Below are 287,248 nucleotides of genomic sequence, written 5' to 3' on the forward strand. Positions count from 1 at the left end.
GCTCTCCGAGGTCCTGAACTCAGGTACGGAGGAAGAGTGGAGCGATGGATGAGGAGGAGGGTAGATCTCACCCCTCCCTGGACCCTCTCTCCTCAGTCAGAGCCTCTACAGCGGTGATTAGTTGAGTACCGGTGCCACAGCGGCGCACACTTAAGCGGTGGATTCACGCTCTGACTCGGCGCAGTGGACTCCAGTCACGTATGCCAAAGAAACACAGCAAACATACACGCATTATATAACACAGCGGAGTGGGATGCAGCGAAAAGCACCTCACAGTTACACGATGTGGCCCTGTGTAATTGTCTAACGTGATTGTGGGATTATCTTCACCACTTTAAAAGTATATTTAATTATAATCAGCCCGCGGCACCTGGAATTAGACTGAATTATTCATAACACTGACCACACGAGACAGACTCTGAAATTGGAGCATTAAATTTTAGAAACTCTATCGCCCCCTATGGATAGTGATATGTCATTTACGGCACTGGAACACTTTATAGTAACGTGTTTTTACGTTTACTTTTAAATGTTTGGATACTTAAAGTCAGAACACAGAAACAAAAATATGATACCCTACAAATTTTATTACAATGGGGCAAAAATAATAAGTCTGATTTATAAAAGAAACAGGTTACTTACTCGTTTGTGGAGTGAATGGACCAGTGCAGTTTTCCCGTGAGCTCCTCTTTGTCTCTGCTCTTCTCAACTGAATGTGTGCAGAGTAGAAACATTTGAAAATACAACATTTACACGTAATATCCTCACATCTACACTAAAGCACAAACTAATTGTAATTTAAAACAGGCTGTTGTAGAAAAAGTTCTTACTAGCTGTAATGATTTCTTGTCCCACAGTGCATTGCAATTTACATTTATGGCATGTAATATTTGAAAGCAAGAAGCAGGTGTAAAAAAATGATTCTAGAAACTACAGCAATTTGTTACAGTGTGTGTCTGTTGGCTGAATCAGGAATGGGCAATTATTTTTTCCATGGGGCTATATGAGAAACAGAAAATGTTGTGGAGGGCCAAGCCAAAATGCTCAACTCAATTCTCCATAATATTAATTGTATTTCCTTATAAAAAAGCAGTAAATATCATTATTTTGACAAGCTGGTCAGACTGGTAAGACTTTATCTTATGACTTAGCAATGAAAAAGTGAGGTTGCCTTACAAAAAATGTCATTAAAAAACACTTCTAAAATAAAAACAATGCAGTTTTAGTTCATCCATGAGGTAAAATGATCAAATATGTTTCTTTTGTAATTCCAAATGAGCTTAAACAGGCCAGTCAGAGTCAACCAAAGGACAGTATGTGACCCGGGAGCTGGATAAAGCCCAGGTGAATGAATGCAATGTGAAACATGGGACCAGCTTCTCAAACTGCAAAACAAATTTACCTACAGGTTTAAATAAAGCAACCTAACCTAACCTGCACTGATGGTAAAAGTTTCTTTTTACTTAAATATGAAATAAAATTATTTGTATAACATATTTTATAAATTATAAACACACATTAGTTCAGAACAAGTATTTACTTTAAATGTAGTAATTTATTGAGAATGAATAAAATAGAAAATACATCCAAGACAAAATCATTGTTGTTCCCACTGGACTGATGTGGTTTCATTCATAAAACAAATACAGAGCTTCATTATTATTTATGTAATATCCTTGATACAGGTTTATGTGCATTCTTGGCATCCTTGGTTGTTGAAAACTCTAGAAGAAAGTTCTGTAGGAAAACAAAGCAAAAGATGGTATGATTTTTCTCAGCCTTGTTAAATGGACTAAAAACATGCAACAGAATTTAATAACACAGGTCCAGTCTCATCCTGCAAGAAAAATGAAAACAAAGCAATCACACTTTAACTGTAGCTCAAGATTTCTCTTTAAACCTGAGTTTAAACAGCCCAATGTGTTTACAGATCACCTCTGATCATTTTGGTTCAAAACTCATAGAAATCCTGGCTACAGCATCACTCAGTGTCACTGCATTAAAAAGGCAATGAACATGTAACAGTCCCATTGAACAACATCAATCAGAACAAATGCCCAAAGCTGCCAAAGCCCTGGGCTCGTGACAGCGCCCTGGGCTTATGAGTGTTGACATGACGCAGCTGTACGTACGTGACACTATAGTACGCATCATTATTATATGTAACATTTTAGTACATGGCTGAGTGGTTAGAGCAGTGTTCTCTCAGCCCAAAGGTTGGAGGATCACGCTTGGACCAAGTTCTGTCATTGTGTCCTTGGGTAAGACACTTTACCCGCTTAGTCTGAAAGTGGTGTGTCTGTGAGTGTTGGTGATGTCGGAGGGGCAGATGGTGCAGATTAGCAGCCTCACTTCTGCCAGTCTGCCCCAGGGCACCTGTGACTACAATAGGAATTTACCATTACCAAGTGTGAAGTTTCTGAGGAATGACTAGTGTAGCAGTTTGAGGGGCTTTGATAAGCCTGTAAGTGCAAGACTTTATAATTATAGTTATTATGTAACATTATTGCACGTGACATTACTGAACGTAACACTGTAAATGTCTCTGGTGGCCCGCACTCGTCAGGTTTGTATCATGTATCATGTTTCGTGGAAAGGCACACGGTGAAACATAAATAAAAATAGCCTTGAGTACATTCAGGAGGTAATAATAACTCAGTGTTGCTGCTTTCAGTCATAAATCCAATGGTTGGTGAAAGGTTTAAAATAGAATAGTCCTGCTTCTGATTGACAGGGAGACTGTCACATGTGTTCAGAAATGGCACCAAGGGCAAAACCACCACAGCAAACATCTTCTGTGAGACGGTGAGGACAGATCTATTACCAGGACGAGAGCAGGGTTAGTTCTGAAGCTGGTAGCCGTGCCTGTACAGAGACGCACTGCCTTGCACCTTAGTGTTCACAGGGGGACTGACTGAGGCTGACTTAGGGCTGGACACACGCATACAGACACAAGTCATTCTCTACATTTAGGGCCTGCCAACCACTGGGGCTCGGTCAATTTGGGTAAATCAGCACAAATCATAGACTGTATAAAGAAGAGGACTAAGGGAATGTGACGTCACTCACAGCGTTCAGCTCCAGTCAAACGAAGCTCACGATGCTCATGGTTACAGAAGCAAATTTGGAGCCACTTTCATTTTAGGAATAGGAATTTATTTACGGACAAAAGCAAAATAAAAACACCAGGATCATGTAGAGCGAGTTAATACGAACATTTTAAGACCAAACTGACGAGGCTCACTGCAGCGGTTACAGAGAGGGGCGACAATTTTCAATGAAAAGTACATTGGAAACAAAGTCGTTGGAGCCAGAAGCGCGCCCAAGTGCAATTTCTATTTGGAATGCGACGGCTAACGGGTTTGTCCATTTAAATATACAGTCTATGGCACAAATTCAAATCTATTTTCTGAATAATGAGGAACAAAGTACTTACATTTCATCTTCATAGTCTTTTGGTGGAGATACAGCGATCACAACATCAATCCAATCCTACAATAACAGTCGCAATATTCATATACTAGTATAAATATGAAAGCATGCATTTTCATTGTTGTTTTTAAACATCTTATATTATGCAAAATTGACTACTGTGAGCTTTTAGAATCTTTGTATTCTTCGTTCATTAGTTTTTCAAAATAAAAACAAAAATAAGAAAACAAAAAAACAACAATTTTCTTCATTATCTGCCTCCAAAACCAAAATGAAAAAAAACAGATAACGGTTTGTTCTTTCAGTTTTCAATTTAGATGCCGTACTTTTGCGCTGCATACAGACTGAACCAGGACTGAACAAGGACTAAACCAGGACTAAACCAGGTTGAAACCAGGTCGAAACCAGGACTAAACCAGGACTAATGTCTGACTTGAGAGAGAGACGGGACCCTGAGCCCATGGAGCAGTCGGAGCGTGATCGGGCAACGGCTGCATTGATGCAGCTGAGCATCTGCACCGGTCCTTTCGCCTGCAGTCACCCAATGGTCTATGCTGGCACACCTTCTGGACCATCCTATCACTCAGTCCTGGTTCAGTTCTGGTTTAGTCCTGGTTTCGACCTGGTTTAGTCCTGGTTTAGACCTGGTTTTGTCCTACATGGTTTAGTCCTGGTTTAGTCCTGGTTCAGTCCTGGTTTATTCCTGGTTCAGTCTGTATGCGGTGCAAAAGTGCCGCATCGCAGTTTAAGTCACAGAAACGGGAAATGGCCATTATCCGTTTTGTCCATTATTCATTTAAACCCAAAATCAAAAACTGAAAAAACAAATCGTTATCCATTTTTTCATTTTGTTTTTGGAGACAAATAAAGAAGAAAATTGTTGTTTTTTCATTTTTTTGTTTTGTTTATGGTTTTATTTTGAAAAACAAATGAACGATGATTTTTTTTAGCCATGTTATAATGTTGTTACCTCCTCAAAAACAAACCTGGAGTTGTGTTTAATTTCAGATGAGGAAACAACATTATAACATAGATCAGAAAATAGCATAATATAAGCCCTTTAAGCACTACTTTTTGTTGTTTGTTTCTTGCAAGAAAACATTCATCTCATAAAAGCAGAGATGCTTTATACCAGATTTAACTAAAACTACATTACAAGTTACCACATGAAAATAAAAATCAGTGTTGACAGTGCTGACTCTTTTCAAGGACGTTTCTAACATTATAAAAAGAAAATTTAACATCCACTGCACATAAATGTCGCTATTGTAACTCTGTCCTCACCCCTCCACTGTTCCAGGCACGAGCCAGCGAGTTCTGACCCTCAGTCAATGAAGCATCGATCAGTATCTTCCCATTCACAGCCATGAGTTCATCACCGGGGACAATACCACCTACAGACACAACAGAGGGGTTAAACACAGCAAAGGCAGCGTCATCAGGAGATTGATCCACATGTTTCAATAGGAAAACGCTATCAGTCACAACATGAGATTAACACTGTCACCACAAAGCGACTCGTATAATCAGATCTGTTGATTTGAGCACATCATTATGTCATTATTATGTTATGTATCATCTTACACATTTAACAAGTACATTATGTTATTATTTTTATTTTAATAGTTTGTGGTAAATTTGTCAAAGCATTTTTAAAGGTCATAGATTACATAAAATTGACTCTTGTGAGCTTTAAACTAGAGCCCTTCACCCGTGGGACCTGACGTAAAACAGTGCGACGCGGGACACATTTTGAAAGCTCATTGCAGATGCGGGTGGGTTGGATGATAAACTGCAGTCCCGCAAACTAAATATGACTGTAAAGTAAAATATACAAATGATTAATGTATGCCTATTATACATCATTTGTGCTGGATATTTTATTTGGCATTAATAAAAACATTTTAAGCAGCCTAAACTTGCAGACGTGGTCTAATCTTGCACCTATTTTAGACATTTCCTTTCCACTTCTCCGTGTTTGATAGAGCTTATGAAAGCAAACGTCCTCATCTTGTGGGATTTGTGGACAGGAGCAGGACAGAATATCGCAGATATGGGCAGGAGCAGGAATGAAAATTACAATTCTTTGCGACTGCGGGTCGGAGTGGGACTGAAAATTCTGTCCCGCGCAGACCTCTACTTTAAACCAGGTTGAGATAATGTTGTTACCTCATCAAAAACACACTTAGAGTTGTGTTTATATTTCATTCACACGTTTGAGTAATCCTTTATTATTAGTCTGTCTACATCTCCAAAGCTCAAAATTCTGTTCCAAGTTATGACAGCTACTTTTTACCATGTATTTAGTATTTTATTTAGTGGACTCACTCAGCCACTGCATCCAACAGATCAGTGTGTGGATGCAAAACAACTTTCTCCAGCTAAACTCTGACAAGACTGAAGTCATAGTGTTTGGCCCACAGAAACAAAGAGACCGTGTCAGCAGTCACCTCAATCTCTGTCTCTGTAAAACCTTCAAATCAGGCAAGAAATCTAGGGGTAATAATGGACTCAGACTTGAACTTTAACAGCCACATCAAATCAATAACATCTGGAGCATTTTACTGTCTAAAAAAAACAGTAAAAATCAAAGGTGTACTGTCTAAAGCAGACTTGGAGAGACTTATCCATGCGTTTGTCTTCAGTAGGTTAGACTACTGTAATGGTCTGCTCACTGGCCTCTCCAAATGAACTGTGACACGCTTCAGAACATCCAGAACGCTGCAGCTATGGTCAGCGTTTCAGATTCATGCAGCTAAAACCTGGAACAGTCTTCCTGAAGATAGAGGTGAGACAGGCCTCTACTTTAACGCTGTTTAAATCCAGGCTCAAAACAGTTCTGTTCAGCTGCGTATTACTCAAAGGTTTTTTCATTTTTCATTCTGCACTATTCTCTCTAAGTTAATGTCTCTCGCTCTTTTTAATTTTATGATTATTTATGTTTTGATTTGTTTTTTATTGTGATTTTAATGCATTTCTTAATCTGTAAAACACTTTGAATTACTTTGTGTACAAATTGTCCTATACAAATAAACTTGCCTTGCCTAGAAATTGACAATTAGACGGCTAAAATTATCCAAATGATTCTAGTGAAGATGTATGGAGTTTAAATACACAGTGGAGCGCTTCTGGTTACCACATGACATCACAAGGTGCAGGGTTTGTGTGTTAAACATGTGTGAATGAAACAAAACACAACTCCAGGTCTGCTTGTGATGAGGAAACAACATTCTAACATAGATCAGAAAATAGTGTAGTGTTTTTTTTTTAGATAACTGACCATTTTTATCGGCTGCTCCTCCTTCATACACGGCTGATACCACCAGCTTTCCAAGAGGAGAGTCTGCACCTCCTTCTAAAGCAATATCAAGCTGTCCAGCCTTAAAAACATATAATTAAAAATATTATAAGACACATAATGAGGTTTTCATTGGACATTACACTCTGAATATTGTTGTTTGCTCATCGTCATTTGTCAGATCAGCTACAGACAGTACCTTTTTAATTCTCAGTAGCCTCACGTCTCGTCCGGCGATCTGGTCGGCTGAGAACTTTAAATAAAAGCAACATTTAAAATCGCAGCAAAGCACAAAATATAAACAGCAAAAATAGGTTCCCACTTTTTAATAACTATACCTTAAATCGCCTTAATAAAAAAAGCACATAGACTTAATTAATAATGTAAAAATAGCTGATTAAGAATGATCCAGATTTAGTAACTACTTAAGATGTTGATTGATTGATTGATTGATTCGGTCACAGGTACAGTCTGACATTACTTCAGTCATATTTAACATATACTGACCGAAAAGGTGTAGGCTGAAGCTTGAGCTTATTATGCCTTTACCCTTTATTCCTTTATCAGAGAGTCATCTTAACACCAGTACATATTCAGAAACAAACAAATCAGAAACAGTATAACAAAGTACTACAGCACAAATTGAGTATCATATTTCATGTATCTGTGCAGAGTTAAACATTTAAACTTCTTTATAAAGTGGAATTGGTGGATGTTATGGTATTAATAAAGTTAGTTACTAGGCCTGAATCATTCTTAATAAACTATATGTTAATTTTGAGTCTTTGTTTATGCGTTATTAAAGAAGATCAATTGTGCTTGTGTGATTTAATCTATGACACCCGTGGATCATTATGTTATAATTTGGTCCTCGCAATATTAATCTCAAATGAATTAATAAAATTTTAAAAAGTCAATTGAATTCTGCGTTAGAAAACTGTGGTGCTCAAAGGAAGCAGACATTGCTGTAAAAATCATGATAACAAAAAGATGTTTAGCTGCAGATCACACTAGGGAGTAGAGGATTTTTTTCATTTATACCAAAATAACTATGCAACGCTGCTGAATCCTATGCGTGTCACTGCTTTAAAAAACTAAACTGGAGTATGAAGTTAGTACAAGCAGTGAGTATATGCAGGTGGCAGTGAAAAAAGGAGTCAATCTGCAAAGTGGCGTCTTCAAAATAAGCGATTAAAGATTATTAAAAAATGCACAAATCACTCTAAATACAACTTCGAGTGAGTAAATGGTGAGAAGAAACAACTATAAAAGCTACAAAAAGTTGATTTTGCATTACAGATCTGCTTTAAGAGTATTAAAATAGTAGTTATTATGAAGTTTTATCAAAAAATTTAAACCAAGTACATCAAAAACTTCACCACAGCTATTCATTCTCTGCTTAAAAATTTAAAAGATTTCTAGGAACAATACCATTGCGTAGGGATCAAAGTCCTCGCCGTGCTTCTCAAAGACCTGTGAGACAATAGACAGTTCATCAACGGATCAATAAGACAACACAGCGTTAAGTGGACAGCTGTGTTTAAACATCTGTTGGACTCATAGTGCAACTGCTCGCTTCTGTTGACAACCAAATTTCCAATCGTGAAACCATGGAGACAGACCTTGAGTCATTAACTCCAAAAAGCAGAGGGCATTTTACAGTCCGGCGCCTCAATTAAACATAATGGCAAGAATAATTCCCAGAAACCAATGCACACATCTCTATTAAAACTGTTTTTGGAAGAGCTGACCTCAGATAATCCTGCTCAAATGACTCATGATGACAACAGACTGAGTGAAAAACACATCTGAAAATTAACGCTTGTTGTAAGAGGAAAAGTAATACTTTTTGTCAGTTTTATTTGTGACTAAACTGTGGTGTTGAGATGATTTCAAAGTTACACTGGTTAAATGAGACTAATTTAAAAGTGCACTGTGTAACTTTTCTACTGGAGGGTCCGTCAAATTCTTTTCTACATGGAGATGTTATTGCTTTGTCTGGAATGTTTCACAGTATGGAATTAAACATTTTTATCTTTAGAGAAAGGTCATATTATTTGTTTTTAAAGCTTTGAATGGACTGGCCCCACAATACGTCTTAGACCTCATCCAAATTTACACTTCCATATGTTCTCTGAGGTCTGAGAGCCAGCTCCAGCTCGTGGTCCCCAAAAACGGGACTTAAAACCAGGAGGATGAGGACTTCTCTCTGGCCGGCCCCAAACTCTGGAATGCTTTGCCCTCTCACGTACGAACAGCCCCCACGGTAGTGTTTTAAGTCAAGTCTTAAGACCCACTTTTATTCTCTGGCTTTTAATACCACGTGAGTTGTGTGGTCCTCTGTGTCTTTTATTTTATTTATTTATTTATTGTTTTTATCAATTTAATTTTTTAGTACTGCTTTCAATGTATTGATTTTATTCATTTTGTTAATGGATTTTATTATTATTATTTTATTTATTTATTCTATTAGTTTCCTTAAGGTTGAAACATAATTCTGCAGATTTTATTAAAAAAAAAATTTTTAAGTAAAATGGTTACATTGCTATGTGAAGCACTTTGGAAACTGTTTTGTTTATAAAAATGTGCTATACAAATAAAGTTGGATTCACAGTCAATATATCTGTTTTTCTCTGTATTTTTGAGCTGTAAAACCAACTGTGACTGAATAATTATAAGGTAGAGCTGCTTAATGTCACACTGTGGAACATTCCAGGAAGAGCAATGACATATCCATAGAAACAAGCAGGTGACAGACCCCCCCAAAAAAGTTACACAGTGCACCTTTAAACCATAACACGTTTTCATCCACAGATAATCACCTCAAATCCACAGCTAATTGTATCTCTCAGTGAAGTAATGTTTTACCAAAAAACAACATTAATTAGTAAACTATTTTAAGGCATTAATAAGCATTGAATTATTTGATTATAAGTACATATAAGGTATCATTAAAGGACCCATAATACGCCATTTTCTGATCTATGTTATAAAGTCATTTCCTCATAACAAACAGACCTGGAGTTGTGTTTTGTTTCATTCACACATTTGAGTAACCTTATTATTAGTCTGTCTACATCTCCACAGCTCAATTTGCTCTGTTCCACTTTGTGACGTCATGACGTAGCAGCTACCGATTGGCAATTCCAGAGCGGAAATCGTCCAGATGGTTCTAGTGAAGGTGTATGGACTTTAAATACACAACGGAGCTGGAGCACTTCCTGTATTAACACCATCGATTGTGTAAAAAATTTGAATAAGTGAGTGTGACGTCACCCACAGCGTTCAGCTCCAGTCCAATTAGCAAATTTCGCACCAGGCTCTATATTTGGAAATCCGACCGCGAGTATCATAGCAACCACAAGAATGAGGTTGTTAAAGGGGGTTTACTTAGCAACAAAATGCACTAGCTGTCAATCAAACCTGTTGCTTAATTACGTTAGTGGGCGCGACCTTGGGGAATGAAGGCATATTATTATTATTATTTATGTTCATATCTTGATTTAGGGACAAAATAGTGATGTGAAAAGCTCAGGTTCATGATCAAGCTGGTTAATACGAACATTTTAAGACCAAAATGACGAGGCTCACAGCAGCAGGTACAGAGAGACGGGCGAGAACATCCCAATGTAAGTCCATTGGAGCCAGAGTCAGAAGGAACCGGAAGTGCCTCCTGATGCACTTCCTATTTGCAAGGCGGCAGCTAGCAAATATACAGTCTATGATTACCACATGACATCACAAGGTGGAACAGAGCATTTTCTGTTTGAGAGAAGAACTCAGTCTAAATATGCAAGATTTGTGTGTTAAATATGTGTGAGTGAAATAAAACACAACTCCAAGTCTGTTTTAGCCTGATTCATCAGCCGGTTTCACTTCGTAGAAACCATTTCGTTCACTCATCAGTAGGCAGGTACTTTTTTTATTTAACCAATCGCTGCTATTTGGTCGTGACATATGTAATGCGCCGCTAACGGGGTTAACTGCTATATTAACCTTTTAACAAATCCCGTAGGAAGAAGGGCAATAACGTCTTTCCCCTTGATAAAATTCACCAAACATTCTCTTTGTTCTGGCTTTAAATCCTCGATCTCAGGAATAGTTGACAACACTGAATGTATGGCTCTTCGTTGATTTGCTGGTGCCCGAACTTGCACTTCCACGGTTTTTGTGAACAGTCAAATGTATTTTGATTCCTGACCTAGTTGCTGGAGAGAAATGAAATTGAGGCAGTAGGTGGCGCCAGCCTGGCTAGGTCTGTTTGTGATGAGGAAACAACATTACATAAACATAAATCAGAAAACGGTGTAATATGGGCCCTTCCATAAATACCTCATAAATGTTTCTAAGCAAATAACCAGTGCTAATTAATGCCTTCTAAACTGTTAATTGTGTTGTGTCATACGAATAGTTTGCTGTGAAAAATACATTAATCTCATTTTCAAATATGTAAAAGAACAATGTAGAATTCAAAAGCTCAGAACAAAATGTGCAGAAGGAGCCAACAAAGGCAACAGGGGAAAATGAAGGAGGAGGAGTCTCTGAGAAACCAGTGGAGCAGAACAGATGTGAGCAGGTCCACACTTCACGGAGAACAGAGATCCACTCAGCAGCTCAGGCACGGTGCAATCATGCTGATGGTCATAGATTACTTGTCTTTTGTGGTTTGATTTAAATGAGGTGTTGAAAGGGACCATCCGCTTCAGCATTTCCGGAGGCTGCAACAAACGAAACACAGTAATCAGAGAAAAGGTTTATTTCTAAAGGTCCTAAATTATGCAAAATTGACTCTTGTGAGCTTTAAGTCATGTTATAATTTTGTTACCTCATCAAAAACACACCTGGAGTTGTGTTTTATTTCATTCACACATATTTAAGTAATCCTTGAACTGTCAGTGATAGTTTTCAAGATAACAGCTACTTTTTACCTTTTGTTCATTAGAGATGAACACTTCCTGGGTTGAAATCATCCAAATGATGGTGTATGTAGTTTAAAAACACAGTGGAGCACCTCTTGTATTACCACATGATATCACAAGGTGGAATTTTATGGACATGGAAGTTTATGTGTTAAAAAATGTGAATGAAACAGAAAATAACTCATGTTTGTGATGAGGAAACATTATAACATAAAAACAAAGTAATAAGGGCCCATAAATACATCATCCACGATTCTGTCCTTTACATTATATTAGAAAAGTCTCAAATTGTGTTAATTCTGTGTTTATTCCTGGTTAATCTGATAACATCCCATCTGACATTTCTGGGTAGGATGAGACATAAATACCAGGAGATGATAAAACAAGGCATTAGGTCCACAAGAAAAGAGAAGATACTAATTTTTCTGATGCATTATTTTCAGTAAATACATGGCAATATGAGATTATGAATGCTGCATTCTTCACATATTTATTTAATGTAGCTGTGATGGAAATGTTTGTGCATTCAAGTCATAAAGAAAATATTGTTATTATATATGAGACCCAGACATTAACATGTGTATGACTCATGTTGGACTCAACAGACACTGTCTCCATGTCTGCTTTGATTTGTTTGTAGCTTTGAAATTCTTGTAAAAAATGTAGGGCTCAGATGCTCTGGAAGGGACAGAGAGACTGGATTGGGATGCCAGAACCAGGCCGGTCTGTCTGTTATAACAAAACATAAACCTTGTTGTGTTTTATAACTCACCAGGCTACGCCAATGGATTATTATCATCAAGATCTGTATAATTTTCCGCAACAGTGACCTAAACTATATTGGTTGCAGATTGGTGACTGACTAAAGAAATTCTCTAAAATAGAGACAATCTCTGACATTTTAATCTTGCTCTATATATACACAATAGCTTCCATCCAGCTGCTCGACTTTGAAAATTAATTTAACTGTAACTGTAATACATTTTGACAGATCACACTACAGGGGGGCTCCATGTCACCTAACACCCACAGATGTTTGTGAGGAACAGATGGAGAGTCCTGGATCGCTCCAGTGGTTCATCTCCCCCCATTACAACACCCTGTTGAGACAGACTGCTTTTGTACAAGAGGACAGACCGTGTAGTGCTTAGAGATGTGAAAAAATATTTAAATATATTGATATATCGAGATACTAAATTTGGTGATACCATATTGGTATTGTGGGCTGCTGTATCAATATATTGCCAAGATCTTTTTGTAATTTTTTTTGAGACAGCTTTATAATTTTGATGCTTATTTAGTGCAAAGAAACTTGTTTATGTAAAACACTTAATATATTTATTGTTTTAATAATTAAAATTGATTTTAGAGACTTTACAGCAGTGGTGTAACAAAGAAATACTGTTGTTAAAATGTATTTGGTTCTTAAAGGTGCATTGTGTAATTTTTGGAGATGTTATTGCTTTGTCTGGGATGTTTCACAGTATGGTATTAAACCTTTCTATCTTCATGGAGACCAAACCAGACCAAGTTACAGGTCAGATCTGTGGAGAGGCGACCCTGCTCACAGTCAGAATACCTGTTTTTCAAAGTATTTTTGAACTATAAAACGACCTGTAATTTAATAAATGTAAGGTAGAGCTGTTTAATGTCATACTGTGGAACATTCCAGTCAGCGCAATAACATATCCATAGAAACAAGCAGGTAACAGACCCCCCGACCAAAAAGTTACACAGTGCACCTTTAAAATATATCACAGAGAATCATGTGCATTATATCGATTATGTTATGTATCTCTATATCGTGAGAATATCGTATCGTGAGCCATGTATCGAGTATTGTATTGAATTGTGAGGGACCCTGTGTGATTCCCAGCCCTAGTCGTGTCATACCAGTCCATCAGAGCGCACGGCCGTCCTGTGAACTTCTGGTCTGCTGGTCTGAGACTGAGGCAGCATCACAGGCTTAGACATGGGGGCGGTCTGGCGGCGCTGGTTGGGAGGGCTCGGAGCTAGTTGCTAAAAAGGAAAGAAAAAAAAAAGAAAATGAAAGCTTATATCTGAATAATAAAACAAAAGGGTCATGAATGTAGCATGTTGTGAGACTTACCAATGGAGTATTACTGGATGCTGACACACGACTCGCATGGGAGGTATTTCTCATCACCTGGAAAGTATGAAAATGGAGTTATTTGTTAAATGTCAATATTGTGCTTTTTTGTAGAAGTATTTAGTGTTAAACTCTTGTGCTAAACATTTAGATTATTATAAACATGAAAATTTATCTAAAATGGCTTAATAGTAGAAACAGATCTATTGTACTTAAAATGGCATTTCCTCTTAGCAAACAACAGATTTTACTTTCTGTGTTTTTATTATTGAAAAATGGGTATGTGGCATTTTCATGTGTGACCCACAGCCTGATTTTATTATTATTTTTTAATTATGGCAAAAAAGTAGCTGTAGGTGGAGATAGGGAGTACGTGATGTTAAAATGTTCTTAGCACTCAAGCGCTTAATTCAGGACAACAAATAATTATACAAACATGCCGGAATCGAGCGAAATATAACTTTGAGAAAGCAAATAATAAGGAAATACCATTAAAGGGTCCATATTATGTTATTTTCTGATCTATGCAATTATGTTTCCTCATCAAAAACAGACCTGGAGTTATGTTATATTTAATTTACACATGTTTAACACACAAATCCTGCATATTTAGGCTTAGTTCTTCTCTCAAACAGAAAACACTCTTTTCACCTTGTGATGTCATGTGGTAATACAGGAAGAGAACCGCTGTGTTTTAAACTGCATACACCTTCACTAGAATCATTTGGGTGATTTCAACCCTGGAACTTCCAATCTTGACTGAACTAAAGGTAAAAGGAGCTGCTAAATTAAAAACAGGACAGGCATCTACTTGACTGAAAGGTTTTAATTTTTCATTCTGCACTCTTCTCTCTAATTTAATGTCTCTCTCTCTTTTTAATTTTATGCAGATTATTTATGTTTTGATTTGTTTGTATTGTGATTTTAACGTATTTCTTATTCTGTGAAGCACTTTGAATTGCTTTGTGTAAGAATTGTGCTATACAAATAATCTTGCCTTGCCTTGAAAACTAACTTCATGACATCACAAGGTACAGAGCATTTTGAGCTTTGGAGATGTAGACAAATCCGTGTTTTCTTCTTCTGTTTTCTTCATTATTTGTCTCCAAAAACAAAATGAAAAACAAAACAAAAACAAAAAACGGATAAAGATTAAATTTTTCATTTTTCAATTTTGTGGTTGTGGTTAAATGAATAATGGAAAAAAATGGATAATGGACTGAACCAGGACTTAAACAGGTCTAAACCAGGTCTTAACCAGGACTGAACCAGGACTGAACTAAGTCTAAACCAGAACTGAACTAGGACTAAACTAGGTCTAAACCAGAAGTAAACCGTTCAGTCCTGGTCTGGTCCCAGTCCCGGTCTCAGTCCCGGTCTGGTCTCAGTCTGGTCTTGGTTTCAGTCCTGATCACCCGACAGTCTACGCAGGTGCACCTTCAAGCCCGTCCCGACACTCAGTCCTGGTTCATTCCTGGTTCATTCCTGGTTCATTCCTGGTTCAGTCCATTATCTGTTTTTTCCATTTTTCATTTAAACACAAAATCGAAAACTGAAAAAACAAATTGCTATTGTTTTTTTTTTTTCTCATTTTGGTTTTGGAGACAATAATGAAGAAAATAGTTGTTTTTTCATTTTCTTATTTTTGGTTTTATATTAAAAAATGATTGAACGAATGATACACAGATTTAAACAGACTAATAATAAAGTGTTACTCAAAACACGACCCTAGTAATGTTTTTGATGTTGTTGTGTATGATTTCGGATGTTTAAAACATGGTTAAAAGCTTAGATTGATTCGATTTATGTATTTTTGAAACAGAAGTATTTCAGAGTTTTTGCTTCCAGGCCTTTCACACAACAGCATTTTCTATTGTCACTGTGTCATGTGTGTGATTCTGACCTTGGGACTGGAGGGGTACGACACTTCACTGTTGTTAGATGAATAGATACCCCCCCGTGGTAGATACCCGCCAGTCTCCCATTCGCTCCTGTGCTCCGGGGGGCTGGGCGTGAGCGGGGTCATGGTCAGGGTCTGGTCCAGCTGCCGATACCGTCCGATTTTGGGCTCTTTCACTTTCTGCTGCTGGGGAGGGGGTGGAGGAGGGGGAGGAGGAGGTGGAGGTGGGGGAGGTGGAGGCGGGGGGGTGGGGCGAGGAGCGGGCTGAGGAGAGGAAGGTGGTCGTGACGTATGCGAGCCAGACGAAGGGGCGTACTGGGGGAACGGAGTGCGGGATGGCTGTTTGGGAGGAGGTTTGCGCCCTCTGCTGGTCAGCGTCGAGGGCACTGAAGGGGCGGATTTCCTCTTGGCGGGGGGAGAGGGAGGTCTGCGCTGCGGGGAGTAGCTGGGGGCGATGGTGGGGTTGAGTTTGGTTGAGGGGGGAGGGAGCGGGAGAGGAGGAGGAGGCTGGTTGGTGGTTGGTTGAGTCGGGGACAGTTTGATGTGAGGGCCTCTCAGGCTCTGGTCCACATGATCCAGGTTTATGTCGTCCAGGTCAGTCGTGGCCAAATGAAGACCACCAGGAAAACGCTTCACCTTTGGCTCTGACGCCGGAGAGCGAGGAGGAGAGAGCTGCAAATCAAATAGAAACAAGCAAGATATTATAATCAAGCATAACAACCAATAATTTCTTTAAAATTAAGCTCAGGTTAAAAGGTGGATTAAAGGGTTAAAGGGTCCGCCATCATGGAGATATTTTTTTTGCTTGGAATTTTTCACAGTATCATATTAAACATATTTATTTCCATGGAAACAAGCACCATGCCAATTTCAAGGTCAGATTTGTGAAGAGGTGGGCCTGCTTACGGTAGAATACATATTTTTCAAGGCATTGTTCTATGGTAAAAACACCTTTAAAGAAGACATATTGTGAATGAGTCTGCTACATACTTCTAATCATTCATGTTATATTTTAGGACCGGCATGGTTAGTACTTGGATGGGAATTCCAGGTGCCAGGGTCCAGGGTCATTGTGTCCTTCACCCACAAAGGCACTTCACCCACATTGCCTGGTATGAAAGTGATGTGTGCGTGTCAGTGTTGGTGGTTGGAGGAGCTAATGGTGCAGATTGGCAGCCTCACTTCAGTTAGTCAGCCCCAGGGCAGCTGTGGCTACAACTGATTCACTGATTTGTTTTTATTTTTTTAAGAGAAAAAATAATCATACTACATACTACATACACATTGTAAACAACAGAAAAGCATATTTCTCAAAAAGGAGTGGGAAGAAGAAAAAACATATGAACCCACCCATGTTCATGTTATAGTTTCAAAAATGATGTGGTTTCTTATGATCGCGGAACTTTACAAGTATTTACATATAGTAAAATAAATGTTATACTATGGTTGTACAGCCTAATTATAATGATAAAGATGGTACAGAAGTTTTTCGTTATGATCATACCAAAATAAGCAAAATGAAAATCTGAAAAATGGTCGTACAAACTAATAATTATGACAAAAAAGGCACAGAATTCATTGTTTATGATTGTATAAAAAGAAAATGTAATGTTAAAGAAAAGCATGTGTTTAGTTGATAGTCGTGGTTTACTTGTGAAGACAACAGCTTAAAAAAAGTAAGGGGTGAATAAATAAAACAATGCAAAACATGTTTGAGTGTCCAAGAAAGTGCTATAAAAACCTGATTCATTATTATTTCATTATTATCCTAATTTGCACATTTAAAATCACAATATTCATCTAAAATGACTTAATAAAAGAAACCAGTCCATTGAATTCTGTATTAGAAAACTCCCCAATAGGCTCTATTCAAGCTTACGTCACAAACCAGGAAGACGCTTGGAAACATGCGATTAGTTCCCGACACTGGGCTCGCCGACCGACTGTGATAAAACCCATGGAAGTAAATGCGATCAGAGGTAAAATAAAGATTGCATACATATGTGCTGTTTGGAATCATCTTGAATTTGGCGCCCTCATCTTATCTAATCGCATGTACCCAGTGCTCTTGGAGTTGTGTGTCAGTGGGGAAATGATGAAAACTGAGGTGTGGTTGGGGTGTAATTGTTGATTAGCCAAACATAACGTAACTCTACAGTGACATGTAGATGAAGAAAACTGGGCCATTTTCTCATTTTTCCTAAAATCTCCATCTTTCCAAACATCTTCCTAGTTTGTGACGTAAGCGTGAATAGAGTCTGTGGGAGCTGACGTCGCCTTAAATGTCATTGCAACAAAGAGGATATGGATTGATAGCTACACATCATACTAGCAAGCTGAGGACTTTTTTTTTTCCATTTGAACCAAAATGACAATGCAACTCTACCGAAACCGACATGTATCACAGATTTAAATATAATCTATGGGTGTATATGTATGTAAATCTTAAGGAAATATTTGTATGTTACCTGATATTACCCTAATAACTTAACAAAAACAAAGTGAGATTGAAAGATTAAAATGTATTGAGGTCGGTCTGTACCTCTGGAGAATCATTTTCGACGCAGGAGATCTGCTCGAGTCGTGTTTGACACAGTCTCTCCACCCAGTGCTGCACCTTCTCAGTCTCAGCTGGATCTTCTCTCTCTGTCTCTGAAACCTGCCCCAGAAACACACAACACAGAAGCTTTGGCATTTCACTGCAACAAAAATACCAAAGGTCTAACCCTTCCAGTGGCATTAAACTCCCCGTCTCTTCTGTAGTGAAAAGTTCAGTCGTACCTCTTGGACCAGACGGTTGATTTTCAGTTGCTTCTCTCGTTCGTACATTTCTTCTTTCTCTTTGGCGAGTTTGAGTTCAAATTCCATCTCTTTTTTACTTTTCCGCAAATCTCGCATCGTGTCAGTGTTTGATGTTTTCTTCTTTTTCTTCTTCTTATCTCCTTTCTAAGATGTCATTTTGTTTAAAGCATCAACATATAAAACCATCAATAACATGAAGCAGCTCAGTCACAGCAAACCAGGCTTTTGACATGCAATGAGAAACACTAGAGGCACTGCAAATACTAAGTGGTGTAAGAAGTACTCCATTTTGTTACTCAAGTAAAAGTACAAATATCGGAGCAAAGAAAAACACTCAAGTAAAAAATACAAGTAAAATAATCACATGAAAAAAATAAAAGTAAAAGTATTAAAGTGCCCGTTTTAAAATGTACTTAAAAAGTAAAAGTATTTTGTGCAGATTTTGAGGTCTAATAAAGCTTCAAATGTAGTGATTTTGATACAGATTTGTGCTGAATTTTGATCAACAAAAGTGAATTCATAGTTTTTTCTAGTATATTTTTGTTTGCTCAAATATGAACGTGTTAAAAAATAAATCATCAGTCTTTTCTTCAGGTTTCAAACAATAATAAAAAATACTTTTACTTTTCAGTCCTGTTAAAAATGTAGTGTATTAGAAAGTACAGATATCTGCTCTCAAATGTACAGAAGTAAAAGTAAAACATACTCACTTACAAATTATATGTATCTGTACTTTACTTGAGTACTTTAATACTTTTACTTCGTTACATTCCACCGCTGAAAACTACTAAAGTGAAGAGTTAAAAAACCCACACCAAACAGCATTACAAAATACCTTGCGGATTGACGGGAGTTTACCCTCATATCGATAAAACCAGCCAAATGCTACAAATAAAGATACACATTTTGTAATTCAAAAAAGAACATTTCAGTTTCATTTAGAGATAGACCGATACATAAGTTCACCAATATCCTGCTCTGATATTTACACTTTTTAGCGTATCGGCTTGGGTCCCATCACCTGCTTGTCTCCGGGGAAATTTTATTGTTTGTTTTTGCACAGTGCACCTTTAAATCTGCATCACAGGTTTGTTTTGGCCAACCTGACAAAGCTTTGTTGTAACATTTTAATACTAAGAGACACACACAAACCTTGACTACACAGCTCTCTTAAATGTTTGAGGTAAAAAAGGGCTGCAAGTCAGTTTGAAGTCAATTGAAATTTGAGTAAAATCATCAAAATATCGGCCTAAAAATATCAGCATGGTTTATAGGACATTTTTTCTGGATTCTAAGCAATCAGTATCAGCATCAGTCATGAAAGAATCCATAAGAACCCGTATCGGTCGATGTCTAACTTCATTATAACAGCAGCACAACAAACCATTTCAGACACACATCTTTGCCTGTGCACTGGTCTGTCTCCACTAGTTGTTTCTTGGTTGTCAAAGGAAATTCAGCGTTGCACAATGTCAACAGTAAAGTATGTGACAGATTTTAAAAACACAAACAAGTTGATGCTCTGGACTCACGTGCTCATCCTCGTCTTCCACTGTGAAGGACACAAGAGGCACCACCGCACACACAGCAAGAACATGCAGAGAGGAGAATGTTAAAGTGTCACAGGGCTGCACAACAGATCGCAAAAATATCGATATCGCAATGTTGGCTGTTGCAGTAACTGAGCGTAGTGCTTCGCTCATTGATTCTGCAGAGATTTGCCATGTTTTTTAGTCTGCTGTGATCTTTTTTCCTTATTTATTTTTTGATATGGACACATCATGGGTGTCCCTGATTGGCTAATCCATCTGTCAATCACACCCATTTAAAAACAGGGAGATTCACCGGTGACCAGACCTCAAATTTTCGTAATAAAGAAGTGCTTTTTGAGAGTAAAACTGACAAAATTTTCTTTATTTGTTCTGAAATCCGCCACACAGTACAGAATTTTTTGGTCTCATAAGATTCTATAAGATTAAATATTGTTTGAGACTTAAAATACTGCAGCGGGATATGTCTGTGGACGACAGGCTATAAATCTGTGTGCATGATCGCGTCAGCTGTTTCCTGACATTAGAAAAACCACTCGCTTTGAGATTCTTTAAGTGTTCAAAAGATCAGAGCACTGCACTTGTAGTTTAGACACAAGTTAAAACTGTGTTATTACTATTTGTGAAATGTGTTGCAAAACTTCAGATACATGATTTTTTAAAGCATAAAAGATTGGCGATAAAGTACACAGGAAGTAGAGTCTCGATCGCTAATCTGCAGCTTCACCTCGATCCGTGCACTGTGTGGATGTAAACAAACACACGTGAGGAACTACTCGCACCTTTTTACTTTTAAAGAACGCCTTAAACTGGATTAACAGCGCAGTTTTGCTGACTAGATGTCATTATTTGCGGAGGACAATATCTACAGATAATATGGATGTGATGCTGCACTTTAAATTCACCATTTTACAAGAGGTGAGTAATAAAGTCTTCATGATTTTCGCTATATACCAAGTTTGTATCATGTATCTCTATGCCCGTCATTCCTCTGCCCCTGAAGCTCTGTTTTATTGTCTGTTTCTGTAGCGTTGCTGATGTTTGGTGGTTATGATCTGACAGAGGAGTTCAGAGTCACACAGACACACACACAGTGGCTTTAAAATCGCACACAAAGACACAAAATCGGGTCAGACCTCCCTGAGCTCACAGCTAAAATCGAGCAAATTCTCCTGTAGTGTATTGCGGCCTTTAGTCTAATTAGTGTTAAGGTTTTTGGTTTTTTTGACATGGTTTGGCTGGTAAATAAAGTACTTTTTTTTTTATTTAACTGAATTTAATGTGCCAAAAAGAAAGTTAAAAGTTAAAATATCTGAAAAATATTGTTATCACACTGCAAAACATAGTAATCCAACACTGCATATGTTTTCTCATATTGTGCACCCCTAAAGCATAACCTATAGTACGACATTAGTGTTAAAAGGTACAAGTCCATGCAATAATACTATATGGATAATTCTTACGGGAACTCTTAGCTTTTGGAGAGGGTGTCTTAATCTCAGGTGGACCCGGGGAGGGGCTTCTGGGGCTTTTGGGTCTGTTTTGGGTCCCCCAGTCTTCCTCCCAGTCTCTGTTATGTTTACGCTCCACAGCTTCGATCCTAAAAGCAAAACACACACGGGATTACAACTCAAAACTGCGATGTGTTTTTCTTTTATAAAACAAATGATGTTCCATACTTATTCATTTCGCTCTTATAACGCTCCTCTTCCTCTGTCATCTTCTGGGAGATCTCCATCTTTCTCCTGTTAAGAGCAGTAAGTGCGATTTATAGAGGCTATTCCTAAAAAGTGTGATCTGAATTTTGAGAGTAACAATAGATGATAAAACATGGCGTAGAGTACTTAAAAACAAGAATGAAAAAAAAAAAGAAGAAGCAGCAACAAACAGACCTACTGATATCTCAAATTAAGACATGGTTTTAATTGACTAAATAAATTATACATGTTTAAGAAGAGAAGGGCATTGGTCTGATTAAAGGTCCTATATTACAATAAATTGACTCTTGTGAGCTTTAAGCAGTGCTATAATGTTGTTACTTCCTCTATAACATACCAGGAGTTATGTGTTGTTTCATTCATGCAAGTTTGACTAACCCTTTATCTGTCTGTCTGTATCTCCAAAGCTCAAAATGCTCTGTTCCACCTTGTGATGTCATGTAGAGCATTGTTTCCCAAAGACTGGGTCGAAAGAGATTTTTTTTTTTTGCCTTGTCACCTTGTCACGATCTGCATGTAGGTCTGCAATAGACAGTTCTGACACATGAGAGAGCTAGTGAGTCAGTGAATCCTATCTGCCTGCCCTGAACAAATGTTCCTGCAGCTAAAGTTGAGAAAGGCTTGCTTGGTTATCCAAAAAGAAGGGTGATAAATCAGCAAAGGTCACTGCACTTCAGTGAACTTGCTGGTTCAATTACCATTTTTCATTGTTTAAAACTTGAGTAATAACAATAAAACATCCTCATTAATGTTCAATAATGGTCAAATCCACTTTCATTTTGTGATTTACGAAAATGTCTATTGACTTGGGTCGCGAAGTTTTGTGACTTTTAAAATATGGGTCCCCAGAAAAAACACTGATATAGAGATAGTTTTCAAGTTAACAGCTGCTTTTACATTTAGTTCAGTAGAGATTGACAATTCCAGGGCTGAAATTATTCAAATGATTGTTACGAAGGTGTATGGAATTTAAAAACACCTTGGAGCATTTTCAGTTTGAGAGAATTCAGCCTAAGTATGCAGGATTTGTGTTGAATCGTGAAACGCGTCGGGACTTTGTAAGTTGTCCATTAAGACATGCTGTAAATTAATTAAGGCATTTTATTTTAACCAGTGAGTGCCTTGGGTTTTTTGCAACTTTAAGCAGGATTTGTGTGTTGAACATGGTGAATGAAAGAAAACATAACTCCAGGTCTGTTTGTGATGAGGAAACAACATTATAACAGACCAGAAAATAGCGTAACATGGATCTTTAAGGTTGTAGCAGCTGTGAGTGCGAATTGCAAATGCCTCAGTAATAAATAAAATACAATATACCGAGCTGAAGTTAACAACAGCTACAGCCACAAATGCACTTAAACTTCGACTTAGACAAACTTTATTGATCCACAAGGGAAATAACTTAATTGTGTTACCCAAATAATCAACTCCTATTAACAAGATATTTTAGACAGCCATCCACACAGCAGCTATAAGAACCATCTGCCAGTTTACACAGTTAACACTTGTGCAGTCAGTCTGTAATTACTGTAACGTAATTACCGTAACGTAATTACTGCTTTTTGATTGAATATTTGTCAACGACTGCTTTGCTAATTAGAAGAAGCACACTCAGAATGTCTCCTCTTGACTAAATGGAAAAGGATAGGACACGAGAGAGTGGTCCCTGACGGAGCAGAGTAAATTGGACTCACTGTCTCTCCTTCTCTTGCTGCTCTTTGATGATTTTGTTGGTCTCCAGCGCCACTTTTTTCTGATGCATCAGCTCCTGTCGATCCAGCTCCCGTCGGGCTTCCACTGCCAAGCGCTCCTCGTCTGTCATAAACAGCTCACTGCCCTGAGAGACCAATCACACACAGGCAAGGAGGTTTAAACTTTTGCACTATGGAGCTTTTCAAGAACAGGATACACCACATAATTGTCTAGAAACATGTTTTCAGGAGAGGTGAATCCGTGTATTGTTCTTTCATTTGTTTTTCAAGATAAAACTAAAATTAAGAAAACGAAAAAACAACAATTTTCTTTATTATTTGTCTCCAAAACCAAAATGAAAAAACCTATATTGATTTATTTTTTCAGTTTCTGATTTTGTGTTTGAATGAATAATGGAAAAAACGGATAACGGACGTTTTCTCTTTACGTGACTTACACTGCGATGCCGGACTGAACCAGGACTAAAACAGGACTGAACCAAGACTGAACCAGGACTGAACCAGGACTAAAACAGGACTGAGTGTCGGGATGGGCCCAGAGGTGCACCCACGTAAACTGTCAGGACTGACACCAAGACCAGACCGGGAGCAGATTAGGACTGAGACCGGGAACAGCCCAGAACTGAGACCAGGACTGAGACCTGGACCTGGTTTAGTCCTGGTTCAGTCCGTATGGGGCGGAAAAGTCCAGCATCACAGTTTAAGTCACGTAAACGGGATAAACCGTTATCCGTTTTTTTCCATTATTCATTTAAACACAAAATCAAAAACTGAAAAAAATGAATTGTTATCCGTTTTTTGATTTTGGTTTTGGAGACAAATAATGAAAAAAATTTGTTTTATTTAGAAAAACTAATGAAAGAATGATACACTGATTGAGGTGGTCTTATTAAACCATCTTCTCACTCTCTCCTGCACATTCATTTTTATGTTTTGCTTTTGTTTACAATGTTTTTTTTTACTGTATGAGCAAATAACATCTAATCTAATCTATAATTTGTCATTTTGCTAATCTTTGTGTCACACCAAACTCCATCCTCGGATTCTTCATTGAGCCCATCCGACAAATGAAAAGCATTTGACAGGCTCCACATAAAATCGTATCAGACTCATAGAGGATAAATGTCCAGCTCACAGACAGACTGACTGAACCACGAAGGACGTAATGTGATTTCTTTAAATGCACAAATAAATCACAAATCCTTCTGAGAGACAAACATTTACCACTGTTGTTCCTGTTTGAAATGTCAGTATTGAACCAGTATGAAGTGTTAAGCAAATGATTTAGGATCCAAGCCACAAGGGGCCAGTAAAAAAAACTAATTACTCTCATTTAAGGCATTTGAGGTGACTGATGTCTGCGCTCTCTCTCTCTCTCTCTGCTCTGTTTTAGCTATGGACTCTATAAAGAAGTGGACTAAGGGAGTGTGACATCATCCATATGTCACTCGTTCAGCTCCAGTCAAGTGAAGCTCATCGAGGCCGGTAGTTACGTGGGCAAATTTGGAGCCAGGTCCATATTAGGAATTGTAATTACGGAAAAATAGCAAAATAAAGACACCAGGATCATGTAGATCAGGGGTGTCAAACTCATTTTGGTCCGGGGGCCATATCGAACTTACTTTGATCCCAAAGGGGCCGGATCATGTCATATAAACACCAAAAATAACAATAAGTTCAAATATTTGTGCAGAGAAACACAAATCTATTACAAAATTTTTTTTTAACTGATTAATTCTTTCTTTTACAAAATATAATTTTAAGAACAACTTGAAACTTTAAGAAAAATTTAATTTCAACACAAAGTTTTAACATGAACTTGTATGTAAATAGGAATAAGTAAATTTTTCTTTTAAAATCCTGCACTCGGCTCCACTTTTCTCATGTTGGACATTGATTTCAGTCAAAACAATCGTCCTTTAAGAGAGTTTGGAAAGAGACAAGTCTTCATTTGTGCTGCTCTGGTGGGAGGGGCCACGCACAGAGACGCTTGAGACGCTGATATGATAAACACCAAAGAAAATTAACAATATTTTAATAGAAAATATAATTAAAATATTTTAGTAGAAAATCAGCCGAGGGCCAGATTAAAGGTCTTAGAGGGCCGGATCTGGCCCCCAGGCCATATGTTTGACACCTGTGATGTAGATCATACACATAACTTTATATTTATTTATTTACAGCGGACCTGTTCATATATATATTTTTCTCATTTATATATGTCATACATATTTATGTATGTTATACCTAATTCTGTTCATACTGCCATATTTAATTGTATATATTCACTACAGTCTACACTGTAATACACTGTATATTTTCTATATTGTATTTATTGTATTTCCTTATGATTAGCTGCTAAACCACATTGTATTACCTTGTGTTAATACATGTGTAATGACAATAAAGTTTACTCTAATCTATTCTAGAGCAGGTTAATACAAACATTTTAAGACCAAAATGAGGAGCCCGACAGCAGCAGTTATAGAAAGAGGGGCGATGTTTTTTTCAATAGAAAGTAAATTGGAGCCAGTCAATGGACCCAGAAGCGCCCCCATGCTCACTTCCTTTTTGTTTTTCACTTCATATATATACATTGTCTATGGTTTTAGCTTCCTGCACCATTTCAAGGACTTTTGCAACAGATATAACAATAAATTGTTAAAGAGGCAATATTACACTTGTAAGTTGTATTATTGCTAACACACAACATATTAAGATTACCATGTTACTGTTTACTGTTTTGAAAATGCTATCATAAAATGTATTTATTTCTCATAAGATCTCCTCTGCAAACAGTCCCCAGTTTCTCATCGCTCTGAAACCCATGGATAGTTGTAAAATGTAAACAAATGCACTTACAGCCCCCGTCAGAACAGTAATAGTCAGGCTTCTGCTACTCTTCAACACTTTAACAGCCTGGAAACAACAAAACAAAACACTTTTAATTTAATTTCACTGTTAAAGTCACATTTACAAAAAAAAAAAACACCAGCTGCTTCTCGCATACCAATTTAGATTAATGACAGAGATAGTGATAGTGACAAACAAACACAGATTTAAATTACATGTTTTGAAGCGAACACGGGGCAAATACAATCAAATTGTTGTAAATACTGGAGGTGATGTTCCGTCTGGTTGCCGACATGACAACAGCTGCTAAAAATCATTTGTCTAATTTCTGCAGCTCAGTGGATTAATCTAAAAGTACATATTTACCTAATGAAACTACCAGCCAGACTGCTAACCAAACATTTACCTCTCTGTGATCCACACTGGTGAAGTCCACCCCGTTCACCTCCACAATCTGATCTCCAATCTGAAATAAAGAGACAAAAATACAGTGATTTTGTTTTATAACAGTCACTGGCGGCTCCGAGGTCCGCTGGGGTTATGAAAGTCAATTTCTCGTAATTTTTCCCAAAAGGCTTCCTGAAATATTTTAAGGCAGGGCAGGGAATAACCAGCTTTGAGGTCATTTTCAGTCTAGAAATATATATCTAACATACTTGACGTTTTTATTTCGAGTTTGTGCCAAGAGAGAAACGATAATACACATACTACACATACACTGTAAACAACAGAAAAGCACAATTCTCGAAAAGGAGTGAGAAGAAAAAAATAACCCCTGTTCATGACATAGTTTCAAAAATGATGTAGTTTCTTATGCACATATAGTAAAACCTACAAACTAATAATAATGATAAAGAAGGCACAGAAGTTTATCATTTATTTAAAGGTGCACTGTGTAACTTTTCTGGCAGAGGGCCCGCCACAAACCTGTTTCCATGGAGATATTATTGCTTTGTCTGAAAGGTCTTACAGTATGGCATTAAACTCATCTATGTTGCATTTATTCAATTACAGGTGTTTTGCTGCTAAAAATATTTTTTTAAAACAGTATTCCTACAGTGAGTGAGCTCGCCTCTCCGCAGATCTGACTTGTAACTTGGTCTAGAGGCATTGTTGGCTTGTCTCCATGAAAATAGATAGGTTTAATGACTGAGGGACATTCTAAACAAAGCAATAGCATTTCCATGAAGGCAAGACCCTCCACCAGAAAACTACACAGTGCACAACTTGTCTGGTGGGGGGTACACTACCTACTTGTCTCCATGCAGATGTTATTGTTTTGCCTGGAATGTTTCATGATATAACATTAAAAATATCCACCCAGCATTATTCAGCATTAATGTTAAAGTGACTATCAGTGTTGATGTTTTGTCTGGAAAAGGGAAAAGGGGGCAGATAACAAAGATTATAATAAAAGGTAACTAAAGATAATAAAGATGACTCTTCTTTCTGCTCCTTTTCATTCATTTCTTTGATGTTTGATGTTGTGACACTGTTAATGTCTTTTTATACTTTATGAATGAAATAAATAAACAAAATAATTATATTCAAGATGGGTGTTTCTATTGCTCAAAAATACAATAATTCCTTCTGTGAATACAACGATTCTCCACAGATCTACACTCTAATATAGCGTAGTGCTTTAACCTGCTTGTCTCCCTCGTGATAGATAGGTTTAATCTGTAGTGTGGAACATTCTAGTCAAAGCAATAACATCTCCATGGAGACAGGCAGTGCACTTTTAAAAGTGCACTAATTTATCTGGTGGAGGCTGTGCCAACTGCTCTCATGAAATGGTTCCACAGCATGATATCACCTAACTAGCTGTCATTTACCCAATTGTGGGAATTTCAGGAATATATTGTAATTTAAATGAGGTGTCTTATGAACATGGATGCCTGATTATCTCCCAGAAAGCTCTAAATAGGTTACATGACCAGCTTGAACCACATGCTTTGACAAAATTTTACAAAGATGAGTGGATCTGGAGCTGTGTTCTGTCTCCCTGATTTCAGAGGGTGTGATTGACAGGCGGATTAACCAATCAAAGAGACACATGCTCCCTTTGCGTTAAAAACAAACATGACTGCTTAGTGCTTACATGTAAAAAAATAAAGGAAAAAACTACCTTAAAGGTTGAGAAACTGAGTGAATTTTTTTTACAGAATCAACAATCAAAGCACCAAACTATTACTTATCTCAGGTAAAAGAAGTTACACGTTTTGTTCTGGATGGTTCAAGTATTTTTTGAGTAATGTTTTGCGCATTTAACAGACACGTGATACAAATTGGCGACTGTGGTTGGATCGTCTCAAGTTTGGACAAAGGATTTTCACCCTCTGCTGTCTGGTTCTACATTCTGTTCAAATCCAGACGGGACTGGGGCTGGTCAGGCAACTCTACAGGTGTTTTGGTGTGGGATTTTTGTCAAGGGAGACCAGACGTCCCTATTTACACGAGCCCTGTGTCCCCTGTCTCATCAGATAAATCTAAAACCATTTATTTGTCCCAGTTTTAAATAAGAAATGTGCATTTCTTATTTAAAAAATGTATTTTTGACCAATTTGATCCCTATTGACTATAAAGAGAGGCATAAATTATTGGTAATCTGTAAAATACAAAAAAGCTGCTTAAAAATGACCAAAACACAAAGAAAATGTGACTATACTGACTCACATGATAGTCATGAATGATCTCTGCATAGTAATTGTCCTTAATTATGCGCTCATTTCACAATTTTATAATTACGAACTGCCAAAAAAATGAAGATGTCCCAGTTTTTTATTCTGAAATTCTGGTCACCCTATTTTGGTTGAAAAGTCTATAGGAAAAATGAATGGGAATATTACTTCAGAAGCCAAGAGGGCAGGACAATTGAGCTTTGTTATTGATACTTTGCTGGAATCAAGCTGGGGGTGTTCTACATGTATTTCTATAGTGGAATATGTCTGTCCATGTAGGGCTGGGTATCATTAAGAAGTTGCCGATACAATACATACCTTGACACACAGGCCACGATACAGTGCACTTCTGATACGATACAATATTTTTCAAATCGATTCAATACGGTTCAAGAAAAAATAAAGGCTAAATCATGGCTGTGATACTAAAAGTCTTTGTTAAACCACTTCTTGTGCAAAGTAAATATGAAACACAAATATTTTAATCATAAAAACAGTGAAAATGTCAAATGTGTTCGCAGAAATGAGTTTCCTTCCACTAAACAAACAACAAAACTGAAGCGCTGTAACAAAATAATTGAGTAAAATATACTCCAAAAAAATACTCTTGATGATATATCAATACAAGAGTCCACAATATCGATACTGTTTGATCACATTAAATCATACAATATAATCGATATTTCAATATTTTTGCACACCCCTAGTTACCATGGTGACACAAAGCACAAACTGGCAAACATCAATAAAAAAAAAGTTCTAAGATTGTCTGAAAACTCATGAAAAAATACAAAATGGATTTAAACAGCACATTTTCAGGAGCCTTCGATCAAAATGAGCATTCATGGTTTTCTTAAAGAGTTTGATTTTCAACAAAAAGTGAGTAGAGTGACTGACTGTGACTGAAATTTTATGTGTGAGAGACTTGTTTAACAGGACAAATCCAGCTAAGTCAGTTCTTTCTGGTCAGACTGTGGTAAAATAAAGCTCTGATTAAAGTCTACTAAAGCCTCAGAAAGAGTAGTGCCTTCAGTTAGCATCACACCCCCAGTGAATACTGATGGTATACGCTGCAAAGTAACACAATAGCTTCATTTTTAGAACTAGAAAAATGCTCTAGTTACCTCAAGACCAACTTCTGCAGACAGTGACCCAGGTTTGACGTTGCTGATGTAGATGCCGGGCTTTTGGGTGGGTCCGCTGGAGATGCTGATGCCCATGCCCTTCGTGCCCACCAGACTCAGGAACACCTTCTTCTCCTTGATCTCCTTTCCTCCGATAGAAGCCAAACCTGCCAAACTGTTTTTCCTCTCCTGCACCAAACAAAAAAAGTCTTCAATACAAAAGGAGGGAGAGAGTTAAGAAAAGATGTTTTCTTTATATCTCACCCCAGATTCAGAGACAAACTGATCCACAAACTGCCACTTGAGAGGATCATCTGAGGAGCTAAAACAGACAAAACAGAATAGAGATCAGGATCAAATGTTTTAAAAGTAGCCATTATTGACAAAATCTGCCATATCTGCAAGCATTAGCCAAAACAAAGTTAAAGGGCCCATATTGTGCTATTTTGTGATCCTTTATAATGTTGTTTCCTCATCAAAAATTGTTGCATTCACACATATTTAGGCCAAATTCTTCTCTCAAACTGAAAACACTTTGTTCCACATTGTGATGTCATGTGGTAATACAAGAAGTGCTCCATTATGTTTCTACACTACACCTTTACTAGAATAATTTGGAAGATTTCAGACCTGGAACTGTCAATCTTTACTGAACTTTTTTTTTTTTTTTTTTTTTTTTTAGTAGTAGTTGTAGTTTTTTATTCTGTCATTTTGCAGCACTACAAAACAAAAACAAAACAAAACAGACTACAAACCCATGGATAACTAAAGGTAAAAAGTAGCTGTAAACATGGAAACTACCACTTCATGACATCACAAGGAGGAACAGAGTATTCTGAGCTTTGGAGAAGTAGACAAACTAATAAAAAAGATTATTCAGACATGTGTAAAAGAAACAAAACACAACTCCAGGTCTGTTTTTGATGAAGAAGCAACATTATATTATATCATTTTTGTGTAATATAGGATCTTTCACATGTACATAACCCAAATCAATAAAATGAGGAGTCACTGCCCTGGTAAACTAATGTAATAGAATACTTAAGAATACGTCTAAGTTTAGTACTTAGTATCTTAAAATCTCCATTAAAATGAGAAATGCACATACACAATACCAAGCTCAAAAGCTGCAGTAATGGGTCTGTGAAAGAATTTATGTGTTATTTAAATATTATGCATAAGCATTTGTGTGTTCATTTAAATTCCTTTATCTTTTGTGTGTGTGATTAAAGTTATCAACAATTGCTTTTTGGGTTTTTCCATATGTATGTCATATGTCCTAGTTCAAGAACTTCTGACTCTTTAAGCTAATCTACTGAGTCACCCATGAGAAGACAGCTAAGGGTTTTTCCCCTCATGTGGTTAGCATAAGTTTTTGGGAGAAAACTGACCAAATTGTTTATCACCTGGAGCCTGTAATCAAGTGTGAAATGGGAGGGTGGTTTAGCCTAAAGATTGTTAGCATGTGATCATTGTAAACGTTGTGTGATATAACATAATGTACTGTATTGTTATCTGTGAAATGACTGCAATAAATACTGCTGTTGGGAGAAGAGCTGGCAGAGTAGAGTAGGCTCAGCCAGTGGTATTGACAGCTCTGACAGCTCTCTCTCCCTTGCGCAAGTGATTACTTTTAACTGTCTCGTTTTGGTGTGTCTTTATTTAATGTAATTTGATGTCTTAGGGTAAATTCCCTGACAGGGTCCTTTATGTTTTTATTGGTACGGATGTGAGAATGTGTCTAATTTATTTATTCATTTTTACTGCTACAGATTTGCTTTGTTGAAGTTTCGTTGTATTTTGTGCAATGACAATAAATCGAAATCTAATGTAATCTTCATAAATAGTAAAGACCATTTACCTTTTCACAGGAATCATGCCAACATCTGCGAGGACAGAATATATAATGAGTTATACATTTTTACATTTAAGATAAGACATTTAAAACACTTTTAATTGAGATCTTGACTTACGCCTGACTTTAAGAGACACGATCTTCTTGGTCTTGATGAGGCTGATGACTTCTTCGTGGATACAGGAGGAAATGGAGTAACCGTTGATGCGAACAATCTCATCACCGACCTGAAAATCAGTGACAAACTGTTCAATACATGAGATAAACGATACATGTTTACAGTCAATACTTGAATGAATATGGATTAAATTACTCTAATTTATTGTCTAATACTGTAATACATGTCCGTGTAATCCTATTAACATAGTTATAGTTTAGTCGTTTATGATTGTTGTACATAATTCACGAATATGTTTAGACAGTGACTCTGATTTCATACTGAGGAACAAAAGACACAGATCTCCACCTTGTGGTTATATTAATTATTACATAGGTAGTTATGCATTTTTATAATTCTCTATTTTTGGTGTGACAATACCTGTTTCAAATCGAAATTGTAGCTTTACACAAATCAAGAAGCAATTTGCAAAGAAAAGTAAAAAAAAAATAAATGTAAAATTACACATTTTTCTGAGATTGTAAAAATTATTTCAACAAAATAAAGGTGTTTTCTAATATTTTTAATCGTCAAATAATAATTTTTATATACATTAGAGGAATTTTGGTCCAGTGTACCAAATGGCTACTAGGTAACAGTTATGGAACTAAAAAAAATCGCCATACTATATAAATTTGAAAATTTTTAGCAAAATCTTAATAATGATCTTAAGTGTGTTTAAATAAAATGAGTAGTCTCAGCTGTCATAGGCAAATTAACACTGATACTGAGTAAAAACTATAACAAAAAGAGCAGATACCTGAAGGCCAACATTAGCAGCCTGTCCGTCTTTTACAATCTGTGAAATATAAAGACCGCAGCCAAACTCCAGTCCTCCTCTCACACTCAGACCGAGACCATCGCGGTGAGTCCGGTCCAAACGCACCTCTTTCAGCTTCCTACACAAGTACAAAGAAAAGTATTACAGCATATTTTACAATCATGAGGATAAACATGTATGAAAGGTTTTGACAATTCTCTAATTTTTTGCCTGATTTAAATATAAATTATAATTTTACAACAATCAAGAAGTAGTTTGTGAACAAATGTAAAAACAAAAAACAAAAAAGAAAAAGTACAGGACGTGGAGAGTTTATTTTTTTGAGAGAATTCTATATTAATGCACTAGAGAGAATTCAGTTATGAAATTCCCTAGTGTGATGCCATGATTTCCAAACAGGAACAAAAATTTTAAACCTAAAATATTGCCAGATTGTGAAGTAATCGTAAAATTGGTGTACAATCTTAAATATAATGAGCTTAACTAAGAGTGGACAAAAATATTGAAATATCGATATATCGTATAGTTTAATGTGAAGATACAGTGTCAATATCGCGGGCTGCTGTATCAATACATCGCCAAGAGAATTTTTGGGTGTTTTTTACTCAATTATTTTGTTATAGCACTACAGTTTTGTTGCTTGTTTAGAGGAAGGAAACTCATTTATGCAACACTTTTGATATTTTTACAGTTTTTATGAGTAAAAGTGGTGTGTTTCATATGAACTTTGCACAAGAGTTGGTTTAACAAAGACTTTTAGTATCACAGCCATGATTTAGCTTTTATTTTTTATTAAACAGATTTGGAACGATTTGAAATATATATCGTATCAAACCAAAACTGCACTGTATCATCGAGATATGTATCGTACCATGGCCTATGTATCAAAGTATGTATAGTATCGGCAACTTCTTAATGATACCCAGCCGTAATCTTAATTGTGTTTTAGTAAAATGAGTGGTCCACCCTGTAATAGGCACTTTAAAGAGCAGGGTCAATTACAAAGTACTTTAAAGGGAATGCCTGAACCCACCTGGACCTCTTGGGGGTGAGCAGGTCGTACTCCACTTGGTGTTTCAGAGGGATGAGAGGTCGGATTGCATCAAACAAAGGCAGGCGCTTTGGTTCATTTATGACCAGCTTCAGATCACCCACCAGCACAGCCAAATCCATGGACCTGAGGAGTGAGATTAACACAGACATGTCATTTTAAATCGTCTGAAAAACACAATTCATTTCTCAATATTCAAAATCTTTAAACTCAAAACTAGTCTATGAACAGTTTGCTATGAGTTAACATTGTTACTTACACACGTGGTCCTTTATTCATTCAATCATTTTATTTATGTTAAAGGCACATGCAGAAGATTAAACTGGAATTGTGATGCTTTTTGTACACACATAAAAAACAAAACAAAAAGTTGTAAAAGAAAAAAAACAAGCATATTCCAAGACACACAGAAGGTGGTATGTGGAGGGGCTCCTGGGGCTAGACTAGTATACAGTTATTTATGTTTTATTATTCTTGTTTTGTTTTACATTTATAAACTCTTTTATTACCATACTACCTCTCCAAATTATTCCAGAACAGGTCCCCACTCACTAGACTCTAAAAAAATCACTTGGTCCGTTAAAAAGTGGACAAAACCCAGGTAGGTAGAACAATAGTTTGGATAAATTCACTTTGTGTATAAAATCTGTCCACCAGGTTTCTGCAGTAAATTATTGATGAGTGCAGTTCCAATCCTGTTCGTGGGATGAATATGAAAAGCCCTTTTGTTTACAACTGGCCAGGCCTGTCAGGAGCAGTGGAAACTGTGCTCAGCCAATGGGAACACGGCGCTCCAGCTTTGTACAAACATGAATAGACTTAGAGCAGCAGCCCCCTGCAATCCACAGGTTGTTATTACACTGTACAGGGAAGAGTTTAGGAGCAACCTGCAGTTATTGTGTTATAATCTGGTCCAATCTGTAGTCTATAAATATATAAAATGTATGATAATAGTGGGTAACACTTTATTATTAGCCTGTTTACACCTCCAAAACTCAAAATGCTTTGTTCCATCTTGTGATGTCATGAAGTGGTAGTTTTCAAGTTAACAGCTCCTTTTATATTTAGTTCAGTAAAAATTGGAAAATCCAGGAAATCATCCAAATGACTCTATTGAAGATGTATGGAGTTCAAAAACACAGTGGAGCACTTCCTGTATTATTACCACATGACATCATAAGGTGGAACAGAGTGTTTACGGTTTGAGAGAAATCTAAGTATGCAGGTTTGTGTGTTAAAACATGTGTGAATGAAACAAAACATAACTCCAGGTCTGTTTCTGATGAGGAAACTTTATAACATAGATAAGAAAATTGTGTAATATTGCTGATTTGTTTGTCAAACAATGAAACATCCAAATAAAATTAAACATCCAACATTAATTTTATGAAAGTCACGACTATTAAATACAGTCATAATATTAATGGCTTTTGTTATGATGTAATATCAACAGCCAGTGTCAAAGTATCCAAGGAAACTCAAACTACAACACTGGTTAACGCAGAGTTTCCCATTAATGCATAAGACTATAGTGGCCCGCCATAGTCTAAAATTCTCCCACATAGTCTAAAAACAATCTGGATTATATAAGCATAACAAAATTAGACTTTGTTACTCATTGTAGACAGGTAGGTAGGTTCTTAATTGATCCCAAAGGAAATTCAAGTTCAGCAGCAACATAAAAACAAAACCACCAACATAGAAAAAATGTAAAGTTGGCAGACCATCCTCTTGTATTATTTTAAAACCTTATAAATATATAAAAGAAAAAAAAAGACTGCTTAAAGATTAAATATAGGCAGTAAGTGATGTTAATACTCCTCAAATTTGAATAGAGAAGTATAATTATTCACATAAAAATGACTTGTGCCACCATAATCTTAACCAAATCTACGGGAAATGTAATGTTGTCATGATACTCACTGGTGGTACATGCGGAGAACATCATAGAGATAATCCTTCTCTGCTTCATTCTCTATTAGAAGCTCCACCTGCAAAACAATACACCTTTACAACACCAGAATACATAAACAAAATTACAAAAATCCAGTTTGTTAAGATATTATCCCACAAACAAACCTGATGGCAGCTGAGATGAAGAAGTAAAGTTTTGAGAAAGCGCTTGGGCCAATCACTGATGTAACACATGTTCAGATAATGTGAGCTAACACCACTATAAAACTGTGCACATATGAAAGATGCAAAGCTCCTACAGCTAAAGATGACTAAATAATGGCCCCGCCTTCAGACTAAAGGGAATAATGGCTGAGGAGAGGCTGGAGGGAGGTCAGTCGTATCATCTTACAAGATACTCAAGCACAGGTGAGCAGAAACGCTACAGGAACAGGAAGTTACAGAAGAAAGACTATTTTATATTTAGGCCTGTCATCAGTGGTGGAAGGTAATGAAGTACAAAAGTAAAAGTACAATCCAAATTTTAGGTATCTGTTCTTTATTTTTCCAGTGGATACTTTTTACTTTACTTTTCTTCAGTACATTTGAGAGCAGGTATCTGTACTTTCTACTCCACTACATTTTAAATCTGGACTGAAAAGTAAAAAGTACTTTTCTTTATCATTTGAGACCTGCTGAAATGGCTGAGAGTTAATTTAATTTTTAGCACATTTAATTTGAGTTTCCGTCTCAACTTTGAGCAAACCAGATACACGAAACCACAAAAACGTCTAGAAAAGAAATAAGAAATCAACAAAATTACTTAAAATCAGCTAAATTATTTTTCTAAATCACTACATTTCATCCTTTAATTGTTCTAAAAATCTCTAAAAGAGTATAAAGTAACAGTTTTTAAGTACATTTTTAAACAGGCACTTTAATATTTTACTTGAGTAGATTTTTTCATGTGAGACTTCTACTTTTACTTGAGTAACTTCTTGTCCCTATATCTGTACTTTCACTAACCAAATTGAGTACTTCATCTACCAAAAATTACTATATCACCTTCCACTGTTTCCAATTAATACCCCCATAAATGGATTTTCATCCCATAGTCTAAAAACGAACAAAACGTAACGTAAAAAACAAACGTAATGCTTATAATCGTGTTAACCTGAACATATTGCGGTAACCATTCATTTGATATTGTATTGTGCATGCAACCTTTTGGTTGGGGGTCCATCACCTGCTTGTTTCTATGGATATGTCATTCCTTTGCCTGGAATGTTCCACAGTATGACATTAAATAACTCAACCTTTTTTGTGATGTCATGTGGTAATTCAGGTAGTGCTCTCCTGTGTTTTTAAACTCCATACAATTTCAGCCTTGAAATCACCATTGAATAGGGATGTAACAATATCCAAATCTCTCTGTACAATATTTTCACAATATGTATCTCATGGTACAATATTTATTGCTATATTTTGTGGATACTAACAAAGCACTACTTTTTCTTCTTCAAATGCCTTGACAAGACTTAGCCTAAAAAACAAAGATTTAAAAGTGCTTAGAATTGTTATTTCTTCATGTAGTCTGCACTTAAATGGAGTAAGGGATCATGGTCTATGTAGTTCCGTCTGTATTTTTTAGGTATTGCTGTACCATAACTCTTAATCTAAGCAAAGAGACTTGTACTTTAGTATATTGTGATGGGCTACGATATCATCGTGAGACCTTTGACAATATAATATAAAGATATTTCGGTTATTGTTACATCCCTACTATTGAACAAAGGATAAAAGGAGCTGTTAACTGCTACATGACATCACAAGGTGGAACAGAGCATTTTGAGCTTTGAGATGTAGACAGACTAATAAAGCAGGATTACTCAAACATGTGTGAATGAAACAAAACACAGAACTCTGAGGATGTTTTTGAAGTGGCAGCAACATCCCAACATGACTTAAAGCTCACAAGAGTCAATTTCATGTAATATAGGACGTGCGTGATAAAAGGTAGTGACGCTACATTGCAGATTGGATGCAACGTCTTTTTATGGCTGTCATAAAATCTCAGTCATCTCCAAACATGAACCTTGGCACCATAAACCCACACGTCTAGAGAACATTGGACAGGAAGATAAAACAATTATGAAGTGCACCATATCTTTTAAATGCTTCACTTCCTCCTCTGAATTAAGGGTGGGGTAGTTAAGTCCTGTATCATTCTTAAAGCGCCTTCTGATCTATGTTATAATGTTGATTCCTCATTGCAAACATACCAGGAGTTGTGTTTTGTTTCATTCACACATGTTTCACACAAAAACCCTGCATATTTAGGCTAGAATTCTTCTCTCAAACAGAAAACAACTCACTAGAATCTCAATAATTGGAGGAACAAGGTGAAGCAGAGCATTTTGAGCTCCGGAGATGTAGACACACTAATAATAAAGGGTTACTCAAACATGTTAAATTAAACAAAACACAACTCAAGGTATGTTTTTGATGCGGTAACAAGGCTTCAAGCTCACAAGAGTCTATCACGCATAACATAGGACCTTTAATTACAGCAACAAATGAAATGAAATGCTTAATCTATTCCGCTCAGCTGCACTTTCATACCCAGAATACATTATGCCTAATTGCCTTTGTGAGGGTCTGAGTGTAATATGGGACAGGCAGGGGATGGGGTATGTTGGTGTGCAGTGCAGATGGCGTTCTGTTGTCCCTATGTTCTTTGGCTCAAGTTCCCAGCTATTTTAATTAACATTGTTTCATTTATTTGTTCTGTATACAGCAAATAACACCAAAATTAAAAATATAAAGTTAATATGAAGGAGTACATGACACTATAATAAGGTTTAAAATAACATTATGTAATACTGGACTAATATTAGATCATTATATGTTAGTCTAAAGGTTGGTTCATGTTTTATAACGGTCTTAAAGTTGTAGTATCACAATTTAAAAAAAAAAAATTTATTATGGGGTAGCCCGAGCAATGTTCAGGTTGCCGGGGCCTTTCAGTGCGCATCACCTGTTAGCTTCTTCGGATAATTTTAAAGATCGAAAAACTCTAGGATACAAAAATAATGATTTGATTAATAAATGTCTTACCTTGTGCCTAAATTCCCGGGCGACTTTTCGCTCCATGGTTTAATAAAAACAGCCAAAACAGCGATGTGAAAAGACAACGCCAGTGAAGTTTGACAGCACCGAACCGACGTCAAATAAACACGTGTGCACACTATATCCGGTTACTCCTTTCACAATAAGAGTAGATATGCCTTTAATTTGAAATGAAAGTGCCTATGACAGGTTGGATCACAAATTTTGATAAAACACAGCTAAGATGGTTGTATTTAGAATTTTACAAATATTTTGTTTTGTGTTTTTTCTGGTTTGGCAAATTTTTAGGTTTCAATTTTGACTTTCTGGTGGAAAATCATGACGCATTGAATCCCATATCTGTTACCTAGCAACCATGTGCACATAAATTATTATAAGACAAAAAATATATACTTTAACATTATTTTTAATCATGTTAAAGTATCAGGAAAAAGGTAAATTATGATTTTTTTTATTTTTTTTATTTATTTATTTAAAAATTATTATAATTATTATTATTATTATTTTTTTTTTTTTATGTTTTAGGACTCTCTACTTCCCGTAATTTTCAGCACATTTCTCAACTGTTCTTCACAAATTATTTTATAATTGGTTAAAACTATAATTTATATTTACAGCAGCTACTAACATTAACACCAAATTTAATTAAAATGAAAGAACTGCCCATAAACGCTTTAACTTAGTTTTAAAAATTATATTTATTTAAGGTTTCAATATAATAGAAACAACTTTAAGAGTGGATTAGATTTTAATCTACACCGAATAATATTATTAAAATCGTGAAAAATTTATTGTCTTTCCACCGAGCTGACCTGTAATTTGGCCTGTCTCACTTGTCTCCATGGAGATAGATATCTTTAATTCCACACTGTGAAACATTTCAGGAAAAGTAATAACATCTCCATGAAGACAACTCTCCTCCAGAAAAGTTACACAGTGCATCTTTAAAGCACTTTTCACTATGAATACAACGGTGTACCACTGGGGGCGCCATACTTCAATCATCAAGAGACTCAGTTTTCCACGAAATAGAAGAGGGGCGTAGGTTTCCGGGTTTTAAAATTGTGTGGTAAAGTAACTGCGTCTTTTCTATAAACAAACGCTGTATTTTTTCCTAAAAGGCGTAAGTGCACGATTTGTAATTTGCAAAACATTCTCATCATAAACAAAGGGGGACGCATCGTAGGGTGAGTATGAAATCTAAGAAAGTACCTAACTACGCATTTAGTTATTGTTTTGGTCGACTACTTGTGTTATCGTGCTTTTAATCAACAATATTTGTAGTACAGTCATGTTGTTTCGCTCTGTGTGTCTCTATGTACTACACAATTAACGCTAAATTAAGCTTCATCATGTAAACTTTCGCTCCTGACTCACATGGCAACACAAAACAATGATTAACACAACAGCCCACCCCATAAAACGAAGAAAAAAAACTGTTGATTTACAAGATTGTTGAATATACTGTGTTTAAACTGTATTTTTTTCTGTTTAAGATGGGATCTCCAACAAAAGAAGCATCACACAGGTAACCCACTTAATCCACAATACATAAATTTGATTGTTGTTTTTAGAGTGTTTTTGCAATGTTTGTTTGTTTAATTAATGTTTTAATGAATTAATTAATGAATATTTTCCTTCTTGTATCCGTACCTTTTCATTCATAATAGTTTTGCCTTGGTGTTTACTACTGATGAGTGATTTTGTAATGTTTATAATCAATAAATAAACCAAAGTGTTGTAAATATTAAAGCTTAAATGAATGACTGAAATGTGGATTGTGCTATAATTTGATGTGTAACTTTCTGGTTGGGGGTCCGTCACCTGCTTGTTTCTATGGAGATGTCATTGCTTTGTCTGGAATGTTCCACAGTATGACATTAAGCAGCTCTACTTTACATTTATTCAATTACAGGTGGTTTTATAGCTCAAAAGTACCCAGAAAAACAGGCATTCTAACTGTGAGCGGGGTTTCCTCTCCACAGATTTGACTTGTAACTTGGTTTAGTCTGGTCTCCATTGAGATAGAAAGGTTTAATGCCATACTGTGAAACATTCTAGACAAAGGAATAACACCTCTACAGGCAAACGTCCTCCACCAGAAAAGTTACACAATGCACCCTTAATTTAATTTTATTTAATTCTGTGTTTCTAAAAGGGGTCATGCGCACACACCTGGAAAAGCCCCAGAATCTCCTCTTCCCTCAGTCCATGAGCGCCTGGCGTACCTCCGTCCCTCCAGGGAGCTGCTGGAGTTTTACCGGCAGAAGATCGCACAGTTTGACTCTGAACACGAGGAGCTGCTGCAAATGCTGGAGAAATACAAAAGCATCGCAGACGACCAGGTGAGAGACAAAACAGTAAATCAGGGTGAGCAGATGTCCTTATCGACCCAGGACTGTCCCAGTTTTGAGCCCTGTGTCCCCTGTCCTTGTACATTTATCCAAAACCACTGATTTGTTCCAGGTTTATAAAGAAATGTCCGAGATGTCCCTATTTTTGACCAACTTGATACTGACAAACAGTAAAGAGAGGCATAAATAGTCACTTGTTTAGTCAAAATAGAGAAAAACAAGCTTAAACCAGAACACAAAGAAAAAGACTCTCAGATAATGTACTGGCTCACAATTAAGTCGTGAATGGACCCAGTGCATAACAACTTTCCTGATTTAGAGAAAAAGGGAGAGAGATACTTTAATTATCCCGAGAGAAATTCAAATTATAACACTCTTTTCACAATTTTTGTTTTTTATGATGATGATAAGTTTAGTCGGATGTTTCCATAAATAATAAATTGTATTATCATACAGTAAATGATAAATACAGATACATAAAGACAATTATTTTACATTGCTCATCACAAGTATAATCTCCAAAAAGAAAAAGAAAAGTCTATTATTCCGAAAAGGAGTGGGGAGAATCAATGCTTATATACCCCCACCCCCTTTTACAATCCCACTAAAGCAATAATGTGCTTCTGCCCGATTCTTATAGTACATCACATTACTCCAGATACAAAAATAAATATAGCATAGTTTACATTTTATTATTACAAAACATCCCAAACCAGGGTTGTCACAGTTTTTTTTTTAATATGGTCACTCTAAAGTAACTGTTTCAGAGACATTGATGCAGACACTTAATTGAGTTTAAAATCTTCTTTCAGCATAAACTACAGTGGGAAGTACGACAGCGAGAAGGGGAGATTTCTGAGCTGCAGAATGCTCTCAGTGACATGCAGGTTTACCTTTTCCAAGAGCGGGAACAGTCACTGCGGCTTTATGCAGAGAATGACAGACTCAAAATAAGGTAATTTTTGTTTTTATTCATTTTTTACTTCTACTGCAAATTTATATTCTATTAATTTATTTTTTATGTACAGAGAGTTGGAGGACAGAAAGAAAATCCATCACCTCCTCGCTCTGGTGGGTCCTGACGCCGGTGAAATCACATATTTCCACCGTGAGCCGCCCCATAAAGTAAGTGCCTTATATCTTTCATTATTCATTCATAGATATTTCAATTTATACAGTCTCAGAAGGTGTAAATTATTCATGTTTGTATCAGGTTGCTATCACACAGAAGATTCCAGAGTCCAACTTTGAAGAAAACCTGAGTCTCAGACCCCAAAAATTCAGGCCTGCTGTGAGCAAGAAAGGTTTGAGAATCTAGTCAAAATCATTAAAGGTCCTATATTATGCAAAACTAACTTAGGTTTGCTTTTAGCTATGTTATAATGCTGTTCCCTCTTCAAATATACATGGAGTTGTGTTTTGTTTCATTCACTCATATTTGGGTAATCCTTTATTATTTGTCTGTCTACATCTCTAAAGCTAAAAATGCTCAGTTCCACCTTTCTTCAAGCAGTAGTTTTCAAGTTAGCAGCTGCCTTTTTATCTTTAAGATCACTAAATATGATTAAAGATGAGCAATTTCAGGGCTGAAATTATCAAAATTATTCTACTGAAGGTGCATGGAGTTTAAAAACACAGTGGAGCACAGAGTTGAACAGAGATTTTTCTGTTTTAGAGAAAAACACAACTATCTGTCTACATCTCCCTATTATAACATCGTAATATTATAGGCTATTTAGACATATATTTTTTAATATATTTGGGTTTGTTTGTTCTTGAAAAGCTTTTGCCTGTTTGGAAGTTTTAACTGTGTTTTGTTTTTACAAGGAGAAAGTAGAAAGACCAAATCTGCAAACGGGGTTAAACATGAAACTCTGGAACAATACAAGAACGATAATGAGACGTTGTTACTACAGGTGAGATCAAACTTAAATAAAGATGCACTGTGTAGCTTTTCGGGTAGATCGTCCAACACTTCGACTCTATGTTGATGTTTTTGTTTTTTTTTCTGAAATTATCTACAGTATGGCAATTAATTTAAGGCATAGTAATAACATCATGGAGACCAGCAGAGAGCAGATAATCCACCAGAAATGTACACAGTGCATCTTTAAAGTTTAACATTATTGTGCTTTTGTATCTTAGTTTTCTTAGTTTTAAGTGTCTGTGTTCCAGGTGGAGGCGCTGCAGGCTCAGATGGAAGAACAGACTCGACTGTCCAAAGAGCAGGTGGAGACTTTGCTGGAGGACAGAAGGATAAAATCAGACGAGGCCCAGGCACAGATGCAAAGAGACCAGGAACGAATCGCTGCTTTAACTGAGAAGTAAGACTTGTATCCATATAGACCGGTCTGTCTCCATGTTTTATATAGATTTAAATAGTTAATAGTTAGTTATTTGAGGGTACAGCAGCTAATTTGCATACATGTAAGTGGTTAATTTGTTTTTTATTTGTATATATTCAGCCCTTATGTTTTCTACTTAATCTTATGCTGCTGCAATTAAATGTTTACTAACACTTCCCAATTAACAAACACCTTATTATCACTTAAGTTATGTTGGGACATTTTTGTACATGAATAAACGTTGATAAGTAGAAACAACATTTCTTGGCATACTGATCCTTAACAACATCCTTATTACCAAAACCCCATTAGGATCATATTCATGTATAAAATGTTCTCACAATTTCAGACTAATCAGCTGTAAAAACATGCACAAAAGGGCCAGGACTCCTCTGAAAAAGACATTCTTAATCTATGGGTAAATGAAGGTCAGTAAAATAGTTTACTAACAGGGAAGTCTTTGTAAATGTCTGACTAGCCGCAGAGTGAAACCATGGTAAAGGGCAAATAAATATAAATTAACCCATAATTAATCAAGTAAGAAAATATGAAGCAAGCTAGATGTTTGATATTCCCTTTAAATTATATTCTGAGTCTTATCTTTGTCTTATGTTATAACTGCACAGGTTACAACAAACCCAGAACCTGTTACACCACAGCACCAGAGATTTCCTTCAGTTAAAGTTTGACACTCGAGCTCTGGAGAAGAGTTGGATGGTTGAGAAGGACAAACTGCTGAGGGAGCTGGACTCTTGTCACAATCGTCTGAGAAAGACTGGTCCCTCTGGTCACTCTGCTGCCCCAGAGCTGAGCAGAGCGTGGCAGCCCACCAGCAGCTCCACTCTTCACACGCACCGACCCCAATATGTACCACAGCAAATTCCACAGCAAGCACATAAGGAGGAAGTGAAGGTACAGGTTTCAGATTCTACTGTTTTGTCAAAACGTTGTACTTTCATAAGAAGTATCCATAAGGTTAAAGGATTGGGCCTGGTTAGTACTTCGATGGGAGACCGTGGGGAACACCAGATGCCACAGGGGGGCGCCAGTGGAACAAAACTGTAAAACACCCACATTGGCCGGTGTGACGGTGCTGGTTGGAGCAAAATGGCAACTCGTGTCAGTTTGTGGAGTGAAAGAATAATGCAATAATTATGTAATAATAATGTGAGTGCCTTTTAAAGACGCTATATAAATCCAATTCATTATTCAATTCACAAAAGTTGAATTATTTAAAATGGCGACTAGACAAACAACCGCAAACATCTGCATTTTAACCATTATTAGTTTTAGCTGCTTCCATTTGCTGCCCACTGTTGATATTTAATATTTATTTACACTGTGTTGTGTGTCCGCAGGCATTACAGGAGGACTTAAAGCAGGCCCATCGTCTGGCAGAGATGTTTAGAGAACAGTGCGTTTCTCTGGAGACAGAACTCGCTCAAATCAGAGAGGAGGGCGACGTGGGCAGAGAAATATTCAAGGTATAAATTCTTGATTTGTCCCTGTTGTGTTAAAGAGCCCATATTACACTATTTTCTGCTCTGTTATAATGTTTCCTCATCACAAACAGACCTGGAGTTGTGTTTTGTTTCATTCACACATGTTTAGCACACAAACCTGCATATTTAGTCCGTCTCTCAAACTGAAAACACTGTGTTCCACCTTGTGATGTCATGTGGTAATATGGAAAGAGCTCCACTGTAGGGTAAAAGTAGCTGTTAACTTGAATTTTACAGCTTCAAGACATTACAAGGTGTAATAAAGGATGACTCAAATGTGTGTATGTTTTGTGAATGAAACAAAACACAACTCCAGGTCTGTTTTTGAGGAAGTAACAACATTATAACATAGTTTAAAGTTCACAAGAGTTAATTTGGTGTAATACAGGACCTTTAATAGAAACATATGTATTTAGGAGCGCTCTGATAAAATGGCAAAGCGTCTTCAGCTCATGACCCAGCGTTACGAGGCTCTGGAGAAGAGAAGAGCCATGGAGGTGGAAGGATTCAAAACAGATCTGAAGCATCTCAGACAGAAACTGAAAGATGTCGAAAAACAACTTCTCAAGGTTTGTAATATTGTTGTTATTATAAGAGCAGCACGATTTATGGAAGATTGTAATTTAACATTTCCGCTTTCCTCGTTTCCATTTTTGTATGTTTTAGGTCACTCTGAATGTTGGACCTAACCAGGATTTAGCGATTCTCCATGAAGTACGTCAGACCAACTCCAGAACAAAGAAGGTCCAGGGGGAGCTCATGACACTGAAGGCGAAGATCTACGGACTGGAAAACGAGCTGCGCTTTAGCTAGAGAATAATTTCCTTCTTGTATCCATACCTTTTCATTCATAATAGTTGTGCCTTGGTGTTTACTACTGATGAGTGATTTTGCAATGTTTTTAATCAATAAATAAACCAAAATGTTGTAAATATTAAAGCTTAAATCAATGACTGAAATGTGAATTGTGCTATAATTTGATTTGTAACTTTCTGGTTGTGGGTCTGTCACCTGCTTGTTTCTTTGGAGATGTCATTTCTCTGCTTGGAATGTTCCGCAGTATGACATAAAACAGCTCTACCTTACATTTATTCAATTACAGGTTGTTTTAGAACTCAAAAATACCTAGGAAATAAGGCATTCTAACTCTGAGCGGCGTTGCCTCTCCACAGATCTGACTTGTAACTTGGTCTGGTTTGGTCTCCATGAAGATAGAAAGACTTAATACCATACTGTGAAATATTCCAGACGAATCAAAAACATCTTTCTGGAGACATTTGACATCAGAACATCAGAAAAGTTACACAATGCACCTTTAAACTTGTAATTTATTGCCAGCACCATCACAACAGTGCGTTTTTATTAAATTATCACACAATATATATTTTTTGACATTATGAAAACATATTTAAAAAAATACCATAAATTTGAGTGTATAAAAGAATAAAAATGATGTTTATAGTGAGATTGTTACTGGAGATGAACACTAGAGGGCAGCATTATGGACTACAGCGTAGAGAAGAAGATCTACGCATGCGCAGTTGTTTGTGTACACACTGCCCTCTGCTCATTTGGACTTTTGATGAAAACCATTTGTACTACAGGGTTTTTTCTGTGTTTTTCTAGTCATTTAAACATGTCCTGCTTGATCTTTAGCTCTGCACTATAGCTAAGAATCCACCAGCTCAGATTAAGAGACTATTTTAGCTGTATCCCGTTTAATTTGACTAAACAAAACAAGAATGCAGAGACTAAAATTATGGAAAGGTGGTTGGCAGCTGCTGAAATCGACCTTTGAAAGAGGATCTGTACAAGTAAACACATCTGCTCCATCATCACGAGCATACAGCCAGGTAAGAGTTCATCTATATTTATAATTTTGACAGAATATTAAAGCTGGTGTGCAGATGGCATGTTTTAAAGGTCCATTATTACGCTTTAAATCATGTTATAATGTTGTTACTTCAATAAAACATACATGGACTGTTTTGTTTCATTCACACATGTTTTATAATCCTTTATTATTAGTCTGTCTATATCTCCAAAGCTCAAAATGTTCAGTTCCACCTTGTGATAGGGCTGCTCAATTATGGAAAAAAATCATTTTCACGATTATTTTGATCAATATTGAAATCACAATTATTTTTTAGTTACATGAAGCATTTATTCAGCAATTCTCTCAAAAAACAAACAAAAAAACCCCAACACTTTGTTATTGATAATTTATGCAAAACTTTCAAACTGAAAATAAATATAGGCTACAAATATGTACTTTAGAGCAGTTTTGCAATGTATAAAACAAACAAACAAAAAATAAATAAAATAGACTTTGAACATGAATTAAGGGATAGAAAATAAAAGTAAATGTAAATGTATCCAAAATAAACAATATATCCAGCTGTTCTACAATCTCTATCTTTTAAAAATACTATAAATATACTTGTTTATATTAAAAATATCCCAAAATAAACTTTGTTAAGCTTTATCATTTCAACTGGATTATTTTTTTTTGGAGATCGTTTGACGCACAAATCGAAATTGTGAACAAAATTCGATTAATTGCACAGCCTTACCTTGTGATGTCATGTAGCGGTAGTTTTAAGTGAACAGCTGCTTTTAACTTTAGTTCAGAAGAGATTTTAGATTAGAGTAGACAATTCCAGGGCTGAAATTATCCAAATGATTCTAGTGAAGCTGTGTGGAGTTTAGAAACAAAGTGAAGCGTTTCCTGTTTTACCGCATGACATCAAAAGGTGGAACAGAGTGTTTTCATCCTAAATATGCAGGGTTTGTCTGTTAAACATGTGTGAATGAAACAAAACACAACTCCAGTTCTGTTTGCGATGAGGAAACAACATGATCACAGACCAGAAAATAGCGTAATATGGGCCCTTTAACCCAGCTAGAGTTTTATTTACTTTTGGCAATATATGACCTGTAGTTAATGTGTAACTTAATCATATATTTCCACACTGTCTCTCTGCTTCTCCTCTCTCCTCAGGCCCCCAGTGGTTTTGGGCTCCTTTTTGATATTGATGGAGTGCTGGTTCGGGGCAGGACTCCAATTCCTGCTGCAAAACAATGCTTCAAGAAACTAGTGGATCACAACGGGAAATACAAGGTCCCTGTGGTGTTTGTTACGAATGCTGGAAATTGCATGAGGCAGACTAAAGCAGAGCATCTGTCTGAACTACTGGAGGCTGAGGTAAATCAGTGCTGTTCATCTGGTTATTATAATATATTAGACTTTAAAGGGACATATTATTACGCTGTTTTCTGATCTATGTTATAATGTTGTTTCCACATCATAAAAACACCTGGAGTTGTATTTTGTTTCATTCACACATTTTAACACACAAACTGTTGTGTATTAAACTGAGCTCTTCTCTCAAACAAGTGCTTCACTGTGTTTATAAACTCCATACAGCTTTACTAGAATCATTTGCATTATTTCAGCCTTGGAATTGCCAATCTCTACTGACATAAAAGTAAAATGTAGCTGTTAACTTTAAAACTACTGCTTCATGATATCACAAGGTTGAACAGAGCATTTTGAGCTTTGTTGCTGTAGACTAGGAGTCATTTAATGCGATGATACAGTATCAATATTGTGGGCTGCTGTACCAATATATTGCCAAGAGTATTTTTTGGTATATTTTACAAAATTATTTTCTGACAGCACTACAGTTTCGTTGCTTGTTTAGTGGAAGAAAACTCATTTATGTGACACATTTGACATTTTCACTGTTTTGATGATTAAAATATGCATGTTTCATATTAACTTTTGTATTTCTTATTGTATTTATGTACTTATTTTGGGCAAGTAGAGATTTACATTCTTACATAAAATGGAACACTAACCCTAACCCTAACCCTAACCCATATAAGTGAAATCATAATAGAAATTAAAATAACCAGAACAAAAAAATATGTCCAAAAAGGAGTGGGAAGAAGAAAATGTATGTAATCCCACCCCCACTCTTCTAATCTGACATAATGAGCTTTCTTTTGCATTTTTCAGATATTTTGCATTAAACTATATGAACTATTTACAAGTTATACAACAAAGAGTCACTGTTACAGTTTGGCAGTATAACAAAAGTCAACAAAGGTAAGGTTAAGGACACAGACTATGGTAACAGACAACAGATACAAGTAAAGTAATGGACAACACAAACCAGCAAAGGTGAGAAAACAACAAACATAAAGCAGCACTACAGCAGGAAGTATTGTTCTAATATTATGATCCACTCTCTATACACTGTGACCTTTGCACAAGTTGTGGTTTAACAAAGACTTTTAGTATCACAGCCATGATTAAGCCTTTACCTTTTATTGAACCTTATCAGATCGATTTGAAATATTTCATATTGAATCGAAAGCTCATTATATCAAAGTTTGTATCATATCGGCAACTTCTTAATGATACCCAGCCCTAATGTAGACAGACTAATAATAAAAGGTTACTGAAACATGTGTGAATGAAACAAAACACAACTCCAGGTCTGTGTTTGGGGCGGTAACAGCATTATGACATGACTCAAAGCTCACAAGAGTCAATTTTGCATAATATAGGACTTTTCAACATGTGTTTTTGGTTTCCTCAGGTTACCCCAGACCAGGTGATGCTTTCCCACAGTCCTTTGCGGATGTTCAGCCAGTTCCATAAGAAGTGTGTGCTTGTGTCTGGCCAAGGTCCGGTTGAAGAAGTGGCTCATAAGTATCCTACCTAAACCAAAATAACAATGCTGACCTTTAGTATTCACGTCATGTTTGGTTAGTGGCGTTTACACATTCTGTTATCAGTGGACTTATACTTTGTTCCATTCAATAGCCCTGTGTGTCTGCCATATATTTACTCTTGTTATAGTCTTTACTGCCACAATAATTACTATATCAACTTATTGTTCACTAGATAATAGATTAAACAATATTTTTAGGGGTCAGACTATATTGTAGATACTTTTCCTCTGTAGTAGCAGGGAATCTTTTGTTATTTTTCTATACTACTATCAGATTTGAGCTCTATTGGGTTGAATTAATAACTTCTATGACTCATTATAGAGACAAACTAACAAATTAATGGTTTCATTCTGCTTTTTATTCATTTTTTAATTTTAATTTTTGTTTTATTTAATGCCCACAACCAAATCCAAGGTATGAAGCACAAAGACAAATAGAAAACATAAAGAAATGCCTTACTTTAACAAAAGAAGGAGCCTTTTCAAGAGTTTACTAATTGGTACTTTCATTTTGCAAGAACGATACAAATTTGCACATTGAAGGGTGTGAAACATAATATTTACGCAGATACCTCTCTCTAGATTCAGAAACTTCACTATTCAAGCGTGTGAAGGATAAGTGAAATTCATTACAAACACCAACACCCATGCAAACGCAAATGTCTCTGAAATGTGTTATCACAGCGTCCTACAATTTTTGGCACTCTGTCATTTGCAGTTCTTGCTCTATTATCACAAATTTTATATTTTTCAAACTTAAAAATGGTCCTAAAGGTGCATTTTCTGGTGGAGCATCCATCAAATGCTTCAATTCCTTTGTCTGGAATGTTTCACAGTATGTGAGTCTTCTTGCCCCAAATTGCCCCAAATTTCTGTAAATGGGCTTGCTACTCATAGTAAAATTATAAACCTAGTTTTATTTATACTTTCTTCCTTAACTCAAACCACTTTTAGCCTGGGTTTTGAAGATGTAGTGACTATAGAGATGCTCCGAGAGGCATATCCACTGCTCGATGTTGTGGATCACGATAGACGTCCTAAAGATAAGGTAACAATTCTCTATTAAAGTGCCCATATTTTCTGATCTTGTGTTATAATGTTGTTTCCTCATAAAAAAACAAAAAAAAACAAACCCAGAGTTATATTTTGTTTCATTCACACATTTTTAACACACAAATCCTGCATATTTAGGCTGAGTTCTTCTCTCAAACAGAAAACATCTGTTCCACCTTGTGATGTCATGTGGTAATACAGGAAGTTCTCCACTGTGTTTCTAAACTCCATACACTTTCCCTAGAATCATTTGGATCATTTCAGTCCTAGAATTACCAATCTCTACTGAACAAAAGAGCTGTTAACTTGAACAGTAACATTGCATCACAAGGTGCAACAGAGCATAATTTGCTTTGGAAATGTAGACAGCAGCAGGCATGAAAATTCAACCGTTTTAAAGCCAAAACAGGTGACCTATGTGAATCGCGTGGATTCAGTTAGAAAAGTTTGGGAGGGGGATATTAAGTGTCAGCAAATATCCCGCCTATTCCACTGCCAAGAGCCAATCATCTGCCGAACTGTACGAGCGGCGTTCCAAGTAACCATGTTGCAGCTTTTGCTCCAATGTTCTTCTCGTGCTGTTAGTAAAGTACTGCACATGCACAGTGTCAAAATAACCCATGAGAAAAGTGGCTTTTGAAGCTTTATTTTTATACAAAGCCATTATAATCAAGTTTTCGTTGTGAAAAAAACAACAAAGCTGCTCTCAACTGCTCCTGTGTTGTTGTTTTTTTGTTCGTGCACCCTTCTCACCTTTTTCAAACCTGACCTGTTTTCATGCCTGAGACTAATAATAAAGTGTTACTCAAACGTGTGAATGAAACAAAGCACAACTCCAAGTATGTTTTTGTTGAGGTAACAATATTTTAACATGGTTAAAAGCTCACAATTTGTCTGTGTTGTATAATATAAGACAGTCTTTCTATTTTCTAGATACCACCCACCAAAGGGCTACGAAAAATAGATGGTACTTATTCTATACTGTTAAAGATGTTTCCATTTTTACAAACTAACTCCTCGTGTGTTTGATTCCATAGCTGTAATTTTGTTTGGTGAGCCAGTCAGATGGGAGACAAATCTTCAGCTGATTGTTGATGTTCTTCTGACCAGTGGGAGCCCTGACAACAACTGGGACTCAGTGCAATACCCCCACCTCCCTGTGCTCGCCTGTAACATGGACCTCTTATGGATGGCAGAGGCAAAGAATCCAAGGTAACGGTTTTAAAATCTAAAACAAATATTACCATTTTAAATCTCTATTGTGTGATTTATGTTTTATCCTTATCACAAACATACCTGGAGTTGTGTTTGGTTTCATTCATACATGTTTAACACACAAATCCTGCATATTTAGGCTGAGTTCTTCTCTCAGACGGAAATATAATAAAAGATTACTCAAAAACATGTGTGAATGAAACAAAACATAACTCTAGGTATGTTTTTGAGGAGGTAACAACATTATAACATGGCTTAAAGCAAAAATGTATTTAATATTGGACCTTTAAAATATGTTTTTGTTTCAGATTTGGGCATGGCATGTTCCTGGTGTGTTTGGAGAATTTGTATAAGAAAGTTACAGGACATGACCTGAAATATGAAGCCCTCATTGGCAAACCAAGTGTAGTGACCTACAACTACGCTGAGCTGCTGATTAAACAACAGGCTGAGAAACTCGGATGGACCACACCTGTCAAGAGGTTATACGCTATAGGGTACGTGTTCATTCAGATAACTTCATTTATCTTGTCTTGTTTTATGTTGCATCTATAGACTGTATAAAGAACTTCCATATTTCGAAGTTTGACCGCAAGTATCACCACAACCAAAGAGCAAGCAAGTGAGGCTGTTGACAGTAACGCCCCTTTCTGTCCACACCCTTGGTTTGGCAGGGAGTCAGCGCTTCTGTAAACCACTTTGTATTACTTTGAATTAGGGATGTGACAGTAACAGAAATATCGTGATATTGTATCATCAAAAGTCTCACAATAATACCGCTGTCTATCAAAATATATCAAATTACAAAATCCTTTGCTTAAATACATGGTTTTACAGTAGCAATAGCTTATATACATCAGGAACTACATATCCCATGATTCATTTCAGTGCAGACAACATTAAGTTATATGTTTTTACTTGAATTCTTGGGATTATAACGGTAATAATTCACAGCAAAATCTTATCAGGGTATTTTAAAAGCAAAAAAGCACCTCTCCAAAATATCACAATAAATATCGTACTGTGAGATGCATATCGTGATAATATTGTACCGAGAGATTTGGATATCGTTCAATTCCTACATCGTGTAGGACTTGTGCTACACAAATAAACTTGCCTGTCAGTCACTGCTGCTAATTCTAGCGGAGACGACCTCAGGGAAAGAAGGATTTGTCTGTTATTAATAATAATAATAATAATGCTCATATCATAATAACAAAATATAAACCTCAGGATCATGTAGAGCGGGTTAACGCGAATATTTTAAGACCAAAATGAGGAACCTGACAGCTGCAGTTACAGAGAGAGGGCTATGTTATTTCAATAAGAAGTGAATTGGAGCGAGGAGTCAGTGGAACAGCAACAAACAACAACAAACAGAAACAACAACAACAACAACTCTTTACTGATAAAGCACTTTTAAAAGCAAGGTTAACAAAGTGCTGTACAAGCAGAAATAAAAACCAAAAATTTTTAAAAAGCATTCAGAAAGCATACAAAATCAGACAATGAAGCAAAATAAATAAGTTAATAAAATAGACTAAAAATAAGAAATAAGGAATAAAATCAAGCCAAAACCAGTTAAAGGAAGGCCAACCTGATAAAAATGAGTCTTAATAAGTGATTTAAAAGATGATACTGATGGTGCGAGCCTTATCTCCTCAGGCAGGTCGTTACAAAGCTGAGGCGCCCGGACTGAAAAGGCTCCATCACCTTCGTCCGGAGCCTGGACTTTGGAACAACCACAGAGACCTTCCTGAGGATCTAAGGCCGTGGGAGACTCGTACGGGGTTAAAAGTTCTGAAATGTGAAATGTAACTTGGTGTATGACCTAAACGAGCTTTAAAAGTGATCAGTAAAATCTTAAAATCGATTCTAAAACTCACAGGCAGCCAGTGAAGGGAAGATAAAACAGGGGTAATGTGTTGATGTGCTCACTTCCTGTTTGGAACATGTTATCTATGTCCATTTATATACAGTCTATGATTTCATCGCTGTTTTTTTTTTTTTTTTTTTATTCACAGTGACAATCCAATGGCGGACATTTACGGTGCAAATCTCTACAATCGCTACCTCCAGACAGCTCATCGCACCAAAGTACAGCTGAAGGCCAAAGGAGGGACAGGGGCAGTGGAGGCACCTTCAGAGTCAGCGGTCTCCCACACGTCCTCCTCCTCCTCTTCCTCAGGTTTAGGGAGGTCTGCGGGTGACGCCGAGGATGAGCTTCCCGATGGCTGCAGCTCCATCTTGGTGTGTACTGGCGTGTACAGCAAAGAGCAGGAGGAGCTTCCATCAGACCCTTCTGAAACAGTGACAGAACAGAGGATCTTTCACGGCCACAGAGACTTCCGCTTCGACCCCAACCTTTTGCAGCCTTCTTTTGTGGTTGATGACGTGAAAGAGGCCGTGGAGCTCGTGTTTCAACAGGAAGGCTGGCCTCTAGAGTAGCATTTTTAGTCTAGTTAATTGCATTTTTAATCATAATTTTGTTGTTGTAGTATGACATTATAACGAGACAGTAGCTCAGTTTTTGTTAAGTGTTTAAGTGTATGAATGTGTGTGTGAATGGATGAGTATTTCCTTGATGCAATGCGCTTTGAGTGCTGAGAAAGTGGAAAAGCACAATAAATGTAAAATATATGTGACTGATTTATGATTTTTAAAGCCTGACTCCGTGACATTGTAGTCCACAGTGTATTTTATTTAGACAAACATATATTTATATAACATCACAAAACATGTCAATTGTACTTGTTACACAGATAAACCATCGTGTCTTATTTTGTGTGCCAAAAATAAGCTCGAATCTAATGCACCCCTCAAGTTTAATATCATAGCCATTGGTTGATCATTATGCTGTAGACTGAACAGGGTGTGACAGCTGCAAGACGCTGACCAAAGATTGCATTAAATATTGTGCTTTGTGGTGCTATTTTTACTGAAGAATTTACACTTAGGCAGTTACAGAATATTTGTGTTCCTATTTGTTTAGAATCAAAGTTAAAGGACATAGTTTACTCTGTTATAATGTTGTTTCCTCATAAAAACATACCCATGAGTTGTGTGTTGTTTCATTCACACGAGTTTAACACACAAACCCTGCATATTTAGGCTGAGTTCTCCTCCCAAATTGAAAACACTGTTCCACCTTGTGATGTCATGTCATAACACAGGAATTTCTCTTCTGCATTTTGAAATTCCATACACTAGGATCATTATGATAATTTCTGCCCTGGAATTGCTAATCTCTACTGAACGAAAGCTAAATGGTAACTGTTAACGTGAAAACAACCACTTCGTTCGTTCGTTCACAAGGTGGAACAGAGCATTTTAAGATTTAGAGATGTAGACAGACTAATAATAAAGAGTTACTCAAACATGTGAAAGACAAGTTAAAATACAGACAAGCTTACAGTTGCATTCATGTTGCTACAAGTGTACTCAATACTCAAAAGTCTGTAAACATGACCACATTTTATCTATCAGATAAAATGATAACCAGAAATCACCAAAAATGATCTATCTATCCTAAAAGGTTTGATTATATCACTGGGTTTCAGACAACATCACAACATTCTGTAGGACAATGTTATTTAATGCAAATGGATGCACCTAAAATTAATATTGTTAAAATGTAGATATCTGGTGTAATACGGTGAGTTCTCAAGTTTAGTCACTAAAAGAAATGTTAAGGTCCAACATTTGTGAATTTACCATTTGGATATTTAACAGTGAAGTATGATGCAATCAATAGAAAGGTAAAAATACCAGAAACATCGTGATATTATATGGTTAAAAGTCACTATAATAACGTGGACCATCACAATATATCAAAATTACAAGTTTCTTTGCTTAAATTTGTTGTTAAGGTTAAGAGAACTACATAGACCATGATCCTTTGCTGCGTTTCAGTGCAGACGACATGAAACATAAAAGTATTTAGCACTTTTAAATCATAATTAGTTGGATTATGACAAAATCAGGGTCTTGTCAAAGAATTTTAAGAGAAAAAAGTAACACAATTCTGTTCCACAAAATATGTCAATTAATATCATACCGTGAGATGTATATTGAGAAAATATCGTAGAAAGAGAAATATCGTTTGCTGGGTTTCAGATGACAAGACTCTATTCTATAGGACAATATCAAGTGTCCCTATTTTGGACCAATCTGATCCCTGGCTACACAAAAAAAGGGAATATTGTCATTTGTTTAACTAAAGTACAGAAAACCATGCTCGAAAATGACCATAAGGCAGAAAATGCACCAACAGAAGTCTCTCAGATGATGACAGCGATGGCTCTAGAGTGGTTTTGGTTTATATGTTGTAAAGTTGAGTTTATTTATGCACATTAGTAATAGTAATAATGATGATACTTATATAAAAATGTTAATGATAGTATGAAAATAATGTAATAATGAATTCAAATTAAAATACCTCAAGTTGAGGGCTATTCTCAGCAATTTTGTGATGAGATTAAAAAAGAGATTAATTAGATTAATTAATTACAGATCATAATTAATTAATCTCTCAATTTTTTTTATCGCTTGACAGCACAAATTAAATTATAAACATGCTTGGTTTTCTTCAATTAAAGGGCCCATATTACTGGTCAATAACACACAAGGAGATTATGTTGATCCCCATTAAATCTAAATTAACCATTTGCTCATATAAAAACACAAGTGCACAAATATATATTTTTTATTTATTTATTTTTTATTATTCTGTAAATCCCTGCAGGAAATCCATTGCAGTGAATTTTAAGAGTCATAATAATTTAATTGTTTGTTTGTTTTTTTATTTTATTATGCATGGAAGGGATGGACTCATAGGTTTTTGGATCAGCATCATGTAGTTGGTGTTTTTATATTACACTATTTTGATTTGGTAATTCACTTCAAAAAATCCTAAATTCTTTGCCGTGAATTTAAATAGTGCTTATTTTTGTTTGTTTGTTTGTTAATCCATCCTATCCTAAACATAATAAATTAGGGATCCAATTGTGTGTGTAAATTTAGGTGTTTGACAGGGGAGGGGGGTTGGGGGGTAAACTTAGGGGTGGGGCAAGGGGAGAGGGGGAGTCCAATAATTAAATTATTGGACTGGCCTAGACAACAGGTAGGCGCTGAGAGGACCATTGGGTATCATCATGGGTATCCTCATGATCTTACTCAGCCTTGAAAAGAAGCCTGACCGTCTGGTTTTAGAATTGGCCAAGAAACTGTTGAGTTGAACGGTGAGATGTCGTGTCACCGTGGCCTCAATGGAATAGCTGTTACTGTCTGAGAACAGTGAGGACGCAGAGCCAATCTCTTGCAGCAGGCTTTTAGCAGCTGCTTTACCAACAACTTTGAGATCTTTGGGTTTGAGCTCGATGTTGTCAGGGATCGAGACCTGGTTTTCCACTGTTCTCAGTTTTTGGACAAGTGCCTCCTGTTGGTCTCTGTCGGGGAACTGCTTAAGTTTTCGAACCAGTTTTTTCATCAAAGCTACGATCATGACATGTGTAGCTTCGGGGCAGTGGGTTTTTACAAATGATTCCACCGTCTCTGGTTCACTGGGGGTCTTGACTGGAGATGTGATAGACACCTCTGGTATCAGTATAGTGTCGTTGGTGGTTGTTGGTTCAATTTCCACTGGTTGAAACTCCTCTAGTGAGATCTCCGGGAATTGAGCTTTCTCCATTTGGATTTTCTCCAGCTTGACCTCCACAAATTGAACGTCAGGGAACTGGATTTCTTCTAGTGGGATTTTATCCACTTGGATCTTCTGCAGTTGGGTCTTCTCCAGTTGGGTCTTCTCCAGCTGGATTTCTGGGAGTAGCATCTCATCTAGTTGGACTGTAATACAACCCTCTATTTGATTGGCAGCATCGTCAGTGGTGCCCTGAGGAGTTAGCAAAGGTTCAGGGGAGGAGTCCAGAGGAACCATAAACTCCTCTGATGGTGGGATTAAGTCCTCTCCTGAATTTACAGACTCAGCAGAGAGGTCCTGTGGATCTGATTCAGTGATCGCTGCCTCCACTGGCTCTTCTGCTGAGCTGACAGTTGGACATTTGGTGTCCTCTACCTCATCCACTGCTTGAAGAAACCAACCCTTAACAGGGCTGATCACTTCTGAAGGAAGAGAGAACATTTCAGTTATACCGGCCACAGCTGTGTTCTCCTCTAGTGGAACAGGCTTCTCTGCTGGACTGTCAAGAACTGGCCTGGAAGCTGGGATTGGCTTGGGTTCCTGAACTGGCCTGGGTTCCCGGACTGGACTGGATCCACCATTGACAGGGCTGGATTCCTGGCCTGGTCTAGATCCCTGGACTGGGCTGAGTTCCTGGATTGGTCCAGATTTCTGGACTGGTCTAAGTTCCTGAGGTGATGTGGGTCCGGGTTCCTGGTTTGATCCTGGTTCCTTGGCTTGTAGTCTCAGGGCTCTTAAGGCCTCCTGATGTTTTAGCTTGTGTTCTTCCCACAGCTGGAAAACGTGGTCCTGGAACAGCCGAGCCTCGTGAGGCTCCATTTGAGGGTTATGAAGTAAAAAGAGCTCTTTGAACCCCATAATTTCCAGCATTTTTTCTGCCGCCAGGACCTTAGCCTTCTGCTTGCTGGGACCCTCAGCCTGGCAGGACATTTCGCCCACTCTCACCTCCACAGTGAACTGTTTCCTGTTACCGGGCAAGTTTCGAAAACCCACGACCTGAAACTCAGCCGCCTTTTGTTTTCTAATCGTCAGGACTTCTAAAAGGGCACTAACAGGGCTTTTTTTGTAGAAGAAATATGGACGCTCCAGTGGGTCCATCAGGTCAACGTGCGGTTTGCACCAATATGGAGTTGTGCCCTCCGGTAGTGGGAGCTTCTTCAGCTCCCCTATAACTTGTGAGGCTGCGTTTATTTTCGCCTGTTGTTTTGAGTGGCCAGAGCCGTAGCCAACGAAGTCTCCCACTCGCACTTCCATGTGGAAGGTGGGGTTATTGGCTGGGCCTTCTTCTCCCAGCACATCAAACTTCACATACAGATTGTGCACTATTGCCAGCTCGTGCAAAAGTGTCAAGTCTGTTTTGTAAATCTCCTCTGGTCGTTCCATCTTCTTGTGTAATTTCAATAAAGTTTGAAACTGTGTAATAGTCGTGAGATTATCTGTTTGTCTGTTAGTCACGTGTGTAGTGTCTCTCTGGCTCTGTCAGTAGCTGATCTCTTCTTTCTGATCTTGTGTCCACCTCAGTTGATGACGTCACAGAGCCGAGGTGCGCTTTAGAATGTTACGCATCAAAGATCTCCATAGCAACCATTCTTTACGCATGCGCACTAGTCCGAAAAAGAAATAGAATTGGAAAGACTTAATTTTGAAGCTAAAATATATTAAAACTGAAGGAATGGAGATATGAACGATGCTCAAATGGAGTTTTTCAGTGTAATGAGAAAAAGAACGATAAGTAGTTCGTGTCTATTGTTTTTGACATTTTCCTTGTGTAGCCGCAACTCAAATGACACGTCCCGCATTTTCTTAGAGGCGAAATTACTACATTTTCTACTCTACTAAACAACAGCTTTGTGCGTAGCTACTTGTGCTAATTTTTGGAAACAAAGCTGCGCATCTGATCAGAACCAGCGCAGCGAATCTTGTAACTGCGCTTTGTCACTTTTCCCTCTCACTTCTGCGCGATCTCATCAAACACAGCGAATGAACAAACAAACAAACAAACAAAGTTTCATCTTATTATTGCGTTGGTCAAAAAGACAAAACGCAGACTGACTTAAGTTTTGCTGTGCGTAAAAACTGTAGCCATCAAGTAAAGATAAATCCGCGCTGGCGTGGAGTGAGAGACAGGGGGATGAGAGCACCAGCGTTTTCTGTGCGTAAAAGCTGCACTGCCTCTCACATCAGCCAAACGTGCAAGATCATGATTTTAATGAAATAATGTCCATAAGCTTTTTGATGAGAGCAGCCTCCACAGACACGTGTGCGCAGGAGCATACGGCTGGTAAAAGTCTCAAGCAACACGCGACTATAATAATAATAATTAAAAATAATAATAATAATAATAATTTCACTTTTTAAACTGTATCAGACAGAGACAGGTGTTCTAACACAGATGTGTGAGTGCACGGGCTGAAACTTTTGACTAAACTGTTTCTTTAGACGTTCTTGGAGACAGAGTTAAAATAATGTTGACAGACATCTTGGTCTTGTTACTACAGCAGCTCAGCGCCACCTCTGGTTATTCACTTTGGTCGAACGGAACTGAGGATTTGACAAGTCTGGATTGCCCAAATAAACCAGGCTTTTGCTTTATCTCGCTTCATGGAACACCCCCACACCATGGAACAGACAAAACAACAACAAGGAGAGCAATAATAAAGGATAAGGAGACAGTGGACCCCTCCCACAAGGAAAGTTACATAGTACACCTTTAAATTATATTGTATTCAATCTAAACTGACCTCTCTTGTCAGAAACATCTCATCAAGAAACAGTGTTGGGAACTGAATAAATATACAGAAAATACTTATTTGGAGTAACTGTATTCTGGTACAGTTACTCTTTTATTACTTCTTTAAACAAATATAATATTTGGTCGTACTTCATCTGCAATTTTAGGTTTGAACTACAACAACCAAAATAAAGCAGTTTAATTATATGCCATGTTTTTTTTTTCAATACATGACAAAGGAGAAATTCTATTTGTCGACTGAACAAAAGTTTATTGGTCGAATAGGTTTCGCAGCTCATCCAAAGCTGCTTCTTCAGTTCTGTACTGAAGAACCAGCTTAAACTCTTGTCCATTCGACAAACTGAATTTCTATTTTGCCCTGGATTCTATCTGGACGAATGAGGGATTTTTCACACATTTTTTCAATACAATACAATTCGAACTAAAAATATTCCAAGTATTCACAATACAGTACCTCTGATTGGCCCATGTTACAGAACAATATATATTTTAATTTGGGGATTATGTATGAGTATTCTGTAACTAAATACATTTTGAAAGTATTCTTCTCATCTTTGGCAAGCAATAATATGTATTTATTTATACAGTTCAAAAGACCTTGAATAATGGCTTTACAATAATTCAGTTCCACAAAATATGGCAATAAATATCGTACCGTGAGATGTATATCGAGAAAATATTGTAGAGAGATTTTTATATCGTTTACTGAATTTCAGATGACAAGATTCTATTCTATAGGACAATATCAAGTAATACAGATGAGGGGCAGCTAAAATTAAAGGTGCACTATGTAACTTTTTGGTTGAGGGTCCGTCACCTGTTTGTTTCTATGGATATGTCATTGCTCTGCCTGAATGTTCCACAGTATGACATTAAACAGCTCTATCTTACACTTATTCAACTACAGGTGGTTTTAAAACTCAAAAATACCTAAGGCACTCAGGCATTTGATGAATCCTCCACCAGAAAAGTTACACAATGCACCTTTAATATAGTTAAAATGCAAAAATTAGTCTAGTCACTTATAGAAAAGATTCAGAGTCAACATTTGCGAATTAACTTTTTGGATATTTTCGTGGCAAAGTACAATGTTATCAACAGTGTTGGGAGTAACGCGTTATAAAAGTAACGAATTACAGTAATGCATTACTTTTTGCTGTAACGCAGTAATGTAAGGCATTACAGGGGAAAAAAATAGTAATATTTTACTCGGTACAAATGTGAGTAACGCGCGTTACAATGTTTTTTTTAACCTGGATTGAAGTGGTGGGTTTTTCTTCATACAAATTCGCTAAAATCACCTCGATATCAGCAGCGGTGAAACGCCGGAGATGCTCCCTCATAGACCTTCAGGTAAAAAGCGAAAGGACTGACAAAGAACTCCACGCTGTTTAGACCTGGTTTAGACCTGGGTCAGTTCTGGTTTAGACCTGGTTTACACTCGTCCCGCCCTCTATCGCAGTTCACTTTTCGCGGTCTCGCTGTTTCGCAGTTTTTTGGGGGTTTTTTTTGTGCAATTTTGCATGCCCTGTTTTTTTTTACATTGTATGAATGCGTATTGCGTTCCTCCCGCTGCGTCCTGACTGGCCAAGGGACTCCTGTCTCCTTTACAGTACAGTACAGAATGTGTTCAGCTGCCAAATTTAAATACATGTTCAGTCTCTAGCAGTGTGATTCTGAAGTGCTGTACGGTTGCAAGTTTTCTCCCTGACGAAACCCACAACGTCGACGAAACGTTCTGCACCGACAAAGGCTCCTGCGCTCGCACCCAAAAGGCAGAGGAAGATGCTAAACATCACACAAAAAGTTGGACTTCTGGACACGATGAAGGAAGGTAGAAGTTACGCGCTGTAACAGACTCTTGCACCGGCTCGGGTACCTGCAAATAGTTGCTGAAATCAGGGCCGCGAGCTCGAGCAGCAGGGTCCATAAAGAGCGATCGGGTGACAGCCGCTCTTACCTCCGTGAGGTGCGGAGCAGAGCCGCTCCTTTCTCCTGCGGTCACCTTCGAGCCCGTCCCTACAGTGAGTCCTGTTTTAGTCCTAGTTCAGTTCTAGTTTAGTCCTAGTTCACTTCTGGTTTAGTCCTGGTTCAGCTCTGGTTTAGTCCTGGTTTAGACCTGGTTTAGTCCTGATTCAGTCCATATACAGCGCAAAAGTTATTTTGGTGAGAGTAACTTAAAGTAATGCAATAGTAATGTAATGCCTTACATTTTAAATGCAGTAATATTGTAATGTAACAAATTACTTTGAAATGACAGTAATAGGTAATAAATAACGCATTACAGTTTCAAAGTAACTTGCCCAACAGTGGTTATCAAGAGGAAAAACTGTCCCTTGTCCCCCATTTGTGAGTATGAAACCATCACATTTTAAAGTACAATCTGAAAAACACCCATATGCAGGTCCAAGTACTTCCATCATAGCAATTAATTTATTTTCAGTGACACACCTCAGCATCTACAGTTCTTATCTGGAGCAAGTGTCCCGTGAATTGGATGAGAACTATTCAAAGTGAAGTGAGGCGCCTCCAGAGAGCTCTCGTCTATCACCATCATCCCGTTCCTCGCCATCAGCTCTCTGGCCATGAGAATAAAAGCTGCTTCAATGTTCTGTGCTTCTTTGGCGGACGTTTCTAGAGCAGCCAGAACCCCGTGCTTCTCTGCCAGTGTGCACGAGTCTTCGAATAAGACCTGTCTGTTGGCATGCAGGTCTGACTTGTTTCCTGTAATTAGAAAATACAAAAGAATATAAAATTGGTTAAAGGTCCTATAATACACAAAATGGATTCTTGTGAGCTTTAAGTCATGTTGTAATGTTGTTGTCTCATCAAAAACATGCATGGAGTTGTGTTTTGTTTCTTTCACATGTTTGAGTAACATTTTATTATTAGTCTGTCCACATCTCCAAACCTCAAAATGCTCTGTTCCACCTTGTGATGTCATGGAGAGGTAGTTGAAACAAAAACACAACTCCAGGTATGTTTTGTCGAGGAAATCCAAGTCTCATGATACGATATTGTCACGGTATGAACCTCACAGTATGATATTTATTGCGATATCGGGGGAAAGCTCAGGATATGGTGGGGAGGCTCACGATTAGGGATGTAAACAATATCCAAACCTCTTGGTACATTATTTCCACAAAAAACATCTCGCGGTACGATGTTTATTGCGATATTTTGTGAAGCTAACAAAACTACTTTTTCCTCTTAAAATGCCTTGACAAGACTTAATCCAAAGAACTAAGACTTAAAAGTGCTTAGAACTGTTATTTCTTCTTGTAGTCTGCACTGAAATGGAGCAAAGGTTCATGGTCTATGTAGTTCCATCTGTCTGTTTTAGCTATTGCTGCATCATAACTCTTAATTTCAGCAAAGAGACTTGTAATTTGATATATTGTGATGGTCCACGATATTATTGTGAGAACTTTGTTATAGTATCTCATATATATAGTGTAATATGGGCTTTTTAAGCCCTAAAAACAGTATCTTAACTTGTTTTATAAATAGTTACACACAGTCTTGGATGAAGTACTCAATTTTGTAAGTAAAAGTACAAATACAGGGGCAAAGGTTACTCAGTATCATGAAAAAAACTACTCAAGTAAAACTATTGAAGTATCTGTTTAAAAATGTACTTAAAGAGTAAAAAGTTAAAGTATTTAGCAGTAATTTTTTTTAGCTGTTTTTGTGCATTTGGTTTGTTAAATAAGTCTCAGACATTTCAGCAGGTCTCAAACCATAAAGAAAAGTACTTTTTACTTTTCAGTCCAGATCTAAATGCAGTGGAGTAGAAAGTACAGATACCTGCTCTCAAATGTAGTAAAGTAAAAGTAAAAAGTATCCACTGTAAAACGTACTTAAGTAAAGTGCAGCTATGTTACTTACTTTTACTTCCACCACAGGTTATACATACCTATAAGTATGAGTATTACACTGGCGGCTCCATACTGCTCCACTTCCCTGATCCAGTGAGAAACAGATTCAAATGTAGAGCGGCGTGTGATATCGTAGGCCACCATCGCCCCGTGAGCACTTCGGTAATAACTCTGAGTGATCGTCCGAAAACGCTCCTGACCCGCTGTGTCCCACACCTGCAGCTGAAATCAACAACAACAGGAACACTTAAACAGGCGTGAATAAAGTGTTTACAGTAGTGTGACCAGACGTCCCTAGTTTTGAGCTTTGTTTCCCAAGTACCCAGTTTATTTATCCAAAACCAGTGATTTGTCCCAGTTTTACACAAGAAATGTCCCAGGTGTCCCTATTTTGGACCAATTTGATCCCTGCCTCCACAAAGACAGGGAATATATTGTCATTTCTTAAACTAAAATACAGAAAATTGTGCTTGAAAATGACCATCAGGTAAAAAAAAAAAGCACCAACAGCAGTCCCTCAGATTATGACAGTGATGTGAAAAAAATGATGTATCTCTTGACGACAAATAATTAATCAATTTGCGAAGCCAGATGAGTTTTTGGAATACAGACAAAGGTTTATTGTTGTTACAGCAGATATGGACAGGGAACAGTTTCTCCCGAGTCTCCTTTCTCCAATCACCCCTTCTCTCCATCTCCTGAGTATTTATACAGACATACAAATTAAATACATATCAAAGCAGAGAGACTTGTGCTAATCAACTACATTTGAGGACACCTAAGACAACACAAAGTTTCTTGTGGGGTGGGGTCAGTTGTGTCTGCCAATGACTGGTCTGGTCTAAGTTAGAAATCACATTAATGTACACAAAGACAGATTGTGAGAAATCTTCTCCACAATATAAATTTACATCATAACGGACCCAAAAGTGAGTCGAAAATGGACAATTATACGTACTCTTTTCCCAATTTTATTCATACCAACCATCCCAGCCCGGGTGTGTCCCAGTTTTGAATATTGAAAACATGGTCATCGTAGTTTACAATCGATGTTTTTTATTGATACAGTGCACTTACATTGTGTTGCCGATGCTTTATACATTTGTATATGGCTTTTGAAATTCTAAACTGGGACACACCTGGGTTGGGATGGCTGGTATAAATAAAACTGTGATATGAGTGTGTAATTGTGCATTCAGACATAATCTGAGGGACTTCTGTTGCTGCATTTTTTTGCTTTATGGTCTTTAGCAAATATGGTTTTCTGTATTTCAGATAAACCAATGACAATTTATGCCCGTCTTTACAATTGGCGGGGATCAGATTAGTCCAAAATTGTGATAGTCCTGTTTCAGTTTTAGTTTAGTCCTGGTTTAGACAAAAATAGAGACACCTGGGACACTTTCTGTAAAAAAAACTTGGACAAATCCCTTTTTTTTTTTTTTTTTTAATAAATCTGCTGGGACAGGGGACACAGGGCTCCAAATTGGGACTATCCTGGGTGGCAGAATGTTCAGAAATTAACCCAAGGAATTTTGACATCAGCTGCAAACATCAGGAAGTGTTTTTTAGATTCCAAACTCACTCACGCACACTGAGATTAGACATTTAAACGATTAAATTATAAACATGCTTGGTTTTCTTCAATTAAAGGGCCCATATTACTGGTCAATAACACACAAAGAGATTATGTTGATCCCCATTAAATCTAACTTCTTAACCTTAACCTTAACCTTTTGCTCCTATAAAAACACAAGTACACAAATATATATTTTTTATTTATTTATTTTTATTATTTTGTAATTCACTGCAGGAAATCCATTACAGTGAAGAGTCATAATAATTTTATTGGTTATTTTTTTAAACTTTATTATGCATGGAAGGGATGGACTCATAGGTTTTTGGATCAGCATCGTGTAGTTGGTGTTTTTATATTACACTATTTTGATTTGGTAATTCACTTCAAAAAATCCTAAATTCTTTGCCGTGAATTTAAATAGTGCTTATTTTTTGTTTGTTTGTTTGTTAATCCATCCTATCCTAAACATAATAAATTAAGGATCCAATTGTGTGTGTAAATTTAGGTGTTTGACAGGGGAGGGGGGTTGGGGGGTAAACTTAGGGGTGGGGCAAGGGGAGAGGGGGAGTCCAATAATTAAATTATTGGACTGGCCTAGACAACAGGTAGGCGCTGAGAGGACCATTGGGTATCATCATGGGTATCCTCATGATCTTACTAAGCCTTGAAAAGAAGCCTGACCGTCTGGTTTTAGAATTGGCCAAGAAACTGTTGAGTTGAACGGTGAGATGTCGTGTCACCGTGGCCTCAATGGAATAGCTGTTACTGTCTGAGAACAGTGAGGACGCAGAGCCAATCTCTTGCAGCAGGCTTTTAGCAGCTGCTTTACCAACAACTTTGAGATCTTTGGGTTTGAGCTCGATGTTGTCAGCGATCGAGACCTGGTTTTCCACTGTTCTCAGTTTTTGGACAAGTGCCTCCTGTTGGTCTCTGTCGGGGAACTGCTTAAGTTTTCGAACCAGTTTTTTCATCAAAGCTACGATCATGACATGTGTAGCTTCGGGGCAGTGGGTTTTTACAAATGATTCCACCGTCTCTGGTTCACTGGGGGTCTTGACTGGAGATGTGATAGACACCTCTGGTATCAGTATAGTGTCGTTGGTGGTTGTTGGTTCAATTTCCACTGGTTGAAACTCCTCTAGTGAGATCTCCGGGAATTGAGCTTTCTCCATTTGGATTTTCTCCAGCTTGACCTCCACAAATTGAACGTCAGGGAACTGGATTTCTTCTAGTGGGATTTTATCCACTTGGATCTTCTCCAGTTGGGTCTTCTCCAGCTGGATTTCTGGGAGTAGCATCTCATCTAGTTGGACTGTAATACAACCCTCTATTTGATTGGCAGCATCGTCAGTGGTGCCCTGAGGAGTTAGCAAAGGTTCAGGGGAGGAGTCCAGAGGAACCATAAACTCCTCTGATGGTGGGATTAAGTCCTCTCCTGAATTTACAGACTCAGCAGAGAGGTCCTGTGGATCTGATTCAGTGATCGCTGCCTCCACTGGCTCTTCTGCTGAGCTGACAGTTGGACATTTGGTGTCCTCTACCTCATCCACTGCTTGAAGAAACCAACCCTTAACAGGGCTGATCACTTCTGAAGGAAGAGAGAACATTTCAGTTATACCGGCCACAGCTGTGTTCTCCTCTAGTGGAACAGGCTTCTCTGCTGGACTGTCAAGAACTGGCCTGGAAGCTAGGATTGGCTTGGGTTCCTGAACTGGCCTGGGTTCCCGGACTTGACTGGATCCACCATTGACAGGGCTGGATTCCTGGCCTGGTCTAGATCCCTGGACTGGGCTGAGTTCCTGGATTGGTCCAGATTTCTGGACTGGTCTAAGTTCCTGAGGTGATGTGGGTCCGGGTTCCTGGTTTGATCCTGGTTCCTTGACTTGTAGTCTCAGGGCTCTTAAGGCCTCCTGATGTTTTAGCTTGTGTTCTTCCCACAGCTGGAAAACGTGGTCCTGGAACAGCCGAGCCTCGTGAGGCTCCATTTGAGGGTTATGAAGTAAAAAGAGCTCTTTGAACCCCATAATTTCCAGCATTTTTTCTGCCGCCAGGACCTTAGCCTTCTGCTTGCTGGGACCCTCAGCCTGGCAGGACATTTCGCCCACTCTCACCTCCACAGTGAACTGTTTCCTGTTACCGGGCAAGTTTCGAAAACCCACGACCTGAAACTCAGCCGCCTTTTGTTTTCTAATCGTCAGGACTTCTAAAAGGGCACTAACAGGGCTTTTTTTGTAGAAGAAATATGGACGCTCCAGTGGGTCCATCAGGTCAACGTGCGGTTTGCACCAATATGGAGTTGTGCCCTCCGGTACTGGGAGCTTCTTCAGCTCCCCTATAACTTGTGAGGCTGCGTTTATTTTCGCCTGTTGTTTTGAGTGGCCAGAGCCGTAGCCAACGAAGTCTCCCACTCGCACTTCCATGTGGAAGGTGGGGTTATTGGCTGGGCCTTCTTCTCCCAGCACATCAAACTTCACATACAGATTGTGCACTAATGCCAGCTCGTGCAAAAGTGTCAAGTCTGTTTTGTAAATCTCCTCTGGTCGTTCCATCTTCTTGTGTAATTTCAATAAAGTTTGAAACTGTGTAATAGTCGTGAGATTATCTGTTTGTCTGTTAGTCACGTGTGTAGTGTCTCTCTGGCTCTGTCAGTAGCTGATCTCTTCTTTCTGATCTTGTGTCCAGTTTGAGTCACACTTATAACCTCAGTTGATGACGTCACAGAGCCGAGGTGCGCTTTAGAATGTTACACATCAAATTTCTACAATAGTTTCAAACAATACATTCTTTCAATTAAATTCTCCAAGAAACAGAAGGCACTCGAGACTGTGGAGATCTGTACAGCTCTGAATGTTTTCACTTGAACTTTGACCCCCCCTAGTGTGAATGTATAGCATTTCCCCCTTTCCTGTCCTCTTTTATTTCCCCCTCCTTTCTTTTTTGTTATTTTACTTTTTATTTGATTTGTTTGTACATGTTGTACGATGGAATTGTTTGGATGGTAATCACAGGTCTTTGCGCATTGCTGGATGTATACACTTTGTCTTTCAATAAAAAAAAATAAAAAAAAAATGTTACGCATCAAAGATCTCCATAGCAACCATTCTTTACGCATGCGCACTAGTCCGAAAAAGAAATAGAATTGGAAAGACTTAATTTTGAAGCTAAAATATATTAAAACTGAAGGAATGGAGATATGAACGATGCTCAAATGGAGTTTTTCAGTGTAATGAGAAAAAGAACGATAAGTAGTTCGTGTCTATTGTTTTTGACATTTTCCTTGTGTAGCCGCAACTCAAATGACACGTCCCGCATTTTCTTAGAGGCGAAATTACTACATTTTCTACTCTACTAAACAACAGCTTTGTGCGTAGCTACTTGTGCAAATTTTTGGAAACAAAGCTGCGCATCTGATCAGAACCAGCGCAGCGAATCTTGTAACTGCACTTTGTCACTTTTCCCTCTCACTTCTGCGCGATCTCATCAAACACAGCGAATGAACAAACAAACAAACAAAGTTTCATCTTATTATTGCGTTGGTCAAAAAGACAAAACGCAGACTGACTTAAGTTCTGCTGTGCGTAAAAACTGTAGCCATCAAGTAAAGATAAATCCGCGCTGGCGTGGAGTGAGAGACAGGGGGATGAGAGCACCAGCGTTTTCTGTGCGTAAAAGCTGCACTGCCTCTCACATCAGCCAAACGTGCAAGATCATGATTTTAATGAAATAATGTCCATAAGCTTTTTGATGAGAGCAGCCTCCACAGACACGTGTGCGCAGGAGCATACGGCTTGTAAAAGTCTCAAGCAACACGCGACTATAATAATAATTTTTAAAAAGTCACTTCACTTTTTAAATTGTATCAGACAGAGACAGTTGTTCTAACACAGATGTGTGCTGCACGGGCTGAAACTTTTGACTAAACTGTTTCTTTAGTTGTTCTTGGAGACAGAGTTAAAATAATGTTGACAGACATCCAGGTCTTGTTACGACAGCAGCTCAGCGCCACCTCTGGTTATTCACTTTGGTCGAACGGAACTGAGGATTTGACAAGTCTGGATTGCCCAATAAACTAGGTTTTCGCTTTATCTCGCTTCATGGAACATCCTCACACCGTGCACAGGCAAAACAACAAGGAGAACTTTAAATTATATTGTATTGAATCTAAGCTGACCTCTCTTGTCAGAAACATTTCATCAAGAAACAGTGTTGGGAACTGAATAAATATATAGAAAATATTTATTTGGAGTAACTGTATTCTGGTACAGTTACTCTTTTATTACTTCTTTAAACAAATATAATATTTGGTCGTAGTTCATCTGCAATTTTGGCTTTGAACTACAACAACCAAAATAAAGCTGTTTGTAATTATATGTCATGTTTTTTTTTCAATACATGGCAAAGGAGAAATTCAAAAGTTTATTGGTTGAATGCGTTTCGCAGCTCATCCAAGCTGCTTCTTCAGTTCTATACTGAAGAACCAGCTTGGACTCTTATCCATTCGACAAACTGAATTTCTCCTTTCCCCTGGATTCTACCTGGATGATTGAGGGATTTTTCACAGTTTTTTTCAGTACAATACAATTTGATCTAAAAAATATTCCAAGTATTCAGAATACTTTACTCTGATTGGCCCATGTTACAGAACACCTTACAACATACATTTTAATTTGGGTATTGAGTATTCTGTAACTAAATACATTTTGAAAGTATTCTTCTCTGGCAAGCAATAATATGTATTTATTTATACAGTTCAAAAGACCTCGAATGATTGCTTCACAAATAAACCAAAAGCAGCCTGTACCTTGACTTTCTTTCCATCGATGTCCAGTGTCCGAACAGTGAAATCCACTCCAATAGTATTTTGTTGTTTCTCGATAAAAATCCCAGACTTGAACCTTTGCACCACACAGGTTTTTCCAACATTTGAATCTCCGACCAGGATGATTTTAAAGAGGAAGTCAAAAGAGTCCTCCAGCTCCAGCTCAGCAGACTGCATGGTGAAGGAGAAAATGTTCAACAAAAAACAAACTTAAACAGAGCTGCATTGTCCTGAGCTGTCATATCCTTCAAATCAACATTAAAATTAATTCTCCTCAAGGTATTCATGTTACTACCAAATATCAGGTATTCATAGTCACTGAAAAGTAAATAACAATCCAAAAGTATCCTAAAGTATCTATCAAAGTTCTACTAAATTACCCCATATCAAAATATAATGATTCAGTGACAGACTTGCCACTCTATTCAGCTTAAAGCACTTGTTTGTATTTCTGAGGTAAGTGCTGTGGTTCTAACCTTTAGACTCTTGGCATTGGCTGCCCTCTATGGCCGTGACTCATTTCTGTTTCCTTGCTTCCTTCTCCTTGATTCCTCTCCTCGATCCTTCATTTTTCAGCTGTCAATCAAATGCGCCATGTTAAGTGGAAGGAGGGAAATCACGGAGGAGACACGAGAGAGGGTTTCAGGAGGCAAACGTCAGATCAGATAATAAAACTGTATTTGTCTCACAGTACGGAGTTTGAGCTGTTGTGAGGGAGGTTTGAAATGTAAAATAATCCTGAATTTGACTTTAAGACTTATAAAACAAAAACATATTCAAACATGTTTATGAAAAAGAAGATGTTGGTTTGACTTTGATTTAAAATTCCCAGATTAAATATATAAAATAATCCTTTGTATTATAGTGTTCTATAGTAGTATAGTAGTTTCTCTACTCTGCTCCTCACTCCTCTGTTTTCTCTCTCCTTTACTCCTGTTCTCATCTTACTCTCTACTTCTCTCTCTCTCCTTTGCTCCTCCCTCCTCTGCTCCTTTCCTTCTCCTTCCTTTACTCCTCTCTCCTCCTTCTGCTCCTCTCTCTCTCCTCTTTCTTCTGCTTCTCTCTGTTCTGCTCCTCTCTCCCCCCTTTGCTGTTCTCTTTCCTCTGCTCCTTTCTTCTACTCCTCTCTCTTCTGCTCCTCTCTTCTACTCCTTTCTCTTATCTCTCTTCTGCTCCTCTCTCTTTTCCTCCTCCTCTCTCCTATTCCTCTCTTCTGCTTCTCTCTCCCTCCTCTGCTCCTCTCTCCTTTCCACTTCTCTCTCTTCTACTCCTCACTCTTCTGCTCCTCTCTCCCTCCTTTGCTTCTGTCTTTCCTCTGCTCCTCTCTCTGGTTTGCTTGTTTCTCTTCTACTACTCTCTCCTTCTCCTCTCTAATCTGCTCCTGTCTCTTCTTCTCCTCTCTCTTCTGTTCCTTTCTCCTCTGCTCCTCTCTCTTCGGCACCTCCTCTGTGCGCCGGAGCTTCATCAGTCATTTCCTTTAGAATCAAGAAAAGGAATCAAGTAGAAGTAATCGAGGAAAGAGAAATAGGACGCGGCCCATGTCTGTCCAATTCAGTTTCATTCTGAGAAGCAGAGACACGCCTCCTACCTGTCTGTGCGTCCTCCAGCCACCTCCCATGCGGCACCACTGCATCTTGGGAACTAATATTCACACATATACTTGGAAACCTGGAAAAGAAAACAAAATCAATAGCCAGAAAATCACAGGAATATATTAGACACTGTGGAGGAGTTACTGTGGCTATGTGACTACTTTATGTTAAAAATAGCCCAGAACAGCAAGGCTTGTTTTGAGCAAATCTCTTCAAGCAACCACCCAGTTTTACAGCTCATAAGAATAAACACCAGATCAATTGCACTTTGGACTACACTGATATGTGGACTTATTTCTTAATTCTTTGACCTTCAACATTTTTTAAAAGGCCTGTTACGCTATTTTCTGACCTATATTATAAAGTTTCCTCATCACAAACAGACACGGAGTTGTGTTTTGCTTCATTCACACATTTAACACACAAACCCTGCATATTTAGACTGAGTTCTTCTCTCAAACAAACAGAAAACGCTCTGCTCCACCTTGTGATGTCATGTGGTAATATACAGGAAGTGCTCCACTGTGTTTTTAAACTCCACACACCTTCACTAGAGTCGCTTTTAGTCAATTATTTCAGCCCTGGAATTGCCGATCTCTACAGAACAAAAGGTAAAACGTAGATGCTACTTAAAAACATGACATGATTAGGTGGAGCAGAGCATTTTGAGCTTTGGAGATGTAGACAGACTAATAATAAAGGGTTATTCAAACATGTGAATGAAACAAAACACAACTCCGGGTATGTCTTAAAGCTCACAAGAGTCAGTTTTGCATGACATAGAACCTTTAAAAGCAGAATCCAGAGTAATCCTTTATGCATGACAAACACACATAAGATACTGCACAATAATCATCAACTCAAGTATCAGAATTTGAAGTAAACAAGTAAATAATGTACCTCAGTCTTCACATTCACAGAGCAGAGTGAGATGTAGCATAGCAGTGGGTTTTGCGAATGTGCATTGGCCGCATGTGTTCTATCTCTCCGCCCCCACTCGTGCTTGGCGTCATCTCAGCCCACTGAAGACAGAGACACAGCTGGACTCTACACAATGAGCGAGTGTGACAGTGCAAAACCAGACCACACACTCCGGTCTATCTTTGGCTGTGACCACCAACCACCGTCTGTTGTGTGCTTGTGAGCCAGCCTTGTGGTTACTTATAACATAAAGGGACATCTGGTTTTAATGACTAATATGAAAGAAATATAATACATTTCAAATATAGCAACAATAATCATGCATTTATTCATTACGGGTGTTTCTATTGCTCAAAAATAGAATAATTCCTCCTGTGAATAGGGTTGCTAATAGTTGTTTTCCTTGACATACTGTAGATGGGTTTAATCTCTACTGTGGAACATTCTAGACAAAGCAATAACATCCTCATGAAGACAAGCACCCTCTATTAGAAAAGTTTCACACTGTACCTTTTATAAACCATGAATCTTAAGTTTGAGTCTCTAAATTTTTACTTGATTTCTTTAATTATAGCTATAAAAATTATTTAAAGATGCACTCTATTACTTTTCTGGTGGAGAGGCCGCCACCGACTTTTTGCCTGTTTTGCCTTGATTATTCTACAGTATGGAAATAAACTTGGTATTCACAATGGAGACAGGTTAATACTCACATCTATGGAAAAATGAGCCTGCATATGGTAAGAATTCATGTTTTTTTTTGTTTTTTTTAGGTATTTTTAAGTTATTAAATATCTGTAATTCAACAAATGCAAGGGAGATATGTTTAATGCCCTACAGCCGAGCATTCCAGTCAAAAAATAAAATACGGTAACATCTCCATGGAGGCAAGCAAGTAGCAGACTCTCTACATTAGAAGTTACAAAGCGCACCTTAAGTATAAAATTTTGTACCAATCTCAAAATAAGTGTTTAAGATTGCAGATACATACACTATAACAGAAGTGGGCAAGAAAAATAGAGAATATTGTGGAGGGCCAAGCCAAAATGCTTAACTCAGTTCTGCATAATATTAATTGTATTTCTTTATAAAAAGCAGTAAATATCATTGGTTTGACAAGCTGGTAAGAGGGGAGAGTGTATGTTATAACAGGAGTCTCCAACCTTTTTCCTCTGGGAGCAACTTTTACAAAACAAAAGTGCCAGAGAGCTACTAGTTTTAGTGGTCACAAGAAATTGAGTGAATGCAAGAGCCACAGCGAGCCTTATCCGAATCCAAGGTTATTTTGCATAAATTAAAAAAACAAAAGGACAGTTTAGTGCTCTGCCACACTCACAAACACTCACTCGAAACTCCTGTTATGACTAAGCAATAAAAAAAAGTGAGGTTGCCTTACAAAAAATGTAATTAAAAACACCTCTAAAATAAACGCAATGCAGTTTAGTCCATGCATGAGGTAAAATTATAAAATATGTTTATTGTGTAATTCCAAATGATCTTAAATGGGCAGGTCAGAGTCACCCAAAGGGCCCGGGAGCTGCACAATGCCCAGGTCTGCACTATAAGGAAACCAGGTATTATTAACAGCAAGGTTCCATATTTTATTTATTACTAACCCCAACACTAAAATTGTGAGCGAGTGTGAAGGAAACTAGGCCAGACTTGATATAAAACTAATAAAAACTGTAGAAAAGTCATATTACGAAAAAACAGACAATACTGAGTGACTTTTATAAAACAAAAGCAACAAGTTCTGAATCCAATGAGCAGCCAGCAGGTCATCTCCTCTCCTGTGACCGAGCAGCAGAAAACTAATTTCGCTGTCTTGAATTCAAACTGAGGCTGCGTTGTCCTTTTGGTTGTCTCTGTGCTTTTCTGACAGTTGTCTTGGCAACAGTTTCAGGAGGGATGTGAATGGGCTTCCAAGGAATGGGGTTGTAGAAGCTCGGTGATGGGTAAGCTTTTCCGTATGGACCTGGAGCAAAAATATTCACAAATATCACATAAATCTATGTATTACTGTTACTGATGTGATGGTTAAAGGTGCACTGTGCAACATTTTATTTGTTTCTATGGAGTTATTGCTTTGGAATGTTCCACAGTATGACATTAAAAAGCTCTACCTTACATTTACTCAATTACAGGTGGTTTAATAGCTCCAAAATACCTAGAAAAACAGACATTCTGACTGTGAGCAGGGTCGCCTCTCCACAGATCTGACCTGTAACTTGATCTCCATGATGATAGAAAAAATACCATACAGTGAAACATCTCCATACAGAAAAGTATTTGATGGACCCTTCACCAGAAAAGTTGATATATTTGATTTAATTTGATTTTATTCTGACATATTAGATGCCGCCACCACCAGTCCTGTCACAATAACAGATTTCAGAGCACAATATATTGAGAAATATTGAGATAAACGATAGTATTGAAACAACTTCATGCCAATGATTAAAAAAAACAATAACACAAGATAATCCAGGTAAGCCACTGTTAAATAAACAGTATCATTAAAAGGCCTAAACTACAACAAATGAATAACAGAATAAACTAATAATTAGCCATTCAAGTGACTTATTCAACCCTCTACCGCTCAAATCTTATTACAACTAAACTCTCACCACTGTTGCAAATACATTCTCCCAAAATGTATTGTTCCAGCTTTCATATTTTGATCACCAAGTCTATTTTATTATTCATTTAGTGTAGTCATGAGGGACAGTGCACAACATACATTAACCTTAACAGGAGAGATGCATTGTGCCAGGTTGAAGCACTAGATACACTAATTTCCACCTGTAGTCCCTGGGGCATGTTTTTAGGTTTGATGGGGGATACTGGAGTGCCCGGAAGAAACCCACCCAGACACAGGGAGAACATGCAAACTCCACACAGAAAGGCTCGGACGTCCGGTAAATATTAAAGGAAATACTCACCTTGACAAGTGGATTTGGGGTTGACTGTGTTTTTTGCATTGGCCTGACTGAGCCATTCCTTAAACTTCTCTTCTGCCCTCCTGCGTCGTTCCTTCTCTTGCTCCTCTTTTAGTGCAGCTTCCTCCTATCCACCACAGAAATATTAATGACATTATTATTAATTGGGATGTAGTGATATCCAAATCTCTCAGTACAATACTACCACAATATCAGGGATGGACTGGGGCCAAAACACAGTCCTGAACCTTTCCAGCACATAAAGGCCTACAATGATATTCATCTCACTGTGCAATATTTTTTTAGGTATTTTAGAGAGGATAACAGAATTGTAGATGTGCTACTTTTTGCTTTTAAATATGCCTTCAGAACTTTGGTATACATCACAGTCATATTCCAAAGCAGTGAGATTTAAAAGTGCTTATTTACATGTTTTCTGCACTGAAACAGGGCAAAAAATCATGGTCTATGTAGTTCCTTCTGTTTTTAGCTGTTACCGAAACAAAACAATACTTGTAAGCAAAGGCACTTGTTTTTCGATATTGAGATAGCCCCTGATAACATTTTAACGATACAATTTCAGTTATTTTCACATCTCTAATTATTAAGTGCAGATTTTTTGTTGAATTAAGTGATAAATATACCATTACCTTCTGTTTCTTTTCTTTCTCTGCTTTCTCTTGATTTTTCTTGTGAAGCCATTCTTTATACTTTTCTTGTGCTTTGAGCTCAGTCTCCCTCTGCTTTTGCATTTGCATCTGCAGGGCTTCTTGTTCTTTGCTTTGTTTTAGATCTTGTTCATGTTTCTCCTACAACACAACAAAGTTTAACACAATCAGAAACCACTATGACCCTGTTACACTAATGTCCACAAATAGTAATTAACCTGTTCTCTTTTCATTTTTAGCCAGTCCTGGATCCTTTGATTGATCACAGCAGCCTTCTGCTCATGGTCCATTTCTTGTTGTTTTTTCTTTTCTTGAAGTAATCGCTCCTAAATGATAACCATCTCAGTCAGGTATATTACATTTTTACATTAGGAAGACAGTTTACTAAATAGAACATATCAGTGTGTCAGTCTTGCCTCCTCTGCCTTCTTTTCCAATTTGATCCTGTCTTCTTTGGCCTTATTTAGAAGCCACAATTCCCAGGCACTCAGTGAAGCTGGAGTTTTCTCTGGCACTGTAGAGCTCAGCATCTGATCTGAGGGTGTCTTAGGCAGCTCACACCTACAAAATATAACGATTACTACTTTAGTTCAGGCAAATATACCGTTGTATTCACATATCTAACCAGCTCACCTGTCTGAAAATACTGAGGTGTTCACTGTCCCCTTTGGCGGAGACTGTCCACTTGATTGACTCATGTTTTCTGCGCTGTCAAAACTATCGTGATAGATGGGAGACAAGAGGGAGAACGTGTCTTCATCATCAGAACGGACCCCGACATCCAGATCCAAAGAAGCGGGTTTATGAAAGTCTTTTTCTCGATTCCTCGACTTCTTCACTGGAGTAGAGCTGAAGCCGTTTAATGCGAAACTGGACATTGTCCCTTTGAAGAGCGGATGATTGAAAATGTAATACAGACAAAGGTTTGCCACTTTAAATCTTTTAACTACTTAATAAATCTCCTAACTCGCACACTTTAACAGCTAGCTAGCACGGGGGCTAATGCTATGAGCTAATGCCATAGAAATCAATGCGCTAATGCTAACAACAAACTTAGCCAACTAGATGCTAGCACGTTACACAAGCTGTAGTGGGTTAGGCAAAAAAAATCTGCCTATTTAATAACGAAACAAACTATTGCCGTTTACATGTAACTTGTTATGATTCTTACCTTACGCTTGACTTGGATATAACGTGAAGTAAAAGACCTGAAGTCACTGATAAAAAAAAAAAAAACAAACACAAAAAACTTTCCCAAACACGCCACGCCCCCACGCACAGAGGACGCTGTTGCTATGACGCTGACTCGTTAGTAACCATAGTAACCACAGAGCGTATATGAGTGTATTTATGCTTATACAGTCTATGTTCGCAACCATAGAGTGTGTAATATTCATGCACCATAGAAATCATACCAACATCATCCGGTGGGGCTGTTTATTTACAGAGATAGATAATAAGTCGCTGTTACCCGGTGAATTGTGGATGTTGTTTCGTTTTTGGTATGAAATGTCTGACCCAGTTCAAACCAGTTTGTACACAGTCACAGTCACACTCACTTAACATAGTGACTCTAATAACAGGCCAGGCCAAAGCAGAGACACGGGGCGCCTATTTTTACACTTTAGCGAGGCATTTGGTAAGTGTTATCTGAACGGGCTTATGTCCACGTTTTATTGTTTCCAAATGATTTATTTAACCGCAGAATGCTTGAAAGTATAAATTAATTTTGAAAATGTATATAGGTATCTAGACCTAGCCTACATATAAAATATATAGCATCACAAGGGCATGTGCTCTTGGTACACAACATGTCAATCAACCACCCGTTTTAATGGAGTGATTCTACAAGATGTGTCATCTCTGTGAAATCTGTCCTGTGTTCTGAGCAACAAGCACAAAGCTAGAGTGCAGCACGTGCACATGTGGGCGTGCCTGATCCTCTGTGGCTCCAGTGAAGGAAGTTTGCACTGAGGTGTGGGATGCTCACATGGCCCTGCAGTTAGAGCCCGATGAGCACAAGAGACGAACACCGAACTTATTTGGGCTGACGGGGCCAACGAGCAAGTGGAGCTGGAGGTACTATGGCAAAAGACCACCAGAGACTGTCTGAGAGCAAACAACTACTGCACCAGCTCAAGGAACCACAAACAGAACACAGAACATCACGGAAGTCCAGGAAGAAACTTCAAGTTATCATTTGTGCGCTGCTCGTAGAGTTGTGTGAAAGATTCACTTTCTTTGGGATTGTATGCAACATGATCCTGTTCTGCACTGTGAAGTTAGGATATGACAACTACCTGGCTGCGTTCATCAATCTGATGTTTGTAGGAGCCAGCACACTGACCCCGGTGCTTGTGGGATGGTTTGCTGAAACATACTTAGGAAGGACAAAAGTCCTCTACCTGTGTGCGTTCCTTCATTTCTTTGGTAAGTCTCGTGTTTAGATTATCTTTGTTTTTAGTCCAAGTGTAAATGTAAAATGTATACAAATACAAACTCTCACCATAATAATCCTATTCTCAAAGGCACAGCCATGCTTCCTGTGGTGGCATTTCCATTTGAAGATTTCTACATAGACAATCATCACATCACGCACCAGCTGGAGCCTCGAGAGCAGCAGATTCTCTTTTACACTGGTCTGCTGGCGGCAGCGTTGGGCATTGGTGGCATCAGAGCTATACTCTGTCCTATGGGAGCCTACAGCCTCCAGGGGTACAACCAGCACCAGCTTTTGTCTTTCTTCAACTGGTACCTTCTCCCATTAAAACAATTTAAGTTATTAGACATTTTGCAGTTATTTAAAGAATTTGTTAGAGTGAGCAATGTTTGTGTTTTGTTGTTCTGTACAGGTTCTACTGGCTGGTCAATCTGAACTCCACTGTAGTGTTCCTTGGCATAGCTTATATTCAACAATCTGTGGCTAAAAATCTTGGATTTCTTATCCCATTCACTTCTGTGTTACTTGCTCTCATGGCAATAAACATGGTGCGCAACAAATTTACCTACAAGCCAAAGAAAGGTATAATTTACACAAATGTTCTGCTGTTCAAACACATATCTGTAACCTTGTGCTGTTTAACACAGGTACATCTCTGCTCACGACTCTGGGAGTGTTCATTAACTCCTTCAGGATGTGCTGCCTCCACTATCGCCACATCAGCGGAGAAGTCACATCTTGGCTTGACCGGGCCAAAGAGAACAATGGAGGTCGATACAGCGAGACTCATGTGGAGAATGTCAAAGTCCTTGCACGGCTTTTTCCCCTCTATGGTCTTCAGCTGTTCTACAGAGTCTGCATTACACAAGTACAAGCAGAAAGGACATGGACACTGTACAATTATTACTGTTAATAAATGAACAATAACAAACATTTATCTCCCACAGATTCCTTCAGGTTACTACATACAAACCATGAATTCAAACCTTCACATGGATGACCTTCTCTTGCCCATCGGTGTGATGAATGTCATCAGTATCCTCCCTCTGCTGTTGCTGGCTCCTCTGATGGAGTTGGTCACCTCCTGCTTCCTCTCCACAGGAAAACCTCCTCTGGCCCCCGTCAAAGTCATCAGTATGTATCTCTACACACTCACTCAGAGGTTCTGTCGTTACAGCTCCTTAATAAAATACCTAAATATTATTTTTTCTGTCTTTTCCTCCTTATAATGACTTCCTGACCACACCCCTTGTTGTGCAGACCCTCTTACCATCCCTCCCTGTTCATCCTCCCCTTTTAGCTTTGGGCCATGCTCTTGCAGCCCTCTCTCTGCTGCTGGCAGGTTTTTCTGAACTGCAGAGAAAGACCTATCCTCTGGTGGAGCAAACTCTCTCTGGAAAAGTCTTGCAGGTCTCTTCCATGCCCTGCTACTTCCTGGCCCCTCAGTACATTCTCCTTGGTATCGCTGAGGCTCTTGTGACACCTACCTGTGAGTACCAGACATTACAGTACATCTCACAGCTTCCCCAACCAGCCAGTCCCTATGGTGAATGTGTTATTTAGAAACCGTTTATTCACTTTTTAGGCTCATTTATATCCTTCCAGTTAACTCCCAGTCACATCAGAGGGATCTCACTGCACTTCCTCACACTGTCCTATGGAGGGGGCTGTTTTCTTGGCGCATTCATAGTTCTGCTTTTATACCTGATCTCTGGAGGTACTGACTGTTGTGTATATTATGAAAAAGTACTGGAATAACCCAAGTAAAAGTTCAAATAAATTAAATTCTCATCTCTTGACAGGTAATTTCTATCCAAATGTTCTTCATGAGGGAAATCTAGAACGGTTCTTCTTTCTACTTGCCTTTCTTCTAGCTGTGAATACACTTGTGCTTTGGCGTATCTCCTACAGGTGTAAAATTTGGACATTTCCACATAGAACCTCTGAAAAAATGTAATAATCCTAACTGAAATGTGTAATATTTTGCAGGTACCTTGACCTGTCTGTGCAGGGGAAAGCGATAGGTGTTAGTCCTTTGACGGAGAAACTGCTGCAGTATAAAGCCTGTCTACAGTTCTACAACACAGTCGAACTCTCCTACATAAACCACTCAGTCGAGTCAATTTTATGATTTACACTGTGTAACTTTTCTTCAAGTGGGTCCTCCATTTGCTTGTATCCATGGAATTGTTATTACTTTACCTGCAACGTTCCAAAGTATGGCACGAAGCGTTTCAGTCTCCATAGAAACAAGCAGGAGATGCCGTCAGGTCAATTTACATTTATTTTTGAGCAATACATGTATCCATAATTGAATAAATGCATCTTATGTAAGTTTAATGCCATATTGTGGAACATTGCAGGCAAAGCAATAGTATCTCCATGGTGCTGGATCCCCAAAATGAAAAGTTACACAGCGTACCTTTAAAGTGTGTATGACAGATTTTATGAGTTTCTAATTTTTACTTTACTTTAATTTGGTGAGGAAAAACTATTGTAAATATAAATTATAGTTTTACACCAATTAAGAAGCAATTTGCAAAGAAAAGTTGAAAATATGTTGAAAATTACAGGAAGTGGAGAGTTTTAAAACATATTGAGTCACACAAGGGAGAAATCTGTGCAAAAGTTAATCACAATTTATAAAAGAAACACATTTTTTTGATACTTTAAACATGATTTCAACAAAATAAAAATGTTTTCTTATGTTTATATTTGTCAGATAATAATTTCTGGGTAATAAAACGAGTTTTGAGCCAGTGTAAGTAAGTACATTTTATTCATATTAGTACCTTTCACAGGTAAAAATCATAAAGTGCTTTAAAGAGAGCAAGTACACCAGAAAACAATAATAAGTAAAACAGGGTCATAGGACTCAAGTCAACCAAAAGCTTTTCTAAACTGGAGTGTCCTCAGCTGCTTTTTAAGGGGCAAAGCATTCCATAATTTCAGGGGATCAGCCTGAAAGGAGAAGTCTCCCTGAGTTTTAAGCCTGTTTTTTGGGTTCTGATTGGAGCAGCAGAGGGAATGTCCCAAAGAGTAGGAGGTAAAAGGTCCAGGATGAACCGTGAGTCTAACCTGGCATAGGCACTTTAAATTTTTTCTTTTTTTAAATGCAAAATTATATGATACAAACAAATTAGCAATGTTAATTGTTCAAGCAATTAAGCATGACAAATGAGAGGTCAGACAGGAAAAATGTAAATAAAAAAATTATTAGGTGCTAGGAGTCTAAAGGCCTATTCATATTCATACTTCATAAGAACATAAGAATGTTCATATGTTAATTAACTTAATGAAGAAAGTTCTTATGTTCTTATGAAGTATGAATATGTATGCCCATAAAGTGATAAATCCATCTTCCAACTATAATAATAACATTCAGAAGTAGTTCATGTTTTATTCTTACATAGAAGTCCAAAGATAATGGCACTTTTAACTATAGCGGCTTGATTCATCATCTCTAAATCATTAAATCAAAAATTGTCAAATATGATTGATGCTAGAGCCTGACCGATATGGATTTTGTTGTGGCCGATATGAAACCGATATAATGGAAGTTGGAGCTGCCGATAGCCGATATAATCACTGATGTATTTAGTGATGTAAAAATTCACTGTAAATCTTGAATTGATTAAAAAAACTTAGGTTTGGCTCTAGTGGATTCTAAATTGGGTTTATTTAGGCAACATTTATTGTTATTTTGACTCTTTACATCATATTTACATACAGTAGATTGGCCTAATGGCATTTTTGCATCACATTCTAGCTACTAGTGATGGGTATTCCAGTTTTTTTTTTTTTTTTTTTTTTTTTTTGGAGAATCGGCTCTTTTGGCGCGGCTCACTAAAAAGCAGCTGGCTCTTTCGGCTCCCAAGCGACTCTTGAGATTGTTTTGTTGCAAGCAGGACTAAACCAGAACTGAACCAGGACTGAGTGTCGGGACTCGAGCTCAAGATTAGTCCTGGTTTATTCATTTTATGCTGAACTGCAGCCAAATATGCACTTTTTTTTTTATCCTATGCACACGCAGATTTCTGAAAGTTTCGTTTTCAGCCGCTGCTGCTGTCAAACTACGGGTCTACATGCGGCTTGAAGAGAAAAAGTGAGAAAAAGAGAAAACACGGCTCCCAATAAGAAGCAGGCTCCCGTTGTTCGCTCTAAGAGCCGCTTCGATCTCGACCGACCCATAACTCCTAGCTAGTAAACTATCGCTATTAGCCTTTAGCCGTAAATGCTGCGCACCGCTGTAGTTAATTATATGCATAAATGTGGATCATTCACACGTCTATTCACAGCTCATTTACATATCAATGCAGGTCCAGTAACAAATATACGGCCAAAGTAGTCACTTTACAATAGACCAATAGAAAACAGCCTGTTTATGTGTGGGAGCTACAGCAGCTAACCGCTAACAAAACCTAAACTAGCTTCAAAGTCGATGTATTTCCAACACTCACCGCTCACACAGGCTCCTCCTCACATCACAAGTCTGCACTAATAAATGTCCTTTTAATCCAGAGTCAAACCGATGGTCCGAAAAAGAATATAATCTCAATGTTGCGCACGGCTGCAGGTGTAAACAAACACACGAATGAAGTGACGTCACTCTGGTGGTGTGTTCATGGACAGTACGGACACAGACAAATTACACCGCAGATAAATACTGATGCGGAGCCACATATTAGGACATTTATCTGTCTGTAAATTGGATTAAATGAACATAATGTAGAGAGTCTAAACTTTATAACGAGGTATAACATGCCCACGTGAAATATCGGCCCATATCAGCAAGCATATCGGCCGATAGCCGATATGTCTCCAGGTGCCCATATTGGACGATAATATCGGCCAGCCGATATATCGGTCGGGCTCTAATTGATGTTTTCTTTTTTGGCACAGTATACATGTTAAAAATATATTTTGGGTGTTGCTGATTGTAAATATTTTTAAGATTAAAAATAAATTAGTTTTTCTAAGAACTCTAAAGTTACCAGCTCTTTCTTTAAGGTGCTATATTATGCAAAATTGATTCTTGTGAGGAAAAACATACGCGGCGTTGTGTTTTGTTTCATTCACATATGTCTACATCTCCAAAGCTCAAACTGCTCTGTTCCACCTTGTGATGTCATGTAGTGTTAGTTTTCATCAATTAAATCAATTAAAGGGCTGAAATTATCCAAATGATTCAAGTGAAGGTGTATGGAGTTGAAATACACAATGGAGCACTTCCTGTATTACCACATGACATCACAAGGTGTTTTCAGGAGTGTTTTCAGTTTGACAGAAGAACACAGCCTACATATGCACACTGTAAATATTTTCACTGTGAAATTACGGTAAATTATTGGGTAATAATTGCATTAATTTCACAGCAATTTGCTGTAAATATTTTCACATCAATTTACTGTAATTAATTCACAGTAATTTACCATAAAACAACAACACTTTACTGTAAATTCACAGTTGCCATGTCCAAGAATTACTGTGAAATAAATACGTTAAACTGCTGTGAAAATATTTACGTTGACTTACTGGAAAAGTAATGTAATAATTAACCAATAATTTACTGTAAATTTACAATTTAACAGCGTAATAATTCATTTTTAATTGTAATTTTACTGCACCCTCTTGCTTTATGCTGAAAAAAAAACAGAACAAAATTATGATTTGTTTTCACTTTTTAATCAAGCAGTGCAAAGTACAATTGCATTCAAGAGAAACATTATAATAGCAAATAGTTTTTAAAAACATATAAAAGTATAAAATGTCCATCAGCAAAAAATGTGCCATCAAAATGGCTACAAATGGAATCAAAATTAACTATTTAAAATGTGCAACAGCAAACAATGTACAACCACTACAATTCATGCATGTTTAGGGATAGTTCAACTTTTTGACAAACTGGCCCATTGCCATAATCCCTATAGTCATAGCAGTAGGTTTGTTACCTTTAACTGTCTGTACAAGCTGTTTTCAGATCAGTGAGCAGAGATATGACCTACTCAGAGCTACCACTATGGAGGCTCATGGAATTTCTTGGTTTCTCTCATCAAACTCATTAAATACATAATCCAACAACTCCAAAATGCTCTGGTGGACAAGTTGTGACCTGCACATTCACCACACTATGAGATAATAATGTGACGTTACCAGACAGTTGTTTTTGAGGTAAAAAGAGAGACTCGTAACATTGTCTGAGTAGCTCACGTCTATGCTCCACTGATCTAAAAACTGCTTGTACAGACAATTAAAGGTAACAAACCTACTACTATGACTACAGGGATTATGGCAATGGGTCAGTTTGTCAAAATGGAATCCATGGGTCATGACTAAAAGGCATACTCTCAAGTTGTTTAAAAAAAAAAACTTTCTACATTGCCTGCCACTCAAAATCTACTAGTTTGCGCATTAAAGTGCTTACATGTGGATTGATGCCTCCATGCTTTCTTTGTCTTCGAGCCAGTTTCTGAGTTAATACCCAGGAAGCATCTGTAAATCAACAAAAAAGCATTAATATCAGGTGATTTTCTTTATGTTACATGAGTATGTATGGATGTATGTATGTATGTGAGTGAGCAAGTGCATATGTATGTGAGTGAGTGAGTGAGTGTATATGTGAGTGAGTGTGTATATGTGAGTGTGTGTATATGTGAGTGAGTGAGTGTATATGTGAGTGAGTGAATGTAAATGTGAGTGAGTGCGTGTATATGTGATTGAGTGAGTGAGTAAGTGTATATCTATATGTGTGAGTGTATATGTGTGTGAGTGAGTGAATGTGAATATACTGTACCTCTGAATAAACTTCAAAGTACAGGAACTGTTTTCCCCTTCAAGATGTTGTGGTGTGGCCCCATCACCACTCGTTCCTCAACTGTCAACATCCATGCCCTTGGCTTCATCGGATCATCTGAAATGAGCAGATGTGTGCTGTCATAAAGATGTGGAATGTTGAATGTGTCATTGAGATTAAGTTTCATTCAGAAAAGTTTAGAATCAGAAGAGATGGAGATAAGATACTAAATTGAGCAAACCAATGTTCAAAACACCAGTCAGCTAGTTACAGTAAGTAAACATATGTAAGAAATTTATAATAATTTTAAAAACATTAACAGTTTTCACATTTTTCCTACTGTGCTATGCAAAATGTAAATTACATGGCTCAGCTATTTTTTTTTCCAAAATGGCATTTGTTTTTGCAAATTAACTCATATGCAGAAGAATAATGACCTAAATATCAAGTTTTTTATTCCATCATTTCCATCAAAAAAGTTGTTTAAAAGACAAACATCGAGCTTACAAGACGTTGATAAAGAAATGCTTGAAATATAGCCTATATACTGCTATACAGAGTGTTTTGTACTGTGTCAAACCAACTATCTAACTTGCTAACGTTACCGCAGCCACAGCCTCAAATCAAAATGTGGAGCAAAGATTTACTCTACTGTGACACAAAACGTCCCTTTAGCTCAAACTTAATAATACCAACTAACCATGTTAATCCTTCGTGTAGCCACTTTGGTGAGGTGGTGGGTGTTCCTCAGTGTAATTGTGTAGAAACAAAGGCGTCAGAGAATAAAAATTATTAATATGACGATCATCACACTTGTTTAAAATGTCAATATGGAGTGAACGCAAAGGTGGAAAACGAGGAGAAATTACCTTGACAATAATTTCTGTCTTTGTGTCTTTCTGTCTCTGTTCTCCTCTGGGCGGGTAACATCAAGTCTACTACAAACCGTTAATATTTGAAGAGAAAAAAAAAAAAACGGCGTCAGGAGCGCGGTTCATGTACTTTGCTGTGTTTTGCCTGTGTATGTGGGCGCGAAAACGGCGAGCATGTTGCTATTGCCAGAGACTTTGGATTGCTATCCTATAGCAAGTACTTTGCTATTGCTAGTTGCAAGTGTGGTGAGGCTGCAGCCGTATGGAGAAAGTGCTGTCCTGTCACCCTTCAGTCTTGATAAAGTAACGTCGTGTACGTGTCCATACCGCCTTGTACACTATCCCACTCGTAACAGCGCCATTTCAACTATTTCAGCTTGTGCTTAAGCTCTGGTTTGCTAACGCCAGGACTGAACCATGACTAAAACAGGAGTAAAACAGGGACTAAAACCAGAACTAAACCAGTGTCGGGATGGGCCCAGAGGTGTGCCCGCGGAGGCTGTCCGGTGACCGCAGGCGAATGGATTAGCTCTGAGCTCCGTGCCCCTCGTGGCTACGTGTGGTACAGTCGGTCCGATCGTGCTTTGCGGACATCTGCTCCGTGGGCTCCGTGTTCCCCCTGTCTCTCTCTCAGGTCCAAGATTAGTTCTGGTTTGTCCTGATTCAGTGGTTTAGACCTGGTATAGACCCGGTTTAGTCCCTGTTCAGTCCTGGCTTAGTTCTGCTTTAGTCCTATTATTTTTAACCCTTATATTGTGTTTGGGTCAAAATTGACCCGTTTTCAAGTTTAGGTATGTAAAAACTACCATTTGCTTTTTTGTACTGGAACGAGGCTTCATCTAATCCTCAGACACAACTATTTTAACACAACAAAATTAATTTTCACCATTTTAGTAAATTGTAAATGTCTCAAAAAAAAAGTGACATTTGTGGTGTTATGTACGAAAGAGCATTGTAGTCAGTGAAAAAAAAAAAAAAATCTGGAGGGGGGAGGGGATTATCTCGTAATTACGAGATAGTATCTCGTAATTACGCGATAACCGCCCCCCCCCCGAAAAAAATCTCGTAAAAACAAAATAAACTATCTCGTAATTACGAGATATTATCTCGTAATTAAGAGATAGTATCTTGTAATTACGAGATAACTTTATTTATTTGAATTTACGACAAGTCGTCACTTTCGTCACAGTGGGCGGAGTCGACACTATGTTGGATGAAATATGGCTGATTTACAAACTTTAATACACTTTTATCACCTTATTGGACTAAAGCATGATGAAATGTTACATTTTCTACAAGTGGATGGGTATAACATGAGTTTGTCGACTCTTCGGAGACGCCTTTGGAGTTTGGGATTGTTTCGGCAAACAACTAACTCAGAATTGCTTGACATCGCCTTGTTTCTACAGGATGAACTGGAAACCTACGACTGCATACAGTCTGGTTTGGTGGTGTCCCAGAGAACTGTGAGATGCCTTCTTCAGATTCTCGATCCAGATGGGGTAGAGCTGAGGTCACGCCGCCGTCTACGGAGACGTGTGTATGCCAACCCAGGGCCAAACTTCTTATGGCATGTCGACTCATATGATAAACTGAAACCATATGGAATTTGTATAAATGGAGCTGTCGATGGATTCTCACGTATGGTTATATGGCTACATGCCTTTTCAACAAACAGTAATCCCAAAGTTGTTGCCGGGTACTTTGTTAATGAAGTGAAGGAAAGAGAGGGCGCTCCTATGAGAATTCGATCGGACATGGGCACAGAGAACTCTGTCCTTGAAGAGCTTCAAAGATTCCTGAGAAGCAACCATGAAAACTCAGATCCCTGTTACATCACAGGATCCAGCAATCATAATCAGAGGATTGAGCAGTGGTGGGGAGTTTTAAGGAAGCACCACGCACAATACTGGATGAACATTTTTCAGGATTTGAAGAACAATGATACATTCTCAGGAGACTTCCTGGACAAAAATCTCTTGCAGTTCACATGTATGGAAATAATAGAGGTAATTATCCCTAACCTCCTGTAATCAATTTTCATAGTTTATTAAAGTAATATTGTTTTATTTATCTAAACACCGCCCATTTATTATGTTAGAAGTAAGATTTGTTTCCATTCTTTATCAATCTTTGTCCAAAGGTCCGTTCATGTGACCTCACAACTCTAAACAGCTTATAGTCTAATAATAAAGATAATATGAGACTTTATATTTCCCACAAAGGAGAAATGCACACACAGCAACTCACACTTGTCCACCTGAACCGCAGACTCAAACTCGATTGGCCAGGGGTCAGAGCTATGGCCTGCGCTCACACTTGTCATAACTAAACCGTGCCGTGACCCGATTACGTCATGCAGCGCTTTAGAAATTACTTCACCTCCCCGTCATTTTTTTACGGACTGGGTTTAAAAAAAAGTCTGTTATGAGCTGTAGTTGTACATCAAATGCATAGCCTCCTATTATGAAAAGCTTGAATAAAAGGCTGGTTTCTTTTCCCTAATATTTACAAATAATGCGTCGTCCAGACGACGCTGCAAAACCCTCGCCATAATTTTCCTCTATTTAACAGGCAATGGGCTCATATTTGGAAGTTAGAGATGCAATACAAAATAACATTGGTATTTTCTTCATTTTAATTTCACATTTAAGAAACATTGTGATCATCCACCTGTGTCTGCAGCAGAGCGCGCTCGGCCTGTCCCTCACCTCCGCTCCGCGCGCCACTCCTAACCACTGTTGGGCAAGTTACTTTGAAACTGTAATGCGTTATTTATTACCTATTACTGTCATTTCAAAGTAATTCGTTACATTACAATATTACTGCATTTAAAATGTAAGGCATTACATTACTATTGCATTACTTTAAGTTACTCTCACCAAAATAACTTTTGCACTGTATATGGACTGAACCAGGACTAAACCAGGTCTAAACCAGGACTAAACCAGAGCTGAACCAGGACTAAACCAGAAGTGAACTAGGACTAAAACAGGACTCACTGTAGGGACGGGCTCGAAGGTGACCGCAGGAGAAAGGAGCGGCTCTGCTCCGCACCTCACGGAGGGAAGAGCGGCTGTCACCCGATCGCTCTTTATGGACACCCTGCTGCTCGAGCTCGCGGCCCTGATTTCAGCAACTATTTGCAGGTACCCGAGCCGGTGCAAGAGTCTGTTACAGCGCGTAACTTCTACCTTCCTTCAGCGTCTCCAGAAGTCCAACTTTTTGTGTGATGGTTTGCATTTTCCTCTGCCTTTTGGGGGCGAGCGCAGGAGCCTTTGTCGGTGCAGAACGTTTCGTCGACGTTGTGGGTTTCGTCGGGGAGAAAACTTGCAACCGTACAGCACTTCAGAATCACACTGCTAGAGATTGAACATGTATTTAAATTTGGCAGCTGAACACATTCTGTACTGTACTGTAAAGGAGACAGGAGTCCCTTGGCCAGTCAGGACGCAGCGGGAGGAACGCAATACGCATTCATACAATGTAAAAAAAAAAAAAAAGGCATGCAAAATTGCACACACAAAAAAAAAAAAAAAAAAAAATCTGCGAGACCGCGAAAAGTAAACTGCGATAGAGGGAGGGACGAGTGTAAACCAGGTCTAAACCAGAACTGACCCAGGTCTAAACCAGGTCTAAACAGCGTGGAGTTCTTTGTCAGTCCTTTCGCCCGCGGTTACCTGAAGGTCTATGAGGGCGCATCTCCGGCGTTTCACCGCTGCTGATATCGAGGTGATTTTCGCTAATTTGTATGAAGAAAAAAACACCACTTCAATCCAGGTTAAAAAAAAAAAACAAAACATTGTAACGCGCGTTACTCACATTTGTACCGAGTAAAATATTACTATTTTTTCCCCTGTAATGCCTTACATTACTGCGTTACAGCAAAAAGTAATGCATTACTGTAATTCGTTACTTTTATAACGCGTTACTCCCAACACTGCTCCTAACCCTCTCTCTGTCTCTTCCTCTTCTGTTCCTCGCGTCCTTTTGATCCAAAACCAGTGCGCGAAACATGTGGGAAATTGGAATCATCGCAGATTTTCCAAGAAGAAACTTAAAGTAGCCTATGAAAGTAAAAACGTGGAAACTCTGTGTGGCGCGCTATGTGTGGCGCGCTGTGGAGGAGATGTTTCGCTGCGCGTGGGACAGCTTTGTCCGAGAGGCCGCGGTCACAGCTTAAGTTTTTTAGCTGCGACCACGGCCTCTCGGACCTAGCGCACCAAGGACAGCTCAGTAGCGCTTTTTCTTTCTTTTTTTTCCGATTACAGCGGCGCCCACGGCAACAGGTCAATCCGTGCATGTGCGCATGCATGAGCAACTGTGCCAGGCTCTGGCCCACCTCCTACTGGGCCAGAGTTTGGATCAGTGCCGCACCTGGGCACGGTTTGGACGCGCTCACACAACACAAACGAACCGTGCCATAGACGCCATCCCTGCTCTGGCACGGTTCGGATGGACAAGTGTGATATGCACACATTCAGTGCAAGGTGGAGGAGCTATGAATTCTTTTTTTGTAACTATGGCAACTGTCAAAATTCGGATTTTGGTCTTTTTTCATGGTTTATGGTTAATTTCTCTTTAATGGCTGGAGATATCCACATGAAACAAAAACTGACAAAGTTCAAAATCCTGTTTGTGCATATGAGCTACAGTCAAAGTACTGTCTTATAAATATGTCTAAAAGTGGGGACAATATTCAAAATAATGTGCTAGATGTTAGATGAAATGACTTTCACTTATGAGATGAATCTGTCAGATCTGTGAAACCACTCACCAGCACATAAGGTTCAACATTTGTAGATTTTATGTTTGAAGATTTTTCTCTCTCAAAGAGTTATAGGACTCTGACCTGAGACAGAGACCATGACATCGCGTTCTATAATGTTGTGAATGCAACCTGTTTAAATACTGTAATATATTTACATTTCTCTTGCTTATTGCGAGCTTATTGTGAGCTTATTGCTCGCCCAAAATCGTCTTAAATGATTTACTTCGGCGAACTTTGTTGGTTAACTTCTCTTACACACACTGAGCGCATTGTGCGTCAACAACCACTAGATCTGGCATTATAATAAAAGTTTTATCATTAATATTATTTATGTTCACTTCTACCTTTTGTTGCTGTTTTCAGAAAGAATTACAAGAAGTTGCACGACTTTGGAACACGCACACCATTAGCTGCAGTCGGAATACTGCCTGCCCAAGAGGAAAGCCTTTAATAATGTACAGACTTCCTCACCTTTTTGGATGCACGGACCACCTGAAAACTGCATCAATGGAACAAATAGAACTTTGCAGAGAGGAGATCCTCCCAAGAGGCCCCTACCCATGTGACGAATCGGTATTTGAAATTTGCTGTTTAGCAATGGCAGAAAATAATCTGCATCCACCATCTTCTTCCAATGAAGCTGTTGAACTCTATCTTTTTCTGAGAGACTATATTCATATGTACATTGTGTGAAAATGGCAAACTGCTTAACTGTAATATTTTCTGAAAGATCTATATGTATGTCCTAAGAAGTATAACACACGATGCAACATGATATTTACGAAAATGTTAATAAAATATTAATTCATAAATTCATAACATTTTGCAATGTTCAAGTAGATTCTTAAAAAAATCTCAAATTATAAATGTGGCTGGTGAGTTCTCATGTGCAGCTCTAGGACGTTTCCCATAGATTCAAGACTGCTGCACCCTCGCAGCCTCGACGCGTCTTCTGGGAGGACTAAATCATAGAAAGGTCAATACGGTTGTATGCCTCCTATAAGTACCACCGCTAGGTAAGGGAGAGCGCAAAAGGAAACAAAAGTCTAAAAAACTGCCTTCATATACCGCTTGGGTAGACCGGCAAGACTTGGATCTCGAACACGCACCTTATCCCGACAACTCCGGTGTGGGAGGCAGACACGCTGCCAAGTAAACTGAAGGCCAAGTCCCTGGCTTTGTCAGGAGCGCATCTATTTGAAGTTTTAGTAGTGTGGCTGTGGTGCGTGGGCTCATGTTCAATAGTGCAGCGGGAGATGGAGAGAGCGAGGAAAGAGTGGGCAAACTATCCAGACTTATGCATGAACACTGAATAAGTTCAGCTGGGTTGTCAGCTGGGGTACGTGTCATTTTTGAAAAATAAAGCATTAGCCTGCCGCTGCTGCCTTCTACCTCGCCACATAACAGACCTACAAATCCACTGAAACTCGTGCAGGTAGGTTTTAAGCGACCCGTGCCACTGACGTCAGTGGTCCGAGCGATGCGAGCCATAGGCACAGGAGCGACCACTGTTTTAGCAACAACCGCTAGAGGTGGGCAGGCGCTCTTCTCAGCCAGAAAAAGCGCTGGAACAACAAAGTAGAGTCCTGCACAGGCCTAACTTCTGGGCCCAAGTCGGCCCTGCTCCATGAGGTTCGAGCACGGCCCGGCCCGGCCCAACACACTTTCAGAATTAATGGGCCTGAACCCGGACATGTCCGCTTTTTTAGGCTTCAGTAGGAAACCTGCATATCGCCGTTGCTTTGTTTCCTCCCAACTTCCTCTGTGTGTCGTGCACACCGCGGCTGTGCCTCACTCTGTCATCTTCGCACAAAGAGAGTCTTATCGGCCGGGACAATGTGATGTCCCGAGTCACGTCCGGGTGAGAAGGTTTTCGTGATTTCCCTGTTGTATTGAAGGCAAATAGAGATATGGGGCACCAGCCCCGCCGCGCAGCATCCCCGGATCAGCGCTTATAAGAGCACACGCCGTACCATATAGAGCGCACCGCATCACGGCTCTGAAATAGGTTTGATCACGATAAGGGGAGAGTGTCTAATCTGTGCACTAAATGTATAATGCAGGTGTCTGAGCTGAGACGTGAGTGGTGAAAAGAGGCGTGTTGGGCTTCTTTGAGTGGAAATGAAATGGAGCGTAAAAAGATTCTCACGAGCTCGTGCAGCAGAGAGCAAGCCACTAATGACGCGCACACGCTCAGGTGTGTGTCCCACTGCCGCAGAGCGGCCGCTGTCAGGTGCGCATAGGAGCCATACGGTTCAGACCCACAGACTAAGGAGGACTAGCCTCAGCGGCGAGTGAGGTTAGTTAAATGATGTGCGTATGTTTTTCTCTTCGCGCGGTGGGCATCGACCTTGAGGACTAGCAGCGCCACAAGGCCTGATCCCCCCGGGCCTCGACGGAGGTGCGCGCGTCCTCATTAGGATTGAAATCAGCCGAGTGGCGCACTCGTCCGAGTAGTATTTTGTGTGTGGGTACCATTAGCGCTTAGTTTTTGGGTCCTGATGCCAAGACCGCAGCCCCACTGTTAAGGGTATCTGACTTGCGCAGACTTAACATGGTGAAAAGAAAGCGGGGCGTGTATTTCTCAGTTCAACCTTTTATTATCACACTGCAGATCTTTCTTGAATCATATATATCTGTTTTAACAAAAAATGAGTGCATACGTCACACGTCACCTCAAGGAAGCTGAACCAATCAAACCATTACAATTTAATACAACATTAATAAGAGCGTTATTCCACAACTACATTCAACACCCCCACTCGCTCTTATGTCACTAGCTACATGGAGAAAACAAAATAACAGAATGAGACTTATATTGTTTTAAAGTAACACATTTAAACACCAAACATTTCCCTTGAAAACTTTCTTAACTTGAGCTTAGTAGCTGGCTTTGTCAGTATATCAGCAATCATTTGCTCAGTAGCACAGTACTCCAAAATAAACCTCCCATTGTTTATATTTTCCCGAATAAAATGATATTTTATATCAATATGCTTCCACCGCTGCCTGTTGACTGGATTTTTGGCTAGTGCTATGGCACCTTGGTTGTCTTCATACACCTTTGTCTGTGCATATTGATAGGAGTCTATACCCCTGAGCAGCTGCTCTAAATAAATGCATTCTTGTATGGCTGATGCTAAGGCGATGTACTCTGCCTCACAGGTTGATAAAGCCACTGTTGGCTGTTTTCTTGTTTTCCATGATATCAGAGAGCTACTCTCATTTAGACTGGCACAATACCCTGATGTACTTCATCTATCCGCTGAATCTGATGCCCAGTCAGCATCACTGTAGACCCTTAGGCCTAGTTTTCCTGTTCTGTTGTACCCTTAAGGTACCTGAACACATTTAACTGTGTTCCAGTGTTCAACAGTTGGTTCAGCAAAATGCTGTGAGAGTTTACTGACCACAAAACTTATGTCTGGTCGAGTACAAGTGGACAAGTAAATTAAACTTCCCACTGCTTCCCTGTACTTTCTTGACTCTTGCATTTTTTCAGCGTTTTCTCTGTACACAAGTTTTGGTTCACATGGAGTTTCTCTAGGCTTGCAATCCTGCATTCCAAATCGATCTAAAATCTTCCTCACACTTCTCTCCTGTGACATTTTCACTACACCATCTGTTTGTTCAAATTCTATCCCCAAGAAATGTCTGACTTTTCCCATGTCTTTCATTTTGAACCTTTCAGTAAGCATGTTCTTTACATTTTTTAATACACTCTCATTGTTAGCTGCTATGATCAGATCATCCACCCATATTATTAGGATTATTTTTTCATTGTGCCTTTCCCTTGTGTACATACATGTATCAGCTGTGTTCTGCACAAAATCATTCTCAGTCAAACATGCATGCAACATAGCATTCCAATTTCTCCCAGACTGTTTTAATCCATAGATAGATTTCTGTAGTTTACACGCTAGTTTATGACCCATTTTTTATTTTCTCTCATAACCTTCAGGTTGTTCCATGTAAATTTCACAATCAATTGGTGCATGCAAATAAGCTGTCTTAACATCCATCTAGTGTAAGACTAGGTTATCCTGGACAGCCTTTTGCATGACAACTCTCACACTTGTCATATCAGCTGTGGGTGAAAATGTCTCTTCGTAATCAGTACCTGGTTTCTGACTGTAGCCTTTTGCTACGAACCTTGCCTTGTATTTATCAGACCCGTCAATTTCTGTTTTTAGTGCATAAACCCATCTACCCCCCACTGCCTGTTTGCCCGGTGGCAACTGAGTGAGGGTGAAGGCTTCATTTTCCTCCAGAGATTGCAACTCCTCTTTCATGGCGTTCCTCCACTGCTTTGCTTTGGTTGACGCAATAGCATCCTGATAAGTTTGGGGTACATCACACACTGCTCTGTAGCAAAAATCCATGCATGAGTTTAGTGTGTCTTCCATATTTTCTGTCTCAAAGTCCTGTAGGTGAGTTGGTCTCCTTTTAGTTCTAGGTGGGTTCCTTCTGTTCACTCTGTAACTTCACCTGGCTGTGTGCACTCTGTCTTTTCAGGTAAAGTCTCAGTAACACCACTGTGAATACCCTGTCCTGGTACATTTTCAAGTTTTTCAACAACCCTCTCTTCAGTGTTGTCATCCCCAGAATGTACACCCCCATAATCTGTGTGTGACTCAGTAGTTTGTGTTTCCTTTTCCTTGGTTGTCTTAGTGGTGAATTTTACCAACCTATGCTTTTGGACCCTCTCTGTGTCTGGATAGTACACTAGATAGGCGGGGCTGTTTTTATCATAGCCTATGAAAACACCTTGCTCACATCTGGAATCCATTTTGCCTTTCTCTTGCTTGTAAGCAAAACACACAGATCCGAATTTTTGTAATCTGGATATGTTGGGTACATTGCCTGTGAATAGCTCGTATGCAGTTTTCTTTGTGCGCTTGCTGTAACACCTGTTTCTCACATGTGCTGAGGTCTGAACAGCGTAGTTCCACAACTTATCTGGTAACCTGCTTTCAATCAGCAAGCATCTGCTCATATCATAGAGTGTTCTCCAACCTCTTTCAGCAGTGCCATTTTGGTGGGGTGAGTACGGCGCAGACGTCTCATGTCTAATCCTATTCTTTGTTAGCACTGTTTGGAAACCTTGATTCATAAATTCAGTGCCGTTATCTGTGCGGATACACTTGATTTCTCCATAAGGCGCTGTGTCTGCTAAGAACTTTTCTGTGCCTGGATTGTGTCACTCTTGGACTTGAGAAAATACACAAACATAGTACCTGAATAATCATCTGTAAAGGACTGGACATATCGGTGTCCTTCCATGCTTGGAGTTTGCATAGGGCCGGCTAGGTCAGTGTGGACTAGTTCTAAGGGGCTTTTTGCTTTCCTATCAGGCTCCCTATTTCTGGTCTGTGTGAATTTTCCTTGTGCACACACCTCACACAACTGATCCAACCTAGTTGAACTTCCCTTAATCTCCATACCCTTTACAACACCTTGCAAACTTTTCACATCTTCATAGTTACAGTGGCCCAATATTTGATGCCACGTCTGTACATCATGACACACTTTACATTGATCAATATTTTTCTCGACAGTTGGTAAGTAATACAAGTTTCCATTCTCATGTATATCAAACCTGCAACCGCCTTTGGTCACCATGTGACTGTCTCCTTTCTTGAAGGTGATAGTCGTCCCTCCGCTTGTTGCTTTTGCCACTGAGAAGATGTTGTGTGGGTATGATGGCATGTACAGTGCATTCCGTAGCTGCGCCTTGTGTTTCTGTCCAGCGTTGTCTAGAAGATGTACCACCGCCGTTCCTCTCTGTTGCACCTGCTTCCATCTGCTAACTCCACGGAGTGAGTGCCTGGTTAGAATGAGTCATCGAAGCTTTCGAACTTGTTGATGTAGTTCACGATGTGGGAAGTTGCTCCCACGTCCACCATAATCCCTTTCATTTTCACATTGAGTGGTGGTCCTTCACTCTGGACGTATTTGGCCCTGAAGAGGAAATCTTGGTCACCGTCTTGCTCTTCTGCAACTTTTGTTGTCCTCCCTTTTTCTTGCAGAGTGATTCTGCGTGTGTAGTGTTTTTACAATAACTGCACCACAGTTTTCTGTAACAGTTTCGTGCCTTGTGCCCCTTTATTCCACACTTGAAGCACGTAAGGTTACCATCTCCATCTTTTCTGTTACTGTTCGGTTTGCTTTGGCCTCCGCTGTCTTACATGTGTCTTCATCACGTTATCTGTACTTGGTTCTGTCATTTTCATTTTTTCAGATTCTTCATAAACACCTACTCTTCTTTTGAAGTCTGCAAATGTAACATTATCTTCATTTTGTGTCACATGGACGGCTAGCGGCTTGAAACCGTCTGGTAGACCGCCTAGCACCATGGCTATGATTAATCCATCACTCATGGTTTCTCCTGCTTCTCTTAATGCTGTAATGATGTTATCTGCTCTTATTAAATAATCTGTAACTGTCTCGTTTTCTTCCATCCGTAGCTTTGTTAAGGCTGTGTACATATTTATGATCCTTGGCTTGCTTTTGCCCGCATAATGCTCTTTAAGTATCTGTAGGGCTTTTCTGCCATCATCAGTAGCCTCATGTCTGATTAGTGATAGGCTTTTGTCATCAATTAGCCGTACCAGTTCAGCGTAACAGTCAGCATTCTTCCGTCTGTCCTCGTCGTTTGCCTCGACTGGCTCATTCAAAATTGTCTCTTTTAGTTTCAGTATGTGTAGGCAACTTAAGAACCGCGTTTCCCAAAGGTTGTATTTCTCCTCAGACCCGTCGAATAAAAGTTGCGGTGCTGGAACTCCGGTTGCTCGGCTAGACACCTTTTCTTCCCGCCAACTTCTCCTCCTCAGTTCTTAACTTAATCACGTAATACATCGCGTTTAACTTTACTTTTACTTTACTCACGCTCGCTTATCTTCAACCCTGGGCCCATAACCTGTTAAGGGTATCTGACTCGCGCAGACTTAACGTGGTGAAAAGAAAGCGGGGCGTGTATTTCTCAGTTCAACCTTTTATTATCACACTGCAGGTCTTTCTTGAATCATATATATCTGTTTTAACAAAAAATGTGTGCATACGTCACACGTCACCTCAAGGAAGCTGAACCAATCAAACCATTACAATTTAATACAACATTAATAAGAGCGTTATTCCACAACTACATTCAACACCCACCCAGCTATCTTGGGCCTTTTCCCTTTACTGATCGCACACAACTTCTACGCGCTGAGCTGCCAGCGCAGCTACTCGAGAAGGCCAGTGCCTCCCCATGCCAGACACCTGCCCGGCGTCCTCTCTCCAGACCCCCTTCTGTCCAATTAATTCCACCTTTTCAACTCATTCCCCGCGCCACAACGCAGGTGTGTAGGCTAGTGGTCTAACTGCACATTGGTTAAAGCGCAAGGCTGGGGGTATATATGGACCATAGGCGATTACAGTGTACAAACATACTAAGTGAACACAGCAACAAAAACACACACTTGCGCGTGAAAGAGATCAACGCACACCTGACGCACAAACTGCAAGTCGAATACGCGCTCCACGGAGGCCGCCCGGACGCTGCTTCACTCGTACAGCCAACTTTTGTTTGTCGCACGTTACAGGGCTTAATCCTGGTTTAGTCCTGGTTTAGACCCGGTTTACACCTGGTTTAGTCCTTGTTTAGACCCGGTTTAGTCCTAGTGACCTTGGCTCTTTTTTCATGTTGCAGTAGACCTGTTTGTGGTTGTGCATTTGTATCCTAGACGTTTCAGTCGAGTGTGGTTAAATATTTTGGCTGATTTTGTTTTTACATTACGTTATTTCATTATATGATAGGTATCATGCAAAAACATTTCAGCCAAAAATATACACACGTTATTGAATCTTCTGTTGATTTGTACATTCATTTTCCAGCCTATATTGTTTATTGGTTTATTTTGTCGGAACAGTGCATGAACAGGCTACATATGATTGTAGCAAAGGGCTACAGGATGTTTTCTACATGTTCTAGAAATACCGCGATAGGATTAAGTGTAGCATTATTCCTAATAGGTAGGGGACAAAAAAATTACAAGCATTCTTTTTTAAATTGAACAGTTTAATGTTGAAACATTCAACAAAATATTTGCATTGAACATTGCAAAATGAGTTATGACATATTGTCTTCAGTAGGTTAGTTATTATGAAAACAATGTAACGAAAAGAAAAAGTTCTATTTATTTGTTTTGTTATTTAACAAATGGAAATCAGAACATAACAAATGTTTTTATAGTAAAATAATCAATAAAAGAGTTGTTGCTGGCACAAAAAAATGCATTTTAGAACTGATTTTTTGCAAACATGGACAATCACTTTATATAAGGTCCATTGCCAAGTACTTGCTGTTTAGTAGACTGTCTAGCTCTACTCTAAGTTCTGGGTAGGACCTGTATGTGGAGGGTAACTCCAAAACAGCCCCACAGGTATGTGCGACTGGTCAGCGTTCAAACCCCTCTAAAGCTGTGAAAATGATTTCGATCTTGTCAAAGCTGATGATGTCAGATCCCGTAATGAATCTCAGTATATTTCTGAGACCCACGTCATCAACCTCACGAATATATTGCCTCAAATATCGGAGGGCCTGCTGCTCCGCAGGAGTTTTTGGTGTTGCCGTGATGAGCTTCTAGATTTTTTTGCATGTAGGCTTTTTGGCCTCATACAAGACTGTGATATGATCCGTGGTTTTTAATTTGCTTCTAAGTCATAACCTTGACACAGATGACATGTTATCGAGGGCATATTTAGGATTCTGTATGAAGAGCTTGTGCGCTGCTTGAAGGAGTAAGGCCTTAAGGTTGTCTGGAGTAGGAAGTGTAGTTATTCCTAGACGATCCAGCAAGTCAATCAAATCATCATTGTCCTCCTCATTATCCTTGCTTTCCAGGTCCTCGTCCATATCACGTTGGATGCCCTCATTCAGGGCTTTTTTGATGAGATCTCTGTCACACTGGCTCAAATATGACAGCAAAGAATTGAACAGCGTATCTGTCGAAACAGCATGCTCTCCAAAAATAAGCGCAGTTGTGAAGGCTGAGGCAAGTCGTAAAGGAAAGTAACCTTGGTCAATAAAACCTTTAGAGAGAATTCTTCCGATCGCATTCCACTCAACCTCTTGCCACTTTGGGGTCAAAGTCGGTACCCTCATATCAACACCTTCAGCAGAGGAATCCAAAAATTCATTCCAAAAAGCAGAATAGATGTCCCTTGCGACTCCATCTGCATCAGTACCCTTTTCACCTATGAATCGGTACTTGAGTCTGTGATTCATTAGTACTTCATCTCTGAAACGGTTACTTAATTCTGACACAATATTTATACGATGCACCTCAAGAACAATCATTATCATGTCATAAAGCAACAAATCACTTGAGGTAGGACTCGGTGGTGCAGATGAAGGGGAGATATTTTCACTGAGAACATCTGAAAATGGTTGAAACTGCTCAGTCTGTAGAGGAGATGAATAAAGTGGGTTATTAGTCTGCACAATCACCACTGGCACAGTGTCATCAAGGTCTATATGTTCGGGTGCAACATTTCCACCACTAACTATAACGACTTCAGAGTCATCCAGATTGGGCAGGTTGCTGGGCACTGTGGAATACAGTGTACGAGGTTGTTCAGGTGTATGGCTTTGTTCTTGCTCGTTTTTATTTTCTTTCTTTTGCATCTCAATACAATGTGCAGGATTGGTTTGATCGGACTCATCCAAAACAATTGGACTGCTGGGGGCTTCTTCAGTTAAATCCTCAAATGATTCATGTCTGCTTTGGTCTTCATTGTTTTCTTTCTCTGATTGTTGTGCCTCATTAGGTTCTGAATGAATGGGTTCATTTTCTGCATCCTTGAACCTTGTGTTCAGGTAAAATCGCGGTTATCTCGTAATTACGAGATCTTATCTCGTAATTATGAGATAATCCCCCCTCCCCCCTCCAGATTTTTTTTTTTTCACTGACTACAATGCTCTTTCGTAGTTATGGGTCAAAAATGACCTGGCAGAGAATAGTGGCTGTTTTATGCATCACTTACGAGCTGTGGGCTGCTCTGTGGATCAAATATGGCTCAATGTGCCCCACAGCACACAGACACACAGGCACACACACACGCACACACACAGGCCCCCTTCAACACACCTCCACAACGTGAACTCAAACTTTCTTGTAGAATCTATATTCACATACACACGCACAAACGGTCCTCTTCACCCACGTGAACTCTTGTCTTTCTCGCAGCACATTGATACATTTTGAATCTGATATAAACATTGTCATATATAAACAGGGTTTTAGTGAGATATAATCAGCTGTATTCTGTTGCAGCATCAGTCAACATGAGCAGGTTTACTGTTTATGAGGCGCTGGATCAGATCTTTGTTCATGACAGTGATTCTGAACACAGAGAGGAAAGTGAAGCTGAGGACATAGACTGTAGAAAAGAAGTGGACTAAGTGAGTGTGATGTCACCCACAGTGTTCAGCGCTGCTCAAACGAAGCTCACAATGCTCACGAGTTACAGGAGTGAATCTAGAGCCAGGTTCTATCTTATGAATAGGATTTTTTTGATGGACAAAATAGCAAATAAAAAAATCAGGATCATGTGGCGCAGGTTAATACGAATGTTTTAAGACCAAAATGATGAGGCTCACAGCAGCAGTTACAGAGAGAGGGACAAAAAGATCCCAACGTAAGTCACTTGGAGCCAGAGTCAGAAAGAGCCTCCTGGAGAACTTCCTATTTGGAACGTGGCGGCTACAGTGTTAGTTGTGTCCATTCATATATATATATATATATATATATATATATATATATAAAAAAAAATGTGTTTCTCACCTTCCACGGTGGTAGGTCTCTCTCACCCTCATTGAGCTCGGGTCCTCTACCAGAGGCCTGGGAGCTTGAGAGTTCTGCGCAGTATCTTTGCTGTTCCCAGTACTGCACTTTTCTGGACTGAGATGTCCGTTGTTTTTTCCCGGTATCTGTTGTAGCCACTCTTCCAGTTTGGGGGTTACAGCCCCGAGTGCTCCGATCACCACAGGCACCACTGATGCCTTTACTTTCCAGGCTCTCTCCAGCTCTTCCTTGAGCCCCTGGTATTTCTCTAGCTTCTCGTGTTCCTTTTTCCTGATATTACCATCGCTTGGTATTGCGATGTCAACCACCACGGCTCTGCTCTGTTTCTTATCCACCACCACTATGTCTGGTTGGTTCGCCATCACCATTCTGTCAGTCTGTATCTGGAAGTCCCACAGGATCTTGGCTCGGTCATTCTCCACAACCTTTGGAGGTGTTTCCCACCTTGATCCTGGGGTTTCCAGCCCGTACTCTGCACAGATGTTTCTGTACACTATGCCCGCCACTTGGTTATGTCGCTCCATGTATGCTTTCCCTGCCAGCATCTTACACCCCGCAGTTATGTGCTGGACTGTCTCAGGAGCCTCTTTGCACAGTCTACACCGTGGGTCTTGTCTGGTGTGGTAGATCTGGGCCTCTATTGCTCGAGTGCCCAGGGCCTGCTCCTGAGCAGCCAGGATCAGTGCCTCTGTGCTGTCCTTCAGACCAGCCCTCTCAAGCCATTGGTAGGATTTCTTGATATCAGCCACTTCAGTTATGTTCCGGTGGTACGCCCCATGTAGGGGTTTGTCCTGCCATGATGGTCCCTCCAGCACCTCTTCCTCTGGACCCCACTGTCTGAGACATTCTCTGAGCACCTCATCTGCCGGGGCCTTGTCCTTGATGTACTCAAGGAGCTTGGATGTTTCATCCTGGACAGTGGTTCCCACACTCACTAGTCCTCGGCCCCCTTCCTTCCGGCCTGCATACAGTCTCAGGGTGCTGGATTTGGGATGGAACCCTCCATGCATGGTCAGGAGCTTTCGTGTCTTAACATCTGTGGTCTGTATCTCCTCCTTTGGCCAGCTTACAATCCCTGCAGGGTATCTGATCACTGGCAGGGCGTAGCTGTTGATTGCCTGCACCTTGTTCTTGCCATTGAGCTGGCTTCTAAGGACTTGCCTCACTCTTTGCAGGTATTTGGCCGTAGCCGCTTTCCTTGTTGCCTCTTCGAGGTTGCCACTTGCTTGTGGGATACCAAGGTACTTGTAACTGTCCTCATATATATATATATATATATATATATATATAATATATATATATATATATATATATATATATATATATATATATATGTGGTCTATGGATGAAGATGAGGTTCAATATGACCCTGAACAAGAGCACACATCTGATGAGGAGAACCCAGATGTCACAAAGGCTGAAAGAGACGTCTTTCAAGTCAAGAAAAGGTGACATTTCATGCTCATCAAGCCCTCTTGACACCCAATATAATTATAAATATAATTTATATAAGTATATTATATGTCCATCCATCCATCCATTTTCGTTCGCTTATCCGGGGCCGGATCGCGGGGGCAGCAGTCTAAGCAGGGACTCCCAGACTTCCTTCACCCCCGACACGTCCTCCAGCTCCTCCAGGGGAACCCCGAGGCGTTCCCAGGCCAGCCGAGAGACATAGTCCCTCCAGTGTGTCCTGGGTCTTCCCCGGGGCCTCCTCCCGGTGGGACATGCCCGGAACACCTCCAGAGGGAGGCGCCCAGGTGGCATCCGGAACAGATGCCCGAGCCACCTCAACTGGCTCCTCTCGACGTGGAGGAGCAGCGGCTCTACTCTGAGCTCCTCTGCCTCCTCGATGGCAATTTACTGAGATTAAGAGGAAGCAGTCATCACGCTTGGGTGAGGGCTTTTGTTAAAAATAAAGACATTTTAATAATAACACTTTTGAAAATGGCTACTTTAAGAGTCACTTTAAAGAGTAGAGAGATGCCCCCTGGTGGTTACTGCACTTATCACAGTTGCATTAAAATTATAAGTTTGTTCATCACTTCTGTTGCTGTAACTTTATTACTGTTTCAGATCCTCACTTTCTGAACAACAAAGACATGTCTGACGTGACCTTCTTAGTGGAGGGGAAGCCATTTTATGTCCATAAAGTCCTGCTTTTCACAGCCTCTAACAGGTAATTTACTCAATAATATTAACCCAGAGCTATAAACCAGGGCCAAGGACACAAGGGTGTGGGAAGTAACAGTTCATATTGCTCAGAAGTTCTGTTTCTATGAAGTTTTGTAGAGTAAAAGAGCAAAAGGCTTGTGAGAAACACTGAAATAATAAAATAAAATATCTGTATTATTTTTTGTGGAGGAAAAACTAACAGGTTCACATCCTTGATGCCTTCACCAATCCATAAAGTGATTTCCAGCGTCCTTGAGCTGTTTACAGAGTCTCTATTGTTCTGCCATTGCATTTTTCTATTGACACTTTGCAGCCAATGGCTTCATAAAAAGACTGTAGGCTAACAGCCCATCACTCATATGTGATGTGACAACAGGTCCTTAGAGAAAACATTATGTTATTCTAATTTAATCCTGTGTGAGGGATAGAATTCAATGTATTCTTTTCTAACATGTAAATGTGACATAATTTAGTCTCTTTCAATTTATTTCCCAAGGTTCAAGACTCTTTTAGCCAACAGACCGTGTGGGGAGAACACTTGTATTGAAATCAGCAATGTGAAGTATCATATTTTTCAGGTAAGAGACACAAGTCCAGTGCAGTTTTATGCACAGTCTTCTTGTTAATCTGATTTTAACCTTGAATTTTATTGTATGTTCTCAGATGGTTATGCAGTATCTTTACTATGGAAGCACTGAAGCTTTGCACATAAGAAATACTGACGTGATGGAGGTATGGTATACTGTATTTTTTGGACTATAAGTCACTCCAGAGTACAAGTCGCACCAGAAGAATTTAATCAAAAAGAAAAAACATATATAAGTCGCACCAGACTATAAGTCACACTTTCTTGGTGGAAATTTATTTTATAAAATCAGAGACCAGGAACAGACATTTCATCTTAAAAGGCAAGTTATAGTAATATAGTATAGTAACAATAGAAGAGAGAACAACAGACTGTCTATGTCCTGAGCCGCTCCTCCACACTCGCTCTCCACCCTGCGGTGGACATGTGTCTGGTTGTTTTTGTCGGTGTCTCGGCTCTGCTCCTGGTGGTGGTACGCGGGGATCAGGTCCACAGGATCCGGAGCTGCGGCCGTTAGCGGCTGGTCAAATGTTTCTGTCCAACGGTTCGCACGCGCTGCTGCTGTTCTGGTTCAAACCTTGGTCCACCGTGGGCGCCGTTCCCGCGGGCCCCGTGGTAGGTCCCTGGCACCTGTGCCGCAGCGCAGCAGGCCTCAGCGTTCCAGCAGCCGTCTGTCTCCTACGGGAGGCAGACATTTAATACTAATACTTACCTGCGAGAGCACCGTGGAGCTGTTGGTTCCCAGGTTTCTCACCGCACAGATATGGATCCCACTGGTAAACTATTCCACCAATTTATCCATTCAGGAGAAGAAGACACTGAGGGCCCTGAACGATCACGTGGAGAGAAATATATCCTTCTTTCCGCCGCTCCATAAACATCTCTTTGAGATAGAGCGAGACAATGTCCACTGGACCAGGGATACCGCCTGTGCCATGTTGAATCATTGGTGCCAGAGTTTAAACTTGTGAGCCTCTCAAGGTCACAGGCCACGGGGCTGAGTGGCCATACGACTTTCCGGCCCCGGAATTATTATTCTGACTAAAAAGTTCACATTAACAGACACTCAGCTGCGTGTATTGGACAGAGGACTCACATTTGTCCCTACCATTCACACCACTAAAAATCAAAAACAACAATTACAATTGGACATTCAAAATTACCATAGAAACATTAAATTAGCCCTCTTTTTCAAAGGACAATCCCCCACCCACAATCAGAGTCTTTGTTGCACCTTCCATGTGGATGTTTTGATGCCCCCAAACCATCAAAAAAAGTGTGACTTATAGTCCGAAAAATAGGGTATTTATTACACTTATTTATTTCTACAGTGACGGCAGGTGACGCCATAGAGCCAAAATTGTGTCAGATCTGTGGAGAGGCAAGCCCATGCACAGTAAGAATGCAAGTTTTAAGTCAATAAAAACCCATGTTATTGAGTCAATACAAAATGGACATGTTTAACGCCATACCACACCAGAAAAGTTACACGATGCACCTTTCAGGGAACAAAGCAGAGAAGGCAGATTCAGCTTTACTCTGTAGGGACTTGAGTAAAAGTAAGAAGAGAAAGTGACTGTAGAGGAAGATTAAAGCACCACAGAGAGAATATGATGGAGCCTCCAGCTGTGCCGGCAGCTGCAGCTCATCTGTGCACACAAAGGGGGACCTGGGGTGACGAGAATACCCCCTGTAAAGCAGCCAACTCATATGTCTACACTCTGCTGAGGATAACACAAGGTTATAGTTTATCAAATCATCTGTTTACTTAAGGGTAATATAAAAGGTTAAAGGTCCTATATTCTTCATAATTTACTCTTGTGAGCTTTAAATCATGTTATAATGTTGTTATCTCATTAAAAACAGACCTGGAGTTGTGTTTTGTTTCATTCACACATGTCTGAGTGCTTTTATTATTAGTCTGTCTACAACTGCAAAGCTCAAAATGCTCTGGTCCACTTTCTGATGTCATGACGTGTTAGTTTTCAAGCTAACAGCTGCCTTTTCTTCAGTAGGGATTGGAAATTCCAAGGCTAAATTTGTCTTATTCTGATTTTAGTGAAGATGAAGAGGAGCACTTGATGTATTTCCACATGACTTGGAGATTTTTGGAGTGTTTTGTTTCATTCACAGATATTTGAGAAACCGTTTAGTCTGTCTGCACCTCCAAAGGTCAAAATCCTCTTATAATGTCATGTACTAAGTATGTTTTCAAGTTAACAGCTCCTTTTACCTTGTGCTCAGTAGAGATGGGCAATTCCAGGGCTGAAATTATCCAAATGATTCTAGTGAAGGTGTACGGAGTTTAAAAACACAATGGAGCACTTCCTGTATTGTCACATGACGTCACAAGGCGGAAGAGAGTGTGAAAAACTCAGTCTAAACATGTGTAAATGAAACAAAACACAACTCCAGGTCTGTTTGTGATGAGGAAACATAACATAGATCAGAAAATACTTTAAGAGTCAGCATTTTAGATAAATTACTTTTTTGGCTCTAGTGAACTTGTCACAAATGAATAAGTAAGTGAACTGAGCAGTGGGAGGAGAGGTCAGAGGTCACGCTTCAGTCCAGCATATGTCAGCTTCATCAAATATTGACAACCATTCTTGCAAATTAACTGCATTGGATTTGAGACTTCAGATGGAACGTCAAAAGTAATTTATCTTTACCCTTTTAAATCTTAAAGGGACCGTGTTGCACTATTTTCTCATCTATGTTATAATGTTTTCTCATCACAAATAAACCTGGAGCTGTGTTTTTTTTCAAGATGCACTGTGTAACTTTTCTGGTGGGGGTCAAAGGAGATATGACTACTCTGCTTCACAGTATGTCATTGAACTCATCTATGTCTCCATTTATTCAATTACAAAGGTTTTAATGCTCAAAAAATGCATGCATTCCCACAGATCTGACTTGTAACTTGGCCAGGAGGCATTGCAGACTTGTCTCCATGTAAATAGATAAGGTTAATGCCATACTCAGGGCTGAGCGCATCTTCACTGCACGATGGGTTTGGACTCAAACCGTTTACTTAAGTGTTGGTGGGGAGGGTCACAGTAGAAAAGGCAGTAGTGGCAGATTCAGGAGAGCAAATCTTTGTCTCTGAAAAGGCAACAGTGTGAAGGCTGTACCAAGTGGTGAAGTTTCTTGAGTGCATCACATGTGCATATTAAACATTGACTTGATATATTTGTTTGATTATTATACATTGTGTTAATGTTTAACCACTGAAATCTTATGTATGATTAAAGGTACCACTATGTGAAATATGTATGCTTTTAAGGTAATCCCTATAGGTTGTGTCCTTTTAAGGAAATTCATTGTAGAGCAGCAGCAGCGGAGATGGTTCGGCCTGGTGCGAATCTAAACAAACTGGCTGTGATTTACATTTGGCTGCTGTGATCCCCCCACCCTGGAAGGAATGCAGAGAAACTTCAAGAAAGATTCAAGGCGTTACCTGTTCAACATATTATTTGCATATTCATATGGATGTCTATAAAATCTTGGTTGAGGTATTCAGAGGTGCCCAGATTTGCTACCTGTGTAGTCGAGATGCGCGGATGACGTGACGAAAAATATTTTAATAAAATTCGGGCGGGTGGCGGTTTCACTACTCAAATAAAAAACTCTGAACTCGGAGCAACGGAGGAGGGGACTGAGCGGATGGTGGGCGGGTGCGGTTTTGAAAACTGGTCAAAAACTGTGGTTGCAAATGGATAGCGGGCGGATGATGAGTTTTGCGATGTGGCTGCAGATGAAAAAGTAGCGCATCCGCGCACCTCTACTGTGTAGCCGTGGGCCGTCAGGAGTAGTGATCTGACCCAGAGCTCTGTATTAGAATTGTATTAAATAGGGAATTAATTATTTTTGCTTTTAATTGATCGATTCCAGTTGTTATTTTTGGGAGAACACCCCTAACAAGTGAAAACAAAAATATTCAGAAACTACCTTTCAAAAAGTACAACTGTGTGACTGATTTGGAAGGGCAAAAAACAAAATGTACCTGTCATTCCAGTGGAAACATGAACAATTGTGTGTGTGCATTCAAGAAACACTTCATCAATGCTGTGCTCTGAGGGAACAGGCACAGCTGCAGTGGTGCCGACTTTTGGTTTACGGATTGTGAGCATGTGTGGATGGACATCCAGGGAGAAGTTTGAGTGTGTTTCTTTTCCATTCCACTTAGGTCTGTAAAACAAAAATAACATTATATTACCAACAACTGCAGTCTCGAGTCAAAACATTCAACAGTCTCGTATAAAGTCATAACCTTTTGTTGGACGGTTGTGTGTGCTCGTTATCAAGAAGTGGTGCAACGAGGTTGTTTGCAACAGTCTTTCGTCTCAGAGGTTTGGGTTTCTCAGGCTTTGCAGTGCTCTGTAAACCTGCCAGAGCAACGGGCTCCTGTGCAAAAGTAGAATAAAACGTGAGAGTCTCAGAATAGAGGATAAATGATACTTTATGGGAATTAACTACTGAATTAGTGCATAGACATGTCCTACAAATGCAATTACACAGTATGTGCATTAGTTTCATTCACTCAGGAAGTGTTACCTCGAATGGTTGAGGGAGTGGATTTGAAGATGGAATCCACTTTATTTTTTTGCGAGGTTGTTTGATGACCAGAGGCTCTCCTCCCACCTCTTCCACCCGAGGTCTGAAGGGTCCAGATTGGAATCGAGAGTTTGTATTCTAGACTCCCTCACAGTTGGAGTAGAATCATGGTTGGACTGAGCCAGCGCTGCTAGCAGCTGCCGAACCACATTGTCAAACATCAGGTCACTCTCATTAGTGATGAAGTCCAGTCGGTTCAGTGTCTTGATATGGTCCCTGTTTTCATTGCAAAACATGGCCAAAATATTAATACCACAAAACTGAGATTTCTGCCAGCTCTTTCGAGTCTTGATACCGAGTTTATGCAGTTTGTCAAACGCAAAGTTTGATTTGTGAGCGACAAATAAATTTAACAGATTTAACAGAATAATGAAGTTGACAGAGCAGAGCTATGTCTACAGCGGCCATGATGCGCTGCAGCTGCACAGCAGGCAGTTTACAGTTTACCTTGAGCTTAAGCTCAGGATAGTTGCTGATGTCTGGAGGCTCCCCCAGAGCACAGGTGAACTCATTCTGTCTCTGTTGGGCGTAGTACATGCTCAGTGTAAAGTATGGGGAGTGGATGTTTGTTGGGTGGGAACACTATGGACAGACTCCGGTTAGACTTCCAGGTGGAGCACTGGCTGGGGTCAGGAAGTTGCAAAGGCGTGGTCCTGGACACTGTCCCAATGAAAGCAGGTTTTCTCAGCTCAGCAGTGTCCGGTTCTGGATCAGACGATGGCATAGGTGGCCACTCAGCTTGTGGAAGATACAGGAAATCTGGGCATTTATTCCAGCGGTGTTCCTGTGTCATCTCTTGCAGAGTGAGTCCGCGGGTAATATCATCTGCGGGATTGTGCTGAGATTCAACGTAGCGCCACTGTAAGGGTTCTGTCAGATTCTGGATCTCTGTGACGCGAGTGCTCACGAAGACTTTGTACCGACAGAACTCTGACTTGATCCAGCAAACGAACAGCAAGCTCTGTTTCGATAACTCTGGCAAGCTGCGCACCAGTGAGAGCAGCACTGAGCTCGAGACGTGGGATGGACAACTGCTTTCTGGGTGCAACACGGGATCTGGCAAACACAAAGGACACATGGGTGTGCTGACTGTCATCCACTGTCTGCATGAAGGCGACTGACCCATAGGCACGCTCTGATGAGTCGCAGAAGATGTGAATGTGTTGGGTGGCAGTGGCTGTATCAGCAGAAGCTGGTGCATAAGGACGTGGTAGCTTGAACTGCTGAACTGAGCGCATGATGGAGGCGAGAAACTCCCAGCCCAGTGCAGGAATATACATGATCCCTGCGAAAGCCAGCAGAGCGTAGGGCAGGAATTTATGCTCAAGCAGTGAAGGCCACATGTTACTCCCCTCGAGTTTAAACCAGGCTCAAAGTCGTTCTTTTGGTTTTAACAAGCATTTATTCGACTCCAGTCTTTCACATGTCTTTACATGTAAATCAACCTTAATGTCGACGCATGCCGTCAGAACTATAGATAGATAAAAAGAAACTTAAAATTAACCCTCGGATACAAAACACAAGTAATTACACAATAAAAATAACACAAATGTACCTCATTGGCCACATCCACTCAAAGGGAATAAAGTCTTGTACTTTTAAACCTTTTAACTTAAAATAAAATGTCCTTTTAGCTCCGAAGACAGAGCGCAGCTCCTTGTGTGTCTTTCAATTAAGGCTGTGCAGCCGTAAAAACTTCCCCTCGAAACAATATGCAATTGGAAGCTGAGAAAATTAACCAAAATAAAATGAAATTAATTAACATAAATTTACAGAAAAAATGTAACTTATTTACGCTATATATTGCTTTTTAAAATATTGTACTATATATTTCAATATGAATATAATTTATTATAAAACATGAACTTAAATGTATGACAGCTGCCACTGACGGCAGCTACACCACAGGTGAGACTCCACTCCAGGTACAGCGTCGCGCAGCTCCGTCCAGCAGTAGCCTCGGGCGTACAGTGGTTGGTCCATCCATCCATCCATTTTCATCCGCTTATCCGGGGCCGGGTCGCGGGGGCAGCATTGGGTTAGAATGAGCAATGTTTGTGTTTTGTTGTTCTGTACAGGTTCTACTGGCTGGTCAATCTGAACTCCACTGTACTGTGCCTTGGCATAGTTTATATTCAACAATCTGTGGCTAAAAATCTTGGATTTCTAATCCCATTCACTTCTGTGTTACTTGCTCTCATGGCTATAAACATGGTGCGCAACAAATTTACCTACAAGCCAAAGAAAGGTATAATTTTACACAAATGTTCTGCTGTTCAAACACATGTCTGTACTTACCTTGTGCTGTTTAACACAGGAACATCTCTGCTCACGACTCTGGGAGTGTTCATTAACTCCTTCAGGATGTGCTGCCTCCACTATCGCCGCATCAGCGGAGAAGTCACGTCTTGGCTTGACCGGGCCAAAGAGAACAATGGAGGTCGATACAGCGAGACTCATGTGGAAAATGTCAAAGTCCTCGCACGGCTTTTTCCTCTCTACAGTCTTCAATTATTACTGTTAATAAATGAACAATAACAAACATTTATCTTCCACAGATTCCTTCAGGTTACTACATACAAACCATGAATTCAAACCTTCACATGGATGACCTTCTCTTGCCCATCGGTGTGATGAATGTCATCAGTATCCTCCCTCTGCTGTTGCTGGCTCCTCTGATGGAGTTGGTCACCTCCTGCTTCCTCTCCACAGGAAAACCTCCTCTGGCCCCCGTCAAAGTCATCAGTATGTATCTCTGCACACTCACTCAGAGGTTCTGTCGTTACAGCTCCTTAATAAAATACCTAAATATAATTTTTTTCTGTCTTTTCCTCCTTATAATGACTTCCTGACCACACCCCTTGTTGTGCAGACCCTCTTACCATCCCTCCCTGTTCATCCTCCCCTTTTAGCTTTGGGCCATGCTCTTGCAGCCCTCTCTCTGCTGCTGGCAGGTTTTTCTGAACTGCAGAGAAAGACCTATCCTCTGGTGGAGCAAACTCTCTGGAAAAGTCTTGCAGGTCTCTTCCATGCCCTGCTACTTTCTGGCCCCTCAGTACATTCTCCTTGGTATCGCTGAGGCTCTTGTGACACCTACCTGTGAGTACCAGACATTACAGTACATCTCACAGCTTCCCCAACCAGCCAGTCCCTATGGTGAATGTGTTATTTAGAAACTGTTTATTCACTTTTTAGGCTCATTTATATCCTTCCAGTTAACTCCCAGTCACATCAAAGGGATCTCACTGCACTTCCTGCTTTTATACCTGATCTCTGGAGGTACTGACTGTTGTGTATATTATGAAAAAGTACTGGAATAACCCAAGTAAAAACTCAAATTAATGAAATTCTCATCTCTTGACAGGTAATTTCTATCCAAATGTTCTTCATGAGGGAAATCTGGAACGGTTCTTCTTTCTACTTCGCCTTTCTTCTAGCTGTGAATACACTTGTGCTTTGGCGTATCTCCTACAGGTGTAAAATTTGGACATTTTCACATAGAACTTCTGAAAAAATGTGATAATCCTAAATGAAATGTGTAATATTTTGCAGGTACCTTGACCTGTATGTGCAGGGGAAAAGCGATAGGTGTTAGTCCTTTGACGGAGAAACTGCTGCAGTATAAAGCCTGTCTACAGTTCTACAACACAGTCGAACTCTCCTACATAAACCACTCAGTCGAGTCAATTTTTATGATTTGCATTGTGTAACTTTTCTTCAAGAGGGCCCTCCCAGTGCTGTTATTACTTCACCTGCAATGTTCCAAAGTATGGCATTAAGCTTTTCAGTCTCCATAGAAATAAGCAAGAGATGCCACCAGGCCAATTTACAGGTGAGATCTGTGAGAAGATGACCTCACTCACAATAAGAATGCATGATTTTAAAGGTATTTTGGAGCAATACACACATCCATAATTGAATAAATGCATCTTATATAAGTTTAATGCCATATTGTGAAACATTGCAGGCAAAGCAATAGTATCTCCATGGTGCTGGATCCCCAAAATGAAAAGTTACGCAGCGTACATTTAAAGTGCGTATGACAGATTTTATGATTTTCTAATTTTTACTTTACTTTAATTTGGTGAGGAAAAAATATTGTAAATATAAATTATAGTTTTACACCAATTAAGAAGCAATTTGCAAAGAAAAGTTGAAAAATATGTAGAAAATTACAGGAAGTGGAGCGTTTTAAAACATACTGAGTCACACGAGGGAGAAATCTGTGCAGAAGTTCATCACAATTTATAAAAGAAACATTTTTTTTTTGATACTTTAAACATGATTTCAACAAAATAAAAATGTTTTCTTATGTTTATATTTGTCAGATAATAATTTCTGGATACATAAAACGCGTTTTGACCCAGTGTAAGTAAGTACATTTTATTCATATTAGTACCTTTCACAGATAAAAATCATAAAGTGCTTTACAGAGAGCAAGTACACCAGAAAACAATAATAAGTAAAACAGGGTCATAGGACTCAAGTCAACCAAAAGCTTTTCTAAACTGGAGTGTCCTCAGCTGCTTTTTAAGGAGCAATGCATTCCATAATTTCAGGGGATCAGCCTGAAAGGAGAAGTCTCCCTGAGTTTTAAGCCTGTTTTTTGGGTTCTTGGAGCAGCAGAGGGAATGTCCCAAAGAGTAGGAGGTAAAAGGTCCAGGATGAACCGTGAGTCTAACCTGGCATAGGCACTTTAATTTTTTTATTTTTTTAAAATGCAAAATTATATGATACAAACAAATTAGCAATGTTAATTATTCAAGCAATTAAGCATGACAAATGAGAGGTCAGACAGGAAAAATGTAAATAAAAAAATTATTAGGTGCTAGGAGTCTAAAGGCCTATTCATATTCATACTTCATAAGAACGTTCATATGTTAACTTCATGAAGAATGTTCTTATGTTTTTATGAAGTCTGAATATGTCCATAAAGTGATAAATCCATCTTCCAACTATAATAATAACATTCAGAAGTAGTTCATGTTTTTATCCTTACATAGAAGTCCAAAGATAATGGCACTTTTAACTATAGCGGCTTGATTCATCATCTCTAAATCATTAAATCAAAAACTGTCAAATATGATTGATGTTTTCTTTTTTGGCACAGTATACATGTTAAAAATATATTTTGGGTATTGTTGATTGTAAATATTTTTAAGATTAAAAATAAATTATTTTTTCTAAGAACTCTAAAGTTACCAGCTCTTTCTTTAAGGTGCTATATTATGCAAAATTGATTCTTGTGAGGAAAAACATACCCGGTGTTGTGTTTTGTTTCATTCACACGTCTACATCTCCAAAGCTCAAACTGCTCTGTTCCAACTTGTGATGTCATGTAGTGTTAGTTTTCATCAATTAAATCAATTAAAGGGCTGAAATTATCCACATGATTCAAGTGAAGGTGTATGGAGTTGAAATACACAATGGAGCACTTCCTGTATTACCACATGACATCACAAGGTGTTTTCAGAGTGTTTTCAGTTTGACAGAAGAACGCAGCCGACATATGCAGAGTTTGTGTGTTAAACATGAACAAAACACAACTCCAGGTGTGTTTCTGATAACATGGATCAGAAAATAGCATAATATGGGCGCTTAAAATAGCAAAAACTTAATTAAATGGTGCGTATTTTCAAAGTTGAGCCCAAATCAACACTGAACCCAGGATACACAGGTTCAGTAAAGACAACCTGAGTTTTATGCAGAAGTCCCAACTCATCATTTGCATTAATACTGTAGAAGCTCAGGATGCCTTCTTTGTATTCGAGGTGTACAGCTATTTTACGAGATCTCACTGGTGGAATTGGAGCTCTTTCAAGCTTATTGTACCAAAACTTGCACCCAGATGAGCCGCAGATCAACTTCCAGGACAGATTGTTATGACCAAAACAACAATCACTCCCAGAGCCTTTTCTACGGATGCCTTTATAGGAAACAGCCACTTCCACAACGCCTCCATCCCACTCCACCTCCCAGTACGTGTTTGTCTTAAATCCCTGTTTGCACAAGGCCTGGGGAAAGTACGTGAATCTGTCTTTGTGGTCTGGATGTCCCTGGTCTTTCCCGCCCCATGACAGCTCTCGGTTTGAAGAGGACAACGAAAGACACGAGGCAACGGTGTTTGGATCTATCTCCAGTTTGTGATCTGCACAAAAAGAAGTAAATAAAGGTGTATACAGCTGTACAGCTTTTTCATTGGGGGTCCGTCACCTGCTTGTTTCTATGGAGATGTCATTGCTCTGCCCGAAATGTTCCACAGTGTGACATTAAACAGATCTACCTCACATTTAGAATGCGTTCAGACTGTAGCCTCAAGTGACCCAAATCTATTTTTTTGCCACTATGCAACCTGTATCTGATCTTTTAATGACACAGATCTGATTTTGTCGAATGCGATCCAGGCCACTTGGATATGTGCTCCTAACACCGATACATATCCAATCTTTTGACATGTGACTTCAGTCTGAACAGTCAGGTCGCATTCATCCCACCTACACGTCAGGCTCAGAGTCTAGTCAATGAGGGGAAAGCGAGATTAGTGAGTTTATTAATATTTGGGGGATCACTGTATTCAGGCCAAATTGGAGGGGTCTTTTCAGAACCGGGTGTTTTTTGAAATGATTGCCAAATAAATGTCCGAGTATGGCTACAGATGGTCCTGGCTCCAATGTCAATGAAAAATAAAGAGCCTGCGCGCCAAAGACAAGGAGGCTAAAGACAAACAAGCAGCCGTGGACATGTAACCTGTTCATTTTACCAAGAATTCGACTGTATTTTGGGAGACAAGCCCAGCGTTTAGGTGACTTCTGCTATACTCACTGCATGTGACGTTGTCACAGACACTTTTGGGGCATTTAAAGTTCACACTGGAGATCACATACGTGTTGCATTTAATTGGAAATGTGAACGAGCTCACAAAAAAATTGGATTTCACAAAAAAATCTGAATTGAGCATTAAGCCCTGCAGTTTGAATATAGCCTTAGTCAATTACAAGTGGTTTGATAGCTCAAAAACACCTAGAAAAACAGACATTCTGACTGTGAGCGGGGTCGCCTCTCCATAAATCTCCCCTGTAACTTGGTCTGGTTTGGTCTCCATGATGATAGAAAGGTTTAACGCCATACTGTGAAAACATTCTAGACAAAGCAATAACATCTCTATGGAGAAAAGCATTCTACAGGCCCTCCACCAGAAAAGTTACAAAATGCAGCTTTAACATATAAATGCAACAAAAAGAAGCTGTGCAAATCGGTGCTTACTTTTGTATTTAGTCACAAGATAGTGTTTCAGTGTGGTTATGTCCTTCGCCTTGGGCACAGATAATGCTACAAACAAAAACAAAACAAAACAAAGACTAATAATATAAACAAATGGATGACTTTGTGAAACTCAAGGACACTGACATATTCTAGCAGAACGTACCTGAGTACTGAGTGAGGTTCTTCCATAATTCTTCCATTTCCGTGTTGCATATATTTTTCAGCTTTTGTTTTTGATTTTTGACAAACTCGGGCAGTTTTTCAGTATTTGTGTGAACATTCGTTTTTGCAGGAAGGACCCAAATGGCTTGGAAACCCTTTGGAGGAAAATAACTTTTATTACTATATTATAACAACTTGAACTTACTTGATACAGCATGATGGTTAAAGATACATTGTGCAACTTTTACGGTGGAGGGTCCATCACCTGTTATGACATTCTCTCTGTGAATAGGGCTGCCTCTCCATAGATCTGACCTGTGATGTAGCCTATAGTTGTCTCCCTTGAGACTTGATTTCAAGTTTAATCTTTACTTTGGAACATTCTAGACAAAGCAATAACATTTCCATGAAGACAAGCAGGTAACAGACCCTCCACTAGAAATGTCCTGCAATGCATCTTTAAACAACTGTGTTAATTTAGTCAACTAATATATTCTGGCATATTTGGCATATACAGTATAATACCTAATCTAATACCTACCCACCTGGTCCTCTTTTAGACAAAACCTAGACTAAAACCCAAAACAAATAAATAAAATAAAAAATAGCTCAGCGTGCATTCAGACATTTAGAGCCTAGTTTAGACTTAAAGTCATGTTATAATGTTGTTACTTCCTCAAAAACAGACCTGGAGCTGTGTTTTGTTTCATTTCACATGTTTGACTCTTTATTAGTCTGTCTGCATCTCCAAAGCTCAAAATACTCACACACCTCGTGATACCATGAAGCGGTAGTTTTCAAGTTTACAGCTACCGTTTACGTTTTGTTCAAGGTGGAACAGAGTGTTTTCTGTTTGAGAGAAAAACTCAGCCTGAATATGCAGTTTGTTTGTGTGTGTGTGTTAAACGTGTGAATGAAACAAAACCAAACTCTAGGTCTGTTTTAGGTGAGGAAACAACATTATAACAAAGATCAGAAAATAGCATAATATGAGGCCTTTAAATCACCTGTATAAACTGCATGGGCTCTTCAGTTTGTAAGATCTGTGTGAGTTCTTCATCCTTCCTCTTCAGAACATTCACTTCAGATCTCAGTTTTCCGAGAAGAGAGTTTGTCCAGTGCAGTCCGGCCTTCTCTGCTTCTCCAACTCTCTCTCTCACATCTGCACATTTCTTCTCCATGGCAGTGACATACAAGCGGATGTTTTCTTGACAAACGCGCTCAAACTCATCACAGACTTCCCAAGCGGTGCCCTTTAATGAAAACAAATAAAACACATAAGTATTATGAGTAATTTTGTCATGTAATAGTAATTGTATGCATGAAATATACATTTTTTCCCCCAATAATGCACATAAAACAACCCACTTTTATGGATTTCGCAGCTTCTTCCAGTTCAGTCATTTTTTTCTCTGAATCCATAACTCTGTCTCTGATTTGGTCTTTATTTTTTTCTATTTGCTCCTGTAACAACAATACAACACCTGAAGCGTGAATAAAACCAGTTAAACCAGAATTTAAAGTAAAAGTAGACTCATACCTGCACTGCGTTCATTTCCTCTGTGACAGCGACAGTGTCATGGCTCTGGTGGCCCTCTACCACGCACAGTGCGCAGATGAAGAGGCGCTCTGTGCGGCAGTACAGCTCCAGGAGTTTGTGGTGGCGCACACATATAACTTGTTTGTTATTCTCTGAAGCTTGGACCAAATTGTGTTTTTTGAGAGGTCCGATTTCTAAATGAGGGTTTAGGTGTATCTGGCAGTAAGAGACTAGACAGGTGAGACAGAACTTACACGCACTACGTTTTTTCCCAGTGCATATGTCACACAGCACGCCCCCCGGCTCGTCCACGTCTCCATCCGCGGCATCAGCCTCCACAGTTTTGTTGTGCTCCTCCACCAGCTCCGCCAGAAGCGCGTTTCTGAACAGCGCAGGCCGCGGAGTAAAGGTCTGTCTGCACTGGGGACAGCTACAAGCCGCGCCTTCAGCAAACTTCTTATCCCAGTACACATTAATGCACTTCATACAGTAGCTGTGACCGCAGCCGATGGTCACGGGGTCCACCATGAGCTGAAGGCAGATAGAGCACGTGAAACGCTCCTCATTTTTTGAAGCCATCTTCTTCCTGATTAAGTCAAAGTTAGTTTCGATTTCCTAAAGGCGTGGCCTGTCAGGTCTATCCCAACACGTTTCAACAAAACATACGTGACACCACAGAGCAGGATACTGAGCTGGCGCTTTTGCAAATGCATGGAGGATTTTGCGAACTAATAAATAAAAACAAATAATTTGCAATAATGAAAACGTTCATCCCGTCAGTTCATCACACAGGCGTAATAATCCATCTGTTCGTCCCACAGTTTCTAATGACTTTATATAGACCTAGGGTTACCAGACGTCCCTATTTACCCGGGACAGTCCCAGTTTTGAGCCCTGTGTCTCCTGTCCCAGCAGATTTATCCAAAACCAGTGATTTATCCCAGTTTTATACAAGAAATGTCTCAGGTGTCCCTATTTTTGACCAATTTGATACCTGTCAACAGTGAAGAGAGGCATAAATTGTCATTTATTTAGGTAAAATACAGAAAATTTGCTTAAAAATTACCAAAACACAAAGACAATGTGATTATACTGACTCATGCTAGTCATGAATGGACCAAGTGCAGAACAATTTCCCTTAATTACGCACTCGTTTCACAATTTTATTATTACCAACCACCACAAACCCAGTTTGGAGCCAAAGCTCAGAAACGCACGAGGAGGGGGCGTAGGTTTGTTTGGTAACCATGGAGACGGAGCCCACTGGGAGAGAAAGGGAAAAAAGGCGGAGCGTTTTTCAGCCATGTCCGCATCTGTGCTGCTGAACGGACTCTCCGTACAAAATCCACAATGGAGTTACCAGAGACCCTGAGAAAACGCCTGGAAGACTTTTCTCGAAATGTTTTATTTGACCCAAACCGGAGCCCCGCCGCCACGAAAGACCCCGAGCCTTTTCTGCTAAACGGTAAAGACCGAGCAGAGGAGTTAGCACAGTTAGCACAACACAACACAGCACAGTATCTCCAGCAAATGCACTGTAACGCAACCTTTATATTGTCTATGTTGTAACCTAACTAGATCTTAAAGGGCTATTACGCTATTTTCTGATCTACTGTATATTATAATGTGGTTTCCTCATCATTAACAGACCTGGAGTTGTGTTTTGTTTCATTTAGACCTGATTAACACACAAACCTTGCATATTTCTTCTACCCTCAAACAGAAAATACTAAGGGTGTGCATTGCCATGAGTCTGGCATCATAGCAGCCACCAACTATTATTGGTGTCTACATCTCCAAAGCTCAAAATACTCTGTTCCACCTTGTGATGTCATGAAGCGGTACTTTTCAAGTTTACAGCTACTGTTTACCTTTAGTTCTGTAGAGATGAGCAATTCTAGGGCTGAAATCATCCAAATTATTCTAGTGAAGGTGTATGAAATTTAAAAACACAGTGGAGCACTTCCTCTATTACCACATTGTCATTGTTTAATAGGGTTAGGCTTTATAAGTACTTTTTACTTCAGCCTAAACCCTTTCGGTCATGATCTATGGGATTGTATTCTATGATTTGTTTTGTTTTGTAGTGCTGCAAAATGACTGAATAAAATACTACTACTACTACTACTACTACTACTACTACTACTACTACATGATACAATATATCCTGATATATCTCAGTACTAAAACAAAGGACAATATATTGCGATTTCTCAATAATTACTTCTAATAATATAGTCATGTACACCTTCACAAATTGAGTTGTTAACGATATCCAAGTCTCATGATATGATATTGTCACGGTATGAACCTCACGGTACGATATATATGGTGGGGAGGGTCATAATTCGGGATGTAACAATATCTAAATCTCTCGGTACAATATTTTCACGATATACATCTCACGGTACAATATTTATTGTGATTTTTTTCTGGAGGCTCAAGAGCTAAAACTGTTAATATGGTGCTTTTTCCTCTTAAAATGCCTTGATAAGACTTAATCCAAAGAACTAAGATTTAGAAGTGCTTAGTGTTAGGTTTGCCTAAACATTGAAGACAAGAAGAAAGACAAGAGATTAATTCAGTTTTACTCGCGAGGAGAACGGGCAGAGAGTGGGCATCAAAACCAACAGTCTCCACACGTTCTGATGCCTCAAGGCCGCTCTCCTCTTTTTATTTCATTAGGAGGCCCTAGTTACAGAATGATAATTCTCAAGGGGAAGGGGAAACAGTAAAGACATAATAAGAAACTGATGAAGCTATGCATAGTATAAACACATAAAACATGATTAACAATCAGGAGGTGCCTTAGGTATGGTCAGACACCATCATAACTCTTGCATGTGTGACAGTGGGAGTTGGCTTCATGTGAGGAATCATCTCGAGGTTCACAAGAGCGATAGGTCACTGCACACAGTTGTCAAACACAAAGAGGTTATTCATTTTCATACAAGTGATTGGTACATTATAAATCAAAGAATTGTAGTACATAAATGGTTAACTCATAGGCATAGAATATCACACAAGTATTTAGCAAATATGGGATAATAAAATTATTCTGACACTTCGAACTACTATTTCTTCTTGTAGTCTGCACTAAAATGGAGCAAAGGATCATGGTCTATGTAGGTCCCTCTGGCTTTTTTTTTTTAGCTATTGCTGCACCATAACTCTTAATTTAAACAAAGAGACTTGTAATTCGATATATTGTGATGATCCACAATATTATTCTGAGAACTCTGACGATACGATATTACGATATTTCGGTTATTGTTACATCCCTATTCACATATATTCAATATTCATATTCACACATTAAATTAAATTATTAAATCATGAGAGCAGTAAATGTAACTCTGGAATTTTTGTGAAAATATCGATTTGGACACATTTTGAATCGATCAAGGGTTGCGCAATGTAGTATCACAGTATATCACTGAATCGAACCCCTAGAAAACACTCTGTTCCACCCGTACACTGTATACATCGTCTATTTTATACATTATACAGTATATATGGTCTTCACTGTGTTTTAAAACTCCATACACTTCACTACACTCATTTGGACTAGAATAATTTGGAACATTTCAGACCTTAATCTATACTGTTAACTACCGCTTCATGACATAACAAGGTGGGACAGAGCATTTTGAGCTTTGGATGTAGACAGACTTAGACATGTGAATGAATCAAAACACAATTCTGAGTATGTTTTTGACGATGTAAAAGTGTTCTAACATGTCAAGAGTCAATTTTGCTTAACATAGGACCTTTAATATGGTTACTGTCTATTCTTTTAATATCCTTTTCTGGCTCTTTTTTCAGATGAACGGGTTCTGTCCAGTCTCCAGCTCCAAATGTCCCTGTATTTTAACATGTGGTTCTTTCCGTTTTGGTGGATCAGTGAAATTGTAATGCTGAATCTCAAGGTAATGTTCCTTTGAAAAATATTGCTATCCAATGAAGAGGAAAGAGGAATTGCTTAAACTTACTGTATCTTAATGTGATTTTTTTTTTTCAGTATCCCTCTTTGTCAGAATACTACAAGTTCATCCTGGTGACTATTCTCATTGTAATGACTTGTATTGAAGCCATTCGTCTGTATCTGGGTTACTCTGGAAACCTGCAAGAAAAGGTACAGAAGTAAAGCCTGTCATGATAACAAATTTTGGTGTGCGATATGTAAGAAAATATAGACGAGAAATGATAGTACTTAAACTAAATCATGCCTCTGACACAATAAACCAAGAGCAGATTTAAACCACAAAAACGATTCTAAATTTACGATATTGTTCTTATTGTTAAAGGTGCATTGTGTAACTTTTTTGGTGGAGAATCCGTCAGATCCTTTTCTCCTGGAGATGTTATTGCTTTTTCTGGAATGTTTCACAGTACGGCTGCTCGATTGTGGAAAAAAAATCATTCATATGATTATTTTTCAGTTACACAATGCATTTATTCAGCATTTCTCTCTCAAAAAACACTTTGTAATTGATAATTTACACAAAACTTTCAAATTGAAAATAAATATAGGCTACAGCTATGTACCTTAGAGCAGTTTTGCGATGTATAAAACATAAAATGAATAAAATATGCTTTGAACATGAAATAAGGCATAAAAAAACATAAAATAAACTATATACCCAGCTGTTCTACAATCTCTATATAAAATAAAATAAATATACTTATTTATATCAAAAATATCCCAAAATAGACTTTGTTAAGCTCATATGAGTTTGGAGATGCTTTGACACACAAATTGAAATCACGATCAAAATTAATTTAATTGCACAGCCTTATTTCACAGTACGGTATTAAACCTTTTGGTCTTCATGGAGACCAAACCAGGTGAAGTTATAGGTCAGATCTGTGGAGAGGCAATCCCACTCACAGTCAGAGGGTCTGTTTTTCTAGATAATTTTGAGCTCTAAAACCACCTGTACTTGAAAAAAAATGTAAAATAGAGCTGTTTAATGTCATACTACGGAACATTCCAAGCAAAGTAATGACATAGAAACATGCACGTGATAGACCTTCATCAATTAAGTTACACAGTGCACCTTTAAATTATGAGCTGCACAATGTAAACAGCAGAATGAAACACTTTAGTACTTAGTTTGTATCTGTAATAAGTAGGCATGTAACGATATCCAAATCTCTCCGTATGACATTATCAGGATATGCATCTCACGGTATGATATTTATTGCGATATCTTGGAGAGGCTATATAATTGTAGATCGGACACTTTTTTGCTTTTAAAATACCCTGACAAGGTTTTGGTGTGAATTATTACCATCATAATCCAAAGAATTCAAGTAAAAAACATATAACTTCATGTTGCCTGTGCTGAAATGAATCATGGGATATGTAGTTCCCAAAGTTTATAAGCTGTTGCTACTATAAAATATGCATTTAAGCGAAGGAATTTGTAATTTAATATATTGTGACAGCCCACGATATTATTGTAAGAATTTGACGATACGATATCACAATATTTCAGCTAGTAATAAGTCATAAAAGTGATTTATCCAACCTTTTATCAAAAAAATAACCCAAAATTTCCCAACTATTACAAAGAATTGAAAGAAAGAACTATTACAAACATTGTCCCAGCTTTCACAAACTCAACACTAAGTTAATATAGTAATTATCGTGTCAGGCCTTGTTCAGAAGCACAAAAATGCCTTTATAATAAGTTTATTACATTGCAAGTCTTTATTGTGTGTTTTTTGTGAAAGGTTCCAGAGTTGGCAGGTTTTTGGCTGTTGAGTATTCTGCTGCAGCTGCCCTTGATTCTCTTCCAACTTTTTAACGAAGCGATTCTAATACAACCACTGGAAAGAGGAGTTCATATAGTTCTTTCCATATTTATACTAACACAGGTAGGACACTGTTTTCTGTAGTATTTTAATTAACACTGTTCATATATTCCTCATGATTTGGATGACTGTATCTATTTTCTGCTTTTTTTGATCAAGGCTCTTGCTGGTTTCATCGCACTCCAGGACCTCGTCAGACACACGGAGAGCCAGTTTCATCTCAGACAATTCAACTGAACTATTAACCCTGCTAAATATGTTGCCTTAATGTAAATGTAGAAAATGCAGTATGTGATGTTGAGTGTATGAATTAAATTTTGTATCAGAGTTTTTTGTATGTGTGCAAAATAAAACGAAAAACTTATTTTGTTCAGGGGCAGGAGTTAATTCTATTCTAATAATGGCAACCCACTTTTAAATTGTGTTTTCCTGTTCACCTGAGTGTTTTCAAATCTTAGAAACAGATTTTTTTGACACGAGAAAGCAAAATTAGATCTAAAATAATACGAAAAACACATCCAATTACCTTTTACTTTCTATTGCAGACAGTGTACAAAAGTAAAATGAGATTAAATTAAATTCCCATAAAACCACAATGTAATGTATTCAAAGAGGATGTAACAAATGTTTAATTAAATAACATATACTTTAGATTAAATTATTTTTGTGTTATGGTGGTGCAGATTGCAATGGTCTTGAATCTGTGTTTAGTTCTGCAGTGACAGGTTTTAGGTCTTTCCTTTCAGAAATGGAAGTGCGTTTTACTTTGTCCCCTGACTGAAGACCAGAGATTTGTGAAAGTGGAAGTTCAGTTATGGTCTTTGCCGGAAGTACATTGTGCAGCGCTGTTTTGTTCCTGGAAACCTCTTTATTTTGTCTGAAACAGAAACAAGGGTTAGAAATTGTGTGCATTTCCTGAAGGAAGTTGGGTTTATGCACAAAGAAAGAAAAGACAAGAGTTTAGTGTGAAATACATGAGATATTATTTACCCTTTGTCTGTGCTCTTCTGCAAAGGCTCAAGAAAAGTTTTGGAAATCAGGTTAGGGCCTCTGAGATCTATGTAGGGTTTACATTTAAGTAGGGACAAACCTGTTGAAATATGAGACAAAGAAAAACAACAAATATCAGTGTAAATTCATTTCCACTTTGAGCTGTAATTCTGAATGGAGCAGGCAGAGGTCACTCCAACGCTGTGGAACCTGCCCTCTAAAATGTGGTGAGTAAATAAGGACCACTTAACACACAAGGCTTGAGTTTCACTGACAAAATGTATTCAAAAATAGACTTGATTACTGATTACTTGATATTTTGATTTCAATTCCTCACACCACACATTAATTCATAAAACGCTGTACATAGATACAGTAGGCAAGGCAGGTGAAAGTGTTTTGTTCAAGGACACAACAACAGTATGTAGTATGCCTGGGACCTACCCACAGAGATAAAATTTCACTTGGTATACATTTTCTAGGTAGGACAGGAGTCTCCAAACTGTAGCTCGAGAGCCACCAGTAGCTCTCCATCCTCTTTCAAGTAGCTCACCAAGGGATTTCTGAATTAACTAATTAAACAAACTAATTACTACCTAAATTTGTGCACTAATAAATGGATAAAAGTTTTGTTTTATAAGTATATCTAGCTGTTCCCCATCTAAGACTTTCCTATACTCAGTTTCTTGTAACCACTAAATAGGGAGACCAGACGTCCCTATTTACCCAGGACAGTCTCAGTTTTGAGCCCTGTGTCCCCTGTCCCATCAAATTTATACAAAACCAGTGATTTGTCCCAGTTTTATAGAAGAAATGTCCCAGGTGTCCCTATTTTTGACCAATTTCATCTAAGCCAGGACCAAATTAAGACTAAACCAGGACCACATCAGGTCTAAACCAGGACTATCACAATATTTGACTAATCAGATCCTAGCCAACAGTAAAGAAATGAAAAAAATTAAGTGTCCTAAGTCTCTCAGGTTATGTTGCACACTCTTTTTTTACAATTTTATTTATACCAAACATCTCAACCCAGGTGTGTCCCAGTTTAGAATTTTGAAAATCTGGTCGCCCTACCGCTAAAATTAGTAGTTCTTTGGTATTTTCTTTTTGTAAAGGTAGCTCACCGGAGGAAAAAGGTTGAAGACCCCTGTAATGGGAAAATACAGTTTTGCTACTACGTGCAGTTATTCACAGTTTTCATTGTGTTTTATATACTGTTTTACTGAGAGCTGCTCTCCTCATATCAGTGAGTAACTGTCCTTGCGTATGTTTTGGGGCATCATGACCCAGCACAGGTGCAGATGTTTCCTTTCTTTTGATAATACTTGTTTAGACCCTCCTATATATGTTTTGTGAGTCTGATGCTAGCTCAGACAGAGTTACAATCCTGCATTGAACAGACTTGTCCTCTGCCTCTCTTTGCAAAGATATTAAATAAACTTGTATTTTTGTCGCTTCAACGGATGTCTGTTATTTAAAAGGATAATTATCCACGACACCCCTGATTAAGGATTTAATGAATTAACAGTCTTTTATGCTGGTATTTTACATTTTAAAAAGAAGACAAGTCCTGCCCATTTAGATGAACACATTTTCCCCTGTCATATTGATGCTGAAGCTTTAGCTTTGACTCACCTTCTTCCAGCTGCTCCTGTTGTGTTCTTTCTCTCACAGCGGTTTGGGAGATGGTCTTTCTCTCATGTACAGCTGGATCTTTATAGATGTGGTTGAGCTTTACTCCGGATAAACTTGTCAGCAGTCCTCTATCGGGAATATTGGGAACCATCCTGAAGATTAATCCTCTGGCAGCCCTTCAGACACAACCACATGAAACCACAGTGATGCTAATGTAAACGGTAGTTTTCAGATTCTAGGATGTGATGATGAGGTGCAAGGGCCAGATTTTCCTATTGATAGCATTGTACTTTACCAGGAAATATCCAAAAGGTTCCACAAACTGCTGTACCTGGTATTTTCAATGATTATCGAAACCCAAGAACTCACAGTATACATCATTGTGCATTTTAACTTAAATTTTTTACCTGTCTGGTACTGGTATAGTAGACAGTCCTGAAACAAATGACAGCATTAGAAAACAATACTTTTTAAAAATAATTTGTCTTCATTTTGTAACAGACCTCTGGCAACTTTATAGGTAACTAAACGCTGTCGGGGTATCGGGTAATGCTGCTGGATGCTTGGTCTAAAATCAGTTTGTGGCGGAAGAATGGCGCTTAGATGGAAAAATTGTGAAGAGCTCCTCCATTGGCCAATTTCTTTCACAAAAAACAAAGCAAGTTCAGAATACGAAATGTCAGAATGTGTGTTAGAGGCCCAATATTACGCTGAGAGCATTTTGAGCTTTTGAGATGTAGACAGACTAATAATAAAAGGTCGCTCAAATGTGTGAACAACATGAACAAATCACAACTCCAGATATGTTTTTGAGGAGTTAACAACATTTAAACATGCTTTAAAGCTCACAAGAGTCAATTCTGTGTAATATAGGACCTTTAAAGCTTGTTTTTTGTGCTTTTTTTTCATTTCTTACCCGTGACTGTTGAACATGTGTTGAGATGGGGACAACTTCTTTTCTCATATGCACATGAAACCTTTACGTTATCCAAACAGTCATTCTAAAATAAATAAATGTATAAAAATGCTTCATAAATTATAACAAACATTCACTTTTGGTTAATTCGTACCGTTACAGGTTTTGAGCCCTGCCACAGAGTCACCTGGCTTATTTCGCCTGGGTGAGTGTTTGCAGGAGGGGTAACAGCTTTTCTCGAAGGCTGAAGCAAAAATATGTGATTAACAAAATAAATCAAAAGTGTAAAATAGCCCACCTCACTTTTCCTTTACTACCGTTTTAATACTTACATGGTTACTCTTTTTGTCCCTGATTACAAGTTTTGCTTTGGTTGTATTCTCAAGTAGCTGGCTGGAGACCTGTAGAACCAATAATCCCAGTAAAACACTGTGGTACATAAGAGAATGACAGTGTATGTTGAAAACTATTTGTACCAGATCTTTGCTGTCACTCTCCTGGACCTTTGGCTCTGAACGCAATCTGTCCCTTTCCTTACGACTCTTCAAACATTTCTTCCTCTCCTTTAGAACACTCTGCAGCGCAAAAGAGGTACGTTTTACATAAGAACAAAATATCATATGAATATTTAAATACCTTTTGGACACTAGCGTTCGGTCGGTTAAGTAAATGCACTGGGGGTCCATCTGAATCAGTGCTATTAGATCCACTGGTGCTAAAAAAGAAATGTATTACTGTTTAGTTAAAAATCTGAATACACTATATCAGATGAACAAACATGCATTGGGTAGAATAGAGTTAAGAGGGGGTACGAAAGGTAGATTATGGTATATCCAGGTATAAATACCTGGTTTCGAGGTCAGAAACGGTCAAGTTTGAATCCGTCAAATCTTTTCCCAGTCTCTCTTTCACCTGTTTGACCAACTGTGCCGCCAGCTCTGTCAAGCAATAATTGGCCTGAGAAAACGACACAGTCAGCAAGGATCTGAACTAAAAGCGGTTATTGTAAAATGAGATGAGACGCTTCACCTTGGAGGGGTCAGGATCACAGAAGTCCAGTAAAGTGTCACAGAAGTTAAAGCCTAGTGTCTTGAGGTCTCGAGTGCTGAAATGCGTTCCTCTTCTGTCTCCTGTCCAGAGAAAGGGAGCTGGATCTGAGTGTCTCCCTCCAGTGTCAATCTAATACTGTGTTTGGAAAAGTTAAACTGACCCAAAGTGGAGCCCCCAAAGGTAGCCTCCAGGGTGTAGCTGTTTCGGATTCCAAGTCTCCACATGACGATGCGTCCAGTTCCCTCTTTGCTTTTCTGGACCCGGAACTTGCAGCTTTTAAAAGAAAACTGAGCATCAAAGTTAAAGTTGTGCGTGAAACAGTACCACTATATTTATTCACTTACACTGGTAAAATTAAAATCGGTCATTACCTTGTTACTGGCATTTTTACTCATCATTAGGGGAAAAACTCTCTCATTAAGATTTGTTGAAGCGTCACTTCTGCTGTTACATCCGTACATAAAAACATTGTTTTTACGGTTGTGGCCGTGAAAGTCACAGTAAAGGATGACATCAGTCTCCGTCAGAAGTCTGAAGAGAAAAATATTAGGAATAATAAAAAACTTGTATTATTGTATTATTGACACCTCTACACTATATGTGACAGTTTCTTACTTCTCCACCATCCTTCGAGTGTGCCAGACACAGGGGAAAGCATCCTTGAGTATCGTTTTGTAATTTCTATTCAAGTCTCTACCTGCCAGAGAACAGCGGTAATTGCCCACAATGACACCATCTGGGTTAAGCATTGGCACAATCTTTGAGGGCATTGAAAAAAATTAGAAGCCAAATCTTAATAGAAACACCAAGTATTTACAATAACATAAATCCCTCACCTTAAAAACAAAGGTATCTCTCAATAACTGAGCATCTGCTGAGTTACCAAGCAGAAAGTCCAGGAATCCCTCCATCATCCAGGACCCGTTTGTCTCCCCTGGGTGCACTCGCGCTGTCACCACCACTGTTCTTTTGGCTGTTCCTTCACTCTTACTCTCCCCCTGAGACGTGATTGTCATCGCATACACGGCGTTCCCTGCAAGGCTGTGACAAAGGATCCGGAGCTTACAGTAGGAGGCAACGCTCTCATTGGATGAAACCCGCTGCAGGTAGTTTTGAAGCCGAGAATATGTGTAGGGGTAACAGTGGGACACAAAACAGGTGTCTGATTCGAAAGGGAACTGGAGACTCCAGGTGAGGCAGTACAGGGCTTTGGTGTCGCTCTCATTTGTATTCTGAGAAATGTAATGAATGCATAAAAAATCTCAAAGGTTTGGCAAATATGGCAAGTGAACCCAACCCTAACTCTATTCAAATTGCAACAACAAAAATATTCATGCGAAAACATTCTCCTTTTAGGCTTCACCATGTGTGTACTTCACCCACCTGACTGCAGTTGCGGTAATATCTGATGTTGAAGCCAGTCCTTTGCCATCCGACCCCATTCTCTTTTGCAGCTCTTTCAGAATACAGGAGCGGCTTCATGCCATAATTGTACAGGCTGTTGCTCTTCATCAGGTTTACGATGGTGAAGCGGTACTTGGCCCCAGCCTTCATGTTTCTGACTCTAAAGTAAAACCACTGTGTGTGTTTTTTGGTGTACAGGTCACAGCGGATGGTCAGCTCATAGTCAAATGGGCCCCTAAACAAAAAAGAGCATTATGAATTAATTAGAAACTGTGCTTGGCGTAAATGATGAAACTCACACTTGAACAGCCCTCTGGAGGTTTCCACTTTCAAAACGGGACTCAAATTCAAGAACATGATCAGTTTTTTTAATTTCAAAACAAGTTGCGTTCTTCTTGGGGGCTGGGCTTCCCCCAACACGTGAGCAGGTAAAAAACGGATGCTTAGTTGCTAGACAAAAAAAGTAAATTAATAAAAAATTAAATCCATTTAAATGAATAAATCTATATTTAAATCTACAAACATTCATAAAAAGTTATCTCACCATGACCCACGCTGTACACCACTTTCCCATTCTCTTCTCCACTTGGCTGAGGCATTCTCTCACTGCCTGTGTATTGGTAAAAAGGTTCAGGCTGTGGGGGGTCCCATTCTAAAAAGCAATAAAAGACATGTGTAAATGCAATATAGTGATTATAGTCTTAAACATATTGATGTACCTATATGATGAATGACGTCTTCAATGACTTCACACTCTATGGGCCAGCGGGGACAGACAATAGACGGGAAGTGAACCAAATCCAGCGGAGCTCTGAGACTCAAAATAGGTCGGTTTCCATCAAAGTTTATAATGAGCTGTCTCGTCTTCAGAGCCTGGTTTAGGTCCATGGACACTAAATCAAATCGAATATTCCTTTATTAACACAGAGCAGCACTAAATGTTTCATCATCACTGAATAACACAGGGAGTGTTGTTCATTTAAAGCCGATTATCCAGCCACAGACTGTTTGTAAACAAAAGAGCTTCTTTAATATATTATGACCCTGCAGTGGAGATTCCTCAGTTACAATGTGTATAGTGCTCTTTTACCTAAAGGTGCACTATGGAACTTTTACGGTGAAGGGTCCACCACTGACTTTGCCTGTAATGTTCCACAGTATAATATTAAGTTAACCTATTATGCAACAGTATTTTAGTAATGATAAAAATAAATAAAGATGCACTCTAACTGTGAGCCTTTTCACAAATCTGACCTGTAGCTTGGTCTGACGATGGAACCAGTTTCTCTTCATAGAAATAGATTTGATTAATGCCATACTGTGGAACACATTAGGCAAAGCTATATTATTACATCTCCACAGGAACAAACACACAAAGCCCAAATAATAAAGTACATAGTAGTCCTACAGCTCACTCATATATAATGGATAGCCCTATGTCCTGTCAATAATCATATAATTGTTGCATTTTCTTCCTATGACCGCTGAGATTTTATATTTTATTATTTATCTTTCTATTTTAGTTTGACTTGTACATACACATTTACATAATTAATTGCCTTATGTGACACCTGTCTCTTGCTATCTTTTTTGCTACTTATTTAGAATTTATTATTACCATTTATATATTTTTTCGCTTTGTTATTATATTATATTGTGATGTGTGAGCTACGGTGTCCAAATAATTTCCCTTGTGGATCAATAAAGTACCTTTAAATCTAAGTCGAAGTCCACATTGTACATTCTATTGGGAGCACATAAATCCAAATGATGTCAAACTTTTCTTACGTGGTCTTCTCCCAGTTTCTTCCTCCTCTTCTTCCTCGGTGTTGGAGTCATTGGAGGTCAGTCTCTCCATTTGGTAGGAATTCCACCAGTTTCTGATCAAAGATGAGGCCATAACACAACAGGCTCCTTCACTCGTGTAAACAGGGATGATTCATATTGTCACTATTTACGCCTGTGGAAAGTGACATTATTTACAGTTCAACCGCAAATACTTAATTATTTCACAACTATCAGAAACCAAAATGTAAGATAGCTAAAGAAATAACTAAAACTATCTAAGCTGTTGTTTTCACACAACAAGGATAGCTTCATTTGTTAGCCAAGTTAGCTAAACAGTGAGTTTTTAACATGATTATTACTTTTTTCGTAGCTCTTACTGCAGTTCGGTTTAACACGTAACATTTAGCTTTAAGAACATTTAAATAAAAGATTACAGGTTTACTTACACATGAATCAGACTCCACAAAACCCTCACATGTGCAAACTCTTCAGGAACCAACCACCACCAGCCGTTACCTAGCAACCATAACACCCCGGGGAAACCACACTTGCCCTTTTACGGAACATTATCACGGATATTTCATATTTCTATCCTGTTTTATTAAAATCTCAACTATTCTCATGATCATTGGGACCTCTATTTCCCCAATTAGCATGTCAAAGTCAAATGCTGAACCTCGTCGTTACAAATAAACAAAATTCACATTTTAGAAATCTGACTCTGCATTTAAAATACACTACCAGCCAAAAGTTTGGACACACCATCCCATTCAATATATTTTTTTATTTTTATTATTTTCTAAATTGTATATACATTACACACAGCAGACATAAATATATTAAGTAAGAATTATAAAAAGTTAAATAAGTCTACTTTTCAAAAATATGTATATTTCATATTCGAATCCTCAAAGTAGTCACCTTTTGTTGTTATTTCACTTTTTTCCTTTACTACAAAATTCTTCTGTATGTATATAAAAGATAGAAAGCAGTAAATAAAGAAAAAAAAATTAATGAGATGGTATGTCCAAACTTTTGACTGATAGTGTAAATATTATAGACCCCTTGAATGTGGTGTCAATTACCATAGAATGTTGATTTTTCATTATTTTCTTGTCTAACCCTAAGCAGTCAGATACCTGTGTAGATAGGATTTGGCTATATAGACCATAAATATGACTCTTCTTTTATACAGTCTATGATTTGGCCTGTGTAAGCCCTTAGCAGGAGTCTCCAACCTGTAGCTCAGAAGATACTGGTAACTTGCTAAGGGATTTCTGAATTACATGTATTGTCCTGAATATGTAAAATTTTATTGATTAAATGCCTATTACCATTATACATGTTTTTTTTTGCTACCTGACTAATAAATGGATAATGGTTTGTTTTACAAGTATCTAACTGTACCTCATTTAAGGCTTGCCGCGGCACTTTATTATACTCCATTTCTTGTGACCTCTAAAATTAGTAGCGTTTTGGAAAGGTAGCTCTCCAAAGGAAAAAGGTTGGAGACCCCTGCCTTAGAGAATGTCAAAATGTACCTGCAAACAGAACAGGTGATTATAGTTTTTTAAAGTGCCATCATTTAGAGAGGAACGCACATCACCATATGTTAAAAAGCAAAATTTGGAAAAACACGTTTAATAACATTTTAAATACAAAAATGTACATATAATGTTCCCTCACATTCCATAACATTGTTTATAATCACAAAATGATACAGATATATACACAGTTGAAAAAGTGTCCCCGAAAATACACAAATGTCTCTGGAGTTTGGTGATAAGTTGATGTAATGAGCAGTACATGACGATGATCTTATGGCACAACAATCTTAACTTCTCAAACAAACATTCAGCCACAACAGGTCCTAGTGGGAATTGATCTCATGGCCAAGGAGATAATGCATCTTTAGTTTAAATAGATGTTAACTTAATAAGGCAGACACGTTGGATTAAGTGTTATGTACTGTTCATCATCTTCCGTTTTTTTATTCGTTCCCGCCAGTTGTCTGGAATAGCTTCAAAGTTGGCATTTTTCGAAGCCTTGCCCCTAAAATAAAAAGAACACAGTACATAATTAATAAAAAATAAATAAACACATCTTAATGACTGAGGTATGGCTGGACAAAGTGGTGCCGTACGTCATTAGCTGCTGATACTTCCATTCTTCTATACTTTTCTTGTTGAGCAGGTCTCGGTCTTCATCACTGGAGCTGCTTTTCTCCTCCTCATCGAGTTCTTTCTGTATACTCTGCCACTTTTTCACCAAAGATGGCATTTTGGTTTTTACTTTCTTTGACTGCAGAGAGAAGGAGAAAAAGATGCAATAATTTCTGCAATAGCGTTTTAAAGACAGACTTCGACAGTGGACATTACCTTAGTTTTGGTCTTTTTGATTTTCTCTGTGGGTTTGGGTGGAGGAGGTTCTGAGGGGGGTTGGGGTGGGGGCAGTGGTGGCAGTGGAGGCTGTGGTGGCATAGGCGGTTCAGAAGGCACTAGAGGAACAGCTGGCACACCCCAATAAGCAGTCACTGGCATTATGGGAGCTGTAGAGAAGAAGAAATAATTTTGAACTTGACTACTCTAAAGGCATGAATGAAATTAGAAATAAAAAGGTAAAAGTTACTCAAAACAGTTCTGTTTAGATGGGCATATGTCTGAAAGGTTTTCATTTTTCATTCTGCACTCTTCTCTCTCATTTAATGTCTCTCTCCTGTTAATTTTATGTTGATTATTTATGCTTTGATTTGTTTGTATTGTGATTTAATGTATTATTCTGTAAAGCACTTTGAATAACTTTGTGTACAAATTGTGCTATACCGACTTGCCTTGCTTACTCTTTGAAATAGGGAGCGAACTCTCCATCTGACAAGTTACAGACGTTTTTGCCTAGAATATCCCACCGTATGGCAGGCCCAGGCCAAGTTCCAGGTGATGCCATACAGTGAAACATTGCAAAACAATAAGATCTACATCAGGGGTGTCCAAGCTTTTTTAACCAAGGGCCATCTTGAAGCATATTCAAAGCAGAGGGCCAAAGAGCAGAAGCCAGGCTGGCGCCACCTTGTGCCTCTGCTCAATTTCATTTTTCTCCAGTGACTAGGTCAGGAATCAGAATACACTGTTTGCAAAAACCCCGGAAGTTGTAGACCGCGCACCGGCCAATAAGCGAAGAGCTGTGAAGCCATGACGTTAAACTCAAGCGTCTGTCTGGGTCCCTTTTGTGGTACAGCACAACAGTAACAAAGTGGTCGAGATGGATGTAGACGGAGACATACATTCTGTGTTGTCAACGATTCCTGAGATTGAGGATTTAAAGCTGGAACAAAGAGGATGTTCGATGAATTTATCAAGGGGAAGACGTTACTGCCGTTCTTCCAATGGGATTTGGCACATTACATATGTCATGACAAAATAGCAGTGACTGTTGAAATAAAAAAACGACCTGTCTACCATCAAGTAAACAAATCCTAATGCTGCGAGGTCAGTTTGTTTCCACGAAGTGAAACCGGCTGATGAACCAGGGTAAAAGAGCGGGGGTTTATACAGAGGATAATCGAAATGGGTGCATTTTACATAGTTTTGACAGAGCCACCATATCTTTAATAAAGCTTGAAAACAGACATTTTGTATCACAGTGCAATGAGATGCGATTGAGGTTTCAGTGGCAGACTTACTAAAATGTGGTGTCAAAATTAAAGCCTCTGATCACGGTCATATCAGCAGGAGGCCTGAGGGCCATTAAATGTTGGTCTGAGGGCCAGTTTGGACACCCTTGATCTACATAGACGATCACTAAAGTGACATAGTGCATTTTTAATGGTTTTAAATCCATGCTGTAAACGTACCTGCACTTGCAATAGGCTGAGTGTAACGAATGGGATTACTTCCAATCGTAACAGTTTTACTCGACTGGCCAGCTTTGCGTTTGAGAGTCCTCCCAAAGGCACTTGACTCTACAACCTATTTAAACAAAAAGAAATAAAATACATGAGTGCATTTTGCGCTTAGTCCAAAACTAAAACAGTACAACTTCTTCAGTACCCGTGTGTTGGTGATGCCCGGTGGTAGAGGAGGCCCATTGTCCTCTTCTGTGCCAGGGGCTGGAGGTTCCCCGTCATCGTCATCCATCTCCATTTCCACCTCCATGATCTCTGAGTCGCTGTCGGGCAGAGGGGGGGGCGTGGGTGGAGAGTCTGGGGGCAGTGGTGGGGGCGGAGAACTGCTGAAGAGGGGGGGCGGTGGGCTACTTGGAAGAGGAGGCTGGGATGAGGTCCACTGTGTGCTGGGTTTAGCAGCAGATGATCCTGTTTACAGACAAAAGCTTCAAGTTTAGTTACAAAAGTAAAACTCAACAGATAAAGGAGATATATTACACAGAATGGACTTTTATGAGCTTTACACCATGTTAGAATGATGTAATGCTCTTAAAAACATACCAGGAGGTGTATTTTGTTAAGTCACACATGTTTGAGTAATTGTGGTTTATTAGTTTGTCTATGTCTTTAAAGCTCCAAATGCTCTGCTCCACCTTGTGATGTCATATGGTGGTAGTTTCCAAGTTAACAGTTACCCTTTACCTTTTGTTCTGTTGAGATTGGCAATTCCAGGGCTGAAATCACCCAAATGATTCCAGTGAAGTTCACTTTGGCTTTTGACAGATTTTGAGATGTTAACATTTAATTAGACTGTATTTATTAAATTCTGTTTTTAGTCATATGTTGTTTTAGTGTTTTTATTGTTTTTTAAAATTATTTAATTATGTTCTGTAGCACTTTTTAAAGTGCATTATAAATAATGTTGCAGTTGCAGTAGTGATGGTGTACGGGGTTTAAAAAACACAGAACTTTTCCACATCACAAGGTGGCACAGAGCATTTTCAGTTTGAGAACGGAACTCTAAATAGAGTCTAAGAGTTTAAATACGCAGGGTTTGTGTGTTAAACATGTGTGAATGAAACAAAAACACAACTCCAGCTGTGTTTGTGATGAGGAAACAACATAAATCAGAAAATAATGTAATATGGGCCCCTAAAAATAGTAACTTGTGTGTCCTATTGTTGCCTGAAGTGTGAAGACTGACCTCCTTTGGCATCCTCTCCCTTGTCCTCCTCTGTTGGAAAGTCCCACTGTGATGCACCCGTCCGCTCGTTCAGATAAAAATACCGCCTGTGTTCTCTAGAGTGGGACAACAGAGATAAAAGGGAAAGGTCTTAGAAACTGAAATCACAACTGATTGAATGGCATGATACCTTGGGATGTTTAGATGGAGACAAATAGCCAAAAGCCAAAAAAAGTTCAACTTTTGCCTCCAAGATGGATTATCTAAGCAATGTACTTTATTGCTTTCACCAAACATATCTGGTTTACCAAAGAAAAGGGCCTGAAAGTATTTAAAAACCCCTTCATATCACGGTTGCCCCCAGCTTTTGGGCAACTACTTTTTCCAGGAGAAGAAGAAAGAACAGTGAATAACAAAATAAATCACACAGATCACACATTACCATAATAAAGCATTTGTTGAATCGTATAAAACATGAAAGAGATGGTCTGACCTGCTGGGATCCCGTCATAGCTCCATCTTCACCTTTTATTTGTTCCATCAGACTGGTTGTTTCCTCGGTATCGTTCTGTGTGCAGCGCAATCTGGGGCTGAAGTCCTGTAAAATGCAAAGCGCTCCCAGGCCACCAGCCTTCCTAGTATAACCCCTCCCTTTTACCAAGATGTCTACTGGAACCAGAATGAGTCTACAAACGCCTTCTTAAAGTCTGTTCTAGGGAGCTCCCATCTGTGACATGCATTTATCAAAATGCAGGCTGGCCCAAACTGGATGCCCAAATATTTGTAGGTCAAACTGCCCGGACTACATCAAACGTGATGTAGTTTTCTGATTTGCTTTTGATCCGTTCAGACTTGTTAAGCTTCTCCCCAAGTCATGTAAAAGTCATCAGTTTCTGCAGTGAAGCAGCTGTAGTCACAGGTAAGACTTTGGGGACGAGGGGGTTAAAGGTGTGAAAGGTAAGGAGCGCGTACCTGTCCCAGTGGCAGGACCAGCCTTTAGGTGTGGCGTTAAGTTCGTAATATTTTATGTGTTCGGCAGCTTCTTGCAGCCTGCGCCGGAGATACATCCCATTCAGAGCACCCTCCCTCCAGTCAGCGATCCTAGTCTGTGAAAGTCAGAGGAAAAACAAAAGAAATACAGCATGAAGGCACTGATAATGTAAAAATGAACCACAGAAATAATTTATTAAAGGTCCTTTATTACGCAAAATTGACTCTTGTGAGTAAGATTGGTAGGTAAGGTTGTTACCTCATCAAAAATATACATGGAGTTGTTTTTTGTTTCCCCTCACACATATCTGAGTAACTCTTTATTAATAGACCGTCTACTTCTGCAAAGCTCAAAATGCTCTGTTATACCTTGTGGTGTAATGAAGTGGTAGTTTTCAAGTTAACAGCTCCTTTTATTTTTAGTTCAGTAGAGAATGATAATTCTGGGGCTAAAATCATCCAGATAAATAAATTATTAATTATTATTTGGATTTAAAAACACAACAGGGCACTTCTTGTCTTACCACATGATAAACACAACTCCACGTATGTTTTTGATGATGAACCAACATTATAACAGATCAGAAAATTTTGGATATTTAGAATATTTTCAGATATATAATCTGAAATACACAGTTATACGATATCTTCTTACCTCTGTTTGCAGAAGAAGAAGTTGAAAATTTGAGATAGTTTTCTTATTTATCCCTAGAAACTCCATCTTGCTGGTTAAGGTGTTGGCAAGTTCTCCTATCTGAAACTATAATAACTCTGTATGAACATTCAGTCCAATAGACCTGCGTACATGCTATTGTAATTTTCTGAAATATATTATTTTTCAACCTTGAGCTCTGGTGTTTCCACTTCTTCTTTAGTTGGATTTTCGGCATCATTGTCCTCAGGATTGTTAGTCTCCATTTCTTTCTCTTCTCCCTGCACAGCACCATCAACGACTTTTGATGGAGATGAAAGACAAATAGGAAGCTTACATCATGTTGTGTAATAAATCATAGTATTAAAACCATTTTATGCAACTGACACAATGAAAATGAAGCAGGATAATCCCAGTAATAAATTTTTAAATAGACAGTATTATTAAAAAGCAATGACACTGTATAAAGAAGTGGACTAAGGGAATGTGATGTCACCCATCGTGTTCAGCTCCAGTCAAATGAATCTCATTGAGGCTAGCAGAGTTCCATATTCGAAATAGGAATTCATTTATGGACAAAATGTCAAAATAAAAACACTAGGATCTCGTAGAGCAAGATGATACGAACATTTCAATTAAATTCTCTACAGCTCAAATCTTATTGTATCACAACTAAAATAACAACTCCCCACTTTTGCAAAGAAAATATACCTAAGATAAATACTGAGCTCCAAAATGTATTGTTCCAGCTTTCATATTTTGAACTGTAAGTCAGTGTAGTAATTATTGTAACAGGCCTATATGTGATTTATTAATACTTCAGCTCAAACTGTGGATACCTGTGTCTGTGCTTTCTGGTGCGTTAGAGCTTCTGCTGTTGGCGTCTGGGCTGAGAGCAGCAGGGAAGACGGTTTTCCATCGTTTCTTTTTGAACAAAGTGCTCCCAGAGTTTGTGGCATCTTGACTGGCCTCAGAACAAGGACTAGAACCACCAGCGCTTCCATCGCCATCTTCAAGGGCTCTCAATTCAGCCTGAGAATGATACATTATAATCATTTAACAATAATTGACTATTGACTCTTTAAAATGTGTAAATAAAACCTTCTGAAATTCTGTAAAGGAGGCAGCTGGAGGCATATGTGAAGTGGAACATAATGTTATTTTAAAGAGAAAACTGAAGTTAACTTTAGAATATTGCAACATACGAAAAATCCAAGGAAATTTGGCAAATGAAAACCACTTGGATACATGTAAGCGATATCAGAGCCCACTTTAAAAACATTTACACTTATGTTTTATCTTATTTTTTTTATTTAAGAAGGGACTGCGATTAAACACAACATTTTTGACAAAGGAAAAAAATCCAGATTTTAAGGTTTTACTAGACAAGTCCTCACAGAAAAGTTGTATTTGTAATTGTATTTTTCCATACTTCTTAACAGAGATGCAAATAAACTAATATCGCTACCTTGGAAATTCAAAATTGTAGTTTATTTTTGTTATAATGTTGTAAAACCATTACCATTTAGATCTGTCATTATGTCTGCTTCACTTTGCCTCCAGTTGCCTCCATTACATAACTTTGAACATTCTGATGACATAAGAGTTTAAAGGATTTATAGACTCACTTTTTTTCGCTCAAGGGCCAACTCCAGCTCCACGGTATCCTCCTCGGGCCCTTCAGCGTCTGAGTTATCTGTCGACTGTTTCTTGACTGACACGTCTTTCTCACTGAGAGCAGAGTCTTGGTCCAGTAATGGCGCAGAAGGCGAGTCTATAGAACGTGCACCTTCTCCATCAGAATCCAAAGACTGTTCCGTCTCATCTAAACCTTTAAGAAGTCTCTTTCTCCACTTTTCCTCTGCCTCTTTTACTTCAGAGGGAATTAAAGGACCTAAAAGAGAAGCAGCAACTCCACAACGCTCTTCCTCTTCATTGGCAAGGGCCACAACACTTTCAATAACTTCTTTCTGTAAAATAAAAATTACAATTTGAACATCTACATGAAAACTCAGTATAATTATTAAAACATTTAAAACCAATCCTACCTGCACTTTAGTCTCTATCAACGTAGTGTCTTTAGTGGCTGTTTCCTCCATATGGTGATCATCATTAACTGTGCCGTTACCATTGACATCAGAGCTACGAGAAAAACAAAAAAACAAGAAAAGTTTAAAGAAGACCTATTGTGCTTGAGCCTGCTATACAGCAATAATCAATGACACTCATGACTCATTATGTAATAGTTTGCAAATTTTAAACTACAATGTTAATCTAAAACAACTTAAGAAAAGAAACAAATCCCTTGACTTTGCGTTAGAAAAATGTGGTACCCAATGGGAGGGAGCTGGCATCGCTGGAAACGTCATCACAACAAAAAGTAGACAGCTTCAGTGGATAAAACTGCACATCACACTAGGGAGCCATACATTTTTTTCTCATTTGTAACAAAATGACTATGCAACGCTGCAAAATTCTGCATGTAACATGCACAAATTACTCCAAATACAACAACTTCGGGTGCGTAAATGGTGAGAGGAAACAACTCTAACTCTAAAAAGTCGATCTGGGTAATAGGTCTGATTTAAAAATAATACTACATTTGCAGGCTCCATATATCACATCCAAAATAGTCATGTTAGATTTACCTGGCTGTATGTTTTCCAAGACTTTGAACTTGATCAGCCAAGTAATGAGGCAACTCCCAAGACACTTCATTTGTCACGGTGTTCCAATAGTAGTAACAGCCAGAGTTGTCGTCCCATACCTCTTGCCAGTCTCCCATTTCAACTCCCACTGTAAACAGTAAATCATTTCAGTGTGCAAACATGTCAGTTGGTGACAGCTGGCATTCAGAAATATTCTAGCGCTAGGAATAAGATAAAGGAAATTACCTCCAGCTAACGAGTCCTGAGTATTGTATTCAAAAGCAGCATCTGTACTTGGTTGTGCTTCTGTACCATCAGCTTTCTGAGTACTATTCTCAGTTGGTGGTGTTGATGTCCCACCCTCTGCGGTTGGCTGGGTCGTTATTGCGTCGATTTCCTGTGAAAATACATTACAATTTAAAGGGCCCATATCACGCCATTTTGTTCTCTATGTTAAAATGTTGTTTCCTCATCAAGTTTTATTTCATTCACACATGTTTTACACACAAGTCTTGAATATTCATGCCGAGTTCTTCTCTCAAATGGAAAATACTGTTCCATTTTGTGATGTAATGTGGAAATACAGGAAGCGCTCTACTGTGTTTTTAAACTCCATACACCTTCACTAGAATCACGTGGATGATTTCAGCCCTGGATTTGTAAATCTCTACTGAACTAAAGGGTAAAAGCTTGAAACACCTGCAACTGAAACTGAAACTACGTGGAACAGACCATTTTAATCTTTGTAGATGTAGAGAGACTAATAATAAAGGGTTTCTCAAACATGTGTGAAAGAAACCAAGCACAAGTTTTTAACATAGCTAAAAGCTCAAGAGTCAATTTTACATAATATTAGGACCTTTAAAGTAAGATTATTTACAAACTGTCTAAAACTTGTACTTCTCTACTATTCAATCCACTTTACTTATATAGCACATTACATATACAAGTAGTTCCCAAAATGCTGCACAAAAACATAGTAATAACAACAATAATAATAAAATATAAAATATACTAAAAAAAATAAAATAAATGCTCAGATTTTATCATACTAGTCTTGAAACAATAAAACCAGTAAAATAAAATAAGAGCAAACCCAAAGAATAGCAATAAATAAATAAAACTAATAAAATAATACAAAATAAAAAGACACAGGACCATACAACTCATGTAGTGTTAAAAGCCAGAGAATAAAAGTGGGTCTACTGATATTTTGTGATACATTTTGATACTGCATACATATTCGTATAGATTATTGTACTTACAGCCATAAAATCCGCCAAAGTACTGTCAATGTCCGCAGACTGGTTGTGTTGAGAAGTCACAGGGGCCCGTTCTACAGCATCATCGTCATCGCTGTCCTCATACGCACCGAGCAAAGACAAACCCTCTGTGCACAGCAACACACATGATTAGGGCGACTAGACATCCCTATTTACCTGGGACAGTCCCAGTTTTGAGCCCTGAGTTCCCTGTCTCAGCTGATTTATCCAAAACCATTGATTAGTCCCAGTTTTATACAAGAAATGTCCCAGGTCTATTTTCGACCAAAAAAAACCATAAAGCGAGGCATAAATTGTCCTTTGTTTAAGTAATATACAGAAAAGCTGCTTAAAAATGACCAAAACATTGTGAAAATTTGACTATACTGACTCATATAAGTCATGAATGGTCTCTGTATAACAATTTCCCTTATTAACGCGCTTATTTCACAATTTTATTATTACCAACCACCACAAACAGAGGATGTCCCACCCAGTTTTTGTTTTTGAAAGTCTGATCACCCTAGACATGATTCAAAACAGCAAAAACACGTGACAGGAGGGGGGTCTTATCCACAGACGTGTATGTACCTGTGGCCCTGACCGCGGGGGCCTTTGTTTTGGAGTGTCTGTCTCGTGGGAACTTGGGCGCATCCCCGTCTTGTTCATCTGCAAAGAGAAACTGCGTTAAAATACTTGTGTGCGTTATTAAAATCCACCTAAAACAAAAACACATGCTTGAATGAAGGGATGCAGGTATTATTCATATTGCACACAAACTACATGGTCATTTCAGCCGATGCGGGGTTAGCTTTTTATAGCCACCATGCGCTAAGGAGAAGCTAAATCTTTACCTTCGGATCCCGAGTGCGCTTCGCCGGTGCTCACACCTCGAGAACCGGGCGGTGAAAGTTGTAATATAGTCCTCCGACCGGCTGCTCCACCGGTAAAACGATTCTTCTTCCCCATTATTATGAATCAGACGGCCTGGTGTGGAGCCGTCACAGTAGCAACGGCTGCGTTTAGCCTTAGCCGCAGCCACAAAGAGCGTTAATAAACTTCCGAGTCGCGCTGTCACGTGGTCATGTTCTATCAGCGTTTTTTTTTTTTTTTTTTTTTTTTTTTTTTAATACTTCAAATCTCAGATACAAACAAAAAGGCACCATACAAAGATCACATCCAAACCTAGTAAGAAAAAAACAACAACACAGTTGTGAAGAAAAATAAAAACAAAAATACATTCATGAACCAACTATGGGGGTAAATTCTAACGCATGTAAACAAATTGCCATCATTCAAAAAAGATACAAGAAACCTGGCTTCTCTTTTTTCAGTCAGGCTCAATTCTTTGGTCATTACTAAAGTACGTTATATTTGGTTTTGCCTTAAAACATCGACATTTGTGAAAACAAAAATTACCTAAGATTAATAAATTATTAATTCCAAATTCCTTCCTTTTATCTTCTCTTAATGCACCAAATTTAATTTCTTTCATTGTTAGGGGGGCAAATTTAATTCCCCTGTACTGAAGCAACAAATGAAAATCAAACCAAAATTGTTGTACCAAACTACATGAAAAGAAAAGATGTTCCAAGTCTTCTTCCCCTGTGACACAGAACACACATTTACCTGTTTCAAATTAGAATTTTTGTTTTAGGAATTCATTGGTTAGATAATATTATTCAAAATTTTAAACTGTATCTCCTTTACTTTAGGGGGAACCATATCATCATTATTATTATTTTATTATTTATTTATGCCTCATCTCTTTTATTATTGTAAATACTCAAAGGAACTCTGGTCAAATCTAGAAACACTTATCCTGCAAAAAACATCCATCAGAATTCATTTGGACTGCTCAAACATAATAACACTTCCATCATAACCAATATAAAATTTTATATTTAGTAAACCTGTGCATTCTGTTGGGAAAATTTCATATTCACAATTCCAAATTCTCCAATTCCAGACCTTATAGATCCATGTTCCAGACTCCCATTTAAAATAAAAATAAAATATATAAAAAATATGTAAAAAAAAAAAATAAAATAAAAAATAAATAAAATTAATATTAAAAAATATAATAATTATTTATCATCCTTTACTTCACCCTGTCAATGGCATTAGATTTATTTTTATTATTGCCCAACTTGTGTCTTGTATATTCGAAAGACAAAAACAAACAAACAAAAAAAAAAAAAAAAACAACAACAACAAAGAAAGTTTGTACGAAAGAGCATTGTAGTCAGTAAAAAAAAAAAAAAAAAAAAATCTGGAGGGGGGAGGGGAGGGGGGGGATTATCTCGTAATTACGAGATACTATCTCGTAATTACGAGATACGAGATTGTATTTGTATTGTTTTTATTTTTTTTATGATTGTTTAAAAAAATCACTTTTGACACTGCTGAACTATGTATTTTGTATTGCCAGCACAGATTTAAAATAAAAGGGAAAAAGAAAGAAAAAGAAAGCGTTTATAAACTTCCGGATCGCGCTGTCAGATGTGCACGTTTTATCAGCATGTGCTTCCGGAGCCGCGGTTAATCCAGAACAGAAGGTAACACCGCAGAGAACATTAGTAATAACACGAGTACACGGATAAAAACGAAGAAATACATGATGCCCGTTTGATTAGAGAGCGAGCAGCAATGACTGAAGGCTTTACGTGACGAGGTTTGACTGTTTGGAGCGATGATAGTGTGAATATTTTGATTTCACGGTAACCGGGGAGGAACCACCCACTGATGTCGGAGTATAAGACTCCACAGAAGCCTCCTCCCGGGCTTGGGGCTTCGGTGACTGTCTCCGGGAGCAGAGCCAGGTCCGTGTCTCCTAAACCGGACACGATGGGAGCCGTAGCATCTCCCGTGTTCCACTGGCTTCACGATGTGGTAGCTGTCACTTTCCACAAGGCGAGGCGGACATTGTTCCAAGCAGCTATTTTGTTTTGCGTCCTCGTGCTTCTGCTGTGGGTGTCGATTTTTCTCTACGGGAGCTTCTATTACTCCTACATGCCCACTGTGAGCTTCTCCACCCCTGTGCATTTCTACTACACCGCGGATTGTGACAGCTCCGAGTCTGCGCTCTGCTCCTTCCCCACAGCCAACATCTCCTTCATGAAGAACGAGAAAGACCAAGTGATGGCGAATGGACAGCCCTACCGCGTATCTTTGGAGCTGGAGATGCCGGAGTCTCCCGTGAACGAGCACCTGGGCATGTTCATGATCAAAATGACGTGCTACACTAAAGGTGGAAAGGTTGTGTCGTCTATTGGTCGCTCTACCATGCTGCACTATCGCTCCAGCCTTCTGAAAACAATGAGCACTTTGCTGTTTTCGCCTCTTCTTCTGAGCGGGATGGCCGAGCAGAAGCAGCTCATAGAGGTTGAGCTCGTCTCGGACTACAAAACGAACGCGTATGAACCCACTGTTGGCGCTGTCATTGAGATCCAGTCCCGAAGAGTGCAGATATACTCGTCTCAGTTGCGCATACACGCTTACTTCACGGGTATTCGATATGTCTTGTACAATTTCCCTTTGACCTCAGCTGTGATCGGCGTGGCTACCAACTTCGCCTTCCTCAGTGTTATTGTGTTGTTCAGCTACCTGCAGTTCATATGGGGTGGGATTTGGCCCCCGGAGCAAGTGCGAGTAAGAGTGATGATGGGCGATAACAGCCGTATGCAGCAGAGGAAGCAAGAAGTGAAGAAACGCATGGAGAGGGAGAGCTCAATGAAAGAACTCAATTCTCCTAAAGTGATTGGAGCTATGAACGAAGCATCTTGCTCAAATCAAAATGACACAGAGGGAAAGAAAAAGCTCTCAGTGAGTGAAAGTGCCCCTGCGTTTGTGACCACAGGCGTAGTGTCTCATGAGTCGAACGATACAGAGGAGCAAGAAGGTGGAATTGTGTTTGAAGGATGCCCACTACCTCAGGAGAGTGAGACCATGCTGCGTCAGAGAGCTGGGCCCTGGATGAGCTTGTGAACTGCACAGCCTTTCAAAGCCAAAGTGGAAAAAGCAAATGATAAACAAAAGTATTTTATCTACAAAATATGACCTTATTCTTTAAAGGGTATATATAACAGTGTTTTCTGATCTGTGTTATAATGTTGTTTCCTCATCACCAGGAGTTTTTGTTTTGTTTTGTTTCACTCACATGCAAAAACCTGCTTATTTAGGCTGAGTTCTTCCTTGTTCCACCTTCTGTTGTCAATACAGGAAGTGCTCCACCGCATTTTGAGCTTTGGAAATATAGACAGATTAATAATAACGCATTACTCAGACATGTGTTAATGAAAGAAAACACAACTCACAACTCCTTTTTGAAGAGGTAACAACATTATAACATGACTAAAAGCTCACAAGAGACTATTTGGGTCGTGTAGGACCTTTAGTGCACTTTCTATGGCGTTTCTGCGGTTGCAACATACACATTTGTTCATATCTGGATGCAGAGGCCTCCTCACATGGATCATATCTGTTTATCAGTTGTGCTCAGTTTGGGCTGACATCAAAAGGAATGTTCAAGGATATGAGACATGTTTTAAATAAGCTTTACGTTCCCAAAACATTTACTTGTGTTCACAACATGGCAATTTTGTTATGTTTGTCACAACCTCTTTCCATGTTACTGTTTTATTTGTTACGTTTGTTTTAATACCACATGGTGTAGGTAACTATCACAACAGGACATGCTACATTCCTACTGAAGTGGCCTGAATGTTCCTGCCTGCAGCATGCCATTGGAATTGTCTTATCGATTCTTTGCAGCGATATCACAGTGGGGGTGTTGTGTGCTTATTTCTGTTGGTGGAATGTTCAACAGTTACCGTGGTGACACAATGCACTCATTATCAAACGCAGACAATCTTAAAACAGAATTAAGACTAGGAATGTAACGATATCCAAATCTCTTGGAACGACATTTTCACTATATACCTCTTACGGAACAATATTTACTGAGATGTTTTTTTTCAGAGGCTAAAAAACACAAATTGCTACTTTTTCCTCTTAAAATGCCTTGACAAGACTTAAACCAAAGATTTAAAAGTGCTTTGAACAGTTATGTCTTCAAGTTGTCTACACTGAAATGGAGCAAAGGATCATGGTCTATGTAGTTCCCTCTGTTTTAAGCAAAGAGACTTGTAATTTTGTGATGGCCCACGATATTACTGAGAGATTTTTGATGATACGATTTCACGATATTTCCATTATTGTTACATCCCTACTGAAAACTTAAGAAAAGATACAAAACGGATTTAAACAACACATTTTCAGGAGCCTGTGATCAATAAGAGCACTCATGGTCCTGTTTGGGTGTTTGACTTTCTCACCTGTTGCAGTTCCAACAGCGTCAGCTCTTTTTGGTCAGATTGTGTTAAAATAAAACTCAGATTAAGTCAAATTTTAGTAACAGAGCTTCAGACAGAGTAGTGCTTTCGCTTAGTGTCACCCCACCTGCAAAGTATCGATACGCAATTACATGTTTGGGTCAATTCTCTGGCATCATATAAGAGTTTGAATATTGTACGTGATCAGATATTGTTGACATTCCTGGTTCGATGCTACTTCAGAGACTGTTTATTGAATGTTGGTTGAGTGGTTCAGACGCAGCGGTGAGATGACTCTTTGGAGCGGATTTCACACAGACATGTCTTGTGATTCAGACTAACAGAGGGTCCCAGAGCTCAATTTGATTTGGCAAAAAATTCCCCAATAATAGACCAATATTCTCAAAGGCGTGTTTTATTAACTTCTCAGAGGAAAAATTGCCAGAGGGACATGATGTACAGCAGATTTAGCTTGTGTTAGAGCTGCTGTATGAGACTGGTCTAACTGCTTGGGCACATGCTATTTTATATTTGTTACAGTCACAGTAAGAAATTATTTATCTTTATTATCTGTTTTCATTCCAACAAAGCACTTCCTTTGTATTACTGTATGTACTTTATTTATGTAAGTGTTATGTAAGTGTTCAAAGTGTCTTTATTGTTACTTTGATACAGAATAGGCTTGTCACGATAACACATTTTGAAGTTTGATATATTGCTGAAAAAAATATAGACAATAAATCACCCAAGAGCATATTTAAACCACAAAAACTACTCTAAATCTACAATATTATTAAATAAACAGCAGAATGAATCACTTTAGTTCTGTGTTTGCATCTGTAATGAGTCATAGTAGTTGTTAATTCAACTTTTGATGGATTAAACATCTTAACAAAAAATAACCAAAAATGTCCCTGTAGTGCAAATAAAATGTACACACGATAAATACTGACCACAAAAATATTCAGCTTTCATGTGTTAAATGTAGGTCAATAAAGTAATTATCGTGACAGGCCTAGATACAGGTCATTGGAGTGTGTAGGTGAAATATTCTGATTGAGTAAGTTTACAAGCTTGTAGCAAGTTGGTGTAGCAAAAGCATCATTTCTGTTCTGTCACAATGTATTACTGCTAAAATAATTAAAATAAAAGGCTGGGTCTGTTTAAATTGTTTATTAATTGCAAATATATATATATTTTTTTTTAAACCACAAATTACCACAATAATATTTCATCACCAATGAAATAAGACAAAAAGAGTAAATGTTTGTTTACACATTTATCTCACTTGTCACTAAACCAAACTGGAATATAAAACATGTATTAATTTGTTAAAGGGCCCATATTACACTAATTTCTGATAAATGTTATAATGTTTCCTCATCACAAACATACTGGGAGTTGTGTTTTGTTTCATTCACACATGTTTAACACACAAATTATGCATATTTAGGCTGAGTTGAATCTCGGTTCAACCTTGTGATGTCATGTGAAAATACGGGAACCACTCCACTGTGTTTTTAAACTTCATACACCTTGACTAGAATCATTTGGATGATTTCAGCCCTGGAATTGCCAATCTCTAGTAAACAAAATTTAGCTGTTTACTTGTAAACTACCACATCATGACATCACAAGGTGGAACAGAGCATTTTGAGCTTTGGAGATGTTAGACAGACTAATAATACAGGATTATTCAAAGTCTCAAACATGTGTGAATGAAACAAAACACAACCCAACATGTTTCTGATGAGGTAACAACAGCATTTTTAATATTTGCATGTAACATTGGAGTTTGTTCAGTGTCACATTATCAAAAAGACTATAAAGCTTATGAGCTCTTTTTAAATCTGAGTAGAGAGATATTATGGGCCATTAGCCACATTTTTCAATGCCACAGACTCGCTCTGTCAAATAAATAATGCATTGGCGGTGATAGAGCATCTACTAATTGAATTTAACCCTCTATCGTTTGGAATTTTGCCTCAGCAGGAACTCTTTGTTGTAAAGATTTTTGTCTAACCTAAAAGTAAAGCTTCGATAAATACATAGGTTATAGAGGTTATATTAATTCTCTAAATCTATATATAGTGTTTTGTGCCTATTATTTAGTCATAATGATTTCTTTACCATATATGGTTCAAATACCATGGCCCAGCTCCTCTGCATACCCGGACCTGCATGCCCAGTTTTGAGTGGAGCACTTGAGAGGTGTTTTGAGCTGTCTGTCAGACCGCTCACTCTCATAGCTCATAGTAAAGGGTGTTTAAGAGTTCTGTGGCTCTTCACTGTGCTGCTGGCCCTCCTCTGTTACCTCAGCACTATTCTCACTGGTCACTTTTGATGTGTCTTCTTCGGTCTCAGGGTCGGGACAGTCTGCCCACCGCCCCACTCTCTTCACGCCTTCATTCACGGCTGGAGCATTCACACAGGGGTTGTGATCATAAATAATAAGTTTTAACCCTTCCATGTGACATAAACTTGGGAAGTAACGTATTTTGTTTCGATCCACGTCAATGACAGCGAGGCAGTGCATTTCTAACAACACTGGTGGGAATTCTGTCAACTGATTTCCAGCAAGCCAGATACTTTTCAGCTCCTGTAGTTTTCTTAGTTCTTCTGGTAAAGAGCGGATCAGATTGTAACCTAAGTGCAGAGTTTTGAGGTTGGGAAGCTCACATATTACCTTGGGGAAAACAGTGAAGCAATTAGTCTCCAGCCACAGAGTATTGAGCTCTTTGAGGTTTCTGAGTTCAGAAGGGAGGCTGCACAGCCTGTTGTTGCCCAGGTAAAGGATGCAGAGCTGGGGCAGTGTACAAATGGCTTCAGGGAACTCTTCAAAGCAGTTAAAGTCCAGGGCGAGCAGCTGCAGGTTCTTCAGGCCCTGTAGCGCTGGTGGGAGGCGGCTCAGTTTGTTGTTGCTCAGATAAAACTTCAGGAGCTCTTCAAACACACAGGTGCAGGCGGGCAGACGCCGCAGCTGATGGCTGCTCAGGTCCAGTGTTCGATCCAGAGGCATCTCCTTCAGTTCTCCCACTAAGAACTGCTGTATGCGCTCAGAAGGGATGAAGGTAATGACGCCTCGCATGGTGTTTCCCATTTTTATTCACAAGTCAAATCATGCCTCCTTAAATACAGTGTAATAGACAACAATTACAATCTTAAAACTTAAATGAAACAAATACAAATTTTCAATCATATAAAAAATAATTATCATAATTTCAAAGCACTTACTTTCCTCTTGCTGATGCCATGTGTTTACTCAGCCTAATGAGATGAGAGTGAGACTGGTCTCTGGACAGATAGTCTCTGTGCAGGCGACTATCTCTCCGAGGCTCTCGGCTTTGTCCTGACTTCTCAGGGCGATGGCAACCACACTGCTTTCTCCTCCCCGTTTGTGCCAAATGAGTTTCCCCCTCCGTGGGCCATGGCATAGGTAAGGAAGAGACAGGCCAGTGATTTGTTGGATAGGAAGAAGAATAGTTTTTAATAAATCAGTTTTACTCAGTTTACTGTGCTGGACCATGACATCATTCAACTTTTAATGATATCTAGCAAAAAACAGAATGTAAAAATCAGCACTGCCCCATAAACAGTTGTGTTTCATAAGTGTAGGTGTGTACAAGTTAGAAGCAAGGCACTAATTAGATTTTTATCTTGTATGTTCTATGTATTACATGTGAGTAATCTAATTGAAGCTTAGTTGTTTATTGATGCATTTAATGGTGGCTTATAGGTTAAATATTTTCACACAAAAGGCATAGGAAAGTATTTCATTTTCCTTATCCTTATCTGAGGCCACCACTGTTTTCTGTTGACAGACAGCCTGCTCAAGCACATATCCACCTTATCTGTCTCCAGCCTCCAGCAGACACCAACAACATGGACCAATGCCAAGTTGGCATTAAAATGTCAGGAAAACTATAACAGGACATATCAATGTAGTTTTACACTAAGGAACCTCAAATCTGGTTCAAAGTGTCCAACTTGAACTGTTGTTTGGCAAGTAATTAGCTATAGCCCAAATAATCAGCAGCAAATGCCACTCTAAATAATTAAATGATAATATTTCCACTAAAAAAAAACACTTTTTGCTGGATTGCTTCCTAATGTTTGTATACGGAAGTACTCTGCAGGTTGTAAGGTCAGAGTGCAAAGGTTTTTTTTTACTCAGAACAGCCATCTTGGATCTAAATGCTAAGAAGAGAAATTGATGCGGTAAGTTTAAGTGCTTTTTCGTTTTTTTGTCGTGTTTGTAATTCAGATTTACATTTAGTTAAAGACTTAAATCCCCGGGTGTTCTGTCAGTCCGGAGCGGCCCGGGGTGAGTCTCCGTGGGCCGTGGTCCCGCTCCTGCTCACGGACACAGAGCAGCTCCTGTGGCTCTGGACACGGCCTGATCTAACTCACTGTAGTGACAGCTGAGTGCAGATTTAATGTGGGTTTGTTGATATCAGAGCAGTTATTTACTATCAACATTTGAGCAGAGTTTATTTTCTAAGATCACATAAACTTAGCCAAGTAACTTAGCATGCTAACGCTAGCCCTGTTAGCCTTTAGCTTTGATGTTGGATAAATGTTGGAATAAGTGAAACGTTTCGTTTTTCTACAAAACATTTTTCACCAAGATAAGAGCTTCATTATTTTGGATCATGCTGCTTCGTTTCTTTCAACTTAACTCAATTCGTGGCTCAAGGAAAAGTCGTGTTATTGTTTTGAAAGTTCAGTCCATTTCATTATATTGGATTGGTGTTTGTTCGCCTGATGTTGAACCAAAAGAGACTTTAAGAGGATAAATACTAAACTTCTGTTTACTCTGAAGTATTATAGCATCATGATGAGATATATGTCATCACAATAGCGATCCGGCAGCTCATGTTGCTTCATGGCTCTTTTGTTTACTTTTTAGTTTACTTTGTTTACTTTTTTAGTGTCCAGTGCTCAACAGTTGTGGAACAAACGTCCATAGAGAAACATTTGCAAAAATAATGTAAAAACTTATTATGAAAAAGTGATTATGATGTCATAATTTGTTCATGGGTTTTAGACAAATAATTCTTTCATGATTTGAAGGACTTTGCGAAGACTCAAAATAAATAATATAATGATTAGAGTTGCTTCATTGCTATGACCACAAAGTGCAGATCCCAAAGCTTAAAACCCATGAACAGTTTATCTGAATATTCACATACACTCAAAGAGCTAATCTCTTTATTTTATATGGTTTTATATTGTTACAAACCAAAAACTTTCAAGTTCATAATGTAAGGTGTGTAGATTAGAGTTTTATGATGAAGTTCATTGGCCGCTTTTACATTTTATTCTCTCCTCATTTTTGTACAGGAGGCAAAAGGCATGTTTGGTGCTAGGAAAAAATTTCCTGACTTTGTGGAGGTGGTCGATAACGACTTTTCAGATGACAGCATGTACTACAACCAGCAGTCGATGTTCCCCCATCGGACAGACAAAGATGTGAGTGCGTTCTTTATGAGTTTGTTTTTCTGTGGAGGATGAAATTCAAACTTACATTTCTTCATGTTCTCTGATTTTATCCTGAAGATGCTGTCGTCTCCCTCACCGTCATCATCGAGCCAGCTGTCACAGCTCGGGGCAAGTTTGTATGGTGCACAAAGTAAGTGTATCTCTATTATATTTTTGCACCCAGTATATTTACATAGCTGCTAATGCTAATAGTTAGAGCTATTGTTATGCTTTTGTGATTTCATAATTTTCCTTTTCCCAGCAGGTGCACTTGGTTTCTCTGTAAGGGGTATGGGCAACAGTACACCTCAGTTAAACCGAAATCTTACTCAAGGCAACCAGTTACCAACTCATATCACCCCCACAACAGGGGTCCCAACCATGTCCCTCCACACACCTCCATCACCAAGCAGGTACAGACATCTGTTTATTTCAGTGAATCAGGATCAGTTTAGATGCATCACAAAGTTTTACCTGAAAAGAAACAATAAATGAAATCTACTCATATTTGATTATGGTAAATAGGGGGACTTTGCCAATGAACAGGAACATGTTAAATCACTCACAAGTTGGTCAAGGCCTTGGGATCAGTGGCAGAACCAACAGTATGAGCAGCTCTGGACTTGCCAGCCCGAACCGTAGCTCCCCGAGTATCATCTGTATGCCCAAGCAACAGCCAGCACGCCAGCCCTTCACCATTAACAGGTAGCTCTGTTGTATCATGCTGCTCAAAAAAATGCTAAATAAAAATTATTCTAACAGGTTTTTACTGTGTTTAGCATGTCCGGATTCGGAATGAACCGCAATCAGGCATTTGGAATGAACAATTCATTATCAGGGAGCATCTTCAATGGCACAGGTTTGTCTGACTCATGCATACACCTTGTATTCTGTTTATTTATGTGAGGTAATTTCTCTTAATTGTAATATTTATGCAGATGGAAGTGAAAACATTACAGGTCTGGATCTGTCAGATTTCCCTGCATTGGCAGATCGGAGTCGAAGAGAAGGGACAGGAAACCCATCGGCGGTGCTCAGCCAGCTGTCGGGCCGAGCTCCTTATGGTAACTGAAAACATTTATTACCCACTATATTTCAAACAAACCTTTTGTTAATCTATAATCTATACCCTGTACAGTTGGCATGGTGACAAAACCCTCCACTGATCAAACACAAGATTTTTCTATCCACAATGAGGACTTCCCAGCACTTCCTGGTCCAAACTATAAGGACCCAACGTTAAACAGCGATGACAACAAAAATGTATGTTTCTGTACCGTTGTCCTTTTGTGCACAGACATTACATGTTTTAATGAGTGTTTTAAATACTCCTCAGAATTTAAACGTCACAACCAAGAACACGTGTAACACGGATGGACCAAAATTCCCTGGAGACAAACCTGTGTCAGTTCAGAATAACAACAACCAGAAGAAAGGAATCCAGGTGTTGCCTGATGGTGAGCTGAGCTTAGGCTGTTTATTAATGCTGTATTTGCTCTGAGAGTGTGTGATGGTTGTCATATGTTAAAGGTCCGATGTTATGCAAAATTAAGCCATGTTAGGGTGTTGAGACCGCCTCAAAAATATACTTAGAGTTGTTTTGTTTCATTCACACATGTTTGAATAACCCTTTATTATTAATCTGATTACATCGCTAACGCTCAAAATGCCCTGTTCCACCTTGTGATGTCATGAATCGATATTTTTCAAGTTAACAGCTCCTTTTACCTTTTAGTTCAGTAGAGGTTGACAATTACAGGGTTAAAATCATCCAAATGATTCTAGTGAAGGTGTATGGAGTTTAAAAACACAGTGGGGCTCTTCCTGTATTACCACATGAGATCACAAAGTGCATTTTCTGTTTGAGAGAATAATAATATATTCAGGGTTTGTGTGTTAAACCTGTGTGAACATATTTGTGATGAGGAAACAACATTATGCATAGATCAGATAACAGCATAATAAGGGCCCTTTTATTCTTCCTTAAGGTCGGGTGACGAACATTCCCGCGGGGATGGTGACGGACCAGTTTGGGATGATCGGTCTGCTCACTTTTATTAGAGCGGCAGAGACTGATCCAGGCATGGTTCATTTGGCTTTAGGAAGTGACCTCACCACTCTGGGGCTCAACCTGAACTCCCCTGAGTAAGACACCTGTTCGATACTCATAAATATTCATAATTAAGACTGTAATTAAGGGAAGGAATTAAATTGTGTTTTTTCTTACAAGCATTTTGATTTCGCATTTTAAAGGTGCACTGTGTAACTTTTCTGGAGAGGGTCCACAATCTGTTTGTCTCCATGGAGATGTTAATGTTTGGTTTAAATTGTCCACAGTACGGCATTAAACTGTTTTACATTTATTTAACTACAGGTGTTATTTATTGCTCAAAAATATCTTAAAATACATGAATTCTTTCTGTCCTCTCTACAAATCTAACCTGTAATTTGGCTTGCACGTCTTTGCGGAAATTCCTAAGTTTATGGCCATTCTGTGGAACATTCTAAGCACATCTCCATGCAGACAAGCCAGATGGATCAGCAGAGAAGTTACGCAATGCACCTTGAACTTGTCCAGGAAACGTTTATATTAGAAAGGCTGAAATATAAAAGCTTAAAATAATACAAATAAACCCATGTATTTCAGAACATGTTTATAGAGATCTAAACACAAAGTCATTTTCATAAAAACGTTGGAGCTTTTTGTGGTTTTGATACTTACTGCCAATCCTACTCCAAGATGCATGTTGTAAATTATGAATGTTATACACTATTAACTCTTCTATGCCCAAATATTCTTATCATACTGGAGGTTTTATTTTACCTTTTGTTTTCACAGAAATCTCTACCCAAAGTTTGCCTCGCCGTGGGCATCAGCACCTTGCCGACCTCAGGACATTGGTAAGTTTTTCATAAATTGTATTGCCAAGTCTGGATTCTAATTCTTGTAGTTAAAGATTTAAGGTTTTGCCACAAATGCTAACAGTATAATTTTTTTTTTCAGACTTTCATGTCCCATCTGAGTACTTAACCAATATCCACATAAGAGACAAGGTACGCATTTTTTATAAGTATATAAAAGTTTGGAGACACTTTTTGTCTTTATTTCTATGACTATTTACAGTGTAGATTCTCACTGAAGGCATCAAAACTATGAATGAACACATATGGCACGTAGTAGACTTGTGAAATAACTTGCTTTAGATTTAAAAATATCCACCCTTTGACATTTCTTGACCCTTGTCCAATGAGCTTGATTTGGTCTTCCGATCATTTATGTTACTAGGTTATTTTTTCAGACCAACAGTTTGTTTTCATACCTGACGGTTTTGATTGCTCACTATTGGTCTTCCTCAGAGTGGTCACGTGATGTTGACCTGGGATACTGTCCTGAGGAAGTCGGTCTACAGAACCAAAACCTGTATAAATCACAGCAACATCACGTGACCACTCTTAGGAAGACCGCTAGTGAGCAGTCGAAACTGTATGAAAACAAAGTCTTTGTCTGAAAAAAAAAAAAAAAAAAGACACAGCTATGAGGGAGACTTCACCCAGAGGCGCATTGCGAGAAGGCCCAGGGTTTGCAGTGTTGTCAGCAAATCAAAGTGTGGATCCATAATTCCATACTTCATATATTTGATGTCTTCAGTACGTATATCAAATGTAGAAAGTGGTAAAAAAAGACATTAAATGAGAGAGTGTGTCCAAACCATTGACTTATGGTTTTGTTTTGCTGCTAAAAATATACACTACCAAAGTACCAAGGCATTACACAACAATTACAACTCTCAAGAGCGATGAGTAATTCTGCTCTCATTTCTCTAGCTGGCTGCTATTAAACTGGCTCGATACGGGGAGGACCTGCTGTTCTATCTGTACTACATGAACGGAGGAGACCTGTTACAGCTTCTGGCAGCAGTTGAGCTGTAAGTATCCACCTTACATTAGCCACTGTGAGGTTTTCTGAACTAAAATTAAATTAAACTTTATCCATTAGCTTTAATCGGGACTGGAGATATCACAAAGAGGAGAGAGTCTGGATAACAAGAGCACCTGGCATGGAACCCACCCTGAAGACCAATACTTACGAAAGGGGAACATACTACTTCTTTGATTGTATTAACTGGAGAAAAGTAGCCAAGGTATGTTCATATATATATTTGTATTTAATATTGAAGTGTTTTGGTGTGAGGAAACATTCTAAAGTTCTTCTTATTGTTTATTTTCTGAACAGAAGGGCTACTGTAGGCCATAGACTGTATTAAGAAGTGGACTAAGAAACAAAATAGCAAAATAAAAACACCAGGATGATGTGGAGCGGGTTAATACGAACATTTTAAGACCAAAATGAGGAGCCTGACAGCAGCAGACATGGAGAGAGGGCTGACAATTTTTCAGTACAAAGTGAATTGGAGCCAGAGTCTGTGGAGTCATAAGCATGTTCATACTCACTTCCTGTTTGCAGCTGCTTGCGGGTTAGCTGCGTGCATTTATCTGTAGTCTATGGTTTCCACAGAGTATGGAGTGAATGAATAAAGACTACACTAAGGCTTGCACTTATAAGAATGAATTTGGAGCCGAGTTTCATATTAGTAATAGGGTATAATTTACGGATAAAATAGCGAAATGTTATCGGGTTCTTTTTTCAGACTAAGAGTTTGTTTTCATACCTGACAGTTTCAGCTGCTCACTAGCGTGCTTCCTCAGAGTGGTCATGTGCTGTCCGGTAGGAAGAGAGTGTCAAAACCTGTATAAATCAGCTGACCGGACACGTCACAGAGACATCACGTCACCACTCCGAGGAAGAGTACAGAGAACAGTCGAATCTGAATGAAAACAAACTATTGGTGTGAAAAAAGAACCAAATAACATAGATTATCGGACGAACAAATGAACCTTGTTGGACTAAAATAGCAAAATAAAAACACCAGGGTTATGTAGAGTGGGTAAATACGAACATTTTAAAACCGAAATGACGAGGCTCACTGTAGCAGTTACATAGAGAGGTGAGATTTTTTAATATAGTGAATTGGGCACAGAGTTGATGGAGCCGGAAATGTGCCCATGTTCACTTCCTATTTGGAATGTGGTGGGTAGCGGGTTATGTCCACTTATATATAGAGTCTGTGTCCATGACCCACTCCAAAACAAGCACAAAACAGGTAGAAAACAACAATTAGTCTAAATTAGCAGAACTAGTTTTCTAACTGACGAGTAATTTATCACAGAAAATTCACATCCCCTTGTCGGCATAACAATCAAGCATCACATACAACAGCAGTAACTTTAACAACAAATAAGGAGTTACAAAAACAGCAAAAGGTGTACTCAAATATCAGATCATTACACTGTTTTTTGTGTCTGATTAAATTTTGTTGCAGGAGTTTCATCTCGAGTACGACAAACTCGAAGAGAGACCTCATGTGCCAACAGCGTACAACTACAACCCAGCACAGCAGGCCTTCTGAGGCCACAGGCACTCTGCTGATGTGCACCAGTCTGGCCCCAGCGCGGTGGGGCAGTTTACAGTTTGGTTTTAACCCCTGGGGGGCGCTATAGGGCTGTTTGACTGTCAGACTGCCCAGCCTTTTCCATTTACATGCTGCCCAAACATTTGTTCTGATTTGATGTTTTCTGTGATCCGTCTTGTTTCAGGGTCTGTGAAGTTTACATCTCAGTTTGTTGCGTTTCTTTTTTCTTTTTTTTTCAAAGACTCTCCACACGAGGCTCAGGCCTGATTTTAAAAACTGTTGAGACAAGCAGGGAAATCAAACTATTCTCAAACAAAAGTAAAGGTGGAGAGACATGCAGTGTCTATTGTTGCACTTTGTTTAGTAATAAAAGAACACAACATTTGTTTGTGCTTTTTTACGTCAACACTCCCAAAAATCTCTTTGTTCAGGGAGTTCAAAACATAATTCATTGCATGATACTTTTTTCTTACATTACCTTTATACAATGCTTCTTCTCCAGTGCGGACTCCATCAGAGCCTTTCTCTCTGTTCTGTGGGTTAGGCGTATTTCAGAGATGCATTCGTTTTTCACAAATGTGAATTTGTCCGCATAAAGAGGCAAAACAGCTCCACTGTTTGCCTCAGATCAAGCTAAACTTTCCAGTCTTTGTTAAAGTTTTTGTAAGAAATGTGAAATGTAAATGTTTGATTTTTGCATCACATAATTTAGTATGTACAGATATGTATATATGATTGCTCTATATAAATATATGTATGTACATATATATGACATCTATTTTGGAAGAAATTTGCCCTGCCTTGTTACCTAGTTTTTATTGGGTGAGCATGGTGCAATATGTAGATGTTATTTCTTGAGCTGGTGGGCAGGTGCCACATGGCACTGTGGGCACTTAGACTAAACCAAGGTTTGCCTGAAGCTAAAGAAGCTGTGTAAACAGCACTGGCAGCATTTCATTGGATTAGGAAACTGACTGAAGAGATGATGAGACCAATCTTGTACTTTCTGAAGTTTTCTTTGTATTAAAGATGAAAAGGCTTTACCCACATGATTCTATATTTCTTTGCATTACAAACACATTTCTGTTAAAAGTGCATTTATTTATACTTGGAATGACTGAACATACAAATGTAGACGATTTTACTGACTTGTGCACAATCACAATTAGTCTGCCAGTTTAACAGAATATGAATATGTATTAATAAAACATCCAAATGTTCACAATGTTAGAGCCCAATGGCACTAATGGGACAGGACATGAAATTAAAACAAGTTTGATTAACTACAAAATTAATCAAATAAATATTAAAAAGTATGAACGTCTGATTAGCAACAGCTGCTCAATTTGACCCTGCGCTCCTCATATCTTTAATTATAAAGTGTGCAGGTCTTGCAATGCTACAATAAAGCAATTTTATAAAAAGCTGAGTTCATGGAAGTGACATTATCAAAGTTTGGGGTTACACAAACGTTGTGTAACACGGGTACCACAGACTGTATACAGATATACACCGTCTATGATGGGTACCTGTACTGTAATTATTAGGTACATTCTAATTGCCTTTTCACATTTTATATTTTCAACAGCAAAGGACACTGTTGTCATGGTTTTGGCCACAAAATGCTGGTTTAACCCTTAGTTACATTAACACATTTATGACATCAACATTCAGGTCATTTTGAAGCTGTTTCAGGAACGGCCGAGCTGCTCGAAGTTTCTTCTGTTGAAAAAGACAGGAAATACAGGAAATATAAATAAGTCCTGCAGTGTGTGAGTGCATTATTAAACAGACATTATTAAACAGCATATTATCAAACCTTTGTCTTTCTTCTCCTGTGTCTCTTCTGCTGCGGTTTTATCTGCCCTGAAGAATATCCTGGCACTGCTCAGAGAAAAGTACAGCAGCTCAAACTCCTGCAGGACAGAGACATGTGTAAGTGTAAGTGTGTGGATCTGCATTTAAAAACACACACTGTTCCAGTATAAAGACCTGGAGGTAAACATCTAATCTCTTCTGTGTGAGGTTCATGGTCTGGAGCAGTTTCTCGTCCTGACTCGTGGCCTGGACGCTCTGCTCCTTCACCACCGCGCTCATTTCCTTCCTGTATTTATCTCTGACCGCTTGAAACCAGTGCAGAGAATCGAACTCCAAATACTGGTCCAGCAGCTTCAGGATGTAGGCCACACCTGAGACAGACCCACAAAAGCCTCATGAGATCAGGGTTTTCATGTCGCAATAGGAGGTTTTCATGTATTTACCCATCGCAAAACCGTCATCTGTGAAGGCCGCTCCGGTTTTATTTTTCTTGTTAAGTTTCTCTTTACAGCTGATGGAATGTTCGACAAAATTCACAGTCTAGAAAACAAAAATAAGGCATTTTAACACAAATGTAAATACAAAATTCATTTAGAATGATACAGATACTTGATGACCAGATTTTCAGAATCAAAAACGGGGACACACCTGATTTGTGGTGGTTGGTAATAATAAAATTGTGAAACAAGTGCAATCTGCATATCATTTGTTCATTTGTTTTTCAAAATAATAACAAAAATAAGAAAATTCACGGTAACGTCCATTATTCATTTAAACACAAAATTGAAAACTGAGAAAACAAATCACTATCCGTTTTTTCATTTTGGTTTTGGAGATAAATAATGAAGAAAATAGTTTTAGTTTTTTTTTTTTACATTTTTAAACTTTTTGGTTTTATTTTGAAAAACGAATGAATGAATGATACATGGATTAAGTGCGTAATTAAGGAATTGCTCTGCACTCATGATTTATTCACGACTAACATGTGAGTCAGTATAGGTCACATTTTCTTTTCTTTTGGTCGTTTTTAAGCAGCTTTTCTGTATTTTATGTAGAAAAGTGACAATTCATGCCTCTCTTTACTGCTGGCAGGGATCAGATTGGTTAAAAACAGGGACACTTGGGACATTTATTGTGTAAAACTGGTTTTGGATAAATTCGCTGGGACAGGGGACACAGGGCTCAAAACTGGGACTGTCCCGGGTAAATAGGGACATCTGGACACCCTACATGTATCTCTATTTAACCAATGTTCAGGAGTTACCATGGAGACACATGCACACAGTAGCAAACAGAACCAACAAAGTCTTTTGAGTCCGAATACTCAAAAGGACAAAAAGGACTAAAAACAACACATTTTCAAGAGCCTGTGGTCTATACGTTTAGGAGTTTGATTTTCAACAAATATGGTGAAAGTAACGAACTGAAAAACTGAGAGATTATTTAACACTTATTGTAGTTTCAACCAAGTCACCTCGTTCTGGTCATATTGTATTAATTGAAAGCTCAGATTAAAGTCTAGCAAAGCCTCAGACAGAGCAGTGCCTACAGTTAGAATCACACCCCCAGGGACCGTTAACGACATCAGATACAAAGAGTTGTGTGCAAAATGTAACTTACCAGAGGAGGTACGATCATGTAGAAGTTTCTCAGATGCATGTTTTTCATACTGCGAAACTCCGGAGCAAAAACCGCCACAAGCATCTTGAAATACTCCGTCCCCTCGGCAGAATTACTCGTCAGATCTCCCAACACAGAATCGAGAACACTGGTTGAAAAAAAGGGAACATTTCAAGACTTCATATATCCAAAAGTATTAATGAGATGGATTCAAAGGGCCCAGATTACGGCGTTTTAATGTTGTTTCCTTATTACAAACAGACCTGGAGTTGTGTTTTGTTTCATTCACACGTTTAACACACAAATCTGCAAATTTAGGCTGAGTTTTTCTCTTTTTCTCTGTGTTTTTAAACTCCATACACCTTCACTAGAATAATTTGGATAATTTCAGCCCTGGAATGACCCATTTCTATTGAAAAGGTAGCTCCTGAACAGGGCAATTTGGAGACATAAACAACCTAATAACCAAGAATTACTTAAAGCTCAAACATGTGTGAATGAAACAAAACACAACTCCAGGAAAGTTTTTCATGAGGTAACATTATAACATGGCTTAAAGCTCACAAGAGTCAATTTTGTGTAATATAGTACGAGCCTGCAGTGCCCCCTACTGACATAAATATAGAATGAGAGAAGTAGCGTGTTGATTTTTTATTTATTTGCTTCAGTACATACCCAGCAGCTCTCTGGGTTTCGGTGGACAGTCCCTCTTCTTTTACCAACTCCTCAAAGTTTACAATATCCTCCAAATCTGGAACAAACCTGGAAATATTGAGGTACAAAACAAATATAGTAAAAGCAGTGAAAAACCAGGAGAGACAAATTTAAAGTTTCTTATTTACCTTATTGCGCTGCTACAACAGTGGAGCCCTCCGGAACGGATCATTCTCACGTAACCCATCGCATTGCCTGAGAAAAAGATTAAAAATAATAATAAAACAATGATTTTTATAAAGCTAATATTAAAGAGCCAATATTACTGTTTCCTCATCACAGACATACCTGGAGTTGTGTTTTGTTTCATTCACACATGTTTAACACACAAATCCTGCATATTTAGACTGAGTTCTGCTCTCAAACAGAATACAGGAAGTGCTCCACTGTGTTTTTAAACTCCATACACCTTCACTAGAATCATTTGGATGATTTCTATGGAGTACAAAAGCTTTCAGAAATATTTGTGTGCATAGGTTAGATATATGTGCAAATTTGGCTATAGTTGAGAATAAAATAAATATTTGTAAACTCTTGAATGAATCCAGTCGTACATAAAATGTGTTGTGTGTATTTTATGCATCAGAATATGAACTGAAAAGTTACGTGACTCAACTGTCAAAAATATATCACTTCACAGGCAGAAGAAACATAGAATGAGATGGACTTTTGGACCACATACGGACTGAACAGGACTAAACCATACATTTTATGAACGACTGGACTCATTTGAGAGTTTACGAATATTTATTTTATGCTCAACTACACACTACTACAGACAAACATCCACGGATTTCCTATGCACATAAATATTTCAGAAAGCTTTCTTACTCCATAGATTTCAGCCCTGAAATTGCCGATCTCTACTGAAGTAAAGGTAAAAAGTAGCTGTTAACTTCCACTAATCTACCAAACATCACAAAGTGAAGCGGAGCATTTTGAGTTTTGTTGATGTAAACCGACTAATAATAAAGGATTACTCACAAAACACAACTCCAGGTCTGTTTTTGATGAGGAAATAACATTATAACATGGCTAAAAGCTCACGGGAGTCCATTTTGTGTAATATAGGACCTTTAAACTAATTATAAACTCACCAATCTGACTGATGAGCTGCCTGAACTGGTCTAAGTAACTTTGGCCGTCTGGTGTGATACCGAGCTTTCTTATGCCACGGTTAAACTTCTCTGCCCGTTCAAATGGATACTACACAAGAAAATACACAAGTTAGACAAAATATAGTGAAATAAATGGTCCTCAAAATGTCACCTATACTAATACAGTAAGTCAAAGGCCGATGGTACTGATGTGCAGTGGTCTAACCTTCTAGGCGTATTTCTTTAACATTTTTAGGGAGTGTAATTTGTATTTGTTGTGTCTCATATTGTTGAGAATCCTTAAAAAAATCAGTGGATCTTAACAGTGAGTAAATGTTCATGGTCAGTAAAAATCAGAAAACCCAATCATTAATTAGATCAGACTTTAAAATACCTGATACATGTCATTTAATTGTTTTTAAATTGTTATTTCAATTAGCTGATAACTCCAGAAATCAGGTAATGAGCAGAATTTTGGTGTGCATAAACACAGCTACGAATCTGATCTATAATAATTCTGTTCCTTTTCAAAACTACTGTAATATTTTATAATAAGGGCGGGACAAAATCTTGTGCCACAAGATCTCACCTGAGGAAATGATCGAGAGATTTTTTCCCATGTGGATTTCACAAAAAAAAATGATAAATTATTGGTGAATTACATACCTCCTAGTCCCAAAAGCAGTACTTAAACAAAATATATGAAAAACTGAGAGGCCAAAATTGGGAACTGAATCAGAAAATTTATACTATATCAGGAATTATGTAAACATCTTGTGGTTCTCATGGACTCAGTTTTGTCTTGTGAAAATTGTGTCTCATCCCATCAGCATTTTAAAGCAAATCCCAACATGAAATTCTGTAAAATCTTTAAACTTTTCAAACCACAAGTCTCGAGTCTCACCTTCTGATCGGACTGGTCCTTGGTTTCTCTAAAGAAGCGAATATCTTTGATGAGTCTGGACTTGATGTGCTCGTCGTACATGAACTGACTGAAGATGTAGAACTTCTTGCGTAGAAACTGGTAGGTGAAGTTCACGGTTGTGTTCATGATGCCGGTGCCATGAGTCCGGATGGAGTTGGCAATGTGACGGATGTTGATAGTGTTTAGGTGCTTGTTGTTACTGGCTTTTTCAATAAAGATCTAAATGAAAAAAAAATGCTTTTAGATAAAGCAAAGACGGCAAAAATGTTGATACTTTACAGCTGTCATCAACCTTCTCTGGGGGTGTGACGCTAAATGTAGGCGCTGCTTTGTTTGAGTCTTTGAGTTTAATCTGAGCTTTATTTTAAAATAATTTGACCAGAAAGAGCTGACTTAGGGGTGTTACTCTTAGTCACTCTCACATTTTTGTTGAAAATTAAACACCTAAACTGAACGACGAATGCTCATATTGAATAAAATGTGCTGTTTAAAATTAGTTTTCAGACTGTCTTAAACCTTTTTTTTAACCGTGTTTGTTCATATGGTGTTTGCTACAGAGTTTAACTACTGAACATTCAACTACATAGACATAAATGTTGAACACCCCCAGCATCATGTCACTGCAAAGTATCAGTGAAAGAAAATAGAAAATATTATAAAATTGTACCTGGTTGTTGAGGTTGTACAGGTAACGTGAGACAAAAACATGGATGTTCCTCATGATTTCCAAAACATCCAAACCCTGTGAAAAAAGTGCTGCTGTCATCATTCCAACTTAAAACAGGATTTTATTACTTTACAATCAGCTGCTTGTTTCCATGGAGATAGAAGTATAATACCATAGTCTGGGACATTTCAGACAAAGCAAAGACGTGTAGCAGTTTTCAGAGAAGGAGATTATACTAGTATGATTCAATTTCAATTAATCGGGCACTAACATGTAACATATAACATGTAACACATTTATATTAATAATAGGGCTGGGAAAAAAAAAAATTCAATTTGAATTTGAAGTCCAATTTGATGATTCTTCCACTGGAAATTGCACTGAAAACACAAGAAAGCTGCTCACTACAGTCACAGGGACCAAAGTTTAGCACAGGACCGTGCAGGTCTGATGCTTTTGAAATCAGTGTCACATTAAATGTTGGGGCTGCATATTTAGTGAAATAATTTGCTTAATTCATAAAAGATTTCCCAAATGCCCAAAGGGCTAAATATGATCACGGAATACAATCTTTTGGGGTTTTTTTTTGGTAGTTTGCATTTGCATAGTGGAGAGGGGGGAAAAAAATCTAATCTAAAATCAAACCAAAAAAATGTTTTTTTGTGAAAAAAATAAAAAATAAAATAATTGCCCAGCCCCATTTGATAAACAATGCTTTTCATGTCATAAAGGAAAAAAAAAAAAACCCAAAAAAACATAAACATTGCATTTCCATTCCACTGTGTTTTGATCATTTTTACAGAGTGGATGAAGTGAGATTTTCAGTACCTGTTCTAGTGTCTGACTGGGGAGATGAGCCTCTGTCATCGTGAGCCCGTATCTTTGCGTGGCGAGGTTTCTCATCTCACTGTAGGTAGCCCAATCATGCAGAGCAACAGTCGTCAAGTTATAGAAGGTTTTATCCAGATAATGAGTCACATACGCTGAAAGGAGAGAGGAGAAAACATAATCTATGTCTGATCTATGTTACAAAGTTGTTTCCTCGTCATAAACATACCCTAAGTTGTGTTTTTTTTTCACACATGTTTAGCACACAAATCCTGCATATTTATACCTTTGATATTGATGAATCTGTTGAAAAATCTGATGGGTTTGAGAGAGAAGAAGTGAGCGAGGTCCTTCATGCCGACTTTGAACGGGTTTCTATCATCCAGCTTGAGGTGAGTGTGCACAGAGAGACGGAGGTCCTTCTCGATCTCTTTACACAGTTTGTCCAGTAGGTGCTGCCAATGTACAGGAAAAAACACATTAATATCAACAGTTTAAAATACGATATCATCAGAATGTTCAAAATTCCAGAAAGGAGACAAACATAGACCATAATATTGTTGTTCAATATAGATATGATTTGTAGATTTTGATGCAAGAGTGTTCTACATGTATCTGTAAAGGTGGAATATTTAGGAGCTACTTAATTATTTACTGAAATTTCCCACCAGTCCCAAATGTATTTGTTGGTCTTTTCTTACCTCACTAAAAACCTCCATGATCTCTTTATCATAGCTCTGTAGCAGCTGGTCACAAGTCTCTGTGTGTTTGGCGTGCATCATTGAAGGTACGCCGTCTCTCAGGGCACTGAACATGTACTGCAAGACAATTACAGAAACTATTATTATTAAATTAAACTGCTATAATGTGATTTTTAGAACTGCATTAACTTCTGGTGGAGGGTCCATCAAATGCTTTTCTCCATGGAAATGTGCTTTGTCTGTAATGTTTCACAGTAATGTTTTATCTTCATGGAGACCAAATCAGACCAAATTACAGATCAGATCTGCGGAGAGGTGACCCCGCTCACAGCCAGAATACCTGTTTTTCTAGGTATTTCAATCGATCATTAAAAGCACATAATGAATGTAAAGTAGGGCTGTTTACTGTCATACTATGAAACACTTCAAGGCAGAGCAATGAATATCCATAGAAACAAGCAGGTGTCAGATAAACTGATTCATCAGCTGGTTTAACTTTGTGGAAACCGTCTGACCAGCATTAGAATTTTTTTGCTCAACAGTAGGTGGGTACTTTTTTTATTTAACCAATTGCTGCTATTTGGTCGTGATGTATGTAATGCGCCACTGACAGGGCTAACTGGTATATTAAGCTTTTCCTAAATCCCATGGGAAGAAGGGCAATAACATCTTTCCCCTTGATAAAATTCACCAAATATTCTCTTTGTTCCAGTTTTAAATCCTTGACCCTGGCCAGGATGTCATACCCCCAACCTAAAAAAAGTTACACAGTGGAGCTTTAAATATGAAACCAGGAGATAGAAAGAATTATAATAAATCAAAATACGCCAAGACTTAATGCTCACGTGTATTCTTGCTGCATCCACTGCGTTGTCGTACACATCATCCAAATAGATGGGAAATACAGCTCTGTGCCAGTAAAGAAAACTACAGTCACACTGCAGTTTAACTCTGGGGAGAAAATGAAAGTTCATGGTAAAAAAAAGACAAGAAATTTATAACTGTACATCTCTGAGGCTAAACCAACCACCTCACCTTTCACTCAGCTCACTGATCAGATCCAACTTTTTGAGCACGAGTTGCAAAGGAAGAAGCTCCTCATCTTTAAATGTTTTCTAATGTGTAAAAAGAAAGAAGAAATGTAAAAATCTTACCAGAGTAGTGAATTACAATTTCATTACCAACTTACCAACTGGGTACCAACACAAAGAGCCAGTGCGACCACCAGGCGGCGCTCTTTTGTGCTTGGACCACTCAGTGCGTTTTCTGCCAGTACCAAAGAAGAGAGGACGTCCAGGCGCTGCTCACTGTACTTTTTGTCTGAGATGACCCTTTTCTACAAAAACAAACAGCTTTAGTTAGATAGAGAGGCGGCGCCAGAGGAGGTTGACGGGGCACTAGTCTCCACTGGAATGTCCACAGCACCTCCATAGTTTTTCCCAAAGATTTTTACCTAATTTTCTCAACTAAAAATGTTGCAAAATGAGACTACAATAAAAAAGATGACAGGTGTAAGGCTCCACTGTTGAAAGGCGCTAAATGAACATGTTACATGAGCACCACATTGAAGATTCTAGCACCGCCATAGCTCCTCAAACCAAAAATGTCTGACACTGCCCCTATTTAGACTTGAAACTTCACACATACAGACATGTATATGGAAGATAATTTGTTTCATCTGATTTTGAATTTTAAATGCCACTGAATTTCTCACTTTTAATTTTTTAACTCTGAAAAAATTTCAAAACTTTTCCGTGATTTTTTCATGACCTAAAGTAAATTTTCCACGACTTTACCACACCTGCATGTGTAAAATTGATCATGCTTTTAGGGCTAAATATGAAGTCTTAACCCTTTCCACTCACCTTAAGGTTTGGTGTTATAGTTTTTTAACATTCAAAATACTGTCAGTGCATTTATTGTCGTCTCTTTTAAACAGAAGGCATAGATGTACGGAAATAATCATTACAGCCTAATAATAACTCATCAGAACGTTATAGTTGTGTAAGAGACATACTAAAATTCCATGAATTTTCCAGGATTTCCATGACTGTGGGAACCCTATGAAATTTCCAAAGTGTCAAATTAAACAGTCAAAATTCAGAGCGTAAAATCTGCAGTGGAAAAATTTGCAGCAAAGATTCAAAACCTAAACAATCATTCCAAAGTGATCCGATCTAACCTAGTAACAAACAGGAAATGGTGCAGTGAAGCGATCTGATTGGTCAGAATTAGCCTCATTAAAGCCTCATCTCGTTTATTTCTTAAATGTAAATTGAGTTACAGATGAGAACGGCCAATAGGAAACAGCCTCATCCTCAGCCCATACACACACATGATCGACTGCTTCTGTCTTGGCATCCTGGATCTTTGCTGTGAAAATTACACTCTGGATTTTGAGGGCTTGAATATATATGTGGTGTAGTTTTTATTTTGAATTTAAAACATACTGAAATTACGAATAAAAATAATTCAAACATCTATTTTCAGAGCTAAAAAATTAGAAGTGAGAAATTCTGTGGTATTTAAAATTCAAAATCTGATGGAACAAATTAACTTTCATACACATACTTTCTGTTTAACGTTTTAGATTTACCTTTGCGACATTGATGGCACTCAGGGCTTGAGATTGAAGCTGCTGACTGATGTGAGACACGGAGTCTGCTACAACAATAGAGCGCCTGTAAAACGTGTGCTCCACTGCCTGGACACAGTAACATCACGTTAATTACCTGTAAAATCAATGGTATTAGTTGTAAAAAATAATAATGTCATTACACTACTCGCCTTTAGAAGCTCCATTAGACGACACAAGGCTTTGACAGAGGCTTTCGTCATGGGCCGCTGCATTGACATGTACATGTTCATGGTGGTTTTGATGATGGTGCTGATGCTGTATGCGTACAGGATACCCTACAGAAAACATCAGTGATAAAACATTTTAATAAACACAAAAACTAAAAACACATGTAAAATAATGTTTCTAAGACCTAATGAGCCACACTTACTAGGATAACGATAACGATATTCAAATCTCACAATACGATATTATCACAATGTTTATTTCGTTTATTTCATGGTACCATATTTATTGCGATATTTTAGATGGTTAATATAATTGCAAACACTTTTGCATTTAAAATACCTTGACAAGACTTGAGAGCCCAAGAATTAAAATAAAAAACATTACTTCATGCTGTCTGAGCTGAAATGCATCATGGGATATGTAGTTCCCTATCTTTTTTTAGCTGTTGCTACTATAAAACCATGCATTTAACCAAAGAAATCATTTGATATATTGTGACAACTCTCGATAATACTGTGAGAGTTCTGACGATACGATATCACGGTATTTTGGTTATCTTACCTGTAAAAACACATTACACCTGCTGTTGAGGTCTTCCAACAACTTGTCACTTTTGTGCTCTTTAGACAAGATCGACTCCATTTTCATCATCCAAGAAGTTATAAACACATAGTAGGACTGAACATCCCTGTAAAAAAAATGAAAGCCACAGTAAAGAGACTGCCAGGCATTTTCCACTAAATACTTTGTTTGAACTCAAAAATCTGGGGACGAAAACAGACTTCTATTGAATGTCTACCTCCTACCCTCTTGCAGAGTGGGTTGTTGTTATGAAAAAGTCCATTCTCAATCAAATTCAATCATCCTTTTTTGATCCAATATATAATAGTTTTTCCTACATAATTTTTGCACAATTTATTAAAAACTTGTTGCTTAAAGGACCCACATTATGGCCATTTAAAAACACATATCTAAACACACAAATCCTACATATTTAGGGTTCCACCTTATGATGTCATGTGGTAATGCAGGAAGGCACTTCACTGTGTTTTTAAACTTCAAACATCTTCACATCATCTGGATAATTTCAACCCAATCTCTACTGAGCTAAAAAGGTAAAAAGGAGCTGTTAACTTAAAAACTACAGCTAACTTCATGACATCGCATCACGCAAATAAGAATTACTCAAACATGTGTAAATGAAACAAAACTACTCCAATTATGTTTTTGAGAACGTAGCAACATTATAACATGACTTAAACTTAATATAGAACCTTTAACTATATAATCTCTTTTCTCTCTTTTTCTTATCACTTAAATGTCTACACAACATAAATCTCTCACAATGATTGAGCCAGTGTATATTTTGTTGTTGGTCTGACACTGGTAAACAGTCATACTCACTTGGACAGGGTTTGTGCTCTTTGCTGCAGGTATGCATCTCTTTGTGCTTTAATCGACTGAATACTCTTCTTATCCATCAATTTGGCAGCAGCCGGGACTTTTGATACCAGAAAAGTATCAGGAAACCAAATTATGTTGGCGGTCAATGTGACAGCCGGTACCTAAGAGCAAAAGCAAAATAATGAAAAGATGGGCCAAACGAAATATGTATAAAAATATGAATACTACAAGATTTTATTACCTTTTTACAAATATCGAGCAGGGATTTGTAGAGCTTTTTGTCAACACTTCTGAAGATGTGGAAATGAAGAACAAATAAACTGCAAACCCCAGCGTATTTATCTCTCTGGTCGATCTCAGAGGGTTCTCCTGAAAACAAAAGTATAGTACCACATAGATAAATAATTGTTATAGAGTACCAAATGTTATCAGTGAAAATTAACTGACCAATCTTAGACTCGATGCTGGTGAAAATATTGCGGATGTTAAGGGCAAACTCTTCAGCAAAGGCACCATTTTTGGCTACAGAAACACCTTCTCCAGGATCATCGAATCTTTGCTCCACACAAGCCTGTCACAGAGAGAAAAAAATTATACAGGCTCCATCTACAGAAAATGTTACAATATAATGGTTATTACACGAAATTTAACAGTGCACAAAGTCATGTTTCAGTTAGGAGGCCATATTATATTATTCTGTTATTGATTTGCCTGGAATATTTCACAGTATGGTATTATTAGATTGATTGAACTGAGTTATAACACCTATCAATCTAATAATATATTAGTCTTATCAGTCTCGATTGGCTCTCACTGAAAGAAAAAGATTACAAAACATGGAAAGTCATGATGAATAATTGAATCTGAAGCATCACAACAGCGGAACAAGCTGGAAAATCAATTGTTCCATTCAGTTGAGAGAAAAGAACAGACATCTTCCTTGTCCACAAATGCACAACATCTTTATCTTCTGCATGTTTTCACAAACAAAATAGTCTGTAATTACACTAAAATAGCCTGAAGTATATAGGTTAATTAATCTACTTCACTTGGCCTGTTAGTGTCACCGGCTTGTTTTCACTGAGATACATAAAGCCATACTGTAGAATATTCCATGTAAAATCTCCATGAAGACAAGCAGGTGACAGACCCTCCACCAGAAAAATTACACAGTGCACCTTTAAAGTGTAAAAGAGAAGTTACCTGAAGGATCATGCCATCTAAAAGTTGCCCCTCCAGTTTCAGCAGCAGCTTCTCAAAAGGCTTCAGTTTGTCTTCAGGGATGGAGAATTTCCCGGGGTTGTGGTGCACAGACTTCAATAACCTACAATACATAATTTATGATTTATTACATGTGACCAGTCATATCCCTGCAGATGATACTTTGCAGTGAATGTCATCAACATTTCCTGGGGGTGTGATGCTAACTGAAGGCACTACTCTGCCTGTATTAGACTTTACTGTAAGCTTCATTTGTACACAATCTGACCATAAAGAAGTGACTGATTTTGTACTTTTAAACTTTTTGACAGTGTTTGCCTATGTGTGCAGTCTCTTCACAGTAACAGCTGAACATTTCACCATAAAGATTAATATACAACACCCCCAATGTGATGACACTCAAAATACAAATTAATATGGCTTTCTCACCGCTTATACATCTTCCAATGCTCTTTTAGTGTACCATGATTTTCCATAATTTCATCAAGTGTGAGGAGTACCACCAAGAGCTCGCCAAGGTGCTCATACAAAATCTGAAAAAACAAAAAACACAACATTATAAATCGACTGGGAATTTTTATTTACTTATTGGGAGTTTTACCAAAAGACATACTTGAAAATGGACACCTGATGACTCTATGATTTTTGTTGCACCTCTACAAAAAGAGAAGAAGCAGCAATTGTATGTTTAGTGATACACAAATACTCACAAAAGATTTTTAATTAACACAGAGGAATTTACTTATTGCTGTTGTAAAGTGCAGCCAGCTGATGAACCACATTAACCACAACTTCGTAACATCTTGATACGAAACAGGATAGTTCCTAAAAATGAAATGAAATGACAGTAATATATTTTCCATAATAATAAATTACTATTTTGTCTTACCTGAAGGAAAGAGATAAATCGTCCCATTTGAATCTGGGACTCTCCTTCAACAACACAAGCGTCTGAAACTGAAACAAAAACAAAACATTACTTTAACAAAAAAAAAAAATTAAAGATCCAACTACATTCATCTCATAATATGATGTGCAGCTTACCTCCCTCTCCATAAAACAGTAACCCATTGTAAAACTTAGTCTCTGCCTGCCCAAAATATACATAATTTATTACATAATAAAACTGCAACACAAATGTAAGTCTGGCAAAAACAGTGAAAAACTTACCTCATACTTCAGCTTTTTTATTTCACTACAAAGTGCTGCGTAGACGGTGATAACTTTATTCAAAACCTGCAAAATAAAAAGACACGTACAGCAGATATTACATTGTAGTGATGGGACTTTCAGCGTCTTTATGGGATCTGAATTTTTTGGAAGGGCTTGTGTCAATGAGCTGTTCAGAAGACTGGCTCTTTTATTTATATGACAGAAGTCAATGTGAGAACTAATCGTTATCTACAAAATAATCACAGAGAAAAAAAAAATAACCAAGCCCATGATTTGTTCAAAATGTTTCAATCTGATAGTGGGAGTGTTTTACCTTTAAAATAATCAAATTCTAAATAAAAGGTTGCATTACAATTATTCAAAAGCTGGTTTTATGATGCCAGATATGTTTTTAGTGCACAAAGCTCACACTTGTGTTGCCTCCTCTGCTTCTGTGCTGATTCTTGTGTTGATTCAGTGTTAATCGAGATAAAAGGGCATAAAATTTAGGGGAAAAAAAGAAGATTTGGTTCTAAACAACATGAGATCTGGATCCAACAGTTCACATTAAAGAACTGTTCAAAAGAGGCTCACATCATATCACTATTACATGGGCCAATATATTTCATAAACACAGTGCATTATACCTTGTTGTCTGTTTTGATTAGCTCCAGGAGAGAGGACTGCTCATATGGGAGAAGCTGTAACACATAAAAGCATTCGTGAAACTAGAGTTGTACTTGACAGATTTTGCCATTTATTAATTTATTTACCTTTAAGGCAATAGGGTCCAGTGTAAAGTCCCACACATCTCCAATGGAGTCATCCAGTGCCTCCTCAATGCCCTTCAGCTGAGATGTGTACTCTTCAAGAAACCTGGTGTAGTTCTTCAGTTGAACTTCTGTGTGGATTTCTGAAAGCATTTGTACACATATTTACAAATGATTACCAATGTGCTCAGAGCCTTCTTATGGCAAGAGAGGACCATGTTTAATGTAGGTTTTTGCATGATAACAAAAGACTATGTCATGGTCAAATCATTCACGGTGCATTCTCACTGCTTCTGCTTTTAGCTCAGTAAATTAAGGTCTTAAAGGGCCCATATTACACTGTTTTCTGATCTATGTTATAATGTTTTCCTCATCAAAAATGTACCTGGTGTTGTGTTTTGTTTCATTCACACATGTTTAACACACAAACCCTGCATATTGAGTTCTTCTTTCAAACAGAAAACACCCTGTTCCACCTTGTGATGTAATGTTGTAATACAGGAAGTGCTGCACTGTGTTTTTAAACTCTATCCACCTTCACTAGAATCATTTGGATCATTTAAGCCCTGGAATTTTCTATCTCTACAGAACAGAAAATAAAGGCAGCTGTTGCCTAGCTTTTTGCACATATATTTCCAATATATTTTTAACTACAAATGGCAAATAAACTAACCAAATGAAACAGAAAACGCACACCAAGATTCTTGTAGAGGTGCAAATGCAAGTAACAGTAAAATAAAAGTGAAAAAATGCATAGCACACTCAGATGGCTGATGTCCAAAAGCTTTTTTTTAAATATTATTTTTAAATAACTTTTAGGCAAAAAAGCCTTCATCAGATCATTTTTCTTGCTTTTGACCACAGTATACAGCAGGGGTGGGCAATTATTTTTTCCATGGGGCCACATGAGAAACAAAAATAACTGTGGAGGGCCCGAGCCAAAATGCTTAACTCAATTCTGCATGATATTAAATGTATTTCTTTATAAAAAGCTGTAAACAGCACTGTTTTTACAAGCTGGTGAGACTGGTAAGAGTATATGTTATAACTAAGCAATGAAAAAGTGAGGTTGCCTTACAAAAATTGTCATTAAAAAATAAAAGCAATGCAGCTTAAGTCCATGCATGAGGTAAAATTATAAAATATGTTTATTTTGTAATTCCAAATGAGCTTACACGGGCTGGCCAGAGTCAACCAAAGAGCAGTATGTGGTCCCGGAGCTGGACAATGCCCAGGTCTTGTATACAGTATAAACTAACCTCACCTAATTATATGACATTAAAGGTAGAACAGAACATTTTGAGCTTTAGAGATGCAGACAGTCTAATAATTTAGGGCTACTCAAACATACAGTATGTGAATGAAACAAAACACAACTCCAGGCGTGTTTTTGATGAGGTAACAATATTATAGCATGCCTTGAGGTTCACAAGATCCTTTAAGCTTCGGTCTTGGTCTAGTCCTGGTCTAGTGGCCCCAATTTTGATGTGGTGTTTTGGTTTGTGCAGGAGAGTGACCGCACACAGTCAGAGAAGACATGTTTGTTTGCACTTCCTTAAACTTGGACCTTTTGAGCTGACGTAAACCAATAATTTGAGGACAATGCCATGTGCAGTGTTACCCATGCACGTCAAAAAAAAACTATACATTTAGCAATTAAAAAGAAAAAAAAAAGTAGTATGAGATGTCGTTAGCATAGACGCTAGCTTGAGGTGGCTAATGATGCAACTCTCGTCTTTTCCAGAGCCTCCAAAAATTAAAAAACCTCCTGAATACTTACTTTGTGAACCGTCGTCAAAACGGTCAAATTCCCAGTCAGGGGCGATGGTTTCTGTCGCCATATCCGAAAAATCTATGCCCTAAAACTCTGCTGTTAACAAGTGTAGCTGCACAGTCCCATGATGTGTCAAGTCTCATGATTTTACCCAAGGCCGCTAGTGCTCATGGGAAATTGAGTTTATTGCGGAACGGCAGCTAGTTGATTTGATTTGATGCGCCTAAAAGTTGGTTTAAAAGTGTAGTTCATGGGTTAAAAATGATGTTACTTGTATGATATCGCAGTGGCATTAGCAGGACTAGAGATACATACCGTGGTAACATGTGCAGTGCGTTAATAATGAGGAAAATTGGGTTTTGTAGTTCTCAAAAGGGTGTGAAAGTGTGGCACGCGTGTGTTGATCTTCGGCTGAGGACCATTCAGAGCTCAGCAGAGACACGGTCAACAGCACAGAAACATCTTCCATGATCCAAACTTGGGTAAGAAATGTGTTTATTATTTTTGTTTACAACTTTTAACTTAACTTTTATTGTCTTGCAAATAACCAAATGGCCAAGATACACCATAAATATTTTAATTATTATGGTCATAAAGGAAGGGTGCAAAAAGTTAGTGTTTCAGTGACCTATTTATATTTATGATTAATTATTTCAGTTAGTAAATGTCTGCATTGCCATGATTAATTTACTATTTGAAGCGTTCATTTACTAAAACAGATTTTAAAAAGGGATTGGAGGCTTGCAGTTTATTCTTTGTATAGAAATGTTTAGCCAGTTATATTTTACTGCACTCTATTTACAATAATCTGCTGTACACTACTGTCAGTGATAATATCTGTAATAAAAAGAAAGTACTTTTAAAAAACGAACTTTTATTGAATTGAACACTTCACATGTGAACAAAAATGTCCAGATGAACACAATATAATAAGAAATTTTAGTTAGACTTAGACTTAAACTTTATTGATCCACCAGGGAAATTATTTTGACACAATAGTACACATCACAATATAATATAATAACAAAGAGGAAAAATATAAATGGTAAAAATAAATTCTAAATAAGTAGCAAAAAAGATAATAAAAGACAGATGTCAAATAAGGCATACTTGTATAAGTGTATACTAGCAGTTGTAATAAACAACATACAATTTAATTAAAATGTCTAGGCTACGCTTTAGTAAAAATAAAGAATGACGATATACCATTCTTTGTGTGTTCTCCGACCTGGTCATTTCTCAGGAATTTTAAATTAAGGGTCATTGTCCCGTTGAAACAACGCTGCCTCAGTGCTGCTGACGGAACGCGAGCATGAAGAATGATAATGCAGTCCGTGTCATCAGATGACTCTTGTGTAACGCCAGTCTAGCTTACCACTGCTTTTTAGTACATGGTTTTATTTTAGTTAAACCTACCTTTTTAAATCATTTACAGATTCAGTTATCTAAAGGGCCCATATTGCACCATTTTCTGATCTGTTATAATGATGTTTCCTCTTCAAAAAAATACCGGGAATTGTGTTTTGTTTCATTAATTTACACATGTTTAGCACACAAATCTTGCTTATTTAGGTTGAGTTCTTCTCTCAAACAGAAAACAGTTTGTTCCACCTTGTGATATCATGTGGTAAAACCAGAAGTGCTCCACTGTGTTTTTAAACTCCATACACCTTCAATAGAATCATTTAGATAATTTCCAATCTGGAATTTCCAATCTTTACTGAATCAAAGTATAATGTGTGGATGAAACAAAACATGTGTGAATGAAACAAAACACTGCTACAGATATGTTTTTGAGGAGTTGATAACATTTTAACATGACTAAAAGCTCACAAGAGTACATTTTGTATAATATAGGACGTTTATAACAGGTGTACATCCTCTTAAAGCACATTACTATACCTTTTTTTTTTTTTTCTTTCAGAGATACTGCCGTGGTAGGAGCTGCCTTCACTCTGCAGCATCCAAGACAACGTTTTAGGATCTAGTCTGAAACTATGGCAGGCCGATCATCACAAGAGCATGAAAAGTTACTGAACGGATCTATTCCAAGGACATCTATCCAGTATGGCTCACAGCAGGAACATGGAGCAACAAAGCCAAACACTCACAATTCATGGGATTATACTGAAACAGACTCTTTGCTGTCAAATGAACACTACGGCGGGCTGAGAAGAAGGAGCTCTAACACAGAAATAGACACCGATCACTCCAGTTTACATGAGGAATCGTTTTGTTCCATGGTGCTGCAGATTCTCGTGCCTTTCGTACTGGCCGGTCTCGGGACAGTCTCAGCTGGGATGCTCCTGGAAGTGGTCCAAGTAAGAGAATATATATAGTTTTTTAATTATATTTTTAAATAGTTATTATTTTAACATAACATATAGAGCACGGGTGGGCAATTATGAGAAAGCCACGAGACACAGAAAATATTGTGGAGGGCTGGACCAAAATGCTTAACTCTGTTCTGCATAATATTAACTGTATTTCTTTATTTAAAAAAAGCAGGAAATAGCATTATTTTGACGAGCTGGTAAGACTGGTAAGAGTTTATGTTGTGACTAAGCAATGAAAAAGTGAGGTTGCTTTACAAAAAAATGTCATTAAAAACACCTCTAAAATAAAAACAATGCAGCTTTAGTCCATGCATGAGGTAAAATGATAAAATATGTTTATTTTGTAATTCTAAATTAGCTAAAAGGGGCCGGTCAGAGTCGACAAATGGGCCGTCTGTGGTCTGGGAGCTGAACAATGTCCAAGTCTGATATAGAGTAATAAGAGTATGAACTAATTGACAAAAAATGTATGTAGCCTATTTATTTATTTTAAAAGGGACAGTGTATAGTAAAGGTCCTATATTATGCAAAATTGACTCTTGTGAGCTTTAAGCCATGTTAGAATGTTTTTACCTCCTTGAAAACATACATAGAGTTGTGTTTTGTTTCATTTACACATGTTTGTGTAATCCTTTATTATTAGTCTGTCTACAATTCCAAAGCTCAAAATGCTCTGTTCCACCTTGTGATGTCATGTAGTGGTAGTTTTCATGTTAACAGCTACATTTTACCTTTTGTTTAGTAGAGATTGGCAGTTCCAGGATTGAAATTATCCAAATGATGAAGGTGTTTGGAGTTTAAAAGCACAGTGGTGGAACAGAGTATTTTTTTTTGTTTTGTTTTTGTTTTAGAGAAGAACTCAGCCTAAATATGCAGGATTTCTGTGTAAAACATGTGTGAATGAAATAAAACACAACTTTTTAAGGATATTGGTATGATTTTGAAGAACAAACATGATATCACAGTTCAGAAAATGGCATAATATGGGCCCTTTAATGAACATCTGTAACCATAACAATGCAAAGAAAACAATTACAAAAAGACTAAATAGCTGCATCTTATCCTTTTTTATTTCTGATTGTGTTTTCTATTTATGTTACAGACTTGGGATGTGTTTCTGGAAATCACAGAGCTCCTCATACTGGTGCCTGCAGTACTGGGAATGAAAGGGAACCTGGAAATGACTCTGGCCTCTAGACTCTCTACAGCTGTGAGTATTCAAGGGGGCACTAAGTAACTTTTTGGTTGAGGGTCCGTCATCTGCTTGTTTCTATGATATGCCATTGCTCTGCCTGAAATGTTCCACAGTATGACATTAAACAGCTCTACTTTACATTTATTAAAGTATAGGCAGTTTTATAGCTCAAAAATACCTAGAAAAACAATCATTCTGACTGTGAGCAGGGTTGCCTCTCCACAAATTTGACCTGTAACATTCCACACAAAGCACTAACATCTTTATGGAGAAAAGCATTTGATGGACAATGCACTAGGGATGTAACAATAACTGAAATATCATGATACAGTATCATTAAAAGTCTCATAATAATATCATGGGCCATCACAATATATCGAATTACAAGTTTCTTTCCTTAAATTCATTGTTATGGTGCAGCAACAGCTTAAAAACAGACAGAACTACATAGACCATGATCCTTTGCTCTGTTTTAGTCCAATCTGCATGATAAAACAACTGTTATTAAGCATGTTTAAATCTTAATTATTTGGATTATTGAAGAAAAGAAGCATATTCTCAATTTTGTTAGCTCCCGTAAAATATCTCAATAAATATCGTACCGTGAGATGCATAACGTGAAAATATTGTATTAAGAAATTTGGATATTCGTTACATTCCTACAATGCACCTTTAAGGACAATGGACAAATATGTAATAAATAAACTGCAGCATCAACACATCAGGTCATGAGAGGTAATGAACTGTGTATTAATTAGTAGCTCTGTCACAATAACACATTTTAAAGAGTGACATATTGCTGAAGAAATATATTGATAGTTTGTTGCTATGTCATCAACATTCCCTGGGGTTGTGATGCTAACTGGAGGCTCTGCTCTGTCTGAAGCTCTGTTACTGAAATTAAACTTTAATCTGAACTTTTATTTTATCACAAACTGACCTGAAGTCTCTCACACATAAGACAGAGTCAACTGTTTTTCACTTAGTCACTTTTTCTGTTGTAAATCAAACACCTAAACAGGACCATAAATGCATGTATTGGTCACAGGCTTCTGAAAATGTGCTGTTTAAATCAATTTTGTATTTTTCTTGAGTTTCTTAAAACTTTTTTGGTTGTGTTTGCTTATGTGTTACCCTGACGATAAATGATAATATTGTAGCTAAATTATTCCGCTGGCACAATAACCCTAAAGCAGAATTATCCCACCAAAAAACTTTTCTAAAATCTACTCTATGCAGAGGTGGGACCATTTTGGAAGTCTCAAGTAAGTCTGAAGTCTCTGACCTCAAGTCCGAGCCAAGTCCCAAGTCAAATACAGGCAAATCCAAGTCAAGTCTCGAGTCACTGGTCCAGAAGTCCAAGTCAAGTCCAAGTCATCTGCTTTAGCTTCAAGTTATTTCAAGTCTTTAAACCAAAGTACCAGTAGATTGTTGCAATTTATATGATGTTAAAGATAAATTGTACTTATAAAGTCATAGTATATTTATATATGAGTATTTATAGAGTATATAAGAGTTGTATAAATGCAAACTTTTCCTTTTTAAATGTCTTGACAAGATCTTAGAGTTAATCTTTACACTCAGAATAGAAAGAATTCAGATTTAAAAGTGCTTCTCAAGTCATAGGCCTCAAGTCTGAGTCAAGTCCCAAGTCATTGACCTTCAAGTCCAAGTTGAAACCCAAGTCTTAGTCCATTTTATCAAGTCAAGCCTCAAGCCCTAAAAATAGTGACTCAAGTCTGACTCGAGTCCAAGTCATGATTTACAAGTTCCCACCTCTGACTCTATGGTTAAAAACATGAAATACAATAATAGTTAATAATAATGAGTTATAGAAGTTATTTATTCTACCCTCTACAGCTCAAATCTTAATATAGTACAGAAAAATAACTATTCTGTATACTATCCTATTCATTTATATTGTAAACAGTTGCTCAAAGGATAACTAAGGCCACCTTCTAAGAATAATAAGTTGCTCCTCATGCCTCATAGGTGTGAACTGTCTCACTGTTGTGTAAAGGCCACGCAAAGAGACAAACATGAGGCACGGTACTAATTTTGTACAGAGGATATGTTCATTTAAAGGGCCCATATTACTCTATTTTGTCATGTTATAATGTTGTTTCCTCATCACAAACAGACCTGGAGTTGTGTTTTGTTTCATTCACACATGTTTAACACACAAACCCTGCATATTTAGGCTGAGTTCTTCACTCAAACTGAAAACACTCCACTTTGTGATGTCATGTGGTGTGGGAGTACTGCCTTTTTAAACTTCATACACCTTCACTAGAATCATTTGGATAATTTCAGCCCTGGAATTGCTCTACTCAACTGAACAATAGTTAAAAGGAGCTGTTAACTTGAAAACTTAATGGAGATGTATACAGACTAATAATTAAAGATTACTCAAACGTGTGAATGAAACAAAACACAACTCCAGATATGTTTTTTGACATAACATAACATTTTTTTTTTTTTTTTTTTTTTTTTTTTTTCATTTATGTTTTTATTAGAAAAGGTTTGCCTCTTTACAGTCTGTGGTATTACAGAAAGATCAGAGTCCTTTTCGAACTTTTTTTTTTTTTTTTTACAAAAACGAAAAGTGAATAAAAATAATAATAATTAAAATAATAATAATAATAATAAAAAATAAATAAAAAAGGGAACAAACTAACTAACTAACAACAGTGTGAGGTGGCCTACTTGACAGCATTTACCAAACATTTCAACCCTTCAAGAAACAAATTCGGTGAGCGTGGTGGAGTCAGGGGATCCATACCCCATTACCTGGTACATTTACAAAAAGTCAATCAAAATCAGCCCGAAAGGGGGATACAAACTGGATTAATTTTTCCCAAATCTTATAAAATTTGTCCCTTTGTACTCTTAGAATGTATGTCAATTTCTCCATTTTGTAAATTTCTAAAACTGTATCAAACCAGTCCTCAAGTGTTGGGGGGGTTGGATTTAGCCATTTCCTAGTTATTGATTTTTTGCTGGCCGCTAGAAGTGCCTGTAGTAGTTTAATATCCCCTCCTCGGTTCAAGACTGTGTTTAGACCCAAACACATAAATGAAAAGTCATCACGTAACTGAACTGCAAAAATACCATTTAGAGCTTTATATATTCCAGACCAGTAATGTCGTAGTACCGGACATTCCCAAAATACATGAAAATGGTTCGCCTCCATAGATCCACATTTCCTCCAACATTCGGCATTTGCATTTTTATATTTACTTTGTTGGGGGGTCTTAAAGAATCTTATGATATTTTTCCAACAATGTTCTCTCCATGTCAATGAACTTGTGGAAGTCCACTGGAAATTACAAATGTTTTCCCAGCTTTCTTTAGATACAATTATTCCTGCTTCGTTTTCCCATTTTTTCTTGATATGTAGAGTGGTATCATTTCTTGCATGAAGGAGAACATTATACAGTTTGGAAATAGCTTTTCTTATAGACGCATCATATGTCGATTTGATGATCTTAAAAACTTCTGTTTCGATTGGTGTCGGATTTCCAATCTTGCAATGCTTGTTGAAATAATCACGCATCTGGAGGAACCTGAAGAAGTCGGCCTGTTCCAAACCATTCTTAACCTGCAGGGATTGAAAACTCTGAAGTGTCCCTTTATGTGTAAAGGAAAAAAATGTTGTTAACCCTTTATTAATCCAGGATTTGAATCTTCCGTGATGAAGTAACATTTTAACATGACTTAAAGCTCACAAGAGTCAATTTCACGTCATATAGGACCTTTAAATTGCCCTTAAACTGTATTGCTGTGTTTCAGATGAAATCACAACATTAGACCAATAATATTTAATACAGATGGGCGCAACTAAAATTAATATTGTTAAAATGCAGATTTCTGTTGTGATACAGTGACTTCTTGGGTCTAGTCACTAATAGAAATGGTCAGGTTCCACATTTGTGCATTTACCTTTTAAATATTTCAAAGCTAGTATAATGTAATAATAACAGAATTTTGCCTCCATCTTTGAGTATGACATGATCACATTCAAGAATCTGAAAACCACCAATTCATACTTTGAGGCTGGTATCAAAATTCCCTGGGGGTCTTATACAAACTGCAGGCACTGCTCTGTCTGATGCTTTATTAGACTTTAATCTGTACTTTATTTTAACATAATCTGATCATAAAGAACTGATTTAGTTGGTACTACAACAGGTGAGCTGAGTTGCCGAGGGACCAAATAGAGGGTTGTATTACAGTCCAACTAGATGAGATACAACTCCCAGAAATCCAGCTGGAGAAGATCCAAGTGGAGGAGATCCAAGTGGAGAAAATCCCACTAGAAGAAATCCAGCCCCCTGAAGACCAACTTGTGGAGGTCGAGCTGGAGAAAATCCAAATGAAGAAAGTTTCCCGGAGATCTCACTAGAGGAATGTCAACCAGCGGAAATTGAATCAACAACCGCCAGCGACACTGTACTGATACCAGAGGTGTCTATCACATCTCCAGTCAAGACCCCAGTGAACCAGAGGCGGTGGAGTCATTTGTAAAAACCCACTGCTTGGAAGCTACACGTGGCATGATCGTAGCTCTGATGAAAAAACTGGTTCGGAAACTCAAGCAGTTCCTGACACAGACCAACAGGAGGCACTTGTCCAAAAACTGAGAACAGTGAAGAACCAGGTTGTGATCCCTGACAACATCGAGCTCAGACCCAAAGATCTCAAAGTTGTTGGTAAAGTAGCTGCTAAAAGCCTGCTGCAAGAGATCGGCTCTGCGTCCTCATCTGCGTCCAGATCATGAGGAATAACTTGATACCCAATGGTCCTCTCAGCACCTACCTGTTGTCTAGGCCCCCCCCATCAAACACCTGAATGGAATGGAACACCTGACACATGATTGGATCCTTAATTTATTATTTTTAAATGGACAGGATGGGTTAACAAAAGAAAAAAGAAAAAAAAAGCACTATTTAAATTCACTGTAATTAGTAAACAAGTAATTTAGGATTTTTTGAAGTGAATTACCAAATCAAAATAGTGTAATATAAAACACCAACTACATGATACTGATACAAAAACCTAGGAATCCGTCCCATCCACACATAATAAAGTCTAAAAAATAACCAATGCAGCACAATTAAAATTCACTGCAAGGAATATACATGATTCATTGCAGTGAATTTTAATTCCCAGGCTTAATATAAATAAAACTCTTAATAAAAATATATTTGTCTACTTGATTTTATATGAAGAAAAGGTTAATATTGACATAATCTGCGTGTGCGTTATTGACCAGTAATATGGGCCCTTTAATTGAAGAAAACCAAGCATGTTGATAATTTAATGGTTTAAACTGTAGGATCTCAGTGTGACTGAGTGAGTCTGGATGAGAAAACAAAAGACACCAACGATGGCAGTTAACATCTCACCTCTAGAGGGAGACAGACACTCAGAATGTGAATGGTTGTGAACTGTACAGCCCTACAAAGGCTAAAGACCTTCACATGCCAGAGTGTGAAACTGAGAAAAATTATTTCATAGTTTCTGTTTTGTCCAGATAAAAGTAATAAATTTGACAAGTTGTAGCAATAATGAAGTAACCAACTAGAAAAGCACTCAGAGAGCGTAGACCTCCGCCAAGGACTACAGTCCCCCTCATATTAATTGTGTTTTCCATAAATATTTGTCTCGTATCTTTCAATTTGGAATATGAAAGAGGATCCGATTGTCCATCCCTGAGTCAAATTTCATGGGGTTTGGTCAATAATTAATCGAGATATTGAGAAACAAAATTTTTGGCCCCATTTACCACAATGTTAACTAAAATTTCAAAGTGATCCAGAATCCAGGATTTCTTCCGGATCACCCCCAAAATGAAATCAGTTCTTCCTTTTCACATTTCCAACAAATCCTGAAAATTTCATCAAAATCGGTCCATAAGTTTTTGAGTTATGTTGCTAAGAGACAAACAAACTAACAAACAAACAAACAGACAAACGCCGGCAAAAACATAACCTCCTTGGCGGAGGTAATTATACCAAACCATTGTAAATCAGATGCCCGAGATGCCCGAGCCACCTCAACTGGCTCCTCTCGACATGGAGGAGCAGCGGCTCTACTCCGAGCTCCTCCCATGTGACTGAGCTCCTCACCCTATCTCTAAGGGAGCGCCCAGCCACCCTGCGGAGGAAACCCATTTCAAGCGCTTGTATCCGCGATCTCGTCCTTTCGGTCACTACCCAGAGCTCATGACCATAGGTGAGAGTAGGAACGAAGACTGACCGGTAAATCGAGAGCTTCGCCTTTCGGCTCAGCTCCCTTTTCACCACAACGGTCCGATACAGCGACCGCATCACTGCCGAAGCTGCACCGATCTGCCTGTCAATCTCACATTCCGTCCTCCCCTCACTCGTGAACAAGACCCCGAGATACTTCAACTCCTCCACTTGAGGCAAAGACTCCCCACCCACCCGGAGAGGGCAAGCCACCTTTTTCCGGTCGAGAACCATGGCCTCAGACTTAGAAGAGCTGATCTTCATCCCAGCCGCTTCACACTCGGCTGCAAACCGCCCCAGTGCACATTGCAGGTCCTGGTTCGATGAAGCCAACAGGACAACATCGTCCGCAAACAGCAGAGATGAGATCCTGTGGTCCCCAAACCGGACCCCCTCCGGCCCCTGACTGCACCTAGAAATTCTGTCCATAAACACAATGAACAGAACCTGTGACAAAGGGCAGCCCTGGCGGAGTCCAACATGCACCGGGAACAGGTCTGACTTACTGCCGGCAATGCGAACACAGCTCCTGCTCCGGTCATACAGGGACCGGACAGCCCTTAGCAAAGGGCCCCGGACCCCATACTCCCAGAGCACCCCCCACAGGACACCACGAGGGACACGGTAGAATGCCTTCTCCAAGTCCACAAAGCACATGTGGACTGGTTGGGCAAACTCCCATGAACCCTCGAGCACCCGATGGAGAGTGTAGAGCTGTGTTAGGTCTGCCTAAACATTTTAAACAAGAAGAAAGACAAGAGATTAATTCAGTTTTACTCGCGAGGAGAACGGGCAGAGAGTGGGCATCAAAACCAACAGTCTCCACACGTTCTGATGCCTCATAGGCATAGAATATCACACAAGTATACTTGTGTGATATTCTATGCCTATGAGTTAACCATTTATGTAACTACAATTCTTTGATTTATAATGTACCAATCACTTGTATGAAAATGAATAACCTCTTTGTGTTTGACAACTGTGTGCAGTGACCTATCGCTCTTGTGAACCTCGAGATGATTCCTCACATGAAGCCAACTCCCACTGTCACACATGCAAGAGGCCCGTAGGCCGACACCACAGTGAGAGACCTGTCCCCGACCCGAAGGCGCAGGGACGTGACCCTCTCGTTCACCGGGGTGAACTCCAACACACAGTGGCTGAGCTGTGGGGCAATGAGCAGGCCCACACCAGCCCGCCGCCGCTCCCCGCGGCCAACGCCAGAGAAATGGAGAGTCCAGCTCCTCTCAAGGAGTTGGGTTCCAGAGCCCAAACTGTGCGTGGAGATGAGGCCGACTATATCTAGTCGGTAACGCTCAACCTCCCGCACAAGCTCAGGCTCCTTCCCCCCCAGCGAGGTGACATTCCATGTCCCCAGAGCTAGTCTCCATGTCCGGAGATCCGGTCGTCGAGGCCCCCGCCGTCGACTGCCGCCCAGATCTCTCTGCACCGGCCCCATATGGCTCCTCCCGCGGGTGGTGGGCCCACGTGAGGACGGCCCCACGTCGCTCCTTCGGGCTAAGCCCGGCCGGGCCCCGTGGGGGAAGGCCCGGCCACCAGGCGCTCGTTGACGAGCACCCACCCCAGGCCTGGCTCCAGGGTGAGGCCCCAGTGACGCCAGTCCGGGCGACGTAACTGGCCTCTGTGTGTAACTCATCATGTGGGGCTTCTGAACCGTTCTTCGTCTGACCCGTCCCCCCGGACCTGTTTGCCTTGGGTGACCCTACCAGGGGCATGAAGCCCCCGACAACATAGTTCCCGGGATCATTCGGGCACTCAAACCCCTCCACCACGATAAGGTGACGGTTCAAGGAGGGTTGCCTCCTGGGCGCCTCCCTCGAGAGGTGTTCCGGGCATGTCCCACCGGGAGGAGGCCCCGGGGAAGACCCAGGACACGCTGGAGGGACTATGTCTCTCGGCTGGCCTGGGAACGCCTCGGGGTCCCCCCGGAGGAGCTGGAGGACGTGTCTGGGGTGAAGGAAGTCTGGGAGTCCCTGCTTAGGCTGCTGCCCCCGCGACCCGGCCCCGGATAAGCGGACGAAAATGGATGAATGGATGGCAAATGGTGTAAATCACCACCAAGTCTGTTTAGATAAGCCAGCTGGGGTTTTCTCCAGAGACCAAGTTCTGCAAAGGAATTTCCTTAAAAGTACATATGTTACCTATTTCAGTGTTTAAGCTTCAACTCAATGTGTAACTTCATTAACCAATATTCAAACCACCACTTGATACAGCCTTCAAATACAAAGATATATTTATTTAATGTGGCAAAACCCTGTACCAAGGCTGCAACAAACAGAAGGAGGCTAGAGGTTTGATTTTAAAATAAAATGTATTAACTAAATCACAAACAAAACATACACAGTTACTTCCTTTTGCCTTTGCACCTCTCCTTATTTTTGGCACATGATACAAAGGCAGAATACAGTAACTGCCCAATAAGGGACAAAGGTCAAATTTGAGCTCAATATTTTTCACAATATTTATTCACATAATAAAAGAGATCTCAAATATCCTCAAAATTACATTAACTCATTTTAGACCAAACACGATGTTACAGCATTCTGCCTTTGAGGGCAGTGTAGTAGTGGTAAAGGATGAGCAGAACATGATGAGAGTTTAGAGCACAATGAACTCGTTATAATAAAAGGATCTCTGAAGGAATAATATACTTGAAAAAATAAAAATATGTATTAAAACATACATTTTGTTTGGTATTCTTAGGTAAATGCAGGAAAGATTGAACTCCCAGGTGAAAAGTTGATGCTGATTACTGGGAATCTTGCACTTAAACAGGTACATCTCCTACATTATTTTTGCAGTAAAGTAAATTGTGCTATTCATTCAGTTGGCAATATAAGTTTTTAAAGTTAATGATCCTATATTATGTTTTTTTTTCTGATCTATGAATGTTATAATGTTGTTTCCTCATCACAAACATACCTGGAGGTGTGTTTTGTTTCATTCACACTGTACTTACTGTTCTCACTGAGACAAGAGGCAGTTCCAACTTGACAGGGAGCTAAACTTTGATTCAATAACGAGACAGTTGTTGGAGTTTTCATATTTAATGCTCATCTTATGAAAATACTAAAATACAATCAGCGATCTCTTGTAATAATTTCACATTCCAGTAGCTCAGTGACTTGTAGTAAAGCTGTTACAACATATTGCCCATAAAAAGTGGCTTTTTTTAACATGGAAAAAAAGAAAAAAGAATTTATCACATATTATCCGGTTTTATCATTAGCATATTATATGAAGATGCATAATACAAAGAAAATAATCCCTAACATAAATAACAGCTGACTACTATAACTTTATAACTTTACAATTTTATTTTTAAGTAATTTATACACCCATGAAATTAAATGTTGACACGTATACATACACGCGTTGCTTCTGTACGAGTTTTATTTTTATGTTTATTTTTCACACTTCCGGTTCCACGGACTGGTGGAGACTACCAAAATAAAAGCACGGTTTTGTTTTCAAAATAAAAGTAAATGCGTTAAAATGAACTAAATAAAGCTTGAAAGGCAGAACACAAACACTTTTAACACACAAATCCTGCATATTTAGGCTGAGTCCTCTACTTCTCTCAAACAGAAAACACTGTTCCACATTGTGATATGTGGTAATACAGGGAGTGCTCCACTGTGTTATTAAACTCCATACACCTTCATTAGAATTATTTGGATGTTTTCACCCCTGGAACTGCCTGTCTCAGCTGAACTAAAGGTAAAAGTTAGCTGTTTACATGAAAAATAGCAAAGCATTTTGAGCTTTGGAGATGTAGACAGAGAAATAATATAAGGGTTAGGAAAATGTGTGTGTGAATGAAACAAAACACAACTTCGGGTATGTTTTTGATGAGGACACAACATTATAACATGGCTCAAAACTCACAAGAGTCAATTTTGCATAATATAGGACCTTCATGGTGTGTTTTATTGTCCCTTTTCTCAGCTCCAAGCCACAGTGTTGGGTCTCTTAGCGTCGCTGATGGCCACTTTGCTTGGCTGGATGGCAGAGGGAAACATGCCCTTGAACCATATGGTGATTTTGGCTTCCACTAGTGTCACCACTGCATTTATAGCCTCTTTAGTCCAAGGTAACACATACACAGTAAATTTAATAATCATTAAAAAACAGCGCTAACAGTTTAAATGGTATTATCTTTATTATTACAGGTTTGATTATGGTCGGAGTGATCATTGGCTCAAAGCGGATGGGACTTAACCCTGATAATATTGCGACACCAATGGCAGCCAGCTTTGGAGACATCATCACTCTGGCTTTACTGGCCTGCTTCAGTCAGTGGTTCTACACAGTTATGGGTAAAACATATCTTCTATGGAAAGATATTTTACTATTTACAGATTAGAAACTGGAGAATCAGACAGTTTATTCCAAACATACTTATTTTTAACTAAAACACCTACATAATGCTATTTTCTGATCAATGTTATAATGTTGTTTCCTCATCAAAAACACACCTGCCTGGAATTGTGTTTTGTTTCATTCACACATGTTTAACACACAAACCCTGCATATTTAGACTGAGTTGTTTTCTCAAATAGAAAGCACTTGCTCTGCTTTGTAATGTCAAGTAGTAAAACAGAAGTTTTTAAAATCTATTGGGATGATTATTATTGGGATGATTTCAGCACTGGAATTGCCCATGCCAACTAAACAAAAGGTAAAGGTAGCTGTTAACATCAGTATGTCATTGTATATGCTCTTTCAGACCGGTCTCCATTTGTGCTTTTTCTGGTGGACTTCGTGATTGTCTGCCTGATCCCTGTTTGGATCATCATCTGCTCCAAACACCCGGACACTCTTCTTCTGCTGCGCACAGGCTGGGAGCCTATCATTACTGCAATGGTCATAAGCAGGTAGACCTACTGTTATACACTGTTGGGACTGTGTGACTATAACAATGTCTAACATAAGTTTATTTGGAATGAACTGTTATTTTATATAAATGTACCAATAACAATATAAAAAATATAAGAAAATCACAGAGATAACTATTTACTAGTAGTACATACCGTCTTGTAAAGTGCCTAATCAAATCCACTTTATTTCTATAGCACATTTTACAAACAAAGTGATTTCCAAAGTGCTGCACAGAGATCATAAAATGAAGACAACAAAATGTAAATTGCTAAATTTGATCATATCAGTCCTGAAACAATAAAACCAGTGAAATCAATAAAAGCAAAACTATGAAAATCATAACACAGCAGTAAATAAGTAAAATAAATAAAATAAATAAAAGACACAGAGAACCGCACAACTCACACGGTGTCAAAAGTCAGAGAATAAAAGATGAGACTTAAAATACTGCACTGTGGGGGTTTGGACGTGTTACTACCAAGAATTGAAGAAGGAACGACATGCAAAGATACATGGTCAGATGACTTCAAGACCGGTGTGCCTTCTAAGTGAAAAGGAAATAATAATGCTTCACACAAAGTAAGTAAAGAGTGCTCCCGACATTCCTTCTAGGTGAGGAGCAGAGCATTAAAATAAGGGAAATGAAGGATTTCAGTGTTCCAGAGCTTGGGGCCGGACACAGAGAAGGGCCTGCCCCCCCTGGTTTTAAGGCTGGAGCTAGCCCTTGGACCTCAGAGTGCATGCGGGGGAGTAAATTTGGATGAGATACGAGACGTAACGTGGGGCTGGTCCATTCAAAGCTTTAAAAACAAACAATACAATTTTAAAATCAACTCTAAATCAAAATGGAAGCCAGTGCAATGACTCTAAAATCGGGGTGTGCTCATGTTTTTTGGCCTATGACAGGTTGAAGCACACATTTTATTAAAACACAGTTAAGATCATTATATTTAAGATCTTACAAAACATTTTAGACTTTCTTTACCAGTTTGGCCAGTTTTTAGGTTTCAGATTTTAAGGTTGAAAATCATGACATCACACTAGGGAATTCCATAATAAATAAATAATAAATAAATTCAATCTTTATTAAGAACACATAATATCTGTAAATATAGTATAGAAAAAAAATAAAAAAATAAATAGAAGTAAATATATAAAAAATAAGAAGAATATACATTTTATTTGTTTTTTTTTATACTATGAACATGATATCATATGTTCTTGATAAAGATTGAATTGAATTTAATTGAATTGAATTTATTAAATATTCAATGCATGTTATAATGACAAGACTGCCAGTGTGTCTACAGCAGCACTGGGCCAAAACTCACACGTACACAGAGATTAGTATTATTTGACAAATTCATTTATAAGAAAGCACCTTCATTTGGTTAAAATCACTTTTAAAGTATCAGAAAAATGTGTTTTGTAAGTATAAATTGTGCCTAAATTTTAGACAGAATTCTCCCTAGTTTGATCAATATGGAAATAAAACGCTCTGCTTCCTGTAATTTTCAACATATTTTTCAACTTTTCTTCACAAAATGCTTCTTGACTGGTTTAAAACTAGCACTTATATTTACAACAGGTATTATCCCATCAAATTAGGTAGAAATTTGTAAAAAAAAAAAAAGGTCAAAACCTGCCATACCCACTTTAATAGCAAAGATAGATAGATACATAGATTATATTTTGACAGTATTCAATAAACAAAACAAAGTTGACTAACACGACTAACTGTTATATTGAATCGGATTTACCAATACTTATGCAGTTCACATATTCTACCAGTAATTGATTAATCCAACCACAAATTACATCAAGTGTAGGTTAGGGACCCTAATAAAAGTTTATTAATGGCGCCCCAACACAATGGTCATCGTCCGTGTCAGTTATTTATATAAAGGTGGGGAAACACTACAAGGTAAATGCAGCAGGTTCACATCAGTTTAGACTTAATTTGGCTATAAAAACTGAACTCCAAGGTCATTCTAATGTGATGCTTTCGTATTATAGTGTACTAAAGTTTGTGAATTCAACCCTGCAAACATGATTTAGACTTGAAAACTTTTGATGCATATTCTGAAACTTTTCAGTTGGATTTTAAAAGTTGATTTGGTTGTTTTTCCCTCAGCATCGGTGGTCTTATTCTGGACAAAACTGTTGCAGATCCAAATTTGGCAGGGATAATCGTATATGCTCCAGTAATCAATGGTGAGTTGATGTTTTTATTGTTTTGTTTATAGTTAAATAAAAAAAAATGGTGCAACTCCCAATAAGCAGTAATGAACTCATTTAAAGTTAGATATTTTGTGTCTAGAGATTTCATTTAAATACAAAAGTACAAGAGCATTTTTGTGTTCTACCCACTCAAAACATTATTGATACTTTGCAGCTGATGTCATTAACACTGGAACTAGACATTAGTTAATTTAATTAGGCAACTCATTCATCTAAACAGGGAACGATATCTCCTTATTTATGCCAAACTCTGCGTATGGCGGCCACTGTGGATCAGTCTCTTATATGACACTCGGACAGGGCTCGGTGTCCTGATGGCATCCTGATGACGTCACAAGGGCAGATCAGGGCCTCCTCTTGTCCTCTCTTCCTCTGTGACTGATCGTTGAGTGTTGAGCAGGTTACTGCATGTGGAGTTAGTAGCAGTTTTTCGTAGCAGTTCTGGGTCCTAGCTGAGTTTGGTCTTTATCTGCTCTCTCTTGGCTCACTCTCTGAGGTGCGGACTGGACTGAATGGAGGAGTATGAGGAATGATGGAGAAATCAGCCTGTCAGTGAGTTTGCGGCTCACTGATTCACTACCTCAGTGATCTCTGGCGGTCTGAGGGGCCCTGCATTCCAAGGGCATCAGTAAGGCAAGGCAAGGCAAGGCAAGGCAAGGCCCAGACTGTGTGTTGATTGGCTATTGTACTCTGTTTTGTTAATAAGTAGTATTTACGAGCAGAGAGGTTGGTCTGGATCTTTTTTCTAACATCTCCACACACGTGAGGGAAACCTGACGTGGCTCCGAGAGAGATTCTCTATTCAGATTTTGTAGGTGTGTCTTACATAGAGTAATTTCACTTTAACTAATTTAAAGTAAAACATTACTTTGCTAACTGTCAGAAAATAACAGAGATATTAACACAAAGAAACTCAGAAGGCAGAATTCAGGGTTTTTATTCGCGGCGAGGGACAGAGGTGCTGCTACAGCTCTTAACTGCCGAAGAACCACTGTCCAACGTCACGTATTTATTAAATCACACAGGTTACAAGAATAAATGGGCGGTTACATTTTTCTATCACAGTAAAAAACACAGAGAATAAAGGTGTGTATTCTGTGTGTGCGTGTGCCAGCTGCTGAGGTGTAAGGGAGGGATGTGCTTAGGGAGGATAAGATAAGATAAGCTATGCCTTTATTAGTCCCACAGTGGGGAAATTCCAGTGTTGCAACGCACAATTTCAGAACAGCAGGAAAAGGTAACACAGATAATAAATAATAGCTTAAAATAATTTAAAAATAGACTTAAAAATAATTACACATGGTTATGATTGACTGGTACATGTTCAGTGTTAGCAGTGTTTGTTGTAAAGTCTGACAGCAGCAGGAAGGAAAGACCTGCGAAACCTCTCCTTCACACAGCGAGGGTGAATCAGTCTGTCACTGAAGCTGCTCTCCAGAGCAGACAGAGCGTCCTGCAGGGGGTGAGACTCATGGCCCAGCATAGAGATGACCTTAGTGTGTGTGCTGTTTAAATCCAGACTCAAAACATTTCTGTTTGACTGTGCATATAACTGAAAGGTTTTCATTTCGCACTCTTCTCTCCAATTTATGTCTCTCTTTTTAATTTTAATCTTCATGATTATTTATGTTTTGATTTGTTTTTATTATGATTTTAATGTATTTCTTATTCTGTAAAGCACTTTGAATTACTTTGTGTACGAATTGTGCTATACAAATAAACTTGCCTTGCCTTGCCTTGCCTTAGTCAGGACCCTCCTGTCCTGTCCTTGGGGAAGATAACAGTTAATAAGAAGTTGGTTTTCCCATGAGAAATTAACTTAGAGAAATACCCTTTGATAAAATAAGACAAAGAATCATCTATACAAAGTTTGAAAAACTCTTTAACACTAACGTTAAATCTAACAGAAGTCACAACTGCAATCATATACAAACATGACATGATATGGTATTTATCATTCTTTCCATCAAAGTTATTTGTGTTAGGAGCAAAGGTCAAAGGTCACCCCTGTGTCTGGTAAATGTTACAGAGCAGAGGTTAATCAGAAGAGCAAGTAATCTCTAATCAAATCTAAAACCGCTTAAGAGAAGACACAGGAAGATGAACAACAATCTGCCTTTCTTGAATGTTAAAGCATTTCCCACTAACCAAGCAAAAATGTCACAAATGTAAAGACTGTGATCAGATAAGAAAAGCAAAACAGACAAGAAAGTGTCAAAAGGGGTGAAAATATGCATGATTGTGTCAACTGGCTCTATGACTTCTGCTCAGGAACATTCCAGTCAGGGAATTTTGAAGCAGAATAAATTTCTACAGAGAAATACTGTGATAAAACAATAATATTGAAACAAAACGACTGAGACAAAGCAGGAGAATCACAGTAAAGTACTTTTTAAATAGACTGAATCATGAGAAGCACAAGTTGCAGCAAATAAACAGCAGAATGAACCAATAATTTGCCAGAGAAGTTAAAGAATGTTTTATGGTATTAAACCTCTCTGTCTTCATGGAGACCAAACCAGACCAAGTTACAGGTCAGTGGAGAGGTGACCCCGCTCACAGTCAGAATGCCTGTTTTTCTAGCCATTTTTGAGCTATAAAACCATAAATAAATGTAAATGTAAAGTAGATCTGTTTAATGTCAAACTGTGGAACATTCCAGACAGAATATAGAAACAAGCAGGTGACGAATCCCCCAAAAAGTTACATACACCTTTAATTATTCAACACTACAGCTCAAATTTAATTGTATCACATAAAAAATTGCTAAAATCTCACCATTATTACAAAGAAACTGGACATGCAATAAATACAGAGCTCCATAACAAGTGCTGTGGAAATATCTGGGTAAGAACGAAATAGAGAACTTGAATCAAACAGTTGTCTTTGTGGGATTTATTCTCGTGCAAGACAAAAAGAGGAGATAAGGCATAAGAAAAAGAGAGAGAGAGAGAGCTGGGGCTGTCCCACGCTGGGTTTTGTAATGTTTTGTGAACATGCCATAAATAATGACTAATGGGGAGGACTTGTGGACCTGTTAGGGAGGCCTGGACATTGATGGGATGCAGCTGGGAGAGGAAATCCAGTTTGAATGAAAAAGTACTGACTGAAACTGGGGTTAGGTAATTATAACAGTCATGAATTTTCCTACTACACAAGTACCAGTTTTCATATACAGTGTGATCCCGAACGTTCAAATTAATTAAATAGATTAAGTTGTGTATACTAAAAGTTTTAAAAATAGTCCTACTAACTTAATTATGTCAAGTTGCTGTAACATGTTCTTGAGTAATGAGTAATTTTAACTTATATTTTTTTAAATTATTTTGGCTATAAGTGAGCGTAACTTAAACATAGATGAGGGATAACTTAGTAGAATTAAATAATTAAATGCTGAAAATGATAAAGTCCTGTTATTTCTATTGTTTCAAATAGGAATGATTACAAATAAACTTCATTTATATAGTATATGCTAAAATACAATATCATTTCAAAATGCTTCATCAAATAAGTACTAAGATCTATCATAACAAATAAACCGCTTCCTCCTGTGCGCCTCTAAACCAGAACTAACACCAGGACTAAAACCAGGACTAACCCAGGACTAAACCAGGACTAAACTAGGACTAAAGCAGGACTGAACCAGGTCTAAAACCAGGACTAAACCACGACTAAACCAGAACTAAACCAGAACTAAAGACGTGGTCTAGACCTGGTCTAGACTTGGTCTAAACCAGGTCTAAACCAGGTCTAAAATCAGGAGTAAACCAGGTCTAAAATTAGGACTAAACCAGGACTAAAACCAGGACTAAACCTGGACTAAAACCATGTCTAAACAACATGACACCTAACAGTAGGTTGACATAATTTAAGGTGATCTCATATAAAAAATAATTTCTCTATCAATAATATTTTTTAATATGGTTAAGGAAAGGCTTATCTTGTTACTGTCTTTTAACAGACAAAACCTCTTATATTAAGATATCATGGTCTTTGTTTCTCTACAGCAAACAGTTGCTTATTCATGGAGACTTGGGCTCAGACAATTTGAAGATAACAAACAAGAATTGTCAGGATGTGGTTGCTATATTCATGTCGTTTAAAAAAACATGACAATATCAAGTAATCCAAAGTAATCAGTTTACGTTACTCATTTTAAGTAATTTAATGGATTACATTACAAACTACATTTTGGGGTGTGTAATCTGTAATCTGTAGGGGAATACATTTTAAAAGTAACCTTCCCAACACTGTAAATGAGTAATACTTATAACACAAAATTCTCTAACAGAACTTTCCAGACAAAGAACGTCACTTCACAGCCTAGACGTACAGGCATAATCTATTTTAGAACATAGGATCTGACACTCTATACTGTATGGGTAGAATACATGAACAAAAACAAGAGGCAACTGTACAAGTTGAACAGAGAGTACGGAAATGTCAGGTGTACATGATTTAACGCAGTCCTGTATCCTGAAAAGAGGAACATTTCACATTTACAACAACAGTTTTAAGACATGTTCTAGGCTGAAGGTGGAACAGAGCGTTTTCTGTGAAAGAACAAAAGAACGAAATGAGTTGTTGCGAGTGTGGTGGTTACAGGGGTGAATTTGGAGCTGTTTTTTTTTTTTACAGACAAAATAGCAGAAAAAAACCCACCAGGATGATGTAGAGCGGGTTAATACAAATATTTTAAGACCAAAATGAGGCTTACAGCAGCAGTCACAGAGAGAGAGGGGCCACAATATTCCAATGTAAGTCGATGGGAGCCAAGGTCAGTAGGAGCTGGAAGAGCAAACATCCTTTTTGGAATGCAGCAGCTGGTGTGTTAGCTACACTACCAGTCAAAAGTTTTAGAACATCCTCATTTTTCCAGTTATTTATTGCAGTTCAAGTCGTGCAAGTCCATTGAAGAGTTTGAAATGGTATGAAGGTAAGAACTTGAACAGCCCAAGGTTAAAAAAAAAAGATAAAAGATACAAAAGTAAGTAACTCTTTATTTATATGGCACCTTTCGAGATAAAAAATCACAAAGTGCTTTACAGAGCAAAAAAACAACATGAACGAGAACAGAGGAATTACAGACACAGTCAACTAAAAGCCAGTCTAAAATCTTGAGCTGCTTTTTAAAAGGGTCTATAGAGTCTGCCTCACGTAGGGCTGGGGGCAGGGCATTCCATAATTTGGGAGCCACAGCCTGAAAGCACATGTCACCTCGAGTTATAAATTGGGTGTTTGGGACGATCAACAGGCCCTGACCAGGGAACCGGAGAGTGTGGCCTGAGGAGTAGGGGCGCAGTAACTCACTGATGTATTGAGGCGCCTGTCCATTTAAAACTTAATAACATGAATTGTCCAGCACAGTGTCCAGACTTAAACCCATTGAACTGGTTTTGGGATAAACGGGACAGAAGAATGAAAGCTGAAGAACCTACAAGTGCCACACATTTATGGGAACTTCTGCAACAGACTTGGGAAGAAGTTTTGGAGGGATATTTGATTTCTGTTGTAAAAAGAACGAGCCAAGAGTGTGTTCAGCTGTTATATCTGCCAAAGGTGGACACTTTCATGAATCAAAAGTTTAGAATACGTTTTGGTCAACAGTAAAAAGTAAACAATAAAAAACTGGAAAAAGTGTGGTGTTCTAAATCTTTTGACCGATAGTGTATATCTGTTTATATTTACAATCTATGCTCACAACTCCAAGGTCCGTAAATCTTACCAAAACAAAGCATGTCAGTGGCGGTCCCTTAGCTGTGTTGACCTGTCTGTAATTTTGCACTTTGAGGCGTGGACTGAAAGCACCACCTCCACAGTGTCAGGTCAGGTACAGCAATAATCTGCAGTCAGGACGTTTAGAAACCCGAGAGGTATTTTGCCCCGTGGTTATTTGGATCATGTGCAAAACAGGTTATTTCCAGCAACAACATACGAGGTTATTCAAGGTTTACAAATTTGAGTTAAAGGCGCATTGTGTAACTGTGTCTGTCACCTTGCTTGCTTCGATGGATGTGTCATTGCTTTGCCTGGAATGTTCCACAGTATAAGTATGACATTAAACAGCTCTACCTTGGGGTTTTACTGCTCAAAAATACCTAGAAAAACAGAAAGAAAGGTTTGGAAAGGTTTAATGCCATACTGTGAAACATTCCAGACAGTAATGATATCTCCATGATCTAGAGAAATATTTGACAGGTCCACCACCAGAAAAGTTATAAAATGCACTTTTAAAGCAGGCGTCTAAACTCAAAATAACTAAGATCTGTGTTACTGGAGATGCGCCTTTGTCTCAGAGACTCACTCAGCCTCACAACCACAAGATCCCTAAATCTTACCAAAACAAAATATATGGGTGGCACATACCGACCTGCTCATCCATACGACGAAGACAAGCGTATGTGTATGTGTAATTTTACACTTTGAGGTGTTGAGTGAAACCATCACCATGTTATGTTCTTACCTCATCAAAAACATACGTGGGGTGTTTTGTTTCATTCACACATGTTGAGTAAGCTTTTATTATTAGTCTGTCTATACTGTTAAAGCTCAAAATGCTCTGTTCCACCAATCAGCGTGTTTTGCCCTGTGGCTATTTGGCCTATTTGCAAAACAGGTTATTTACAAGAAAAACATATAAAGTTATTCAAGGTTTGCAATTTGAGTTAAACTTAGTACATCATTGAAATAAGCAATATGAAGCACAACAACACATCACATTATTGAAGTAAATGTGCAGTATTAAATATGGATGTCTTGAGCTACAACAGACTACCTCGCCACGTGTAATCCTTTTGTAAATCAGACTTGTACTTTGTTATCTTATGCTTCTTTGGGGCTCTTTCCACTAAATAGTGTATCTCTGCTTTGGGTTTTCACTGGATCCGACTTGTTATTCACTTGTTATTTTACTGCTGATGACCCAGCCTTGTGCTGACCTGCCCTTGTGGATGTGTTATGTCTTAATTCCTCCGAGGAGTATAAAACCTCTGTATGCTTTGTTAAGATGACCAGACGAGGGATAGACGACTCTCTGTCAGGAACAAGAACTTCTCAGTTTTTTTATTGATTATAGTATAGAAATTCCACAACAGGAGTATTATACCTATGATGATGCAGGCCAAGATAACAAGGACTGAGCTGACATGGAGAGGTTCTAGTGGATACTGTCACGATAATATATTTTTGGAGTCAGTATTTGGGAGAAATTTTTGGGTAAATTTGTTCGTATCTTCAAAAAATAATCCATTAAAGGTTGAGTTGTAACTTCTGTGACTCATTACAGATACAAACTAAGTACTAAACTAGATATATTTTATTGTAGATATATAGTTAAGTGGTTTTAATTTGCTCTGGGTTATTGTGTGTAACTTCAATATTATTTACTTAAGCTATATATCGCAGTTCAAAATGTGTTATTGTGATTTGTATGTGGCCCTCTGTTAGGTCTGCCTAAACATTGTAAACAAGAAGAAAGACAAGAGATTAATTCAGTTTTACTCGCGAGGAGAATGGGCAGAGAGTGGGCATCAAAACCAACAGTCTCCACATGTTCTGATGCCTCAAGGCCGCTCTCCTCTTTTTATTTCATTAGGAGGCCCTAGTTACAGAACGATAATTCTCAAGGGGAAGGGGAAACAGCAAAGACATAATAAGAAACTGATGAAGCTATGCATAGTACAAACACATAAAACATGATTAACAATCAGGAGGTGCCTTAGGTATGGTCAGACACCATCATAACTCTTGCATGTGTGACAGTGGAAGTTGGCTTCATGTGAGGAATCATCTCGAGGTTCACAAGAGCGATAGGTCACTGCACACAGTTGTCAAACACAAAGAGGTTATTCATTTTCATACAAGTGATTGGTACATTATAAATCAAAGAATTGTAGTTACATAAATGGTTAACTCATAGGCATAGAATATCACACAAGTATTTAGCAAATATGGGATAATAAAATTATTCTGACACCCTCATACTGTAACACTGTAGTTTTACTGCAGTCTAAATGTGTTTTTTGATCAGGCATTGGAGGTAACCTGGTCTCCATCCAGTCCAGTCGCATCTCTACAAGTTTGCATATGAAGTACCCAATGGGAGAGATACCGGACGACCGAACTGGCTGCTATAGTCCTTGTAGGGCTTTCTTTGGCTCAGGTAAATAATAATTTGGTACATTGCACAGCTATGGTTTGCTCAATTTGGGAAAAATATCTAATGTATGATTTAGATTTAAAAGAGCATATAACAGTATTTTCTTGTCCATGTTATGTTGTTTCCTCATCAAAAACAAAAACATACCTGAAGTTGTGTTTTGAAGTGGAAGCATTTTGAGCCATCATGCATTCACAGCCATCACCATTAAGACACCAATAGGAATGCTCATGTTTATTTAACAAACATTGCCCACCATGAATCAACAAATAGATTTGCTAAACGTTGGTGAAACTGTGTGTGTCGAAGGAGCAAAGAAAGAGAGAGGAAAAATGTCAGGGAATTAACCCAAAGACTCAATCAGTAAAGAACAAGCCAGAGACGACACCGTGGTTGGTTTTACTTGCAGCAAGGAGTGCGAGAGCTAAATGACTGAACCTAGCACTGAAGCTTTTGCCCTCCCCACAGCTCTTTTATTGTTAAGCATCTCACAGGGCCTTGACATAGTTACACGACATGTTTTTCAGTTGTTATGTCTGACTAACAGACCGTCGAGACAGTCTGACCCTGCACCTGCTTACACAGTCAGTTTCATATCTTGGTTTACGCACAGTTTCTTCCCAGCCTCTCCAGATGCCGTGTCAGCCCACAAGAGTTAACAGATATCTGCTGATGTTCTATAGTTACGTACAGTTTGAACAAGATACAAAGCAATTTTGATAATCTTATAATGTACAAGTATTAAACATAGATTAATACTTTAAATGACCCAATGTCTCATAACACAAAAATTCTATAACAAAAAACACACAACTCCAGACTCATCCAGATGTGTGTTAGACTTGCAATGACCATATACACAAGTTTCCAGTGCCTACAAGAGTTCATGTTTTTGTTAAATGATATACAAAATATATTATGCGTCTACATCTACGTTGTAATCTCATTATAATAATAGTATAAGTGCTAGTGAAGTGTCTGTCAAGTTCATCGCGCTGCATCTGAGGTGACAACTACCTGGTACGAATATTATTAAAGTTTTGCGCATCGTATCGGAGTTTGAGTACTTCTATCAAAACAAATCACTTGATATTATCCAGGTGCAGTATGTTTTTGAGGTAAACACACCCGATACTTCAAAAACATACTCGCAACTACCCCAGCTACCTTTTACATTTAGTTCAGTACAGACTGGTTTTTCAAGGCTAAAATCATCCAAATCACTAAAGATGTTTGTGTGTTGAACATATGTGAAAACAAAACATAACTCCTGGTTTAGTCCTGGTCACGGAAACAGGAAACGGCTGTTATCCATTTTTTCCATTATTCGTTTAAACACAAAATCGAAACAGAAACGAAAAAACAAAAACAAAAAACGAATCGTTATCTGTTTTTTCATTTTGATTTGGAGACAAATAATGAAGAATATATATATATATATATGTATTTCATTTTCTTATTTTTGGTTTTATTTTGAAAAACGAATGAACGAATGACACGGATTGTTTTTGATCTGTCATCCCTAAGTGTAAGCCTGGTGTATCCTTCTCTTGGCCCTTTTATCGGCCCTTTTCCTTGTGACAAAATGGGCCTTTGTCCCTATTTATTCATATTTCATTTCATTTTACATCTGTTTCCATATTCTACTAAACAGCTAAACATGACTATCCCGGGTTTGTTTTATTTAGTCTTTGTTTAGTTAAGTTAATCACTACACATCACTTATTTTAAATAAATTTTAATTGGTTATATCTGTTCATTTTCTGACATACAATTTACCATCTTACCTGTTACTCCACATGGTCTGGAGACAAAAGAGAGGGCGTGACCTTGGTCAGCTATATTTGTAGGCTCTGGGGAACTATAAATTGGGAGCAGTTCAGCCATTCAGGGGTATACCATCGCCTTTATTTAAGCACAGTTATAATATGTAATTTTTCATATTGTCCACAAATTCACGGTGCAAGGTAAAATAAATTTTGTCTTGAACCAGACAAAATTTATTTTACCTTGCACCGTGTATTTATTTTTTGTTGCATCTGTCTCCTACTTTGACCACGTCGGGCCAGCTTCCCCACATTCCTGCTCACGGTGATGATCCAGCATGACACCTCTCCCCGCCCGTCCTTTACAGGCCCCACGGTGCAGACATGTGTCACTCATTTGTAAATCTTACTTTGCACATGCAGCTACACAGATCTGACTTGTTACTTGGCCTGGTGATGTTTCTATGGAGATTAATAAGTTTATTGTAATACTATAGTACAACATCCAGCCCAAACAATAACATCTCTATAGATACAAACAGGTGGTGGACCCTCTACCATTAAAGTTACACAGTGCAACTTTAAAATATAAACCACAATTTTTCTCAATGTAAGAAAAATCTAAATTAGATATTTTTATCAAATTGTGCGGATTCAATTGCAGTTAATCTTGCAGACCTCCTTGAACATAACTACTTTTCTTTGACTTTTTCAGGTTCAAATCACCGCTCTGCTCAGGTTTTGCTTTCTTTGGTGATACCTGGGCAGCTAATTTTTTTGTTCAGCATCCACGTAATGAAAGGGGCGTACACGTTACCAAGTCCCCTTTTTACGATTCTCTTCCTGTCTGCCTCAGTTATTCAGGTGAGTTTTCTTGTACATTTCAATTAAGTCTGTATTATTACTTCTTGTGTTGGCAAAAGGATCGAAAATCTGATACTAAACAATACTAAAATGAGTATGGAAACTAGATACTCTACAAGAAATTCCCTACAATAAAAGTAAAAAGGCTTAGGGAATGTGCAATTAAAAACTGCACATAGGTCAGGGGAATGTGCAATTAAAGGGACAGTTCAGAATTTTGGACACAGGGGCTCATTTCCTAGTGGGCCAGAGTGTTGGAGACGTGTGGAGACACTTTTTTTTTTAAATATTCCATTCATTCGCTGTATTTGCAGAGGTTGCTGGTTCTGTCAATGGCCATAGTTATCCTGCCACTAAAAACAGTCTTACCCACGCCACAAAGCACCCGAAGCAAATCTATTATTACACCAGACTGTCGATGTAAATGTCAGTGTCGATAGAATAATTTTAGAAGTAAAACCAACCTTGCATTTGAAGGATTTTTGTCTGAGCAGCAGCAGTGAGTTGTACTTCCTGACAGAAAGCTTGATGGCAGTGGACTGATATATGAGAAAATAGTCACTCAACGTGCGACGATTCATGCGATGCAAGGTTAGTTTTATTTCAAACATTATTCTATCAACACAGACATTTATATCGACAGTCTGGCGTAATAATAGATTTGCTTTGGGTGCTTTGTGGTGTGGGTAAGACTAACCTAGCCCCAGTGACCTCTGCAAACACAAGGACTTGATGGAATATTTAAAAAAGTGTCTCCACACGGCTCCAACGCTCTGGCTCACTAGGAAATGAGGTCCTATGTCCTAAAATTCCGAACTGTCCCTTTAAAACTCCACATAGGTTTAGGGAGTGTGCAATTGTTAATAGAATACAAGATTGTGAAGGGTTTGCCTGTAAAGAGTGACTTAAAGGTCCTGTTGGTGTATCACTCGTGGTCATTACTTGGTCTCTCATTGATTTATGTCCTATGGTGGATGTTTGTGTGGTGCTTTTGTTGTTGTGTTGTCCTGTCTTTGTGATAAAGCATGTGATACCCTGTCCCAAGGTAATTTTCTCCCATGGGGTACAATAAAGGATTATTTTATCTTGTCTTATCTTATGTTACAAGAAATAAATAACTGCATACAATTTAACTAGTGTAGAACAACATGGCAGAATAAACAAATACGATTACTTTGTGTTGAAAATTACAATTACAATGTTGTCTAAAAACGAGCTTTTAAATTATCCTGGTGTTTTTATTTTGCTATTTTGACTGTAAATGAAGATGGAACTCGGCTCCAAATTTGCTTCTATAACTTCCAGCCTTGATGAGCTTCATTAGACTGGAGCCAAATGCTACATCACCATCTCTTACTCTATTTCTTCATGCAGGCTGTGGTATTAACATTAATTGCTTCTCATTCTAACTATTTTCCATCAGGTTGTCCTCCTCCTGTGCATAGCGGAGTACATGGTCCACTGTTTATGGCAAAGACAGAAGGACCCTGACAGTTACTCCATACCGTACCTCACAGCGCTGGGGGATCTGTTGGGCACTGGTCTGCTCTCTCTGGCTTTCGTCATATTGTGGTGTAGTGGAGACCCAGGCTCTATCTAACAGCAGTTTTCCCTGTTGACTCCTACCACTTTTTAAATTAATAAATAAATTAGTACATGGACTTTTATAATATTTTAACTTAATAAGAGTGTGAATAAAAGCACATATTATAATAGATGTTGTCAATTTGGACTTTTTTGAGCAGTCTACCATGTTCCTTCATCAAAAACATGCCTCAAGAGGTTTCAGATGTCCTCCATACATGTTTGAGTGGTTTTGTAAACCCTCTAGGGCTCTATTCAAACACTGCTTCTGGTTAGGATTTCGAGCCCATGTCCTTTATACAAACAGGGTTCCCACACTTTTTCACTGACAAAATGACAAAACTTTTTCATGGCATGACTTCACCGCACCTACATGTGTAGAATTGATCAGACTTTTAGGGCTAAATATGAAATGTTAACCCTTTCCACCTTATGGTTTGGTATTATAGTTTTTTTAACATTCAAAATACTGTCAGTGCATTTATTGTCGTCTCTTTTAAACAAAAGGCGCAGATGTTCAGAAATAATCATAATAGTCTAATGATAACTTAACAGAACGATGTAGTTGCGTGAAAGAGATACTAAAATTACATGACTTTTCTAAAACTTTCATTAAATTTACAAAATTCCATGACTTTTCCAGGCGTGGAAAATGGCATTTTCAATTTCCATGACTTTTTCAGGATTTCCATGGCCATCAAACCTGATGCGATGTGCAGTAATTTCATTAGTGGAATACAGGCTGATTCTCTTGTGATGGCGCTCTGAAGGGAGAGTGATTTAGCAAGGGGAGGGAGGACACGGCATCAAAAATGAAAAATTCTAATCAAACATGTGAATATGTTGTTTTCATTGAGTGTAGCATTTTCAAAAGAGTTAGAAAATGCACATCAAATTTCTTGTAGAAGTGCAAATGCAAGGAGCTGCAAGATAAAAGTGAAAAATGCATAAGGCACTCAGATGGCCGATGTACTAAAGCTCTTTTATTTTCAAATATGCATCTAGCAAATAAATAAGAATAGCATTTTCGAAACCATAAGGTAACATGGTGCTCTAAATGTTATGTGTCAACAATAAATACCACCTAGAAGTGTAATACCTCCTCTTTAAAGGTCCTATATGATGCAAAACAGTCTCTTGTGAGCTTTAAGCCATGTTAGAATGTTGTTACCTCCTCAAAAACATAACTGGAATTGTGTTTTGTTTGACACATTGTGTTATACTGTTTACATCTCAAAAGCTCAGAATGTTCTGTTCCACCTTGAAGTTAACCGCTACATTTTACCTTTTGTTCAGCAGAAATGGGCAGTTTCCGGGCTGAAATCATCCAAATGATTCTAGCGAAGATGTATGGAGCTTAACCCTCTCCAGGCAGACATTGCAGATTTGCAACAGCTAAATGCCAATTACCTACTTACTCCAAATCCATATTTTATGAGCTTTTTTTACTCAGGAGCCTTTTTCCCCATCCATGCTGATAAACGTGGTCGATGCAGACTGTGTAAGAATGTCTACACACAAACGACTTGCCAGAAGTGCAAAGTACTTTTGTTGTTTACAAGGGATAAAAAAATTTTCTTGGAGCACCACAGGAAAAAGTGATGTTGTTCTGCCACTGTAAAGCACTGTTACACTGTGCTTTATGTTTTCATTGTTATGAAAAGTGGTATACACATAAAGTTAGTGTTCATATCATTTTCAGTCTTCAGTGTTAATTTACCACACCGGACCAATGTTGCAAATCTGCAACATCCCAGAACGCATTGGATGTGAAGGTCTCTTTCAAAAAAAAAAGTCAGGATTATATATTACTACCCCATATGATCATTTTCCCCAAATATCAGATTTTTTCCTGTTACTAAATTGTAATTTGAGCCTGAGAGGGTTAAAAGCACTTTGTATATTACCAGAGTGTGAGAAGAACTCAGCCTAAATATATAGATTTGTGTGTTAAACATGTGCGAATGAAACAAAACACAACTCCAGGTATGTCTTGGATGAGGAAACAATATAATAACATAGATTATAAAAGAGAAGACAGATATTTGAGTGCCCCTTACCACTTTATTCATTACACAGCAGACCACAGCAGACCACAGGGTGCTAACACTGCACTCTGACCTTTCCCCCAGGTCATTGTAAAAGCAGATAGTAATGGGCTCCTCTAGGCTACACATCATGCTGTATTTTAACACCAATAACAATACCACATCTCGCTAATCGCACCACGTCGTTCACAGGTGAGAAAAGTGCCACATAAAAGCGTTTGAAGCATCTGAATCAGGCGTCATTATGTGCTCCTGCTCCTCAGACTGTGTGGAGTGATGCAGAGCTGAAAGACCTGCGTTAAAATTAAGCTGGCCTGTGTAGATAAATAACCCGGATCTGCGTCACTGTGGGGTCAACACAGCTCTGGGTTTTTCTGACACAGCAGTATGCGTTATAATAAATTAATTTAACTCAACTTTTGGGTTATTTTTTCTACTCAATTCTAGATTTTATCGAGCTGTTCTGCTCGGTTCATTCTACTCAATCAATGTGTTAATGTTTATAATGACCACCACAGTGCTATTTAAAGGTGCATTGTGTAACTTTTCTGGTGGGGATGTTATTGCTTTGTCTGAAATGTTTCAAAGAATGATATTAAACTATCAATCATGGAGACCAAACCAAATTACAGGACAGATCTGTGGAAAGGCGACACTATAGTTAGCTATAAAACCACCTGTAATTGAATAAATGTAAGGTAAAGCTGTTTAATGTCACACTGCGGAACATTCCAGGCAGATCAATGACATATCTGTAGACACAAGCAGGTGACGGACCCCTAAAAAAAGAGTTACTCCGTGCATCTTTAAGAAATATTTATTTTTAAAAAGCATTTTTTTAAATAAATAATTGCAAAACATGTCACGCAATTTTAACTTACTTACTTAGACTTCGACAAACTTTATTGATCCACAAGGGAAATTATTTGGACACAGTAGCCCACATATCACAATATATTATAATAACAAAGAGTAAAATATAAATGGTAGTAATAAATTCAAAATAAGTAGCAAAAAAAGTCTGTTTTGGGGTTTGCTCTTGTTGGTGAAGTGACAGAAGCCGAGTGGTGAGATTCTGGTGATGAGACGGACACTTCAGCCTCAGGAGATTCACTAGAACAGAGGGATGGTTGTGTTTGCAGGTAAAATAGTGTCCGACCTTTGCCCCCGTTAGTGCTGTCCAGGGGTGTAGTACATAATTCTAGGCCCCAGAGTAGAAATCATCTTGTTGGGCCTGTTTTACATGTTTTCTATGGCCTATGGAAATTGCATATTACAGATTTTGCTCTGGACCCTTTGTACCCGTACTCTTAACCCCCACAGTTTGACGGCCACGGTGCTCTCTCACATTCAAAGTGACACATGAGCCAAAGTGACAGATGAGCTCACATAAACAAAACTATGATGTAGCCCACCACGCGAAGATCTGGAGGATGAGGTGCCAAAAATGTGCAACAGCGGGGCCACAGCTATTTCCAAGCAACAATGACGCCTCTCTATTATAGGCCTGTTCTATGTCTGTGTGCATCATGCCGATATTCTAATTTAAACAACAAGGAGCAGAGTGTTATGTAAAAGCCTTTATTTTCTGATTTATGTTATAATGTTGTTTCCTCATTAAAACAGACCTGGAGTTGTGTTTTGTTTCATTCACACATGTTTAACACTCAAATCCTGCATATTTAGGCTGAGTTTTTCTTACAACCTGAAAACACTCTCTTCCACCTTGTGATGTCAGGTGGTAACCCTATATCCTGTCAATCTTCATATCATTGCTGCACTGTCTTCCTATGACCTCTTGTATAAAGCTGGGATTTTATATTTTATTACTTCTTTTATTTTGTACATTTATATAATTATGTCTTATTTGCCACCTCTCTCTTGATATCATTTTTGCTACTTATTTAGAATTTATTATTACCATTTATATAAGGGATCTCCAACCTTTTGCGTCCGGTGAACTACCTTTACAAAATGAAAATGCTGGAGAGTTTCTCATTTTAGCAGTTGCAAGAAATGTATTTGATATAAGAGGGCAAGCCTTACATGTACAGTTAGATGCCTATCAAACATGAAATTCCATTTATTAGTGGACAAAGTTTAACATAGCACATTTACAGTGGTAATTCGTCAAATTTGAGTTATTTTGTACAATATGTATAATTCAGAAATCCTTTGGTGAGCTACTTGTAAGGGGCTGGAGAACTACTGGTAGCTCCCGAGGTACAGGTTGGAGGCCTGTCGTGAACCCCCCCTCGGCCTCAGGAGAGCTCACCCGGGTCGGTTGAAAGATTAAGGTTTTGGCGTAAATTCAATTGAGGGGCTTCTGGCAATATTTCGTGTCCGGTGGTGACTAGGTCACAGGCCTAAACTGGTGTTTAACCCCTGCCTGACCTAGATGATGATTTGTGTGAGGGGGGAACAAAGGGGCCTAGAAAGTCTAGACGCCAGAGGCGATTTGAAAAACAGCTAATGCTAAATGATCAGAATCAGAAATTGGATGTGGATGAACTATGGAAGGTTCCAGAGAATATTGCCGAATTACAGAGGCAGGATGTGACACTGAAACACTGTTTTGATAAAGTCAATGGTAATGCTAATGCTAATTCTAATGTAACTGGTAAAGAAATGTTCTCTTTGATTGATGATGTGTTGCATGTCTGTAACAATGCTCTCAAACGCCTTGTTGTCCCTGCGCCTTGTAGACAGCTGGTTATGCGTATTGCGCACACCCTTCCATGGGCTGGGCATTTTGGCCGCCATAAGACCTACTTGCGAGTTAGTGCTCGTTTTTATTGGCCCGGCATGTATCAGGACATTCAGGCCTACTGGACTACCTGCCCTATTTGCCAAAAGACTGCCCCAACCCGAAAGTCAGAGCGTGCTCTCCTCCATCCACTGCCAGTCATCTCCACCCCCTTTCGCAGGATAGCAATGGACATTGTTGGCCCATTAGTCAAAAGTGCCCGGGGTCACCAGTACATTCTTGTGATTTGTGACTATGCCACCAGATACCCCGAGGCCTTCCCACTCTGCACCATCACTGCCCCCGCTGTCCTCCGTTCACTAGTTCAGTTGTTCTCCAGAGTCGGGATCCCAGATGAAATCCTCACTGATCAAGGAACTAATTTTACATCTCGTCTTTTACAGCTGTTCCACAAGCAGCTGGGAATCACGGCCCTGCGAACCACACCATATTAAGATTAAGGTTTTGGCGTAAATTCCATTGAGGGGCTCCTGACATTCAGATGAAGATGTTCAGAATGCTTTATTTTATTAAACGAATAGCTTTTAGAACATTAGAAGATTTAAAATGATTGATTTAGATGATAGAGGCATTTTTGTGATCTATATTAACATAAGTTACTTGTTTTATTTTGATTTAACCTGACTTGTTTCTTTTAAATTGATTTTATGATTTATTTAGATTTTATTTGATTCATCCAACTTGATTTTCAGGTTGGGTTGTTTGATATTATTTTTTGTAACTGCCATGTTTGTGTGCAGGAAGCATGCTTGGTGTAAAGCTAAATCTAGAGAAATGTTTTGAGGAACTGCTGTGAATAAGTTAATATCTGCAATGTTTTGAATGCTTTGAGGTACTGTTAAGAATAAGTAAGTGGCTGGCAAATGTTATGAGATAGGGTAAGCAGGGGTAAGCAGGGGTATGAATTTATAGGGGTATGAATGTATAGGGGTATGTTATATGGTGTTTTCTAAGGTTAAGTGATATTTTAAGTGTTGTTTAAGTGATATTTAAAGTGTTGTCTAAGTGATATTTTAAGTGTTGTCTAAGTGATATTTTAAGTATTGTTAGAGTTATTTTAGAAGGAGTGAGACACAGGCCACATAGCTCAGGCCTGGCTTCTTAACAAGGCCCCTGGTTTTTAAATATATAAATATTACTCTTTGTTATTATATTATATATGTGTGCATATTTATGCAATACAAATGACAAAGGTGTAAAAAAAAAACATATTTGAGCACCAGGTCCCAAATATGTACATGCATATATATATATATATATATATATATATATATATATATATATATATATATATATATATATATATATATATATATATATATATATATATATATCAACAACAATAAATATATATATATATATATATATATATATATATATATATATATATATATATATATATTTATTTATATTTTTTTTTATTGTTGTTGATTTTGTTGCGCCTTCCTCAAATAAAATGAATGAAAAAAAATGAATTAATATTATATTGTGATGTGTGAGCTATTGTCAGCTTTTTCTGGAGGCAGCCTCTGGACTCTGGTCCAGGAGAACTGGTACAGTTCACAATAGGTCTCTTTATTGGCTCAAGCAGGTACAAGTCTTGATTAAGTTGATTTACAGAAAAATGTCTCAAATAAGTACAGCATAGTAAGCAGCTTTATACTTGACCATCTTGAAGAATATGAACTTATTCATTAATTTGTTTTGCAAAGAATTCACAGTAATATTGATTCAGCTCATGGAATGGTACATGTTATCTGAGTTCAAACACACACTTGCAGCCTCCTCGTCAGCTTCTCAAAGTCCAACATTAACCTCTCTAATATATCCATAGGTGAATGATCAAACCTTGACTTAAGGCAGTGACCAAAAGAGAATTTCAACATGTCAAGGGACACTGAGTGAACAATTTCTATATTTGCATGGGGAATTAACATGGTTAAAATTAAACGTTAACAACAAAGAGAATAATTCTTACACTACTGTGCCCAAATATTTTTCCTTGTGGAGTTTGTCTAAGTCTAAATCCAAGGAAGTGTTCCACTATATTTTTAAACTCCATGCACCTTCACTAGAATCACTTGGAACATTTCAGCTCTGGAATTGCCAATCTCCACTGAACTAAAGGTTAAAGATAGCTGTGAGCTTGAAAACTACCACAAAATGACATCACATAGTGGAACAGAGGACTTTGAGCTTTGAAGATATAGACAGTAAAGTGTAAATAGTAGTGTTACTCAACCATGTGTGAATGAAACAAAACATAACTCCAGGTTTATTTTTGAGGAGGTAACAGCGTTATAACATGGCTAAAATCTCATAAGATTTTGTGTAATATAAAACCTTTAAACAACAATAAGCCACGCGTTATGGAGGTTTAGCGCATGATTTAAATCAGAACAAACCATGAGCCTGATGGGCGCGACCCAATAAACATAGACACACCCACTCTCTCAGACATGAGGTGTGAGCACTTATTCTACACAATGCCATTCCTGCGATTACACAGAAGACGTAAAAGCAAACGTGGGAGATTATGTTGTTTTACCGTAAAATGAATTTAAGTGCATTTTAACCAGCCGCATTACTGCAAACGCGCTGCTCCAAGGAATACGCCAGGAGAAAAAAGTAAGTCATATTTTATCTATTGCTGCTTCCTTTAACCTCTGCATCTGCAAAATCGTTACAAGTTTGCGCGCCACCCAGACAATTAGGAAATGCTGCAGAGTTTAAGCGCACTGTAGCACACTTCAGAGCACGCAGTCTGAATTAAAAGGAAGTGAGGCTTAGCTGCAAAAGTTGAGATGTGCTGGTAATGACCACAGAAATTTCCTCTCAAAAACATACCTGGAGTTGTGTTTTGTTTCATTCAAACACGTTTACCACACAGACCCACGCAGGGTTTTAGGCTGAGCTCTTGTCTCAATCTGTAAACACTCTGTTCCACCTTGTGGTATCATGTGGTAATACAGGATGTGCGCCACTGTGTTTTTAAACCTTCACTAGAATAATTTGGAGGATTTTGACCCTGGAATGTACAATCTCTACTGAACAAAGGGTTAAAAGTAGCTGTTCAGTTAAACTTTTACTTCATGATGTCATAAGATAGAACAGCTTGGGGCTGTAGACAGATTAATAATAAAGGTTTACTCAAACATGTGTGAATGAAACAAAACACAACTCCGGTTATGTTTTTAAAGGGGTAATGTCAGGGTCAGACACCTGTTAAAACAAATGAACTAAGTGAAGAAGCCACTACAAAACACAGAATATGCAATTTTACTGCAAGGGAGAGATAGGACCCGGGTCTTCCACGCTCTACCGTCTCAGTCTCTCTCCGAGGTGTCTCTCGCTTGGCTTTTTATTAGAGCCCGACCGATATGGATTTTGTTGTGGCCGATATGAAACCGATATAATGGGAGTTGAAGCTGCCGATAGCCGATATACTTAGTGATGTAAAAATTCACTGTAAATCTTGAATAGTTTAAAAAACTTAGGTTTGGCTCTAGTGTATTTTAAATTGGGTTTATTTAGGCAACATTTATTGTTATTCTGCCTCTTTACGTCATATTTACAGACAGTAGGTCGGCCTAATGTTACTACTAGCTACTAGTTTTATTGTTAAGCATCACACAATAGCCTTGACATGGTTATACGACATGTTTTTCAGTTGTTATCTCTGACTAACCGACTACAGCTGACACTGCACCCGATTACACACTCAATTTCATATCCCGGTTCACACACAGTTCCTTCTTAGCCTCTCCGTTCCCGTGTCAGCTCAAAGGCATCAACAGATATCAGCTGATGTTCTATAGTTACATACAGTTTGAACAAGACACTGTGGGAAATATTATGTGTTCGTCATGCTAATTCACCTAATATTATGGACTTTGGAATGACAACAGGGTGGAAAACACGTAGGACTATCTATAGGTCTATATAACATGTTTTTCTGTACATTGAGTGCCACGAAGCAGAAAAACTGAGATATGTGGTCCCCGTGGCATGTTCCCACCCATGATAAGGTGTACTGGGTCAGCAGTATTGTTCATTTTCTTGCTGTATATGCTAAATCAACAAGTTAATGTTTTGTCAAGATGTAGTATAAAGCTACCCCTGATTTTGAGTTGGTCAGAGACGTCGTCCGGGGTGGCAGTTGTACTTGGTAATCAACTTGAATCTCTCTCAATGGAAATGCTGAAATAAAGTGGCCTGTTCTCTCGGATTCTCCATCTCCTGTGCTTCTTTTTAGGACACGCATTGAACCTTCCGAAAAAACCCACAACACAAAGCAATTTTGATAATCTTATAATGTACAACGATTAAACATAGATTCATACTTTAAATGACTGAATGTCTCATAACACAAAAATTCTATAACAGTATTCCAGTTTTTAGAGAACATACTCTTTTGGCTCGGCTCACTAAAAGCAGCTGGCTCTTTCGGCTCCCAAACGGCTCTTCAGATTGTTTTGTTGCAAGCAGGACTAAACCAGGTCTAAAGCAGGACTAAACCAGGTCAAAAGCAGGTCAAAAGCAGGTCAAAGCCAAAACTGAAAAAGGACTTAGTGTCAGGACTCAGTTTCTATCTCTCTCCATCTCTCGAGCCCAAGATTAGTCCTGGTTTATTTATTTTATGCTGAACTACAGCCAAATATGCACGTTTTTTTTCTCCTATGCACACGCAGATTTCTGAAAATTTCGTTTTGAGCCGCTGCCGCTGTCAAACTACCACGAGTCTGCACGCGACGTGAAGGGAAAAAAAGTGAGAGAAAGAGAAAACACGGCTCCCAATAAGGAGCAGGCTCCCGTTGTTCGCTTCAAAGAGCCGGCTCTAAGAGTCGCTTCGTTCGCGACCGACCAGCGACCGACCCATAACTACTAGCTAGTAAAGAAACTACCGCTATTAGCCTTTAGCCGTAAACGCTGCGCGCCGCAGCAAGTGTATAATACTGTGGAGAATAATGAGTGGAATAAACAGCCCTTCTCCCTGTTTTGGCGAACCAAACACTTAAATGCACAAATCTGAAAGTAATTCTTCTATATACTTGGATTTTCTGATCAAACACTTCCTCAAACTCTGTTCACTTCTGCTCCTCTCCACGAGTGTCTCTTTTTCCCCGTGTCTCCAGACTTTGCGTAGTGCTTACAGGAGGTCCCGAGTTGGCGTAGAGTCAAGCAAAGCGCCACGCTTTAGTCGAGGTTCATAAATACCGCGGTTGGCGTAGAGAGCGCATATGCAAGGATTTGCATAAGCAAGCTTTATAAATGAGGCCCCTGATGATTAAAACATTAAGCAGTGATAAAATAATCATTCATTCCAACAGGTAACAACATTAAAGGTCATCACTTAAAGCTCACAAGAGTCAATTTAGTGCAGGGGTCTCCAACCTTTTTCCTCTGGTGAGATACTTTTACAAAACAAAAATGCCAAAGAGCTACTAGTTTTAGTGATCACAAGAAATTGAGCAAATATAAGAGCTACAGCGAGCCTTACATAAGGTACAGTTAGATGTTTATCAAACATAAACATTGCCTAACATAAAAGTTAGGCATCAGAATGATACATGTTTGATGGCAAAATGCATTTAATTAATCAAATTTTACTTATTCAGCACAATATGTGTAACGCAGAAATCCCTTGGGGAGCTACTTGGAAGGGGGTGGAGAGCTACCAGTAGCTCCTGAGCTACAAATTGGAGACTGCTGTGTTATAACCCAGCAATGAAAAAGTCAGATTGCCTTACAAAAAAAGTCATTTAAAAACACCTCTAAAATAAAAGCAATGCAGCTTTTGTCCATGCATGAGGTTAAATTATAAAATATATTTTTCTTGTAATTCCAGATTATTTTAAACGGGCCAGTCAGAGTGAACCAAAGGGAACTGTACAATGCCCAGATCTGGTATAGAGAATAAATACATTTCTTTGCCTGTGAAGGCTGTATCAAATGGTGAAGCTTCTTGAGCATCACATGTGCATATTAAACATTGAATTTGTATATTTGTTTGAATATTGTTTAATGAAGTTCCGCATTAAGTTAATGCTCAAACACTGAAATCTTATATATATTTAAAGATACTACTGTGTGAAACATATACTTTTAAGGTAATCCCTTTGCAGAGATGAAGGTTGTGTACTTTTAAAGAAATTCACTGCAGAGCAGCTGCAATAGACTTGACAGAAATTTAAACTTGGCTTCATCTCCTCTTCAGGGAGGATCCAAGGCGTTAACCTGCTCAACATATCATTTGTATATTCATACTGTTGTTTTATATTTCTGGGTTGAGGGAAACACAGGTGTTCAGATCGCCTGTTTTAAGTCCTGTGTAACTGTAGGCCATTAGGGGCAGCGATTTGACCCAGAGCTCTGTATCAGAATTGTATTAAATAGGGAATAAATTCTTTGTGCTTTTAATCGATCGATTCCAGTCGTTATTTTTGATAGAACATGCCTAACACCTGGAATGTATCACTATTTCAGAGGGCCACTGAGAGACAAGAACAATAAACTGTGAAGCCGCAGCTGCTGTGAGGGGAGGAAATGTTGCCTCGCTCTGTGTTGTGCTGCTTTCAGGTTCCTCATTTTGGTTTTAAAATGTTCATATTAACCCACTCTACTTGACCCTGGTGTTTTTAATTTATTGGTATTTTTTCTGTTCCTAATATTGAACTCTGCTTAAAATTCACTCCCATAACTCATAGCCTCGGTGAGCTTTACTGGAGCTGTCATCTATAGATGACATCAGACTCCCTTAGCCTAGGCCTCTTCTTTTATGCAGTCTGTGTTTGCATTACAGTGTTTAAAGATAGATACTATCAAATCTAAAGAAAAGTGCATGTTTTGAGCAGAGACACAGTTGCTGAATCCTGAAGTCTGTTAGGTGTGTTCTATCAAAAATTACTAGACTCAGTCAATTTAAGTTACAAAAATGTATTCCCCTGACAATTCAATTCTAATACAGAGCTCTGGGTCAGATCGTTGTCCCTAACTGCCTACAAAGTTACATAGGGCTTACATCAGGCATCTGACCCCTTCTGAATACTTCAAAACAGTTTTTTATAAACATCCATATGAATATGCATATAATATGTTGAGCAGGTTCCCGCCTTGAATCGCCACCTTGAAGTGTCAGCATTTCTTCTTTGGGGGAAGTGACAACCCCCTCCAAAGCATTGTAAATCACACCAAGTCTGTTTAGATAAGCCAGCTGGTTATCTCCACAGTCCTAGTTCTCTAAAAGAATTTGTGACAACCCCCTCCAACAGTTGTCTCCACAGTCCCACTTCTGCAAAGGAATTTGCTTAGAAGCACATAGGTTACCCATTATGTAGTAAGCACAATGGTACTGTTCAACAGATAAGATCTCAGTGTTTAAGCTTCAACTCAATGTGTAACTTCATTAAACAATATTCAAACCACCACTTGATACAGCCTTCATTTCCCCCTTTTGACCTCTCCTAAGAGGTCACCACTCAGAGCAACGGAATATCACATGGTTTTTTGGTCCTCTCCAACATCCTTCAGACTCAATTGGGATACTGTCCTCTTGATCAGGGCAAATTGCACTGTTAATGACCTTAAAACACAGAACACACAATACAAGGCACACAGCAACATTCCACCAATGCAAATACAGCCAATACAACAATGTTGTTAAAATTATTTCCATATTTCCCCCTTTGGGCAGGGGGAGCCCAATACAACCTAAAAAAGCAATATAATCATGCTTGTATACTCAACCTTCAGCCAGTGTGTATTAACCAACCATGTACAGGGAGGAGAGATCACAGTTAACACCACACACACCACACACAAAGTCCATCTCTGAAAATATATAAAAAGAAAACACAAACAAACACAAAATATTCAGGAATTCACAGCTCGGTCTGTGTGATGAAACCATTTATCCTTTCCCGTCCAACCTAACAGCCATATCCGTACAAGCAGTCACTCTGTACGACCCAATCCAACATAGTTCAGACCACTGCCGAGACAAAACCTGCAAATAAACTTCAGAAGGTGGAGATATAGCAGCCTCCTCTCTGGAAGCTGGGAAGAAAATTAGACAGTTGCCTCAGTTGATTCCAATCTGGCTTGTACTGAAGATTTAGAAGGGGCACCTCTTCCTGCGGTACCAATGTAGCCCCTGGACCTGGCATCAATCATCCAGTGAGCAATTCATAATATGAAAAAACAGTGACTTTATAAATAGTTTGTCTCACTGCCAGAAGAACCAGGGGTAGGGCTTGGAGCCAATTAAGCCCTGAAGTAAAACAAATCTTAGCCAATTTGACTTTTAGACTGCAGTTCATATGTTCACCCATTCTTGGCTTTGAGGGTGTGTCGTGAACCCCCCCTCGGCCGCAGGAGAGCTCACTTGGGTGGGGTAAAAAGATGAAGGTTTTGGCGTAAGCCCCACTAAAAGGGCTCCTGAATTCAGATGAAGATGTTCATGATGCTTTATTTTGATAATTGAATAACTGTTAGAGCATTAGAGATTAAGAGTGTTTGATTTAGATATTAGAAGTGTTTTTGTGACCCATATTACCATGAGTTACTTGTTTTGCTTTGATTTAATCTGATTTGTTTCCTTTATATTGATTTGCTTAATTCTTTCAATTTAATTTTTAAGTTTAGGTTATTTTGCAATAATTTCTGTAACCGTTATGTTTGTGTGCAGGAAAGATAAGGGCCTTCTGTTCTTTTGACAGTTGACCTTTATTTGACATTGATGTACGAAACCTATATGTTATGCGGCGTGTGGGAGGCCTGTAGGCAATGCGGATGCGAAGCTTCCTGCTCCTTCGACGAAGCGAGGTGGCCTTTACTTCACACCTGGCTGGGGCAGAGGCGTAGGGGGCTAGAATGGTGAAGACTATGCCGGGCGTACACTGTGCGATATTTTCGGTCGTGTCACTCAGCCCCAGCTTAAACTGTACGACCAAATCACAGGGTTTAACAGTTCACAGCTCACGAATCATGTTCTCACACTGAACGAACCGATGCTCGGATGCGACTTGCCTGCTCACACTGTACGTTCACATAACGACCGGAGTTGTCAAAGTTGTTGTTCCGGAAGTAGAAAACCACAGATGTGCGGAGACACAATGCTGAGCCACTTCTGCGTCCGCGCATGCGCAGTCTGCCAGATTCTGGCAAATCGGCTCGTGGAACAACTTCAACAGAGCGAAATCCTCACGAGAGGCGACTGGATTTCAAACAAGTTTGATTTTCTTGCGACCTACGAATGTCGATCGGGAGCTGGTCGTGAGTCATTAATCGGTTCTCTTTACCCCATGTAAACTACACGAAGCACGACACACGATGAAGCCAAAACTCGGCCCGATCCCCAAAACAGTCGCACGAGCGAAAACTCGGCTCAAAAAGGGTCAAAATCGCACAGTGTACGCCCGTAAGTGAAGTTGTAAGTGTTCCCCAGGTGATACTTTAAGAGTTATTAAAGTTACCTGTATGGTGTTTCTTAAAGTTAAATGATCTTTTTGAGTGTAGTAAGATATTTACCTTGTGTTATCAAAGTTAAGTGATAATCTTTGAGTGTAGTAAATGATATTTACCTTGTGTTATTGAAGAAATGATATTTTTGAGTGTAGTAAATGATATTTTTGAGCATGCATTGTGGTTTTAAAGCTATGTGATCTTTTTGAGTGTAGACAGAGTTATTTGCATTGTGTCTTTAAAGCCGAGTGATTTTCTGAGGGTTAATACAGTGATTAGAAAAGGAGTAGTGAGATCCAGGTGGTGTAATTTAGCCACTGGTACTTTTAACAGGGTGATACACAGAATTAAATTTATGATATTTTGTACCATTATCAGACCTATTCAGAGCTGGACAGCCATGAATAGGAATATAATGATTAATCATTACCTTAATCACAGAAGAAGCATCCTCACGGTTTACAGAATAGGCTTCAGACCAACCTGTGAAGGAATCTACAAAAACCCAAAAGATAACTCTTACCTTGTACACGATGTAACATATCTGTGAAGTCAATGGTCACTTCTGCACCTGGCCAAAGGGCTGGATGGAACTTACCAGGTGCTGGCTTAAGGGTGGACTTAACATTAAAACATTAACAGGTATTACAATTATTACAATGGTCCCAGACCAAATCAGACATGAATGAGTGCCACCACATATGTAAATTTCCCATCATAGTCTGAATTCCTACATGGGAGGGGCCATAAGCTTCCTCCAAAGCAGCCTTAGAGAGAGAGGGCCCATGGGCAACACTGTTTGGCCCCTGGGGCCTCTCCATAGGCCATAGCTGTCCCTGACAGCTCCCTTATCACACCACAAAGACTTCCTGCGGAGAAGCTCCCTGAGCATCTAATAACACATCCAACGTGATAGCAGGCAAGAAGTCTGTGGGTGATGGGTCATCCCTGACGACAAAGGCTCCCTGAGCCAGCAGCTTATACCCAGCAGCATCCTTAGCCGTGCGGTCCGCTGCATCGTTACCCCTGGCAACGAAAAAATCTTCCTTAAAGTGTCCTACACATTTTCCTATAGCTAACTCAGATGGCAATTGGTTGGGGTGGCTACATCCAGGCGCCCAAAAAATAAATTTGTGTGCGATAGAAGTTCTCCTAATCATAAAACCATTAAGGTCAGCAGCCTGCACAGAAAAAGTAGTTAATGATTTTTGAAGGCATAAACTGACCTTGTGAATATTCCACCACTGCAAATCCTGCTCTCAAAGAGCCATCAGAGTCTCTCTAGCAGTGTCAATCCATGAACAGCACATGCCCATGTCAAGCGGCACTGTAGAGAGATCCTGGCAGACTTTGGCCAAATTGTAAACCTGCATTTCACAAATATGAAATTCCCCAAAGCTATTAATATTATCTCCCATATTAGTGCCATCAGTCAGGTAGGTCAGATGTGGCTGAGTGAGCATCTTCAGCAGTCTTGTCTGCTTGAGTGAGGAGAGAGTAAAAGATGAAGAAGCCACAAAAGCAGTTACTGCGTGGCTTTGTCAAAATAATCAATGGGTGGCCCATAACTATATGAGCAGTTTCCTTTATAATCGTGGCCACTTCTGCTGCATAACATACACAAGGCAGCTGCTTGCTTTCAACACTATCCAAAGTAACACTAGAGTACATTAGAACTGTCCTTGAACCCTTACATTTTACATTTTTGTTAAAGCACTCCATTAGCAGTAGTATCATCAATAGCTACATAATGTCCTCAGTCTCTATAGTCCAGTCAAATGTGGCATTTAAATCTCTCATGCCTTTTCTTTCACTAAAGCATTCAAGTTGAGATGTTTGGTCTACATATGATGAAACCAGACCAATGGATGCTCTTTTTAACTGCATTCTAGATATCAAATCCTGGATGGCAGAAAACTTTCTCCAGCTTAACCAGGACAAAACTAAGGTTTTAGTCATTGGTCCTGAGGCCCAGAGAGAGAAACTTTTACCCAAACTACAAACACAGTCTTTTAACCCTACTCCACAAGTGAAAAACCTGGGCGTCATTATTGACTCTGAGCTGACTTTTATTCCACACATTAAGAACATTACAAAAATTGGTTTCTATCACTTAAAAAACATAGCCAGAGTCCGCCCCATTCTCTCTCTGGCCAACACCGAGATGCTGATGCATGCTTTTATCACCAGTCGAATAGACTACTGTAATGCCCTGCTCTCTGGTCTTCCCAAAAAGAGTATTTCAGGTTTACAATTACTACAAAATTCAGCAGCACGTGTCCTGACGAGGACCAGAGGGCGGGACCACATTACACAGGTTTTAAAATCACTGCATTGGCTCCCTGTGAGTTTCAGGATCGATTTTAAAGTTCTTTTACTGGTTTTTAAATGTCTTAATGGTCTTGGGCCTTCTTATCTTTCAGAACTCCTTTTACCTTACGAACCCTCGCGGACCCTGCGCTCCTCCGGCAGCAGGCTCCTTGTCATTCCCAAAGTCAGGACACACACTCACGGAGAGGCGTCTTTTCAGTACTGTGGCCCTCGTCTATGGAACTGCAGCCGGAGGAGCTCAGGGCTGCAGAGAACGTTCATGTTTTTAAGAGTAGGCTCAAGACCCACCTTTTTAGCTTAGCTTTTGAATGAAATATCATATTTTTTTACTTGTTTCTACTATACACATTTTAATTTATATTTATTTATTTTAGACTTATTTTTAGGATATGCAGTGTTTCCTCTGTAGGAGCCCTCTGCATCAGGAGCAGAGGTCGGCTGTAGCTGTCGGGTCTGTCCCGTGGGCTCCTGGTGGAGAGTTGGAGCTTGGGCTTCATCTCTCCCCTGGCTCCTGTGGTGGTTCCTGGTGGTGGTGGACGTCTCTCTGCTCCTGATGTAGACGGCTCCTCTGATGATGCTTTCTCAACTGGTTCGCCTGTATTCAGCCTCACATTTTACTATGTGTCGTTTTATGTATTTTAGCAGGTTAATGTGTGTGTGTGTGTGTGTGGGGGGGGGTTTGGGTGTTTGGGTGTCTGTGATGTTTGGTTGTGTCGAGTTGGGCAGCTGTGGGGGTTGGGTTAGTGGGTGGATGGAAATGTGGGATTGTTTTTAATCTGTGTAAAGCACTTTGTGTTACATTTTTGTATGAAAAGTGCTTTATAAATAAAGTTTGATTGATTGATTGAGGTGTTAAATCACAGTGAGCCACTACTACCTCCTCCCCCACATAGATTACAATAGATGTTAATTCCCAATTTTCTCCCTCAATTTGATGAAATGCCTCACATCATCATAGTCTCTATCATAAAATAAAATACAATGTAGTGGGTCAATAGGAGGGTGGTATGGTGCAAGAGAACATATCCAAAGCTTCCATGCTAGGAAAGTGGACAACACCCCCTTTGTATGTCCAAGTGACTCTGGATTCAGCAAAGCCCAGTAGATGTCAGCACATGTTGGATCTGTAGGAGCCATCAGCCATTGTCCCTTAGAAGATCAAAAACAGTTACAGGAGAGAGCCTGTTCATCAGGTACAGTCACCATAATCCCATTAAGTCCACACAAAATAGTAGGTCTCGTCGCCATCAACAAGTCTCTCCCCAACAAATTCAGCGGAGTCTGTGGAGAATGCACCAAGTGGTGAAAAAGTGTCTGTCCAGCAATATGAGTTTTTAGGGGTTGAGTAAAAGGCAGAGTTTGTGGGGTCCCACCAGCAAGATAGAAGCATTTGATAACTCATTCAGAGAGGAGTAGCACCCGTATCCACCAGGGCACACACTTTCTGTCCATTCAGTATCATGGGGAGCAGTGATTCTGCCGTTTCTTCACTCCTGGGCTTCTCAGGCACCCCTAGTGTTTTTCTTCAGTATAGTATTTGCCATCAGATTTCATATGTCATCCACCAAAGTAGCCTCCATATCCACCAGGTTGTTGCCATGGCCTGGGAGGTGTCCCCTGCTGTGATTGGGGTGGGCTCTGTTCAGACGTTTGAGGCCGTCCTCCACCAGCTGGAGGCAGACTTAGGGGAGGGCCCTTGAATTGGGTGGACCATAACCAGCGTTTGACCTCTTTCATGTTCTCTGCCCCCACCACCTCACCATAAACCCTGCCACATCATAGCAGATAAATTTGTTTGAGTCGCTTTTTTAAAGTCCTTTTTTCTCTCTTTTGTAACTTCAGCTCTAGTCTTACTCAGTTGTCATTTTAACAACTGAATTTAAATGTCTTGATTTTCAGCGTTAAGTTTATCCTCTATGTATATACATTATATAATAATGCCCTGTGCCCATGATCCAAACATTTTCATACATTTATCATAATGCTCCACAGAATCTAACCCAAGAGTCCATAACAGGACAGTTGGAGCTGTATCTACAGGTTTTGGAAACAACTCTTTTACAGCCTGAAACATTAATAAATTCAGATAGCCTTAGAGCCTCACCCTTGTAATTTTTAACTTTGGTTAAACTTTGGTAATTTATCAACTAGGGCTGTGGGGTCTCTCACTCCAAATGGAACATAGTCTCCCAGCCCCCATCCACTGGTTTAAGTGATAACAAATAAGCACCCCTTGTCTGCCCTTTTTTTTTTTTTTTGTTGTCCATAGTTGTTTCAATCATTTTACTATTTTCCTGCGCAGTGACAGAAGTGTCACTATTGTATTCAGTAGTCTCATAACCCTCATCACAGTCTTTGTCAGTGTCCTCCTTGTCCCATTCAGTCAAATTATGGACTCCTTTCGGTTTTACACCTTTCTTGGAGCCTACCATCACCTTTTGGTCTTGTCTTTAGTCTCTAGTCCCTGTTGTTGTACTAGTTCTCTCATGACCTCTTTTTGACCCTTCATAGTATCACAGATAAATCTAGTTTGTTCTCTTAATTCCTGATTTTCTCTAAGCAATAAATCTTAGTCTATTCTCATTTGTTCCATTTTAATTTCTTCTTCTGTACTTTTTTTTTTTTTGTATACTTCCTTCCTCTATGTCTTTACCCTGTCAGTCACCTTCTCCCTTCTATCCTCTAAACTCCTTTTCAAGATATTGGCCTCTATTTTTGATATACTAATTTAGACAAGTTCATAGGAGTGTGTCCTACATTCAATAAGCCACAATGCTCACTCAGTCCCACTCATCTGAGCCAGAGTCTGATGGACTACATGGTCTCTGTCGCCTCTCCCCCATGTCTAGTCAAGCTTTGGGAATCCTCTCTAATGTTGTATCTAACTTTTCCTAACATTTCCTTTACAGGCGCCATTGTCCCCACAAGAGGCCTCAGTGTACACTGGGGGCGCAATAGGTGCAGTGAATAATGCGGGATAAATGCCAATATATTTTTCAACTGTATGTGGTTGTTTATCTACCTTCTGTGTCTTTCTGTATTGCTCCAATTGCGTCTGGGCTGCGGCCACCGTTGCCAATACATGTATCATCTGTCTTTGTCCTTCAAGTTCCTGAGCTGCCTTTTTCAACTGTACCTTCCTTTTCCATATACCCTGAGCCAATTTCTCCTCTGTTTCTCTCCTTCTCTTAACCAACCACCACTTGATACAGCCTTCAAGTCAAAAAACTTAAATTTTGTCTTCTTTTATACATTAGCTTGTTCTTTTTAAAAACAATACATTTTGTAATTACCTTAATTGGCTTGTTTCGTCTGATAGCTGCAAGCCATCTTCAGAACTGCCCCCATCAACACCTGTTGTGGAATTTCTAGACTACAAACAATAAAATAACTGAAAAGTTGTCTTAAATCAAGGAGTCTGATTTATTAAAGCAATTGTGCGCACTGTCATGGACCTGCCTGTCCCTGACTGAGAGTTGTCTGTCTCTAAACTATAACACAACAATGCATACAGATCTTTTATACTCACGAAGAGGCATAAGGCACAGGAATGATGCAGACACACATAATAAGACCTAACCTCCTCCAAGGACAGGTCAGCACAAGGCTGGGTCAGCAATCACTAGAATACCAAATTAGGAATGATATGAGCATTAGACATGATGAGGGCACAAGGCCAGAGTGCTCTACACAAGATAATAGGATTACAGCAAGTTTCTAGTTTCCATAACACACCAGTGACACTTATGAAGATATTATTGAAGTAACTGTCACCAATTGTCTCATCTCCTCTTCTCTTTCAGGAGGATATCTTGGTCTTTTGGATGGACGCAATGCAATCATCCACATGGACTAACGGACCGTGTCGACAGTTTGGACAACTTCAATCAACTGTCAACCAGACTACATGCAGTAATCATGGGAGCAACGGAGCTTGTTTTTTATCACCGCCCAATCAAAATGGACAATTTACTGTGGCCAGTATTGGGACAAAGCAGGTTTCTACACAAAGGAAACACATTGGACCTTCAAAGAATCACATGGGGTATCATACAAACTCCACACAGATCTCAACTCTGCAATGCTGTCCAACCGCCAATATGAACACAGGCATTAGGCAGCAAGTAATGTATGCACAGAAAACGCCAATGCCTGGAAACTCACAATCGTTTAGTATTAATAACTATGAAGCACAGGGAATGCAGCAAAATTTGAATCAAACTCTAATATCACAGACTGGAAATGTTCCTACCTCCCCGTCCACAATGCAGAGTATGTACCAAACTCGACAGCATTCTCCAGTTCAAAATCACATCTACAATCAGTCTTGCCAGCAAACGGTTCATATGTTACCTTCCTATTCACAAGCTGTTCTTACAGAAAATCTATACAGCAGATCTTCTCAGGGACCCAGCACACAACGTATGCAAGGTTACGCTGTTAGTGACCAAACCAACTACAATGCACCTCAGACAAATTACAAATGCGCAGTTCAAGCAGGAAATGTTCCTTTTCATACAAATAATACTAGCAATCTGGCTAATGCACACACAAATGTCCCAGTTCAAACGCAGTATAACTCTTATTCAAATCAGGAGCACATGCAGCAACCTATAGTCAGAGGCAAAAGAAATGTACAAATCACACAAAAGGTCATAAATACAAGTTGCAATGTTTCTTCAATGCAGCTACCATCTCTGACGTGCATACCAGAAAACTCAAACTATGACAAACTATTACATTTAAACAAAAGACCTGCTCCTCCGCAGACTGCACAGAATATGCCAACGCAAGACCACTCCGCTAATTCTTCACGCAATATCAATACGAAGTTCAATCAAAAAATACCAGAAAACTCAAACTATTTCACTGAACTATTCTATTTACACAAAAAAAATGCTCCTCTGCAGACTGCACAGAATACGCCAACGCAAGACCACTCCGCTAATTCTTCACGCAATATGAATACGAAATTCTATCAAAAAATGAATGATGTTCCAAAGGTGAATCTGAATGTGCCTCTGACCCAAACCTCTCCAGAGAAAAGATCTGAGGCCTTTGAAAAGATTGACTCGATTTCATCTGCCCAAGCTTCATGTGGCACAAATAACACTTTGCTAAGTCATACCCAGCGAGCCGTGGCGGTAGTTTTGCCATTGTCGCTAGAAGATTCTCATTGTCAGCTTTCTCCGGACAGTGATGATAACCCAAAGAAAAATGCACAACTTAGTAGCCTGCCTTTACAAAAGTTACAAAAGATGATTAGCAGTACCACTGAGAAAGCCATTATTCACAAAAAATCACCATGTCTGGCAAGTTTACTTGATGATTGCACAGCCAATCTTTCATCTCTCCCTCTTACTTTTGCTGAGTTAGTTAAAGAAACCCCTGAAAACCTGCAAATTACAAGATTGTGTGAAAAAAAGTTGAAGAATAATAAGACCTCAGCGGAGAATAAACCAAGTGAACAACCACTCTCCTCTGTACCAACCAATGAATGGACTTTGAAGACCCTGAGTGAGAAAATTTCCGCGATGGAGAATGAAAGTAAAAAATCTGCGAATGAACACCGACCTTATTGTGGGCGAGGGGGACTAATGCTATTATTATTGCGGTTTTGGAATGGTCGCTTGAAAACACTCTGCAAAACTTTAAAAAAACGTGATTTATTTCATTATACGACTGAGTTTAGGCATTTATGTAGGAAGGTCTATCCAGACACTGTAGTTTTGTCAGAAGTGAAAAGCCAAACTGATCTCAACAAATACTATATCCTTCAGCATGATGAAGTTTATGAGGAGAAAGTCCCTTACAGCTCCACATGGTTAAATATTAATAGCCAGCTTGATGACATTGATAAAGAGTTTGGCTTCCCCTATTTTTTAAAATCAAGTCAGTATGAGTGTGGTGACAATAAAGATACAGACATTCAGAGTGGACAAAAAGAAATTGTTCAAACCGGAGTCAAAACTGTCCAGCCAGAAGAACCTAAACCCCAAAATGAGAAGTCTGATCAGAGCCGTAAATCTGTGGCCAGTATGAGTGACAATATTGATGAAGAAATGACTATACTACTACAATCTAAAACAAATTCACATAAAGACAGTGACAGAAACAAATGTGAATCAAATGAGCAGTCAAGTGACCCGAGCTTCTTGTTTATAACTGAAGTTTTAAGTCCAGAAGAAGCAAAAGTTATCTTCGAAAAAACGGACAATAGTGATGAAGAAATGACTATACTACAATCTGAAACAAATTCACATAAAGACAGTGACAGAAACAAATGTGAATCAAATGAGCAGTCAAGTGACCCGAGCTTCTTGTTTATAACTGAAGTTTTAAGTCCAGAAGAAGCAAAAGTTATCTTCGAAAAAACGGACAATAGTGATGAAGAAATGACTATACTACAATCTGAAACAAATTCACATAAAGACAGTGATAAAAACAAATGTGAATCAAATGAGCAGTCAAGTGACTCGAGCTTCTTGTTTATAACTGAAGTTTTAAGTCCAGAAGAAGCAAAAGTTATCTTCGAAAAAATGGACAATAGTGATGAAGAAATGACTATACTACAATCTGAAACAAATTCACATAAAGACAGTGATAAAAACAAATGTGAATCAAATGAGCAGTCAAGTGACTCGAGCTGCTTGTTTATAACTGAAGTTTTAAGTCCAGAAGAAGCAAAAGTTATCTTTGAAAAAACTGACAATATTGGTGAAGAAATGACTATACTACTACAATCTGAAACAAATTCACATAAAGACAGTGACAAAAACAAATGTGAATCAAATGAGCAGTCAAGTGACTCGAGCTGCTTGTTTAAAACTGAAGTTTTAAGTCCAGAAGAAGCAAAAGTTATCTTCGAAAAAACGGACAATAGTGAAGAAATGACTATACTACAATCTGAAACAAATTCACATAAAGACAGTGATAAAAACAAATGTGAATCAAATGAGCAGTCAAGTGACTCAAGCTGCTTGTTTCAAACTGAAGTTTTAAGTCCAGAAGAAGCAAAAGTTATCTTCGAAAAAACTGACCACAACAGCACAGCGGAAAAAATGGAGCCTTCCACATCAGAAACAATTGCACCAAATGAGCAAAATGGTACTATGAAGCAAACGTGCAATCCAACTACTGTAGAAATGGTCTGCTGTCTTGACAAATTGAAGGAGAAAATTTTAGGTGTAACTTCAGAAAAGAAATGTGAGTGCAAAATGGTGCCAGATCAAAACAAAAAAACGCAATCAGTCAGTACAGACAACAGTTTCTCTACAGAAATTTCTGACTTGACAGAAGATGACGGCATTATGTCTGTAGTTCCTCTCCATGAACCAGGGGGAGTTATAGTTTTAAGTGAAAGCGATGATGAAATTCAAGTCTCTGAGGAGAATCAAACACCCTCTTCTAACCACACTAACGAGCAAGACTTCACATCTACAGAAACCTCTCTCATTGCAAGCCCAGACAAAAATACATTACAAACATCAATAGAACGCAAAAAGGAAGTGACTACAAGTGAAACTATTTGTGAAATTAAGGAACAGGGTGACAACTGCCAAAGAGGGGAGGGAGAGATCGTAGATTTGGAGAAAGAGGAAAAACAAGATGCACAGGTGCCCATACATTTCACCATCTCACCTCATCTCAATCTTAATGATAGTGTTCAGAAATATGTGAATAAACCCAAAATGGACACTGATTCTGATGCTGCTTTGTTACACTCCTCCAAAACTCCCAAACTCTCGTCTCCTTTAAAATCACAGACTATTTTCGAGAGCTTTTCAAAACGTAAAAATAATGAGCCCACTGCAAAAGCAGAATTGGTACTATTTGGGTCAGAGAGAAAAAAATATGCCCTTGCAGGTAGCAGAGGATTCCGTTCTTTGAGCGTCCAACTGCAGCCTCCTGAAAAAGTATATGTTAAAATGAACTCCTTAACAACAAGTGACAGTCAAGAAGACGCAGAGTCACAGAGTAAAATCTCTGTGAAAAGAAGGATACATGAAAGTTGGAGGAAGAGCTTTCCATTTAACCTAAAAAAAATAAAAAGGAAAAATAATATTTTTACTATAGTTAATGCAAGATCTAAAGTGAAGTGCAAAGATGTGAATTCAAAAAGAAAAGTAAATGATTCTGATGATGGCTTATGTCGTAAAAAGAGAAGAATTCGCACTGTCTCAGAATCTGTGAATTTACTCCACAAATGTGATGCTTATGAAGTAAAGTCTCTACAAGGAAATGTTTTGAAATTTAAACTGTTACCCAGCTCTTTCAGCTTCGAGGAGGAGTCCAAGAACAGTGATTCAGCTATGGATTCCACTGTAGGTACAGCTGATCTCCCATGTGTTAGAAAATATAGAAAATATTCTTTAAATGTCATTCTAAAGCTTGTCTTTTTATCAATAGATGAGAATACCATTCCTGGAAAAGCAGAAGGATAAGACTCCCGTTACACAAAGTAAGAGGGGTGACAACTTTAACCTGTGGCAAAAGGAGAAACTGAATTTGTCAACTGGACAAAAGTTTATTTGGTCGAATGCGTTTCCCAGCTCACCGAGCCTGCTTCTTCAGTTCAGTCAGCTGCTGGTGGACACTGACTATATCTGAAGGGAAGAGCTAACTACAGTGAAACCCAAAACATGCTACAGGTCTCCAGAAAGAACAGTTGATAGCTAAGGTCAATTAAAATACAGTGAATCAATGAACCTGCCCAGGAACTACAGGTGGAAATTAGGACTTGTGTACAATGCATCTCTTCTGTTAAGGTTAATGTAAAAATTGTGCATTGTCCCTGTCTCATTATCAGGGAATTTACCCAAAGACTTTAATCAGTGAAGGACAAGCCAGAGACGACACAGTGGTTCGTTTTACTTGCGCAAGGAATGCGAGAGCTACCTGCCTCAACCGAACACTGAAGCTCTCATCCTCCCCACAACTCTTTTATTGTTAAGCATCACACAATGGCCTTGACAAGTTACACGGCATGTTTTTCAGTTGTTATCTCTGACTAACAGATTACAGCTGACACTGCACCCGATTACACACTCAATTTCATATCACGGTTCACATACAGCTCCTTCTTAGCCTCTTTGGTTGCCGTGTCAGCCCAAATGCGTTAACAGTCATTAGCTGATTTTCTATAGTGTTAGCCCAAATGAGTCAGCTGGTGCATCAGCTGGTGCATCAGCAAAATCAACTGATGTTTTTATGGTTACATACAGTTTGAACAAGACACAAAGCAATTTTGATAATCTTACATCGTACAATGATTCAACATAGATTAATACTTTAAATGATTTAATGTCTCATAACACAAAAATTCGATAACACTCATTAAATAAATAAATAAGTCAACTACTCTGAAACTAACACACTTGTTTACAGTTTCTGTTTGTTAGTTAGACCTATTGAACTTGCACTGAGTGTGAGGTCATATTAGCAGAGTGACTCAGGGCCATAATGGAGCTTTCACACCTCTGGACCTGACCTGGCTATCCCTTTTGTTCTCTTGTTTGTTTTGATTTAGGTTTGAGGATGGAGTTGTAAATAGGAGACATGATGTCTGAGTCCTCCTCATCTGACCAGATAAACTTTTGTCCAGTTGTCAAATTGAATTTCTTCTTTTGCCGTGGATTCTACCGGGACGACTGAGGGATTGTACACACAACTTTAACCAATATTTCGCTATTTTGTGGTCTATATTATTATGTTTCCTGCTTAAAAACACACCTGGAGTTGTGTTTTGTTTCATTCACACATGTTTAACACAAAGCGTATTTAAGATGAGTTTTTCTCTCAAACACTCCACCTGTTCCATCTTATGATGTCATGTGGAAGTGCTCCACTGTGTTCTTAAACTCCATATACCTTCACTAAAATCATTTGGATGATTTCAGCTCTGGAACTGAACAAAATGTAGCTGTTAACTAGAAAACTACCATTACATCACATCACAAGGAGGAACAGAAGATGCTGATCTTTGGAGATGTTGACAGACGATTATTACTGTATAACTCAAACAGTTTTTGCTTTACAGGAACGTGGTGCAACGACTCCAGGAACAAGTCTGTAACACAAAGCCCAACCTCATCCCCTGAATCAAAGAGTCTTTTTCTGGAGTATCAGAGGAAACACAAAATGAGACTCAAGTCCACGGATGAGTGACATTATCTTAAACCCAGCATCATACTTAAACTGACATTGTGGTATCTTTTAAATAATCTTTTTTGTTGTTTTTTATGCCATTTGAGGAGAACTGATATAAGCTTGGAGTTATGGATTTCCAATGTGTAATCCTTTAAATGTTTGATATTCAAACCTGTACGACATAACCATTATTACCTCATTTTGTACGACTTTTATTACTTTAAAACTTATTTTATTTTTCTAAATAAATCTCTTGAGATTCAAAAACGTATTTGTCATTTCATTGCCACATCTAGACTGTGCCACTATAGGCTCCTTGAAAATGTGTATGGTATGTTCCTTTTATAAACAGTAAAGTATGCAAATCAGTGCCACTGAATGAACCAGTTTCTTGTCTGTGCTTCTTGTTGGCAGAAGATTCAGACACTGTAACATTCAGTACTAATCTTTGGCCTTGGTCTCTTGATAAGAGTAGGCAGGGCAATCAACAGGAGAGATAAAGGGCTCTATTGTTGCCATAAAATATAGGCCTATTACAATAATTAATATATTGACTTATTGTTCAATATATAACAGATGGGTCAGTATTCATTGTGTACATACAGTATTCTTAACACTACTGAGGAATGTTTGGTTATTTTTTGGCTATATGATAGGATTTAAGCTGCAAAAAGTTGAATTAATAAGTTTTATGACTCATTTCAGCTCCAAACTAAGTACTAAAAAGTGATTCATTCTGCTGTTTATTTCAGTTCATTATTATTATTATTTTTAAACAATATTGTAGATTTAGAATAATTTTTGCGGTTAAAATCTGCTCTTGGATTATTGTGTCAGAGGCATAAATTAGTTTTAATATTATTGATTATGTATATACTTACTTCAGTACTATATTGTACTTCAAAATTTGTTATTGTGACAGGCCTATGTGTGGAATAAACATTCAGAAAAGATAATTAATTGGTCTGTGCACTCATACTGTAAATTAAATATACAAACAAAAAGAGACACAGAAATTTTATTCAGAATTTGTCAAGGCCAAGATTTGTACAAAACACACAGCAGTATTGTCTAGGCAAGGTCAAGGCGACCCATATCACACACAGAAATATCTACAAAAAATGGCAACAAGTACCAAGCTGGAGATGTCCTTGGAGCAGCTGGTGATAAATTGATGTTTGAGGTATTTGTCTTTTTGTTAAAGGTGATAGGTTCACCTTTACACCTATACTCAATATTCAATAACAAGAGAGAAGACAAGAGATTAATATCTTTTACACGCGTGGAGGGAGTACCGAGAGAATAACCTTAGTTACATGTAACTTGCTGTTCCCCCAATACCCTCTAAAGTCTCCTCTCGTTTCTCCAAGCCTTTTATTCAGTATTAGGAGCCCTAGTTACATGGGAACTACTCATCTCAGAACGGGAGGGGGAACAGGCAAAACATTACAACATGAGTAGTTCCTTTTTGCTTTTTGGTTCAGGAAAAATCAAGTCTTGAAGTACCTTTGCTAGGAGGGCGTTCGCTGTCCATTTTAAAGGAGTTGTCATGGTTATTTGCTCATCATAAATTAATTTATGCAGTGGGTTAATAATTTCAGCGCAGTTTAGAATCCACTGTCTGCAATAATTTGTAAGACCTAAAAATTATACAAGTTGTTTTTCAGTAATAGGCTTCGGAGCAGAAAAATCACAGTTTTTCTGCTTTCTGCTATAGTTTTTCCTCCTGCATGTAAGGCGTTTTTGAGCTGTTGTTGATACGGACCCTGCGTATCATCACTTTCTTCTAATCCACTGTGTGTTTTAAACACTTTGATCATTCTAATTTTGAAGTCCTCAAGTTTTAGTTCTCTCTGCCAGGGCGTGTATTCTGACAGTCAAGTCCTGAGCATCATGTTTTAGAGATTTACCATCAGTTCCTGAGGGATCCCAGTCACCTCTGACATGGCTCCAATTGGAGCCCAGCGCAGCCATCCAGGCCTGCTGCGTCTCAAGACCATTTAATTTATAGGAGTCTCGGAGAGCCTCCATTTCAACACAGAACTGATTTACATCGTCTTTGTAAGGTGTAATGCCTTCTACGGCCTTCTTTACATCCTCAGCTTTCCAAGTTCTGTATACAAATATAATCTCACTCTGGTCTGCGAGTGGAGACCCCTGCCTAGATTTAAGCGGTTCTAGGTCAGGGTATGTTTTGTCTGAAGTGTCGTGGGAACTACTCATCTCAGAACGGGAGGGGGAACATGCAAAACATTACAACATGAGTAGTTCCTTTTTGCTTACAGGAAACACAAAAATAACACTTCAGTACAGTGTATTCAGGACAGAGTTAAGGTCAGTCTGCCCTTCCTCATTTCATCTTCCTTAGTTTATCTTCCTTAAGCAATGGTCGCCCAAGATGTTTCCTGTTATTGAGTAGATATGACTTTTATGACCTTCTGCAACTCATAATGTCTGCAATACTCAGAAACAGAATTGTTTAAGTGCACATATTAATACATTGATTATAATAAGATTGAGTAAACAAAAGTGAATATTACATTACCAGTTGATACACAGTGAGATTAATATAAATGTTGAATCCATCAAAAGGTCCACTGTATAACCTTTCTGGTGAAGGGCGCTTGTCTAAAGTCACACTTACCGGTAGCTATGTCCATTTATATAAACAGTGTCTCTACTATAAAAGTTAAATGTTTAAAGTGTAGGTCTGTAGCTCCAAACGCTGCTATAGACTAAACCATAGTTCTCCTCTCTCACTGATTGCGGGAGTTTATACTGGGCCAAGAGACGCAGATGCTGATGAAAGTTTTGCCCCTCAAACGCTGCTCTGCCTGGGTCTCCAATAAGCACTGTCGCTCCATGAGATTTAATGCAGCGATCCAACCAAGTGTGAAGAGTTGAGGCCAAGCTCTCATCGTAAAACATATCTCCCAGGAGAATCAGGTCAAAGGGCACGGGCTCTGAGTTTATCATGTTTTCGGTGGAACAAACTGGGGGCTCCAGGTTGTTCAGTTCTGAATTTATGACGGTCACAAGTCCTGCAACTTAAGACATAAAAATTATATTTAAGTATCTTGTAATAATCTAAACAAAAAGCCCATTAATTATCACTATTGCAGAATACTTGACATATACAAATTTCTTAACTGGGACAACACAATCAAATATGCAGATTTAATTTTGGTATACAAAGTTTTTAATAATCTTGCTCTACCTCCTGTAAAAGAGTTTGTGAAAAGAAATTCAAATTGCACAACAAGAGCAGCTCTAGAGCTGACTCTCTGTGCCGTTTAGGAAATGTGCTCTCTTTTGCTAATCGAGCAGGTCAAACATGGAACACAGTGCAGTTCATATACAAGAGCTTTCAACACTGGCAGCATTTTCTAAAGCTTTAAAACAGTGGTTGTTCAATGGTCAAATATGCCACCATGTTTAACCAATTTACATTTTTTTTATATTGAGGGGTTGTTGGTTTAACTCTTTAAATCTTGATTTCAAACTTCAAATGAACTGTACATAAATGTATTTATAGTGAGTTTGCTGGTGTTACTTTTGTGTGATTGTTGTTGTACTTTTCCCTGTCCTGTGGATGAAAATTAGCCACACTGGCCATAATCTTTACAAATTTACACTTTTAAATGTTCATTAATATATGCTGGCTCTTTACAAATAAATAAATAAATAAATAAATAATAAATAAATAAATAAGATTAAGACTAACCAATAATTTACACATTCCCATATAGCCTGGACAATTACACAGTTAGAGATATTAGAGAGATTTAAATAATCAATCAAATCAATCAATCAAACTTTATTTATAAAGCACTTTTCATACAAAAATGTAACACAAAGTGCTTTACACAGATTAAAAACAATCCCACATTTCCACCCACCCACCCACTAACCCAACCCCCACAGCTGCTCAACTCGACACAACCAAACATCACAGACACCCAAACACCCAACCCCCCCCCCCCCACACACACACACACATACACATTAACCTGCTAAAATACATAAAACGACACATAGTAAAATGTGAGGCTGAATACAGGCGAACCAGTTGAGAAAGCATCATCAGAGGAGCCGTCTACATCAGGAGCAGAGAGACGTCCACCACCACCAGGAACCACCACAGGAGCCAGGGGAGAGATGAAGCCCAAGCTCCAACTCTCCACCAGGAGCCCACGGGACAGACCCGACAGCTACAGCCGACCTCTGCTCCTGATGCAGAGGGCTCCTAATAATAAAACTATATTTCTAAATAATAAACTAAAGTACCCCTGGGCTTAAGGTGGCTGTGAAGATGCATAATTTGCAGTGACGCCTCATAAAAAATATAATAAAAATCATATATTTTTTTAATCCAGGTTTTATTTTCTATGTATATTCTATCCATGGATTTCAGAATGATGAAAAATTAGAGCCACAACAATTAACAGTTAATATAACTGTTATAATAAAAATATTTTATACTTTCAATTATGGAAAGTCCTGAAAAAAGAAACTGAGACCCGGTTAAATGACAGGTAGAAGTGACTTACTGGAGTCAATATCGTTGGCCGTGACATGTTTAGCACCACACTTTTTGGCTACAATAGCTGAAGCTCCACACCCGCTGCCCACGTCCAGCACAGATTTGCCTCTGCAAATCTCTGGATTATCCATTAAGTATCTGTAAAACAAATGGAACAGATTACCTTAAAACCAACAAATTATCCGTTTGGTGACATTATTATCGTTAACCTCGAAATGGCTTGTCCACCTGGCCAGTAAATTGCCCAGAATGGGTCACTAAAAGGCCATAATTCTGGTCTTTCTGTCCAGAATCTGCATTTTGGAGTAAAGAGCCTCAGACGGATCTCAGGGGTCAGAGACAGGTCACCCACGACCTCAGTGTTCTCCAAAATAAATCTTCGAACGTGAATATCTGTGTGACAGGTACGCGCTGAAATAATTCTTCCTTTTGACGTTTTATAAACACGAAAAAACACAGAAAGTACCGAGCGGTGCATGTTGACACTGTCCAGTTCTCTTCACAAACCCCCAACATACTTGTGTGGTGTAAACTCAATGAAAAACGATAAAGCTACACAACATTTTGGAGATTATCTGACAGAAAATAAACCGCCGAAAACACGTCTGCGTGATAAAAAACAGACAAGAGTGCACAAGAGTCTAATCCATAATAGTTCTTTTAATACATGCATAATGTAAACATTAAACCCGGTCACTTTTGAGCGTCGGACAAATTCCTTCACCTAAATGATCCCTCCACTAAATGATTTGTGGTTTTTAGTTCCTACGGAGAATAAACAGTGAAAATAGGCTACAGATTTTATTATTATTATTATTATTATTTTTAAATAATAATTTAATCTAAATAACATACTATATTTTAGACTCGTTTTGGGATAAGTAATAAAATAAAAAAGTAGAAGCAAAACAAAACAAAACAAAACAAAACAAAACAAACAAACAAACAAACAAAAAAAAAAAAAAAAAACCTTCATAGCCCGTCAAAGGCAAGGGAGAAATTCAATTTGTCAACTGAACACCATTTAAAAAAAATGTATTAACTGTTATTATTATTTATTTATTTTTTTATAAACTTTTGTCCAGTTGACAAATTTAATTTCTGCCTTGCCATGGATTCTACCTGGACTACTGAAGGATTTTACACACACAGCACACAGTAAAATATGTCTGTCTATGACTAAAGAAACCATAGACTGTGGACTGTAGATAACATATTATTATAAAGTTATTTCAAAGCAAAAAGGCAATAACCATGCCTACGCTCCATGGTTAACTGTACCAAAATAAAAGGCTGTCTGGCTCCCCCACCTGGTCACTCTCCGTAACTGCGCACCGTCTAATTAAAGAGTCCTGACAGTAAAATGAGGTTCCGTGGAAGTAAAGAACCAAGATAATTAGAAGCGCGTGTGTTTTTGGAGTCATATTCTGCTCGAGTTTCTAAATATGATGCAATGATGTCTCAGTGACTGTCACACATTTGGCTGCTACAGTGTGAGCAAAAGCTGCGCCTAATTTAAGAATTGCTTATGTAAGAATAAATAGGCCTAAATATCAAAGTCATAAAATTTTAGAATAAAGTGTAAGCCTATTGTAGTCGCTAGGAATGCAGCAATCCAGCCTTTTCAGTTCCACTACTGATATATCGATACTTTCACTTGAATCTGCCAATACCCGATACTGAACGATACTTGTGTTGGGATATAACATGGAAGATAAGATCACTTATTACACAAGAGATCCAGTTGTGTTATGGAAATGTCATTTATTCATCAAATAGCTCCTGAACAGTTTTATGAATAAAAATTTAAACATTATAAAATGTTCTAGGCCAAAGTCAAACTGTAAATGTTTTTTATTACATTCAGTTAAAGGCTGTTGTGGATTTCAAGCAAAAAAATTAAAGAATAAAATGAACTGAGATGTTGTCTTGAATTACAGTTTCTGATTTATTAAAGCAATAGTGCACACAATTGAAAAACTACCTGCCCCTGACAATCATAGCGATACATACAGAGCCCTTATACCCCAGAGAAAAGCATGTACATAAACCAGAAAACCAGTTTAGACTCGCATATGGAGGACAAATCCAGAACATTCTGTCACAGAGATTAAACAATGAAGATATTGGGACCAAGAGGTAGAGTTGCAGTACTCGAGACCGGTCTTGGTCTTGGGACCGGCCTTAAGACCATTTTTTTTTGGTCTTGGTCTCGTCTCGGACTCCACTGCATTGGGACTCGCTCTTGTCTTGGTCTTGAGGTGCTTGGACTTTGTCTTTTCTCAGTTTGAAGGTCTGACAAATCGACTAATGATAAAATGGAGATAGATTTATAAAAACATTGATAAATAGCATGTGCCAAAATAACTGTAAAATACAAATACATGTAGAAAATGACAAAGATGGTCTTGATTTGGTCTCGATGGGCTGTGATCTCGGTCTTGTGTCAGTCTCAGCCTTTAAAAGTCTTGGTCTTATCTCAGTCTCGACCCTCAGAGGTCTTGGTCTTGTCTCGGTCTCGGGACCCTGTGGTCTCGGACAGATCTTAGTCTTGATTAGCGCGTTCTTGACTATAACACTACCAAGAGGCCACGGTGAGCTGCACCATGACACATCTTATGTCTGTCTTACAATAGACCCAAATCACGGCTTAAGCAATATCATCAAACTGATGCCTGATCCAGAAAATGTCTCAGTGTCACCCCTGATATTCAATACCAGTGTCAGTATCGGTGCATCCCTTTAGTAGCCCTGTAGACCTTTATTAGACTCTTAGCCTATTGAGGTTACTTGGCTCAAATTAATTATAGCTCCATGTTCTTTGTGCTCGATTGCAGATTATAGACCTGCCACCTTTATCCTGCTCACTTTAGTGTACAGTCTGTAGTAAAGGGACATCAGCGCCTGCAGCTCCCTGTTCTTCTGAACTCAGATCTGTGCAACATCTCTATACAGGCTATTATTAGCAGAGTCCATCTGTGCACAAACTTTTTTCTTTGTTGTAAATTTTGTGTTGGCTACATAAAAATAAAACTGCTTATTGCCATTTCTTTTTTCTTTTTTTGGTCAATAACATATCCAGAAAGAAACACCATAATATAATGTGCTGCTATGAAAGGAGGATAAGGTTCAAAAATCAAAATGTTAGTCCTGTTTACACACCTACACCGTCACATATGAGTTCACCTTTTACTCAGGCTGCACACTGTACTGTAGTCCTGTCTGTGCTGTGCTGATGTCACTTTCCAAACCCGTTTAAGTGATTGATATTCAGCGTCCCATGTCTGAACATGTGTTTCTTATCGGCGCTCTGTCCCTGCCTGAACATTAAAGCGTCTGATTGATTGGTACTGGACACAGACATGACAAACTGGGAACTGTTGACACATGACAAATTGTATGTTCACATTGTGCATATTTCATTTTTACATTTATATACAGTAATTACGGCTTGTTTGACTCCTGTCTTTTGCTATTTTTGCTACTTATTTTTAATGTATTATAAGCATTTATAGTTTTACTCTTTGTTGTGATAATATATTGTGATTTTCTGTGTCCAAACAATTTTCCTTGTGGATCAGCAAAATTTGTCAAGTCGAGTTATTGTGAATGTGTTAAATAAAGTTTGACTGACTTATCTAACTGTTGTGTTTTGTTTAATGCCCCTTATAGTCTGGTGCGGTTTATATGTGAAAAAGTTCAAAAATAGACCATTCAATGACAGTGCGCCTTATAAACCAGAACATCCTATAGTGCAAAAAATACGGTAAATTTACACATGTTTAACTCACAAATCCTGCATATTTAGGCCAAGTTTTTCTCTCAAAAATAATTAAAACACAATTTCATGTATATTTTTGACAAAGTAACAACATTATTAGACATTTTAAAGCTCAATTTTTGCGTAATATAGGACCTTTAATAATGGTTTGGGTCTGGACTGACGTGGACTAAATGCATTTACACAAAGACATTTTCTCCAAAACATGACCACACATAAATCTCCATCACAATATCAGTTATAAAAGAAAATGCAGAGGGTAAATTAAATAAGAATGCAATATTTTTAAGTGGGCATACACAGAAATTTGCAGGATGATCAATAATACCATAATTCCCCTATGTCAGCATGTTTTCTTTATTTATAGAGAGTGTTTTTAAAGCCTTCTCTGCTTGATTCTGCTGATGGGGGCATTATTACACTGTACAAACCAAATTAACCCAGGCCACACTGGAGATGATTGACAACACAAATTGCTTCCAAACAGTGAACGGGCTGACAGTTCTCGCCCAGGCGCTTAAAATAGAGGCTATAAAGGCATCTGGGCTATAATGAGTTTAATTAAGAGCCTTTCAAAAGTGGCTCCATGTGTGAGAGTGCTGCAGCTTCAGAGGGGGGGAAATGAAAGTGTGAAATAGGGCTCCAACAATTCTGAATTTTTATGGAATTGTTTTATGGAACTGTTGACCATTATAATGATTGTAAATTGTTATCTGGACTATGCAAGAATACAACTGGCAAAAGATGTTTCAGTATGAAGACAGCACATTATTAAAAAGCTCAAATCTAGCCAAGTTAAGATGACCTGAATTAAGAAAGTGTTGTCATGATTTGAATAAATTTCACTTGACAAATAAAATTATCTGCCAATAGAGCAAGTCTTTTTGTAGTTAAAATATGAAAATACATCTTGCTACACTTAAAATAAGAAAAACAACAACTCTTTGCACTTAAAATAAGAAACAAAATCCAATGTTGCTTGAATTAAGAAAATTTGAATTGAAGTTAAAAGTAAAATGCTCTTAATTAAAGTCATTTTAACTTACCTAGATATTGTTTTTTGCAGCGTAACGGTTTGGTCTGGGTCCGTCACCTGCTTGTTTCTATGGAGATGTCATTGCTCTGCCTGGAATGTTCCACAGTGTGACATTAAACAGCTCTACTCTACATTTATTCAATTACAGGTGGTTTTATAATACTGGAAAAATAGATATTCTGACTGTGAGTGGGGTCGCCTCTCCGCAGATCTGACCTGTACCTTGGTCTGGTTTGGACTCCATGAAGATAGAGGGTGGCAGTAGCTCAGTTGGTAGAGCATTTGCCCACTAATCTGAAGGTTGGTGGTTCGATTCCAGCTCTCGACATAAAACATCACAGGTTCAGAGGTCAGATCCACTGACCCCACAGATGAATGCAGTCGTTGTGTCCTTGGGCAAGACACTTAACCTTAACCTTGCCCACAGTGTCTGCGTACACTGGTGTGTGAATGGGTGAGTGGTTCCTTGTTGTAAAGCGCTTTGAGTGCCTTGAAGGTGGAAAAGCGCTATAGAAAAATGTGACCATTTACCAAGACAGAAAGGTTTAATGTACATACTGTGGAACATTGAAAACAAAGCAATAACATCTTCATAGAGAAAAGTGTTTGATGGGCCCTCCATCAGAAATGTTAAACTATGCACCTTTAAATAAAATGCCAAAAAAGATAAAAAGAGATACACTGCCAGTTATTTATTGCAATTCAAGTTGTGCAAGTCCAATGAAGCGCTTGAAATGGTACAAAGGTAAAAACAGAACAGACAGAGGTTAAAAAAAGATAAAAGATACAAAATACAAGTCCAAGCTCTGCCAAAACTACCTCAGGAAAAAAGAACAAGATGTTAAGATTGAAAACATGGAGTGTCCAGCACAGTCTCCAGACTTACACCCCATTGAGCTGGTTTGGGATGAACTGGACAGAAAAGTGAAGCAACCTACAAGTGCCACACATTTATGGTAACTTCTGCAACAGACTTGGGAAGACTTTTTGAAGAATATTTTATTTCTATTGTAAAAAGAAAGAGCCACTAGTGTGTTCAGCTGTTATATCTGCCAAAGGTGGACACTTTCATGAATCAAAAGTTTAGAATTCGTTTTAATCAACATTAAACAGTAAAAAGCTGGAAAAAGCATGGTGTTCTAAAACTTTTGATTGGTAGCATATATATTTTACATCAGATAACTAGTGTTGGGAAGTAACTGAATAAATGCACCGAGACTGCATATCCTGAATTCTAATTCTGAGTAACTGTATTCTGGTTCATTTACTTTTTCATTTGGTTGTTAGTTACTTTTATAAATTCATGGGGATATGTTGCTGATCTTGATCACACAGTTGAGGCTTCAAACTGCCCGATATTAGAGAGAAAAATATAAAACACAGCTCTATTGGTGTGGCATGTGTGATTTTTCCTTCTCTAATTAGTAAGAAATAAATGCCTAACAAAGCTGTTTTTACACCATAATTTAAGTGCAATATTCAAAGTATTCAGAATACAGTACTATGATTGGACCATGTACCAGAGCACATTACAAAATACATTTCAACGCAGGCATTCAGTATTCTGCACCTAAATACATTACATTACATGCCCTGTCACTGAAAATAACTCTTTATTTGAAAATATTCTCCATCAAGCTTCCAAGCAGCATATATATTTTTTTATATTTATCTTTAGTTAACATTGTATTTTAAAAATGTCTATCCATCCTGATTGTTATTTGTTTATTGTAGATGCCGCAGTACATTTTTCTTTTATATGTAAAGGATTTGAATGTATAAATAATAATTTGACATACAGTATAAAAAATAAACATTCAAATTCTTAAATTGTACAAAATTTACCCATGTTATAATGCTGTTACATCATAAAAACTTACCTGACGCTGTGTTTTGTTTCATTTATGCATGTTTGAGTAATTCTGAGTTATTAGTCTGTCTACATCTGCAAAGCTCAAAATGCTCTTTTCCACCTTGTGATGTCATGAAGTGGTGATTTTGAAGTTAACAGTGCTTTTAACTTTTAATCAGCAGTAGGCAATTCCAGGTTTGATATTATCCAAATCCTTTTACTGAAGGTGTCTGGAGTTTAAAAGTGTTTTCTGTTTAAGAGAAGAACTAAATATGCAGGATTTGTGAGTTAAACATGTCTGAATGAAACAAAACTAAACTCCAGGTCTGTTTTTAATGAAGAAAAAACATTATAACAAATCAGAAAATAGCGTAATATGAGCCTTTTAACTGCAGTCCTTGTGTAAGTACTTGAAAGATCTTTTTGGTGTGCACTATTTTCTGCATTATACCTGCAGTAAACCTCAATAAAGTATGTTTATTTTGCACAGAATCTGGAAATAAATCAAAACAGGGTCCATATTTTGCATTTTAAGCTGCCATTTGCTTTCCCTGGAGTGTCAGAGGAGGGAGCGTGCGGTGAGGCTGTTTCCAAATACACACGAGGTAATGGAAAAACATGCACAGTGGACACACACAAACTATACCAGGCCAGAAATGCTCCAATTATGACAAATATACAGATCGACATGAGGCTTTTTTCAGTAATGAGACAAAGGCAATTTCAAAACAAAAGCTGCCACTCTCTCCTAAGAGTTCTATGTTTGAAAATGATGTAGGTAAAACAGAACAAAACAGGTGTTGTTCCCGCTTGGGTCACACATTCTGATAAAAGAATCTCAAATATTAAAGGACAAATGTTACACTATTTTCTGATTTATGTTATATTCTCATTAAAAACATACCTTGAGTTGTGTTTTGTTTCATTCACACATGTTTAACACAAAAATCCTGCATATTCCTTTCTCTGAGTTCTTCTCTCAAGCTGAAAACACACTGTTCCACCTTGTGATGACATGTGGTAATACAGGAACTACAATTTTATTCTATTTATTTATTTATTCTATTGTATTCTATTGTATTCAATTCTATTTTATTTTATCATATTTATTTATTTTTTATATTATTATTATTATTATTTATTATATTTTTTTTTCTGGTTTAATTTTTGAAAAAAACAAAAACAAAACAAAATCAAAATGTATAAATAAAATTAAATATATATTAAAAAAACAATCATTTGGATAACTTCAGCCCTGAAATGGCCTCTATTCATGTTTACGTCACTAAACTGGAAGACATGCAGAAACATGCGGATAACAACTTCCTTTGGGCTCTGTTGGCGATAGTAACTCGCCCGGTTTTCTTCATCTAGACGTCACTGTATTCTTTATTTTTTCCTGTGCATTATAATTTGTCAAACTAAGGTAAAGTAAAGTAATTGTAGATCAACAGTTACAACCAGGTGCCTGTAAGCCTGGATCTATATGCGATTAGAGTCCCGTCCCCCATGGAAATCTTTGGCAGGTTGTGAAGACGCTGCTGCTGAATCCACGGTTTTATCACATGCACAGTGTCGGTAACTATCCTCATTTTCCAAATGTCTTCCGGTAAGTGTGAATAGAGCCTATTGTGTCTACATCATTCTACTGAACAAAAGGTAAAATGTAGTTGTTAGCTGATGTTACATAGTCTGATTCATCAGCCAGTTTCCACTAAGTGAAACCTTCTGACTTCGCAGCATTAGGATTCGTTCACTCGACGGTAGGTGGGTACTTTTTTTTTTAACCAATTGCTGCTATTTGGTCGTGACGTATGTAATGCGCCAAATCCTGTAAGAAGAAGGACAATAACGCCTTTTCCCTTGATAAAATTCACCAAACATTCCCTTTAAATTCTTGATCTCAGGAATCGTTGCCAACACAGAATGTATGGCTTCGTCTACATCAGGGTTCTCCAACCTGTAGCTCAGGAGCTACCAGTAGCTCTCCACCCCCTTTCAAGTAGTTCAAAAAGGGATTTTCGAATTATACGTATTGTGCTGAATGACTCAAAGTTGATGAATTACCTTTATAAATGTATAATTAATTTTGATGCCTAACTTTGTGCACTAATAAATGAATAAAGGTTTGGGTCTTATAGGTATCTAACTGTTCCCCATCTTTCCTGTGCTCAGTTTCTTGTGACTGCTAAAATTAGTAGCTCTTTGGCATTTTCTTTTTGTAAAGGTAGCTCTCCAGATGAAAAAGGTTGGATTCTTCTGATCTACATCCATCTCGACTGCTTTGTTTACTGTTGTGCTGTACCACAAAACGGACCCGGACAGGCCTTTGAGTTTGACGTCATGGCTTCACAGCTCTTCACAGCTCTTCACTCACTGGCTGGTGCGCGGTCTACAACTTCTGGGGTTCTTACAAACCTTCTAGTGTATTCTGATTCCTGACCTAGTTACTGGAGAGAAATGAAATTGAGCGGAGGCACTAGGTGGCACCAGCCTGGCTAGATGTCATAAGGTTGAACAGCGCATTTTGACCTTTGGAGACTAATAATAATAAAGCGTTACTAAAACATGTGTGAATGAAACAAAGCCCAACCCAAGGCATATTTTTGATAAGGCAGATAAAGTAAAAACATTATAACATGGCTTAAAGTTCACAAGAATCCATTTTGTGTAATGTAGCTCCTTTAATGTCCCTGTAAACAGAAAGGAGTGGCAGCAGTGGCTTGTGTGTGGCATTGTTTCTGTTGAGAGTGAGCTGGTGCAATGAGGGAGTATTTTTTTCTGGTTGTTCAAGGTTAGTGCAGAGCCATAGTTGCATTTTTAAAAAATCATTCTTTTTTTTTTTTTTGGATGTTACAGCTTGAAAAGTCAGTGAGTTGTTGCAATGTCATTTAAATCTCCCGAGGCAAACTCCTTCCAGTGGTTTGGCTTTGTAAGTGTTTCTCATTTTAGACACAATGTTATAGTATTTTGGAAATGAATCATCTCATATTGAGCCTTCACCGCAGACTGTATAAAGAAGTGGACTAAGAGCGCGCCAGTCAAATGAAGCTCACAGAGGATAGCTGTAATGGGGGTGAATTTCGAGCTAAGTTCTATATAGACCTTTTTCACGTTTACCCATGATGTAGGGTAAACGTAACTTATGTTAATGCTTTTCTATGGCAAAATATCTGTGGAAATGTCTTGTGTATTTTCCACCAGGTTCATAAATCTGCCCCATCACCAAATCTTCATCCAACAAGGTCGACAAAAGAAATATTCTGTCCACAATTTATCCACAACTGTCAAGGTAAGAAAGACAAAAACGTAAAGGCCAACAACAACGAGCATTGGTGAACTACTGAGAAAAACTAACATTATGGTCATGAATAAAACAAAAGCAACTTGTAAACTCAGACTGATTCTAGAATTAAAATAAAAAATAGATTTCATGATGCAGATATTTGCATAGACAGAAAGATTTGTGCAGTTTAAATGTTAGACATGTAATCTGTGAACATCTGTAGCACTCGAACTGTATAAATCTATATCTATGCTAATATCTACATCATGAAACCGATTTTTTATTTTAATTGTAGAATCAGACTGAGTTAACAAGTTATTTATTAATGAATGACTTATTACTTATGTTTTATTCATTAACATAGCATTAGTTTTGCTCAGGAGTTCACTAATGCTCATTGCTCGTTTGTCTTTCTTACCTCGATAGTTGTGGATAAATTCTTCATGGACACAATTTGTCCTTTGTAGACCTTGTTGGATGGAGATTTGGTGATGGGGCAGATTTATGAAGCTGGAGGAAAATAACCGAGACATTTCCACAGATATTTTGCCATAGAAAAGCATTAACATAAGTGACGTTCACCCTACATTATGGCACTTTTGGCTATTGTGAAAAAGGTCTGTAAGGATAAGGAATTTATTTATGGACAAAAAAGTGAAATAAAAACATCAGGATCATGTCAGTCTGTGTACCATTCATTGTTTTGAATTTCAATTAAGAACCAAAAATAATAAAATTGGAAAAAGTTTGTTATTTCATTATTCCATTTAATAAAATTTTAATTATTATAATTTTTTTTTTTTTTTTTTAAATTCTTTGAGTTAGTCTATCTCACCTTTTTGTCACCTTTTCAAAGCGATCAAAGCCTTCTGAAAATGAGCTGTTTATATCCACTTTCTATTTGTTATTGATTTTTTTAGATGATTTTATATATTGTTGACAGTGCTATTATGTCACCTTGGTAACCACTGAACATTCCTCCACACACATACACATAGAACAGCCCCAGAGTGATGTTACTGCGAAGTACCAATTACAAAGACAGTCTGGATGTCACAATATCAATCTTTAGTTTTGGTGATTCATCTTGACATCCAAACAGTGAAAGGCTGCTTCAAATCACAAACTTTTCACAAAATGTTCATTCTCTGCTTCTTTTGCATTACTTGTTTTGTTATTTAATATGCATTGCCCCTTTAATAAATAAATATTAGGGATGTAACAATATCCAAATCTCTGTATGATTTTATAACGTTATGCATCTCATGGTACGATATTTATCACAGTATTTTGGAGTGGCTTATTTAATTGTAGCTATGACACTTTTTTGCTTTTAAAATACCTTGACAAGATTTTGGTGCGAAGTATTCCTCTCATAATCCCAAAAATTCTAGTAAAAACCATATTTCTTCATGTTGTTTGCGCTGAAATTAATCATGGGATATGTAGTTCCCTGTGTTTATTACCTGTTCCTAATAAAGAACAATGCATTTAAGCAAAATAACTTAAAATTTGGTATATTGTGACAGCTCTAATATTATTTTGAGACTTCTGACACTACGATATCACGATATTTTGGTTATTGTTACAGCTCTAATAAATACAAATACAAATGCAGCAAAGAAACACCTGGTTCCTGAATGTGCCCATAACAAACACATAAATATTTGGTATCATATTTTTTACTGCTCGGTGCATTTCCTCAATAACAATTACAAAATCCAGGGTCAAAACATCCTGCTTTAGCCCATGATTCAAGGTCAGGCAGCGTGCTCTTTGTTTATTTTGCTGCAGATAATTGGCTTTGAGCTGCGCATGATAATAAGAGCATAAAAAATAGAAGGTGTTCTGTCTCCAAACGACACACAGCTACTCAAACAGTGATAAGGTCGTGACCTACATACGGCTACACTCACCTCGACGTGAGCCGTGAAACTGGGCTAGGAAATGGACTCGGCTCAGAAAAGAAATCAGGACAACATCTACGCTTTATGTTATGTGTCTGTAGTAGGGGTTAATACAGATGCCCTCCCATACTCCTACACTACATCTGCCTCAGTTCCCAGAGTGTAGAGGGGAAAAAAATGACAATTGTTATTATTTTATTTTATTACAGTTAAAGTTGTAACTTTTGAGTAAATTTTCCAGTGGAGGGTCAGTCAAATGATTTTCTCCATGGAGATATTATTGCTTTGTCTAGAATGTTTCACAGTATAGTATTAAATCTCTTAAATATCTATCTTCATGGAGGCCAAACCAGACCAAGTTATAAGTCAGATCTGTGGAATGTCAGTCAGAATGCCTGTTTTTCTAGGTATTTTAAAGCTATAAAATCACCTGCAATTAAATAAATGTAAAGCAGAGCTGTTTAATGTCATACTGTGGGGCATTCCAGACAGAGCAATCACATACTGATAGAAACAAGCAGGTGACGGATCCTCAACCATAAAGTTACACAGCGCACCTTTAACATTTCTGTACATCCTCCAGAATTAGCGAAGAAGTCTATTTTTCATCTGTTTTCCACTGATAGATGTTAATGTCTAGCCTGATTCATCAGTCGGTTTCACTTTGTGGAACCCATCTGACCTCACAGCATTAGGATTTGTTCATTCATCGGTAGGCGGGTACTTTTTTAATTTAACCAATCACTGCTATTTGGTTGAGACTTATGTAATGTGCTGGAATGCTCAGTGGTGTCCAAGTGATTGGCGGCACAACAGCAAACAAAGCAGAGAATGAACATGTCTGTCAGCGATCATTGTCATTTCTGCGAGGTGAACTTGATGAATTAAAGGTGCAATAAAAAATGTGAAGTTTGTATTTGACAAAGGAAGTCCAAAGGAGGATAGCGTATGCAGTCTGCTATCACAACTTGGGTTGGTTCAACTCTGGGCTGGTTGGCCGGTGTGCGGGCTACAACTTCCGTTCTTGCATACCGTCTAGTGTATTCTGATTCCTCAATGAAAATGTCAGATTTATTAGTCACACAAAATACTTAGTGAAGAAGATGAAAACTAATCTCAATTGCTTTAGTTTTATATGTAAAGATATAACACTCCATACTTGAAAACTATTCATGAATGCAATGATCTTCTTGCATCGATTTTATTATATCACCTCATGGTTGCAAGCCTCCTCCACCATACTGAAACCACTATGTTCATTTTTACAAACTGACCCTTAAGGTCCTTGACAAAAAGCCCAGAGACTGGCACCACTGTGAAAGTTTAAAGTTTAAAGTTTGAAAATGTTACTAATTTTAAGAATCTTGATGGATTCAACATTTATATTAATCTCACTGTGTATGTAATGGTAATGTAATATTCACTTTTGGTTACTCAATCTTATTATAATCAATGTATTAATATGTGTACTTAAACAATTCTGTTTCTGAGTATTGCAGATTTCATGAGTTGCAGAAGGTCATAAAGTCCTATCTATTCAATACCAGGAAACATCTTGGGCGACCATTGCTTAAGGAGGATAAACTAAGGAGGATGAAATGAGGAAGGGCAGACTAACCTTAACTCTGGCCTGAATACACTGTACTGAAGTGTTATTTTTGTGTTTCCTGTAAGCAAAAAAGGAACTACTCCTTTAATGTTTTGCATGTTCCCCCTCCCGTTCTGAGATGAGTAGTTCCCATTGTAACTAGGGCTCCTAATACTGAATAAAAGGCGTGGAGAAACGAGAGGAGACTTTAGAGGGTATTTGAGAGAACAGCAAGTTACATGTAACTAAAGTCCTTCTCTCTCCTCTCCCTCCACGCGTGTAAAAGATATTAATCTCTTGTCTTCTCTCTTGTTATTGAATATTGAGTATAGGTAAAGGTGAACCTATCAAATCTTAAATAATTTTTAAGTTTTTTTTAACTCTGCTATACCACTGAATTCAGAATTTACCAAGACCATAAAATGAGCTACTAGAAGAGGTGCTACTAGTGGTAATTGGTCAGTCCTTTCTCTGCCAAAGGAACCAGACGGTGGAACTGCTCCAGCTGATTTAAAATTGGAAATCAATAGCAACTAATTTTAAGTAAATTTAAATTATTGTATGTTTCCAACCAAAAATGCTCTCACTGAAAATGTAATAACGCTGTATATTTCTTATCTGTATGTAACAAATGTGTCTTGTCTATTTTTATTCATGTATCTTGTATTTTTTCTATGAACACCCCTTGAAAACCAGCACTAAAACACTCAAATTAATGCATCTGGCTTGTCTAATGGGATTGTGATGTCCTCAGTAACCATAAATAAATCTTCATCTCTATCGCGTCAGGCTCCTGCAACTCTCTGTCTGAAATGTAAACAAATTCACAGTGAACTGAACATAATTGTTAGTGTTTTAACATTCAGGCTACTTCATTCATTCACAAACTGGCCTGTCTGTGTGTTAAAGGGGATTTTACACAAACTCTCGGGGGGTTTGTGGTTCACTGACATTTGACCTTTGACACGGTATTCTTTTCTCATTTCTCTTTCCTTCTCCTTGATTCCTTGACTCGGCAGGAAATGGGCGAGAAAGTCCCACCCACAGAGGAGACAAAGTGATGAGAGAGAACATAAACTCCTCACTGAGACCAGTAACGTTTGACTATTTTCTCTGACGTCTACCTCCTGAAGCCTCCCTCGTTTTTACTCCTTCCTTCCCTGGTTTTCTTTGGGACACTGCTTAATAAGACACATTTGATTGACAGCTGAAAAATGGAGTATCAAGGAGAGGAATCAAGGAGAAGGACATGAGGAAAGAGAAATGAGACACGGCCAAGATGGAGCATTCAGCAGCATTTGAGCCGACTCAAGATTTGACACAATTTACACACAAAAAAACTTTACTTCTGATATTTTATACATTCTTTCAACAGAATAAAGTTGTATTAATAGATCATTCTATTTGTCAATCATTTCTGTGTAAATTAGAGAAGTTTTGGTGGAGTTTACACAGTTCCTTATCATAATTTCCAACCCGGACGTAAAAAAATGAAAAGGTAAAATTCTAAATATAATGATCTTAACTGTGTTTTTGTGAAAAGAGTAGTCCAATGTGTCAAAAGCACTTTAAATGTAAATATTAGAAATGTTCAAAAAAACCTCTTCACTTCTCAAACCCCAGTGGGCCTCTATAGGACGGGAGCTCTGTGTGTAATGCAAACATTTTTGAGCTGATGTTTTAAAATTCTATTCCGTCTGGATTTTATAGTTTTGAAAGAGCCATAAATCTGAGATAATATATTCACATTATATTTATAAACTCAAAATCTTATTCAGAATGCTCATATTTCCATCAGTCTAGGTCGTCAATAACGTTAAAGGTGCAACATTTCTGGCACCTCCTTGTCTCCATGGAGGGAGTATTATCTGTTATATAAGGGTGAGTTGTACAGTTGTAAGGAGTATTATCTGTTACATAAGTTGTACAGTTGTAGGGAATATTATCCTTACATCAGGGTTGAGTTGTTGTACAGTTGTAAGGGGGTATTATGTGTTAAATAAAGGTGAATTTTTGTACATTTGTAGGGAGAATTATCTCTTACATAAGAGTGAGTTGTTGTAGAGTTGTAGGGAGTATTATCTATTACATAAGGATGTTGTTTTTGTACAGTTGTAGGGAGTATTATCTGTTACATAAGGGTGAGTTGTTGTATAGTTGTAGGGAGTATTATCCACTACATAAGGGTGAGTTGTTGTACAGTTGTAGGGAGTATTATCGGTTACATAAAGATGAGTTGTTTTACAGTTGTAAGGAGTATTATCCATTATATAAGGGTGAGTTGTTGTACAGTTGTAAGGAGTATTATCCATTATATAAGGGTGAGTTGTTGTACAGTTGTAGTGAGTATTATCTGTTACATAAGGTAAGGGTGAGTTTTTGTACAATTGTAAGGAGTATTATCTGGTACATAACGGTGAGTTGTTGTACAGTTGTAGGGAGTATTATCTGTTACATAAGTTGTACAGTTGTAGGGAATATTATCCTTACATAAGAGTGAGTTGTTGTACAGCTGTAAGGAGCATTATCTGTTACATAAAGGTGAGTTGTACAGTTGTAGGGAGCATTATCTGTTACATAAAGGTGAGTTGTACAGTTGTAGGGAGTATTATCTGTTACATAAGTTGTACAGTTGTAGGGAATATTGTCCTTACATAAGAGTGAGTTGTTGTACAGCTGTAGGGAGTATTATCCGTTACATAAAGGTGAGTTTTTGTACAGTGTAGGGAGTATGTTATGAATGGAGAGAAGCAATTGACAAAGTTACACAATGCACCTTTAATATAGAAACACAAGCCTATCCATGTTTTCCCCCTGCCTTTTTTAAGCAAAACAATATTTTCATAGGAGTGCTTTTTTTTTTTTTTTTTTTTTTTTTTTAATCTAACCAACCATATGGTGCCCCTGCTGTGTATGGCACCTCTCTCCATTTGTTCTCCTTCTGGCAGCCATTAACAGTTTGTTCAGAGAGTGTAGGCCCCAGTCAAATCTATTCACTGTCTGTAGTCTGATTTATTTTTCCCATTACATGTATTCTGCTCGAGTGTGCCTGTTTGATTAGAGCTGGAATTTTCACTGGGCACATAAACACACAAACACACACACACTCACACGCACGCACACACACTCACCCCCACACAGACTCTTTCATCAGCTCCATTCAAACATACTGTAGATCTTCTGTTACTTCTGTCTCATGAATCATTTCGTCTCGCACAGTGTTGGAAAGTAAATACACAAAATACATACATATCAAAAATGCTGAATCAGAATACTACTTTTGAGTATTCAGGTATTGTTACTCATTTCGCGGTGCTCAGAATTGTTAGTTTACTATTAGACTTCAACAAACTTTATTGATCCACAAGGGAAATTATTTGGACACAGTAGCTCACACATCACAATAAATATAATAACAAACAGCGAAAATATAAATGGTAATACTACATTCTGAATAAGTATCAAAAAATAGCAAGAGACTGGTTTCAAATAAGGTAGAATTATATAAATGTGACTGTAAAATGTAATAAAAGAGAAATAAGTAATAAAAATATCTCAGCAATATCAAAGGTTACATTCAGACTGCAGCCTGAAGTGACCCAATCTGATTTTTTCACCCCTATGTGACCTGTATCTGATCTTTTAATGACAGTCTGAACGACACAGATCAGATTTTTTCAAATGCGACCCAGGTCACTTGGATATGTGCTCCTAAAATCGATACATATCCGATCTTTTGACATGAAACTTCAGTCTGAAAGGTCAGGTCACATTCATCCCACCTACACGTCAGGCTCAGAGGCTCATCAATGGAGGGAAAGCGAGGCGAGTGAGTTTATTTATATTTAGGGGGATCGCTTATTCAGACCAAATTGGAGGAGTCTTATCAAAACTGGGCGTTTTTTGAAATGATCGCCAAAGAAATGTCCAAGCGCGGCTACAGGCGTCCTGGCTCCAAAGTCAATGAAAAATAAAGAGCCTGTGAGCCAAATACAAAGAGGATAAAAACTCAAACAAACATAGCCGCCGTGGACGTGTAACCTGTCCTTTTTACCAAGAACTGGACCGTATTTTGAGAGACAGGCCCAGTGTTTAGGCGACTTCCGTAAACACTGAGCACGCTGGCTGTGTGACGTCGTCGTGTCCTCCAATACGCGTGAGGGACACTTTTGGGGCATTTAATATTCACATTGGAGATCACATACAAGTCGCATTTAATTAGAAATGTGGACAACTTTGCAAAAAAATCGTATTTTGCAAAAAAATCCGAATTGAGCATTAACCTCTGCAGTCTGAACGTAGCCTCAAAGGTCTGAGTGCAAAGATGATATGATAATTGACAGGACATAGCCATCTGTTACATAATGATGAGTTGTGTTGGAAAGTAAATATATATTTAAAAAAAATATATAGTGTATCAATGATCAGTGGTGGAAGAAGTTCTCAGTTTTGTTATTTAAAGGTGCACTGTGTTACTTTTCTACTTGTCTTCATGGAGATGTGTTGCTTTGCCTTGAATATTCTACGAAATGGAAATAAATTTGGTCGTCACAAGTGTGTAGACAAGTTACTGGTCATATCTATGAGGAAACGAGCCTGCACTTTGTAAGACTTGATGTTTTTCAAGGTATTTTTGAGCTGCAAAACACCAAAAATTTAGAAATTTTCATGATGTTCTAATTTTTTGAGCTGGATCAGTACAAGGGGTGAATAAAGAGAAAAGAAAAATGAAATAGTGATTGATATGACACATGCTCACAAAAATCAAAGGAAAACATGGCAGTATTTCATCAGACGATTTTGGTTTCAATCTGATTTTACTAAAAAACTAGCATCTGTAAGAAAAATAGTGTGTCCCTCGTCTAATCAGTGATAAATAATTTTGTCAAACAGTGAAATAAACTCAAAGCAGTTTTAATCCGATGTCATGTTTGTTTATTTTTTACACTCTAATAAAAGAAAAGTCAGTGTATTCAGAACATCTTATTGGACCGGAATACATTACATGTTAAAGGTTCTTTATTGCACAATTTTGACTCTTGTGAAAAAAACTTGATTTTAACTGATCTGCTTGTCAAATTTAACATCAATATCTAAGGTGACGCTAAGGTCGGTGTCTGTGGATTATTGGATTGTTTGCATCATAGCCTGTTTTTGTAGGATGCTTTCTGAGTGTTATTTTTATGTTTTTTCTATTGTTCATTGCTGCTTGTACAACACTTTGTTTTTAAAAGTGCTTTATAAATAAAGATGTATGATTATGATTATGATTATGATGATCTTTATTAATATGTGTATCATTTGTTCATTAGTTTTTCAAAATAAAACCAAAAATAAGAAAACAAAAAAAAAACCCAACTATTTTCTTCATTATTTTTCTCCAAAACCAAAATAAAAAAATGGATAACGATTTGTTTTTTCAGTTTTTTGATTTTGTGTTAAAATGAATAATGGAAAAAAGAGGTAACAGCCATTTCCTGTTTCATTGACTTTCATTGCCGGACTTTCGCACCGTATACGGACTGAACCAGGACTAAATCAGTCTCAGTCCTGGTCTCAGTCCCGGTCTAGTCCCGGTCTCAGTCCTGGTCCTGATGTGGTCCCAGTCTCAGTCCCAATCTCAGTCCTGGTCGCAGTCCCGTTCTGGTCCCAGTCTCAGTCCCAGTCTCAGTTCTGGTATTGGTCCCAATCCCAGTCTGGTCCTGGTCTCAGTCCTAGGCTTGTCCTGGTCTGGTCCCGGTCTCAGTTCTGGTCTGAGTCTCGGTCTGGTCCCATTCTGGTCTCAATTCTGATCACTCGATAGTCTACGCGGGAACACCTCCCGGCCCATCCCCCTCAGTCCTGGTTTAGTCCTGGTTTAATCCTAGTTTAATCCTGGTTCATTTCTGGTTCAGTCCTGGTCCTGATCCTCCCATTTCCCCGGAAATGGTAAATGGCCTTTATTCGTTTTCTCCATTTTTCATTTAAACACAAAATCAAAAACTGAAAAAACAAATTGTTATCTGTTTTTTCATTTTGGTTTTGGAGACAAATAATGAAGAAAATTGTTGTTTTTTCATTTTCTTAGTTTTTGAAAAGCAAATGAACAAATGATACACGGATTATTATGATTATCCAAATGATTCTAGTGAAGGTGTATGGAGTTTAAAAACACAGTGGAGCACGTCTTGTATTACCATGACATCACAAGTTGGAACAGTCTAATTTCAGTTTGAGAGAACATAATAACATAGATCAGAAAACAGAGTAATATGGGCCCTTTAAGGTCAGATAGCATTTACTTATTTAAAGTTATTTTATGCTTTGAAACATTTTTATTGAAACTTTAAATACAGGTTAGAGCTGATGTGCTTCACCGATGTATAAAATTGCAAAGATAATTACATCTTTTCATTTGGGGCAGGATGCACTCTTAAGCGTTCCCTCTTAACATATTTTCCTCATAATAATATTACTTAAAGGGCCCTCAAAGCACCAAGGACGTATAGTCTTTTTGAAGATGAAAGTGGGTCAAATTAGAGGCATGAATAACACAGAAATGCTCCAAGGTCAATGAGGGAAGGATTGTGTGGGATTTTAATATGTTAGCATAAGTCAAGTCAGCGGTGACCCCGTGCACAGCCTTATGGGATATCCTCATGAATTTGCTCCTTGTTAGCGGATTTAAAGCGCCCATACTATGCTATTCTCTGATCTATGTTATAATGTTGTTTCCTCATCACAAACGTACTTGTAGTTGTGTTTTGTTTCTTTCACACATGTTTAACACACAAACTCTGCATATTTAGTTCTTCTTTCAAACAAAAAACACTGGAAATTGTATGGAAAATGTACTTTTGTAACTATAATGGACAGTCAAAAGTAGGGTTGGGTATCATTAAGAAGTAGCTAATACGATACATACTCGACACAGTGAGCTTATGATTCAATACGATATATTTCAAAACCATTCAAAAATGGTTCAATGCCTATTTTTATTATCAAAACACTGAAAATATCAAAGGTGTCACATAAATGAGTTTCTTTCCTCTAAACAAACAACAAAATTGTAGCGCTCTAAGAAAATAATCTAGTAAAATATACCAAAAAATACTCTTGGTGACATATCGATACAGCAGCTCATGATATCAATACTGTATCTTCACATTAAATGATATGATATATAGACATTTCAGTACTTTTGCACACCCCTAGACACAAGTGAGCACTGTTGTTTCACAGATGCATGTTTCACTTTAAATTTCCTTCATGCTATTTCTACTGGCTTAAAGGTCGTATATTACACAAAATTGACTCTAGTGAGCTTCAGAATATGTTATAATGTTGTTAACTCCTCAAAAATATACCCAGAGTGGTGATTTGTTTCATTCACATTTATTAGTCCACATCTTGGAAGCTCAAAATGCTCTGTTCCATCTTGTGAAGTCATGTAGTATTGTGTATAAAGCTGAGAAGGTTTATTTTGGGATATTTTTTATATAAATAAGTACATTCATTTCATTTTTAAAATATAGAGATTGTAAAACAGCTGTATATATAGTTAATTTTGCATACATGTATGATTTTCTATGCCTTATTTCATGTTCAAAGTATATTTTATTCATTTTATGTTTTATACATCGCAAAACTGCTCTAATGTACATATTTGTAGCCTATATTTATTTTCAGTTTGGAAGTTTTGCGTAAATTATCAATAACAAAGCATTTTATTTTTGAGAGAGAAATGCTTAATAAATGCTTCGTGTAACTAAAAATTAATCATTTGAATAATCGTGATTTCAGTATTGACCAAAACAATCCTGATAATGATTTCTTTCATAATCAAGCCGCGCCACTTGTACACTGACGTTTATATAACTATGCCATATTTGACACCTGTCTTATTTAGAATTTATTATTACCATTATATTTTTTTACTCTTTGTTATTATATTATATCAATAAAGGTTGTCTAAGTCTAGTGGTTTTTGAGTCAACAGCTCCATTTACCTTTAGTTCAGTAAAGATGGGCAACTCCAGGGCTGAAATTATCCAAATTATTCTAGTGAAGGTGTATGGAGTTTAAAAACACAGTGGAGCACTTCCTGTTTTAGCACATGACATCACAAGCTGAGTATTTTCAGTTTGAGGAAAAAAAAAACTTAGCACAAATATGCAAAATTTGTGTGTTAAACATGTGTGAATGAAACTAAACTCTCTCCAAGTCTGTTTGTGATGAGGAAACATGATAACAGATAAAAAAAAATAATGCGATATAGACGCTTTAAACAACTTACACGACTAGTTAGTACGTGCCCCTCTGGCCTTATCTGTTATGGCTGAGAAGGTGCTCCAGCTTTGACCTCATTAACGTCGTCAGACCCCAACCGTGACCCAGCCAGTCATGAATGTCAAAAGATCTTAGCAGTTAGCACCACAACTACACATAAACAAGAGCTTTGATGATGATGTCGGCCTACATGGGGGTTCTACAGGCCCAGCAAGCTTCAAGGCCTTTTATTGTCTCGTACTCAACACTGACCCCATGTCTATGTAATTAGAGAAGACCAGCCCATGTCTCTGTCTTATCAACACTCCATTGTTTCAGTCTCTTCTCCCGCAGGCAAACGGTGACGACAGAGACGAAAAAAGTGAAGTTTTGCTGTTTTTCTCAGAACAGATATAAACCATGTCTATTATATGAAGTTTTAATTTATAACTAAATATTCTGAAGTCATTTGAAGAGGTCTTTTTACCTCATAACAGGAAATGTGATAGGCTTTAAGCACCACAAAATACAACGGTTGCTCCATGTAGTTTTTTGTAGCTGATGTGCGTGATGCTAACTGATGGCGCTGCTCTGTTAGAAGCTTTGCAAGACTTCAATCTGAGCTTTGTTTTAACACAATATGACCAGAAAGAGCTGATTTAATTAGAACTACAATCACAAACCACAAACAAAGCAATGTTGGCTACTCCATTCTGTGTAGTGCAGACTGCAGTCAACACTACACTGGAGAAATGAAACAACCATTTCACAAGAGGATGTACCAATACAGATGAGAGAGCAACACAGGACCTCAGTCTGCTGTACATCTCCACCTAAAAGCCACAGGCCACTCCTTTGAGGATAGTGAGGTAGAGATTTTAGCCAGAGAAAAGAATTGGTTTGAAAGAGAAGTTAAAGAAGCTATTTTTGTTAGGAAAGACGATCCATCTTTAAACAGAGGCCTCATACATCATCTGTCTCTCATTTATAACTCTATCCTCAAACCTAAATCAAAACAAATAAAGAGAACAATAGGGGTAGCCAGGTCAGCCAGATGTGGTTAAAGACTCATTATGGGCCTGAATGATTCTACTAATAGGACCCCACACTCAGTACATTTCAAAAGGCTTACAAGCTAACGAACAGAAACGATAAACAAGTAGGGTGTTAGTTTCAGAGTAGTTTCAATGTAGTTAGCTCCTCCCTTCAGGCAGACATAAGGAAGTGTCCACCAGCGTCTGACCAGAACTGAAGAAACAGCTTAGATGAGTTGCGAAACATTTTCAACCAAAATAAACGTTTGTCCAGTTGACTTATTGAATTTCTCCTTTGCTGTGGATTCTACCTTGCCAGGCTGGTGTCACCTAATGCCTTCGCTCAAATTTAATTTCTCTCCAGCGACTAGGTCAGGAATCAGAATATGCTAGACGGTTTGCAAGAAGTTGTAGTCCGTGCACCGGCCAATCAGCGAAGAGGTGTGAAGCTATGACATCAAACTCAAGCTCCTGTCTGGGTCCCTTTTGTGGTACAGCACAACAGTAAACAAAGTGGTTGAGATGGATATAGACGATACAAACCTCACATTTTTTATTGCACTATTAATTTGCAAGTTCACCTCGCAGAAACGACAATGATCATTGACAGACATCTTTACTCTCTGCTTTGTTTGCTATTGTGCTGGCAATTACTTGGACGCCATAGAGTGTTCCAGTGCATTACATACATCACGCCCAAATAGCAGTGACTGGTTAAAAAAATAAAAAAAAGTACCTGCCTACTGTCGAGCAAATGAATCCTAATGCTGTGAGGACAGATGGTTTCCACAAAGTTAAACCAGCTGATGAATCAGGCTAGATTCTACTTGGATAACTGAAGGATTCTACACACATCTCACCGTTTGTGTTGAAAATCAAACACCTAAACAGGACCACGAATGCTCCTGAAAATGTGTTGTTTAAATCCATTTAAATTTTTTTTTTTATCTTAAAAGTTTTTGACAGTGTTTGCTAATGCTCCATTGTGTCTTCATGGTAACTGCTGAACATTTCACTTTCAAGATACATGTAGAACACCCCCAGCGTAATGTCACTGCAAAGTATAAATCGTTTTTTGTTATATCCTGGGTTTTTAATAACGAAAGCAACAGGAGCAGCAATACATGAGAAGACTACATAATCTTAGTTTGTAGTTTTCATTTCAGTTTTTAGTTTTAATTTGTATACAACCATATCATCAAATCAAAACAAAATATTATATCTTTTTAATGGTCAACTATGGGAAATGGAGCTTGTACTGAAATCCCATTTGTGTGTCATCATAATGTCTTCTGTGGTGACTTTAAATTCATACAGTCTTTTAAATACTTTGAAGTTAATATAGACACAAAATACAAGGGTTCGGCAGTTCATCTGTATTCAGTTTAGCCTATAGTTCTTCATCAAGGTGAGAAAGTGCATATTAGCATGTGAAAAGGAAGGAGCGTGATTCAGAGACGACACGACTAGAGGATAAAACTGTTATCATTGCAAGATGGTGCCACTGCCTTGAGGGAGATCTGTTTTTGTTGAATTTGATTAGAATTCTTGTGTAATTTGCTATGATAAACACAGATTATAGGCTACTTAGAACCACGCTGAGAAGGTCAAAAGAGGCTATAAGTGAAGAAAAAGCCTATATAATGTTTTAGCACATTTCTGATGGACTGCCATAATATTGTCTGCGTATTGTCATAGGAATAATCCGCACTAATGCTGATGTACAGTTTTCATTTTTGACATCTACCCGCTCCAGGGCCAAAATCACACTTATCTTGTTTAAGCCTTCACTGTGACATTCAGATATTCATGTCTTTCAGAGTGATGAAAAATTTGGACTATTGCCAGGGGCGGTGCCAGGGGGGACTCGAGGGGGCACTAACCTCCCCAAAATGGCCAATGTGCCCCCATAGCTCCCCCAAAGACATTTTGTGGGATATAAGACAATCAATCTTGAATAAAACTGCAAGCATAAAATGTTCCAAATGAGACTACAATAAAAAAATCACTGCTGGCCATTAACTACATTTAAACCTGTTTTAAAAAAGTGACTCAACAATGGCAGCGGGTGGGGGTGTGTGCACATCCATAAAAGGCTCTAAATAAACAATGAACACCCCCATTGTAGAACTTAGCACCCTTTTAGCTCCTCCATCCAAAAATGTCACTGTCATGTCAATTAACTATCCATCCATCCATTTTCTTCCACATATCTGGGGCCGGGTCGTGGGGGCAGCAGTTCAAGCAAGGACTCCCAGACCAATTAACTATTCAAAACAAAATTTATTTAGCTGTAGAATAAATTAAAGTAGCCAAGGGTTGGAAGAAGAAGCTGTAAATCTTACGCAGGAGTTTATTTACCATCAGGACAGGACCCAGATACGTGAACCTTGAAAACATTGTGAGAGTATTATCCATTCTAGTCTTGTACAATCCTGTCTGGCTATGCTTCTGTTGTAGGGAGTATTATACTTTCAGTGATGCAGGTCAAGATAACAAGGACTGAGCTGGCAGGGAGTACCTGGCACAGCATAGAAACAACTCTTGAACAATTTATAGAACATCTTTTGAATGGAAAAAAGTCTTCAAATGTCACCTAGAAACAGTGATAGGAAGAATACGTCCTGAAAATAAATATATTTGGTTACAGAATACTGAAATACAGAATACTAAAATGTATGTTGTAACATATTGTGATACATGGTTCAGTCAGAGTACTGTATTCTGAATACATAGAATACTTTTACACTGAGTTGCATTTAAGTAATAGGGTAAAGACACAACAGAGGATTAAAACAGCTTTATATTTGTTTCACCGTTTTTAAATTATTTCCCATCACAAGGAAAAATCACAAACACTCACCACAAGAGCAGAGTTGTCTATTTTTCTCACTAGTTATGTGCAGTTTGAAGCCTAAATTACTTGATGAAATATCATAATGCAAGGGTCTCCAACCTGTAGCTCTCCATCCCCTTCCAAGTAGCTCACCAAGGAATTTCTGAATTATACATATTGTGTTGAATAAGTAAAATCGAATTAATTAAATGCCTATTACCATTGTACATGTACCATTTATAAATAGATAATGGTTTATGTTTTATAGGCATCTAACTATACTTCATCTACGGCTTGCCATGGCTTTTATATTTACTCAGTTTTCCCACTAAAACTATCATTTTTGCTTTGTAAAGGTAGCTCACCAGAGAAAAAAGATTGGAGACCCCTGCCATCATTTATTCCTTTGATTTTAGAAAAGTAACTAGATTCAGAATACCACGTAATGACAGTAAGAGAGTAGTACCAGAATACATTTACTCAAAATTAGTAATCAACATTGGTGGATGAAGGATGAATTTTGTTACTTAAGTAAAAGTAGAGATACAGGGGCAAAAGTTACTCAAGTAAAAGTAAAAGTATCACATGAAAAAAATCTCCTAGCAAAAGTAATAAATGTACTTAAGAGTAAAAAGTAAAAGTATTTTGCAAAGAGTTTAGAACTAAGTAAGAATTAAAGCATCAAATGTAGAGATTTTGATAAAGAATTTAGCTGATTTTAAGTGAATCAATAGGTTTGTTAAATTTTCTCGCTGTTTTTGTGTTTGTGATTTGCTCAAAACTGGGACGTTAACTCAACTTAAATGTGGAAAAATAAGTCTCAGCCATTTCAGCAGGTCTCAAACCTTATAAAAGTACTTTTTCTTAGTGGAGTAAAGTAGAAAGTACTTTACTTGTATTTGTTGTTTCTTACCATTGCCTGTATCCTTAACTTGACCATTGTTGGTACGCTTATGTTATACTACCAAGCTATAACAGTGACTCTTTGTCTGCACTTGTAAATAGTTCATATAGTTTATTTCAAAATGTCTGAAAAAGATGTCAGATTATGAAGAGTAGGAGTGGGATTAAATATGTTTTCTTCTTCCCACTCCTTTTTGGGCAAAAAATAATGATGATAATAATAATAATACATTTTTGTTGTTATTTTCATTTCTATTATAATTTCACTTATGTTATATGTTCCATTGTATATAAATGTAATCTTTACTTGCCCAAAATAAATGCATAAATAAAGTAGTGAGGTAGAAAGTATAAACACATGCTCTTTAACGTAGTGAAGTAAAAGTATCTGCTGTATAAAATTAATTAAGTAAAGTACAGATATCTAAAAATGTGCCTAAGTATTGTACCTTTACCTTTTTGTACTTCATTACCTTCCAACACTGGTATTCAGACTACATATTCTCAGTACATGTATTCAGTTACTTCCTGACACTGCATATAAACAGGACACTGAAGCTCATGCATGTGGACATATTGTGACTAATATTGCAGCGAAGTTTGTGTTGAACTGCCGCCATCTGCTTTAATAGATGAGCCTCATGTATTTTAAATCACGCTGATGGATTCACAGCTGCCAGGCCCGTGATGGGTGGATCACACTGTTGTCCTGTTCTGAATCGCGTGTTTCCTGACAGCACGGCCAGTCGATAATGAGCGACTGCCATGTTACCCCCAAATCAATGCTGCTTCTTTTACACTTCACACAGGCTGCATATTTATCTTGGTGTTACGCATGAGGCAGTGGTTAAATGGCCCAGATTACACCATGTTCTGATCTATGTTATAGCGTTGTTTCCTCATCACAAACAGACCTGGAGTTGTGTTTTGTTTCATTCACACATGTTTAACACAGAAAGCCTGCATATTTAGGTGGTAATACAGGAAGTGCTCCACTATGTTTTCAGACCTATAACACTCACCCCTACATTTCATATTACATTTTTAAAATTTGGTTAAGTATTCTTGGTTATCTTATACTTATACTTTTATACTTGTCTGATTCGTCTAGCCTGATTCATCAGCTGGTTTCACTTTGTGGAAACCGTCTGACCTTGCAGCATTAGGATTTGTTTGCTCGACGATAGGTGGGTAAATTTTTTATTTAACCAATCGCTGCTGTTTGGTCGTGATGTATGTTAACTGGTATATTAATCTTTTCCCAAATCCTGTAGGAAGAAGAGCAATAACGTCTTTCCCGTTGATAAAATTCACCAAACATTCTTTAAATCCTCGATCTCGGGAATCGTTGCCAACACAGAATGTCTGGCTTTTTGCTGATTGGCTTGCTGCCCGAACTCGCATTTCTGGGGTTTTTGCGAACTGTCTAGTGTATTCCGATTTCTGACCTAGTCACTGGAGAGAAATTAAACTGGCACTAGGTAGTGCCAGCCTGGCTGGAAAAAAGTAGCTGTTAACTTGAAAACTACCACTCCATGACATCACAAGGTGGAGCAGAGCTTTTTGAGCTTTGCAGATGTAAAAAACTGATAATAAAGGCTTACTCAAACATGTGTGAATGAAACAAAACACAACACCAGGTTTGTTTATTTTACATTTTATTTACGGATTTAGTCGAATTAAGTAAGCATTTTATGTTCTTCTACAATGGGACACAGCATTACTCATACTGACATTAGTGCAATCATAACAACAGAAACAAGACCAACAACAACAACAAATGTGCACAAAAAGGAGTGGGAAGATGAAATGTATTTAATACCACTTCTAATCTTCTAATTTAACATGATGAGCTTTCTTTTGGATTCTTCAGCTATTTTACATTAGACCATATGAGCTATACACTACCGGTCAAAAGTTTTAGAACACCCTAATTTTCCAGTTATTTATTGCAATTCAAGTTGTGGAAGTGCAATGAAGAGTTTGAGATGGTGCAAAGGTAAGAACTGAACAGACAGAGGTTAAAAAAAGATAAAAGATACAAAACACAAGTCCAAGCTCTGCCAAAACCACCTCAGGAAAAAAGAAGAAATGATGAGCTTGAAAACATGAAGTGTCCCGCACAGTCTCCAGACTTAAACCCCATCGAGCTGGTTTTGGGATGAACTGGACAGAAGAGTGAAGCAACCTTCAAGTGCCACACATTTATGGGAACTTCTACAACAGACTTAGGAAGAACTTTTTGAAGAATATTTGATTTCTATTGTAAAAAAAAGAACAAGCCACGAGCGTGTTCAGCTGTTATATCTGCCAAAGGTGGACACTATTCATGAATCAAAAGTTTAGAATGGGTTTTGATCAACAGTAAAAAGTAAACAGTAAGAAAAAAAACTGTGAAAAGTGTTGTGTTCTAAAACTTTTGACTGTTATAACATGGCTTAAATCTCACAAGAATCAATTTTGTATAATATATGATCTTTAAATGCGGCTGCCATGGGTGAGAGATGAGTTTTGTGGTTTTGCATTTGCATTCCTTCTTTGTGACAGTCCACAGAGGCGCCTCATGCAGAGAAAAAATACATGAATTTTCTAGAAAAGTGTCTGCTTTACTTTTCACCGCAAACCAAATGAGACAATACCATTTGAAACCATAAACATTTCCAAAGTTATTTTCAAATAGGTGGAAAAAGAATGGTCCTCTTTTTGGGCAGGACTAAATTAGCTCTGTTCAGGGTAATATATTTTCTAGCTTCTTGGGCCAGTTCCGTCGGATTGGACAGTCAAAACATCACAGTTGTAAAAACATTGTCCAGATTTCAAGATAAGTCAGAGTCACATCCATTTCCTGAACTCTAATATTGACCACAATCTCAAAACCAGGTCTAAAAAAGGGACCCTAAACATGACCATGATGCAATAACAAGATTCTGACATTTAAAGGTCACATTGACTCTCGTGAGCTTTAAAGGTGCACTATGTAACTTTTTAATTGGAGGTCCCTCACCTACTTGTTTCTACGGATGTCATTGATCTGCCTGAAATGTTCCACAATATGACATTAAACAACTCTACTTTACATTTATTCAATTACAGATGGTTTTATTGCTCAAAAATACCTAGAAAAAACAAATATTCTGACTGATCGTGGCCGCCTCGCCACAGATCTGACTTGTAACTTGGCTTGGTTTGGTCTCGATGATGATAGAAAGGTTTAATGCCACACTGTGAAACATTCCAGACAGAATAGTAACCATAATCTCCATGAAGAAAAGCATTTGATGGACCCTTCACCCGAAAAGTTACACAATGCACCTTTGAATTATGTTATAATTAGGGCTGAGGCTAAGAAGTTGCCGATACGATACATACTTCGATACATAGGCCACGATACAATACATATCTCGATACAGTGCACTTTCGATTCAACACGATATATTTCAAATCGATTTGATACGGTTCAGTAAAAAATAATGGCTAAATCATGGCTGTGATCCTAAAAGCCTTTGTTAAACCGTTTCCTGTGTAATGTTAATATAAAAAAAACGCCCATTTTAATCATCAAAACTGTGAAAATGTCAAATATGTTGCATAAACGAGTTTCCTTCCTCTAAACAAGCAACAAAACTGTAGCGCTGTAATAAAATAATTTAGCAAAATATACCAAAAAATACTCTTGGTGATGTATCGATACAGCAGCCCACGATATTGATACTGTATCATCACATTAAACGATACGATATATCGATATTTTTATATTTTTGGCCACCCCTAGTTATAATGTTTTTATCTCATCAGAACAGACCTGGTGTTGTGTTTTGTTTCATTCACACATGTTTGAGTAATCCTTTATTATTCATCTGTCTACATATCAAAGGCTTAAAATGCTCTGTTTCATCTTCTGGTGTCATGAAGCATTAGTTTTCAAGTTAACAACTCCTTTTATCCTTTTATCTTTAGTTCAAATTAGGAATTTCAGAGATGAAACTATCCAGATAATTCTAGTGAAGGTGTATGGAGTTTAAAACACAGTGGAGCACTTCCTGTATTACCACATGACATCACAAGGTGGAACAAATTTTTTTTCCATTTGAGGGAAGAAGTTAAAGGTGCACCATATATATTTCTGGGAGATGTTGTTGCTTTACCTAGAATGATATTAAAGATACTCTATCTGTTTCCAAAGAGACAAGTCCAAGCCAATCCAATCTAACTTTATTTGTAGAGCACATTTTACCAACATAGTCTCCAGAGTGCTGCACAGGGCCCAATATAAATTAACAAAAAAAAAGAAAGAAAAAAAAGAAAAGAAAATCAATAAAAAACTGTCAGAGGACCACACAATTCTCCCGGCGTGTTAAAAGTCGGTGAGTAAAAGTGTGTTTTTAAAAAAGACTTAAAATAATCAACTGAAGGGGTGGTGTTAATGTCAGAGAGGAGAGCTTTGCAAAGTTTCGTGCCAACCACAGAAAAAGCCCGGTCACTCCGGCTTTTGAGTCTCGTTTTTGGGACTTATGTTGTCAGGTAGTGGTAGTTTTCAAATTAACAGCTCCTTTTAGCTTTGGTTCAGTAAAGATTGGCAATTCCCCATTTATAGTCAGAATGCTTGTTTTTTATATGTATTTTTCAGCTATAAAACCACCTATTATTTAATAAATGTAAAGTAGCGTTGTTTAATGTCATACTGTGGAACTTTCCAGGCAGAGCTATGACATAACCATAAAAACAAGTAGGTGATGGACCCCCAATCCCCAAAACCTCAACCAGAAGTGTGCACTTTTAAGTCATGTCAAAAGGCCCTGGCACCCCGGCTTTTGAGTCTCTTGTTTGGGACTCATGTTGTCATGTAGTGGTAGTTTTCAAATTAACAGCTCCTTTTAGCTTTAGTTCAGTAGAGATTGGCAATTCCAGGTCTGAAATAATCCAAATGATTCTAGTGAAGGTGTATGGAGTTTAAAAAACACAGTGGACCACTTCTTTTATTACCACATGACATCACAAGGGAGAACAGAGTGTTTTCCGTTTGAGGAAAGAACTCTAGCCTGATTCATCAGCTGGTTTCACTTCATGGAAACCGTCTGACCTCGCAGCATTAGGATTCGTTCACTCGACGGTAGGTGGGTACTTTTTTTTATTTAACTAATTGCTGCTATTTGGGCGTGATGTATGTAATGCGCCAAAATGCTCAGTGGTGTCCAAGTAATTGCTGGCTTCACAGCTCTTCGCTGATTGGCCGGTGCACGGTCTATAACTTCCAGGGTTCTTGCAAATGGTCAAGTGTACTCCGAGTCCTAACCTAGTCACTGGAGAGAAATGAAATTGAGTGGAGGCACTAGGTGGCACCAGCCTGGCTAGAAGAGCTCGGTCTCAGGAATGTTTTTAATGAGGAAACAACATCATAACATAGATCAAAAAATAATGTAATATGGACCTTTTAAAATTCTGACACATGCATCAACACATTTATTCAGGAAAATTATTTATTGACTGTTCACCACCGTGCTGCACAAAAAAAAAAAAAGAAAAAAAGAAAGATATAAAAAGCGTTAAAGGTGTAAATTTCTGGGCAATGTTGTTGCTTTGTTTGGAATTTTTCACACTATGATATTAAACATTTCTATTTCCATGGAGACAATTTATGAGGTCAATTTACAGGTCGGATTTGCGGAGTAGAATATATACTTTTCGAGGTATCATTTTATTTTTACAAAAGCAAAACAAAGGAAAAGAGAAACATCTATAATTAAATAATAGGCAAGTTTAATGTCATACTGTGGTACATTCCAGGTAAAGCATATCTCCATCACAATTATTTGCAGGACTTTTACCAGAAAAGTGAGGGTTCACCTTTGAGCCTATTCCTTTAAAAATACTCACAATACAATGCTGTTCTGAACACTTTATTCCTAAAACTCAAAGGGTTAAATCCAGTAAGTAGCTCTGGTTGCAAACACACACAGACCTCAATCATTTTAATCAAATTTCCTCAAAAGCCAGAGCTGGGCCCAAAGCATCTGGATATCTTAGAAAATAAATATTCTGTACAACGAGAGAGCAGTCACACACTTGCATTTGAAGCACTACAGTTTTGTTTACCCCATTACTGCTCCAAAAACGTGATTTGTAGCGATAAACCAATACATATTCCTCCATCTATTCCAAATGCATTATGGGATTACTCTGGTCTTCTTAGCAGAGGAGGGGAAATGGCCACAGGCAGGCATCCATTGAGATGAGTGGTGCAAGAAGCAGCATCTGAATGACAAATCAAATTCAGAGAGCTCCCGCCTATGAGTCACTCTACAATTTTACAACATCCATTTCCTTTGCCACTCCTCCCCTGGGTTTGGAGTGGGCTCATGTTAAAGATCCTATATTTATTCAGAATTGACTCTTGTGAGCTTCAAAGGTGCGTTTTGTGACTTTTCTGGTGGAGGTTTCCGTCAAACGCTTTTCTCTGTGGTGAAATTGCTTTGTCTGGAATGTTTCATAGGTCAGATCTATTTAATCATCTACATTTATTTATTTTGCACATATAGCATAACAATAAAAACACACTAATTAAAAAGTAGGTGCTGGAAGAGGCAAAAAACCCATAAGAGCTTATTTTAAAGCCTCCACCTTATGAATACATAAAAAATTGAACATTATCGCCGTGCATTAAAAAAATTAAATTAAATAAAAATTAAAAATTACATTTAAACAGCATGGATTAAATTCCTTTGATTCAAGCATGGATTAAAAGACAATGAAACATCCACAACTGAATAATTATCAAACATTACCATCAAATATCAAACATTTCCTCAAACTCTTTTTAAACAACGTTTCTGATATGCCGTCACTAACCAGATGTGAAAGAAAACCCCATTCACAGTCAGAATACCTGCTTTTATAGGTATTTTTGAGCTATAAAACCACCTGTTGTTTATTAAATCTAATGTAGAGCTGTTTAATGTCACACTGTGGAACTTTCCAGGCAGAGCAGTGACCTATCCATAAAAACAAGCAGCTGACGGACCCGCAACCAAAATGTGCACCTTTAAATCATGTTCTAATGTTGTTACATCCTCAAAAACATACCTGGAGTTGTGTTTCATTTCATTCACATATGTTTGAGTAATCTTTTATTATTATTCTGTTTACATTTCCAAAGCTCAAAATGCTCTGTTCCACCTTGTGATGTCATGCAGTAGTGTTTTTCTGGTTAACAGATCCATTTACCCTTTGTTCAGTAGAGATAGAGGCAACCTATAGGACCTTAATGTCAATACTTTTTGGGATTAACTCAAGGACAATATTAGACATAAAAAATGTACTTAAACAATTAATAATTGAGATTAAGCCAGTACTTCACAAAAAGTGAACGGATTGTAAAATCACTGTATAAGTGCACAGCCCATAAAAGACTCCAAGTGGATTCCAAGTGTAGACAGCGATAACTGAACCAAGTGGTGTCATGTGACTGAATAGTTTTAGAATTAGACCTTAAAACTTACACTTACTCCCACACTTTCTCTCATGGGCTAAATCAATGCCTTCTGAGCAGCAGGCGTAACATCTGAGAGGCAACTCCATTCACAGTCAGAATGCTTGCTTTTTATAGGTATTTTTGAGCTATAAAACCACCTATTATTTAATAAATGTAAGGTAGAGCTGATTAATGTCATACTGTGGAACTTTCCAGGCAGAGCAATGACCTATTCATAAAAACAAGCAGTTGATGGACCCTCAACCCCCAACCAGAAAGCTACATGTGGACCTTTAAACCATGTCATGCTGTTACCTCCTCAAAAACTACCTGGAGTTGTGTTTTGTTTCATTCACACATGTTTAAGTGACCCTTTATTACCACGACAGTAGAGTTCTACAGCGCATAGTGAACACAGCCAGGAAGATCACTGGTGCACCACTCCCCTCCCTGCAAGACATTCACACCACCCGCCTCACCCTCATATACACCACCCGCCTCACCCTCATATACATGACTGGCCTCACCCGCAAGCCATCACAATTGTGAGTGATGTAAGTCACCCTGCACACAATCTGTTCAGCCTCCTGCCCTTTGGGAGGTACAGGAGCCTCCGTTCCCGCTCCATCAGACTCACTAACAGCTTCATCCTCCAGGCTTGTTAAGTTGCTGCACTGTCTCCCCTCTCTGTCTCCCCAGGAAGCTACGAGTCTGTAGCTTTGGACTTCACCATTTATTTTATTATTATTTAATTTAGAAGACTGTGAGTGATTTCAATTGTTCATATGTTCATTTGGAAATTTGACAATAAACTTTTTGAACTGAATTTGGATTTAATCAAATTATTACTACTCTATTTACATCTCAAAATGCTCTGTTCCACCTTGTGATGTCATGCAATAGTCTTTCTCAAGTTAATAGCTATTTTTTTAAAACTTTTGTTCTGTAGATATTGGTAATTCCAGGTGAGAAATTATCCAAATTATTGTAATGAAGGTGTATGGAGTTTGAAAACACAGTGGAGCACTTCCTGTAGTACCACATGACATCGTGCATAGAAGCTAATATATACAGGTTTGTGTGTTAAACATGTATGAGTGAGACAAAACACACCTCCAGGTATGTTTTTGATGAGAAAACAACAGCATAACATAGATCAGAAAACAGTGTTATATGGGTCCATGTTCACACTGGGCTCAGGTGGACAGCGGAGCAAACTCATTCTTTCAGCGTGGTCAATATTACAGCAGCAGTAGCCATAAATATTGCAGAATCTGTATTGTACAATATTGTTCAGCGGGGGAAATATGATTGAGTGGGTTACATGAATTATTAAAGTATAAGGTAAGTCAGGGGTGAGGATGTGTTGAAATAGTTAAAATAGTTGTTATGAAGAGCTGGTTAAAACTTACAGGTTCTACTTTACGCAAAACTGTCTCTTGTGAGTTTTAAGCCCTGTTAAAATGTTCTTACGTCATTAAAACATATCTGGAGTTGTGTTTTGTTTCATTCACACATGTTTGAGTAATTATTATTAGTCTGTCTACATCTCCAAAGCTCAAAATGCTGTGTTCCAACTTGTGATGTCATGAAGCGTTAAGTTTCAAGTTAACAGCTCCTTTTACCTTTTTGTTCAGTAGAGATCGGCAATTCCAGGGCTGAAATCATCCAAATGATTCTAGTGAAGGTGCATGGAGTTTAAAAACACAGTTGAGCACTTCTTGTATTATCACATGACATCACAAGGTGGTGAGTGTTTTTAGAGTGAATTCAGCCTAAATATGAAGGGATGTGAATGAAATAAAACAACTCCAGGTGTGTTCTTGATGCAGAAACAATATAACATGCTGTAGATCAGAACACGTCACGAAGAAACAGGAGAGGACCCAAAATGCAAGACTGCTCTTCAGATGTTTAATGTAACAAAACCAAAAAACAGAAGAAACCAAATCCAAAAATCCCAAAACAGAAACTACAACAGACATGATACTGATAAAGACAATGGACCATCAAAGGTCAGAGGAGAACACAGGGTATAAGGGGTTTCTTTTTTCTTTATGTACTGGTTCCATATAGTTAGTGTCCCAGACAGTTAGTTGTAAAAAAAAAAAAAAAAAAAGATAATTATGTCACCAAACTCCCTGCGTTGCATTTTTTATAACTGGGTGGTTAGCAGACTATATTGTCCTACTGTAGTGTGTTTGCGAATGCCTCTGCTTGTGCATCGCTGTGCGTGGCTCCTGGCGTCACTGATGAGCGATTAGAAAGAGGTACTGTGTCGTAGGGTGGCAGTCGGGGCTTTCGGTGGCTAGTGAAGGCGACATGTGTGTTGTCTAGAGCAGGAGGTGGTGACGGCGGCTGTTCCTAATCCACTCCAGGCCCCATGTAGGGTACTCTTCTTCTAGAATCCACACAGATTCTCTCAATTCTCTTAAATCAATGTCTGATCTCAGAGTTCGCCCATAATTTCCTTTATTTGTAGAGCTAGTGTTGTAGTTGCTATAGTGTGTATGTATGTTTCGGCTGGGGTAGTTTGTGCAATAGTGAATAGTGCAATGCAGTAGCACCTCGCACTTTAAAACATTTAAATTCTCAGAGCACTTAAGACCACGCACCTATCGCTTTACATCTAAAATGAAGCAGACTATAGCACCTTTTTATATTTGCACAGCACTAGGAGTTTGGGAACTGAAATCTGGGATTCAGCTGTTTCTTTTGGTTTTATTAAGTATTGGTTTTTGTATTACTAATTTTGGTTTTTGTGTGAATTTAGTTTAGTTGGATCCTAGATTTTAGCTCCAAATTGTTGTTACATGTATACTTTTTTAAATGTGTAAAATGAACTATTGAAAATGAACTAACTAAATATTATTAACTAAATAAAGAATTGTGTTTTGTCCACTATTTACTGCCTTTGTCCTATGTTTTAGCGAGACTTGCCTGTGTTTATAATTTAATATATAAACACAGGCAAGTCTCCCCCCCACAACATTTTGTATGAAAAGCGCTCTATAAATAAAGTTTGATTGATTGATAAGCACACACTAGAACAAATGTCAAAATAAAACACCAAGGGCACACGACACTAGACGACAAAAGATACACCAAAATAAGCAAAAACAACGTCTACAAAACATGAACCATAACAGAAGATAACGTAATATGGACCCTTTAAAATAGGTCAAATTCTTGTTTTGAAGAGCAGATGATTAATTAAAGAAACTATTTTTGTGCAAAATGTCAAACACTGAAAAGCAAAGCACCTTTCTATCTTCATGGAGACCAAACCAGACCAAGTTACAGGTCAGAATTCTTGTTTTTCTAGGTATTTTTGAGCTATAATTGAGCTGTAATTTCTGAAAGGTAAAGTAGAGCTGTTTAATGTCATACTGTAGAACATTCCAGGCAGACCAATGACACATCCATAGAAACAAGCAGGTGAATGACCCCAAACAGAAAGCTACAGAGTACATTTTTAACAACACACTAATCTTATCCTGAATAGTAAATGTGTTTGTGATCTCTGAGGCAGACATCTGTATCTCTCATATAGTGCTGCTGATCCCGCTCTGCTCCTCTGGCTCTTTGGGCTCATTTGGTCAAATCAATGCACTTTTAAAACAATACAACGCTCTATTCTATTTCAGCAATGGATAGCCCAATCTCAACTCTTATTTGTGTGAGCTGTGGCTGAGTGGGGTGAAATAAAGGCCTAATAAAAAGAAGCAGACTAAAAGAAGCAACACCTAGTTTTAAACAGAGAGGGAGAAGAGTCAGTGAAACAAATATGAAACTGAGGAATAATACATACATACAAATACATTTCGTTACAAAATAAAACAATAAATATAAGAAACTATTAGGCCCAATACAATACCTGCTCCCTCTTCTCCCTCTATAGTGTTTAAAATGAATGAAGAGGTCTCCCCTTTCTTTCTCAGTCTTCTTTCTCTTCTTCACTGACCGTGTCTCATCTCTCTTTCCTCGCTTCCTTCTCCTTGATTCTCGAAGTCTCAGCTGTCAATCAAATGTGTCATATTAAGCGGTGTCACAAAGAAAAGAAAACCACAGAAGGAAGGAGTAAACCTGAGGGAGGCTTCAGGATCAGAAATCAGATAAAAGATTCAAACTTTATTAGTCTCAGTAAGGAGTTTAGAGCTTCTTTCCTCACTGTGTCTCCTCTTTGGGTGGGACTTCTTCACCCATTTCCTGCAGAACTGAAGAGAAGAATCAAGGCGAAAGATAGGAGGAAAGAGAAATAATATGTTGGCTTTTTCTTCTTCCTCTTCTTATCCCTCTTCTTTCTCTTTCTTGGTCCCTCTCTTGCTGCAGATATAGTTTTTACAAATTACACTTTTGCCCCTCAGAATTTGCAAATAGAATAACATTGTCTGAAGAACAGGCTCTATTCTCGCTTACGCCACAAACCAGGAAGACTTTTGGAAAGATGATATTACTGCCGGTGTATTTATCAGTCCAATCAAATCCAACTTTTTATTTGTAAAGTACATTTTACCAACACAAGGTCTCCAAAGTGCTGCACAAAGTAGGCACAATTTAAACAAGTGCAATTAGAGATAGCAACCTGGTCCCCCATGAGGCATCAGTGGGGGCAGTTCATCACCACAGAAGCAGCTTATGAGAAGACCAGCCCTTATTACATGATCGTTATATCCAACATGCAATGTGTGTAGCTGTACAGTGTTCTAATCGCATGTACCCAGTGCACTTGGAGTTGTGTGTCAGTGGGGAAATGATGAAAACTGAGGTATGGTTGTAATTGTTGATGAGCTGAACATAACGGAACGATACAGTGACATAGAGATGAGGAAAACTGGGCCATTTTCTCACTTTCTCACACACGACGAACGGAGCCCGCCGAAAGTTGTCATCACATCTTTCCAAACGTTTTTCTGGTTCGTGACATAATCTCCAGAATCTCTTTCCTCAGCACAAAATGGCTCCTTTTAGGCTATGTTTATATGATAATGGTCTGAACAGAAGACGCAAAAGTGGTGTCGCATCTTCACTTTTTATTCCCCGTTTTTTCCTCGTATTTTCGGGAGGAAATCTGCGTGCATACGGTGATGCAAAAGTTTGTGGAATCCCAGGTCTTGTCTATATCTGTCTGGCTGTCTGACAATTTTTTGCCTTCATTAGAGTTGCCAGAGCAGCTTGAAGGTCATGGAAATGATCCGACATGTTTGTTGTGTGTGACGTAAACACATATGCGACGCGAGCAGATCTGACCAGAGTTTTGTGTCTTGGATAGTGTAGACGGAAACGCTACTGTGGAGCATATTCAATAGTGATGGGCAAATGAGACGGAGCTCCGGAGCATGTCTCATTCTTTCTGAAACAAATCGCTTTGAAGCACTGCCTCGGAGCTCGTCTCGCAGCAGCCGCTCACGTGACCAAAGTGTGGAAGTGTCGGTCCCTCCCCCTACTGCTTCGCTCTGCGTGTCAATCGCTTCAGTGTATCGAAACATTTCATTGGCTCAGCAAATGTTCCGCTCTGTGATTGGTTCAGAGTGTTTCAGAGTGTTCAGCGCATTCCGTGGTTTGCTACTAAATGTTCTTAAAAAAGTGTATTGTGTGATGTTAGTGGTGATTTTGGCGACTTTTGGCATTTGTTTCATTTTCAATGGCATCAACAAGTGGAAAAAAGTGATCCATGGTTTAGAATTACTTTGATCTAATTCCACCTAACGAGGTCACCTATTTTCTTATTTACAGCATGCTATTCATGTTGTTTTTATTTTTATTCTTTTTATATTATTTTAAATCATCATTATTATTGTTGTTGTTAGGTACGGTGTATGCTCTGCACGCAAGTTTTATCTTTTTGTTAAATTTGTCCACTAGAGGTCAGTGTTTCTCCAAGGCCTCAGACACGTCGAACCATATGAGACAATATTGTGACTGAGGTGTCAATGCTTCACGAGGCTCCATTCGCCCATCACTAGTATTCAACTTTTCCACTCTGGAGGATGGTTACAGATTTTTGCATTTTTAAGCCCCAAAACACTATCACTGTCTAAACAAAAGGCACTTCCAATAAAATATTTTGTTGTTTTTACCCACAAGTGTTCTCCTGTAAACAGGCCCTTAAACCGGCAGCTTCTCTCTGATTGGTTAAAAGGCTCCACCAGGTTTTGGCAAGGTCATTAAAAACAGAAAGTAAAACCGGCAGTAAAAGCAGTTTCAAAATAAAACCACACAAATAAAACACCCAATAAATGAATAAATATGCAAAAAGTGCTCGTGCATTTTCTCCCTGCACTGTTCTGATATTTATTAAGAGATAATCAAAGTAACAGTTTACAATTTGGCTCTTTGCAAAATTAAAACCATCCATTTACTAAACCAGATTTCACTTGTTGGATAAAATACTTTGTGCTATAAAAATATGCTGTGTCTCATTACTGGCTCTTTGTGTCCTAAAAGTTGCAGTTGGAGACTCCTGGGGCGCATCTCATTTCTGTTTCCTCGCTTCCTTCTCCTCGATTCTGCAGGAAATGAATAAGGAAGTCCCACTGACAGAGGAAACACAGGAGGAGAGAGAAGAGGTAAGCAAAGGAGGAGAGGAGTGGAGGAAAGAGAAGGAGAGAAGAGAGGAACAGAGGAGAGAGGAGCAGAGGAGGAGAGGAGCAGAGGAAAGAGGAGGAGAGCAGAGGAGAGATGAGGAGAGAGGAGCAGAAAAAAGAGGAGCAGAAGAGAGATGAGAAGAGAAGAGGAGAGAGGAGGCGAGGAGAGAGAAGGAGAGAAAAGAGGAGGAGAGGAGCAGAGGAGAGAGGAGGAGAGGAGAGAGGGGAAAAGCATAGGAGTAGAGAGAAGAGAGGAGAGGAGCAAAGGAGAGAGGAGCAGAGGAGGAGAGGAGAGAGGAGCAGAGGAACAGAGGAGAGAGGAGGAGAGGAACAGAGAAGGAGAGGAGCAAAGGAGAGAGGAGCAGAGGAACAGAGGAGAGAGGAGAGAGGAACAGAGGAGGAGAGGAGCAAAGGAGAGAGAGGAGCAGAGGAACAGAGGAGAGAGGAGGAGAGGAACAGAGGAGAGAGGAGGAGAGGAACAGAGGAGGAGAGGAACAGAGGAGAGAGGAGCAAAGGAACAGGAGAGAGTAGAGAGGAACGGAGGAGAGAGGAGCAGAGAAGAGGGGGAGAGCAGAGGAAGAGAGGAGGAGAGCAGAGGAATAGAGGAGAAAGAAAAGAGCAGGAGAGCAAAGGAGAGAGGAGCAGAAGAGAGATGAGAGAGGAGGGAGGAGAGGAGCGAGGAGCAGAGAAAATAAGAGAGGAGAGAGGAGGAGAGGAGCAGAAGAAAGAGGAGGAGAGTAGAGAGGAAGAGAGAGGAGCAGAGGATAGAAGAGAGGAGAGGAGCAGAAAAGAGAGGAAAAGAGGAGAGATGAGCAGAGGAGAGGGACGAAAATGACCCTGTAATGAGGACTGTTACTAAGGATTATTTTATTACTATTTCCAGGAATCAAATTCAGATCAACATATTTGGTTTCAGTCAGATAAATGTTCGAAAATATTTTAATTAGTTTTTCTGTCAAATTAAGGGTTATGTAACATGCCACTGAAGTGTATCGAACTGAAATTAGAAAAATAAAATAAACTTAAATGAACATGTGTTGTAAACTGAACCAAAAAAACTGAACCCTGGATTATATGTCAAACAGTTTAGGGAGGATATGGAGAAATTATGAACAAATTTGGAAAATTAAACAAATGAAAACAATAAAACCAGCAAAATCAAATACAAGCAAAAACATAAAAAATCATAAAATAGCAGTAAATAAGTAAAATAAATAAAATAAGTGTTGTTTGTTAGAGTTTAAATGGGACAAAAGCCCATATTGTCACACTTCAGATGGCGCATTTGATTGACAGCTGAAAAATGGAGGCTCCTCACTTCCTCCTTCTTGATTCCTTTCCTCGAGAAAGTCCAACCCACAGAGGAGACACATGGAGGTGAAAGGATCTACTGTAAACTCCTCCGAGACCAATAAAGTTTGATTCTTTCCTCTGACATCTCCCTCCTGAAGAATCCCTCATGCTCACTCCTTCCTTCCGTGATTTTCTTTGTGACACGCTTGATTGACAGCTGAAAAATGGAGGATCGAGGTGAGGAATCAAGGAGAAGGAAGTGAGGACAGAGAAATGAGATGCGCCCCTGCTGTCTGTCTATAGCCTGCCCTCTTGTGGTTTGAATGAGTATTAATCCACTCCTGGGATCAGTGTTTGTCAAAGGAATCTTCAAAGCCACAGCAGCTCATTAGTCTCCATCTTCGGGGGGTTTTCACAAGGCCATGTAAGTCGTCCGTACGGGGAGAGATCGGGTCGGGTGCGATGTCAGTCCTCTTTGGGCGCATTTGTGTTCGATTGTGGCAAAGCATGATGGGACGTCGGTCGATAAATCCTCACAAGTGCATCAACAGGGATTAAGTAGTTCTGTGAGGCGGCTTCTCAGGTCAGAGTGAGGCTCATTTAACAGCTAATTAGATGCTTTCTATTGAGCATATGGTCCTGGAGCAGCATCTGTCTCTGCACAACACACTGTTATGACTGATAATTCACACAGTCATCAGTGAGAATATGGCACACTTTAGAATAGTGAATAGGATGAGGCTTCAATCATTTACCTTTAATAACAAGGCCTGGGAAATGCAAGGTCCATCACGATTTGATATGATACTCGATACTTGGCTCTATTTGCTGTTTTTTTAAGAAACAAACACATTTTAGTAAGCAGTATTTCTTTATTATACCATTACGTATTGTGGCAAATAAACAAGGACGTAGGTTATAATATTGTTTACGTTTCGTATGATGCACACTGCAAAAAACAAACAGCAAATCTTTATAAGAAAGGGTCAAATGGGTTAAGAAATTGTGTATATGTTTTATGAATTCTTTCGAAAAACACACAGACTTTGGGCAGGTTTAAAATAAGTGAGAGGTTGTTTAATTTTTCAGGTCGCAAAATGTACAGTTTGTGTTCATTGCTCTAAGATTATTTTTTACAGGATAACAGTGATGAAGAAGTTTATAGCAGATTTCTCTTTGCTTGTTGGTGATGAGATATTTGTGAGGTCATGTCCAAACATTTTACCATGGAATATTGTCAATGGAGTCGGGCTGCTCACAGTGCACGAGTAGGGCTCCGTTTGGGAGGTGCACTTGTGGCGATAGTCACTCTTTTTTCGCTGCCACTCATTATAAGGCAAGTTTAATTGAAGATGATTGAAGTAAGTTCTTTTTGAAAAGTTTTTCAAAGTTCCGTGCGCATCATCTTCACTCATGCCTGCTCAAGCCGCCATCTTCAGGTGCTGGCCCTGTCCTGCTGCTTCCCCAGTTTAGGCTCCTGGCTCCACTAATGACATCACTCTGTTGCAGCCAATGAAACAGCGGCAGAAGTAACCCTGTCGTCATATCACTGAATACATCTCAGAATGTCTAATAAACAAAATGTGAATTAAAACGTGTTAAGTTAATACTACTGAGTTTGGAAAAATATTGGGATGAATTTATATTTTTGTTGATTAAAATAAAATGGCAAATATTGGTAGGACTATTTTGTCTTCCCCCAGTATTGGTTATGACTTGTCCCCACCGTCCCTATACAAACCTACGCCCTTGCAAATAAAGTTCAGAGGTGCACAAGCTCACTTCCTCTTACTGAGCAGGTCTAGCACATAGTTATATTTGGTGAGTCAAATAAATCAGTTTTGTATATCTTAATCTTGCTGTCAAAAGACTAATTTGTACTTTTTCTAAATATAATTTTGTAAATATAGTTTTAAAGGGTCCTAACAGTCCAGATTGTGAAGGTATGCTTTTAACTTTTATCCTATTGTATAATTTATGTAATTTTGATATTAACTGCACTGTGCTTACAGGCTCAGTGCTGGTTGCTGTTTTATGAGTTTTGAGTTTGAATTATGTCAAGTTCAAGTATCTCGGGGTCTTGTTCACGAGTGAGGGGAGGATGGAGCGTGAGATTGACAGGGGGATCGGTGCAGCATCTGCAGTGATGCGGCCGCTGTATCGGATCGTTGTGGTGAAGTGGGAGCTGAGTCGAAAGTCAAATCTCTCGATTTACCGTCAGTCTATGTTCCTCACCTCACCTATGGTCATGAGCTCTGGGTAATGACCGAAAGAACAAGATTGAGGAGGCCCCGGGGAAGACCCAGAAGGGACTATGTCTCTGAAGAGCTGGAGGAACTGTGTGTGGAAAGGGAAGTCTGGGAGTCCCTGCTCAGACTGCTACCCCCCTGACCTGGCCCTGGATAAAGTGGAAGAAAATGGATGTAAACTGGATGGAGTTTGACTTACACTGTTGCATATTGTAGCTCTGCAGTGGGTGTAGTCTGTAAATAGCCAGTGTAGAGGGGCTCACTTTAGAGGGTGACCTTATTTATAGTTATCGGTGGTGGTGGCACTTGTAATTGGGTGTTTTCACTTGTGGTAACGATTTTCTTTGTGTTAATCTTGTTTCTTTTTCGCTCGTAGCATGTCTCCTTCACCTCAGCTTTAGGGTGCAGCCTCACCCCTGCAGTGGCATCTCCATCTCTCCCATACCAATCAAGCTTAATTCTGTTTTGTTCAACCTGTAAATAAAAGCTGCCTAATGGCTGCTGGACCCACACACAGACTTGCTTTGTTATTAAAGCTTACCTGCAGACCGTGTGTTACATGTGTTACATTATGTTAATACGAAAAACATCTGCTAGTATTTTAATTATCAGAACAGTGAACATGTCAAGGGTATTGCATAAACAAGCTTCTTTCCACTAAATAAGCAACAGACACACACATCCTGTATGTTTAAGCTGAGTGCTTCTCCCAAACCAAAAAACACTCTTATTCTGGGTTAATTATGCATTTTCTTTGTTGTGTTTTCTTTCTGTATTCTTTCAGAAAATATTGTACACTACTGTAAAGTCCATACACATACAATCTTTTGGATAATTTCAGACTTAGAATTTCTAATCTTTTCTGACATCATGGCATCACAAATTGGACTTTTGAGCTTTGGAGATTTAAACAGACTAATAATAAAGTGTTACTCATGTGTGAATGAAACAAAACACACCTCCAGGCATGTTTGAGGAGGTAGGAACATTCTAACATGACTTAAACCTCACAAGATTTCTTTTTTCATTTTTCCGTCATGTAAGACCTTTAAAACCTGAACCTAGTATTTCCTTTATGTGTATGTTGAATTTGACCCTTCCTCACTAGCGCTGCAGCCTGTCAGAAACAGTTCAGTGCCTGGGGACCCTTCAGACTGAATCCTAGGTTTATGTTGATGGAGAAAACCCACCTAGACACCATCCTGCAGAGCGTCAATGTAAGCCTGCCACCACTCCACTCACCTCCCTTGCTACAGTGTGTATAGATATTACACAGAGCTGGAAGAGAAGCATTACTTTAAAGGTCCTACATTACACAAAATTGATTCTTGTGAGCTTTAAGCCATGTTATATTACTGTTACGTCAACAAAAACACACCTGCTGTTGTGTTTTTAAACTCTCTACACCTTCACTAGAATCATCTGGATGATTTCAGTCCTGGAATTGCCAATCTCTACTAACAAATGTAAAAAAGGAAGCTGTTAACTTGAAAACCGCTGCTTCCTGACATCACACACAAGGTGGAACAAAGCATTTTGAGGTTTGGAGATGTAGACAGACTGATAATAAAGGGTTACTCAAACATGTGTGAATGAAACAAAACACAACTCCAGGTCTGTTTTTTTAATTTAAAAACATTGTAACATGACATTGGGGCAACAAAACATTCATCGGGGAAACAGGGAGGGAGTTCAGTACACGAAAAAAGGAACACAGAACAGAATGCGAGAAGGAAACAGCGAAGGCAAAACACGAGCAACAAAACACAAAGCAGAACAGGAACAACTCAAATTGGCCATCTCTGACCACTGTAAAAGAGAAAACCACATTATGGACTGAGACGGAGCAAACGTCACTGGAAGAGAGGAAAACAAACACCTTTGCTGGATTAAAGAGGCAATCGAAATACAGAAACGTGCCCACAGGACTATAAACCAAGACAATGGGCTTTTTTACTCTCACCCACCGGGGATACTGTCCTGAGGAAGTCAAGATGGCGCTGACATAAAATATCGGAAGAACAAATGAAACTCATTGAACTATTATAACATGACAGTTTGGAATTTTAGACATAGGACCTCATTTCCTATTGAGCCAGAGTGTTGGAGACGTGTGGAGGCACTTTTATAAATATTCCATCCAGTCCTTGTATTTGCAGAGGTCGCTGGTGCTAGGCTAGTGCATGTCAATGGCCATAATTATCCTGCCACTAAAAACAGTCTTACCTACTCCACAAAACACCTGAAACAAGTTTATTACTACACCAGACTGTCCATGTAAATGTTTGTGTTGATAGAATAATTTTAGAAGTAAAACCAATCTTGCATTTGAAGGATTTATGTCTGAGCAGCAGCAGCAGTGAGTTGTACTTCCTGATAGAAAGCTTGGCAGCGGCGGACTGATATATGAGAAAATAGTCCCTCAACATGCAATGATTCATGCGATGTAAGGTTAGTTTTATTTCAAACATTATTCTGTCGACGCAAACATTCACATCAACAGTCTGGTGTAATAATAGATTTGCTTTGGGTGTTTTGTGGAGTGGGTAAGACTGTTTTTAGTGGCAGGATAACTGTGGCCATTGACATGCACTGGCCTAGCACCAGCGACCTCTGCAAATACAAGGACTGGATGGAATATTTATAAAAAAGTGTCTCCACATGTCTCCAACACTCTGGCTCACTAGGAAATGAGCTTATGTCCAAAATTCTGAACTGTCCCTTCAATTTTGCATAATATAGGACCTTTAAGTAAATAAATGTAAATAAATACTACCAATCTTTACTATTACACGCTACTGTTGCTTCACTGTTTCTCCAAATGCATTGAGGTGTGTAAAATGATAAATAGTACTCATAGCTTTCAATTCCATTCACTTGTAATAAATACTGTTTTCCATCGATCAATATGAGACTGAACTGCCTGCAGGACGCCAAATCTCTCCACTATTTCAAATCATCCAGTGGAGTTTATAAACATTTTCCTTCCGAAACAAGAACAAATTATTTAGCAGCGCTGGAGTGGGGCGTCAATTGTCCATCTGCGACCTGATCAATCCCTCCTCCACAGGCGCCTCCCTCCCTCACGATTAGAGCTGAGACAAATGAGGCGCTCTCCACTGTTCATTACCTGTGGGTGAGTGACTGTGTCCAGCTGTAAACACTGAGAAACACTCAGCGCTATTGTTACACAAACACAGAGACTCCCTCAGTGCTGTTACTGCTACCACCACTACTACTACTGCTACTACTACTACTACTACTAGTACTACTACTGCTATTGTTACACAAACACAGAGACTCCCTCAGTGCTGTTACTGCTACCACCACCACTACTACTACTGCTACCACCACTACTACTACTGCTACTACTACTACTACTACTGCTACTACTACTACTACTACTACTACTGCTACTACTACTACTACTACTACTACTATTGTTACACAAACACACACTCCCTCAGGCTGTTACTACTACCACTACCACTACTACTACTACTACTACTACTACTACTACTACTACTACTACTACTACTACTACTACTACCTACTACCACTACTACTACTACTACTACTACTACTACTACTACTACTACTACTACTACTATTGTTACACAAACACACACTCCCTCAGGCTGTTACTACTACCACTACCACTACTACTACTACTACTACTACTACTACTACTACTACTACTACTACTACTACTACTACTACTACTACTACTGCTGCTGCTGCTACTACTGCTATTGCTACACAAAACACACACTCCCTCAGGCTGTTACTACTACCACTACTACTACTACTACTACTACTACTACCACTATTGTTACACAAAACACACACTCCCTCAGGCTGTTACTACTACCACTACCACTACTACTACTACTACTACTACTACTACTACTACTACTACTACTACTACTACTACTACTACTACTACTACTGCTGCTGCTGCTACTACTGCTATTGCTACACAAAACACACACTCCCTCAGGCTGTTACTACTACCACTACCACTACTACTACTACTACTACTACTACTACTACTACTACCACCACCACTACTACTACTACTACTACTACTACTACTACTACTACTACTACTACTACTACTACTACTACCACTATTGTTACACAAAACACACACTCCCTCAGGCTGTTACTACTGCTGCTGCTACTACTACTACTACTACTACTACTACTACTACTACTACTACTACTACTACTACCACTATTGTTACACAAAACACACACTCCCTCAGGCTGTTACTACTGCTACTACTACTACTACTGCTACTGCTGCTGCTACTACTATTGTTACACAAAACACACACTCCCTCAGGCTGTTACTACTGCTACTACTACTACTACTACTGTTACTATTGTTACCCAAACACAGACTCTCTGCTCAGGCTGTTACTGCTGCTGCTGGTGCTGCTGCTGCTACTACTACTACTACTACTACTACTACTACTACTACTACTACTACTACTGCAACTACTATTACTACAACTACTACTGTTGCTGCTACTCCCACTGCTACCATTACTACTAATGCAGTTGCTACTGTTACTACAACTACCACCACCACTACTACTACTTCTGCTATTACTACTGTTACTACTAGTACTGCTACTACTACTTCTGCTACTACTATGACTAGTACTGTGCTGGAAATTTGTATTGTGTAAATTAATGTGATTTCTACCTGAGACCTGACCAGTCATGAACATGTGTAAAGACTCAGCAGACACAACCGTTTGTGTGTTGTGTAGCTGTCCTCAAATGTATATTAGATTGTTCATTAGCACCAGCATGTGAAATAAAAAGTCACTCTGCTTTGAAATGTATGTAACTTACATTTCTGTATAAATAGTCAGAGCTGAAATGCTCTGGGGCAGAGACAGAGCTCAGATGCTCTGGGAGACGATGCTCGGGGGGGCTAATGTGTAGGGACATACTGCTGGTGAGGAGAGGCTGTTGGTCTCTGGCCCAGACCCTGTCCATATCTGCTGTAACAAGAAGAATAAACCTTTGTCTGTATTCCAAAAACTCTTCTGGCTTCGCAAATGGATTAATTATTTTTTCTTCAAGAGATATATAATTTTTTCCACAACAGTACTAAGCACCAGACCACATCTTTTTATTATAGAAATGTTTGGGCTAGTAATAATTTCTCCCATTGTTCAGATGAGCACAGCATGTTCCCCTTCATAGGTAGTAGAGGTACTTTTACTGCTACTACTACTAACCACCAGGCATGTTTCTTAAGTATCCAAGACCTTAAAGGTATAATCATTTCTGCCATTGTTAGACGGGCACAGAACACTCCCCTTCATAAGAGTGGAAGTACAGGTCTGTTCATAACCAAAACTCTGATTGTATTTCTGAAATTAAAATGACTACTACTACTACTACTACTACTACTACTACTACTACTAGGACTACGACTACTACAACTACTGTACTACTACTCTACTA

The 287,248-nt window shown here is 38.4% G+C and overlaps 18 protein-coding genes and 1 pseudogene across 29 annotated transcripts; 10 read left to right on the plus strand and 9 right to left on the minus strand.

Moving 5' to 3' along the window:
• Positions 1-1,535: 1,535 nt before the first annotated feature.
• On the minus strand, positions 1,536-39,079 carry ush1c (Usher syndrome 1C). 2 transcript variants are annotated; one of them, XM_020931149.2, is made up of 20 exons: positions 38,954-39,079; positions 35,867-35,934; positions 33,926-34,069; positions 32,872-33,010; positions 32,073-32,181; positions 31,961-31,985; positions 30,364-30,421; positions 30,100-30,288; positions 26,701-26,760; positions 26,304-26,360; positions 23,424-23,566; positions 21,691-21,756; positions 21,475-21,611; positions 19,994-20,013; positions 8,162-8,203; positions 6,930-6,983; positions 6,713-6,812; positions 4,717-4,826; positions 3,437-3,492; positions 1,536-1,737 (listed from the first exon to the last, which is right to left on the minus strand). In XM_020931149.2, the coding sequence occupies exons 1-20, from the start codon at positions 38,987-38,989 to the stop codon at positions 1,725-1,727; spliced, it is 1,626 nt and encodes a 541-aa protein (XP_020786808.1). In that variant the 5' UTR covers positions 38,990-39,079; the 3' UTR covers positions 1,536-1,724. The 2 variants fall into 2 exon arrangements, with proteins under 2 accessions (XP_020786808.1, XP_055011799.1); XM_055155824.1 differs by lacking the exons at positions 1,536-1,737; positions 3,437-3,492; positions 4,717-4,826; ... (1 more) ...; positions 6,930-6,983; positions 8,162-8,203 and adding exons at positions 18,202-18,318; positions 18,441-18,605; positions 19,297-19,346.
• An 899-nt stretch (positions 39,080-39,978) lies between these two features.
• ccdc77 (coiled-coil domain containing 77) lies at positions 39,979-46,119 on the plus strand. 2 transcript variants are annotated; one of them, XM_020931157.2, is made up of 12 exons: positions 39,979-40,152; positions 40,462-40,493; positions 41,124-41,310; positions 42,132-42,274; positions 42,348-42,444; positions 42,533-42,623; positions 43,147-43,235; positions 43,495-43,643; positions 44,291-44,576; positions 45,023-45,148; positions 45,583-45,735; positions 45,833-46,119. In XM_020931157.2, the coding sequence occupies exons 2-12, from the start codon at positions 40,462-40,464 to the stop codon at positions 45,977-45,979; spliced, it is 1,500 nt and encodes a 499-aa protein (XP_020786816.2). In that variant the 5' UTR covers positions 39,979-40,152; the 3' UTR covers positions 45,980-46,119. The 2 variants fall into 2 exon arrangements, with proteins under 2 accessions (XP_020786816.2, XP_055011451.1); XM_055155476.1 differs by having other exon boundaries at positions 43,150-43,235.
• A 605-nt stretch (positions 46,120-46,724) lies between these two features.
• On the plus strand, positions 46,725-55,222 carry hdhd5 (haloacid dehalogenase like hydrolase domain containing 5). The gene is made up of 8 exons (XM_055155972.1): positions 46,725-47,019; positions 48,168-48,371; positions 49,774-49,886; positions 50,863-50,956; positions 51,895-51,928; positions 51,999-52,173; positions 52,485-52,673; positions 54,201-55,222. The coding sequence occupies exons 1-8, from the start codon at positions 46,909-46,911 to the stop codon at positions 54,622-54,624; spliced, it is 1,344 nt and encodes a 447-aa protein (XP_055011947.1). The 5' UTR covers positions 46,725-46,908; the 3' UTR covers positions 54,625-55,222.
• Positions 55,223-60,430: 5,208 nt separating this feature from the next.
• Positions 60,431-74,716, minus strand: LOC110165905 (ras-related protein Rab-19). 2 transcript variants are annotated; one of them, XM_055155376.1, is made up of 5 exons: positions 73,395-74,716; positions 72,491-72,570; positions 70,885-71,073; positions 64,543-64,726; positions 60,431-63,350 (listed from the first exon to the last, which is right to left on the minus strand). In XM_055155376.1, exons 2-5 carry the CDS (start codon positions 72,533-72,535, stop codon positions 63,079-63,081), a joined length of 690 nt encoding a protein of 229 aa, XP_055011351.1. In that variant the 5' UTR covers positions 72,536-72,570; positions 73,395-74,716; the 3' UTR covers positions 60,431-63,078. The 2 variants fall into 2 exon arrangements, with proteins under 2 accessions (XP_055011351.1, XP_020786763.2); XM_020931104.2 differs by lacking the exon at positions 73,395-74,716 and having other exon boundaries at positions 72,491-73,380.
• A 156-nt stretch (positions 74,717-74,872) lies between these two features.
• Positions 74,873-78,315, minus strand: ccdc34 (coiled-coil domain containing 34). Its single transcript, XM_020931103.2, has 7 exons — positions 78,194-78,315; positions 77,656-77,905; positions 77,439-77,583; positions 77,241-77,348; positions 77,005-77,163; positions 76,358-76,481; positions 74,873-75,390 (listed from the first exon to the last, which is right to left on the minus strand). The coding sequence occupies exons 2-7, from the start codon at positions 77,898-77,900 to the stop codon at positions 75,227-75,229; spliced, it is 945 nt and encodes a 314-aa protein (XP_020786762.1). The 5' UTR covers positions 77,901-77,905; positions 78,194-78,315; the 3' UTR covers positions 74,873-75,226.
• Positions 78,316-78,816: 501 nt separating this feature from the next.
• Positions 78,817-82,068, plus strand: LOC110165918 (solute carrier family 15 member 5). Its single transcript, XM_020931116.2, has 9 exons — positions 78,817-79,452; positions 79,551-79,773; positions 79,875-80,044; positions 80,110-80,330; positions 80,410-80,596; positions 80,763-80,951; positions 81,048-81,179; positions 81,265-81,373; positions 81,452-82,068. Exons 1-9 carry the CDS (start codon positions 79,107-79,109, stop codon positions 81,591-81,593), a joined length of 1,719 nt encoding a protein of 572 aa, XP_020786775.2. The 5' UTR covers positions 78,817-79,106; the 3' UTR covers positions 81,594-82,068.
• Positions 82,069-88,563: 6,495 nt separating this feature from the next.
• LOC129409478 (uncharacterized) lies at positions 88,564-92,664 on the plus strand. The gene is made up of 2 exons (XM_055155730.1): positions 88,564-89,136; positions 92,262-92,664. Exons 1-2 carry the CDS (start codon positions 88,771-88,773, stop codon positions 92,589-92,591), a joined length of 696 nt encoding a protein of 231 aa, XP_055011705.1. The 5' UTR covers positions 88,564-88,770; the 3' UTR covers positions 92,592-92,664.
• An 18,921-nt stretch (positions 92,665-111,585) lies between these two features.
• LOC110165916 (solute carrier family 15 member 5-like) lies at positions 111,586-113,836 on the plus strand (annotated as a pseudogene).
• A 508-nt stretch (positions 113,837-114,344) lies between these two features.
• Positions 114,345-119,696, minus strand: LOC110165955 (tripartite motif-containing protein 16-like). Its single transcript, XM_020931153.2, has 6 exons — positions 119,092-119,696; positions 118,920-119,015; positions 118,559-118,804; positions 117,553-117,706; positions 117,390-117,455; positions 114,345-116,274 (listed from the first exon to the last, which is right to left on the minus strand). The coding sequence occupies exons 1-6, from the start codon at positions 119,668-119,670 to the stop codon at positions 115,745-115,747; spliced, it is 1,671 nt and encodes a 556-aa protein (XP_020786812.2). The 5' UTR covers positions 119,671-119,696; the 3' UTR covers positions 114,345-115,744.
• A 677-nt stretch (positions 119,697-120,373) lies between these two features.
• On the plus strand, positions 120,374-125,275 carry tmem17 (transmembrane protein 17). Its single transcript, XM_020931160.2, has 5 exons — positions 120,374-120,556; positions 122,917-123,020; positions 123,113-123,226; positions 124,831-124,974; positions 125,071-125,275. Exons 1-5 carry the CDS (start codon positions 120,442-120,444, stop codon positions 125,146-125,148), a joined length of 555 nt encoding a protein of 184 aa, XP_020786819.1. The 5' UTR covers positions 120,374-120,441; the 3' UTR covers positions 125,149-125,275.
• Positions 125,276-125,428: 153 nt separating this feature from the next.
• On the minus strand, positions 125,429-133,219 carry agbl2 (AGBL carboxypeptidase 2). Its single transcript, XM_055155995.1, has 22 exons — positions 133,144-133,219; positions 132,698-132,869; positions 131,629-131,802; positions 131,454-131,561; positions 131,209-131,359; positions 130,889-131,144; positions 130,342-130,737; positions 130,121-130,263; positions 129,877-130,036; positions 129,666-129,792; positions 129,485-129,585; positions 129,303-129,412; positions 129,092-129,170; positions 128,932-129,030; positions 128,788-128,856; positions 128,610-128,699; positions 128,456-128,540; positions 128,043-128,180; positions 127,947-127,974; positions 127,540-127,715; positions 125,902-126,001; positions 125,429-125,788 (listed from the first exon to the last, which is right to left on the minus strand). The coding sequence occupies exons 2-22, from the start codon at positions 132,807-132,809 to the stop codon at positions 125,581-125,583; spliced, it is 2,910 nt and encodes a 969-aa protein (XP_055011970.1). The 5' UTR covers positions 132,810-132,869; positions 133,144-133,219; the 3' UTR covers positions 125,429-125,580.
• Positions 133,220-134,322: 1,103 nt separating this feature from the next.
• fnbp4 (formin binding protein 4) lies at positions 134,323-144,357 on the minus strand. 4 transcript variants are annotated; one of them, XM_055155630.1, is made up of 17 exons: positions 144,167-144,357; positions 143,904-143,981; positions 143,316-143,440; positions 142,297-142,447; positions 142,051-142,198; positions 141,451-141,544; positions 141,031-141,372; positions 140,242-140,434; positions 139,594-139,703; positions 139,406-139,510; positions 138,733-138,866; positions 137,782-137,876; positions 136,744-137,006; positions 136,548-136,662; positions 135,076-135,245; positions 134,841-134,998; positions 134,323-134,749 (listed from the first exon to the last, which is right to left on the minus strand). In XM_055155630.1, the coding sequence occupies exons 1-17, from the start codon at positions 144,279-144,281 to the stop codon at positions 134,659-134,661; spliced, it is 2,487 nt and encodes an 828-aa protein (XP_055011605.1). In that variant the 5' UTR covers positions 144,282-144,357; the 3' UTR covers positions 134,323-134,658. The 4 variants fall into 4 exon arrangements, with proteins under 4 accessions (XP_055011605.1, XP_055011603.1, XP_055011607.1 ...); XM_055155628.1 differs by having other exon boundaries at positions 139,594-139,715; XM_055155632.1 differs by lacking the exon at positions 139,406-139,510.
• Positions 144,358-145,840: 1,483 nt separating this feature from the next.
• Positions 145,841-149,813, plus strand: LOC110165946 (seipin-like). Its single transcript, XM_020931146.2, has one exon. It carries the CDS (start codon positions 146,058-146,060, stop codon positions 147,297-147,299), a length of 1,242 nt encoding a protein of 413 aa, XP_020786805.1. The 5' UTR covers positions 145,841-146,057; the 3' UTR covers positions 147,300-149,813.
• A 1,098-nt stretch (positions 149,814-150,911) lies between these two features.
• On the minus strand, positions 150,912-151,745 carry lrrc10 (leucine rich repeat containing 10). Its single transcript, XM_020931113.1, has one exon. It carries the CDS (start codon positions 151,743-151,745, stop codon positions 150,912-150,914), a length of 834 nt encoding a protein of 277 aa, XP_020786772.1.
• A 1,030-nt stretch (positions 151,746-152,775) lies between these two features.
• Positions 152,776-160,644, plus strand: cnot2 (CCR4-NOT transcription complex, subunit 2). 4 transcript variants are annotated; one of them, XM_055155254.1, is made up of 15 exons: positions 152,776-152,863; positions 153,989-154,117; positions 154,205-154,277; positions 154,389-154,539; positions 154,652-154,831; positions 154,906-154,985; positions 155,065-155,190; positions 155,265-155,389; positions 155,463-155,583; positions 156,115-156,271; positions 156,966-157,027; positions 157,131-157,180; positions 157,952-158,052; positions 158,124-158,268; positions 158,361-160,644. In XM_055155254.1, exons 1-15 carry the CDS (start codon positions 152,840-152,842, stop codon positions 158,379-158,381), a joined length of 1,545 nt encoding a protein of 514 aa, XP_055011229.1. In that variant the 5' UTR covers positions 152,776-152,839; the 3' UTR covers positions 158,382-160,644. The 4 variants fall into 4 exon arrangements, with proteins under 4 accessions (XP_055011229.1, XP_020786746.1, XP_020786748.1 ...); XM_020931087.2 differs by having other exon boundaries at positions 159,508-160,644; XM_020931089.2 differs by having other exon boundaries at positions 154,392-154,539; positions 159,508-160,644.
• Positions 160,645-160,677: 33 nt separating this feature from the next.
• washc4 (WASH complex subunit 4) lies at positions 160,678-177,246 on the minus strand. The gene is made up of 32 exons (XM_020931138.2): positions 177,101-177,246; positions 175,324-175,463; positions 175,198-175,251; positions 174,569-174,634; positions 174,443-174,488; positions 174,288-174,355; positions 174,141-174,223; positions 174,012-174,054; positions 173,828-173,931; positions 173,381-173,501; positions 172,625-172,748; positions 172,419-172,546; positions 172,178-172,338; positions 171,335-171,461; positions 170,755-170,880; positions 170,564-170,671; positions 169,157-169,303; positions 169,003-169,082; positions 168,813-168,918; positions 167,968-168,084; positions 167,553-167,721; positions 167,267-167,421; positions 166,439-166,513; positions 165,751-165,990; positions 164,847-164,955; positions 163,878-163,944; positions 163,711-163,797; positions 163,036-163,183; positions 161,859-161,955; positions 161,590-161,786; positions 161,417-161,513; positions 160,678-161,319 (listed from the first exon to the last, which is right to left on the minus strand). The coding sequence occupies exons 1-32, from the start codon at positions 177,159-177,161 to the stop codon at positions 161,273-161,275; spliced, it is 3,498 nt and encodes a 1,165-aa protein (XP_020786797.2). The 5' UTR covers positions 177,162-177,246; the 3' UTR covers positions 160,678-161,272.
• An 83-nt stretch (positions 177,247-177,329) lies between these two features.
• slc41a2a (solute carrier family 41 member 2a) lies at positions 177,330-206,426 on the plus strand. Its single transcript, XM_020931112.2, has 11 exons — positions 177,330-177,576; positions 179,019-179,415; positions 180,533-180,640; positions 189,604-189,675; positions 190,849-190,993; positions 191,073-191,219; positions 191,630-191,777; positions 193,916-193,995; positions 202,052-202,183; positions 204,662-204,810; positions 206,234-206,426. Exons 2-11 carry the CDS (start codon positions 179,092-179,094, stop codon positions 206,408-206,410), a joined length of 1,482 nt encoding a protein of 493 aa, XP_020786771.1. The 5' UTR covers positions 177,330-177,576; positions 179,019-179,091; the 3' UTR covers positions 206,411-206,426.
• A 7,283-nt stretch (positions 206,427-213,709) lies between these two features.
• si:ch211-106e7.2 (uncharacterized) lies at positions 213,710-233,372 on the plus strand. Of its 2 annotated transcripts, none has more exons than XM_055155696.1 (4): positions 213,710-213,837; positions 226,806-231,330; positions 231,412-231,463; positions 233,042-233,372. In XM_055155696.1, the coding sequence occupies exons 2-3, from the start codon at positions 226,827-226,829 to the stop codon at positions 231,444-231,446; spliced, it is 4,539 nt and encodes a 1,512-aa protein (XP_055011671.1). In that variant the 5' UTR covers positions 213,710-213,837; positions 226,806-226,826; the 3' UTR covers positions 231,447-231,463; positions 233,042-233,372. The 2 variants fall into 2 exon arrangements, with proteins under 2 accessions (XP_055011671.1, XP_055011670.1); XM_055155695.1 differs by having other exon boundaries at positions 226,806-231,326.
• Positions 233,373-234,196: 824 nt separating this feature from the next.
• etfbkmt (electron transfer flavoprotein subunit beta lysine methyltransferase) lies at positions 234,197-238,385 on the minus strand. 2 transcript variants are annotated; one of them, XM_055156005.1, is made up of 3 exons: positions 238,161-238,385; positions 237,702-237,832; positions 234,197-236,198 (listed from the first exon to the last, which is right to left on the minus strand). In XM_055156005.1, exons 1-3 carry the CDS (start codon positions 238,208-238,210, stop codon positions 235,849-235,851), a joined length of 531 nt encoding a protein of 176 aa, XP_055011980.1. In that variant the 5' UTR covers positions 238,211-238,385; the 3' UTR covers positions 234,197-235,848. The 2 variants fall into 2 exon arrangements, with proteins under 2 accessions (XP_055011980.1, XP_020786818.1); XM_020931159.2 differs by having other exon boundaries at positions 237,904-238,385.
• Between the last annotated feature and the right edge of the window lie 48,863 nt (positions 238,386-287,248).

This window comes from Boleophthalmus pectinirostris, unplaced genomic scaffold (genome assembly GCF_026225935.1).
Source record: "Boleophthalmus pectinirostris isolate CB_2022bp ecotype Guang Dong unplaced genomic scaffold, ASM2622593v1 HiC_scaffold_2, whole genome shotgun sequence".
Lineage (NCBI taxonomy): Eukaryota > Metazoa > Chordata > Actinopteri > Gobiiformes > Gobiidae > Boleophthalmus > Boleophthalmus pectinirostris.

Bases quoted from the DNA above. Each gene is read 5' to 3' on its own strand.
- washc4 (XM_020931138.2), bottom strand. From the start codon at position 177,161: ATGGCGACAGAAACCATCGCCCCTGACTGGGAATTTGACCGTTTTGAC. The intron at 172,749-173,380 runs GTAACTTCTCTT...TCTCTGTGACAG, and splicing joins TAGATGGCATGATCCTTCAG to GCTTGTGTGGAGCAAAGATT. The intron at 168,919-169,002 runs GTGAGGTGGTTG...TTTTCTCCCCAG, and splicing joins ATCAGTGAGCTGAGTGAAAG to AGTTAAACTGCAGTGTGACT.
- LOC110165946 (XM_020931146.2), top strand. From the start codon at position 146,058: ATGTCGGAGTATAAGACTCCACAGAAGCCTCCTCCCGGGCTTGGGGCT.
- ccdc34 (XM_020931103.2), bottom strand. From the start codon at position 77,900: ATGTCCAGTTTCGCATTAAACGGCTTCAGCTCTACTCCAGTGAAGAAG. The intron at 77,584-77,655 runs GTGAGCTGGTTA...TATATTTTGTAG, and splicing joins ACCTCAGTATTTTCAGACAG to GTGTGAGCTGCCTAAGACAC. The intron at 75,391-76,357 runs GTGAGTATTTCC...TTTTTGCTCCAG, and splicing joins CCCCAAATCCACTTGTCAAG to GTCCATACGGAAAAGCTTAC.
- LOC110165905 (XM_055155376.1), bottom strand. From the start codon at position 72,535: ATGCAGTGGTGCCGCATGGGAGGTGGCTGGAGGACGCACAGACAG. The intron at 71,074-72,490 runs GTAGGAGGCGTG...TTCACCATGCAG, and splicing joins GCTGGAGGACGCACAGACAG to TCTGCTGAGCTGGAGCTGGA. The intron at 63,351-64,542 runs GTATGTATAACC...TTCTAATTACAG, and splicing joins TGTAATACTCATACTTATAG to GAAACAAGTCAGACCTGCAT.
- LOC129409478 (XM_055155730.1), top strand. From the start codon at position 88,771: ATGGTTATATGGCTACATGCCTTTTCAACAAACAGTAATCCCAAAGTT. The intron at 89,137-92,261 runs GTAATTATCCCT...TGCTGTTTTCAG, and splicing joins CATGTATGGAAATAATAGAG to AAAGAATTACAAGAAGTTGC.
- slc41a2a (XM_020931112.2), top strand. From the start codon at position 179,092: ATGGCAGGCCGATCATCACAAGAGCATGAAAAGTTACTGAACGGATCT. The intron at 179,416-180,532 runs GTAAGAGAATAT...TTTATGTTACAG, and splicing joins TGCTCCTGGAAGTGGTCCAA to ACTTGGGATGTGTTTCTGGA. The intron at 204,811-206,233 runs GTGAGTTTTCTT...ATTTTCCATCAG, and splicing joins TGTCTGCCTCAGTTATTCAG to GTTGTCCTCCTCCTGTGCAT.
- hdhd5 (XM_055155972.1), top strand. From the start codon at position 46,909: ATGCAGAGACTAAAATTATGGAAAGGTGGTTGGCAGCTGCTGAAATCG. The intron at 47,020-48,167 runs GTAAGAGTTCAT...CTCTCTCCTCAG, and splicing joins CATCACGAGCATACAGCCAG to GCCCCCAGTGGTTTTGGGCT. The intron at 48,372-49,773 runs GTAAATCAGTGC...TGGTTTCCTCAG, and splicing joins CTGAACTACTGGAGGCTGAG to GTTACCCCAGACCAGGTGAT.
- cnot2 (XM_020931087.2), top strand. From the start codon at position 152,840: ATGCTAAGAAGAGAAATTGATGCG. The intron at 154,540-154,651 runs GTACAGACATCT...TATGGTAAATAG, and splicing joins ACACCTCCATCACCAAGCAG to GGGGACTTTGCCAATGAACA. The intron at 154,986-155,064 runs GTTTGTCTGACT...ATATTTATGCAG, and splicing joins GAGCATCTTCAATGGCACAG to ATGGAAGTGAAAACATTACA.
- agbl2 (XM_055155995.1), bottom strand. From the start codon at position 132,809: ATGGCCTCATCTTTGATCAGAAACTGGTGGAATTCCTACCAAATGGAG. The intron at 130,037-130,120 runs GTAAGAAACTGT...TTTTCTCTTCAG, and splicing joins ACTCGAAGGATGGTGGAGAA to ACTTCTGACGGAGACTGATG. The intron at 129,586-129,665 runs GTCAGTTTAACT...TTCTCTGGACAG, and splicing joins CTTTGGGGGCTCCACTTTGG to GAGACAGAAGAGGAACGCAT.
- ccdc77 (XM_020931157.2), top strand. From the start codon at position 40,462: ATGGGATCTCCAACAAAAGAAGCATCACACAG. The intron at 41,311-42,131 runs GTGAGAGACAAA...ATCTTCTTTCAG, and splicing joins AAAGCATCGCAGACGACCAG to CATAAACTACAGTGGGAAGT. The intron at 42,445-42,532 runs GTAAGTGCCTTA...TGTTTGTATCAG, and splicing joins ACCGTGAGCCGCCCCATAAA to GTTGCTATCACACAGAAGAT.
- ush1c (XM_020931149.2), bottom strand. From the start codon at position 38,989: ATGGAGCGAAAAGTCGCCCGGGAATTTAGGCACAAG. The intron at 8,204-19,993 runs GTGAGTCCAGAG...ATTGTCTCACAG, and splicing joins TGGAAGACGAGGATGAGCAC to GTCTTTGAGAAGCACGGCGA. The intron at 4,827-6,712 runs GTCAGTTATCTA...TTGTGTCTGTAG, and splicing joins AGGAGCAGCCGATAAAAATG to GTGGTATTGTCCCCGGTGAT.
- LOC110165955 (XM_020931153.2), bottom strand. From the start codon at position 119,670: ATGGCTTCAAAAAATGAGGAGCGTTTCACGTGCTCTATCTGCCTTCAG. The intron at 118,805-118,919 runs GTGGGTTGTTTT...TTTTCATTAAAG, and splicing joins AAGCTGCGAAATCCATAAAA to GGCACCGCTTGGGAAGTCTG. The intron at 116,275-117,389 runs GTAAGCACCGAT...CTTTTTGTGCAG, and splicing joins TCTTGTGACTAAATACAAAA to ATCACAAACTGGAGATAGAT.
- etfbkmt (XM_020931159.2), bottom strand. From the start codon at position 238,172: ATGCACCGCTCGGTACTTTCTGTGTTTTTTCGTGTTTATAAAACGTCA. The intron at 237,833-237,903 runs GTTAACGATAAT...TTTGTTTTACAG, and splicing joins GGTGGACAAGCCATTTCGAG to ATACTTAATGGATAATCCAG. The intron at 236,199-237,701 runs GTAAGTCACTTC...TTATGTCTTAAG, and splicing joins GGCCAACGATATTGACTCCA to TTGCAGGACTTGTGACCGTC.
- LOC110165918 (XM_020931116.2), top strand. From the start codon at position 79,107: ATGGCAAAAGACCACCAGAGACTGTCTGAGAGCAAACAACTACTGCAC. The intron at 79,453-79,550 runs GTAAGTCTCGTG...CTATTCTCAAAG, and splicing joins TGCGTTCCTTCATTTCTTTG to GCACAGCCATGCTTCCTGTG. The intron at 81,374-81,451 runs GTGTAAAATTTG...AATATTTTGCAG, and splicing joins CTTTGGCGTATCTCCTACAG to GTACCTTGACCTGTCTGTGC.
- si:ch211-106e7.2 (XM_055155695.1), top strand. From the start codon at position 226,827: ATGGACGCAATGCAATCATCCACATGGACTAACGGACCGTGTCGACAG. The intron at 231,327-231,411 runs GTAGGTACAGCT...TTTTATCAATAG, and splicing joins ATTCAGCTATGGATTCCACT to ATGAGAATACCATTCCTGGA. The intron at 231,464-233,041 runs GTAAGAGGGGTG...TTTGCTTTACAG, and splicing joins TAAGACTCCCGTTACACAAA to GAACGTGGTGCAACGACTCC.
- lrrc10 (XM_020931113.1), bottom strand. From the start codon at position 151,745: ATGGGAAACACCATGCGAGGCGTCATTACCTTCATCCCTTCTGAGCGC.
- tmem17 (XM_020931160.2), top strand. From the start codon at position 120,442: ATGGAGTTACCAGAGACCCTGAGAAAACGCCTGGAAGACTTTTCTCGA. The intron at 123,021-123,112 runs GTAATGTTCCTT...TTTTTTTTTCAG, and splicing joins TTGTAATGCTGAATCTCAAG to TATCCCTCTTTGTCAGAATA. The intron at 123,227-124,830 runs GTACAGAAGTAA...TTTTTGTGAAAG, and splicing joins CTGGAAACCTGCAAGAAAAG to GTTCCAGAGTTGGCAGGTTT.
- fnbp4 (XM_055155628.1), bottom strand. From the start codon at position 144,281: ATGGGGAAGAAGAATCGTTTTACCGGTGGAGCAGCCGGTCGGAGGACT. The intron at 141,373-141,450 runs GTAGGATTGGTT...TTTATTTTACAG, and splicing joins TGATAGAGACTAAAGTGCAG to AAAGAAGTTATTGAAAGTGT. The intron at 139,716-140,241 runs GTATCCACAGTT...TTTGTCTTTCAT, and splicing joins ACCAGAAAGCACAGACACAG to CTCCATCAAAAGTCGTTGAT.